The sequence below is a fragment of the Rutilus rutilus genome, assembly GCF_951802725.1.
Source record: "Rutilus rutilus genome assembly, chromosome: 1".
In the NCBI taxonomy this organism is placed as follows: Eukaryota; Metazoa; Chordata; class Actinopteri; order Cypriniformes; family Leuciscidae; genus Rutilus; species Rutilus rutilus.
In genome coordinates this window covers 41,906,361-42,120,623 of record NC_140209.1, presented here as the reverse complement: position 1 = coordinate 42,120,623, position 214,263 = coordinate 41,906,361, and the positions used below count along the sequence as shown (strand labels likewise).

General features: G+C 38.4%; 15 protein-coding genes and 2 long non-coding RNA genes across 44 annotated transcripts in view; 8 read left to right on the top strand and 9 right to left on the bottom strand.

The window, feature by feature from the left end:
* The first annotated feature begins 10,238 nt into the window (after positions 1 to 10,238).
* Positions 10,239 to 36,456, top strand: setd1a (SET domain containing 1A, histone lysine methyltransferase). Of its 3 annotated transcripts, none has more exons than XM_084409215.1 (21): positions 10,239 to 10,311; positions 11,282 to 11,426; positions 11,598 to 11,696; positions 12,720 to 12,990; positions 14,662 to 14,786; positions 18,421 to 18,677; positions 18,768 to 20,466; positions 21,201 to 22,193; positions 22,280 to 22,450; positions 23,695 to 23,779; positions 24,062 to 24,222; positions 25,456 to 25,495; positions 25,676 to 25,880; positions 25,962 to 26,014; positions 26,358 to 27,691; positions 29,357 to 29,747; positions 29,973 to 30,151; positions 30,404 to 30,514; positions 32,462 to 32,581; positions 32,732 to 32,869; positions 34,531 to 36,456. In XM_084409215.1, exons 2-21 carry the CDS (start codon positions 11,289 to 11,291, stop codon positions 34,702 to 34,704), a joined length of 6,744 nt encoding a protein of 2,247 aa, XP_084265341.1. In that variant the 5' UTR covers positions 10,239 to 10,311; positions 11,282 to 11,288; the 3' UTR covers positions 34,705 to 36,456. The 3 variants fall into 3 exon arrangements, with proteins under 3 accessions (XP_084265341.1, XP_084265339.1, XP_084265340.1); XM_084409213.1 differs by having other exon boundaries at positions 26,355 to 27,691; XM_084409214.1 differs by lacking the exon at positions 10,239 to 10,311 and adding an exon at positions 10,370 to 10,579 and having other exon boundaries at positions 26,355 to 27,691.
* A 1,347-nt stretch (positions 36,457 to 37,803) lies between these two features.
* Positions 37,804 to 57,152, top strand: hsd3b7 (hydroxy-delta-5-steroid dehydrogenase, 3 beta- and steroid delta-isomerase). 2 transcript variants are annotated; one of them, XM_084385947.1, is made up of 7 exons: positions 37,804 to 37,927; positions 43,691 to 43,919; positions 47,769 to 47,924; positions 50,880 to 50,988; positions 54,454 to 54,553; positions 55,456 to 55,618; positions 56,369 to 57,152. In XM_084385947.1, exons 2-7 carry the CDS (start codon positions 43,760 to 43,762, stop codon positions 56,782 to 56,784), a joined length of 1,104 nt encoding a protein of 367 aa, XP_084242073.1. In that variant the 5' UTR covers positions 37,804 to 37,927; positions 43,691 to 43,759; the 3' UTR covers positions 56,785 to 57,152. The 2 variants fall into 2 exon arrangements, with proteins under 2 accessions (XP_084242073.1, XP_084242074.1); XM_084385948.1 differs by lacking the exon at positions 37,804 to 37,927 and adding an exon at positions 43,468 to 43,598.
* Positions 57,153 to 60,686: 3,534 nt separating this feature from the next.
* tbc1d10b (TBC1 domain family, member 10b) lies at positions 60,687 to 75,043 on the top strand. 2 transcript variants are annotated; one of them, XM_084419421.1, is made up of 11 exons: positions 60,687 to 61,113; positions 64,072 to 64,964; positions 66,721 to 66,744; positions 67,489 to 67,588; positions 67,697 to 67,804; positions 68,601 to 68,707; positions 70,375 to 70,489; positions 70,631 to 70,696; positions 70,787 to 70,976; positions 71,119 to 71,273; positions 71,371 to 75,043. In XM_084419421.1, exons 2-11 carry the CDS (start codon positions 64,093 to 64,095, stop codon positions 72,229 to 72,231), a joined length of 2,598 nt encoding a protein of 865 aa, XP_084275547.1. In that variant the 5' UTR covers positions 60,687 to 61,113; positions 64,072 to 64,092; the 3' UTR covers positions 72,232 to 75,043. The 2 variants fall into 2 exon arrangements, with proteins under 2 accessions (XP_084275547.1, XP_084275548.1); XM_084419422.1 differs by lacking the exon at positions 66,721 to 66,744.
* Positions 75,044 to 76,844: 1,801 nt separating this feature from the next.
* Positions 76,845 to 81,010, bottom strand: mylpfa (myosin light chain, phosphorylatable, fast skeletal muscle a). Its single transcript, XM_084385940.1, has 7 exons — positions 80,841 to 81,010; positions 79,955 to 80,053; positions 78,616 to 78,691; positions 78,428 to 78,532; positions 78,264 to 78,342; positions 78,126 to 78,174; positions 76,845 to 77,788 (listed from the first exon to the last, which is right to left on the bottom strand). Exons 1-7 carry the CDS (start codon positions 80,841 to 80,843, stop codon positions 77,687 to 77,689), a joined length of 513 nt encoding a protein of 170 aa, XP_084242066.1. The 5' UTR covers positions 80,844 to 81,010; the 3' UTR covers positions 76,845 to 77,686.
* A 2,317-nt stretch (positions 81,011 to 83,327) lies between these two features.
* On the bottom strand, positions 83,328 to 86,900 carry pheta2 (PH domain containing endocytic trafficking adaptor 2). The gene is made up of 4 exons (XM_084429863.1): positions 86,721 to 86,900; positions 86,244 to 86,353; positions 85,111 to 85,414; positions 83,328 to 85,006 (listed from the first exon to the last, which is right to left on the bottom strand). The coding sequence occupies exons 2-4, from the start codon at positions 86,322 to 86,324 to the stop codon at positions 84,543 to 84,545; spliced, it is 849 nt and encodes a 282-aa protein (XP_084285989.1). The 5' UTR covers positions 86,325 to 86,353; positions 86,721 to 86,900; the 3' UTR covers positions 83,328 to 84,542.
* cd2bp2 (CD2 (cytoplasmic tail) binding protein 2) lies at positions 86,554 to 90,520 on the top strand. Of its 2 annotated transcripts, XM_084429843.1 has the most exons (8): positions 86,554 to 86,706; positions 87,425 to 87,515; positions 88,107 to 88,182; positions 88,323 to 88,455; positions 88,708 to 88,865; positions 88,951 to 89,530; positions 89,789 to 89,874; positions 90,230 to 90,520. In XM_084429843.1, the coding sequence occupies exons 3-8, from the start codon at positions 88,108 to 88,110 to the stop codon at positions 90,338 to 90,340; spliced, it is 1,143 nt and encodes a 380-aa protein (XP_084285969.1). In that variant the 5' UTR covers positions 86,554 to 86,706; positions 87,425 to 87,515; position 88,107; the 3' UTR covers positions 90,341 to 90,520. The 2 variants fall into 2 exon arrangements, with proteins under 2 accessions (XP_084285969.1, XP_084285970.1); XM_084429844.1 differs by lacking the exon at positions 86,554 to 86,706 and having other exon boundaries at positions 87,514 to 87,927.
* A 310-nt stretch (positions 90,521 to 90,830) lies between these two features.
* prr14 (proline rich 14) lies at positions 90,831 to 104,556 on the top strand. 3 transcript variants are annotated; one of them, XM_084408486.1, is made up of 9 exons: positions 90,939 to 91,042; positions 92,106 to 92,230; positions 93,504 to 93,552; positions 93,644 to 93,687; positions 93,779 to 96,394; positions 99,485 to 99,620; positions 99,704 to 99,813; positions 99,936 to 100,004; positions 103,149 to 104,556. In XM_084408486.1, exons 4-9 carry the CDS (start codon positions 93,668 to 93,670, stop codon positions 103,471 to 103,473), a joined length of 3,276 nt encoding a protein of 1,091 aa, XP_084264612.1. In that variant the 5' UTR covers positions 90,939 to 91,042; positions 92,106 to 92,230; positions 93,504 to 93,552; positions 93,644 to 93,667; the 3' UTR covers positions 103,474 to 104,556. The 3 variants fall into 3 exon arrangements, with proteins under 3 accessions (XP_084264614.1, XP_084264613.1, XP_084264612.1); XM_084408487.1 differs by lacking the exon at positions 93,504 to 93,552 and having other exon boundaries at positions 90,891 to 91,042; XM_084408488.1 differs by lacking the exons at positions 92,106 to 92,230; positions 93,504 to 93,552 and having other exon boundaries at positions 90,831 to 91,042.
* Positions 104,539 to 106,774, bottom strand: LOC311290219. The gene is made up of 3 exons (XR_014627344.1): positions 106,411 to 106,774; positions 105,511 to 105,710; positions 104,539 to 105,121 (listed from the first exon to the last, which is right to left on the bottom strand). It is a non-coding gene; the product is annotated as an uncharacterized lncRNA (long non-coding RNA).
* Positions 106,775 to 108,925: 2,151 nt separating this feature from the next.
* On the top strand, positions 108,926 to 113,184 carry rusf1 (RUS family member 1). 5 transcript variants are annotated; one of them, XM_084408520.1, is made up of 15 exons: positions 108,926 to 108,989; positions 109,249 to 109,404; positions 109,492 to 109,569; positions 110,613 to 110,727; positions 110,801 to 110,846; positions 110,922 to 110,954; positions 111,054 to 111,159; positions 111,264 to 111,365; positions 111,527 to 111,597; positions 111,681 to 111,865; positions 111,969 to 112,026; positions 112,128 to 112,192; positions 112,323 to 112,463; positions 112,549 to 112,614; positions 112,734 to 113,184. In XM_084408520.1, the coding sequence occupies exons 1-15, from the start codon at positions 108,987 to 108,989 to the stop codon at positions 112,817 to 112,819; spliced, it is 1,311 nt and encodes a 436-aa protein (XP_084264646.1). In that variant the 5' UTR covers positions 108,926 to 108,986; the 3' UTR covers positions 112,820 to 113,184. The 5 variants fall into 5 exon arrangements, with proteins under 5 accessions (XP_084264646.1, XP_084264647.1, XP_084264649.1 ...); XM_084408521.1 differs by having other exon boundaries at positions 108,943 to 108,994; XM_084408523.1 differs by having other exon boundaries at positions 108,953 to 108,989; positions 109,227 to 109,404.
* Positions 113,185 to 114,382: 1,198 nt separating this feature from the next.
* Positions 114,383 to 116,970, bottom strand: LOC311290209 (uncharacterized protein). The gene is made up of 3 exons (XM_084408561.1): positions 116,742 to 116,970; positions 116,115 to 116,312; positions 114,383 to 116,025 (listed from the first exon to the last, which is right to left on the bottom strand). Exons 2-3 carry the CDS (start codon positions 116,299 to 116,301, stop codon positions 115,160 to 115,162), a joined length of 1,053 nt encoding a protein of 350 aa, XP_084264687.1. The 5' UTR covers positions 116,302 to 116,312; positions 116,742 to 116,970; the 3' UTR covers positions 114,383 to 115,159.
* A 2,063-nt stretch (positions 116,971 to 119,033) lies between these two features.
* Positions 119,034 to 128,442, bottom strand: kat7a (K(lysine) acetyltransferase 7a). Of its 16 annotated transcripts, none has more exons than XM_084422302.1 (16): positions 128,188 to 128,427; positions 126,547 to 126,688; positions 126,110 to 126,289; positions 124,469 to 124,702; positions 123,697 to 123,779; positions 123,530 to 123,616; positions 123,269 to 123,358; positions 123,076 to 123,186; positions 122,715 to 122,753; positions 121,835 to 122,026; positions 121,577 to 121,666; positions 121,322 to 121,462; positions 121,138 to 121,231; positions 120,745 to 120,891; positions 120,131 to 120,237; positions 119,034 to 120,009 (listed from the first exon to the last, which is right to left on the bottom strand). In XM_084422302.1, the coding sequence occupies exons 1-16, from the start codon at positions 128,200 to 128,202 to the stop codon at positions 119,911 to 119,913; spliced, it is 1,851 nt and encodes a 616-aa protein (XP_084278428.1). In that variant the 5' UTR covers positions 128,203 to 128,427; the 3' UTR covers positions 119,034 to 119,910. The 16 variants fall into 16 exon arrangements, with proteins under 16 accessions (XP_084278428.1, XP_084278436.1, XP_084278437.1 ...); XM_084422310.1 differs by having other exon boundaries at positions 123,097 to 123,186; XM_084422311.1 differs by lacking the exon at positions 122,715 to 122,753.
* Positions 128,443 to 129,312: 870 nt separating this feature from the next.
* Positions 129,313 to 131,110, bottom strand: g6pc1b (glucose-6-phosphatase catalytic subunit 1b). Its single transcript, XM_084401822.1, has 5 exons — positions 130,829 to 131,110; positions 130,588 to 130,697; positions 130,393 to 130,492; positions 129,962 to 130,077; positions 129,313 to 129,847 (listed from the first exon to the last, which is right to left on the bottom strand). The coding sequence occupies exons 1-5, from the start codon at positions 131,044 to 131,046 to the stop codon at positions 129,330 to 129,332; spliced, it is 1,062 nt and encodes a 353-aa protein (XP_084257948.1). The 5' UTR covers positions 131,047 to 131,110; the 3' UTR covers positions 129,313 to 129,329.
* A 6,924-nt stretch (positions 131,111 to 138,034) lies between these two features.
* aoc2 (amine oxidase copper containing 2) lies at positions 138,035 to 142,070 on the bottom strand. The gene is made up of 4 exons (XM_084401808.1): positions 140,394 to 142,070; positions 139,094 to 139,379; positions 138,853 to 138,985; positions 138,035 to 138,763 (listed from the first exon to the last, which is right to left on the bottom strand). The coding sequence occupies exons 1-4, from the start codon at positions 141,958 to 141,960 to the stop codon at positions 138,482 to 138,484; spliced, it is 2,268 nt and encodes a 755-aa protein (XP_084257934.1). The 5' UTR covers positions 141,961 to 142,070; the 3' UTR covers positions 138,035 to 138,481.
* Positions 142,071 to 143,839: 1,769 nt separating this feature from the next.
* LOC311303666 lies at positions 143,840 to 159,642 on the top strand. The gene is made up of 6 exons (XR_014629800.1): positions 143,840 to 143,933; positions 154,936 to 155,008; positions 155,507 to 155,597; positions 155,692 to 155,790; positions 156,009 to 156,132; positions 159,245 to 159,642. It is a non-coding gene; the product is annotated as an uncharacterized lncRNA (long non-coding RNA).
* Positions 159,643 to 165,817: 6,175 nt separating this feature from the next.
* Positions 165,818 to 178,825, top strand: nbr1b (NBR1 autophagy cargo receptor b). Of its 2 annotated transcripts, none has more exons than XM_084401789.1 (21): positions 165,818 to 166,057; positions 167,033 to 167,095; positions 167,253 to 167,271; positions 167,395 to 167,417; positions 167,800 to 167,988; positions 168,351 to 168,428; positions 168,948 to 169,144; positions 169,334 to 169,459; positions 169,549 to 169,752; positions 170,347 to 170,506; positions 170,595 to 170,864; positions 171,877 to 172,005; positions 172,135 to 172,210; positions 172,357 to 172,467; positions 172,578 to 172,733; positions 173,237 to 173,440; positions 173,575 to 173,995; positions 174,778 to 174,860; positions 174,969 to 175,038; positions 175,158 to 175,254; positions 177,225 to 178,825. In XM_084401789.1, the coding sequence occupies exons 1-21, from the start codon at positions 165,956 to 165,958 to the stop codon at positions 177,396 to 177,398; spliced, it is 2,952 nt and encodes a 983-aa protein (XP_084257915.1). In that variant the 5' UTR covers positions 165,818 to 165,955; the 3' UTR covers positions 177,399 to 178,825. The 2 variants fall into 2 exon arrangements, with proteins under 2 accessions (XP_084257915.1, XP_084257914.1); XM_084401788.1 differs by having other exon boundaries at positions 167,800 to 168,030.
* Positions 178,826 to 181,699: 2,874 nt separating this feature from the next.
* Positions 181,700 to 185,458, bottom strand: LOC311293541 (caspase-6-like). The gene is made up of 8 exons (XM_084413900.1): positions 185,326 to 185,458; positions 185,010 to 185,048; positions 184,602 to 184,641; positions 184,352 to 184,492; positions 184,158 to 184,234; positions 183,504 to 183,679; positions 183,273 to 183,420; positions 181,700 to 183,159 (listed from the first exon to the last, which is right to left on the bottom strand). The coding sequence occupies exons 1-8, from the start codon at positions 185,354 to 185,356 to the stop codon at positions 182,918 to 182,920; spliced, it is 894 nt and encodes a 297-aa protein (XP_084270026.1). The 5' UTR covers positions 185,357 to 185,458; the 3' UTR covers positions 181,700 to 182,917.
* A 542-nt stretch (positions 185,459 to 186,000) lies between these two features.
* The window catches only part of LOC311304643 (scavenger receptor cysteine-rich type 1 protein M130), a 33,529-nt gene continuing 5,266 nt past the window's right edge, over positions 186,001 to 214,263 (bottom strand). Inside the window, exons 5-21 of the mRNA XM_084431800.1 lie at positions 214,049 to 214,263; positions 213,608 to 213,928; positions 212,389 to 212,532; positions 212,009 to 212,272; positions 197,682 to 197,777; positions 196,084 to 196,113; positions 193,314 to 193,622; positions 192,873 to 193,001; positions 192,477 to 192,770; positions 189,473 to 189,496; positions 189,045 to 189,359; positions 188,487 to 188,795; positions 188,071 to 188,358; positions 187,495 to 187,815; positions 187,055 to 187,375; positions 186,837 to 186,977; positions 186,001 to 186,735 (exon numbers count right to left, since the gene is read on the bottom strand). The exon at positions 214,049 to 214,263 is cut by the window's right edge and continues 73 nt beyond it. Of these exons, the coding sequence (XP_084287926.1) occupies positions 186,452 to 186,735; positions 186,837 to 186,977; positions 187,055 to 187,375; positions 187,495 to 187,815; positions 188,071 to 188,358; positions 188,487 to 188,795; positions 189,045 to 189,359; positions 189,473 to 189,496; positions 192,477 to 192,770; positions 192,873 to 193,001; positions 193,314 to 193,622; positions 196,084 to 196,113; positions 197,682 to 197,777; positions 212,009 to 212,272; positions 212,389 to 212,532; positions 213,608 to 213,928; positions 214,049 to 214,263 (3,805 nt within the window). The 3' untranslated portion in view covers positions 186,001 to 186,451. The remainder of the gene's footprint in view (positions 186,736 to 186,836; positions 186,978 to 187,054; positions 187,376 to 187,494; positions 187,816 to 188,070; positions 188,359 to 188,486; positions 188,796 to 189,044; positions 189,360 to 189,472; positions 189,497 to 192,476; positions 192,771 to 192,872; positions 193,002 to 193,313; positions 193,623 to 196,083; positions 196,114 to 197,681; positions 197,778 to 212,008; positions 212,273 to 212,388; positions 212,533 to 213,607; positions 213,929 to 214,048) is intronic.

The window sequence follows — 214,263 nt, the reverse complement described above, 5'->3', positions numbered from 1 at the left end:
TCAGCTTGTTGCCAAAGTAACATTTTCATTTAGTTTAACTTGATGTGTTAAAATAACAAAGGCATATTACAAAAACTTTAAGATCTGACAAGTTAATTAAGGATTTTTCACAAATTCGTATTACAGAAGCAAATCTTAAATTGATTCTTATCCTATCTCACAAAATCTCATCTTATCTGTAGGTAATCAACTCTCAGGTCTGTTACCAAGCAACCAACGAAGCACAAGCAGCTGCTATGTGAAGTAAACGCTGGAGATTAAAAATGAGTGCTGCAGAAAGATAAGTTTTGGTATCATATTTCGTGGGAGTCTGAAATTATTTATCAAGTGTTTTTTCAAATTGCAGCACATCATTTGGGTGTTTAAAAAGTCGTTCCAGCATCAAACGTCGTTGCTCTTCATATTGTATCATTAATAAATGTGACGTCATTCTCAGACAGGGCGGTAGGGTGATAATTCCCCTATTAAAGGTGGACTCAACAATGAAGGTCCTAAAGTTTTTTTTGTGGAGTTCGGATGCTTCTGTAATACCCCTTTTCTATCCGTAGTTAAGATAAGATTAGGCATACAGTTTCACATACAGAAACCTGACCTTGTGCTTTCACTAGCCTAGTTATGAAATTTTTAGTTTCAAACACAAGATAATTGTGATATAATGAGAACATTTGGTTTAATCACTGAAACACAACAGTGTGATCTTCTTTCAATTTAGTACTTAACAATCAGTTAATTCAACGGCAAACAATGCAAGATACATGTTTCAATCACCCTTGTTGCTGAAATACTTACAGTAATATGGGCTACAGATGCCACATTAGAAAATACACTTACAAAACCATCTGTCTCCCTTCTATTGATGCATCTCTGGTCAATATGTTGTTACTCTACTACACAGTCTTTAACTGTTTCCTCTCCCTCTCTCTCTATGTTCACAAATAGCACATTTCTCTCTCTCTCTCTCTCTCTCTCTCTCTCTCTCTCTCTCTCTCTCTCACTCACTCACTCTCACACAACACACACACACACACACACACACACACACACACACACACACACACACACACACACACACACACACACACACACATGTTTGTGCACAAACTTTGAACATATGGTGGTCATCATCTAGGATAAATCACTTGTGTACAAATAATTAATTTCATTTGGTTATCCGTATCGGAAATTGCAAAAAAGTTATATAGAATCTATGTCAAGTATAGAGTCAATATCTATAGAAATGTTTCACCATTGAGATCAGTTGGATTAAACAATAGACAAATGTATTACAGTTTTTCTCAATTGCTAAAACACAATTTCTGAAACCTTGCTCCATTTTCTGAAACCATTAAACACAAACCCTCATCTTCAAGCACTATTCACAAAACCTCTGACTCCTCTTGCAAAATGAAACTTTCGCCTCAAAATCTGTGTTCTTTTACCTGTGTTCAAAATCAAACACTGCTCTCAAATCATAAACAAAGTGATCAAAATGATATACACTATCAAGCAGTCAGTAAAGAATACACCAAAAAACAGAAAACACATTGTTCGAAACATATAGTTCTCGAAAGATATCTATGGACTGCTATTCTGTTTAGACTTACCCGTGACACCGTACCATCAAAAAGTTCAGGGAGAAGTACATTTTTAATCTCAAAACAAATTTCATGTTTCCGTCATTGTCTTTTGATGAACGAAAACATGTTCTATCATAGTAGCTCAAAATTGATCAGAAATTACTACTCAATAGATCAGCAATTTGTTTGTGTTCTTCCTCCTCCTTGTACCCCTATTTTTACAGTACTGTACCCTGCACCTCACAAACTTGTCCTTCGTCTCTGTGATACTGTAATTCTTGTTCTTTGTTGATATGAACCTGCAACCAGTCAAAATCTATTGAGCAGTCAGTGCTGTTAACAAATGGAAAGCACAATGTTCAGGGACATACAATGTGTTCATTGTACAGTATACAGCCTACAATGCACTGTACTACAGTATACAATACTAACAGGGACAAAAATCAAATGAGTAAACGTGATCAATGTGATTCTTCTTGTCTTTGGGCATCATTTGAAACAGGTTAAATCAGTTTTGAGTGATTGTGTTCAATCAATGACGTGTGTTCTCTATTTGTATTTGATTGTTGCCACTTGTGTTTACCAGTGTGGATGACGTGTGCATTACAGTGCAGAATGTGTTTAGAGTTTTGCTGAAAAGTCTAAGTGAGATCTGCAAATTGTGTTTTACCATGTGAAATGGTTTAAGGTATTGACAACAGACTGCACAATTAGCTAAAGGAGTTCAGGCAACTGAGAACTTTGTTCAGCCAATGGCTTTTAGTGTTTTAGCAATTGAGAAAAACTGTAAACTGAACCAGAAGAGAAGCAAATCAAAAGTTTGATAGTAGAGCTTTATGAAATGCAGTTACTGTGAATGAAACATTTATATAAATATAAATTTTGTATAGTGAAAATTATACTTTGTGATTTTGTTTATTGTACTAACACAATTGAAAATATGCTGAAATGTTTGGGGAAAAAATTGCACTTTTGATGATCTGTTGTGATATTACAGTTTTTCTCGATTGTTTACACACATTTTCTGAAAGCATGCCTCATATTCTCAGAACTCTACACACAAATCCAAAAACACACACACAATGGGCAAAACCCCTCAATTCTCCTGCAAAATGAAACTTTACATTCAAAACAATGTTATTTCTTCTCAAAATGGTATTTTGTTTTCAAATGACACACACAAACCATCATATGAATAGACATTTATAAGAACCAGTAGAACACTGATGTGCTCAATGTAAAACACTATGATGAATGGAAAACACTTCTTCTCCATTCATCATAATGACTTAGGCCTTTTTTTGTTCAGTGTTACACTTTCTACAGACAGTACATACATAAGTGTGTTGTAAAATATCTGAGAATATTGTTTTTATACTCAGAACACACAAATACACGGTAACGAATATATTTTATTTTTCCCACAAAAACAATGTACACAGTGTACATCCCAACCATCACAAAGTAGGACATACAGTGGTCTACATACAAAACAACAGAAGAATTTACTGTATACAGTTACAGTAATAAAAAAAAAATCCAATGTTGGCATCCATTGCCCCATTGAAGAGCTCACCTGTTGCCCTTTTATGCTAAAGCTCTGATTGCTAATTGTAAAACTGTGTGACGGGTGTTTGCCCATGTGAAGAGTCAGTGTGCATATCTGAATGGCAGTGTGTTCCTTGTGAAAACAAGAGATTTTCTGCATGAAAATTGTGCCAAAAGCAGAGAATTGTGTGTAGTGTTTTGAAAAAAGTGTGTTTTAGAACTGCAATTTGAGTGTAAAGCAGGAATTGTGCTTGTAGTTTAGCAGAATTGGTTCAGGGGGTTGGTGAATGAGTTACATGTTGTGGTCATTGTGTCTCAAGTACCAGAAAATGTGTGTAAACAATCGAGAAAAACTGTAGTACTAAGAGTTTTGAGAATGTACATCTTACTTGTGAAAATAGTAATAAGCGAATAAAAAATGTCATTTTGTAATAGCTTTTGTCCTAAATAAGGTTTTGACTAACATCACCATGGTTACCAAACATATCAGATAGGATTCTAATGTTAGGATATTTCTGTAATGCGCCCCCTGGAATAGAAATTATTTTTTGATTAATAGTTTTTTATTGATTCTCAGAAACTTTCCAGAATACAGCTCAATACATCTGTACAGAATCAACATTTTTACTCCGATAACCCCAAATCCCCTCTCCCCGACTTGGTCACAACTTAACTATACAATTAAGTACAATTAAGATAACTTCCGGCATACAATAGTAAGGAAAAAGAAAATAATAGCATACATACATACCATCACAATTACACATTCGAGTGTGAGCATGTTTCTTACACAATTATTACTGCCCCTTTTCCAAATACGTTAAGTATCTGGACCATTTCTTATAATATAGGTTTACTTTATCAGTCTGTTTATAAGACATTTTTTCAAATGCGGACACTCTACCTAGTTCTGTTATCCATTCCTGAAAAGAAGGGGTTTCCTCCGACTTCCAACTCCTAAGAATTATTTGTCTGCCAATCATTATACTGGTTTGTACCCAGTACATTATATGTCTGTCTCTTATTTCCTTATCTGTCCACCCACCTAATATAAACAATTGAGGACATAGTGAAATATGAGTATCCAAAACTGTGCAAATGTGTTCATGAACTTTTTTCCAGAAATCCTGAATTTTTGTACAAGACCACAGAGCATGAGTTAAATCTCCATCCTCAGTTTTACACCTCCAGCAATATTTAACCCAAGTTTATACAGTCTGGAAGGAGTCCAGTAAAAATGGTGCACAATCTTAAACTGTATAAGGCGTATCTTTGCATCCCTAGATGCCGTTTTGACATTCTTTAAAACTTTATTCCATTCCTCATCATCAATTATCAGATTCAGATCTCTTTCCCATATTTTCTTAAGAGCTAATAAAGCTCCATCACCAAGACTTTGAGTCAACCAGGAATAGTACACTGATGCTTCAAGACCCTTCCCATATGCCGAAATCACCATGCAGTGTACATCTGCTGACTCAGGAAGCTGTGAGCTAGAACCAAAAGTAGTACAAAGTAAATGTCGTAATTGTAAATACCGGAAAAACTGAGATCTAGATATACCATATTGGTGTTGTATGTGTTCAAATGACTTCAGATTACCATTTTCATAAAGGTCGCTTAATATGACGACACCCTTCTTAATCCATTCCTTCCATAGAAAGGGGGTTTTATTAATACGCAATTTAGGGTTCAACCAGATGCTTGAGCAAGCATTTAGGTAAGGGTCAAAGCTTTGCATACGGGAAATTTTTAACCATACTGCATGCAAGTGTGAAATAATAGGATGTTTTTTCACCTCTCCTTCCAGTTTAATGGACAGACTCTAACAGTGGGATCGAAGGCAAGATGGATTGTTCGATCATATACCAAGGGGGGGGCTCGCTCAGGAGGAAGTGACCAATGAGCCAGGTGTCTAAGACTAAAAGCATAATAATAAAACAAAATATTAGGCAGGCCTAGACCACCTTTCTCAACGGGTCTCTGTAGCTTATTAGACTGCATCCGAGGTCGCTTACCATTCCAAATAAAAGCCTTACATAATCTGTCAAACTGTTTAAAGTAGGAGAGAGGTATTTGTATTGGGAGAGACTGTAATAAATAATTAATTTTTGGCGTACAACTCATTTTAATTACATTGACTTTTCCAGCCATTGACATATGGAGTGGAGCCCATCTATCCATATTGCAGGAAATTTTTTTCATTAAGGGGTCAAAATTAACTCTCACTAAATCATTCAAATTTGTGGGGAATAAAATACCTAAATATCTAATGCCTGACTTAGGCCATTGGAATGTGCCAGGGTGAAACGCTGAGGCAGGGCAAAATGCCGTCAATGCAAGAGCTTCTGATTTAGACCAATTCACCCTATAACCTGAAAACTTAGAGAAGATATAAATTATTCCAAGGAGACAAGGTATAGACTTACCAAGGTCAAAGACAAATAATAAAATGTCATCTGCATAAAGCATAAGCTTATGTACTTCTCCCCCCACTACAATACCAGGTAAATCATCATCTTTTCTTATTGCGGCAGCTAAAGGTTCCAAAGCAAGACAGAACAGTAATGGGGAAAGTGGAGAGCCTTGACGGGTCCCTCTACCAGGAGGAAAATACTCTGAAATTAGCCCGTTGGTTTGAACCGCTGCTACCGGTTGTTTATACAATAGTTAGATCCATCTTATAAACGCGTTTCCAAACCCGTAAACTTTTAGAATTTTAAAAAGATACTTCCACTCCACCATGTCAAAAGCCTTTTCTGCATCTAGTGTGGAATAGAAATTATTAATAATGATAAAAAACTATATAAACATTAAAAACACAAAAGCTCTTGGTGAAGTTTGAACTTTCAGACATTCAACCTCCAACCCAGGAATAACTTAATGTATCAGGAGTCAACAAAAGAACAGGTGATAAAAAAAAAAAATTACACTTGTCTACCATTATATGTACTACCTTACACCTACCTTATCTATCTATGTCATACTGAGTATGTCCCACTAATAATAGTGCAAAATACCCCCTTTTTTAAAATAATAACAGTAACGTTATATAAAAACTGTTCAGTAAATAACCTTTACAGTTTTTCTCGATTGCTTAAACACTATAACCAGGCTTTTGAACTAAAATTTCAAAACCATAATGCCACTTATCAAAAAGCACACCCATTTCCCTAAACTATAAACACTATTCCCTGTTTTGACACATGAGTCAGATTTGTTGAACTGTCACTGCAAAACTCTACACACAAATCCCTTCGTTTCTCATTGCCTACACCATGTTGTCATTTAGAAAGCACTAGCATTCAATATTGTTCACTCAAGTCAGCACAGCTTCAGCTCAGTTAGCACACAATTACCCAGGTGGAAACACTAAGAGTCAAAATTTAACACACATCAATCAGATCCTTCAATAGATAGATAAAGGGGCTCAAATCAGTTTATTGAGTTTTGGAACAATGGATCCAGAAAGACATGAAGGAAGAGATCGAGGAGGGATAAGGAGGAGGAGGATGAAGGACAAGAAGACAAGCAGTCTCAGATGAAATTCAAGCCACTCTAGGTGCCCATGTCTTTATCAATGGTATGACTATGAGGGAGGCTGGGCTACGAGTAAGGCCAAATTTGAGTCGCTTTACCGTCGCTTCAAGAGCCTTCAGGGAGGTGTGGTGGCAAACAAAACTCTATCACTGAATACAGTTTTTCTCAGTCGCTTTGGTGCATTTCTTAGATCAAAAGTGCAATTCTTGATACTTGTACAAATTCCAAATCATCTAGTCACTTGTGCACATCATTAAAGCAATTTCTTATTCCTTTGAACAAATTGCATTTGCTTTTGTACATATTGCAATTGATAATGTACAAGTGTCAGCTTTTTTCCACATTTTCAATTGCTGATGTCATGTTGATCAAAATATAGTAGATGGTTCTCTGTTGAATAGTCTTACCCCTCAAAATATCTAGGCATTAGTTCCTTGCATAAGCCATTACATGCAAAATTGTTTAACTATTTGTCATAAACTGTCAAGCATAGTTTTACACATTTCTATTAGACCTTTTGCACAAAAATGATGATTTGATGACTCGTGCAGGTGAAACTGACCCTCACTCAAGGAATGTAAAGTGTTAGTTCAACCAACAATCAACCAGTTGTCTAAATTGCTTAAAGGTGCATCTTGTGCAGAGACAGCACTAGAACAGTGCTGCAGGCAAAGTTATGCCTTAGGGGGGTTTCCTGTGTTTCTTTCTAATTTAGTTTTTATGTTCCTTTGTGCCCCTTGTCTTTTTCTTACTGTAAATCATTTTGTTGTTTTCTTTCATAAAGTAGCACTAGTAAAAGCTGTGAAAAACAAAATCTCTTTTGTCTCTTTCAATCAATAACCCACATACAGTAATATGTAAATAGTACTTTTGAAATTTATATATGCCATAGAAGTGCAGCCTTGTGCATTTTCAATACAGTAACTGTCATCCAAACTGTAGCCTAAGTTTACATCTGGTAATAGTGTCAAAGTACATTGACAACATGCCTAAACATTTTGATGAGTTTGTTCATGAACAATGACTAAATGACTTATCATTCTGATGACACTGACACGATCATTGGCATGAATGGATTTTTAGTGACTGACTAGCTTTAGAAACATATCTATTGTATATTGCAGTTTGTACAAATTGTTCTGAGAAATGCACTTATTTTGCACATGTTAGGGATGATGTGAAAAATGCACCAAAGCGACTGAGAAAAACTGTAAGAGACCAACATTTCCAATAGTCTTTGATGAGGTGTATTTTCTTGCAAGAAAAGGCCAGCAGTTGTACAGTCACACAGAGTGACACAGAGTGTGACAGTGAAGGGAGGGCATCCTTCATCCTTTATAGTCTTGACTCCCAGAATGTTATCTTTCTAGGCCAATGATGGTATTTCAACCATATGTGGAACATTCTTATTTATTTTATTTATTTATTTATTTATTTATTTGATATGGACATAACAATAGCATTGGACGCACCAGATACAGTGTTTTAAGTGTTATAGCAATACTGCTAATTTGCAACACTTGTCCATAGGAGACTACATATTTCATAAAACACAACAATGCGATATACAAAACATAGTGCAAAACAATAACAATACACATCATCAATATTCATTTCATACAGCATTACCATGTGTGCAGATTTGACTTGATTTCAGCCACCGTTTCAAACCTCTATCAAAGGTAATCATGTCTGTCTGCAGTTTTAAGTCACTGGGCAGAGAATTCCATAGTCTCGATCCATTAAAGGAGAAACTGGACTGACCAAAGGATTTAGTAAATCTTGGCACTACACAGTCACCACTGACTGAGGCTCTGGTGGACGGTCTGAGTGAGCCCTGACGTCTAATAATGAGAGCTGAAAACAGCGGCGACACATGATTGTTCAAACATTTAAAAACCAATTTCAGAGTACTAAAATGTATAAAATTTTCGAAAGTAAAAAGATTATATCTACTAATAATGTCACAGTTATGTGATCTCATAGGTTTTCTGGCATATATCTTGACTGCCTGCTTGTACAATGAAACAGCCGGCTTGAGTGTGGACGCAGATGTTTGTGACCAGGATGTGATGCAATAAGACAGATGTGATAAAATCATTGAATGCATGTATAACATGGCGGCCTGATTAGACAGATCCCTCCTGATAAAACGAAAACAATTTCCTTAGACGTGTTCATCATATTGTCTCCTTGAGTGGAGGCCCTCCTGTCACGACCAACACTCTTTATCACTCCAGTACACTTCCATATTAGAATAAGGTTTGTGTGTGCTCTTTTACTGTTAAATGATGGTCATACACATCTTACTGTAAGTAAATATAAAAACAAATTTAGAGGAGAGAGTAAAAAAAAAAAGAAGAAAAAAAAGAGTAAAACAGAAAAAATATATATATATTGTGTGTGTGTTGCACTGTGTAGTACATGAATGAATAAAAATGTGCCAATGTATCCATTGGTTGTGTCTTTTGTGTTCATCATGTGAAAAGGTTTGTGAGGGGGAACCACAAGCAACATAACTTACTAGTTTGGGAAATGTTGTTTTGAATTTATTGCACCAGTGTGTTAGACTATGTTGTAGTGTGTGTGATTTTGAGGGCTTGTGTGTCCTGTCTGAGGGCAAAGTTTGGTTTTTCAGCAAGAGTGAATGGTTTTGAGTCTAGAGCTTCATTTTGACCTGAAAATAGGATGTTTGGGGAATTGGGTGAGACGTTATGGATTTGTGTTTATAGTTTTGAGAATATGAGGCATAGTTTCAAGAAATGTGTTTAAACAATCGAGAAAAACTGTAAGATTGTTGTAGCTCCACCTGCTGTTCACTAAAGTGTAGTGGGTTCTGAACTTGTGAACAGAATGAGTAATAAAATAAAATAAAATCTAATACTAATGACTAAAAGTGTCGTTTGAAACGTGAAGTATTTCCTAGTCAGTACAATATGCATGTTGGAAAATGTGTCAGTGAATCTCATGAACCTCTCGTGGTGCAAAAAAAAAAAAAACATGATACTGAGCAACTTGATGTAGCTCAAAAAGATTTATTTATTTGCCATGTTTGTGCGATTTAAGATTTCTTAAGATACGTTGTGATTATTAAAATAATTATCATTAATTATTTAATTAATGTATTTTATTTTGCCGTTCATTTGTCTCGAAAACCCCCAGGTTTAGTATTTGTGAGGACATTATTTCTGCTCATAGCTCATAATTTATCATCTGCACCCAACTTCTAAATATGTCGGTTTAACTATTTATCAAAGTAAACATTGTTATGAACTTGTGCGATTGTTCTTACACCATGTAAAGAAGAACCCTTTAAGTGCACGCAGAGCCACGCAGCTGTATCAAGTTCGTAGTTCGATGACGTAAAATGAAACGAAAATGCAGATTCGCCACAAAGAAGTTACGCTTACAACGGTCAGAATTATTTTGAGGTGATCGAAGAAAAGTAAAAGCAGAAAATAGCTTCACGTTAATGTATATTACAGTTTTACTTTTCATGAAAACATATAGTCACAATATATTTTAACATAATTGAATCAATAATGTATAGCAAAGCCACATAGTCGTGAATTATGTGGAAAGTACGAGTGCCAATGCAACTGCTAAATATTTCTAGTGACTGATGGCGAGCAGGCGAGGCTCTCAGGTTAGTTACGCGATGGCCGCTTACTGTATTATGTTATTCTTTTATAGTACATTTCATTTTCTGGCGGAATTTAAAGAATTTTGTCGCATCGATATTGCACCGGAATACAAGCGACACCGTTTTACATCAGATTTAGGGCGCACACATCAAAACGGAGCTAGATTTTAACTAAGGATTGTCTGTTTTTCCCCGTCCGATACAGGCCTAGCTGTAGCGAGCTAGCGGCTGTCGGAGCGGGCAAACCTCCTCAAGACGCGCTCTCCGTTGTGTGAGTGTTTTGGGACACCGTGTAGGAATAATTCATTTTGGTATCGGAAATTTGTGTCGATTCGTGTGCTAGAAGTAATTGGCATTTGCCCTGACACATAATTTTTAAGTTGAACTTTAGCTTGGTCGCGCTGTGAGCAGCTAGCAGCTTCAGTGTTTATTATGTTAGCTTGTTGTTGTTGCTAGTCGATATGTCAGATAATGCATTTTACATTATAACCGCACTGCTTCTTGCTTATTACTGTGTAATAGGCAGCAGTAAGTCGATTTATATTTCCTACACTTTAATATATGATAAATGTGACATTTTAACTCGGATATAAGGGATGTCAGATCAGCTTGTCAGGTTGAAAACAATATTAGAGAATGTCATAATAAAGAGGTGACAACGAATTATAGCTCCCTAAATAGAGGCCTCTTTGTGTTTGTTCTTTAAAGAAAGTGAAAACTTTTCATTTGCAACTGTATAATATGTTGCTTTTTTCCATTGTTTGCTGTTATTGTTCTAATGATTACACTGTGACTGTCAAGTCTTCAAGATGAAAGTGTTAGTGGCTGTTCTGCATGTGGACACGGTCAGATTGGTTGCCTGGTGAAGTAAATGGGCCATAAGTGAAAAGCTCTTCTCGCTGCGACTTCAACATGAGTCATTGAGTGATGTGAGCATCTGCACAACATCTCAGTCTCCTCTCTGTCTCTGCAGTGATAGCATGGATCCGGACAGCGGGGCGGACACTCAGCGAACTCTCAGTCTGCAATGGAAGAGCTATAAGCTTGTACAAGACCCTGCTCTCCGACGGGTTGCTCAGAAAATCTACAGATATGATGGGATTCACTTTAGTGTACCGGTATGGACATGCATATGTACTTCTAACCCCCACAAAAAAACAGAGCAAGGAGTCAGCCTATAATTCTCTCTTTGAACTGGCTTGTTCGTTAAAAAATAAAATGTATATATATTTACATTTTGTGTATGGATATTTGATTATGTAAAGATTGTGTGTTCTGCCTATTTTTAGGATTCAGGATTCCCACCTGTGGGGGACTTGCGTGATCCAAGACCCCGCAGAATCTGGTCTAGACACACTGAGCTGTCGCTGCCAGTGCCCAAATTTAAGGTATGCTTTTCTTTTTAACATTTCAATGTAGGGCTGTAATCAACCAAAGAAAATCTTGGTCGACTGAAGTCCTGAAATTTTCGACTAAAAATTACGTTAGGAAAAAACACGTTAAATTAATCAGCTGCGCACTGTGCGCAGTACTTGGTAGCCTTGTTGTCCGCCTAAATGAATTATAAATAAACATAAAAAACTAGTAGGCTATTTGCAGTATATTAAATCGGTTTTGACCTAATTATTTTGCACTGAAATGAGTCTGACACACGAGTCTGTCGGCTCTGACAGCGTTGCATCACATGCACCTGCGCAATATCAGAGCCTATGATTTACGAAAATAGTACTATGTTGTCAACTAGTGATATCATCACAAGAACTTTTGAGGAATATGCAACATAATTTAGACAATTGTTTTTGTCATATGTATTATAATAACTGACAGATACTGTCATTTCAGCCGGTCTGTGCAGCCGCTCTGTGGAGCTCAGCTTCGCGGCTGAGACACGAATAGACTATTAACTTTTTAAAAAATGCTGCCACACTGCCGATGTCTTTGTCTTGACATCGGCAAGAGGACTGACTGACTGACTATGAATTAAACGCTCTCACAATTAAATAAATAATATTCAGCAAACCTTCTAGTAGCCTACTTTCTTCAATCTGTTGCTCTTCTCCGGTGGGTTGGGCTAATCCAAAAGAAGTGAAAACAAGGGGGGTGTTCTGAAGACAGACTGTTACCTGTGAAACAGGGGTGCTCTGAAAACACCCCCATTAGCAATTAGTGCTTTCCACTTGATGAAATGAACGCGGCAAAACTGATGAAATGAACGCGGCAAAAAATCGACCAATCAGAATTTTGGTCGAGCCAGAACGTATCGACCAAATAATCGACTAATCGACTGGGAGATTACAGCCCTATTTCAATGTATCGTGCTTCTTTTCTGGTGAGCTCTTTGTTCTTGTTTGTTGTCTTTTTTTTGTATTCTGCATGCTAACACATTTCTTAATTTCCCTTTTTTGTCATAGTTGGATGAGTTTTACGTAGGCCCTATACCACTTAAAGAAGTGACATTTGCAAGGTTGAATGATAACATCAAGGAACCGTTCCTGGCGGAGATGTGCGCCAAGTTTGGTGAGGTTGAGGAAATGGAGATTCTGTTTCATCCCAAGACCCGGAAGCACTTGGGCTTGGCCCGCGTCCTCTTCACCAGCACTAGAGGAGCCAAAGACACTGTCAAACACCTGCACAACACTTCTGTCATGGGAAACATTGTCCATGTCCAGCTGGATATCAAAGGTGCGTCTCTCTCTTTAAATTATTGTCTTTGATCATTAATATTCTGTAAGTACTTTCTATATATGCTACCGTTCAACAGTTTGGGGTCAGTAAGATTAAATTTTTTTTGTTTCGAATTAAATTAATACTTTTATTTAGCAAAAATACAGTCAATTGATTAGAACTGACAGTTAAGCCATTTATAATGTTACAATTTTTTTTTTTTTTTATAAATGCTGTTCTTTTGAACTTGATATATGAATCCTGGTTTCCATGAAAATTTTAAGCAGCATGACTGTTTTCAACATTTATAATAATAATAATAGTTTTTTGAGCATCAAATCAGCATATTTCAATGATTTCTGAATGATCATGTGACACTGAAGAGTAATGATGCTGAAAAGTCAGCTTTTCCATCACAGGAATAAATAATATTTTTAAATATATTAGAATAGAAAATCATTCTTTTAAATTAATTATATTTTACAATATTTCTGTTTTAGCTTTTGGACGGTTGTATATATCTTCTGCTTACTAAAATGTAGAAGAAATGACTGGCTTATTACATTGTGCTTACCAGCTTTCAGTTTGTTTGAATCGAGTCTTTGAAAATTCTTGTCTTAGAAGAAAATAGTCTATTTGCAAAAATAATTGACAAGCATTAATATGGTATAAAATCTACAAGTTTGAGCTGAATTAGAAGTGTCTGTTTAGATGTTGAGTAAATTTGAAAAACACTGATAGTCAAACAATGTGTTGTGTCTCTTGCCAGTATTGATTCAAAATATATTGGTTATCGGGATAAAAATAAATAAATTATTTTAACTTATTGGTATCGATCAATATTGGATATTTAATTCTGCATACTCATTTCCCCCCTTTTTACATTTAGATGACCTTTTCTGTCATCTAATGCTCACTTAAAATTAGGGCTGCTCCCTAATAGTCGACTAAACGTTAGTCAATGAGAAGAGGCTTGGTAGACTCAATTTTAATTAGTCGGGTAGTCGAAGAAAAAACTCCAAGGATTTGGCGAAGTCATGCAGTGACAGATCGTTAACACGGCTGGTCCATGCGGTAATATGTCGGGCAGAAAATCCAAAGTGTGGGAACATTTCGACGGTAAAGAATGACCACAAAAAGGTGACATGTGACCTCAAACTTATAATTAAAAATATGTATGTAGTAGCCTAATGTTAGCCACTTTACATGGCTGCTTGCTCTAATGTTACGATAACCTAGTTAAATGTGCGCTAATATTAGGCCATATCCAAGTGTTCATGCGGAGTGTGGAAGCTAAATTATTATCCTGTTTACTGCACGACATTTCTAACTTAGCTTCCACATCCTCTCCATCGGGAGTGCATTTTCTCAAAGGCCGTGAGCAAGTCACGGAGCTCACTCATCCCCCGACAACTTGGACAAACTCGTGCTCCTTTCTAAAGCTGTTATTTATATCATGTTACTTATTTTGTTTGCGTTCTGATGTCAGAGAAGAATTTATTTGTAGCATTTAAAATGTTTGATTTTAGTTTTATTTATTGTACAAGTATTTACATAAAATTGTAATGTGTGCATTCCTGTTTGCATAGAAATGTCAAAACACATTTTAGAATAATGCTTGTTTATGTCCTGCCATCTCGTCATTTCATGAAAATATGAAACTTTCAAATTGTGTGCATGTTTTTCTAGGCCAACAGAGGATGAAGTACTATGACTTGATAGTGAGTGGCTCGTACACCCCTCAGACAGTGCCGACTGGAGGCAAAGCTCTCACAGAGAAATTTCAGCCCCCAGCCCCAACACAGCCGGATACGGTGAGTACACAAACAAATCTTAGCTCAGCTACACTGGAAAGAATGCTTTGCTTCCCCATAAGTGATGCCACTGTGTGCGGTTACCAGCCAACATTTCTGGGAGTCCTTGAAGCCCAGTGGCCTTCATTGGATTGAGTTGGCTCGTAGTTTATTCTACACATTAGTCACTCAAATACCCATGCCTGTGTTATTATCATGGTCATGGGTGAGCCACAAAATGTGTGAAAGACAAAGAGCTATCAAGCCTCTTACAGTGCATTCTTGAGAGTTTCCAAATACAGTGCAGAGGAAAACTGTCTCTGCAGAAGATAGGAGAGATCGCTTCTTCGGTGTATTTGAAAACGTTTGTGCTACTTCATATTTCTGTGGAACCTGTGATTCATTTTTTTTTTTAGGATTCTTTGTATAGAAAATTCAAAAGAACAGCATTTATTTTAAATAAAAAAATGTTGTAACATAAATGTCTTTTGTCACTTTTGATCACATTTGCTCAGTAACGAAAGTGAAAAGTAAAACACTACAAACAATTGCAGTCTGAAATATCATTTTATAGTGTTTTTAAAGAATTTTGACTTTTGTTTGTGTTAAATGACAGTGAATGTCATAAATGTAAAAATCACATATGGACACCATCAACCAATACATTTAACAATAACCGATAATATGCATCACTAATTTTTATTTCAAACTCCTGCTGAGTTCAAGTCTAGTAATGGTTTGCGTCTTTTTCACCTCAATGTACGCAGTCTGGTAAACAAAATAGACTTAATAAGAATATGGGCTGATTCAACGAACTCTGACATCATTGTTTTATCGGAGACATGGTTAAATAAGTCAATTCCCAATACTATGATACATATTGAGGGATGTAATGTTTTTAGATCGGATCGAACAAAAAGAGTTGGAGTTGCAGTTTATATTAAGTCTAAGCTAAACTGCACTTGTATATTATCCATCAGCAAACCAAACTGTTTTGAACTTTTAGGAATTAAATTACTTTTTTTTTGAATGGTCCCAGATATCATCGTTGTTGGATGTTATCGTCCCCCTTCGGCTTTAAGTGAAGCTATTACTTCACTTACGGACCTTCTCCATAACTGGACTGTTTGGGACTCTCTTTGTTTGGATCAATTGGATAAATTTACCCACCCGGTTAAATCATAAATATCTAGTTAAATCCACATTACTTGATGTTATTTTAACTAATGCTCCTCATAGATTCTCCGCGGTTGGAGTTGTTTGTAATGATGTTAGTGATCACTGTGCAATAGTATGTGTAAGGAATTGCAGGATTCCAAAGAGTAAACCACGTTTTATCTTAAAACGACAATTTATACATTTTAACAATCAAGTCTTTCTGCAAGATATTTATAACAGTGATTTATATGTTGTTTCACAGATACCCGATGTTGAGATAGCATGGGAGTATTTTAAATGTACTTTTTTGACTATATGTGACAAACATGCACCTTTTAAAAGGTTTACCCCTGGTTTCACAGACAGGGCTTAAGACTAGTCCTAGACTAAAATGTAAGTCTGAGCTGTTTCCACTGAAATAAACTTGCACTGACTGATCTTAAAAATATATCAGTGCCTTTTTAGTTTTAAGATGCACATCGGTAATGTTTTTTTCTAAGCATGTTTATAAAAATTACTTAAATGTCCTAATTGATCTATGGTCTAATCCTGGCTTAGTCTAAGCCCTGTCTGTGAAACCGGGCCATAGAGTAAGAAGTAGAGATAATCCCTGGTTTAATGAGTCGATATCTTCTTTATAAAAAATAGAGATGATGCATGGGCTAAAGCAAAGAAAACAAATAATAATATGGACTGGGTAAATTATAGGACAATAAGAAATAATTGTACAAAATTGGTAAAAAAAAAAATCTAAATGTGACTATTACATAAATATGATGAATGAAAATTTGAACAATCCGACTAATTTCTGGAAGTTGACCCAATCAATTTGTGGTAAAGCCTTACTTTTTAAAAAATGCTGCAGATCTTATAACAGAGCCCATTTGATTTTAAATTTAAGTTTAAATTCAAATGTTATTCCCCGTGCATGGACATCAGCTATGATTCTACCTTTGTTAAAGAGTGGTGATCCATCGGAGATGAATAATTAACGTCGGATTTCAAGATTGTCGGTGATGGCAAAAGTATTTGAATCTTTTCTAAATGATCAAGTAAAACAGTTTATAACTGAAAATACAATTTTAAATGAATTTCTGTCAGGCTTTAGATCAGGTCACAGTACTATAACAGGAGCCGTGCTGGTCACAAATGATATTATTAAATGTTTGGATAGTAAACAGCATTGTGCAGTTTATTTGTAGATCTCTCCAAAGGGTTTGATTCTGTAGATCACAAACTACTGTTGCAGAGACTTAGTTGTGTGGGTTTTAGTGAAACAGCTCTAAATTGGTTTAATAATTACTTATCCGAAAGAACTCAGTGTGTCTCAGTTGAACATTTTATTTCAGCAGAACAAACCATTAAAAAAGGTGTCCCACAGGGTTCTGTTTTAGCACCAATTTTTTTTTCTTTTTATATCAATGACATAGGTTGTGGGATAACCCCAGCTCGAATTCATCTATATGCTGATGACACAATCATTTACACAGTAGCACATTCTTTGAACCAAGCCATAGAGTTTCTGCAAGATTATTTTCAGTCTTTGCAGCTGTCCTTGTCAAGTTTTAAATTGGTTTTAAACACAAATGATATGCTTTTCACCCGTGGTTCCATCAAAACAGATTGCCCGATTTTAACTTTAGAAGGGGACTGTTTTGAAAGAGTAAATTGTCATAAATACTTAGGCATATGGCTAGATGAAAAATTAGGCTTTAATGTACATATTGAAAATCTCTTGAAAAAGCTTAGACCAAAACTGGGTTTCCTCTTTCATTTAAAGAAATGTTTTCCTTTTGAAGCAAGAAATAGAATTATTGAAAGTTGTTTCCTCTCCGTATTAGATTACAGTGATGTGATTTATATGCATGCAAGTTCATCTTCTCTAAAAAAGTTAGATTGTGTATACCATGCTGCCTTACGCTTTGTGACGAGTGCCTCTTCACGCACTCATCATTGTGCCTTGTATGAATTGGTGGGTTGGACTTCTTTGGAGAAAAAGGAGAGAAATACACATGTTGATGTTTATTGCTAAGGCACTGTTAGGCAAATTACCAATTTATATCTGTCGTCTTTTATCTTATTACACCTGTAATTACAGCACTAGATCTAAATTGCTTGGTAAAACCGCCTTCTCTTCCTATGCTCCCTGGTTATGGAAAGAGCTGCAGAGTATAATAATGATAGAAACACTCCCCTCTTTAAAAGTTTTTAAAAATCTCTTACTGACCAATTTAAAGGAAATGTGTGCATGTTTTGTTAAGTAGCTTTTGTTGTTATTTTATGAGTGCTGGATACAATTTTATGTAAGATTCTGAGTTTTCTGTTTGTATGTTGTTTATGTGAAACTTTTTGTGCTGCCATTTTGGCCAGGACTTCCTGGAAGAAGAGATTTTATATCTCAATGGGACTATCCTGGTAAAATAAAGGATAAATGAAAATAAATAACTTTTTTTTTTTTTCTCTCTGAATGCTGTTATTTCTTGTCTTCTTTTATTAGTCGTCTGATATCCGACGGAGGCTCTCCACAGACCAGACGGCAGCTCCTGCTGCTGCTGCTGCGCCTCTCAACTCTGGCAACACCACCCCCTGTTCTGTGGAAACTGGGTTTGGAGAACAGCGCCTAGATACCCCTCCATCCTCAATGGGGGGACCCTATACACCGGGTTCCTCTGCTTCTTCACAGGGTGGGGGCACCCCTTATACCCCTCGCTCTGGGACCCCTTTCTCCCAGGACTCAGGCTACTCTGTGGGCAGGTTGGTGCCTAATTTACATTTAAAAGGAATATTTCCTTGGTTAAGCTTCTTTAGCAAAAAAAAAAACCATCCCCTCTTTTTTTCTTTCAGGCATGGTGGATATACCAGCGCTCAGAGTTTTCCCCAGCAGGATATGCTTCCATCTTCCTCCTGCTCCTCTTCAGCGGTCTCTTCATCATCAGGGTTCAAGCCCCCTCGCTTTCATGATGACCTACATGCTCCACCTCCACAAGAACCCGCTGTGTTCCACAGAGGTCGGCCGGGATATCCTTCATCTGCACCTTTCAGACCTAATGAACCTCCCTATCCGTATCCCAATGTTGGAGGTTCAGGGATGCACATGCCGCTACATCCACCCATGCCACCTCCAGGGCCTCAGTTTGAGCCATCTCCTCTGTCTGACAGAGAGAGAGACAGAGATAGGGGTCACAGGGACAGGGATCGAGAGAGAGACTCAGGAGGGCGCTATGGAGGCGGGATAAGCTCCCGTCGTTCCTCTTACCACTATCAACAGGATACTAACTCTTCGTCCACCTCTAAATCCTACCATTCGCACCACTCGCATCATCCCGACCGGCGAGAGGACAGAGACGGCAGGGGGTACCGGCGGGACAGTTCAGGCTCCCGCTCAGGAGATCACGGAAGGCACCGGAACCACCATCACTCCCACAACCACCACAGCAGCAGTGGAGGTGGGTCGAGTCGGCGAAGGAGTAGCAGAGACCGTGAATGGGAGCGAGACAGAGAAGGAGACTATAACAGCTCTGATCCGCGTTACGGAGGCCACTCAAACTCCAGCCACAACTCATCCAACAGCCTCTCCCCTCCCTCTGCCACCTCCTCTTATGGAGGATACTCGTCATCTAAAGACCTGTCCCCCTACGACACACCCTCCTCCTCCCGGCTGGAACCCTCACCGGCCTTTCATCCTCAGCAAGGTGCCGGCGAGAGGGGTTTTGCAATGGGAGGTAGTATGGACAATGACTACCGTGCTCATTCTCACCACACACCCCTGGCGCCGCCGCCTCCACCTCCTCCCCTCCCGCCGGCCTCCGTCATCGCAGCCGCTGTGGCCGAAACCCTTGGCTCTCTTGATTTCGGCCAGGACAGTCCCATCCGAGAAGAACAGTGGACCAAACCTAAACGGCATCCCAGCACACCACCCCATCCGCCTCCGACCTCCTCGCCTCCTCACGCCTCCGTACCGTCGTCCTCCACCTCCCCGTCTTCAACCTCCCTGCCTCACCACCTCCCCTCTTCCACAGCATCCCTCTCTCCGCCTCCTCCACAGCGCGACTCCTCCCCGGAACCAGACTCCACTAATGAGAGCCTGCCGTTCATGCACCACAGCAGCAGCTTGGACTCACGTATTGAGATGTTGCTGAAGGAACAAAAGGCCAAGTTTTCCTTTCTTGCCTCAGATGATGAGGACGATGAGAAGGAGGACAAAGAGAGAGGAAAAACAGACGAGAACACAGATGGAGGGGGGAACAAACTCAGAGAGGAGAATGGAGAACGGCCTAGTCACAAGAGACAAGGAGAGACGGAGGGAGGCCAACAGAGGAGGAGAGGAGAGAAAGATGGACGTCGCAGCAGGAGCAAGAGGCAAGGTGGTGGAGTAAGTGAAGGCAGGAAAACTCCTCCAGAGGTGGCCTCCTCCACTCCTGCCATGCACGGTTTAGTGTCCGAGTCTCTTCAGGGCCAAATGCCGCCACCTCAGGAAGAGCACACAACCTCTGATACACACAGGGCTCCACATACCCCACCCACATACAATGGAGAGACACAGGTGAGTCCCCCCAGTTACATTTGGATGGATTATGGATCTATGAGCTTCTTTTTTTTTGATAGCAGGAAAATATTGAGTCAGTACAATAAACTAAGAAACAGGTAGCATTGATTATATTGTGATGTGTATCTCAACTGGTTGGTGATGCCCAACAATAAGTTGACAGGCTAAAACACAGCAGAAGTGTGGTTTACTAGCCGAACACTGGGCTAAATATTGTATTAATCGTTTTATCTCCAGAGGCCAAAATACTGTTTGAGTTTTTACTTATTTTTCTTAGATTTGTCATACAGCCTTTGACAAATATACAACAAATATGTTAAAAGGAAGCTCAGCCGCTCTTTGAGTATTGTCGATATTTAAAAAATCTTCATTTGTGTTCCAAAGATGAGCAAAAGTCTAATGGGTTTAGAATAACATGAACGTGAGTAAATAAAGAATTTAACATTTTGTTGAACTATCCTTTTATCTGTTGAAGTTGCTGACATTTTATTTTTATAACTATAGTAATTCTGACATGCTGTAAATGAACCAGTAAGCTAACAGAAGTGAAACTGACATGCTTTTGCTCTTTTTTTTTTTTTTGTGCTCTGGTTGTCTCTGGCATGTTCCTTTGCGCAGTGTCTGAGTATTATTTCTCAGTTTCGTTGCACCAATACATTTGATTCAAGCTTGAAAATGTCCTCCTCCCACACAGTGTTTAAACTGTAATCTTCACAATCTCTTCTCCTCAGCCATCTCCTCACTCCTCTGGGGAGGATATGGAAATATCCGATGAAGATGACAATGCCATCACCACAGCGACACCCCATCCCGCTGCCTCTTCGTCCTCTTCACCAGCCACCTCCTCGCAATCTGCCCTCCCCTCACAAACTCCAGACCCCTCTGCGAGCCCCGCTCCTGACACCAGCCAGCACTTCAGCGCCACCATGCCACCTCTGCCCATTCCGTCTTACCCTCCCCACCTCCCTCCTCCACCTCTGCCCGGCTTCTCCCTGCAGCCACCTCCGCCACCTGGCATACCTCCTCCGCTTCCTCACATGGAGCTGCACCCGGAGTACCCTCCTCCGCTGCCGCACCATATGTACGACTATGCCAGCTCCATGGAGCTCATGAGCCAGTATTGTGGTGGAGTGCCCATGTCATTCCAGATGCAGACGCACATGCTCAGTCGTCTCCACCAGATGCGAATGGCCTCCTCCAACAGCACTACGGCACCACCTGGAGAAGTCCCGCCTGCCTCTGAATATCCCCCGTCATATCACCTCCATTCAATTCCCCCTCCACATGTACATCCGCACCACCCATACATGGACCAAGATGGGAATGTTGCCTCCCACTACGACCAGGACCACCGCTACATCCCTCCTCACTTACCGTACGCCTACCCGGACCCTCACGCCGCCCAGCTTCCGCATCATCATGCCATCCCTCCTCCCCACAGCCCCTGGCCTCCTCACCTACCACCCCAGCAGTTTCCTTCCCACTATCCTCCACCTGGCTTCGGCACAGTGCCTGGTGTGGATGGAGAGCTGTACGCAGCTGCAGGTGACCAGATGGCCATAATGGGCCACAACCCCTGCGAGGCCGTAGTGCAGCAGGTACTGGCAGCTTTGATTGAGGAGATGAAGAACATCATGCAGAGGGACCTGAACCGCAAGATGGTGGAGAACGTCGCCTTTGGCACCTTTGATGAGTGGTGGGACCGCAAGGAAAGAAAAGCTAAGGTAACATCAGAGAGTTTTCTTCATATTTGTTTTGAATTACCTACATTGTTCTTCAACCATGCCACCTCTTGCTCTCGTCTGCACAGCCATTCCAGACAGCCATGCGGGGAGTTGCGGTGGTGCGCGAGGAAGACAAGAAGGATGAGAAGACCAGCAACCGACCTCGAGAGCCACTTATGTCTCTGGTAGACTGGGCCAAGAGTGGAGGCATGGAGGGTTTCTCCTTGCGGGGAGCCTTGCGCTTGCCTTCTTTTAAGGTGCCTGACTTTACCACCTCTTAAACATCTACAAATTAAATTGCCTTTCTACTGTCTCTTATATTCACATACATCTGATATTCATTGAATTTCACTCCCTAGTGGCTCCTTAAATGGAACTTTCAAATTGGTCTTGAACCAGTCCTTACCCCTTTATGTAATCACCATGTTAAAATGAATGAATATATCCACACAAAACAAATGACCTCCAATACATGTTAAAGAAAAACATTGTAGGTTTTCTAGGGCTAATTTACATAAATAATTATAAAAATGATTATTTTGGACATAATTATTCATAATCGTCCATTTGACAGAAATAGTGCGGACATATATTAATAATTCTCTCCTCATGGTCATAGTTTTGATTCAAATACAACTCACATGGTTGCATACAGTCTGCAAAAGGACAAATGTTTAATAAAATCAACCAAAGCTCAAATCGGATCCATATTTGCAAACAACAGAGAACTTTATTTTATAGGTAGGCTGAGAAAAAAAAAAAAAAAAAAAATTCTTGTTGGGTTATTTAAGTAATACCAAAACCATTTGAACATGTCACATTTATTGCCTGATACCGATTCAGCTGCCAATATCCAGTTAAGTCTGACATCACCACGGTCCAAATGCTTTATCAATCACAAAAGCAAATGACAAATAATACTAGTATATACTAGGGGTGTAACAATATATGTTGTAACAATATATCGCAATACAATACAATACCTGCTCACCTTCCTCTTCATCTTCCTAACTATTTTATGTCTTGAAGTATCGCAATAATATTGTATTGTGAGTTCAGTATCGTGATATGTATCGAATCGTGGCATGAGGGTATCGTTACACCCCTAATACATACTGATCGAAAAATCATAATCTTAGCCTTTATATCCATAGCAAAATCTCTGTTGGCTAGTCAGTGATTAATCTTTTCTGAATTGTTAAAATATTGTTTTCCGGGATGCTGTGAGCCCAGAGACTGTAGTGTACACCCTGAGTTTTTAAAATCTTAGCTTAAAGGTATGCTATAAATGAATAGTACTCAAAAACATCTGTTGAGACGGAGTAGTGGAACAGACCACTTGGACCAGGAAACAACAATCAATACATCCTGCCTGACTTAAGCAGATACTTAACCATACTTAAAATTGAATGGTTTTAACAAGGCAGGCACACTTCATTTACCTTGATTTGAAAATAATCCTATATAAAATTATGTTACTAACGAGGAATGTGTTCTTCAGGTTAAGAGGAAGGAGCCTCAGGAGCTTGTCGAGGGTGATGAGCTGAAGGTCAGGCCTTCCACTCCAGCCGATGAGGAAGATGAAGGTATGATCCTCATGCTGTTTTAGAGCTTGCATTAACTCACAGAAATTCTCTTTTTTTAACGTTTACGTTATTATACTTTTGTAACCTCTCTCTCTCTCTCTCTCTCTCTCTCTCTCTCTATATATATATATCTATATCTATCTATATATATATATATATCTATATCTATCTATATATATATATATATATATATATATATATATATATATATATATATATATATATATATATATATATATACACTTCCTTTCTATGTACAATCTTTCTCTCTCTCTCTTTCAGACTCCTATCAGGGGAAATCTGCAGACACTGCTACAGGAAGAACAGAGGAGAGGCGTGTGGCAGACAGAGGAGCAGCCAGGAGGAGGAGCAGAGCCAAGGCGCGTAAGCCATATGACCTAGACAGCGAGGGAGAAGAAACGTCAGATGGTTCCTCTGAGAAGGTTGGTTTGTATGTCATTAAATCTGTCCTTTTTGTGTGTAGTAGTGGACACAGGCTGGTTTAGAGCGTTCCATTACTTCATTACAACTTGAGCATTATGCAAAGAATGCCACTCACATGGCCTGCACCAGAGAATTGCAGAGGCTAATTATGTTTTTAAAATGCATGCCTTTAGCCAAGCACACAGCAGTTGTTGTTGGTTAAGAGTTGGCAAGTTAAAAGACTCCTCTTCACTTGAGCTGGGTTCTGCGAACGTTTCACAGAGCTCATGTGCTCATAGTCAATTTACTGACTTCTGATCTCCTGGTGAATCATTCTAAATCAGTGTTATTTTAATATAATTTAAATATTATTGTAGTATTTATTAATATTTTTGAATTAGCTTTATTTTTTACATTTTCAGGTTTCATTTTAATTTTAGTTTTAGTAGTGTTGTTTATGTGCTTTTTGTATTTTTTTTTTTGTTAGTTTTATATATTTCTATTTAGCTTCAGGTTTAGTTTTTACTAAACTAATTTTTTTTGTTAGTTTCCAAGGCAACATTTCCATTTTTTAAGTTTTTCGTCTAATATTTATATTTTATTTTCAGATTTATACTTTTTTAAAATAGTTTTAATTAACCATAACAAATCTGTTCTAAATTGAATTGAACCAACGTATCTGAACAACCTTATAAATTGAGAAATACAATATTTTATGTAAAAAACAAATTGAATATCATAATGGTAATATTTTGATTATATATTTGTTCTAATAATTTTAATGCAGAAATACATAACATACATTACAATTAGATTAATCTCTTTAGATAAAGTAGATATTTAAATACCTTACTGTTCTTGACTGACAGATCAATATTTATTTACTGTATATATTTATGAAAGAGTATCATGTCTTCAATATTTGATGTGAATTATTTTTTTCTCCTATATAGTGTCACTATACATTGTGGGATGCCCATGAAGGCAAAAAAGGCTATCTAGGTCAATAGTTGTTTAGCTTTTTACTGAGAGCATTGCCATTGTAAACTTTTGGTTTTAAATATGAAAGAATTTCTCCCTTTTTTGCAGAATATATTCTGTTCTACTTGTTTTTTGTTTGTTTTTCATTAAATAATGGCTAGATGGCAGCATTTCTTCTTTTCTTCAAGTGCTGTGGAGGAATTTCAATCAGATGAGTTCAGACATGGTATTGTCATTATTGTGACTGGTGACTCCTCATGTTTTATGTTTAGGAGGAGGATGAAGACAGTGACAAAGTGGATGAGTCAGAAGGTATGAAGGCGCCTTGTTTTTCTTTCATACTGTGCTCATTCATTTGGGCTCTTGTTGCTCATTTGGGCTATGTGCACATTATCACAACAATTTTAGGCTTTTATATGTATATCTGATCATATCTTGTAGAGCAATGTTTTTTGATTTCCAACTATTTTCTCTATTGCTCATGTTTCTCAGATGAAGCCTTTAGTGCAGACAGTGATGATGAGAGCGTTTCTTCCTCTTCTTCTGAGAGCTCATCATCATCCTCCTCGGCATCGTCTTCCTCCTCTGATGAGGAAGATGAAGAGGAAGGTGAGCAGGCTGCAGAGAGCGAATCATTGGATACAATGGACGAGTCTACAATGGACAGTGTAGCTATGGACAAAGAAAAGGGTGAAAGGTATGTCCCTCTGTGAGAACCGTTGCAATGAAGAGTGTTGTGGACTGATAAGTTGACATGACTCTTGTCTGTTTTTTACAGGGACAAAGCCAGCATTGACCAATCATCAGTTACTGCTGCGGAGGTCAAACTTGGTCAGTTAAAGATCACTTTGTTTTTTAGGGAATTAAAGTGATAGAATAAATTATGTCAGCATTTATTCATCCTCATGTCATTCCATATCTGTATGACTTTCTTTTGCTGAACAAAAAATATGTTTTGAAATATGTTGGAAACAGTTAACAACATTCTTGTTGTATTCAAGTCAATACAGGTTTGGAACGACATGAGAGTGAGTAAAGTATGATAGAATAAAAAAAAAAATTGGTGCACTATCCCTTTAATGAGCAAATGTATAATAGTTTGAAACTCCTGATTTTTATTTTCAAAAATATTAAGTGTTGTGTTCACTTTATTTCTTTCTTTAACTACCAGAAGAAGAGAAAACGCCTACAGCTGTGCCTTCATCATCTCCATATCCCCGGCCTTCTTCCCCTATCCTCCTCCTCCCCCCACTCAAGAAACGGCGCAAAACAGTTTCTTTCTCAATGGAAGAAAGCGAGGTCAAGCCCCCCATTCTGTCATCTTCTGCTCCCTCTCCATCTCCCACTCCTGTCTCACAAGCTTCAGACATTCCTACTTCCACTTCTCCCGGAAGTACACCCACAGCAGCTGCTCCACCCGTCGCCTCCAAACCCACCCCAATGCTCCTTCCATTTGCTTCTCGTCCCAGTGAAAGTAACGCCCTGACTTCCCCTGCTTCCCCTTCCGCTGTTCTTACTGTCCCTCCACCAGTGCGTTCCCTGCGGCCTGATGAGCCCAAAAGGAGTCCAGGTACCCCTCCATCTCCACAAACTCCCACTGCCAAAAACTCCTCTAAACGTGGCAAAGACTCCCCTAGAACGCCCCCTGTGCCCGTCTGTCTCACGGTCCAGAACCTCCCGCTGGACCATGCCTCCTTGGTCAAAATGGCCTATGAGGACCCCGTCCCTGTTCCAACCACACAAAAGGGTCGCATACGCGGCCGCCCTCGGACACTCAGCCAATCAGTTTCTGGCCCTCATCTGCATCCCGCTGTGGAGGAAGAGGATGAAGAGGAGCTGGAGCAGCGGCTGAAACTCAGGGAGCAGCTGGGAGTGTCCAGCTTGCTGCAGCTGGCCTCTGCCCCTAAGCCTGACCTGTCTGTGCTGGCCGATGTGGCGCTGAAGATGGACCCGGAGGCAGATATCGACTCAGAAGAGACTGAGACCTCAGATGAGGCAGAGGAGCACAAGCTGGAGGAGGAAGAGGGCGACTTCTTTGCCCCACACCCACGTCAACCACTCCTGGACCCAGAGGGTCTGTTCGTCCTGCAGGAGCACAACTATTCTAAAACTCTTGCGCCTCCACACCTCACATCTCCACAAAAGAGGACAAAACAGGATCCCACCGTCCTGCTTCCTGCAGACCTCAACCAGCACGGTGTTCAGGAAGCACCCGAAGAGGTCATTGGGGAAGCTCTTGCCGCCAGGGGAGAAGCTCCGGAGCTGTACGAGGATCTTTCCGGGTTGGGCCTGCTGTGCGAAGCCAGGGACGCGGCTGAGAAACAGACCAAGAGTCTCGGCCCACCATACAAGAGGAAAGGATCAATTAGCAAAGAGATGGAGATGGAAGAGAGGGGGAAAGCGAAGAGCAAGAAGAGAAGTAGGAAGGACAAAGAAAATGAGGAACTCCAGATCTCTAAGAAACAGAAGGAGAAACAGATTAAGAAACAGAGGAAGCGGAAGTTAGAGGTTTGTGATTCTGTCTGGTTCTCATTACAGAACTTGAGTGAGAATTAACATTTAAACATCAGTTACTGTAATTGTCTATGAGGATTGTGCTAGACACATTAAAACTTTTCCAGCTACAAACTACTACTATATATATAATACAACCTCTTTATATATTAGGGATGTGTGCAACCCTCGTTAATTTCATTAATGTTTAAATGGGATTTTGCAACCGATCAGTTGACTTAGTCTAACCCCGCCCCCAGAGACTGTCTGTATATGCTATCCATTTGAAATAGACTTATTTATCTATGAACAGTCAGATACATGTGATGTGCTTGCCTTGCATTATGATCATTGTATATTAAACTTAAACTTAAGCAACGTTAGCAGTTACAGACATGTTTATTCAAATCAACTGAATCAATAGGCAGGACCAATAAGTTCAAACCTAATAGCATATTATAAATAGATTTCCTCAAATAAATGTTAGTCCACATAAGTCAGCATGTTAAGGTATTGTTATTCGTTACCACGGCAACCAGCGTTTGAACGCTTCTCAGATATGAAAAGTATGTACATTTGACGGGCGTCAAAATCGCAAGAAAAGCTTGACGTGAAAATGACTAGTATCTCTAAGTCGCCTTGCAGCAGCAGTATTTAGTCGACTAGTTTTGCACATCCCTATTATATGTTTTTTTTAATGTATTGTTTTAGTCACATTGTATTGCATTAACAGCTGATACATCGAACTGATACAATCAAACAGTTTTCAATAGGCCTGGATAAAATGTAGGGAATTCTTGCTGTGCGGTGAATGTGTATATGGTTGTCAATGAATGGGATGCTAAATATAATTTTGACTTTAATAAGATTTCCCCAAAATATAGGCAAGACCTCCATGATTCCTGTTGTTTCTGATGACAAAGCACTCGAATGAGACGAGCTCGTAATCACGACTTCCCAACTCGTAATCAAGACTTCCCAACTCGTAATCACGACTTCCCGACTCGTAATCAAGACTTCCCGACTCGTAATCAAGACTTCCCGACTCGTAATCACAAGCTCTTTGCTGGGTTTAGCTACATCCAGCCTTCTGATAAATATTTACACCTGTTGCACCAACTAATACTACGACCAGGCGCAACTGCGCCCAGCATAGACCAGCTAGTGTAGCCAGCCCCTGCTTTTTAACGCTTTCACTCAAATAGATGCTCCCATTGTTTTTGAGCCAAATAAATGCTGCTCTGATTGCGAAACAACAATAAAAGTTGTATGTTTATGCACATTTTGTTTGTTGCTTGTAATGTAACTATTTCTTAAGGGGTAACTTAACTCATTTTAAATTGAAATAGCTTGAAGCTTGAAAAGCTGTCTACTAGTTTCAACATTAGTCCTTGTATGAGGAACTTTGCAACATCTTGCGTGGTTTGTATACATATTTTCTAAACGTTCTACATCCTAGTTTAAAGGCACATAGCTTTGTTAGGATGTAACTGCTATGATAATTTCACCATTTTTCAGGCTGTTGCGATATAACAGTTTGTCCTATAAACCCACAGAATTTTAACTGCTTTCCACTGTTCTGCATTGTTGGGTAATACTGATAAGTTTGCCAAATAGTGGCCCCCATATTCCCCTTCTGTGTTGGTTTCCTAACATTTTCCTAACATACTCTGTTGTCAGGATTTCGAAGAAGATGTGGATGTGGAGCAGTTGGAGTCTGGTGAGCTTTCCAGCTCCAGCTCTGACTCAGGAGACTCTGAATTTGGTTTAGAGAGATCGCTGGAGTTTGAAAAGGAAGAGGTTAGAAAGAGCGAAAGACTTTTTCTTCAGGAAGCCGGCTTGACCCCTTCGACTCAGCGGCGGCCCAAACACGTGCCCGCGGCAGCTCCTATACTCCGTCCCTCTTACAAGAACCGCAGCGAGTTTGAGCAGATGACCATCCTGTATGACATCTGGAACACTGGCCTGGACCAGGAAGATTTGAGACTCCTGAAGAGCACCTACGAAAAACTGCTGCAAGATGACCATGGCACCGACTGGCTCAATGACACACACTGGGTCCCTCATACCAATATCCTTACAGCTGCCTAAGAACAAAAATGTATAGTTTATACAAGCAAAGTTTTATTGGTCATACAGCAGCCAACAGTATTAGCAGTACCACTATACCACATTTGAGTTTGCTAGAAGTATAAATTCCTAGTTAAGACAGTAAGTAAAGGGAGTAAGGGGAACTCTGATACTGCCTTCTCAGTTGATTTCGCTCAAGTTTTGCCCCTTAACCTCTTGCCTGCACTCACCAACATCCCGAACCCCCGTCGGAAGAAGAAGACAGCAGATGGGCAGCTAAGAGAGCATGTCACTGGCTGTGCTCGCAGTGAAGGCTACTATGCCATCAGCCGGAAGGAAAAAGACGTCTACCTTGAGCTAGACCAGCCAGTGACTGTGCAGGAAGTTGGGGACTATGATACTGCAGTAGGTTCACTTTGTTTTAACAACTTAAATGTGTGTTGAACTTGTAATTAAAGCCTTATTCATGTTTTTTTGGCGGGTTTTGTTGTGTGAAGACATTTTAGATTTAAACGTATGTATTGTAGTTGTGCTAACGCAAATACATTTTTGACTAAATGACTAATTTCTTTGTTCAGCATGAGTATGGTAGACAGTTTGGGTCAGTAGCTTGTATCCATCTGACCAGCTTTCACTCACTCTCTCTGTCCGTCACAGGGCTCGAATCGTCTGCTGTCTGAAAGGCGCTCTGAGCAGAGGCGTCTCCTCAGTGCTATTGGCACTCAAGCAGTGATGGACTCAGACCTCTTGAAACTGAACCAACTGAAGGTAATGTTCTTTAGTTCGTTGACACGACCCTGACCTTGATCATATACTATCAACACTTTGATTACAATGACCTCACCGCTCCTATTCCAGAAACTCCCTTTAGATTTTCAGTGCATAATTCATAGCATTCTATTAAATGTTTGACATACAGTAAGTGTAATGCGCGTATAATTACGGTGGCATCTAGCCGGGTAGGTCTGTTTGTACCCTTTGTAGAATAATTCATACCATCCAAACAGCTTTATAAAGTCTGCTGACTCCTGTGCCATTGACCCTGACGGGCTCCTTATCAGATGTTTTGGCTGTTGTAATGCTCTGTAAGCTCTTTGACATATAGTTCATGTGTTCAAAGTTAAAAGGTGTTCCTTTAAAAGCATTTCTTATCTTAGGACCTCCTGTATTGCATGTTCTTGAGGAAAGAGTTCATGCACTCTGTATGTTTTTGAAAGGGCGGACATTGTTGTTTTATTGTACAGCAGATATGGAGGTACTTCTCACAAATGGGTCTTTGATGTCATTTTTCACTGGGAAGCCGGATTATAATCAGCGAGCTGGATTTATGTGCTTTCTGTTGTAAAAAGCATTTATCAGTCCATTTATCAAGTGGTTACTAGGAGAAAATGTCTGTTTCTGTCCGTCTGTTTTGGAAAAAACGTGTGTAGATTGATGTTTGGACAGATAGGAATGCTCCTGCCGAGAATCTTTTTTTTTTATGTCATTCCTGTACAATCAGTCAGTAAGATGATTTTTTTTATTTTTTTATTTTTTTAATACTTATTTTTAATGGGTCGTTCTTGCTTCAGGTTGCATTTTCTGACTGGCTAAGAAATAGATAAACACAGTAATTTTCCACACATATGCAGATAGACTGAAGCATGTCTCCATCGTTTACGCAGCTGACATTCGGACCCTGAATTAGGCACGTCGTGACCTTCCAGGTCGCAGATTTGGGTTACTGGGTGCCAACATGTCCAGAACAACAACTCAGTCAATCTCCAATAATGCCAGTGGTTCCTTAACCTGTAACCAAGAAGACTAACACACACACACTGACACACAGCTTCCTCAAGGTTGGATTTGGCCAGGCTCTAACTATAAACAGCAGAGTCCTCTCAAAACATCAAGATAATGCGTTCTTTCTCTCAAGGAGAGCTACACTTTAGTATAGCTGGAAAGTAAGGCTTTAACAAAGAGATGGTCCGTTAAACTATAGACTTCATTGACCCCTGTGACCATACTTGTCAGAGTATCCTAGAAAAACAGATGTATGAATTGACATGTTGAAGACCTTTCTCAAACAAAACATCTTTCCATATTTCATTTCTGGAAGCTGGGCTAAATGAGCAAGCACTGTTACTGCATTCATATCAAATACAGACATTAGAGAATATAAACATTTCAGTAATCACACTGGTAACTTCTGTAACAAAGTAAAATCTCACAAGCCTAGAGAAGTCATTCAACTCATGTGAAAAATATTGATTAATACCTTGATTCCAAAATCCACCCTTTCAACATGAAAAACAGTGTCAGTGTCTCATTTCACTTGCAGATGTCTGACCTATTACGTAATCACCATGGACCAATGGTAATACAAAGGTGTTTACCAGCCGTAGCAAACTTTTCTGGAAAGTTAGCTTTGGCATTGGCATGCAGTTTCAAACCCCCAAAATGGCTTGATTTTGTTCAAAGTGACATCACATCAGTTCATTCTTCGATTTCGAAGTATATCGGGGCCTTAAAAGGTCTGCATGTGATTCAAAGTTCTGAGTAATACAGGCATCTGTCTTAATTATAATTTAATAACCAAAATATTGTCTTAATCGAGTTAACTCAATATGTATATGGCTAAATTCTAGTTAATGTACATAAAATATTCTTGTGCCTGTAATCATAGTCTATCGTATACATCTTTACATCAAATTTATGATTGAATTCTGCTTGCAGTTCCGTAAGAAGAAGCTGAGGTTTGGCCGCAGCCGAATCCATGAATGGGGCTTGTTTGCCATGGAACCCATTGCTGCAGATGAGATGGTCATTGAATATGTGGGACAGAATATCAGACAGGTGAGCCTTCTAGCTGAAGTGTAACTAACAGCTATGAATTGAAAATGAAAAATTATTTATACTAGGAAGTGAGTTTGGTTCTTCTTGAGGAATACGTGCTTGTTGATGAATTGGTGTTAATAGATTATGTGTTTGTTGCTTCAATTGTAGATGGTGGCTGATAATAGAGAGAAGCGATATGCCCAGGAAGGCATCGGGAGCAGCTACTTATTCCGTGTGGACCATGACACTATCATTGACGCCACCAAGTGTGGCAACTTGGCTCGGTTTATTAACCACTGTTGCACGGTAAGTACCCTCCTAGTGACGCATACATATACATATATCTCAAGTACCACATGACCTCTGATAAACATATTGCTGCCACTCCCAATGTGAATAGATACTTGTTTTTGGAGTACATTTATATAGACCAAGCATTAATATAGCATTAAATTGAAGAAGCTCTATAATAACTATGTTAACGAAGATTATGTAGGTCTCAGTGCTAAGGATTATTTAAGGGCCAGTGGGTAAAATTTAGATACCAGCCTAACTAATATAGTTAAAACATTATTAAAGACAAGTGAACAATCACAAATTAAAGGTACAATATGCAAGAATTTTGCATTAAAATATCCCATAATCTCAAGGCCAGTGTTATATATTTTATTAAGTTGATTACTTACAATATCCCAAATGTTTCCAACTATTTTTAAATCGTGAGAAAATAGCGATTTTAACCAAGGAAACGGGGCGTTAGAGCAGGGGGGAGCTGGGAGTCGCCAGTCAATTGCGTCATATCCGTTAGCTGCCATATCAGGCAGCTAACCCTAACCTCAACCTTAAACCTACCCATCCCCTCGCTGCCTGGAAGGCGCCGTTGGGGGCTTAAAACAACCAAACACCGAAAGGATCTTGAGCTGACTGGCTGAAGACGTTTCTGTAGCTTTACCCATTAATAGACATGGTACTGCCTTGAAAATAAATTCCAGCACAGCGCTACAACAACCATAATAACTCTTCACAATAACTCTGTTAGAGAGCTACATATGACAATTTATCTGTTCAATTTAATACGTTACTCAACTGTTGAGTGATAAAAACACCATCTCCGTGCCGCTTTTACAACATTTCATATCCTTCCGTTCTCACCATCTCCGAAAAGCCAAGCCAATGTTGATTCTCGAAGGTTCCAGATTTAGCATGCTCCATGTCAATCTTTCTCGCCCGTTGTGACAACTAACCTATGTCACTCCCACACCATACATGCATCAAAGTTGCTGGAGCAACTTTTCTCTATTTACGGATATGACGAGACACGCACGGGCGAGTGACGTATTTATACAATTTCCCACGAAAACCATCCCGACAGGTCTAAAATAGTCTAAAACTCTTATAATAGGCTTACCACAGTGAATGAGGGTAAGATAAAAACAAGTTTTGAATGAAGGATTGACTCGTAAAAAAGTTACATAGTGTCAGTGTACCTTTTAAAAACACGTGCAAATGATCAACTTTTGTGCCTGTAATAATTCTGTTGACTGTCCCAAGTGTCTTTCACACCGTTATAAATGTTTACAGGTGGTCTTCCAGATTAGCAGATTTTTGTCCCCCCCATCTTATCTGTTGCCATGCAGTTGCTGGATTTGCTTATTTATTGCTTGATAAGACTTGCTCAAAGTTGCATCTGGTCTTTACGTAGTCTGTAAAAGCCAATAAAAATGCATGTTTTTTTTTTCTTGCTCCATGTGTCAATGGAATTTGTGTTTGCACCATGGTGATCACGCCCTCCAGCAACCCAAAATGAGCTCATAGATTTTGTTTAACACATACCCCAGAGAGCTATGCAGTGGAACAAACTCTCAGAAACAGAACATTAAAAAATGTCAAGATCTCCTATGTGAAGGAATTGGGCAGTTTCAAGAAACCCATATTTATCCATGATTTCATGTACTTCTCTCTCACAGCCCAACTGCTATGCCAAAGTGATTACCATCGAGTCCCAGAAGAAGATCGTCATATACTCCAAGCAGCCTATCGGTGTGAACGAGGAGATCACGTATGATTACAAGTTTCCCATTGAAGAGAACAAAATCCCATGTTTGTGCGGCACGGAGAACTGCAGAGGAACCCTCAACTAAAAGTGTCCTAGTCCTTCCCCAATACAAGACTTGCCAATCAGCTTTCCTGGCCCACAAGCTATTTTTCTCAGAGCGCACAAAAACATAGTTAGTGTGTGAAGGGAGAACGTTTGGTCAGACTCTTTAAAAAGCTTCTATACAGACACACAGTGTCGAGATGTTTAGTCGAGGGTCATTGGGATCTCAGCACTGCCGCAACACCCTGAGTTCCATCTGTGAAGTTTTTTTTTTCTCTCCTGTCCCCAGGCCCTTATCTAATTTCGTTCATCCTTTTGCAGCTGTGTCTGGTGGTGTTGTTTTTGCCAAGGTCTTTGCTTTGAAATACCGCTATTAATCGACTGCGCACACACACACACATATTCCGCTCACTTCTGCACAGCACATTACAGTGGCACCCTTAAAGTGCTGGGTCTTTTTTTCAAGGGCAACTTTTAAAGACCTACCTAAAGACATGGATTTAAGACTTGTGTAATGCTGCACCCCTCTTGTGAGAGAGAGAGTATTAATTTTAGTTTATTTATTATCATCCCTGTTCTGATGCCTGTCCTTTCATGTCATTCATTTAGGTCAGATCTGCCACTGTACCTTCTTTTAGATTATTTGCGTAGAATCACCTCTGCCTATTTTTATTTTAATATGAAGCTGTTTTGACGCACATGTTTCTTTTCAAAACTTCCTCTGAGCTGAACCGATCTTAATTAAAAATGTCCCCTTTTCCAGCATGACATGCTGGTGTTCTATAACTTTAAAAATTATACAGTATTGTAAGTTACATTGTACATTGCTATTTTATTTTCATAAATGAGTTGTTACAACATCGTTATTATAGAGGTTAATATGTACCTCCCATCATTTTAAACCGCCCCTTACATGAAGTCATAACCCTTTCGTCAATAGTTTTTAGCAATATAAGGACAGGACAGACGTGGTCGTCTTTTTTGGTGTGCTGAAATAAACGCACATTGATATTTTAGCAGAAGGATGGAATTGGTCATTGGATTTTCTTTCACCATTGATATTTTAGTGGACCACTGAAAAATGAATGGGGTATATGTTTTGAGATAAAGCACTCTACTTTGGGGCTAGTAACTCCTCTCTGCTAAGGAGAACATGCTTGCACAAATATGTATATATACACACACAGAGCGCATTTAGTTGAAAGATCAGAGTTTGCGTGTGCATATTCGAACACAAAATTGATGTCCTAAATCCCCTGAAAGATGCGCAAGGAGTCGCTAAAATGGATGTCCGTTCCTACTGTTCTTTCCTTTCGTGTGACTGGTCATCTATCTCTCTCTGCTCCGCCATAATTTGACGTGTTCACATTACTCCTTTGCTTCCTTCCTCCCCCCAACCTACCCACTTTGTCCGAGGGCCTTGCCAGCACTCTGTTCCTTTGAGAGGAAGACCTGTAAAATATGTAGATTTATTGCAGTCTTTCAGTAAAAACTGATCCACTGAAGTGTAACCATAAAAAAAGGACAAAAAAGTTAAAAATAATTACATGTAAATATTGTAGAGGTGTTTGTTTCTCGTAGAAACACACTGGTTCTAGTCTGTAAATATGTTCATCCTTTTCCTACTTCCCATTGCAAGAAAATAATTGTACATACCTATCATTCAGTTTTGTTTTTGTTTTTTTGTTTATCTTTTAATTTGATTTAAAGTTTTAATATTATTTGCAATATTTCTCTTGTATTAATGCGTTGGACCCTTTATTAATGGTGCATTAAAATATTTTTTAAAAAATAACTGCCGTTCAGTTTTTCTTTTCCTATTTTTCAGAGTATGAACTACAACATGTGAATGTGTGAATCACTGCACCCCTTAAAGTAGTCAGACATGACACAGTTAATAAAATATGACCTATCAAGCTTTGTTACATTCACGAATGAGCAGAGGGGCACTGCTGGGGGGACCCCTACTGCGTGGAAATGAAACTGGTAATATTTCTAAGGCCCATTTTTGGCAATATATTTAAAGCCCCTCCTGTAAGAATCACAATTTTTTTTAACTTTGTATTATGCAACATAATTGCCTTGGCAGAATAACCTGCCACATCATAGTTGACACTACTTTCAGCTGACAATACTTTTTTTATTTTTTTTTACAATCCAATAAAATCACCCCACTGAGAGTCAGAATAACAGCATTAGAATGGCATGTTTCACTTTAAAGGGCCTGTTTATTGTCCCCTATTGGATACATTTGAAAACTGCTGCAACATCAACCCACAAAAACAGATTCACAATTACAGTATAATCTGAAAATTTCATTACGAATTGATCTGGTTGATGACTAGTGCAGTCATTTGTGTATAACATGATACAAAATGATGAACTTACATCTCCTTGAGGCACCCCTGCGTGCTGCTTACTACTACAACAGCAGACGACACTGAATTAAATTACACTTGTGTCCTGTTTGTTAAAAAAGAATAATACCAATGAATCAAAAAGAGGAATAACCTTTAAATTAACTAATTTCTCCAGCAATGTATGTGCCTATGTGGTCGAGTCATGTTAAATGCAGAACTAAATTCAATGAAAACAGCCTAGCAACTGGACGCTTCCAAATGCTTCAAAACAAGGTGCATTTGTGTAGAAATATAGCATTATTAGTACCCTGATTACTCTTGAAACTGATAGTGATCTAAGGATGGCTCCACATGCCTACGCAGCTCTTCTATGATAAGTTTTTCCATTGATTTCATGACTTTAGATGTCACAGGATTATAGTCATTGTTTTCCTAAGGACAGTAAATTTTAGGAGTTGGAATTATAATAGATTTTCCCCGAAGCTCTGGAAATACTGACAAGCTTTTAGTCTGCGTCATGGCAGATGGCCAGCCTTCCAGCAGGACTGAGTTGGATGAGCATCTTCTTTTCTTCTGCAATAGCAGATGTTTCGACAAAGATTGACTGGCATTTCCAAACTTTGTCTTCAGGTTATTGTAGATTTGGGCTATTGTTACAAATGTAAATAATGGACTCTGAATACTGATGTGTTTTGTTATTTTGTTCCACTAAGGCAGTAGAAATAACCTCTGTCACTCTTGCTCTCCTTTACCATGTTCCTCTTTTGAGCAGTAAAATGTGAGGCGGAAGCATGATGCTTGCAAGAGAGGAAGATGCACCTCCGTCTCAAAAAATGGCACAGGAAATAGAAACATCAAATGTTGAGCTCACTGGATTCATTGAAGAAAATAATGGAAGTTACAGAGGTAAGGGGTAAATTCAAATATATAAATGTATGTGTTTTTGTATAGACCACCTGCGAAGTTCTTGGTAAAATAATGAGAGAGATGTTGAGGAACACGAAGCATCCGTTGAGGAACACGAAGCATCCTTTGACCGCTTTAGTCATCTGACTTTGCGATAACCTAATTTTGTTGTGGGCCATGGACAGAAAGGAAACTGAATAAGACTTCGCGTAAACTCTCATTAGAAACACAAAACCATTGAACTGAAACACAGTAGGCTACTCATTCATTCTGCAGAGGAAATCTGAGCGGATACCATGTTAAGTGTTCCAGACCTCGAGTAGCCCACAGTTTGGGCGTTAAAATACAGGACATATCATTCATACATCCTGATGACGTCTCTTTTTGAAGGCTGCGTCCTCCGGAGGTCGCGTTTGTCAGCAGCATTCGTCATAAAGAATGTCTTATTTCAGAACAGTAACCATTATACAGTAGAGTGCAGGGACACACCAAAGAACTAGTGCTGATGAAAGCCGCCTGCGTCGGAGGAAAAAAAAGCTGACACTGTCAGCTAGCATGCGCGTTCTGCGCCTGCGTGTAAATGATACTGTCTATTTCGGCAGATATATTCGTCTATATTCGTCATTCAAAAAGGGAAACCGACGCTGCAGGGCAGGCAGCAGATACACAACCCGTAAACATAGCAGTGCGTGCTTACCTTTTTGAATACCAATCTTGCTAAACACTTTCTTTATTCCACTCTGCTCATGTTAATATTGAAATATTCGCCAAGGAACACTCAGGTAAGATGACGTAACATTAGAACAGCCTTCTATCTGCGCCGTTTTGACTTCTTTGCTCGCTGTTTTGCTATTATTCTCGTGCACTGACTGGTTCACTAAGCCGAACAGCCAATCAGAGTTCTCTCTCTCACCGACGGCCCGGGACACCCCGACGGCGTCCGACTAGAGTCAACTGTGCGGAACACACCTGAAAAACTACTTGCCCGACGGCCGATCGTCGGCTTGGTGTGTCCCAGGCTTATGACTTAAAGCAAAGTTGCTGCTATAGTTAACGCTGCACCTGATCGGAAATTTTAGATAGGCCTAACGGAAGATGAGCAGCCTATCAGTTTATCGGTGAGAAGTTCCAGAGCCACCGGTGGCAAACCACTAATTAATGCGGATGTAACCCCTACACCTGGATCCTCTTTGCAGGCCTCGAAGCCAGGTCTCGGGCGTGAGAGTCAGGCGCTAGGAGGCTAAAGACTGTAGCCTCTAGCGTCTGTTGCTAGAGCGCCTATTGAGATCAGAGGAGTGAGGTTTACTTGACACAGCGACTACTAGCTGGCCTCCATTACACCGTACACGGATATTGATTCATTTAAGCCAGTGTCTGGAATCTGGAGGACCATGATGCTATCAAGCCGCATTACGTACATAAGATACAAAATGAACACTTTTTGTTACAACTGATACAAAATGACTGAACACTTTAAGATACAAAATGAAGTGTTCAAATGAACTCAAAATGAACACTTAAAGCAGCACTCAGTAGCTTCGAGATTTCTTCGCTGTATTCTCGCTTTTTGCTCGCAGGTTTCTCTCTAGAGCTCCCCCCACAGCTTCGGAATAGATATTTGACAACATTGTTGTAAAAACTCTTTGGTGATTCTCAGACACCAGAGGCTAGTAGATCAACGACATCAAAGCAGATGGGACATTCTTTAAAACGTCTTCTTCCTTCGGGTTCGGACAGCGTGAGGGAGCGCAATAATGACAGTATTTGAGCAGATTTCTTTTGGCCGTAAAGCAATTGTTTACATTGCGAGACCTGATATCACGCGATACTTCCTGCCGCGGCGGCCGGCGGCCCGCCGTCTCAAAGTTGCAAGTGCGAATTTTCCGCTCACGGGCACCAGGGGGGTGCGAAACGACCACCATTCAACCCGAAATAAGTAATATAACCATTCCAATGACTCCGAAGCTGTTCAGTTAAGGTAAAAAAGTTACTTAGTTCACCTTTAAGCCAGTGATGATGCTATCAAGCCGCATTACGTATGTAAGATACAAAATGAAAAAAGAAATCATAAATAATTTTGATAAAATCATATGTGTCAATGTCATGTAAAGAGATCTGATGAGTGTAAATCTTTTAACAATCTAGGTTAAAGGGTATGTTCCAATTTTGTATTTGAGTTGGTTTTATTCATTTTCTGGATATGTGTATTTCCTTCTAGCCTATGTTAGATTTAAAATGTGGTATCCGAGCAAAAATAACTAAAATACATTCACCTTGAATAGTTAAGTGAGGGTTGTCATTATTCCTTTTTCAAAAAAACGTTTTCAAATATTAATATCACATTTTGAGCTGTTTTTGTTTTAGGGTTCCTCCATTCGACTTAAAAAAAAGTCACTAAAAGTAAACAAAGTCCCCATGAAATAATTTTTTTTTTGGCTTTTAGTATGAATATGTTAGACTTAGGGTTATCTATAGGCTAATATGCTCCAAAACAATGACAAAATTCACATTTAGAAGATATAAGCATTCAAAACTTAAAGTCTCTCACTTCCACCATTATAGATCAATGATTTTGATGACAAAAACCTAAAATGTCCCGCCCCTAAGAAGATGCTGCGCTGCGGCTGCAATCGGTCACTTGTTCACAGTATTACTATTTCATATGGTTAATGGCACATAGCTCACTATATAGGGGATAGGAAATGATTCAGACATTGTAAATATGCTTTCCATTGGGGCGAATGAAGTCTGGTTTCGTGTTTGAGTCACGCGAAGCACCGCAGCGCACACAGTCTGCTCTGGTCCAGAGACACGATAGCACAGAGAGGATCATATGCGCAAGTAAAAAAAACACGGTCTCTGTAGACAGCCCAGGCTCCACAAACGGCAACAAAAACAAACTGGTGGGCTAACCCACACCACGAAACATAACAAACTGTTCCAGCCAATAACCGACTAGAAGGATTTGGGGGGTTAGTGCGCGGATGAGGAGGAGGGAGGGTCTAGCTAGCCTCCGTTTTGTTTGACAATACTTCGAACGTCAACAAGAAGTGACGTCACCCAACATCACTAGAGCACCTTTAATACTGCACAGAATGCTTTATTAAAGCGATATGGAGGAGATTTGGAGGAGAAACAAGTAGACAGACTCGGCATTAGAAACAGCACTGGCGCGTGGAAGAGATAACACCGGTGCCATGCATGCAGCAACATACATTTCAAAACGACACATCTACACAAACTACGGTTTTCAAACTACACATCCTCAGCATGATAATGATCACTGTTTTGCTTTAGTAAGAGTTTCATATTAAATCTAAAGGGGGAGTCTATTTGACTGTGGCTGTCAAATACGGCTTTACCGAGTTCAACAGCTCTGGCCGAGCTATGATATAAGCAAAACGTAATTGGCTATTTTAAAAAAGGGGAGGAGCTCCTCGATTCGTCCGCCCTGTCTTCCTGTGTCAGTGGAAATTACGTCACCACATTAAAAAACTCTGTGTGTTTCGAAGCACTTCAAAATTCTTTAATCTTGGCTTCTTGCATGTTGATTATTTCCACACTGACTTAATTTGGTGGACAAAGTTTTTTTTAAATATTAATATTTTTATTATTATAGAATACAAATTACTTTTATTCCAACAATTGAAAACATGTTCATCATAGAAGAGGAGTCATTGGGTTCATAAATTGCATTATTAATCCATCTTAAATGCATTACATCATTGACCCATCTGCAGTCAGTCATGAAGGGATTTCTGGAATGTTATTCTTGAGCCACCTTACATGCAGCCATATATTGAGAAATAAAAGAGAGAAGCACAAATAACTGCAGTTCATCCAGTCATTGGTGAACTTTAGATATAAAAGAACACTTTAATGATTTATTGTTTATTTGTAAAACTTATAATGCCCCTTTTTCGGCCTACAGTGCTGTATGAACTATGAACCTGTCATCTGAAACTGGTAAATTATTTATTAGGAAGTATCATTTTCTCACCCTCATGTTGTTCCAACCCGTATAAGTTTCTTTCTTCTGTTGAACACAAATGAAAGAAATTCTGAAGGATGTTGGCAGCCAGACAATTAGTGTCACCCATTGACTTATATTTTAGGAAACAAAAATACTATGAAAGTCAGTGGGTGAACTGTCTAGTTACCAACATTCTTTAAAATATCTTCTTTTGAGTTCAACTCATACAGGTTTGGAAAAACATGAGGGTGAGTAAATGAGGACAGATACTATCACTTTAAGCTTCTTTTGTTTATTATGTTTCAGATCTTAAGTCAAGTTAAGAATGTTGATCTGATGTAACTAGTTTGGTAATATATCCAACTGCTAAACGTTTTTGCTACGCAAATTTCTCTTGCTTAATTTCCCTAAATGTACAGTTTTTTCACACGCAGTGTTGAAGATTATGCAAAAAAGAAGCCTTTTAACAGGTTAAATTGTATTTGATATGGGCTCTGTCCTTGACATGAAATTGGGCTTGTGATTACAGTTATGATCATTGTTAATTTTTAACTATTCACACACTTTGGGATTTAGCAATAGGTTGCATGACTTTTAATGAATGTCTTGATATGGGCTTGAAAGATTTGATATTGTGCAGAGTAGACAAAAGTTAGGATTACATAGTGTTAGTGGATGAGTGATCGTGCACAAAAGACTAATTAAATAAGTCAAATTGGAAAAAATAATTCGCTCCAGTGGGGTATCGATCTCCATTTCTTCTCCATTTCATCCAAAAATGAAAATGATTTCATTAATTACTCTCCCTCATGCCGTTCTAAACCCGTAAGACTTTTGTTCATCTTCTAAACATAAAAGATCTTTTTGATGAAATTTGAGATATTTCTATCTCTCCATAGACATCTACGCAACTGATAATTTGGCGCTTCAAAAATTTCATAAAGAGATCGTAAAACTATGATTTGAGTGGTTTCGTCCAAAATTTTCTGAAGAGACATGTTTGCTATATATGATAAACAGATATAATTTACGCTTTTATTCACATATAAACACTCTGAAGCTCAAGCATATTTGCTTGACGTGCGAGAAGCAATGAGGTTCATTCTTGTGTTACGGAGCACGTTTGAGCTTCAGCAAGAACCAATGACGTTCATTCTCATTTAGTTTTACAACCACTTAATGAACATTTTGAAGTGTCAAAGTGTCAGTTGTATAGCTGTCTATAAAGGAACAGAAAGCTCATCAAAAAGATCTTAATTTGTGTTCCGAAGAAAGGGTTTAGAACGATAAGAGTGTGAGTCATTAATGACAGAATTTTCATTTTTTGGGTGAAATAAACTTTTGGGTGTGTACCAGATAGCCTACCAATATTTACTGACTCTCAATTAAGGTCATAGTTGCATTCAGTTAGGAGTCGGACTATATACAAAGAATTAGCCTACCATTTAAGTCTTTTTCTTTTAATGTGAAATGGAACTGAAATGAAATGTTTTCTCCAAATATTTCACATTTGCACGGGGATTACATGATTATTTTATTATTAATTAAATTATGAAGTCTGAACTCTGAAGGAATGAGTGACTAAAGTATTTTTCGAACTTCTTTCCAATTTTGGGCGGGCACTGTTAGACCACAACTCTAGGAGGAGTGAATGCAACAACATCAGACTGTCAGAAATGACTTGTCCATTCAATGCTAGTAGGCTATGTTGATTTGTCTCCGACAGGTAGCCTATTGCTTGTTATTGCGCTGGTTACGTGAAGTTTGACGTCCTTTTGTTTCATTTGCAGAGTGAATCAACCGACTGTCGTCTGTAAACACTTCAGTCAACAACCGGGAGAGGATTCAACGGAGTTATAATGTCTAGTGAGAAATCGAAGTTAACTTATTTGATAACTGGAGGATGCGGTTTTCTTGGGCAGCACCTGTTGAGAGTTTTGTTGGAGAAGGAAGAAAATATCAAAGAGATCAGGCTTTTCGATAAAACCGTTTACCCTAATCTACAAAGTCACAGTACAGGTAAGAAATACATGGAACAAACTGTTCATTGCGAGCTTATTAGTTCCCACAATGGTTTGAATATTGATATATAGCCTACTAATTTGTTGAATAGGCTATACGTTTACGGTTGTGTCTCCCACCTAGTCATGTAACGTTCACTAACTTACGTTCGTTTTAGTTTTCAGATGCCTGATGTTAGCTAACAGTTATATACATCACGCTATTTTTGTCATGTTTTTAAAGTAATTAACATGTTTATCACATCTCAAATTATGCATTGCGTTTGATAATTTTCGATAATGGGAATTACATTTTAAACATTTTTGGTTTAATATGACAGACTCATCTTGCTGAGCATTTCAAAGCTAGCCTATTTATTGTTGCATACTTCGAACAAAAATAATGCAATCTTGATTGGGAATGACACAGGCTAAATAAAAATGTTGTATTCACAAAATATTTACCTTGATTGTTCTTTTATTTTCTTCATCATACTGACACATACAACAAATATTTTGTTGGTAACCAAGTAGCCTACACACAACTTCTGAAAACATTTATGTCAAAATTTCAGTTTGAGTTGAAAATTAAGCCACAAATCGAAAGGGGACAAGTGGAAATATTTTTGGGAAATAAATACATTTCTAATTATAATACTCTAAATATCGAATTTATGTATATTCTTCCTTTAGATGATCATAGTTTAAAAAATGTAGTAATTTATAGATTGTTTTTGACATTGGTGATGAGCACAGTATAGGGTGTAGTTTCCGAAAGTGCCCAGGGGAAACATCTGTTGTTTTTTATGACTCCAAAAATGGGAAAAAAACATTGAAAAGACTGAGGAAATGGAAACGTTCATTCATGTCATTGTGTGTATATTATTGGCTTGGTTACGTTGTTGAGGTCAGGCCACACCAGTCACTTCCCTCATGAATCTGATGTCCTGCTGTACAAAGGGGATATCATGCAGTGTATTGACCAACCCCCATTGATCATGTTAAATGGAGAAATGGATCTATTTTTTCAGTAAGTGTGTAGCTCTGCTTAGCTGAAGCACAGTGTACTATATCATTATGCAACGTATGCTTGAGAAATAGATGCACGAGGCATGTTGGATTTTGAATTCAGTTATCTGCTTCTAATTTTTGTCAAATGTTTTCTATCAACCAGAGTTTCTTGGCTCTTTCAACATTACAGTGTCCGTTGTCCTGCCTTAATGTATTCTACTCCTCACATATTTTGCTAGTTTCTATCCCAGGGGCTATGGGGGAAAGATTGCATTACTTCCACAAAGATGCTTTGAATTGACAACAGTTGAACATGTGGTCAAAGTCTAAATGGCAACAGAAAGACGTTAGATAACCATTTGTTATCAGAACTGAACATTGACTTACTTGGCACTGTGAAATAGTAGGGAGGTTTTTTTTTTTGTACGTGACTGATTTTATCTAAACTTTGTGACTGCTTGCAAAGATTTTGTTCATAGACAGACTTTATATATGTTATTTATAATGTTTTATCATACAGCTCAATAAATCAACATCACCCAGATACAAGGGACTGTAGGAAACTCAGAATCGAAGACCAGGAGACTTGGTTCTTTCTTCAGCAGGATTCTTTATTGAGAACACGAGTCGTAGCTGCAGTCATCAAGTCTGACTAAGGGAACTTTACATGGTCTCTTATAGGCATTCAGTGGGCAGTCCTTAAAGGTGCTGACAGTCCTTAAAAGTGTTGACCTTACACACAGCCTTAGAGATGACCACTAAATCTAATCATCTAAAGACAATAGAGGCAATAACCCCCAACTGGAGATAAATGGTACCCTCCAAATTGTATAAGCAACACATGGTCACAGGAACTAAGACTATGTAAACATTTACACATAGTTCAACTCTCAGTAAAACCCCTTCAATGGAAACTATGTTGAATCTAATCAGTAAATGGATGCCGTCATGTTCACCTTGAATGCCCAATACAGTGTAGTTGTTCATGTGATGTCATGTAAGGAAGTAGGATCAGCAGATCATAAACATATTCTTAAATGTGTAATCCTACAGGACACTAGAGACATGTTTATTTGAACATCTTTGCATGGCACAGAGGCAATTACAGGTTGTTCCATTCACATAAATTATAGTTTGTCTTGTGTAGCGGCTAAAGAGTTTGTCATTCTTTGGAGTTGTTAAAGGAGAACTCGGTAACTCTAGCGAACTCCAGTCACTTCTTCGCTGATTTTCCCTTTTGTTGTCGCATGTTTTCCCCACGAGCTCCCCCTACAGCTGTGGGGGGGCGTATATTTCACAACACGGTCGTAAAAAACTCACTTGCGGCGGCCTCCTCCCCCTCTCTGCCGCTGCTCATGTGCGTTTGTTTTGATCGGAGCAAGCCAACTGTATCGTGTGGAGCTATGTCCACCGAGGTGGGTAATCTGGAAATACATCATACATGCGTGTTTGTTTATGTCGAATTGCCGTAAAGCAATTTGTGTTTCGCGCTCGTTCTCATTCTCGTTCTCGCTTCTCACGAGACTTCCAATTTCTATCTTGCCGGGACGGTAGTCCCCAAGTTGCAAGGTTGGTTTTCCGCCTGGGAACGCTGGGGGGAGCGGGGAAAGTCACCAATATCACCAGAACAGGTTGTTTAACCATCCAAATGATTTCTAGACAGTTTTATTACGTTAAAAAAGTTACCAAGTTCTCCTTTAAATGCATAAATGTAAAAGCAATTGAAAATTTCAGCTATCAGATTCAGAGAGATGCTACAGCAGATCCAGAGACAATATTTCTTTGCAGAACCGTTATGAAGGGCTGTTCTTTGTTAGAAAAATAGCTACGAGTGAGAAAGGGAACAATGTATGTTGTTTACAAGGACGAGGGAGCTGCTCCCACCAGATAGATGGAGTTTATTGTTTATTTCCTGTACTCAATTGCATCATTGTAATCAAGAATATAACTCACAATCCTAAAAATGACATCAGGAAGCTTCCTAAGGTGGTAATAGAGATAATAGGATGCAACAAAGTGACCTTGTCATCAGCTGTCAACAACACACCCACACACTCCCTCATTTACTAGAATACATAAAGCACGCACACACTTTGTTTGGTACAAGGAAAACAGAAATGTCAGTAGATTTAGTACTATAGAAATCTTTTTATTGTATAAAAATATTGGTTACACTTTATTTTAAAGTTTCCTTGTTACAGTGTAATTATACATTTAACTTAAGTATTGAGTAATATTAATTAACAACATGTACTTACTACATGTAATTATGTATAATGTATTGCTATTAGTACAGTAAGTGGTTACACAATTTTAAGGTGAGGTAGTTACATTGTACTTAGTCAAATAAGTTCTTGCTTTCTGCTGGGTGAGGTAGTGCTGTTGTCATGCGTGTGGGACCGGGGTAAATGACAGTCACTGGACACTAGGGACGGGATTTCAGGGCAGGAGTAGCTGCGCAGGAGGCGGTTGGAGCCGCTACCTGACAACGACACTACTGGGACGGCTTCTGCTTCCTCCTTGCCTCCTTTTCTTTTTGGGTCTGCTTAGTTTTCTTTCTAAATGCACTGGATCTGTTGAATCCGGTGACAAACGTTCCTTTATTTCTTCTCTTGATGCAAGACCAGAATGAGAATAGACTGTTGGCGGTGCACTACTGTTATTTTTGTAGGTTTACCATTTAAGTCACCCTGTAGTCCTCAAACTTACTGTATGCTTAGGTGGATGAAGGTTTCTCTTCTGTGAAGCTGTAGAAAATCTAGATAAAATGCCTTTTTTATAGACATTCATCCATTTTATTAAAACACTAACAGTCCATTTGCTTTTTAACAAGGTATCTTCTCTCTTCTATTCGCAGAACATGTGAAGGTGGTGGTGGTGCAGGGGGATATAACAAATTATGAGAGCGTGCGTGATGCCTTTCAGGGAGCAGACCTGGTTATCCATGCAGCTAGTTTGGTTGATGTGTGGTATAAAGTCCCTGAAAAGGCCATCTATGCTGTCAATGTACAAGGTGAGTGAAGAATAATATTGAGGAACAAATGGAGATGGATAGTAATGACTTCACTGTAGAAGTGATGCTAATGTTTTGCACTTTGAACAGGTTTAGGAGAACACTGAATGTTGTCAGCTTCAAAGATGGACTGCTGTTTAAAAGTTTAGGGTTGGTAATGTCTGCTCAAATGTATGCTCACAAGGCTGCATTTATTGTAACAAGCATATAGTAAAAAGCATAATATTGTGAAATAACATAACACTTATGTTTAATGGAATATATTTTTGTCAAATCTGAATTTTCAGTTTCATAACTCCAGTCTTCAGTGTCACGTGATCCTTCAGAAATCATCACACTTTTGTATTATTATCAGTGTTGAACCAAACTTTTAAACAGTAGGTTTTTTTTTTTTTTTTTTTTTTTTTGGTCAGTGGGTGGGTTATGTAGGTTTTGGTTTCTCCCACAGTTTTCCTTTGGTGACATTTCCAGTAACCTTAAAACTTTACGATCTGTTTGGTCCGGAAATGCATCATTTACTCTCACACACAAGGCGAGAATTTGCATTTGTATTGAATTTCTTTCTAAAAAGGAAGTGAGCATAATAGGCATGTGCTTTTTAGCAAGTCCACAGCTCTTCTACAACACAGCAAAATCCCCAGAGTTAAATTAACTCTGTTCAGAGAACATTTGGTCCCTCTCTACAGAGAGTTAAAATAACTCTGAATCAGAGTTAAAGTTAATGAGATACTTAAGTGATTAAGTGATGATTGGGCATTGATGATGAACACCTGCTGTCAACATGTTCTCAGCAGAGGAGGATTAAACAACTCCATAAACAGCAGTTCCAGCTTCACTTATTACTAACCAGACTGACTTTATTTCTGTCTGACATCTACAGAAGGTCTTATTGAGAATTAACAGAGGTTTAGATGTTGATGATTTATTGAAAATGTATGATCACCATTATGGTGATGAGTGTTTCCTTCAGTTGGGCAGTTTGACTCTACTTGTGAGTTTGTGGTTTTTCTAACAGTGTTTACCAAAACATGTAATTTGTTACAAAGAAAGCCAAAAACAAAGATGATCAGGTGATCTAGTTTTTAACAGCAGATAATAAAAAAATGCACTTATCTCATGACTGTCTAAAAGTGATTATTTGATGTTAATAGATTCTATTCACTAACCATACTCTCTAGCCACAGATCGGACATTCTGAATTTAGATTTTTAAAATACATTATAGGAATTATTTTTTTATTTTTTTTTAAACAAAGACATCAAGAATCAGCATATGAATCTCAACAATGATGACATGCTTCATGCTGCAATGCATGCTGGGAGCCACAATAGTATAAAACTCATGGCTTCCAGGATGCATTGCGGCATGAAACATGTCACCATTGTTGAGATTCATATGCTGATTCTTGATGTCTGTGTCTTAGAAAAAAAAATCCCCCATTTTGTATTTAAAAAATTCTAAATGTCCAATCTGTGGCAAGAGAGTATCGTTAGTGAATATAATCTATTAACATCAAATGACCACTTTTGGACAGTGATGATATAAGCGCATCATTCTACTTTTTGTTGCTGAAAACTAGATCACCTGAACATCTTTGCTTCTGGTATTCTTTGCAACAAATTACGTGTTTTGGTAAAAGCTGTTACAAAAACCACAAACTCACCAAAAAATAAGCTAAGAGTCAAACTGCCCAACTGAAGGAAACACTCATCACCATAATGGTGACCAAACATTTTCAATAAATCGTCAACATCTAAACCTCTGTTAATTCTCAATAAGACCTTCTGTAAACATATGACAGAAATAAAGTAAATCTGGTTAGTATTAAGTAAAGCTGGTAATGCTGTTTGTGGAGTTGTTTAATCCTCCTCTGCTGAGAACTTGAGAGATTTAATGTCTTATTTTGTCTTCAGTTGATTTCATCCAAGACTGTGTCTGAAGTCAGTTGTAGTTCTTGTGTTTCTCTTTTTTTCTGTTCTTGTTTATCTTTCCTTCAGCGATTCTGCATGTTGACAGCAGGTGTTCATCATTAATGCCAAATCATCACTTAATTAATCACTTAATCTCATTAACTTTAACTCTGATTCAGAGTTATTTTAACTCTCTGTAGATAGGAACCAAATGTTCTCTGAGCAGAGTTAATTTAACTCCGGGGATTTTGCTGTGAATAAATGCTAGGCTGGATAGATCATGTGGCTTTATGAGAAATAGAGCGTATGCAGTTATTGATATCTCATTAAGCTCATCAGAAACATCAAACTCTCCATCTGATGCTGGAATTCGTTCAGCATCACCATTTGCATGAGTGAAAACATGTCTATATTATCAGATACGATGTTTTTAATTTTGACTGTTTGTGGTAGACCATACTGGTTTTAACGTTCCTTACATATGTTTAGGCCTGTGTCAGTTTAGCACTCATTGATATAGACAAACCCAGAAGATACAGATAAAAACAAGAGCAAGAGATGATGAATGTGCTATCGTACTGGAATGTTCCAGTGGTTTGGATCCTGCCCCACCATATAATTTGATCCTTTTCTCTCACATCTGCATTCCACATTAATTTCCCAGATAGCTCCTCTTTAAATGCCATTGAAAGAGGCTGGATACTTAAAAGCCATCTGTTGCCAACAAAAGCCAATAAAAGCCAACAGTTGTTTACCTTTATCACTTATCACTAAATACCTGATACTTCAGAAAGCATTTACATAGCTGATGGGTTTCTCGTTCAGACTATCTGATGCTTCCAAGTGCATGAAAGCATTACTCGGAATTTAGAGATCGTGTCATCCGTTCCAGCTTCCAGCCTGGTTAATGTCAGTGTACGCAGCACAAACAGATTTGTTTTTAGCTCCTTCATTTGGTTTAGTACAGCAGTAGTGTTCCTTTTTTCTTCACCCCTTAGTTGTTTTTAATTAATGCTTTTTCTTTCTGGGTGCTGTTTTCCATCAGGGACGGAGAATGTAATAAATGCCTGTGTAGAAATCGGTATTCAGAATTTGATCTATACAAGCTCCATGGAGGTGGTTGGTCCAAATGTAAAAGGGGATACGTTCATCAGGTAAGTGTATTAATTTAAATATCGTTTTATATGTAAGAAGACTTTACATAGTGTTGTGTGTTCAGATTTAAAATATTAACTGGAATAAAAAGAGTTTAAAGGATTTGGGTGTAATGGAGAGAATGTCTGGGAGACTGAAGGGGAGGAAGGGTTTGCACATGCTGAATGCATTCTGGAATGACAGCAGAATCCCAACATGTTTTCAACATTCCATCTTGAAATATCTGTCACTGTCAAGCTGAATTATTACAGGCAACAGTTGTGATGGACACAGTTTGGGAATGCTATTTACACTTTTTTAACCTTTAAAAAGTAACGGTCTGTATCTGCCACTGCGGTTTTTCTACTGGTCACCTGAAGCAAGTGATGTTTGCATGTCTCAAAACACTCGTGGTGTTGTGCATCGTATTCTTTGTGTATTGTGTTCTAGTGGTAGGAATTCTAAAGTAGCAATTGCCAGCTCTGTAATTAGTCAGCCCAGATGGAATCTTATGTTTTTCCCACATGTTCAGTGTTGATTTTGCAGGAAACTTATGAATTCTGCTTGTAAATGTTCAAATGTGAGCTGAGAGTAATAAAGACACAAACTATTTAGCCATAAAATGTAACAAAAAACAAAACAAAATGTGTGTAAAATATGGATGTGTAAAAGTTGTGAATTGTGAATGCTTCACGGATCGTGGTTTGGCCTAGTAATCAACCAAACTCAAAGAAAAATGTGTCATGCTGTCTTATCAGAGACCCAAATGACAAATTTAGGACGACTTTTAAGTGCACCAAAGGTCTTGCCACCAACTTCAAATAAAAAAGCACACAGAGAAAACCTTGAAGTCTTTCCATTACTGTCATGTGCTAGAAACATTAATGGTTTCCTGAGTAACTAACACACATATATACAGAGCATCAGTTTTGAGATATTTTCATTCAAACATACACATATTCACACATCAATTAAATTATTTAAAAGCAACAATATTATATTCCAGCAATAACATGTCATCCCTCTTTTCTCTCCCTCCTTCCCTCCACATTCTTTTGATAGTTGCATGCCTTTCTAAGGTCATGAAAATAATGAATGTTTTTGCTGGAAAATGTGAGCTGCCTGCCATAGACAAGTATTCACATTAGAAAGATAAAAACTACCTTCATAACCTCTTTGGAAAGCAGCATTGCACAAAAGATTTGTGTTGTTGCAATATCTGTGTTTCTCTCACATTACAGAATATTAAAAGCTAAAATGCAACAAACTATTTCTATAAATAATTGTGATTAATTACAGTGGGTATGGAAAGTATTCAGACCCCCTTAAATTTTTCTTTCTTTGTTATATTGCAACCATTTGCTAAAATCATTTAAGTTCATTTTTTTTCCTCATTATTGTACACATAGCACCCCATATTGACAGAAAAACACAGAATTGTTGACATTTTTGCACATTTATTAAAAAAGAAAAACTGAAATATCACATGGTCCAAAGTATTCAGACCCTTTGCTGTGACACTCATATATTTAACTCAGGTGCTGTCCATTTCTTCTGATCATCCTTGAGATGGTTCTACACCTTCATTTGAGTCCAGCTGTGTTTGATTATACTGATTGGACTTGATTAGGAAAGCCACACACCTGTCTATATAAGACCTTACAGCTCACAGTGCATGTCAGAGCAAATGAGAATCATGAGGTCAAAGGAACTGCCTGAAGAGCTCAGAGACAGAATTGTGGCAAGGCACAGATCTGGCCAAGGTTACAAAAAAAATTCTGCTGCACTTAAGGTTCCTAAGAGCACAGTGGCCTCCATAATCCTTAAATGGAAGACGTTTGGGACGACCAGAACCCTTCCTAGAGCTGGCCGTCCGGCCAAACTGAGCTATCGGGGGAGAAGAGCCTTGGTGAGAGAGGTAAAGAAGAACCCAAAGATCACTGTGGCTGAGCTCCAGAGATGCAGTCGGGAGATGGGAGAAAGTTGTAGTAAGTCAACCATCACTGCAGCCATCCACCAGTCGGGGCTTTATGGGAGAGTGGCCCGACGGAAGCCTCTTCTCAGTGCAAGACTCATGAAAGCACACCTGAAGGACTCCAAGATGGTGATAAATAAGATTCTCTGGTCTGATGAGACCAAGATAGAACTTTTTGGCCTTAATTCTAAGCGGAATGTGTGGAGAAAACCAGGCACTGCTCATCACCTGTCCAATACAGTCTCAACAGTGAAGCATGGTGGTGGCAGCATCATGCTGTGGGGGTGTTTTTCAGCTGCAGGGACAGGACGACTGGTTGCAATCGAGGGAAAGATGAATGCGGCCAATTACAGGGATATCCTGGACGGAAACCTTCTCCAGAGTGCTCTGGACCTCATACTGGGCCGAAGGTTCACCTTCCAACAAGACAATGACCCTAAGCACACAGCTAAAATAACGAAGGAGTGGCTTCACAACAGCTCCGTGACTGTTCTTGAATGGCCCAGCCAGAGCCCTGACTTAAACCCAATTGAGCATCTCTGGAGAGACCTGAAAATGGCTGTCCACCAACGTTTACCATCCAACCTGACAGAACTGGAGAGGATCTGCAAGGAGGAATGGCAGAGGATACCCAAATCCAGGTGTGAAAAACTTGTTGCATCTTTCCCAAAAAAGACTCATGGCTGTATTAGATCAAAATGGTGCTTCTACTAAATACTGAGCAAAGGGTCTGAATACTTTGGACCATGTGATATTTCAGTTTTTCTTTTTTAATAAATGTGCAAAAATGTCAACAATTCTGTGTTTTTCTGTCAATATGGGGTGCTGTGTGTACAATAATGAGGGGAAAAAAAGAACTTAAATGATTTTAGCAAATGGCTGCAATATAACAAAGAGTGAAAAATTTAAGGGGGTCGGAATACTTTCCGTACCCACTGTACAAACCCCGACTCAAACCCAAAGTTATACCTAGGTAAAATGTTTGAGTTAGGTCTGGGTTTGTTATTAAAGGTGCATTGTGTAATATTTAGGAGGATCTGTTGACAGAAATGCTATTTCATAAACATAACTATGTTTTCAGTGGTGTATAAAGACCTTACTTAAGGAACCGTTATGTTTTTAGAATGAGCCATTTCTATCTACATACACCGCGGGTCCCCTTATGTTGAAATGCGCTGACATGTTTCTACAGTAGCCCTGCAATGACAGAGACAGTGATGTTTCAGCCATCCTCAGGATGTAGCGTCATTTTGTGCTTGCACACACATTCCATCTGTGCAAGCTGTAAGAATGCATCTGTGTCTACTCATTCAGAGAGAGTATACAAAGAGAGCGAGCATTATGGGGATGAGTTTGGTCTTACAGTTTGACAGTATTGGTCGGGTTGTGCCACATAATTTTAGTTTCAGACTGAGTTGAGGCTATAACTTAATGCCTGTGTAGCTCTGCTACCTATTACTTAACAACATTTAAAAAAAAATGTTTGTGTTCTTCTCTTCTCTTGACACAGAGGGAATGAGGATACTCCATATAATATATTCCATGAGATGCCCTACCCGAAGACCAAAGCTGCAGCTGAGAAAATGGTGCTGGGAGCCAATGGCACAAAGGTACTACACAATACACAATCCAACAATAATCACACACCGATTTAGAAATGACCCTGGCTTCAAATCACTTAGAAAAGTCACGATCGCCATTTACAAACACACCTGTACCAGGTACCAATGACAACGTTGTCAAAACGATCCCCGTTCACACAGATCTGTGAAAACGACTAATAACGCTGTATTATGCATGCCAGACGTAGTTGGCGATGTCACTTTGTTAAGAAAGTCGAATGCACATGCTTATAGACACAAATTACATAATCTATCATTTTTTTGTCCGATTTTCATTCTAAAGATTGATAATCGTCCTTGAGTCTGTTGTAAGGAACCTTTCATTTTTCATGATGTCAAAATGTTGTACTGTTGAATGTTATAATGTCCGTATTGAGGCATATACTGCACGTTTGCAGTTTTATCAACTTTTATGCAAGTAATTAATGTCATTTTAAAAAAATATATTTTTTACGTACGTTTTCTACTTAGTACTTGCATATGTTATATTCAGGAGGGTTGTACAAATATCACCCAAAACTGTATTAAAATCTACTGACATTTTGATGGAATTGAAACTCTTACTTCTCAATCACATTCTAGTTGCTATTTTCCAACTTTGCACAATACTGCACCCTCCCAAACCCAAGGGAAACAAACATCACATAGCACTCATGCTGAAATCCTTAAATCACTGCATGTTTTGTTATCGTCACGCCTTTGCTCTTGGTGTTTCAGCGTGCCATGCGCTTCCTGGCGTTTCTAAAGACTATAAATCTTCATAAAGTTGTTGGTGTGTCTTCTCCATCTGAGTGATTTGTTTTGTAATGGAAAGATCCTTTGTTTGCTTTTCTGCTGCAAAACAGTGATTTATTTATTTCTCTCTCCTTTCTCCCACTCTCCATGATTAGGTAAAGGGAGGGAACATTCTCTACACATGCTGTCTGCGGCCGACAGGTATCTATGGGGAACAACACCAGCTCATGAAGGACTTCTACCAGAACGGGGTCCGTACAGGTGGTTGGGTGATCAGGGGAGTTCCACGGGACACGGAGCACGGACGGGTCTATGCAGGTTAACCAACAGACTCTTGCTTCTGTGTGTGATGACTCTGATTTACCATAAACACAGTAATTACGGAAATAGGGGAACTGAGGAAAAAAGAATAGAATCTTCATTGATTTGATGTCACTTTATACACTCCCTTTTTTCTGAATCTGAGCAAATCCGTCTGTCGCAGGAGAGGTCACAATTATGATGATCCCTTTCCTAAAAACTCTGCTATTTTTGTGTGTAAAGACACATTTATACTGTGAAAAATAAAAGTCTGATAAACAAGTCTTAAATATCGCCTGGAAAATATTCAGTAGTATTAATGATAATATTTATCTTTTTGCAGCCATTAGATTACATTTCGTTATATAAACCTCAAGCATAAACCGTAAGTAAAACAAACCATGGCTGTCAGTGGAATCAGTTAATTGTGATAAATCTCATGATTTTTATCCAGTCTTTAGAAAGCAGAATGAAGTAATACCTAATTTAGTACATTTTTACTTTATTTTATTGGATATAATAACACATTTATTTATTTATTTTAGACTATTTTTCTCCTAACTTTTTTGTGTTCCCCCTAGACCTCTTGACTTTATTAAATGAGTAGGAAAAATGTCAGTACATACATAGAATGTGAATGTATCTGTGCTGTTTATATATTTCTGTCATAGTTTTAAAAATGCTATGATTAATTTGCTTGAGTTTGGAATGATAGACCCCGCAGTGTAATCTCTTAAATACCTCGGATGTGGGTTTTTTTGCACGCAGGTAATGTGGCCTGGATGCACCTGCTAGCAGCACGTGCTCTGCGGGAACATCCCGATCGGCTGGGTGGGGAGTTTTATTTCTGCTACGATGACTCTCCATACAAGAGCTACGAAGACTTCAACATGCAGTTCCTGTCGACCTTCAACTTTCGCCCGTTGCATGTGCCAGTGTGGGTGCTGTGGTTCATAGCGTGGATGAACGACCTGATGCGCTGGCTCCTCAAGCCGTTCTACAACTACACACCACTGCTCAATAGTTACACACTCGCTGTGGCCCGCACATCCTTCACTGTCTGCACAGACAAAGCGTTTCGTCACTTTCAGTACCGCCCGCTCTACAGCTGGGAGCAGTGCCTGGCCCGTACACAGAGCTGGGTCAACACGTTCCCTTTAGAAACCAGCACTAAGGACACCTAACAGCTGCTTTAATATCACGAGGACAGGATTAAATAGCACATCTGTGGCCATATACGAAAGTATGGTTTTGAGTAATGACCTCACATCTAATGATGGACTGCACACATATTTTTTTAAATGTTGCACTGCAGTATTTAGTATGTGCTTTGCATTAAGTGCATTTGATCATTAAATGCACCTCTTAATCATATAATTACAGGTGTGATGATCTGCCAGACATTTAGATGAATGAAAAGTTATGCTATTAGTGACATTATTATTATTAACAGCTGGGATAAACTTTACAAGCACTTTAATGCACAACTGAAGCTGTTTTGATTGTAATCTGGCACTTCAAAAACATGTATTCTTTTGATCTGATAGCTGAAGTTCAAGTCTTTGAGCTGAATATATTTAATGTATCAAATATAACGTGTTATACAATCCACCACATAAACTTGTATATTTCTACAATTCTTTGGTCTTTATAAAAAATATATTTAATTGAAAATATTTAGATTTAAATGCATTGTATTGTATTGTAAGAGGAAAAATAAAACTTGCCTATGGCTGTCAAATAAATAGTTTTATACCGTCCAGTCTTTACAAAGCAGGAATTTGGAATAATTCATTTGAATTAATTAATGCATTTTATTATTGTTATTATTTATTTTGTCATTTACATTTCTACAAATGATCTCAGAAATGTTCCAACCCCCCCTAGCAATCTTGGCTTTATTAAATTAATTAAATGGAAATACATAAACATAATGATGTGCTGTTTAAATTGCTTCATGATGTTAAAAGTGCTATAATTAAGAAGTTGAATCACTTGTTAATGTTGTCTATATATATATATATCTCCATGGCAGTAAAGACTTCCAGACTCTCTTTTTTTCCTTAAAGAATCATTACAGTGACTCACAATAACCACCCTCATTCTCCAGACACTCAGATGTTCCATCTCTGCCTGGACAAGAAACACCGAATGATTTTAATATAAAGCCAGGTTTTCCACATCAGCTTCTATTGTTGTAAGCGGTATCATAGCAATCATTTTGCATATAGACATGAAAGTAGACTATCTGTTTGCACTTTAAAGAAAAAAAAAGAAAGAAAGAAATGCATAATGTACTCCTTGTCCTTGTGGGGAAATTTTTTTGATCCCCATGAGGAAAACAGCTTATGAATCATTCAGTTTTCTGTGATGTGTTGGTATAGGGATAAGGTTAGTGTAAGGGTTAGATACAGAGTAAAGATACAGTTTGTAGGCTACTGTATAAAAAATGAGTGTGTGTGTGTGTGTGAGAGTGAGTGAGTGAGTGTGTGGGTGTGAGTGAGTGAGTGAGTGTGTGTGTGTGAGTGAGTGAGTGAGTGTGTGTGGGTGTGCTCTTTCACAGAAGAAATAAAGTCATGCAGGTTTGTAACGACATCAGGGTAGGTAAATGATGACAGTATTTTCATTTTTGGATGAACTTTCAGTGTGGTTAGAAACATTGAAAGAGCAGAAAAAAACATGAGGGTGTTCCCAACTGGCTTCAGTTCAGGGGCATTCCCTTGTAATGAGTTGCAGACTATGGGAGTACCTAGAAACAGCTTCCATAGTGACTGTCACAATATTTATTCTTTTATAATTGATGAACGGCTGAACATAATATGTTGATGAACAGCTAATTGTCTGTGTTTTACCCCTGAGGGAATTGTGGTCAGCCCAGACAAATAAAGATTAGCCACATTGCATGTACAAACTGTAGGACAACAGTGACATCTAGTGGTTAACATGAGACATGAGACATTTCTAGAATGACTTACCTATTTTCTTGGCATGATGATCTTTCTTTCTTTCTTTAAAAAAAAAAAAGGAAACATTATGTCAACGTCTATTATTATACATTTAAATAAATGTAATGTTAAATTTAAATTAAATTATAAATGTAATGTTATTATAAATCTAAATAATATCTATTCTCATAAGTGACCCCTCTTCCTCTAAATTGCCCTTATTTTTGATATACATATGACATAATAATTTTGCCCAGGAATAAGTGCCTTATAGTTTGATTTACCATTTGTAATGCTTTTGTATAACCTGTAACTGTTTTTATCTTTCGTTTGGCATACACCTTTTGTTTAATGGCATGCAAAAATATAATTTTTCAGGGTTGATACCTTACATTGTGAAATGTAACTAGTATAATGATATAACATGATATTCGGCTCACCTTTTTTAATACTCTTTTCATTATCTATCTATAAATTACAGAAACGTCTGTCTGTCTGTATGTCCGTCTGTCTGTCTCTGTGTGTGTGTGTGTTAACCACATATCTCTCGAACCGTTGGTCCGATGGATTTCAAATTCGACAGGTGTCTTGCCACGGGCACGAGTAAGTGCAGTGCCAAGTTTGACGTTGTTTGGATGAGAAATGCAAAAGATATCGTTAAATATATATATATATATATATATATATATATATATACATTTTTAAAAGGTTGTGGTTTAAAAATAAACAGAGAGTTGTATCGGTCAAAGAAGCCCCAAGAAGGTTGTGGTTTAAAAATAAACATTCTGACAATCTGTCAGCTACACTGTTTACTTATGAATATTAGAGTTTGGTTCCAAAACGTGATAAATCCATTTTGATTCATTTGAGTAAAAATGTGTTTTCTTTACCAAGAAAGTGACAAGATGAAAACCACTATTTTCTGTTTCAAACTTTCACATAGCATCTTTAGGTTATAATAACATAAAAAATTTCAAATCCAGATTTTGATTTTCAAAGATTTATTATAAAAACGGATTATTTTCCCCAAAAATGCAATAAATTCATGACACTTTTTTTTTTCAAAATGCAATTAATCAATTGAATCAATAAAAAAGTAATTTTTTTATCATATTGAAACTGTTGAAATCAGCCATCGCTAAGAAATATCTCCTGAACTTTTTTGATGGCGATCAGCTCACAAAAACTGATTTTGCACGGGCATCAGCCTATTCACAAACTGTTTGCTCAAGCATAAGCGTTTTCTCGGAGTTCACTTTGTGCTTTCTACCATGCACATATAAAAATGTCACTGAACTTTTGCTGTGTAATTGTAACAATGAGCACTCAAACACATCAAACCAACAATTAGGCTACTAAAAACACACTCCAAAACTGATTTTGCACGGGCATTTTACACTAGTTTATATATTAATTAATTGATTATTATTTATTTTTATTGGATAAAAAAAAACAATAACACTTTATTTGCGGTGTTACATACTTACTGCAGTAATAACTGTAAATTATACATAATCACAAGCAGCTAAACCTGCTTACTATACTATCTTACTATACTTACCCTATAGTAAGTAGCCTACGTTTAATTAATATCAATCAGTACGAATGTGTAATTAGATTTTAACAAGGCCCACTTAAAGTAAAGCATTACCAAAAACAATCAACATTTAATTTTTATTTAACGTTAAATATAACAGCTTTATATTTTTGGTTATTTTAAATAATGATTCCCTTATATCTTACCTTATCGTAGTTAGGCCTATATCTCTAATAGGTAAATATTCTGTCGGGGATAAAGAAGGTCCATTGGCAGTTGCTTGTCTTTTTAAATTAATGCGCAAACAAGACAATGTAACAACGAGAAGCAAAATTAAAACATAGCAAAGAGAAAAATAGGGTTAAATAAAATAATAAACAATTTAAAACATTGACAAATAAATATATTATAAAATACTTACAAGTTTTGTGAATTACAAGGCAGTAAAACATTCAAAATAATGGAAAACAATTGTTTAAAAGCTTTTTTGCTTAGATATTCAAACGGTAGTTCTCAGGGTTGGTTGACCTGACTGGACGTCGTTACGTCAGTAGATACTGAGCGCTTACGTCTTACCCGTCTCGGGTGCGCGCACGTCGCTGTCACTCAGAGTTGGTTGTAGGAAATGCGGACACGGCGATGTCAGCAGGGCCGTGTTTATCTCTTCCAGCGATGTGGCCCGATTCCCATTTCAGGGAGGTTTCTTGACTTTCTCAAACGCAATGCACAAGTGCACTCAATGCCAACACCGATACGGATCTGTTTGCGCGCGGATGAGTGGGAACCCAGTGCGGAGCGGCAGTGTTTAGCTAACCGTTAGCCCTTCAACACACCACCCTACACACACACACACCCCTAACCGCACTTTTAGGTTTATCATTTAAACTTTCCTATCGGCCCAGAGGCATATCAACGGCCTGCCTTCCTTGCGCCTTAAATCCGTTCACCGTCGGCGGCGGTGGCGGGGGGTCACGGCAACCGGTGTGGACAGGAGCCCCCCCGGCACGGACGGACAGATCCCTCAGCTGCGGGTGAGTCTGCACACTCTTCTCTATTGTCTTCTCTCAGATGAGACAGATGTGTCAAAACAGATCAACACAGGTAACTAATAACACTATTTCACTGCGCCGTAAACCGGGAAGTTGAGCTGATCGGCCGCACTGGACACTGTAGGCATGAGCTAGCAAGTTAGCAGGCCAATTTCATCAACTAAATTAGTACATTACAATTAACTTATGATTTTGTATACATCGTATGTATCACGGAGTGATTCTCGGCATAATTAAGACACGTTTGATGAGAGGCTGTTGAGTGACAGATCGGACAGCACGATTAGCTGCTTTAGATTAAACTTGGCAGTCACAAATCCAGCTAACGTTACTCCTGCGGGTTAAGTCTCAGGTACCAAATTATCACTTTATGACCTTGCTTGTGTGTCTTATGACTGTATTCTTCCGTTTAAAAGCGTGATGTATTTTTGTATAGATGTTGGTCTTTTAGAAATGGAGGTTTCCCGGTATCCGGTACCACTGTATTATTGTCCAGTCACCTCACATGTGTGGTTTTAGTCACACTGCGATTGACAGCTCACACGTTTGCACCAATGCCTTTTTTAAAAACTGTCCCTGAAAGTTATTTTGTGTGGTTTGTTTACATCCCATCTCGGTCCTCACACTTTAGATATTATTAGTCTTGGTCACCCGGAACGAGCACAGTTCATGTGTATGGGTGGAGTCCCACTAAGTAGCATTGTCCGATTCCTGAACGAATTGTTCTTTTGAGCCGGATCGTTTCAGTGAATCTTTTGAACCGATTCATAAAATCAGTTAGAACGATTCTTTTACGATTTGGGCTTTTAACCAACAACAGCTGATTGACTGATTAAAATTACTTCAAGAGTATTTGGAGGATTTGACAGATGGGGAAGAAAAAAACGTTACTTTAATCAAACAGCATGAACATGACAGATAGGCTATATGATCGTTTATCTTCACATACGAGTTGGTTGGTTGAATAATAGCTTTAAAATGGTGTAAACCCGTTTTCAGCCAATAGATGTAAATGTAAATGCTAATTTATATTTAGGTACCAAATTACTGTTCTTTTTAAGATTAATTTATGAGCATTTTTAATTACGCCATGTCTTAAACGGATCATTGAATCGTTTTTGCACCTGTCTGAAAACCAATTTGTGAAAATGAGCAAGACTTCCTATCTCTACCACAAAGACTTCCTGATGAGGTTTAGAGGTTTACAATTAGGTTATTAATAGTTTATTGTGCGATAACTTTAGTACACATTACTTTTTAATAGTCATCTGACTTCTGTGAATGTTTTATCAGCCCATAGTTTGACAATCACACATGGTTTGTGTTTCAAAACCTAGTGAGCTGTCTGCCTGCCTAGACAGCATTTGTGCTTTACATTCACAAGCGTGTTCGAACGTTCAGCCACGGTGCGTCTGTCAAGGAATCACTTCCTTTTTATCTCCTGTCAGCATGTGTACTCGCACACATTTATATATAGATCATACGGAAGTCTATGAGGCAGATCTCGGTGTAAGAGGAAATAGCGGTAACCTGTTCCTTTACACTGTACCTAAACTAGATCTGTAAAGACTTGTGCAGCCCATCATATCACTGTTGTTTGCATCTGTTTAATTCATATTCATTGAGACTTGGTTTAATCTAAACCAATGTATGCTATTTTAATACTTATTCAGCAAGAATGCTGTAAAGACATTTTACTAAATATTTATTTCTCAGGATAAATTGCATTTAAAAGAATATTAAATTGACAACAGCATTATTTCACAAAATAACTGGTTTTACTGTATCAATAATAAATGCAGCCTCGGTGAGCAGAAGACATTTAAAAAGCATTTTTAAGAAATCTTACCGACCGATCCCAAACTTTTGAAGGGTAGTGTGTGTTCTGCCAATAATAGTCATTGTAGTTCTCTCTAGGATCTACAAGTTAAGCATGCTGTCAGTTACTACATAAAATAAAAACTCATGTCACGGATTGTATAAGCAAACAAGAAATGTGAGGATATTTGCCCCATAGACTTCTATTGTAAGTGCATTTCTCTATACACTTAAAAAAATATATATTCCTCAAAGACATGTCATTCTAGAAGTCTTATTGTCTTACTTGTAACAAATGGATTATTGATAGTTGATAAAACAATTATAGAATAACCAGCACAATCCTGTCTAGCTAGTGCGCTTCCCATAATGTTTATGCATTAGGTCAGTAGTCGGGAGAGCCTGCGGTCTTTTGCGGCTGTTCAAACACATTCGACCACGTGAGCGCTATGAAAGCAATCCGGTCGAATGCGTTTTCGATTACCTCTGAAAGTGGTCAAAAGTGGACAAGCTCAAAACATTGTAGACCCCGTTTACACCTTTATTTAGAGTCGTCCACTTGTGATCGGATTGACGAAAACGCTTCTTAATACCAGGTTTAAACAGGGCCTTTAAGTTGGATGAGACCAGCTTTTGGAAACTGTGCTTATTTTCGGGTCTCTTAAACAGGTTTGCCATATTTTTGAACATTTCCATTTTTATGAAATGTACTATATTAGAATAGTATCTGACTTGTGATTTTTGTGAGACAGTCAAAGGTGATCAGAGATTGTTTTTGGAGCAGCACACTTGAGTTTAATGCCTTTTAGGTGTGTATGTTATTATTTTAAGGTGAAAAAAAATGGGAAAAATCGTATCTCTGAAGAGCTGTGATATGAGACATGCTCATGGAATTTGACAGAAGATTTATTTGGTTATTTTTTTTATACGTTTGTTAATGTTTTCTCTCTTTTCCTGCCAACTGAGAGTATTCGTCACATTTAAACACCTGCTTCAATGCAGCCATTCACTTCTCAGACCAAAAGGGGCTTACTCTTTTAATGAAATGACAGCGTTTGTTTTTATTCTTGTATTTCAAGGAATAATAATCACTGACTCTGGTTTTGTCTCTCTTTTGATCAGCTGTATCATTGAGGAGCAGCTATGGCTGAAGTCTCCGCCCTCACCCCCTCCCCTCCCAGTATGAGCGACCAATCAGTGCCTGCTCCCTCCAGCCCACAGCCTCTCCCTTCAGAAACTCCCATCCCAAAATCATCTCTCTACGGGGACCGAGCTGTAATGGGAAACCCAATGTTACAGGCAGGTGGAAAAAACTCTTCGTCTTGGGAGCCCACACCTGGCCAAAACAATGCGGCAGCCTCTTCAACAGCAACAAAGAGTGCTGTTGGACCACCAGTGGAGGTACTAGCTGCTACAGATACAGAGTCCAATGGGAAAAGTGATTTCATTGGCCAAACAGAACGGCACACTGAAGCACAGGGCTCAGAGCAGGAACAGCAGATGCCTCTGTCGCCTGAACTTAATCCCAGTCCTAATCTGTATCCCATCGTTCAAGTCAGCCAGAATTCCAGTCCTGCTCCCCCCATGGACGTTCCTCCTCAGTTTACCCCTCCTCCCGTTCCAGTCTCCAACCCGGCCCCCTCTTCACAAGATTCCAGGCAAACAGAAGCACAAACAGCCCCACTGCCCGAGCCCATCCAAAACCCTGAACCCAACAGTCCCAGCACCGATAAGATGACCCCTGAGCCCCCCTGCACACCCTCCAGGGCCGAACCCCCAGCTGTACTGGTGCAGGAGTCTGGTGGGTCCGTGTTTCTGCCCTCCACGTACAGGCGTCCGGCCCCGGACACGCTCAGCTACCTGGAGTCGGCCAGCCTGATGTCAGGAACTCTGGAGTCTCTGTCAGGGCTCGGCGAGGACGGCAGCTCGGTGGGGTCAGACTCGGAGATCAACGGTCCAGTGAGGCGTACTGATAAATACGGCTTCCTGGGAGGAGCGCAGTACAGTGAGGGAAGGTGGGTGGTTGTGAACCGAATGACACAAAAACACGTTCTCACATTCTCACGTAAAGACTAACCGCGTCAGATTATAAGAGCATGTCACATATTTCAGCATTTAATGTGTTAAAAGAGTGTTTTACAATGTATGAATTCTTCCCTTTCCTGCATATTGAAACTTGCTTTTTGACTGTCAGCTGCATGCTTGTCAACTTATTTCTGATATTAATGTAATATTTTAATCTAATATTGCTTAGTATAATTAATGTTAATTATATAATCATATGTAAAGTAAACTTGAAACACTGTTCAAAAAATATTTTGCTTTCATAATATGATGTGTTATATGTGGATCATGCTTGGCTGCCAATGTCTTTGCCGTCCATCAGCTGGAAAAAAATCATTCTGAAAGTGATTCCAATGATATCATTCCTCTTTTTCATTAATATTGTTATAGTTGTGGTGTGGGCTTGGTGTTAGTGTGAATAGGCCTTAAGAGTTGGTATGTTTGATTCATTTTTATGAATCAGTTCAAACTGTCAGTTACAAAGAATCAACTTGAAACTTTGATTCAACGATTCATTTTGCATCTTCCCTGCAAATATTACCTGAAGTCTTTGTTTTTCATATACAGTATATTAAAAAGTATATATTGAAATGTAAGAAGGTAAATATTGATATCTATTACTGTTTTATATAAATATTTTTATATAATTATAATTTAGTAGTGTTAATTTAGTGCAACACATTGGAAAACAGGCATTAATGATTTTAAACTAGTGTTTTACTGTTTTTAAGCCATTTCCGAACAAATACATAACATGTATATTGATTATTGTGAAAGGCAGACAAATATTGATCATCAACCCCAGCACAGGAAGTCCATGAACATACGTTAAGAAAGGATTTGATTTCATGTTGAAACTCATATATTGAATATACTTCTGTTTGGCTCTACTTGGTTTGATCAATCAGAGTAAGGATTTATAATGAATGAGATTGATAGGGTAATTGCCAGCACCTGATGTGAAGTGTGCTGCTGGGGTATTAATAATTTACGCCTACAGCCGAGAACAGGATGAGCGTTTGGTGCGTTTTTCCTGTGTCCGTCTCTCTCGCCGCTTCTCTGTATCCTCCGTGTGTTTGTTGTAAGTGACTCAGATTGTGCTGAGAGGGCTCGTCTGAGTCAGAGTGCACTGACTGTCTCACTTTTTGTCTCTCTTCCCCCGGCTGTCTCTGCTTTATCTCTAGTACTGAGTAATTCAACTTAAAATAGGCGCTAACACTGTCCTTTACGTTTAAACGTTTCCTTTTTTAATTTCGGCTCAGCCTAACTTATTAACCACCACATGCTTTTTCGGCTATTTAAAAATGGTCAGTGTGGGTTAGTCTTAAATTAGACTTTCTCATATGCTCAGCGTGCTGTCTGTCAGATTTAGCTCTCTGCTATTTTTGTTTACAAGTTATTGTCTCAGTCAGACATGTTCACAAGTACATGAATTAGTGTCTAGTCAAGTTACAAGGCTAAACAAATCTCAAAGCCTATTTATTTGAGTTCACACATTTGCTACAGATTCATTGTTAAAAAACTAATTTTGTACATTTAACTAATTTACAATTAGTAAATTATCTAAAAAATATACATTTTATTCTACATTTTCAAAGGTATTAACTTAAATTCAATACATCTAAACAGTGTAGCAATGTTCTGAGATGTTATTTCTTGTCTGTAAGCTACTGACTTGTTCACTATGTTCACAAATTTCTACTTTAGAGACCGAGTGAAAGCTGAACTTAAGTAAGTTGAGTCTTTTTTTTTTATTTTTTTACTAGATGGTTTCCTGAATAGTGTAAATATTGGCTCTGTGCTGCAATCTTGTGTTTGAGCATCTTGACAAGCCCCAAATAGCGTGATTTGTTCAATCAGTGGTGTGAGTTTGGGGCGGGACAATTGTTTTTTGGTTTGTCCTTATAAAACTATAATTATTGTTTTTGCAATTCTGTTTAGCGCAGAAATCACACACTTTGACTAAGACCAAAGTCTCAGACACGAGGTGTTCTATCTGTCTGGCATCACTACTACTTGGCTTGTTCATTTGGTAGATGTTATTTCTTTACAAAACTGGTAACACTTTGTTTATAAGTCACATGGTTACACATTACTACATGTAGTAATAACAGTAAATTATGCATAATTACAAGTAACTAACCCTAAACCTAACCCTAACCGTAACTAAATGAAGTACATGTATTTAATTAAGTACAATGAAACTACGTCACCTTAAAATGTAGTGGAACCCAAAAACATATTAATTTACCAATAACTCTGAAGATTTCAGGGCTTTCTAATTAGTTTTGAGAGATTCAAAATGAGCAATTGTCTGTATATTAGATGTCTGTTCTCTCAGATTCAGAGTAAACCATTTTGACTTTGAGCCATTTGTCAAAAGCGCAACATTATCTCAGGGCTTGTGTGGGTGCTTGTAGCCAGGTTTATGCGTTGTATGTGGTTTATGTGTTTGTGAATCCCTCTCTCTTGCAGCGAGGCGGAAATCGCTGTGGCAGTGGCGAGACAGAGAGAGATGAAATGGCTGGACATGTTCAGAAACTGGGACAAATGGGTATCCCGGCGCTTTCAAAAGGTCTGTTTCTTTTTTTAAAGGGTCACAGAAGACATTCCTGACTGGATTAGAAAGTACAGTGCTTATGAATGTTGATACAATCTGAGTTATGTTTTCTTTCTGATGCAGGTAAAAATCCGCTGCAGGAAAGGAATCCCTTCCTCTCTCAGAGCTAAAGCCTGGCAGCTGCTTTCCAACAGCCAGGAGCTCCTCGATTCCAATCCTGGAAAGTTTGAGGTATGGTCGGGTTGATACACCTACTGCTCGTATAGTCATGGCCCTAAATCAACTTCTCCCAAGTTCATATGCTATTGCTGTTAAAGTCCGCGTGAACCGGAAGTTGCAAATGACTTTTCTCCAGTGCTGTGACGTATTTCCCAGTGAAAAGGAATATTGAACAGAGGGCAGGGTTTTACTCTAGCGCTCCTCCTCTCCATCTCTCGCTCATTACAGACTAACGATTTGAGGGGAGTGGTTAAGCGTTTCCCAAACCAAGCCGTCAAACCTACGTCATCAGAGAAGGTCCTCCAAGGCAGAGGGGAGGGGCATTTTCAGATTTTGATTAAAGATTACGAAGCCAAAACATTTTTTTCTGTGTTTTAACTTGCACGGATTAATTGTTCACCACAAGACTAGTAATATGCGCTAACAAAGTAAATAGGGTCCATTTTGATTTCAGTTGGACTTTAACTATTTAGGTTTTACTATCAAGGGGCTCCTGACTAAAATTGAACAATTAAAAGACAGACACATCAGATTATATATGATGTTTTTACTGTATTACACCATTAATTGCATCTGCTAATCATATTGCATATTTTGTACCAGTTCACATTTGACAGTTAAGCTGTGACCACTAACAACATTGTGTTAAACGCGCAACCATTTAGTTGCAATTTGTAACCCTTTCTTTCCTTTTAAACGTTCTTATACTAGCAGTCATGTATATCTTAGTTTAGATGATCAAAACACTAGTTTTTAATGTACAAACTTTTTTTATTATAGACATATTTGTTCACTTTTTGTCTCTTAGGAGTTGGAGCGAGAGCAGGGAGATCCAAAGTGGTTGGACATCATAGAGAAGGACTTGCACAGGCAGTTCCCGTTTCATGAGATGTTTGCTGCTCGGGGAGGACATGGGTAAATTCAGATGAGGGTTTTATCAAGAGAAAGAGTGATGTAAGGTTTTTATTTAGATTGTTGCACAATCCTGGAAACTTTTGGTTTTGGTTTGCTTTGGTTTTTTTATATTAGTCTTTATTCACTGCAGAGTGCACATATTGATACCAGCACTGACCCTCTCAAGCCCAAAGGATACTTTGTTTTTTTTTACTGTACTGTACACGTGTGCCTGATTTTTGTAACCAATGCCACTTGAAGGCGAGCCTGCGACCTTAGCCGAAAAAATCGTAACGCCTGTGGTTGGCAGGGAAGAAAACAAGAGGCCGTTTTTTTTTTTATGGATGTCAATGGAGGAGAGGTTCACTATGCTGAATAAACCGCTTTTGTGAGGAAATAGCTAATCATTTGATGATTTGTCAGCCTATCAGCTAATCTTCAACATGTTTGCGCTTAAACATTGGTTTTGGATTGATCTATTTGCACCGAAAAATGCTGTTTTATAAGAGAAGTCACGGACAATTGCGCGACAGTTATGATTCAGTTTACGGCACTTTTCATTTAATTTTATGGTATCCGGAAACAGTGATTGACTGTCGCATAACTCACGAAATAACGAAATTTAATGATGTCAAGACTGTAATGTGATTGGTTATCAAGGCACACGTGATCCAAGTTTGCCGTTACGCATTTGCCATGGACCCTCATATCTCCCAATAATAAGAACATTTCTGCGTCCGAAATTGAATACTTCCCTAATATATAGCATGCGAAAAACAGTACAGCAACAGAGTAGTATGCCCGAATACATAGTACTCAAAAAACAGTAGGTGAAAAGTACCCGGATGACATAAAACTTCCGGCAAGATTCTAAAGTGCGCATATGGACACTTTACTTCCCATCAGGCCACGGGAGAGGATTTATGAATGGAAGTGAAGTGACGCAACTGACTCTGGTAGGTCACGTGACACAGTGACAACATGGTGGATGTAGTACATCTGAATTTCATTCATACTACACACATTCATACTATATATATAGAATTTAGTTTTTCAACAGTCATGAAGTAAATTCAAATGTAGTACCCACTCAAAAAGCACGCAGTTTCGGATGCAGTGCATCTCTGTTCCACAAGGTGGCTACACTGGCCCGGGGTAAAATAATACAATGACATTTTTATCGGTCATAACTTCTGGAGAAAAACAGCGCAGACACTGGACAAAGATGAAACTTTCTAGAGTGCATGTGTCTACCCCTATCAAATGGAGTATACTTTAAAAGGCTACGACTGTATGCATACACTAGCATTTGCGTTAGAAAACAAAAACAAATTATACTTTGGGATTTAGTTTTATACTTCCCCACACTTTCACATCCCTCCTCTGCTCTGTTGTTTCTCAGTTCATCTATTATATGTTGGGGAATATATCTATGCCAAGCAGATAATATATTACCCTATTCAAACAGTACATTTTAAAAGGGGGGGAAGAAAGGATTATTATTAATTTATTATATTATATCTAATAATAATAAGATATTTATTTTTGTGATGTGAACAATAATGTGATGAAGCATGTTGTGTTTTGATTGTTTAAACTTTAATAATAATAAAAATTGTTATTATTATTATTATAAATGTTTGTTTTTTTTAAATTGGCAAAAGTTTTATGTGTGTGTGTGTGTTCAGGCAGCAGGACCTGTTCCGTATACTGAAAGCCTACACAGTCTACCGGCCGGATGAAGGCTACTGTCAGGCCCAGGCACCAGTGGCGGCAGTGCTGCTCATGCACATGCCCGCTGAGGTAAGACAGAGTTGAACAAAGCTCAGTCTGGGTTGCTGTTCTTGGCTGATTTTCTTTAAAAGGACAGGATGAAGATAATATGACTAGAGTAACATAACAGGATATAACCCTGTCACCATCTCCACTGTTATTTTGTTCTAGCAAGCCTTCTGGTGTCTTGTGCAAATCTGTGAGAAGTTTTTGCCTGGCTACTACAGTGCTGGGTTGGTGAGTAACAAAAAGAGACTCTTACTAGGACCACGGAGGAGAGTGTTTATTTTTATAAACTCCTCTTTCTTCTCCTCTCCGGTCCATCAGGAGGCTATCCAACTGGACGGAGAGATTTTTTTCTCTCTTCTGAGGAGAGTGTGTCCCATGGCTTACCGTCACCTGAAGAAATTTAAGATCGACCCCATCTTGTACATGACGGAGTGGTTTATGTGCATTTTCTCCCGAACGCTGCCTTGGTCTTGTGTCCTGCGTGTCTGGGACATGTTCTTCTGTGAAGGTCAGTCATACACATTTCAGCAGTCTTCAGAGTCACATGATCCTTCAGAAATCATTCTGATATGCTGATTTGGTGCTCAAGAAACATTTCTTATTATCAGAATAAGAGCGTATTTAAGCATTTTTTTAATGTTGTTTGTCAGGAGTGAAGATCGTGTTCCGGGTGGGTTTGGTGCTACTTAAGCAGATGCTGGGGTCTGTGGATAAGCTCCGTGAGGTGCAGGGCATGTACGAGACCATGGAGCGACTAAGGAACATCGCCCCTGAAAGCATCAAGGAGGAAGTTCTGGTGCAAGAGGTGTGCACACAAACTCACTCTTGCAAGAAAGCTCGCAATAGAGAAGTAGCAGTGCAGTACGCTGTGTCCTTTCTCATACTCTCTGCTCTGTTTTCAGGTGGTCTCTCTGTCTGTGACGGAGGCCCTGATCGAGAGGGAGTGCAGCATTCAGGTGCGTAAGTGGCGGGAATCTCGTGGTGAGTTGACCCACCAACCGAATCGTCGTTTGCATGGCACACGGGCCATCTTCGAGCAGAAACACCGGGCCGCTGCGATCAGCTCTGGCGGCAGCCTGTCATTTCTGGGTGGTCATATCCCTCCCCCCGGACCCTTGCGTGCGTCATCAAGCCTCCTGTCACTTCCTGGTCTTAGAAAGTCCAAGATGCCATTTCATTCACAGAATAAGAAGAGCTCCACCTCTGGCAGCTTGGGCCAGGATATCGTCCCAATGCAGCCACTTGGGGGCAGCGCCAGTGCAGTAGCCTCAAAACCTCCAGTGCCGTCTGCCTCTAATGCTGGAGCCGGTGGGCGTCCCCCGCCACCGCATGGGCCCAGTCCTCTAGCTACAACATCTACTACTACCACGCCACCGGCTCCAACCGCACACGCGTCCAGTGCGCACATGCTCCAGCCGTCGCCTAAAGTTGTCTCTGAACAAATCACCCCCACCATCCCATCACCCACCGCAAACAACTCACCGTTACCCCCGGCCCCAGATACTCCAAAAACGGCAGTAGAGGAAGACGGGAAAAAGAAAAAGAAAACCAAGGAGGACAAAAGACGGGAGAAAGAGGAGGAGAAGCTAAAATCGCGGGAGAAGAAAGATAAGGACAAGAATGAGAAGGAAAGGCTGAAGAAGGAGAAGGAGAAAGCCGAGAAGGAGAAAAAAAAGGAGAAGGGGGGTAAGAAAAAAGACAAAGGGGGAGGAGGAGAGACGGAGGAGAAGAATGGAGCCGCGGCGGCGAAAGATTTGGCCTAATTCTGCCCCTGTCGTTCCTTCAACAAGAAGAGGACTTGGAATCGAGATGGCTGCAGACTGGTGAAAAGAGACAAAGAGGGAAAGCGAATAATGTCCTGTAACGTTCATTTCATCTCAAGTACTCATTTCACAAGGATAACTGGATCTCTGCATCTGCCCCGCCCCATGTCTCTCATCTCGTCTGCACAGTGCTTTCACCCAATGCTACAACAGGAAGCGGTTCTTACTCAGCTTTTTATTCTTTTTTTTTTCTTTTTTTTTAAGTTGGATACCTGATTGATGAGATCAGCTGGATAATTAGTTGTCAATTCTAGTGTACTGGGTGCCATGGTGTACATACAGTAGACCTCTAGCGCCATCTGTGCCAGTCCAACCACACAATCCCCCTCTGTCCGTCACCCGAGAGGTGTCTCAGCCAGAATACCTAAATAAAACATTTCTGCAGCGCGAAAAGCGCAGCAGTGTCTAGTAATAAGTTATGTTTTCAGTGTTCTGGAGGACCTATTTATTCATCGTACTGTTGCTTGTTAGTGTGTGTTCTTGTATGTCTGTGCCTTGGCAGTGTAGTGAATTGTGTCAGTCTCGTGCAGCACACGGGTCTTGTCTTTCTTCTCTCTTTTCAGTCTCCTTTCAAAAGAGCTTTTCGTTCCTGTTGTGCTCTGGTAGGAGGAATTAATAAGTGAAAATTTAACCGAGGGAAAGGTGTGTTCTCTTTCAAAACTCTTTCCAACTATCCATTTAACAAAAGTTTGAATATCCGAATGAACATAATTACTAAGAGGAAATCAAAACTGTTCTTGGTGAGCGTGCTTGTGTATCTCTCCTCAAAGACTGCAAACTCGTTAGATCTCAATCCATCATGTCAGCCTCACCAAATATTTCCTCTTGCCGCAGATGAGCTTATTTATTTCTTTGTTTCTCTTTTGCGAACAAATTGCATCACATAAACTGCAGCAAAGGTTCAAAATTCTGCCAAGCGTGTAGATCACTCCAGATATCTGTGTGGTTTGATGTTAATTATCTTGATGTTGATATGGATGTAGAGTTCAGACTACGATTTTAATAAATTTATGCACTGAGGACTTGATTTTCAGCACTAACCTTGATGGGTTCATTAATATAGGGCACTCTCTAATCCAGTTCACATGACTCCTTTAGTCCGCGCCTTGTTGGATGGGAAGGTTTTTGGCGGAGCATTGTAGCATTAACCTTTGACCTTTGAAGTTTTCGGCCTCAGGCTGTTTTGATGTATAAACTATTAATTTAATCGAATGAAACCATGTAATATCTATTACGGTTATTATTAGTCTTATTTTGGATTAGATTTTTTTATTTTTCTATGCAAGTAAATGGAGGCCTGGTAGACTGGAATGGCAGTGATCTTTGTTTTAGGAGAGTGTTGTATTTAATCACAGGATTAATTTTTTTCTTTTATTTTCATGCGCTGAAAATGATTTTTGCACATTTTTTTTCTCCCAACATCCTGGAGAACAAAACCAAGCAGTTATTTATTTTAGACATTTTATAATCACTAGCTTGTCTAATTTTACTGCAGTATTTGTTTCATGAGAGATGATTTCATACTGATTATTATTTTGTTTTATTATTATTATTATTATTATTATATGTCCCATTGAAGGGGGAAATGATCCCAAAGAGTTGTGAAAGAAAAGGAATGGATCAGTAAAATGTGTGTGAGGCATTTCTGTGGTAATTAAATGTTAAATATTGTCCTTAACAAAACTTTAACTCGAAAAGTGTTACTCTTGATGAACTGAACTCCACCATAATCCACTGACCCCTCAGTATTATGAATTATTCTGATACATTCACTAGGTGATTGGACCATACTTATGCTCTTAGGGCTCCTACTCAGTATGTCATATTTTCTGTCAAGACAGAAGAAACCTGATGTGGTTTCTGGGTTGCAATATGGTAGCCAAAACTCTGTCAATGTTTTAATGGTGTCTCCTGTGTTTACTGGACTCGTTGCGTCGTTCAGTTCCAACTGCAGGGGATCAACCCTCCTCCTCACCTATCAGTGGTGCCCTTACTGACCTCAGTGGTCATTGCTTCCTCTAAAGACACTGCTGTTCAAATGAAAAGCAAGCCAATTATGTCTATGCAAACTTCGTTCCTAACTGTTTGCACAATGTAGATGTTGACATTTATGTTGTGGCCACCAGGGGCCTCCGACTACCTTCACTGTTGACACGAGCACTGGATCTGCTGAAAGTGGAGTGGAGTGGGATGTCCATGGCCTGTTACTTTCAGATGACCTGGGTGATCTAGATTAAGGTGTTTCATTATTCTTAATAATTGCTCTAAGTTCTAAGCACTGGCATAAACCTGGTTTTGCACCTGTCAGGCCATCTTCACTAACACCATCCTGTCTGTATTGCCAACCAAGGGTACAACCGGTGGACTTAAAATGGTTCAGACCCTGTGCTCACCAATAATGAATGAAAGGCCACCCAGTGTTGGTTGACTAACACTCTGAGACAGCTGGGACTGGGTGTAAAGCAGTTTGACTTGTCTTATGGATTTCTGCATTGGTAAATACAATGATTTCTGCATTGGTAAATTAATTTTAATCATTTTCATTTTAGTGTTTGTTTAGGTTAGTACTCTCATTCTGTCCTTTGTATGTCTCATACTTGTTTTTAAGTTTACATGAAACCATTTACAGTTGAGAATTAAATAAATTCATAGATGAAGACAGCTGTTCTAATACTGCTGAAGAGGAAGTTCGCAGTGTATTTAATAATTAATTACAGGTGTGATGAATAATAAATAATATATTAAAATCTCCCTCGAGTGTTTTTTTTTTCCCTTCTATTTATGTTATGAGTGATTTTAAGTGTCATTTAACTATTTTGATACAATTAATTAGTCACCATTCGACAAAATTTACATCACGTGGTTCGGGAGATGGATACAAAGGATTAATTTTTTTCAATTGAAGATGTTGCAGGGGCTGTTTAATCGAAAGGCGAAATGAAAAATCTATTGCAATTTCTTGTATATGTAAACCTTATGAGGGCATGTACATTAAGTACTTTTACTCAGATCGCACTTGACTCCAGAACGGCGCGAATTTTTGAGGTGAGGCATTTTTACCTAACATCGTCATTATTTTCTCACCCTTATGTCGTTAAAAACTTCTTCTTTTTTTTTCTGTGGAAGGAAGAGGAAGTGTTTGTTTAGGTCAAATGAGGGTAAGAGAGATGGATTCCAAAAAATAATTGATTCCAAAGGTTGATAATTCTGAAAGAAAAATCGCCATTCAATCTAGGCCTATCTATAGTAGGCTAAACGTGTGGAAAGTGTGGGCGACACTAACTGATTTTTTTTTTACTAGTGCTACAATCATTGATTTGGAATTCCAAGAAATAAGCAATGTTTTTAATGCTTTTTTGAAACACTAAGACATGGGTCTCCACTCTCCAAGTGTTTTCTTTTTTTTTTAGTTTTCAAGTTGTGCTCACTGCAGAGTCAAATGACGCACAGCTCCATCTCTCTCTCTGGATGTCCTGGGTTGAGTTCTGGGTACGGTCAGGGTGTGGTTGGATATTCTAGTTCCACCTATTACGCCCAAATTACATTCAGAGAGGGGGAGCTGGACTTCACACTCCACCCATGGCTCTGCACTGGCTCACATTTTCACATGTGAGTTGCAAATTAAATATAGCAGCACAAGATGAAATGGAATGTTACTAAAGCTTTTTAATGTTTTTTTGAAACCCTAAGACCTTTTCACTGCATTTCAGATAGTGAAAATACATTTGAATGTGTGTGAAGTTTGCCAAAAATAATTTACTATAATAGGACAAAGTCAGTTATAAATGACACCACCCTAAAAAAGTCAAAGGTCAGATGTTGAAAACAAATTTTAGTCTTAAATATATGTAAAATATAAAGTCATATATTTTTTTCTAGCTGTGATTTCATAATTGGTCCAATATAGGGTTAAAATATTACAGAGTTATAGAAATATATCTTCATATTTTGAGGTAAAACTTCATTTTATGAGAAGGCTACTTTCTACTACCTTTATATACTGTGGTCACGATGAGATTAGGTGAACAGGGTTCATTCGGTCTTTCTTTAATAGTAAAACAAAGAATTGAAAACAGTGAGGAATTGAACAGCCCTATATACTGCCTGTGCAATGTCCCGCTTTTTACACTCATAGCAAATAAATAAATATGCTCAGAGAGAATGCAAAAGAAAATCTCTATTGGGTGAACTGTTCCATACATGCATCACCTCGACGTTTAGTTTTGTTATGGATTAAATGTTAAATTGGACATTCACAGTTTTAAACCAAAGCAAGTGCTCTTCAGCTAGATGTGTTTTTCTGCTTTTTGCTGCAATTGATGCTTAAAACATTAAAAACCTTTCAATTTATGAGGAGGCGAATGTAGCAGCTCTTTTATCATTGCCGTTGTAGGACTATCATTGTCCAGCAGCAGGTGGCGCTGGTCACCCTTGTGATTTACTGCATCATTATACTGCAGTCTCATGCAGCCTTCCCTATCTCACAGTGTCTACCTAAAACAGACTAGTCTAGTTTCTTCCCACCTATCACACACAGCCAGCAGACATAGCAGTACAAAAAGATGTTTTATTCACAGTTTGTGTCTTTTATTGGTTACAGAAGAGTTTCTGACAGAGCAAAGCAGGCCCAGATGCAGAAAGCAAAAGGATAGATAAAAAAAAAAAAACATGGACAGAGAAATAGTGAAGAGGAGGGGAGAGGGGGAGTGAAGAGGATATGTTTTCTTTCAGTCCCCTCTCTCCTCTCTTCCTTGGATGGTCTGTCTCTCTCACTCCCTCCGTGATAAGCTTGGCATCGCTTTTAGGAGGCCCAACTCTCTCGGTACAAAACCCTCATTTTCTCTTTTTTTTTTTTTAGTCAACCATCAGGGGAAGAAACGAGAATGATGATTGGTTCCTCTATTATAGAGCGAGATCACTCCATCTTGCTTCTTTACCCCCCAGAGTGAGCTATCTTCCACATCTATCTAGAGAGGTATTTCAGCCCAAAGCTATAGATGCCTTCAATTCAACCCTCCAGACAGCAGCGTAAAATGCAGCAACTCTCATGCATGCTTGATTGTAATGAAAGAGAGGTGGTCATGGGTAATGAGTGAGAAACAGAGAGAAAGAGAGAGTATGTGAGAGATATAGAAATGATGTTCATTTTATTGAAAACAATCCCATGTCCCCACTTGACAGACACCGTGGTCATGAGCCTCTCCACCCTCCCGATTCAGCCTCAGCGAGACAAGTCTTTGGAGAGATGGAGAGAGTAAGTGCTTGAAAGTAACAAAGATGATGGGAAGGGAGGAAGAAACACAAAGAGAAGGAGGACAAAGAACAGCCTGGGTGAGTAAAGCAGAGAGAGAAACACGTTCATCTCTTTTATTTTCTGTCTTGTCGCCACAGCCGTTTACTCCTCCTTCTCCTCTCCGTGTGTGATGACGTAGCAGATGTTCTTGTAGTCAACATTGCCAGCCACATCTGGGGGGAAGGCGGCAAACAGATTCTTCATCTAAAGGAGGAAGAACAAAGAATCTAAGATTAAACATACATTAAAGTGCTTTTAGAGACTCTAACTAATGTAGGAAAATAGATTAAAGTTGCGATGAAACTGAAGTAGCAACAGATCTGTCTTCTATATTGTCACGGATTTTCCACACATCCGAGCGAAACGGATTGTCAAAAAAGAAATCGGATTTGGCAGATCTGAAGTCCTGCATATCTCATCAGATTAAAAATGATAATTTAATTAAGTTAAAAAATAAAACATACATGGGTGAATAATTTACAATAACATAACCTGCATTCAGAAAATTAAACTTCTAAAGATGAGCAACATCTGATCTCACCTCCTCTGCGGAGAACCTGTCGCACTGAGTGGTCAGAAGCTCCGCGAGGCTGGAATGAAAGAGAAAGAGTAGCAGTCAGATATGGAGTCTTTCTTTTTTTTCTGCGTGGGAATAAAATGTCAGTGAATATAGCCTCACAATTCCTTCTTGATGCTGCCAGTGCCCTCTGGGTCCAGCACCTTGAAGGCAGACACAATGACGTCTTCGGGGTCAGCACCTTTCAGAGACACAGAGTGAATTACACTAACTGAATGATTGGAAAACCAAAGGGAAAATGGACAGAAAACAGGACTTCTGCATACCCTTCAGCTTCTCTCCAAACATGGTGAGGAAAACGGTGAAGTTGATTGGGCCGCTGGCTTCCTTGATCATAGCCTCCAACTCCTCATTCTTCACGTTCAGCTGACCTATTAGAGCGAGATGAGGACGGTCAGCACAGATTCATGGATGTATTTACAAAGTACACGACTGACACAAATCATAAACGCACCCAATGAGGCCAACACGTCCCTAAGGTCGTCTTTGCTGATGATACCGTCCCTGTTCTGGTCAATGATTGTGAAAGCCTATGTGCGCAGGACAGAAAAAAGACAAGAACGTTGTTACAGGAGTAGGTGGTGACAGAAAATGAGGCTGCTGACAGTCGCAAACCATGACTATGACTAATGAGTCGTATCAGGAAATCTTCCCCTTGCGGGCTTTCTTTCTTGCTTGACAGTATTAAAAATGTCCTTCTGAATCACGTGAAACTCAAGAAGGGGCTCGAATACGTAACGGCAGCTGCTGCTTCCACCTGGCCCCCACAGAGACCCTCGCTGATCCTTCTTTCCATCTGGGAGACGTGTTAAGTCAATCCCAACTGTAATGTCAGACATTCCTGAAGAGGAACTTGAGAAGGCTGTATCACTTACTAATAAACTACTCGAACCATTTCATATCCTTACTTAGCTCAATCACACGCTAGCCTGACGCTAATTCCAGTCCTTTTAGCATGTGCTCACATACTCTTTTACTTCGAGTGTTCGAGATAATCATGCTAATTCAGATGGATCATGTTTGAGAATGTTTAACTACTGTTAAATATCACATTTTCTCCAGGTTTTTATGTTGTGTGTGAATTATATGTAATTTCTGGGTCCACTTTCTGTTTTTTTCTTGCAACCACTTCAAGCGCCCTAAAACATGAACCATATTAACAATAGTTTTTTTTTTTACTCATTTGAGTCCAAGATAGAGGGCTGTTATTTATTACTTTTATCCATTAATCTTATTCTCTTTTATCTTGTCTAATATTTCACATTCTTTCTTTCTTTTCTCTGGCATGCACTGTGATCTTCAGCTGCTGTCCCATTGGTATCAGAACAGTGTCTGACAGATGGGAGGGCAGTGGAGAGGAAGGCTCTGGCATTTATATATATATATACAGTATATATAAATTAGCAGACGAGACAAATTGACTAGATTAAGATGTTGACTCTGTACAGTTGCTATACTATACAAGCCTTAATATAGATATGGTTCGACCTTTCTCTTAGTAGGGGTTACAAAAAAAATTGCCTTTGATCATATTAGCATTAAAAGGCCAGTTATAAAGTAACCTCTGTGACAAATCACAGTGGTAATTTATTGCATTGAACTGATAAATGCAGTAAAATGTACCCCCATCAGACTCATTCGACTTTGATAATCCACAATAAAGTGAAAGAATGCAACTTCTAAAACAACACATAACGTTCTCAAAATATGATGTTTGCTAAGTACCAATGTATCTGACATGGTTGAGTTAGTGTGCTTGTTGTTTTGACAAGAAGATCTGAAGAAATATTTACCTCCTTGTACTCCTGAATCTGGCTCTGCTCAAACATGGAGAAGACGTTGGAGGAACCCTCTCCTCCTCCTCCTGCCCTCCTCTTAGCCTTCTTGGGTGCCTACATATGCAAAATAAAATATATAATAAGAAGAAAGTTTTTAATGTTTAACACATGCAAATAGAATAGATGTAGAGCTAATTTTTGACAATAATCCATATCAACATCATTTGAAAATTAGACGCTCACATAGCAGTGCCACACAGAGCTTAGAGACACCAGACTCTCATTCATAAGACATTTTAACACATTTATTGATAATAAAACAGTATGAAAAGCTACATACTAATGAAACAGATTTATATGAGTGATATAGCCTACATCCAAAAAATAATCATTGCATAAGTTTGCAATGATTATTGACACTGTATTCAGTATTTTTGTAGCTTCAAGGGCATCATAGTCAGCTACTGGAAACTGTTGGATTGGATTCTGCATTGAATTTGATCCAAAGTACCTTTACATTATAGTACATATGCTTTCTGAAACTATGCTGAAACTTACAACTTTCTATATACAAACATGTAATCTCTGTCCACTCAATAACTTTTTAATAAATTACAAAAAACTGCATGTTATGGGAAGTGAAAGCAAAACCACTTAGTTTTGCAGCTTAAGCATTAACTTCCTGGTTCCAGTAACGCAGGTTCAGAAAAAGTGCCCAATTTATCACATCCTGTTAAAGGTATTGTAAGTCCAGAGTTCAATTATCCGAGAATCAGACGCTGATTCAAAACGCGAGCTCTCCTCCACGTGACCCTGCTGAGAGCGAGGCTTTATGTCCTTGGTTCCTATGTGTCCACCTAGATGGTGTGGCCAGGTAACAGCTAAGGTACTGGTTACTCACCATGCTGGGACGGTGTGAAGTCTAAGAAGCTCAAGAAGTGAAGACTGAAGCCGCGTAGTGACCTGTTCCCGAGAGCCTTTTATACTGCCGAAGGCCCCTTGCTAATTATAGATCCAACCTTAAGTGTGGCTTGGGAAACAGCAGACAGAAAGAGGGAAACTATGAAAGGGGAGAGAGATGAGGTAGGGGGAAAGTGATGAAGGAACACAGGGTGGGATGCACTATCATCTTACAGTGCTTAGAAATAGCTATTAGGGTCTTGGAATGGGATGAATCTGATACTAGTGGCAGCAGTCTGCGTGTCTCACGTAGACTAATAAGGACATGGAGACGTAAGGGACTGTTTGAACTTCACACAATCACACAACTCAGTTTGAAATGAATGAGATGTAACCATAGACACCGAGGAGGACACAACTCCCACCACTCTATTTAGTTTAGCGGCAGATCAATATTGGGAGGTTGCAATAATAGATACTGATTGATTTAAATCCAGAGATTTTTTTGAGCCAATGATAAACTTGTGTACACGCCCCCCATCTGATTTACAAGAGGCAGTTCTGGCGTCAAATCATAACCCTTCCCATCGCCTCTTTCCAAGTCAGCCCTAATTGAAAATAGGGTTTTAATGCCTTTCCTAGTATAGTGATGCCATAAGATGTGGGCCCATGTCCCCCTGCCTCACCCTGCCTCATGGCCATGCCTATATTCAGCACTCTCTCTCCTTGGCGCTCTTGGACCTCACTTGGCCACTCTACAGTCACTTTGAGGTGCACTTTGTGGTGGCAAATGGGAAGCTGCTCTGTGAAAGGGCACATAATTATCCTCTTTTCTTTTAGTCTGAGATGATCAGCACAATGCAGTCCAGTGAGGGGTTGGTAGGGGACACATGAAGAGAGGCTTAAAACAGGTTCTTTTGGGAAGGCGGGGGCAATGGACAGCTGAGAGCGACCAAAATAGCACAACAAACTTGTCTGCTTCTTGCGCTTGCCTTTTCTTCTCTGTTTAATCCATCAGTCATTTCCTCGACCTCTTCTGGAAACTCCACAGTTTGTTGTACGTTCCTTTCCTCTTTTAGATTAATTTGATATCTTGTGAGTCTGTCCTTTACTTGTGTTCCCGTATCTAGATCTCGCCTAGATCTTTCATTGTTCTATTTCAGCAATCTTTTGCACAGCTGTAATTATTTATGCAGCATTTTTATTAGATTAATTTTAATTGTTTTAAAATCAAAAAGTCATGTAAGTAGTGCATTTGTATCCTTGATAAATTTTTATTTGACAAATTCATTACTAGTGATTTCCAATATATATATTCGCATTAAATGATTACATATAATTATAACAAAATTATTCTAAATTACAAAAATTTTGTTCATTAATAATGATCTTGAAAAGGAAATGCATACATATACACAAAGTATTACATTTTTCTGCATTTCCTGTAAATAGCTGTATATTAGTATATTATTATGTATAAATACTAGTATGTGTATATTTATTGGATTGTGTATATGCATCTATTGTATTCAGTAATGGGGTTTGAAGTTTAAGTTTAAGGTAACATTGATAACTAATAATTGAATCATTGAAGCAGCTTAATGATTAGACAAGTTCTCAAATTAGATATGTATAGTCAATGCTATATTAACACACCCCTCATATAACTATATATGGTGGAACAGCTTTCAAAGTGTGTATGTGTGTGTGAGAGAGAGTGACGGGGAGGGAAGGAGGTTTCTGGGTCAGAGGATGTGTGGACCTTGATTTGAGATATTTTATGTCATTTCATTTTATTTTATGATTTAGGTCTTCAGTTTAGGCTTGTTAAGTATGTCCGCTTTATGACTGATATGGTTGTACACATCTGTGATTTAGTATCTTCATAGGCTGGCCTGTAGGTCACTGTGTTACTCATCTTTGTTTTGTTTATAGCCTGTCAAAGTTTACATGTCTATACGTAGAGTAAGAGTTATGCGTAACGTGATCTGATACGTTTCTTCAAAGCTGTTTATCATGACAGAGATGACTGGAATGCGGATGAGGTTAAAAAGGCCACGCCATCGCTATAGGGGTTAAACATACCTCAGGTCTGCAATGTGCAGAGGATCTTCATGTTGCTTCCAACACTGAAGGCGTTGGTAATTTTGTTTCTGTTCTTAGAGCTCTTATGTATGCTACAGAATCTCCATAAATCTTCATAACCTGTTGTGATTTTATTAATCATTACACTAACCACAATATCTGCCTATACTGAATATATGTTTGTATATTACATACTCACCATAGGAAAATATTAATTTCCCACATTGACAATTACATATATGTATATGAATATATATATAGCCTATATGTGTGTGTATATATAAATATGTATGTAGTTGAATGAAGTACAGTAAAATTTATATTAACACTCAGACTGAACACCACTGATTTAAAAAGTGTCCTTATTGCTGCTGTGATGCAGTGTTGAAATACACTCAAAATGTTAAAACAGATCTTTACAGAATTTATTATAATGTACATCAGAGGATTAATACTAAAAACATTGCATCAAATTAATCTGTCAACAAATTATCATTAAAATAAATATTATAACAATGTTAATTTAAGACAATGTGTTGTGGAAGCAGTTCATATAGAAACTGTGAATATATAAAACGTTTATACAATAAAACATCTAAAATTACTTCTATAATATATATATATATAATTTGGGGCATTATATAATAAAACATCAGTTTTCTCACACTAAATATACAGTAGGTAGTAGTACTAGTGAGGTGCAGTGCCCTCTATTAACCCTATAAAGAGCTGCACCTCAGAAAAGATTAATGCATACAAACTGTACAGTTTATTTTTTAATATTGACTGATATGACTATCACACCTATAAAAACTATTACTATTAAATAATGTGTTGATTGTTCCAAATGTGTAAAATAAACTAAAAACTAAAAGGAAAAAGGCACATCTACATCCCCAGAGAATTGAGGTGATGAGAAAGAGGAAGAGCAGACAGGGCGTGTATTTCACTTTGTTTGTGAAACCTCCTGAACTGAGTGAAACAGGTTTTGTAAGGCAGAACTTAACAGTCACTTATTCTTTAGAACATCACACAAGTTCATTTACATCCTTCTGTCAAATAAAAGATGAACATTGAGTGCAAATCCTGACCTATTACATACACAATACAATTACTTTCATTTAGGCTCCCTCAGTACATAATTTAGAAGATGTAACAAGAAATTAAATATTAATCATTGTTATAGATCTCTACAACTAGCGTGTAATCTTAAATAAAGCAAATACTCAATCCCTTCACTAAACATGCATGACATCTGACCTCATTTGACAGTTTTTGAATTGCTTTGAATGCAATATTAATTTTTGCAGTTATGTCCGCACATAAATGCTGGGTGTAAAACTACTTGTGGTTTGGGTCTGTTTTATGACAGTTGAAGCAAGAAGGAACTAGGCTGAGATGGGGGCTGAGACGTATAGGCTGACCACAGAGAGGAAATGAGAAACCTTTTACCAGAAATGCCATCAAGATCAGAAGTCGGTGCTTATCATACCTTCAACATAAAATTAAACAGACAGTAATACATTTCACGAATCCTTAATACATTCATTAATCCAACCTACAACAACCTAAACGCATGCATATGAATATGCATCTGCACAAACCAACAGAGGTCACTCTAGCCAAGGTCAATGAGGTCCTCCTCAACGTATCCCACTTCCTCACGCTTCTTCTTCAGCCAGTTAGCTCTTAGTTGCTTAATCTCATTTCCATAGTACTCATGCAGTTTACTAAATTCTTCCAAAGGATCAAAGCCCACGACTGGCCACTCCCCGTAAGATGGCGCCGGACCATTTAAGGGGGTGACGTGGGCATTTCTCTTGGGCCAGAGCTTTGGAGATCTCTTACTGGTAGTTTTTAATTGAATAGGAGGGGCATGAAGACTGTAGCTGATGGGTCTGTTCGGCATGGATGGGGGTGGTGCTGAACTAGCGCTGTAGCTTCGCCCATCTCTGGGCACTATGGAAGTCCCATGTACGAAATAGGGTTGTCCTGTATTCCAGGAAGCCATTATCTTATTGGGTGTAGAAGTCCCAGCTGAGGTCTGGATGGAATCACAGAGGCCTTTGTCTCTTCTAGCTTCTGTTTTATTGAGAGCATAAACAAATTGAATTTAGACGAGATGACTGCATTCAAGCTAATACAGCCACACAAAACACATACAGTATGCAAGCACATAAACACACCTTGGTAACGTCTCTCCAGGTCTCTGACAATCATAGAAAGGTAGATGTGGCTAGCGCAGAACAGAGCGCCGATCCAGCTCTCCTGGCTGTTATGATCATCAGCGGCTAGTCTATAAGTGCGGAGGCCTGGTCCGGTGAACACCAAAGAGAAACAGAACTGACCCTTCGTCTCACATGCCTGCACCATGCAGCCCTCCAGAACAATCACACCCAACAGGTTACGATCGCCTGGACGCTCCTGATAAAACAACAGATTCCCCTTCAACACAAACCAGCGGCGCAGGTAAGTGGTGTTCCTCTCTCTCTGTGGTAAAGAAATGTGGTAATTGTTCAGACACAGGTAGGACAAGGAAGTCATTTCAATTACGAATTGTTTAAAGAGAAGAAAATTATTCTAGAGTGAACAGAACAGAGAAACGCTGGAGATGTGAAACATTTCTGTAATGCACAGAAGACAGATAGACTTCTTAGTGTCAGTAATTAAGAAATAGGCCAATGGCATGCTTTTAATAAGTGTCTATCAAATGATAAGTGTGACAGCCTTGTTTCTCCAGTAGTGCCATTTACAGATAGTGAGGTGGTTTATTTTTAGTGTGTTCAGAAATATTGGCATACACAGAAATTATATCTGTGGCGTGTGCACGAACTGTGATTGACAGTCAGATCTCACACAGCCCTGCACCGATTGGACCAGAAGAACTAGGAGCGGTGGATTTTTGCAAAACAAATAACAGGCTCTAGGTGGAGGTAGAAGCCTGTTTTTTTTTTTTTTTTATGTTGTTCTGTCGGAGCATAGTGTCGGTTCAAATGTACAATAACCTAAACATGCACATTTTTTCTATTTGAATTGAGCAGGGAAATAGCACATAAACCATTTCTAAAGGGACTCTATACAAGGATCCAGGTAGGCCTAACGTCTGATTAGATGTGTCAGATATAATGTAGTTCGTTTCACCTAGGCAGTTTCAATCCCAACACTTTGATACAAGTAGGCTAGTTACAGCACTCACCAGTGCATTTTATGGTTTAAAAACTATTTTTTAGCATTTTACTGTTTAGAGTCAGATTTTTCAAAGTAGCATTCTAGGTTAATTTAATAATATCTGGGTAAACTGACAAATCCAGGTCCTTACCTTTTTGTAGAGGTAACCCTCCTTATCTACAGGCGAAGTGCAGGACAGGTAATGGGTTAGAATTTTCTCATGGATCTTCATTACAACGCCACCTGGCGTTCAGCCGTGTCCTAGCGTGAGCACAGGGAGCGAGCTTTACAGTCAGCAAAAGAAATTACAGCCCATGGACAAATAGAATTGGCTATCGTCATTATTTTAAACAGAAGAAGATTAAAATAAAAAATAAAAAAATAGTGATTTTTTTTTAGAAAAAGGAAACATGCAAATCTAATCATGAGTAAGCATTAAATCATACGCGAACAACCTGTCTATCCGGTTCACGCGGAGTCAAAGCACTGCCACGTAAATATTATGTATCCATCTTAAAGCATCTATATACGCTTTGTAAAAGGATAAACAAGGAAACAAACGGTGAAAAGGAATTCTGAACTGAACTGTGACAGACCGCCTCAATATTTGTCAGGTGCACCAACTTACTTCTGTCAATGCCTTTCCGTTGATTTATCGAGGGTATCCATACGACCTTAGTGGAAAAACCTAACTTAAGGCCAAGCGCCTCAATCCTGGCAAAGACCAATATTATTATTTAAGTTTCGTGTTACCAGCGCGCGCTCTCGCGCCAGTGTTCTAAGTGTTGAAATATAAATAACGCGACCCACTTCCTGGTAACAAAAGCCGATGTCCTATTCTCTTTAGACTTTAATAGTGAAACTGCAGTGGCATGTGGGGTTTCACATCCACATCAAATATTACTGATGGGCAAATAATAGGGGAAGTAGATAATTATTAATAAATAATAAAAACAGATACACTGCGTATTATTGATTCATGTTTCTAATTTAGGCTCTCATTAAATATTTACCGGATAGATTATGTCAGAACTGTGCCTTTGCATAGAGGTGGCTTTTGCACACAGTCGCTGCTGTTCTACATCCTAAATGCACTTTCCTGTATTTAGTTTCATAGAGACGCATCATATTTTTCTCTTTCCAGAGAGTGAAATGTTTAAAGTCAAATGGTCAGATTCTCGTTTGAAAATAACAGAATAATAATGGCTCGTTTGGAAACGTAAATCAGGAGGTTATTGTTGTAAAAAAATCCAAGCATATCAAGTGATGGACGTGAGGTCACACAGAAGTGAATTAATCGCAATGGACGTCATTCAACCGGTTCTCCTGTAGGTGGCGATAGAGATTCGACCAGAATCACACGAATGACGTTGTTCCGGTTTTAGTTTTGCTTGAATGGCGCAGCGGGGAGAATAACATCCAGGTAACTATTATTCTACCGTGTGTTTTACACTTTATTAGTATTGGTTTATAGCTGACCAGTCCGTTAAGCGTGTGTCTAAGTCAAGTTAAAGTTAATTTTATATGACTTTTGAACACGTTAGCTAACTGACACACACACACACACACACACACACACACGCTCCGAACGGACGCTCGCAGCATTAGCGCAAGCATTGCTCTGCAGTGTTGAACATTTTAAACAATTAAATGTGACACTTGATTCAATTTTGGTTGCAATAATCCCACTTGCTCACCAATCCAATGCATCCCATACATGTTTGTGTAAAGTTTTGTAGATATTAAAGAATTAGGCCTATACTTTATACACATCTCATTAGATGTAGTTTATGTGTAGGAGCGCAATCAAGTTGCTTCTAATCCAGTCAACTGCAGTAAGTTTGGTTCTTTATGAAGTGTCTTTAAACAGTATGTACAGGTTTCATGAATTCAATCTGTTATGGAGTCCCAGCATCCTGTTACCGTGTATACTAGACGTGTACACACACACACACACACACACACACAACAAAAACACAATGTTGTCTGATGTAGTGTCTTATGCCTCTTTTAGCATGTCGAAAAGGAAAGTGACCTTTGAGGATGGAGATGGGGAGATTACTTTGGAAGAAGTTGTTCCAAAGAAAAAGGTTGGCCTCATGTAACTATTTATATTTAATTATACTATGTGTCCTGTTATTTCCATGCATGTTGTAATGCTGATTAAAGGGATTGTAAAGTATTGTGAATGCCCATGCTCTTTTCTGCTTTATACAATGTCTTTTTACAGATTGTTGATGTTGTAAGTGGCCCAGGATCCAGATTTAAGGAGAAACATTCATTGGACAGCGATGAGGAAGAGGAAGGAGGGGATGGAGAAAATATCAGCAAATATGACATCCTTGCCAATGATGACGTGGAAGGTCTGTGCATAATTTGTTCTCATGCAGATTATCAAATAAATTAAGCGCATTGCAGAATGGTTTCTATCCTTCCTTTTAAATTGTTCATAAGGCTCTGGGATGTGAACATGTAGCCCATATATGAACCATTTTTATGTAATGAATGGAGCAAAAGGTTGACAAATGGCAGTATTTTGAAGCACGAGGTTGCTTGTATTTTAGTTATGATTAATAGTACTTCATATTTGTCTTTCACATTCTTTGTGTTCACAGGTCAGGAAATGGCGACCATTGACTATGATGAGGGGGTACGCATCACCCCTTTTAACCTCGATGAGGAAATGCAGGAGGGTTACTTTGATTCAGAGGGAAACTATTTTGTCAACAAAGAGGAAGATATCAGGGACAACTGGCTGGACAATATTGACTGGGTACATTTTATATTCAATACATTCTGATAAATAATTGGGAATCAAAGCTTAAGCTCAACAAAGTTCCAATGTTTTTCTCACACAGGTTAAGATAAAAGAGCAACCTGTGAAAAAGAAGAAAGGCCTTGCAGCAAAGCGTAAGAGAAGGGTTGGTGATGAAGATGAAGCAGAGGAGGAGATAAAACGAGAGGAGCAGCAGAAAGACAGTGAGGAAGAAGAGGTAGAGGAGGAGAAAGTGCCAGCAGAAGACCCTCTGGCTGCATACAGCCATTATCAACTCACAGAAGCCATCATTCAGCTGCTGCTTCCTGGAGAAACCGTGGCTGCTGCTCTGAGAAGACTTGGCGGTCTGGGAGGACAGAAGAAGAAAGGGAAACTGAGAGGAGGAGGAGAGGAGGAAAAAAAAGAGACTTTGAACAGAGACGCTGATAAACTAGACAAACTGACAGCGTTGGCAGATAGACTGGTGGGGATTGGAGAGTTTGAAATTTATCAGCAGACGTATGAAAAACTGGCCTACAAGCTGAAGGGGTTGACTCAAGGAAAGCCAGCCAAAACGCTTGAGGATAAAAAAGACGAAGAAGAAGAAGAGCTGGACATGTTCGCTGATGAGATTGATGATAGGCATGGTGCAGAAAAAGACGAGGATAAAGACAACAGCTTAGGTCAGTGATTGGATAAGAATGTTTTTTTTGTTTCGGCGTAATTAGATCAATCTTAAATGAACCTGTATTTGTAGTAGTTGTTGCAAATGTTTTGTCGCGGTCACAAATAATCTAGTTTAGTTCAGATGCAAACAAATGAACTTGATCCAACATCAGTGAAACTACATTTTAAACATGTTTGTAATTTTATCGTCACTCTTCATTTATGATTATTTGAGTCATGGCTAATCCCTCAGTAATAGCAATGTTTCTCTCCAGTGAGTGATGAGGTCATGTGGGAGTACAAATGGGACAATGAGGAAAACTCTGAGCTCTATGGGCCCTTCAGCAGCCAACAGATGCAGGTAAGCAAACACACCCAAACTAGCACCATTTTTTACAACTAATTTTCCTTTATTTCTAATCTATATTAAATTTGCTATTAAAATGTAAAAACTGTGGCAGATGCAATATTGCTGTTTTTTAGAGCGTCTGACATTGGCTTAACCAATGACGTGACCAGCGAGTAGTAGACAGGCAAAAAAAAAAAGTGTTGGCAAAACAAATTGCATGACCATTGAGTAATATTCAGTATTACCTACATTTGTTACAATGTCACAATGATTTAGATTTATATTAAAGACAGACACTTTTTTTGTGAAAGTTTAGGTACTATGAACAAGAGTAGTGTATTATATATTGCTGTATCTTTTATTCCAGGACTGGGTGGATGAGGGCTACTTCAAGGATGGCGTATACTGCAGAAGGATTGACCAAGGAGGCGCCCCGTTCTACAACTCAAAGAGAATAGACTTTGAACTTTACACATGATCCGTCCATGAGTCATGTTACTGATTTTATTTGATTTCTTCTGCCCTTCTGAGAGGGCTTCTCTGAAAAACTAGTTTACTCTTCAGTAATTGTCTTTGTCTTATGTACACACATACACTAGTATGTGCACCTGTGTTTGATACATGATGTTTTAAAATAAAGACTTTTTTTCTGGCTGGATCCAACCTAATGTTGTGTTTAATATATATTATATAGCTATCATGACTCATGCACTTTTGTAATAGCACGTTTATTGGATTTTCAATGTCCAATTTTTTTTTTTACAAGGCGCCGCTATTTTGCAACTCACGATATTCAATATACAAACTGCGGTACTCTAAATAAACCAACGAGAGCTTTTAAGTTTACATTGGGACAAAGACGACTGCTTATGGCATCGCTATTGGTTGCATTTCTCCCTCCTGAAACCTAATTGGCCAGTACGTTGACGCTACACATTTTTAATTGGCCACAATTTTAGAGTCTTCCCGAGGGGCGGGACATGTTTTACTACGCAAGATTGTGATTGGCTCATCGACTGACCGGGAACGCGCTCGCGTCGAATGATAGGTCTGAACCGTGAAGCGCAGTGGTGAAACTCGGGCGCCGTCCGGCGTGGAAATGTCACACATACATCGGTGTTTTAGAAACAACGCCTAAAGGAGATGTTATCACAGCACGTTTGTCCTCAAACGATTTTAGGTTAGTGTGCAGTTTATTTACATAATTAACATCTGTTTTTAGAGTACGAGCTGGTAAAATACTCTTTTAATGCACTGTATTTGACTGGTTTATGCGTAGATAGCAGCATAGCCCAGTTAGCCGCAATATACGTCGACGACATATACAAAAACCACACCAGTGTCTGAAAACTAATATTTCTAATAAAGCCGCTGCTGAGCAACATAACTCATGACCAATGAGGAGTTAATACAACGTTAGTTTAATCTTTTGTGTTTTGAGATTTCTATGTGGGAATCTGTTTGACTGCGGTTATTGTATATTATTCTGTTGAAGACAGTGAATATGCCTCCGATATGAAACTGCTGTTATTTGATATTTTCTCGGTACAATAGTGCTAAATGTCGAGTCGTTTAGCCGCACAGCATATTATATAATGAGACAATGTTATAATTGTGTAAAATAATATTTCTAAATGCATAACGTTACTAACTTTGGTCTCCGAACAAAATATTGGGGACCCCTAATAAGCTCCCTGTATTATTTTTTTTAGAAAAATGTCGCGCAAGCATTAGTAAACACGTTTACCTGACAGCAGAAATGTTTAATCAAATACAGACAATATTGTATTGTTACCGTACACATCATCAGTGTGTGATGATGACTAACTGAGGAGTTTCTGCTTTTATCTTCATTATATCTTTATTTTTTTAAGTGGATGCCAATAGCTCTTCTTTTTATTGTATTGTTACGCGCTTGTTGTGTTTGTTTGGTGTGAGGTGATTTGTTCTTTTACACATTACTGTGATGAAAATGAGAAATGTGACCCTGGCAACAAGCTGTTTTTTTCTTCTTCTTCTTCTTTAAAAAAATATATATATAGCTTTTAAAAAAGGTTTTGATCTTATTGTGACTTGTCCTTTGTTTTTATTTTAAGCTTTACTGATTAAAATGAAAGATACATGTGTACACCACACACAGTGTGGACTTAAAGGAATAGTTCAAAAGTTAGTCATCATTTACTCACCCTAAACTAAAATAGGAGTGAACCTAGCTAACCAACCAGTGACATGCTGTTCCACAGTTGTGATGATTTGGGAATAAGGTTGGCAAACAGAAAAAGTGGATTGCACTACGGGACCAGGAAAGAGACTCAAAGATGAGGCTCAGTCATCACAACCTCAACACTTGAGAGACGAAAACAGCATGGTAAAGTCATGTTTGTCATCCCTCAACTTTCACATTTCTCCTTTTTCATTGCAATGTTATTAGCGGATTGCTTCTTCCTGACGACTTCCAGACATAAGTCACAACTTAATGAATTCACACAAGCGGATACAAGTAATAGAGATGCAAAGGAGAATAGGTTGCTCACAGCATACAGTTTACAAAACCATCCGAGGCATTACTCATCATACTCATTAGGGCTGCACGATGTTGAAGAAAAGTGCGATATGCGATGACTCATTAAATAATGGGATATTCGATATGCGATACGATAATGCTTAAAGTGTATAAAATAAGCTAAAATTATCTTTAAAATATATTCAAAATTATATAACCTACATACGTGTTTCACATTGTTTTTGCTGCAGTGTTTTACAGTAGCATAAGAAGTGTTATTTTAACATCAGTGGGGTTTAGGGTTTCAGGTTATCCTACATTAGGTTTATTTAACAAGAGAAACTGAATAATCAAATGTAAAAATAAAACACTGCTTAGTTTTCACTGTATGAGTTAAATATATAGGCTACTGATTCTTATTAAAGCTACAAAAGTTATTCAGCCAAGAGCAGTGAGTGATTTTTCTCTTTGTCTTTTGTTCATGACCCCAGTTATTGCAAGCTGTTGGGATATGCATAATCGTGTTATATACATTTGCGATATTTTGATCATTTCGATATGTTACTGTTGTAAGAGTCACTATGGTGTCAAGGAGGGAAGACTGGCACAATGGAACTGACAGTGGCACACCTTTGTAAGATATTCAGAGAAAGAACAAAACAAAGTGTAGACAGTGAGGTGTGAAGCCAAAAGGGTCATTTTTTTAGGTTTTGCACTAATGAGTCATTTAGTTCTGCCACTGTCGACGCACTGGTTCTGTGAATCGCATGACTTAAGTTATGCTTGTTCTCTACATGGTTCTCTGCTTGTCATTTATGTTGTCTATGTCTAAGAACCTGTAACAACTAAATTAGTTTAAAATTACGCAAGAGTAAAAAGTAAACCCAGATATGAGCAATGTAAGATTAGTAATCTATATTCACATTTAATTAAAGTCAGTTAATTGTCAGATGCTATTTACTATTGTTTTTGTTCATATTGTGTCTGGTGGTGATGGAAGTAAAACTCCTGTTCATTTTCTCCATACTGATCAACCATGAGCTCAGAGATGTATGCTTTTGTTTTCCCCCCCAACTTTATTTGAAGAAAAATGTTTAATAGTTAAATTCTTGGTGAATAACTACACTTCCTATAGCAGCAACTCCGCTCCAGTGACGCTCTGCATGTCATGTGATTGAACAGTTACTGTAAGACAGTAGCTTTACAGTGTGTTTTATAATTAATTTTTATCTTATTTTTTTTATCTTAACCTACTTTCATTTTTTTTCTTGTTTTTAGACAAGCACCAGAGTTGAAGCCGAGATGGAGGAGCAATATTCAGAGTGAGTGTTACTGGGTCAGAAGGCCAATACGGATCTGTAACCTTTAGCCAGCAAACATGTTTTAAATATGTCTTTTGTCTCTTTATTTTAGAGATGAAAGCCACAAACCGGTATCACCCTGTGTGATCTCACAGTTAGAAGATGGCTGCCCTGCAAAGGAGCAAAGCCATGACCGGAAGCCAATGGAGAGGGATACCCCAGAGAGCCCTTCACCAATTAAACGATGGGAGATAGGTCCGCTTCTACAGTCATTCAGATCCAAGATGGCTAGCTTCACTGAGATCGTCATGAGCCCTGTTCGGCTTTTTAAGCCCAGTGACTCTCTGTCCTCAATTGTACATCCTGAACAGCATGAACCATTAATAACTGAGTCAAATGTTGAAAATTCAACACGGACAGAGGAGGGCGAGACAGATGATGATAAATGTAGAAATGGATTGTTTCCAAAAAGGCCTTATTCTGAAAAACTGCAGTGCCACACTGCTCCAAAACGCCACAGAGTTGCACAGAGACTGAGTTTTTGTACAATTTCAACAAGTAACAACCACAAACCAGTATTGGATCATATTCAGATGCACAACGAGGATGCACCAAATGAAGAAAATCAGATAGACTGTCCTTCAAGCCAGTCACAACAAGCCGTCCTTCAGGATGTGACTCAAGGTGCCAGTCCTTGTAAAGCATGCAGTCCTTTCTTCAGGACTAGACCACATCTGTCCACAGACAAACCTTTGAATTCTGTAAGTGCCATGCATGTGTCTAGTCAAGCAAATGTTCAAGCGGATGCCGTTGTTGTTCTGCGTCGGCTGTCAGGTGAGAGTCAGACCCCTAGCACTGACACAGCCTGTGGACGTAGTCGTAAGTCCTGCTTTTTAGAAGAGGGATCAAACTTGTTGATTCCAGAGTCAAACAGCAGCACAAACAAAACTTGCTTAAACAAGCCTGATCCTGGAGCATCCTTTTTTAGCACTTCCTCTAATTTTGACTTGATAGATAAAGACACAAGCACAGGTGGTTCGTTTGGCAACAAAGAATCCTATACACGGGTGGCCACCAGGAAAAGCCCTAGAAAGATACATCTGTCATGGACGGCTGAGTCCACCTCCAGTGAATTGGCCACTTTTGTGACAGGATCAAAGCCTTTGGATGTGGGGATAAAGGAATCACAATCTGGAAACGTTATGGAGTGGACACACCGCTCAGTTAAAGTATCAGACCCTCCAATGAGCACTACTGTCGGGGAAGTGAGGGCAAAGAGAAGCAGAGAAACTCCTCGGACAAGGAAAGACTTGCAGGCAAGGAGCAAATGTGACATGCCGAACGCTAAAGAGGAAAGACGTGTGAGGAATAAAAAGTTCAAAGACAATGGCATCACTCTGGAAATAAACCAGGAGGATGAAACCTTTATTCAGGTTAGGAAAAAGAAGAAAGGGGTTTCTATGACGCACTCGCACCTAGACTCAGATGTACCCATCTGTAGTAGTAATACAGCAGATGTTGAGATGACAAATTCTGTGGAGACCTCAGAAGAAATGGGACAGGACAAGACGATGAGAAGTCGGTTGAGAAAAAATGTAAAACATAGGATGTCACTGACCCCTAGCAATGAAGGTGATGCCACTGATGCAACATCCTCTCAAAACTGCACACAAAATGTCTCAATTAACAAGAGTGTGCACAGCAACGATATAAATATCATGAATGGTCAATCAGAATCTCCAGGATTTCAGCACCCTACGCAGAGCAGAGAGCCAGAGCAGACCATTGAAGCTCGAAAAACAAGACGGCATCTTAAAGGTTCAGGTAATGCTTTGCAGAAGAGAAACCTTCGTCCACCCAAGCATAAGTTTGAGGACTACAGGGTGACTTCAGTGGTTGATCCAGCAGGACCAAGTAAACCTTCAAAAATAACAGTAGTGCACCGCCAACAGTCTATTACTGTGTCTGAGGAGCAGGCGACATCTCTTTCTGGTCTTGCATCAAGAGAAGAAATAAAGGAACGTTTGTCACCGGATTCAACAGATCCAGTGCATTTAGAAAGAAAACTAAGCAGACCCATGAAGAATGTAAACCGGCCAAAAAGAAAAGGAGGCAAGGAGGAAGCAGAAGCCGTCCCAGTAGTGTCGTTGTCAGGTAGCGGCTCCAACCGCCTCCTGCGCAGCTACTCCTGCCCTGAAATCCCGTCCCTAGTGTCCAGTGACTGTCATTTACCCCGGTCCCACACGCATGACAACAGCACTACCTCACCCAGCAGAAAGAGCTCACCCACTCAACTTCCCATCCACTATCACTCTCCGTCCAAGCGCACTCGCCGACACACTGTCTGCAGTGTGGAGATTGAGCGAGAAATTGCCCCCTTGTGTCTTCGTAAAGAGGTGTACCCTGCTAGTCGGGGTGGCCCTTTGTGCCCCTCTTCCCCTTATTCCCCTTCCACCTCTCTCACAGCCCTTGCCTCATGTTTTTTGTCCAGTCCTTTAGCTTTCTTGTGTAAAAGCTCAAGCCAAGGGCGTAGTCATGCTAGTGATGTCAGCACTGGCAGCATTTCAGCTGCCTCAAGTTTTGTTGCATCATCATCATCATCATCATCATCGTCCTCCTTCAGTTCCCCCTTTACCACCCACACTTCCTGTCATGCTTTAACCGGCCTCTCCTCTGTTGTCACTCCCAGCCCTGAGACACCTTCTGCCTCTGTGTCATCACTCTGCAGGTAATTTATCAGATTCCCATCCACCCTATCCGAGTATACTCGCTTTTTTTTTACCCATTATGCTGCATGTACATTATTATATAATGTAGCATGTTGATGATTAGTGGTGCTCCGATCACACTCAGAGTGCTATTGGCCGATAATTGCTTCTTATGACTTAATCAGTGATCTCTCAATTTGTCGATCTCTTAAACCGATCTCATGCTGACGTCGCAAAAAGACACGTGCCTGCCGTGAGAGGTATGGCATTTATGACATGCTTGCAGTGGTGCCATCTCAATCTCTGTCTGCCGTGGGTAAAGTAATAGTAATGCTGATTACATGGCGATTAAATAACTCTTGACCAATCGACATTAACAGTAGCAGCTATTCAGTCGGAATACACCAGAAAAACGTATATTAGCAGCGTCCAACAAATTAAAAAGTCAGGAAATGTAAATAATTGTAAATAAAAAAACTGAATATTGCATATTTAGATATTATAATAAATTGGTGAATAAAACATAACTAATGAAATGACAATAAATATTACTAATTTACAAATCCCTGGGTTATACATCAATCTGGCATTAAACATTGAAGGCTCTTTTTCCTCAAAAGCCTATTTTTGTGTGTAAGCCTCTCTTTTAAAAATATTTACAATACCGTTCAAAAGTTTGAAGTCAATGTTTTTTTTTGTTTTTGAAAGAGGTCTTTCATGTTCACCAAGGCTGCATTTATTTAATAAAAAATACAGTAAGAATAGTACTACTGTGAAATATTATTACAATTTAAAATGACTGTTTTCTATTTTAATATATTATAAAATGTAACTTATTGCTCTGATGTAAAGCTGAATTTTCTGCATCATTCTTCAGAAATCATTATAATATGCTGATTTGCTGCTCAAGAAACATTTCTTATTGTGTTGAAAACAGATGTGATGCTTAATATTTTTGTGGAAACAGTTCATTTTTCCCCCCTAAATTCTTTGATAAATAAAAAATTTAAAAGGTTAAAACAATTGAAGTACAAAACATTATACTTTTAACATTATAAAAGTATTTACTGTCACTTTTGATCAACTTTATGCATCTTTGCTGAATGTAGTAATGTATTCGTGTTCTATAAATAATGCTTCATGGTAAAAAGAAGGCTTCAAATAAGACCCCATGATCAGTGATTGGCATCGGCCGATACTGCTTCCAGTGATCGGTAGCGTTGGGTCCGAGTCCACCTTTGTCGAGTCCGAGGCGAGTCACAACAACCTTAACAATCGAGTCCGAGTCCAAAGAGGGCCGAGTCGTACTTGAGTCCAAGTCCGGCCGAGTCCACAAAGAAATTGAAATTGAAATTGACCTTTCACAAAGACCCGCCCTTCTTAGTTACTGTTGCTTCGTCCGACAAGCCATTCCATTCTCACTCCACATGTTCTCACACAGTGAAAAATATATTGCGGAGCAAAGAGGACACTGACAGTGTGCCAACAGACAAGACAGAGCAGGCTACTTTTGGTATGAAATAAAGTCTCAGCTTTCAAATTATTATTTTTTTTTAATGAAATTCAAACAATAAATACTGTTTTGTGGTGCTTTATTGTGTAGGCCTGTCAATCAAATTCCGGCGAAAGGTCTCAACACTGAGCTCTTAAATTAATATTTTAAACCTTACAAAATCATTGCTATGTATAGTTACAGTCATACGTTTAGCTATTGTACATCTTCAGTCAGAATCTGCAAGGTAATGCTCAACGCAACACAATGCATTAAGAGCCAGGGGTAAACTTTTGAGCAAGATAATGCTGATGTTTACATTTTTCTTATTTTGTTTTACATGCTAATATCTTATTTAGCCTCTGAAGGGCAGGACTAAATTAATTAATGAATTTTTAAACAAAATAAGAACAATTTACACCAATGATCCAGTTCAAAAGTTGACACCCCCTGGCTCTTAACGGATGCTTCCTTCTTGAGCATCACTAAATGTTTGTAATAGTTGTGTATGAGTTCCTCTGTTGTCACCAGTGTGACAAGATGGATCTCACAATCATAGTCACTGCTAGTAAGGAGTCAAATATGCAGAAGATGTTGGAAAAGCAAAGAATGTGCAGGAGCTGGAGATTTTTTTTCTCATGAACAACCATTACAAAAAACAAAACAACAAAAAACAGTAGTGGATCATTCAGGTAATGACACACAATATTACAATCAAGCTTATGTAATGTGTCTTGTATTTTGTGTTTGTATTTTGTCTTGTGAACTAGGCTATTAAACATCTGTTATGTGAAAAAGTACTACTAAATAGAAACAATATTTTTATGATCCTTCTTATTAAAAAATAAATAAAAATAACATTTTGGAGATTCTGTAAGGTGTATGTAAACTCACGACTAAAGTGTAAATGTAACAAAAATCATAACATTATTAGACGGCAAAATGTTGCTATGGTTACCACGTTCTCATGTTGCAGATTCACTTCCTCATTTAAATGCAGTTATCACTCTTGAGTTGATAATTTACAGTGTCAATTATTAACGTAACCACTGGTCCTCTAGAAGCATGAAAAACAAAACTGATTAGATTGTCAGTAGCGCTCCCTTTAAGCCATCACTTACTTTCCGCGTTCTGCACTCTCCCTAAAACTCTCGTCTTAACACTGAAGTTGTCCGCACAGTGAATCTCTTATTTATATTGCGTCTAGACTTTGTTGTATGTGAGGGGATTTGTGAAAGGATAAAGCTTGTGCTGATTCTGAACATACATTTTGAGCGAATTCTCCACATGGTGACTCTAAAACGCCTATGATTTGCCACTGTGTTCATGCGCTTAAGATACATGTACTACATGTACTACTATTTAGACTCGGAAAATTTTTCAGAGTCTAAAATGTCCATCAAGTCCGAGTACAAATTCAGCAGAGTGCGTGACAAGTCCGAGTTAATTCAAAATTGGACTTGAGTCCGAGTTTGAGTACCCCAACTCTAGTGATCGGCCCCAAAAATCGTGATCGGAGCACCGTTATTGATGATCTCAGACATTTTCCCCTTAAGAAGCAAGACCTTTAAAAAAATGCATGTCAGTAGTTAAAATCCAACTTTTTCTTCCCTCAAAGTTCTTTGGAGGGAGACCATGGAGAGCTTCAGATGGAGTGTGAGGAGGCAATACATGAAGAAGAGAGATCCAACTTTGACCTTAAACTCTCTGCAGCCATCTCAGAGGAGAAAGCATTATCAGATTCTGAAATCAAGGTGTGAGTTTTCTCTTAACTTTGGTTTGTGGTTTAAAAATGTATCATTATTCTTAATCCTTTCTTCACTTTCTGTGTGAACAGATTGACATAAAGGATGGTCAAGGAGGAAAGGTGTCCTCTATTCGTATCCGCAAAAAGATTCCAAAGCCCCAGAATAATCTCACCCCTATGGGCCTTCCTAAGGTCATCAGGTGTGTATGCATAGAGAAGGTCATGGACTTATTTATCTGTTCTCTTTCTTCCTAGCTGAAGCTAACGTGTGTTTACATTTACCTCATCACAGCAAAGATGCATTTCTTTTTGTGTTTTACAGAATAAAGAAGAAGGATTTTAGCTTGGAGGAAATCTATACCAACAAAAACTTCAGCAAACCTCCTGATGGGTGAGACATTTTCCAAATGTGTTTTATTTTCTAGGTAGTTGAGCTTAATAACCCATTTATCGACTTAGTAGGTTCTCAAAGTTTTCTGGCCAGGCACCACATCTGATCAAATCAGACCATCCAAATACCGCCTGTATTTATCAATGATTGCACAGACCTCTTTGACTGCAACCTTAAGAACATTAGCCGCTTTCCAACCAAGTAGTTACAGGAACTTAGTTATAGGAACTGTCCACTTCTAAACAGTTCTATGAACTACTCTCCCCCAAACTCGGTTTTGCTGTTTGCGTTCGCACTGGTCAAGTGGCCATAGGAACTGGCAGGAGGGGTAAGGGAGTGACGCAAGCACGGCGACTTTTATTTTGACGGCGCTGAGAACGCCAGAGCAAACAATGCTCGCATTCTCTGTGTTCATTAGTTAGCGATCTGTCTAACAGTACTGTTTAATATGTTATTAGATAGAATTGTTATAGAAAGTACACAGTTTATGAAAAAAAAGTTATTAGCCTATGCCGTGTGGTTGATGTCCAGTGTTGCTAGCTGAGCAGAAATACATAATCATGTTTGACTTGGTCCCCTCAAAGTTGCGTTGGGTTTTCTCTTCAGCATAAAGGTTCAGAGGCCCATCTATCACTGTTTTCCATGTTTGTATCTAGTTTCTGGAGTAAATATATAGGCTATAATCTGTGTGTTTACCTATAACTGTTTTAAAAATGGCAGGTGCTGGTGTTTTGCGTGCGTTCGATCATCAGCGTACACTAACGTCACGGGTAGTTCCTATAGTGCTGGTTTAGACCCTACTCTGAAGTAGGAGCTAAATTAGTTCCTCCAAATGGAGTTCCTAGAACTAAAGTCGTTCCTTGTCGGCGTGTTCGCACCACAGGAACATACGGGTACTTTAGCGCAGTGGTTCCCAATTCCAGTCCTCGTGACCCACTGCTCTGCACATTTTGTAGGTCTCTCTTATCTGACACACTCAGTTCAGTTCATGGAGTCTCTCCTAATGAGCTGATGATCTGGTTCAGGTGTGTTAAATAAGGGAGACATACAAAATGTGCAGAGCAGTGGGTCACGAGGACTGGAATTGGGAACCACTGCTTTAGACAATAGTTCTAGGAACTGTGAAAAGGTTCCTCCGGTCGGAAAGCGGCTAATAACACTAGAACAGCAATGCAATTACAGTGTGTATGGCGAGAGGCCAATTCAAAACCATGAAAACTAAATTATGTTTTGAAATAATTTTTATGTAAAAACTTAAAACTTTTATGTAAAAACACCCATCAGACTGGTTGTATTTATTGATTTTTTTTTTTTTATTATCATTTATTTATTTGTCAACTCATTTTCAGGATTTCTAGTACTCGCAGGAGGGTTGACAGAATAGCCCCGTCAAAGAGTATAGAAGCCCAAGAGGCGAAACTCTGTTGTGTTATGGGTAACAGTCTGTAGATGGCGCTGCGGAGGCGAATCCGCCATTATGGACTGAAAGCTGCTGGAATCGTTAGCGCCAGTCAATGGCAAAATCCATTTTAGTATGTGTTAATAGTTCATCTGTGCACTGCTAGATTGCACATCTTTTTTGTACCTTTCCGCCTGTAATAGGACATTCATAGTTTTTTTTTTCTTGCCATTGAAACGTTCACTGTGTAAAATATTAACTTTAGAAATGTTCATTTATAAAAAAAAATTTCCAAATCATATATATGGTGATGTTTACTAATTTCAAAATCAACATTTGATTAAATATCTTATTACTTATATCTAATTACTGTGTATCTGCCTATAGACAAGCGAACATATATTATTTCATGAATTTCTGTTAGTCATATAACAAGGAAAATGCATAATAGAACATAAATATTGATAGATTAAAGTTTTGCAGTAATTTTATAATTGTATCTTTGCAAACCGTAAGTGGTAGGCTAATGAAGCCGATTCGGTGGGGATACCCTTACTAAAAAGTACTAAGGAATCTTATAGTATTTTGGGACAAAATAATGTTTTTTATTATTATTGTTTTCATATTTATAGTATTTTGGGACAAAATATTATAGTAATCTTATAGGAATACTATAGTAATTTGGGACATTTTACATAAGTACGATAAGACTACTATAGCAGCTTAAAAATATTATAGAGAGGCTATACAGAACATCACAGAAGTATGTTATGTTCTGTAATACCTCTATAATATCCTAGAGCCGCTATAGTATTTCTATAGTAGTCTTATAGTACTTCTATAGTAATATTTTGTCCCAAAATACTATTTTCCTAACCAACACATATACGTATATTTTCTGTCATTTAACGTCATTTAACGTCGGTCATCCTCATTAATGTATTTTAAATTGTTTTCATATTTAGATATGACGGCCAGAAAAAATTAAGCTATGTTAAGTTTTTGTTATTTTAAGTTTTTCAGTGCCATTGACTCCCTTTATTTTTCGGCGTTTTCCTTCAGTTTTCAGTCCATAATGGCGGCCGCGCCGTCAAGTCATGGGGGCAACTGTTGCTATGGGGCGTTCTATTGAGTTTCGCCTCTTGGGCTTCTATACTCTTTGGCCCCGTTTTAGTACCTTTTAGCTCAAAGTGTTCTTGTACTGCCAGAGAACATGGGCTAGTGCAGGTTTTCCCAAACTGGGGTTCATATGAACCCCTGAAGGAACTGCACTGAATTTGTGTGTTGATGAAAAGCTGTTTAAAAAAGCTATTAAATCATAACTTAAAATTGAAACAATAAAATAAAATAAAAAAGTCCCCCCCCCCTACAATATTTTTATTATTTAGCTGCATGTAATTTGACCCTTAATCAACATCAAATAACCAAGAACATGTGCATGTGTTGTTAAATTGAATAAAAACCTCAGGGGTTACTTCAAGTAAATATTTTAAATTAAAGAGATTCAGCTGTCGAACAGGTTTGGGAATCCCCGGTTTAGTGCATTATTTTTTATTATTCCATAGTTGTATTTCATATCACATTTTGACAACCACTTACTTAATGTCAATCATCTACAGCCTTAAATACGAATGGCTAAAATAAATAATTTCATGTAGCATATTAGGACTTGAATTACGTTTTGAGATTTTATTCTTTCACTTTTAACATCTGGTCAATGAAGCTACTATTGCAAACTCTTTCAGACGTTTGGAAACCATATTTGAGGTGCCTCTTAACCGGCGAGATGGCTCTCAGGCTGTCGTGGGACAAAAAAAGGTGAAGCGCTTTTTCGAATTCCCCGAACTGGGTGTTACCAGGAAGCCCAAGAAGCCTCTGGTGGGTGTAATGGCGGGGGGTGGAGCCCAGAGGAAGGCAGGAGGGAACTCTGGGATCTCTAGAACCAGACGAGGTGTCGGGGGCTCTTCCAAAGTGGAGGATGGCCTCACCTTGCAGGAACTGGAGTCACTCCTTTGCTCTAAGCTTGAGGAGCTGGACACCTGGATGGCACTTCAGCAGATAGCGGGCTGAAGCAGAGGTCTTGTTTGATCTGTACCAAACAATGAGCTTTGCGTGTAGAAATTTACTGTAAATTCATTAAAGCCACAAATGGATTCGCAAAGCTGTAAAATCTGTTTTTGATCACTAGCGTACTGTAAAGATCTTACAAATACATCACATTCTTTATATATTTTGCTAGGTATTTTGTAAATTGGTCTGATAAACAAGAAACACCCTTCAAGGAGTTACTGTGCTTGATGTTTTTTTGTAAATGTTCAAAGAAAGTGCACTTGTTTACATTAATCTGTGGCATACATATATATATAATTCCTGTTTGCCTCATCTCTGTATCAAAAAGTGTTTTAAAGTAAGAGTTGCCAGATCACTCATAAACAATTCCTCTCTCCGTATCTTCCACATTTAAAACATTTAAACATTGGTTTCATTGGTGCATTGGTTCAGTTGAATGCCTTATTAATACACTCTCAGTATGGCCTGTGTGTGTTTTGTTATAAAGGAGACAGCACAAAGGCTTTTATAAAGTTGTAGCGGCAGCATTAAATACAGTGAGTTACCAGCAGGACAAAAGTTGCATTGTTCAGTTTTAAATTATGCTTTTTGCTTCTCATAGACGCATTAAGGATTTAAAGGGTTCAATGCATTCTATGCCTTTACTCAGGTACTCTGAATGTTGTCCATTCACTTAATTTACACTTTTGTTCCTCTTTGATGTAGTGACTTATAATGGTGTTTGAACATGTTGAATGGTTTGTGTGTAAAATTGTTTGATATGTAAAGGTGTATTTGGGTTCTGTATTTCTAACAAAATACAATTGAGCTGTGTTTTGTATATTAGTGCCCCGCTCCCCTAGTTGTTTTGTATAGAACAGGTGTATTTTGACTGTTACACATTTTATTACAAATCCTGTATGACATGCAATGTACAAAACATCAAAAGCACAACATATTGAAATTACTTATTTAAAAGAACAGAAAGTTGTAACCGCAATATCTCAAACATTTGACTGCCATGCTCTCTGTGAGTGTCTCAATGTTTAATGTCCAATTTTCATTAAGACCCTAAATAAAAAAACAGCTTGTTGAAATGTAAAAGTAGTGTTGGTCAGGATAGTGTGTGTGTGTGTGTGTGTGTGTCTCCATCTGCTGCATGTAACAAATTCCTGAAAGTTTCTGTACCATTTTTGAACTGCATTCAAAAATTGCATTGGTTTAATTGCTACTAAAAGCATACATATTTAAAATGTTTAGCAACGGTTGAGTTGTTGAATTCTGTTTTAAATACCAGGTAACAAGTTTTGGACTTTTGATCCAGACTAATGGCGAGCACCATCCAAAACCCACAAATACATTTAAATAATGACCAGTTTCTTGTTATCAGGTAAACTTTTTGGACTGTCTAGATGCACAGTCCAATGTGAACTATAAGACACTGTTTCTGCACTCTTACAGTTCATGTATCTGTAGAAGAGCTTCTGCGGTGTCAATCTATGAAGGTTACAATATAGGACAGAAATACAATCAGTAATGGAAAGATGACAATTAAAACCACCCAGGCCACAATGGACCCAATTCCCCATCTACAAGCTTTTTTGGAGTATCGCTCAACCTTTTCCCGTGTTTCCTGACAATCGTGATGTCTTTTTCTTGTCTCTCGAGCCTTGAAAAAATGAAGAAAGAAGGTGTCAGATTTCCAGGTATTTTTTAGATTCTTGGGTTGTATTTCATCACTGACTACAGGTCTCAAGTTTCATGGTTTTTGTTTTTGTCTCCTCTTTGCCAACAGTATCTATGCCGTTGGCAACAGATTTCAGCCAAGCGTCTTTTTACAGACACTTACCAATGAAATAGGATTGTCTTAAGAAATTACTTAAGAAAGCCATTTGAATCATTTATTTATTTTCTAATCTTTCTCTCAGACTTGCATGGGTGGGTTACTAAATATAGTTATAAGTTCAATTTTGCATAGAGATTAGTGATGCTTATTACAATGTTAGTGCTGTAATACAACGGTACATCAATGACATTTCAATAATACTGTATTATTACCTTGACAGAGTACATGAGGGACACAATTCCACAGCAGGAAAGGCCACATATGATACTGCATATGGCTAATTTCCGGTGGTCTGTGTCCTTACAGATGCCGTGTAGACCATGACTGGTGACACCGTGCGGGTCAGCCTTCGGCTCAGGCTGTTCAAGTAAAGTTTCAACCTTCACTCCTGTTAGTTCGTTCGCACTCATCTCTGTTTGGAGTTACAAATTACAAAGTATAAACATAGGGAAGTCAGCATGGAAGTAATATTTTGATGAGTTTGTAGTGTACTACTTTATACTATAATATAAACACAGTGTAGTGCAGATGGCTAAGCTTAAAAGCTTACGTGGGAATTAATGAGAAGCAGTGATTTAAAACTAGATGAACAGGTTCTTGACACTGTTTTTTTGCTTTTTAGTTTTAATAAGGGATGATTTAAAATGTATATATTAATAATACCTATTTATAAAAGTCAGATAACCAGAGTGAGAGGAAGAATAAATGTATATTATTAGAAGAATCCTCTCAAAGCATTTAAGTTTTTATGATCTCTTATTGTTGTCCTGGAGCTTGAAAAACAGGTATGGACAGATATAGTCATGGTATGACAGAAACTGGCATTGTGTGTTAGTACTGTAAGATAGTGATGACGGATCTCACGGCTAGTTGTGGTTACGAGCCTAACAAGGGTTATTTGGCAATCGCTGTTGTTTAATATTTTGATGGTATGACAAGCCATTTCTTTAACTCTCTCAAAGTCTCTGAATGACCAAATGCATGGACTGAATAGCCATGAATCTTAGCAATGTAAAATCTGCATCCAGAAAAATGATCATCTTTGAAGAAAGCAGCAAATGAAAAGCATGCCAGTTGAAACAGTTACTGAAACTAAAGCTCCCAGTACTTACAGACTCGCCCAGGCTTGATCTTGAGGGAAGAAGGGTCTAAAATTCCTCAGGTCGACCAGAGATCCAAAGGTATTTAATAACCAACTCTGGTGTCTTTGCTTTGAAAAATATGTCTGTGACTAATGCTTTTCTAATTATTCTTTCAGCTGATGTAGAAGTTCAAGTGTCCTGTGACAAAACTGTCACATGTCGTTGTCAACTTGATTCTAGATGACTTCCCATCCAAACTTCCTCTTATTGTCAGTTATACGTGATAAGTATTTAGGACAGCTTCTTTAGCTCCAGTTTAGATCTCCGAGGAGGCAGGCAGAGTGTGAGAGAAACGCTTTGAACCTAGTACAACAGAATGAAACACCACACCTCCTTTTTTTTTCCTTCAGTGTTTCCTCCCACACTGCTTGGAATACTACTTCCCCTCACATTCTTAAAGTCTTGCGTTTATCAGTCTGTTTACCACACCTTGTTTCCCCTGTGAATCATGAGTAGCTCCTGCAGACTTTGTAACAGAGAAGCTCTGACTTCATGACACACTGTTACTCATTCTCTCTCACCTTTTCTTTCTCTTTCTTTTTACACAGTCTGACAAGATTCAAGTTCCTGACATGTAAGCTGAGTTCCATGTATTCTGCATCATATCTCCTGAATGATTTACAGCCCGTCATGTTTCATGATCAATCTTTGACAGATGGTAATGTTTCTAAACTTCTTCCTTTTGCAAAAACATCAGGCATGGTTTTTTTTTTTTTAATAGACAGGACTTTTTTAATAGATTTTAAGTCTGCATATTTCAGATGCCATGTTCAAGACCAGGCATGCATACCACTTGATACATCAACTCATTCCATGTATGTATATGAAGAAATGATATGAAGATACTCATCTCACTTTTAAAGATTTGAGTACAAATATTTATACCTGATAAAACATTTTAGAGCTTGGCATATCTAGAAACATGTACACTAACGTTCAAAAGTTTTTTTTTTTTTTTAATGTTTTTAAAAGAAGTCTCTTATGCTCACCAATGCTGCTATTTGATCCAAAATACAGCAAAAACAGTAATGTTGTGAAATATGTTTAGAATAACTGTCTTCTATTTGAATATATTTTAAAATGTCATTTATTCCTGTGGTGGCAAAGCTGAATATCCAGCATACGGTATAAAAGTTTAGGGTTAGTACAATTTTTTTTCGTTTTAAAGAAATGAAAGAATTAATAGACTACTTTTATTCAGCAAGGATGCATTGAATTGATCAAAAGTGACTGTAAAGACATTAATAATGTTACAAAAGATTTCTATTTCAGATAAATGAGTGTATGTTCTTTTAAACTTTCTTTTCATCAAATAATCCTGAACAAAAATTGTACATAACTGTTGTAAGAGCCAATTAGCGCTCTTATAGGAATCAATCTTTGGTTCCTTAGATGTTACCCGGAAGCACAAACAGTTTTTGACCACATCCACATCCACATCCACCTACGCACACACCATATTATACCAGTACAAAGTGTAATGAAGTTTGTCTGGAAACCAATGGCGATGGATGGAAATAAACTGAACCCATGGTTTTAACTGCAAATACGACTTGGACTTTCATTCATCAAATAAGGTAAAAGTGCGTCAAATACTTCACCCCCGGGATAACAGCTCAGGGGCTTAAAGCTTGGGCTTGGCCTCTACAACTGTTTTTCAACTTTGTTAGTAAGAAAGTGTTTCTTGAGCTTCAAATCAGCATATTAAAATGATTTCTGAGGGATCATGTGACACTGAAGACTGGCGTAATGATGCTGAAAATACAGCTTTGCATCACAAGAATAAATTACATTTTAAAATATATTCAAATAGAAATTAGTTAAATTGTAATAATATTTATGTAATAATATTTTCATTTCATTTCAAGTCACATATCCTGGATTGTCAAGACACTGGAATCCTGGTTGAAGGAATTTAAAACAATAAAATCTTTTTTGTTGTTGTTTTTGCATATTTTAATACTTGTTTCGTCTTATTTTAAAGCCATCCTGGGGTCCACTCAGAGGTTTACTGATTACCGCCCCCCTGGTTGATAACCACTGTTTTAAAAAATTGTTTTGAACTGTAATAAAAGTAGCAGTAATAAATAGTAAAATTGCCTCTTAATTAGAAATATCCAAAACAGATTCTCTGATGCTTCAATATTTTTCAGTGCAAGTCTATGTCAATGCTGGCCTGACCTGTTGTTCTGTAATGGTCTCTATCAAACACACACTAACACTGGCTCTGTTCTGCTGTGTGTGTGAAGGTCGGCTGTTCTGGGTTGAGCTGACACATTAACAAAGAGACAGACACTGAGGTCAGACAGCTTGAAAACAAACACTTATTTCCCCCCTCTTGTTTTCCTTGTTAAGTTAATTAAAAGAAAGAGAGAGAGAAAAAAAATGCAATTTACATCTGCACAAATTTATACAGAACAATACATTAATTTACAAACAAAATAAAATAAAATTTGATGTACGCCTATGTGAGATTCCACGAGCCAATCAGAAGCCGCGACATGCTCGTGACGTGGTGATACAATCTAAACACGGAAGAGTGATACATGGTGAGGTGCGCGATTCTGAATCGCAAGAAGTTCTTGTTATTGCAATTTTAGTCCTTAGCATTTTAAACTGCTCTGCGTGCTAACATATAGAAAGCACCATTGTATTCAACCATATAACTTGTTAAATGATGTGCATGAGCTGCAATGTGTGAGACTGTGGTAACAGCTGAGTGTGAAAATTCAAAGTAAAAGTCTTGTTTTTTTATTTCACTTAGTAGCTCGATTGTTTCTAAATAGACTCGTGCTAACTGATGTGCAGATGGCAGAGATGGAGGACTGTGAAGGAGTGATTGCGACAGAGCGTTATGGCTCACAGGAGTCTTGGAAATACCTGTTGAAGGATAGGAGGATGAAGAGACAGAAGGATGCAATGGACGGCAGACTTTCGGGAAATTCAATCTCTGGCGTGTTTAAAGTGCGTGACTGGTTCAGAAAAGCATTAAAGTCTTTCAGAGCCTATGAAAAAAACTGAGACGTCACTAACTGATCTCTCCTCTCCCAGAGTGTTTTCCTGCCACAGGGATATCCTGAGAGTGTCAGTGAGGATTACTTACAGTATCAGCTCTGGGACACTGTGCAGGTACATGTCACATGGATTTTTTTTTCCCCATTAGGCAAACATCTAATCATACCATCGTTGTTCAGTATCAATCCTTAAAGAGTCCCTGTGGTGATAACGAAGTATTTAATGTTGTTTATATGTCTATATCGTGTTTTTAAGATGCTTTAAGACAAACCATGTGCAAAGTCATCAGTCAACACTATTGCTGAGCATTTTCTCCTTAAAATTGCGGTGAAAAAAGACGCGGTTTGAAATCGTGGGTGTTTCTTACGTCACAAACTACCTTGTAACCAATCCGGTCACGATTCACGAGGGGGGCGGGTTTTGCATATCATTAACTGCTGCGGAGCACTGACGTTTCAAGAGAAGCCAGGGTATCCTGGCTTATTTTTCTGTTGATATGAAAAATCGGATACATTGAGCAATATAGCGGAGGATACTATACCTATATAATGTTTATTACGATGTTATGATGAACTATATTCCTTTCTCCACTGACGTTCTGAGTTGTTCAAAGTGTTTGTAAGGATGCTGATGTTTAGAAGGTAACTGTCTGACTATGAGATGGTAAACGGGAACATGGTTTGTGTAAAATAGCAACACATTATTAGCGGTTTGATAACGTAGTCAAGCAAAAGGACTATTACCATTATGTGTTTGACGTTGTAGAGAGCGATACATAAAACCCATTACCATTCTGATACATTGAAGTATATAGACGAGCCTGTATAATTCACTCTTCCACTTCTGAATCAGTTTCTGGTTCAAACATATATGGCTGAATGGAACCAGTATTTCCAATTGCCATTGTGCAGCGTTTACTAACCAAGTGGATCAGGTATTCTGAGCTGTTATAAGTGAGTGGAGGCGGGGCCAATTAGCATATTCATAGATCCACGTATACTAAATGATGCAAGGGTGTAGAGTTACATTCAAGCTACTTGAAGGCATGACTAAAAAACTTTCACAAAAAACAAAACAATAAAACATTTAAATGTGTAATCTTATATAAAATATATTCACACACACTAGCATCATAGCACTGTCTTTTATTTTCCAAGGCATTTTCCAGCTCTCTGTCTGGTACACTCGCTACTCAGGCTTCACTGAGGGGTGTTGGGGTTGGAAATCAAGAAGCAACGGTTGCAGCAGCTACAATGACGTGGCTGCTTAGGGGTATGTGCATGAAGTACTGATGTTTATTTCTCGAATGCTTACTTTTCTGACCATTTTCTCTCTCATTGTTCAGATGGAACAGGGATGCTGGGAAGAATACTTTTTGCCTGGCTCAAAGGGTAATATTTCGCCAGACATTTCAGATTGTAAATATGTTTTGGTTTATAGTATTTAATTGTTACCCTGTGTTTCAGGAACAAGTTAGATTCTGAAGCCAAAAAATGGAGGTACAATATACTAGGGACTTTTAAAGTTTTAGTTTGAATAACCGTTTTATTGTAATACTTTTCTTAAACGTTTTCAACATCATAAATATGCCTTTTCAGGCTCTTCGCTGACATTCTTAATGACGTGGCAATGTTCATGGAAATTGCAGCCCCTCATTTCCCTCCTTTTTTTATTCTAATCGTCTGCATTGCTGGTATATTTAAGGTAAAATATTAACAGTATCCTGCTCTAAATGTTAACATGACTGTTCCTAAATCATCATTTGATAATGAATATCTAGGGTTATTCTTCTATTCCTGTCATTCCAGTCCATTGTAGGAGTTGCTGGTGGAGCAACAAGAGCTGCATTAACTGTCCATCAAGCTCGCAGAAACAACATGGCTGATATCTCTGCTAAAGATGGGAGCCAGGTTATTACTCAATTTCTCTCATATGCTAAATATTTATTTGCTAATTTCTCTCTTGATTTTCCCAGCAAATTTCCCTCTTAGTGTGGGAAATTTATGTCATTATATGTGTCAGTGGTGTCATGTATCAGTGTATCATTTCTCTGCCTTTCTTTCCTGATAAGGAAACCCTGGTGAACCTGGCAGGACTGCTAGTCAGCCTGGCGCTCATCCCACTTGTAACAGATAACCCATTGTGAGTAACACCCCTGGTATGTAAGCCACGCTGTAAATTAAGTGTGTGCCAGATACTATACTGATTTGTGCTCTTTCATGCAGGTTGACATTCATGCTGTTCTTCCTATTCACTGTTCTCCACCTGTTTGCCAATTACAAAGCTGTTCGTTCGGTTGTAATGGAAACCCTTAACGAGGCTCGCTTGTCCATAGTCCTCCATCGGTACCTGCTGAATGGTCAAGTGCTCAGTCCAGTGGAGGCCAATCAAAGGGAGCCTGTGTTCCTGTGTATGGCCATAAAACCTAATCACCTTTTCTTGTTCTTTTAAGGATTAAAATGATTTGGGTCAATCATTACACATCTAATCAACAAAATGCTCTCTTTTTGCAGCACTTGGAAGGACAGTTCCCATCAAGATGGGTGTGAGGCTTGGAGACATTGTTCAAGAGTGCGTTCATCTGCTTTTAAACCCAGTTTTATATTCATTCACTGAATTAAAAAGAATATATATTTTATTGTTGTGAAAACACTAGTCTTTATGACTTAAAGGCCAGGAGAACTGCAGCTGGCGTTGAAGAACAACAGCAAACCGTATCTCATTGGAATCAAAAATGGTACAAAAAAACTCCCCAATTATGCTATACAAGTAGAGGTAGACATAATAACATGGTCTAAAATGAGTCAATTTATGCTTAACTGTTTCTCAGGCAATGACAGATTTATGGGATGTGTTTTTCTTGCCAGCTACCGTCTGTGTTTGTCTGGGAAGTGATGCGTCTGTGCATGATGAAATAATGGCAGCATGTCAGGCCTTGTGTCTCCGTAATGTGCTGCACAATGATTCCTCTCTGGGTGGTGCGCTCAAACAGCTCGCAAACACTAAGGGTGAGCGCTTGTTCAATCGTGATCTGTTTCTGAATAGCGCTTGCTGATTATAGCCTCTTTTCTGACACTGGGTTTTATTTTCCAGACCCATGGGAGTTAGTGTCGCAGAGTCATAAGATGATTGATCAAATTTTCTACACATTTCTAAAAGGTAAAGAGTAATGCAGGTTGTAACAAAAAAGAAACGTTTTATTTGCATTCAGAGACAGAATGTTATGGGAAATGTCTTTTGAAATTCGTAATCGTCTGTTCTGCTTCTCTCTCTGTCAGAACTGGATCAAGCGAAGTGGCAGACAGACCGGACACTATTGGACTGGAACGAGTGGCGTGTGGAATGGAGGAAAAAGAGAAGCTGAGGCAAATTGTTAAAAAAAAGTTGTTTATTTCCAATGAAATTCACTTTGAAACAGCTGTCAGTGTTTAATACTTGCCAGAGCTCAGCTACAGAAAAGAAAGATTAGATCAGTGTCTTAGATATTATACTGTAAAAATGAAAACAATGAGAACAACAGGGTTGCAGCAGCGATCATGTATTCCTAAATGGCCAACAACGAGGCCTCACCAACCCGTGGGGGAAAACAAAACCACATGTAAGAAATTTCAAACAGTTATTGTAAAGAAAAAAACCCTACAAGTTTACACTTCTGTTTGTCTGTTTTTCTTTGAAAGTAACACTTGTATTCAGCAAAGATGCATTAAACTGATGAAATATGACAGTAAAGACTTTTTTTTTCTTTTTCTGTTCATCAAAGAATCCTGAAAACGTTTATCACAGAGCCCACAAAAATTTTGTTTTCAGCATTGAAGACAATAATAAATGTTTCTTGAGCAGCAAATCATCATATCATGCTTTCTGAAGGATCATGTGACACTGAAGACTGGAGTAATGATGCTGAAAATTAAGCTTTGCCATTACAGGAATAAATCACATTTTTAAATATATTCAAATAGAAAACAGTTATTTTGAGATTGTAATAATATTTGCACAATATTAGTTTTTACTTTGTTTTGATCAAATAAATACTTGGTGAGAATAAGACACTTCTTTCAAACAACATAAAAAAAATCAAGAACAAGAATCCAGTGTTCCGCACTTTAAACGTTTTGAGTTTTACCACATATCTATTTGTCCTTTGTTGGTTTTGTTCATTATAAATGTATCATATTTTAGCCACTGATAATGATTTGGTATTTATATCAATTCAGTCTGATGCAAACAGTTGGCAATCCATCATATTAATGTGGGTGAAATCAATCATATTGGTGTAATTGTGGCTGGGGGGGGGATCACATTATGAAATAAATGTTTTTCTCCAAAACACGTTGGCCACAATTATTGGCACCCCTATAATTTTTTTATGAGTAAAATATTTTAAAGTATATTCCCATTAATATTTTTAGTACACCAGGGTGACTAGGAACATAAAATTGTCCAGCTATGACTTCTTGTTTCACAGAAGTATAAATATGAGGAAACACAAAGGCCAAATTCCCTTAATCATCACAATGAGTAAAACCAAAGAATATAGTTCTGATGTGCAGCAAAAGATTGTTGAGCATCACAAAATAGAAAGTGGCTGTAAGAAAACAGCTAAAGAATTAGAGCAATAATTAAGAAGTTCCAATCAACTAAATATGTTACGAATCTGCCAGGAAGAGGACGTGTGTCTATATTGTCTTAATGCACGGTGAGGAGGAAAGTTTGAGTGGCCAAAGACTCTCCAAGGATCACCGATGGAGAATTGCAGAGATTACTTGAGTCTTGGGGTCAGGAAGCCTAAAAAAAAAAACATCAAACAGCACCGACATCCCCACATGTTTTTTGGGAGGGTTTCAAGAAAAATCCAAAAATAAACCAGCATATTCAGTTCTCAGATACGACTGGAACTTCAATGGTCTAAAAAAAAAAAGAGCTTTTTGGCAGCAAACACAATAGATGTGTTACAGGGATAAACACGGATAAAAAGTAACCCATTCCCACGGTTAAATATACTGCAGGATCTTTAATGTTTTGGGTGCCTATTATTTTTGCTGGAGGTCCTGGACATCTTGTTCAGATACATGGTATCATGAATTCTAGCAAATACCAACAGATAAAAAATATAAACCTGACAGCCTCTGCTAGAATGCTTATAATGGGTCGTGGTTGGATCTTCCATCAGGACAACTATGCAAAAGTTGGCCTTCTGCCATGGCCATCCCAGTTCACTGACCTGACCCAATAGAAAATGAGTGTGAACTGAAGAGGAGAGGCACCAACATGGACCTGGGAATCTGAAGGATCTGGAGAGGTTCTGTATGTAGGAATGGTCTCTGATCTCTTGTCGGGTGTTCTCCAAACTCATCAGGCATTATAGGAGAAGACTCAAGAGCTGTTATCTTGGCAAAAGGAGGTAGCAAAAAATATTTAATACAAGTGTGCCAATAATAATGACCAACATGTTTTGGAGAAAAGCATTCATTTCATAATGTGATTTACCCCCCACTTTCAACTATTTCTCTTCAATGAAAGGTTGGATTTTTGTGACATTTTTGCATATCCTTTTTCCAAAATATCAAAAGGATAAACAATGCAGATTTATTTTTACAGCAGTCTTTGATTATATTTACCAGGGGTGCAAATAATTCTGACCACAACTGTATAAATGCCCTTCTCATACTGCAGCCAGCAAAGATGCATGCTGTGAATTTAAAGCTCACAGCGCTGCTCCGTAATGAACCTTCCTCAAGTGTCTTCTGAGATTCTCTGTTCGGTTGAATCGCCGTCCACAGAGAGAACAGTTAAATGGCCTTTCTCCTGTATGAATGCGCTCATGCTTTTTCAGATCGGCTAAACGACTGAACCTGAACTTACAGCACTTGCAAACAAAAGGTCTCTCATTTGAATGGCATACAAAGTGAGCTCCGAGGCTGGAGGCCGTCGCAAACGTCTTACCGCACACGTGGCAGCTGTGCAGAATCTCCCTGCTCTCACTCATGCAGGGGGCACTGTGAACATCCCCCGTGTGGACCGTATTCTCTACCCGTGACCTAAGAATGTGTTTAGAAGTAGAATGTAGTAATTTACAAGGTTGGTTATAATCGACAATGCTGTCGGAAAAGGTGGAGACAGGCTGCAGGTTGTGTTCATTTGCTAGAGGAGCATCCTGCATGGGAACAACAGGAGCTTGTGTTGTCGCATTGTCTGTCTCCTCCGTGACGGAACATTCCGGAAGCTCTGATTTAGATTCCACCTTGATTTTGTTGGAGCCCAATGGGGTCTCAGTGTTGCTGGTTGCTGGAGTCTCTCTGCTGCCAGATGAAGGGTTGGGGATTCTTCTCGGAGGGCTACTCTTAACCCTGGAGAGGGGTCTTTGATTCATCAAATAGTCACAGGTCCCTTGCAGAAAATGATGTTGGTTGTCAACAGTAATATCATCTAAAACTAGCTTTATATGAACAGGATTGTCACTCGGAATCTCCTCACTCACTACTGAATCTCCATGATGAACGAGATCTTCCTGCACATGATCCTCCCCTAAATGAGGCTCATATGTGGGAAAAGAGACTTTCAGGACTTGATCTAAAATATAAAAGAGATTGACAGAGAAATTTTACATGACAGTAAATAGACAAGTTAATTCAAGAACTATAAGCTCTTCATAACCTCACCTGAAGCCCCGGCCGTCCTCTCCTGGAGTTCTTTTACCTTCTGCTGGAGGTTCTGATTCTCCAGGCGTGTTCTGGCAGACTCCCTCTGATACTCTAACATAGCCTGACCCATGAGCTGCAACACCTCCTGTACAGCAGCAGTGAGGAGCTCAGCTACATTTGTGACGAGGAGATCCATCTGTGACATTTTGTTAGGACCTGCTCAGAGAGAAAACAAGCTAAAGGGATAGTTCTCCCAAAAAACGAAAATTCTGTCATCGCTCATGTCATTCCAAACATGTATGAATTTCTTTTGTGGAACATAAAAGAAGATTATGCTGACAAGTGTCTCTGTTTTTTTGTCCATGATTGTCCAAAACTGTTTGGTGACCAACATTGTTCAAAATATAACCTATTTTATGTTCAGCAGAAGACAGAAAGTCATACATGATTGGAACGACTCGAGGGTGAGGAAATTATGACCGAATTTTCATTTTTGGGTGAACTATCCCTTTAATGAATCAAGTTTGTTTACAGGTCTGCCTCTAAACCATAACAATGAATATAATAGAATGACAACTATGTTACATAAACACGGTACTGCATATAATTAATACATCAAAATTAAAATGACACAATAACACCTACCTTTCTGTTCTCAAGAGCAATGACAGACTATACATGAAGCTTCAGACTGTCAGCGAGCTAAACCGTGAACTAACGTCCGAAAACAAGAGGTCTTTCATGATATTTATATCTTCATACTATGTAGTTTTTATTCTACAGCATAACGTCGAGACTGACTGTGATAACAATGCCGTTTCTAGTGTCCATGTTGTGAAAACGCTGGTTGGTGGCGTACTACTTCCTTTACTACGAGCGCGCACTGTTTCCTGTGTGTGTTGCCAAATATTTGATATCGCGTTAACTCACCCGTTTACTGTTTCTATGGCTACAACCAATGAACTGTTTGAACATGTTTCTCTGGCAACTGAAGAGACCAAAAATGGGTGAACTGTCATCATTTACTCGTTTCATACCTTTCTTTGTGGAACATAAAAAAATTAAATAAAAGTAAAAATTCAAAAAATTATTTTTATTTTTATTTTTTTCAGCGTTTCAGTTTCAGTGTTTTTTGTTGTTTTTGGTCCAGACAATGGCAGTCAATGGTAACTAAAAATGTTTGGTTAGGCAAGGCAAGACAAGACAATTTTATTTATATAGCACATTTCATACACAATGGTAATTCAAAGTGCTTTACACAGAAGTAATTAAAATAATAAAAAGAAATAAGAACAGTTTATAATAAAAAGGAAATGAAATACAGTGCACACAGTCGGCCGAACAGTGGCACAGTGCTCATTCAGTAATGCACAGCTAAACAGAAGTGTTTTGAAATTGAGTCCGGATTTGAAAGTGACTACAGTAGGAGCACATCTGATCTCCTCTGGAAGGTGGCTCCAGTTGCGGCTGGCATAATAGCTAAAAGCAGACTCACCATGCTTAGAGTGAACCCTTGGTATTTCTAGCTGATGTTGTCCTAATGACCTGTTAGGTTTATATTAAGTGAGCATATCTGCAATGTATTGAGGTCCTAGGCCATTGAGTGATTTATATAAAATACTTTAAAATCGATCCTAAATGTAACTGGGAGCCAGTGTAAAGACCTGAGGACTGGTGTGATATGTTCATATTTTCTGGCAGCAGCGTTCTGTATGAGCTGCAACTGTCTTCTGGTCTTTTTGGGAAGGCCAGTGAGGAGTCCATTACAATAATCCACCCTGCTGGTGATGAAAGCATGCACAAGTTTCTCTAAGTCTTGACTGGAAACAAAGCATCTAATTCTTGCAATATTTTTCAGATGATAGTATGCTGATTTAGTAATTGCTCTGACATGACTACATGCATCAAGGTAGGGGAACCTTGAGAACTTCAACTTTGTTTCCAAACGCAATGACTTCAGTTTTGTCTTTGTTTAGCTGAAGAAAGTTTTGGCACATCCAACTGTTGACTTCATCAATGCATTGGCACAGGGAGTCAATGGGGCTGTAGTCGTTAGGCGATAGGGCTAAGTAAATCTGTGTGTCGTCTGCATAGCTGTGGTAAGCAATTTGGTTCTTTCTCATTATTTGGCTCATTGGGAGCATATACAGGTTGAACAGGAGTGGTGCAAGAATTGAGCCTTGAGGGACTCCGCATGTCATGGATGTCCACTCAGACTTATGGTCTCCTATACTCACATAATAACCTCTCCCATCTAAGTATGACCTGAACCATTTTAGGACTATCCCAGAAAGCCTTTGTTTTCCGAAGTTTTCCAGCCTGTCAAGAAGTATGTTGTGATCGACAGTGTCAAATGCAGCACTGAGGTCGAGTAGCACCAGCACTGATAATTTGCCTGTATCAGTATTTAAGCGAATATCGTTTATCATCTTTATAAGTGCTGTCTCTGTGCTGTGGTGCGGTCAGAAACCAGATTGAAAAAAGTATCCATTCGAATGTAAGAATTTGTTCAGCTGATTGAAGACAACTTTTTCAATGATCTTGCCTATGAAAGGAAGATTTGAGATCGGTCTATAGTTGCTTAATATGGTCTTATCCAGACTGCTCTTTTTCAGGAGGGGCTTGACAACTGCAGTTCAAGAGCGCAGGTTGATGTTTTAAGGTGCTGTATGGTTTCTTTCAAAATTTTGCCATCAATTTCTTCGAAATCAGACATACTGTAGTAACTACTTTCTGAGGTTGTGGTCTGATCTGTCTGACCCCAGCGCAACTCAAGGATGTGCTGATCACCTTTCTGATATTATTAATTTTCTTAAGTAAGTTACCAACATACTTCAAAATATCTTCTTTTGTGATTCGTGTGGGTGAGTAAATGAGAGAATTTTCTCCATTGTTTATTGCCGTAATATTTATATCCAATGAACTCACAGAGCTTCATCGATTTAAACAGTGACTAAATTTATTTTGGAGGAGAGACATAGAAAATCAAGTGCAACACATGCTACTGACATATCATAGTATAGTCTGTGTTAAATCCACTATGTGGAGTTTACAAGTGCATCACGGTAATTCTATGAGCTAAATTAAGCTATTCTGGCTGCTCACAAATTACACACTTGCTGCAATATATAGCCAAAACATGCTATAAACTAAGCTTCCACTTAATAGTTTTTGTTGTAGACTTTTGAAAAAAATAATATGCAATGACGGGTAAATATATCATATTTACTACAATATGTCTGTTCCAAAATACAAGTTAGTCTTACTTGAAATAATAAAATATTATTTTTTACTTGCAGTGACTTTGGCTAATGTCAAATATGGTTGGAAATACATATCTGGTTAAGAGGAGTTTAAAAAGAAACAAGAACCCAATTAGAAGAGTCAAGCTCTTCAGCTCACAAAACAGTTAGTGGCAGAAACACATAAATATATAAGTCAAATAGTCAATTCTCTAAAATAAAGAGATGCAATTTTTTTAAATGTGACTAAAAACAACAGTAAAAACAATTGCCATCTGAGTATCAAACAATGGTACTCAACTCAAAATAAGTTATATGATAGGATCTCATATGCAGCAGTTCTACAATGCATGTTGAAATGTGTTAACCATGTTTCTAAAACCTAGAATAGGACAGTTAAGGTAACTCTAAATGCTGGCTGCATCATGTAACAAACACGATTCAGTTAAGATTGCAGCTTTACTTGTAACTTACTGTAACAAGGAAATGCTTTCCTATTCGTTAAGCTTTTCCTATAGTGAGCAAGACCTGCTAAACTACAGCAAACAGGGAAGAGCATGCAGATTATTGTCTTATGTTCCTTTGGGTGGGCTCCACTTCAAGGCCGTAGGGTCAATAGTCTTGCTGCTTCCACGTTTTGCCTCTTTGGTTTTCCAATCATCAATCAGATCCTAAAGACCATTCAATCATTGAGATGCATTAGAAACCACTAAATAAGATTAAAATAATAAACCTATAATTCATGTAAACAGTCTGGTGCTAAAATCACCACATACATTACATTACACTTACCTGTCTTTTTAAGATCAGGTGCTTCCCTTTCCAGTACTTCAGCATCTGGAGTGACTGTAAAGTGCTGACAATGTCTACAGGATTGACAGCTGTTTCTTGACTGATTTCTGCTCCCAAGAGTTAATATTTGAGAAAGAAAAAAAAAAAGAAAAAAAAATCACTATTCAGTATTAAATCTTTATGATAAGCATAAAAGAAAATACATTACCGTTCAAAAGTCTGGGGTCGCTAAGATTTTTTTAAAAATGTTTTTGAAAGTCTCTTATGCTCATCAAGGCTTTATTTATTTGATCAAAAATACAGTAAATGTAATTTATTCCTGTGATGTCAAAGCTGAATTTTCAGCATCATTACTCCAGTCTTTAGTGTCACGTGATCCTTTAGAAATCATTCTAATATGATGATTTGATCCTCAATATTTTTTATTATTATCAATGTTGAAAACAGTTGTGCTGCTTAATGTTTTTGTGGAAACCAGAAATGCTTTTTTCCCAATCATTATTGTAACATCGTTAATGTCTTCACTGTCACTTTTGATCAATTTAATGCATGCTTATAATGTCTTTCTTTCTGACCCCCAATTTTTTAACAGTAGTGCGTGTAACACTAAGTACCTTTAATGGAGATTTCTTTGCCCTGGAAGTTGTGCAGGTAGCGCAGGAGCACTTCTTTCCAGTAGCTCCTGTAACTGATGAGGCCGAGATCAGAGAGAGGCCGCTCGGGAGAGCCAACCTTCTCCTCTACTTTGGACAGCAGGTAACCTGTGCAGATACCAGCCATTCACACACTAACATGCTCATCTCTTCCATTAATTACAGAGTGCACGTGACCACACAGTAATAAAGGAGCTATTTTAACACATTCTTTGCCTTTAAAAAAAGAACATAACATAAATTATGTAATCTGTGGTTGCAATTGTAAGTTTAAAACCACCTATTTGCAAGACCGATCTTTTGTTTAAGCTAAACAAACACAGGAATAACAAAACGTAGATCTACTGCACTCACTGAAATCAATCAGCATCTTGCCATAACCCTGCCTCATATACTGTGGCATGGTCAGGATGCAGGAGACATTGTAGTTCAGGAATGAATTCTTTTCCTAAATCCAAATACGTATTTTGATTACCACAAAACCATCACTTGCAAGGTAACTGAAGTTTGTGGTGCACTGGATTCACTAACAGAGTACCTTGGAGAAGTATCCTACAAGATGGCAGCCGGTATTGTCAGCTTCAGTCATCACATAGAAGAGGAACGGCTCCACATCGTAGTACAGTGTTTTGTGGTCCAGGAAGAGTTTGGCAAGCAGACACAGGTTTTGGCAATAAATCTGCAAAAAAAAAACAACAACAACAAAAAAAGCCAGTGTCAGTGAGGCAGAATCACAAATTAATATGTGGACTGACTGATATTTGATAATCGAGAGTCCTGGTGGAAAGTCTACCTTGTTCTTCTTGCCATCCACTTCAAAAACAGATATAACCCCTTTTCTGTAAATCTCATCACCTGGTGGATGTTTCCACACACATTTGGCCTGATCACAAGTGAAATAAGAGAGAGGTCTATGTGTGAATGCAAAAACACACACTTATCAACGTAATGATTTAGAGCTGGGGACAATTTATGAATCATAATTGAAGTCGTTGTCTCCTCCTTAAGTTCAAATTTAAACCGTTATTAACTGAACATGTGAAAAAGTTACCATGTGACGTCGCAAAATAGTCTGACTCTTCATGTATTTTAGGCAGAACTCGCACATGTAGAGACGGCCAAGGCGTGCGTACTCTTCGGGGTACGGCGAGTGGTACCAAGTGTCCAACTCGTAGCGGCCGAACACAATGGCCTTTATCATGTTGCCGCCCTCTGTGACCTGTCCCTCGAGCCGGAGTTTTTCCTGCAAGGACCAATGAAGGGTGGGAGAAACACAGGTCTGACTAGAGGAAATGACCACACTCAGTTAGAAGGAAAAAAACCCTGAGGCCTACCACAGAAGATTCACATGTGAGTGAGGAGGTTGAGATATACACTACCGTTCAAAAGCTTGGGGTCAGTATGATTTTTTTTTTTTTTTTTTAAAGAAAGAAATTAATGCTTTTATCCAGTAAGGATGCATTAAATCAATCAGAAGTGACAGTAAAGACATTTACATTGTTACAATATTTCTATTTCAACTTGTAATGAGTAATGATGTAATGTAATGATGCTGAACATTCAGCTATGACATCACAGGAATAAATTATATTTCAAAATACATTCAAATAAAAAACAGTTCTTTTAAATTGCAAACTGTTTTTTATGGCTGTTTAAAAAAAAATCTGATAAATGCAGCCTTGGTGAGCATAAAATATTTCTTCAATAACATTACATTTTTTTTACCAACCCTCAAACTTTTCAGCGGAAGTGTACATTTTCAGAGAATGTCCTAATTAATAAACATATGGCAATGTAGAAATTAAAATTAAGATAGAAATCCGCTGGAGAAAATAAGAAGGTGCATGTTATGTCCACTCAAGGTAATATTATTCTTTTCTCTTAAAGGAACAGCTCAACCAAAAATAACAATTCTGTCATTACTTACACACCTTCTTGTTGTTCCAAATGATTTTTTCCCCAGTCAAGCTCTAAAAGATAACGAAATACAGGTTTGAAATGTCATGGTGGTTAGTAAATGACAGAATTTCTGTCCCTTTAAGGAAAGGTGGTCTTGGCAGAACAGATAAAGTATTGTGCCCTAAAATTTTGAGTGACACTCCATAATACAGATGAGAGAATGGCAGCAGTGTGGAGGCTACAGTGGAAGAGAGTCCAGCGTGGGCCCATTGCATATCCCAGAAATCAGTGGTGCGAAGGCTCATCCCACCTGCGATCTTTACGGATTCATGAAAATGAGAGGGGAAAGGAGAAAACAAGAGGGGCGAAAATGTGATGGGTCTTCTCTCTTACAAGATCATCCGAAGCACGTGCCTGGGCTTTTCTAAACAGCTCCAGGTCATAGTCACTTGTGATGTTCTCCAGCAGAGGCTCACGACTGCTGCCATGGGACGGTCTGTGCTCCTGGAGGGAGTCAAACAAGAGCTAAGCGACTGATACATGAATCTGCTGAGGGATCTTCATATATGGAGCATGTGACACCCACCATGTACTTGTCTTTTTGTGGAACAGAGTTCCTCTTCCTCCTCATCTCTGTCACCTTCTCCTTATATCGCAGCTGTCTCTCTGCCTGGGCCTGGAGGGAAGCGGTAACTCAGAGAATGTGAGTGCTAGACACTATTTAATTGACACGTAAAAGTTCACTGCACATTAGAAGCTCTTAAAGGATGTCATACAACAGGGATCATTACTAGGGCACATACCGGTTCACGAGTGAGGACGTTAAATACTTGGTGTGATGCTTTACCTGTTGCCGGGCGGAATGACGGTTCTCATCCTGCCGCTGTGACAGCGTCCTCTCCTCCACATGTTTGTCTCGGGAGCTTGCCTTCACCTGAGTAAAATGTTTGATTTTTAGGCAAACCGTAATGTTTCAGGAAAATATAATCTGGTTTCGTCGGTAACAACCCTTACCTTACACTCGTCTGCTGAGAGGTTATGGTACAGTGGACATCCAGATATTGAAAAGTGCCTTTCATGTTTCCCTGTCAAATGTCCTGAAAGAGGAATGAAGGTGGATTTTCAATATTTCAGTGTTTTAATACTGCATTAAAGAAGTCTGTAAACATAACAAAACCTAAAAAATAAAACCACTATTAATATATAAATGAATAACAGAAATACACTACCGGTCAAAAGTTTGGAGTCATTGAAATTCTTTTATTCAGAAAGGACACATTAAATTGATCAAAATGGACAGTAAAGACATTTTATGATTTTTTATTATGGTTTCCACAAAAATATCAAGCAGCTCAACCGTTTTCAACACTGATAATAATAATAAAGGTTTCCTGAGCAGGTTTCCACAAAAATATTAAGTTGTGCAAATGTTTTGATATAATTTGATAATTGATCATATCAACAACGATAATACTAATAAATGTTTCCAAATCAGTATATTATGATTTCTGGAGGATCATGTGACACTGAAGACTGGAGTAATGATGCTGGATAATCAGCTTTGTCATCACAGGAATAAATCGCATTTTAAAATATATTAAAATAGAAAACAGTTATTTCAAATTGTAATAATATTTCACAATACTCCTGTTTTTACTGTATTTTGGATCAAATAAATGCAGCCTTGGTGAGCATTACAGATTTATTTTTTATTTTGGACCCAAACTTTTGAACGGTATTGTAAATATTCTTATAAATTAATATAGAGGACCTGAAATCCAATTACCAAGTGAATTACAACCAGGTGTGGGGCACTTCATGTTAAAGTTGTAGCTCTCATGAAAGCGCCGTCTTTTGGGCCGGTGAGCAAGGCCGGATTCTTTCAGTGATAGTTCCTTTGCCAGGCTCTCATCATGAGACACATTTGGGCTGGACATGTCAATGTCAGACTCAGAGGAAGGAGCATTGCCTGTGGGCGTTCTGGGTGGGGACTCATCATGGTCTGCGCTTTGCTTAATGTCTGGATGACCAACACAACAGAAAACCAGACCGTATAAAGTCTAGGAATGTGATATTTCTAATCATTACATGAAAACTAAATATAAATGAAAACTGTATTAAATGTGTAACCAACTACAGAGGAAAGGGAGGATGAAACAATATCATAACAAGAGGGGGTAAAAGTGAAAGTATAGCTAACTACATACAGTACAAACCACATCTCTTGAACGTTGGGATTATAATATTGTTATATACATTATAATATGTGATGATCGATCTTGTTAAAAAAAATGGATTTAATAATTATAAAATGTTGATTGTCGTTGTCCTATAATTTAATGACAATATTAGCAAAAAGACAAGTCTACAGTTTTTTATTTTCTCCAGACAAATTTAACACATTTTTCAACTTTTAAAATTAAGTCAAATTTAACTCATTTCAAAAGACATGAAATTTCTGCCTTTGAAATGCAACATGTGGTAGTTTTATTAATGCTCGAGACAAAATATTTTTTAAAAACAATTAAACTGAGTTAACTATTTTAGGGTGTTTGTTTGTTTGAGTGGTGCATATGAATTCAAATTATAGCAAATGACAATGGAAAAAGTAGGCAAAAGCCACAGAATAACATGAAATGAGATATGCATTACTCGAAATAATATTTTTTTCTGCAGCTTAACAAAGAATTATGAAAATGATATAAACTGCCGTTCAAAAGTCTGGGGTCGCTGAGTTTTTTTAATGTTTTTGAAAGAAGTCTCTCATGCTCACCAAGGATTCATTTATTTGATTAAAAATACAGTAAAAACAGAAATATTGTTACAATTTGAAATAACTGTTTTCTATTTTAATATATTTTAAAATGCGATTTATTCCTGTGATGACAAAGCTGATTATCCAGCATCATTACTCCAGTCTTCAGTGCCACATGATCCTTCAGAAATCATAATATACTGATTTGGAAACATTTATTAGTATTATCACTGTTGATATGATCAATTATCAAATTATATCAAAACATTTGCACTACTTAATATTTTTGTGGAAACCGTGATACATTTTTTTTTTTTCAGGATTCTTTGATGAACAGAAAGTATTTATTTTTAACAGCATTTATTTAACATATAAATCTTTTGTAACATTATAAATGTAACTTGTGATTAATTTCATGTATCCTTGCCAATACAAGTATTCATTTCTTTCAAAAATTGTATCTAACTGACCCCCAACTTTTGAATCTTAAGAGAAAACCTGTGAGAAAACTCATGTTGTGTGAAGTTAACATGTTGTATGAACTCTGACTTGTCATTAATAAATAATAAAAATAAGGCAAATGAAGAGAAGCACATGTGAGCAGAGCTAAGCATGGAGATACTCAAATGAGGGAAGGCATGAGTGAAGAACCATGCGGTTTTCTCCTCCTACCCCTCTCTGAGATTTCCCCATGCTGCTCCGTGTCTGAGCCAGAAGAGCGACTCTGCCTCAAGGGGTATTTCTTGGGCGAGACTGTCACCCCCTGCTGTTGACTACGAGTCACACGGCGGGTGGAATAGTTCACCACCTCCTCTGAAACCGGGGCAGAAGGGTTCCCCACAGGACTGGAATCTAGAAACAAAGCTCTCAGGTTTGTTCGTTCATTCTTTTTTTTCTTTTTTTTTTTTTATCTCCACCAATCACGCTTTCTACCAATCAAACCATCATCTATTGGTGCAAGAGTACAATTATATTTTTATGTTGGGGCAAGTAAAATCACATGATAATTTCATAATTCCTACAGCCCAATGAAAGTAAAAAGTAAATCACACTTTTACAGAAGAGCTCTTAGTAAGTCATATAGCAACGGCTGCTCTCTCGTGTCCTACCTTGCGAGTTGCGGCTGAGTCTCAGAGAGGATCGAGTGAGTCGGGTGTTTCTAACCGTGTGGGTGTCACTCTCTGAGCTGTCTGTGTGCTCAGCGGAGAAATCTGAATCCTCTGTACCTTCAGAGCTACTGCCCGCATTTTTCTAAGAGTCAGAAACATCAAAAACCTTTTGGTCACTGAATACAAAATGTATCTTTTTATTGTTACACAGACACTGATTCATATGAAATAAAATTACCTTTAAAAGGATGGCAAGTTTTTCATGAAAATGAATACTTAATTCAGTTAATTAGGGTAACTTAACAGTAACAAAAAAAAAAAAATCTAATAGGTGATTATTGCCCCAGGTGAGTTTCTCCTTTTTTTAATCACACAGACCCAGGGGTTTCAACCAGGGGTCCCAGCAGGTGCTCCACAGGGGCAATTCATTCTTACCTAATTTCAACTAATTTCAACTAATTTATATAATGTAGTAATATATGTTCATATTATTAATAAAACTTAAGAATATTAAATGTATTACATTATCTTCAATAACAGAAAACTATATTAATAAAGTGTTACTGAGCTTTTTTTTACACTTGGGTCCCTGGCTTGAAGGAATCAAAATATTGTAACTAGATTAATATAGGCTGAAGATGGGTGTACACAATGAACCAAAATCTAATAAAAATGCCATGGGCTCTGCTGCTTCAAATCAGGTCAAGTCACCTTTATTTATGAAGCACTTTATACAATACAGAGTGTTTACAGTGATAACAGGAAATTATGCATTTCGGCTGTTGTTCAGTTTCGTTGTAAAAATCATCGATTATTAAAATAGTTCATTTTATCTATAAAGCAGCTCTGGAGAAAACAGTGATGTCATTGTCCATCTCAGTTCTGTTCTCATACAACAGCGTCAGTACAGATCAATCATATTGCTGAATATTAAGTGTCCCCAACTAAGTAAGCCAGAGGTGACAGTGGCAAGAAACCCAAACTCAGAGGTGACAAAAATCTTGGGAGAAACCAGGCTCAGTCTCTTCTGGCCAATGAACGAACACAGTGTGATTATGATTCAGGCTGCATCACAAGTCAGAATCATTATTTTGGGTGAGCTGCAATGCATCATGAATCCTAATACCACAGCAAGAATATTCACAAGAATATATTATCCTGATAGTAAATATTGCATTATCAGCACGAATAAAAACATAAGATATTAGGTAATTACAATGACTGTGAGAAAAATGACCACATTTTAGCCATTTTCCTTGTATCACAAAAATACAACTCTGTCTGAACTGATGTGTGTGATAGGCTATGTGACTGTATTCTATATATAAGCTTAAACATTTAATTTGTATTTTTTATAAAGTGTTTGTGCTTATTAAAGGCTGGAAATATCGTATTATGTAATTACACAGAAATGTTCCAATTAACTGGTACATTTCGAGACTAAACTTTATAGTTTTGAGTTGACTACCATCTACACATTCCCCGCACAAACAAATTAACTTGAAAAATCATGACAGTCATTTGCTAAGGATGACTGCGACGGCGCTCATGCAAACTGAAGGATCTCGTGATGACACACACACACACACACACACAGGTGAGTGATGCGAGCGCTATATGAGCAGCTGGCCTTCTTCATACCTTCCGCCGCGGCATAGCGTTTATCCGCGACTCTCCCTCACTGCATCCGATACACACGGGTTAATTTTGTGCTTGGTTTCTTCATGCGGTTAGATCGAATAAACTTGTCGAGGGCGGCATATGTGATGCATTCCAGTGGAATTGAAGGAAACATTAATCAGGTGTAAGGAAACTGTTTCATCACAGACAGTCACGGGTCATGGCTGCGCGCGTCTGTTGTTTACATCCTCCACTTCCGGTAGAAAAAATGTATGTAAAGGTCTCACGGAAAATTATGAGCACGAGGAAGTAACTATTGTAATAAATAGATATGGACGATTTGTTTATAGTTATTCTATTTTTTCAACAGATTACAAACGTCTATCAAGTAAAAACACAAAGAAAAATATATTTCTTTACCGTTGTGCAAGTTCCTCTTTTAATACTTCTGTCGCTAGATGGCGATACTGACACGTTGCCCAGTTCTAAGTTAGTTCTGGAACTAGATATCAATGTTAATACATTTAAAACACTTGCTTTTCCACAGTCGATGACACTATAAAATTGTTCATTTATTATGCCAATAATATATTGTTATTATGTGCAACATATCATGGTAAGTTTATTGTTCAAGCTCAAATTAAAAAAGTGTTTGATTCATAATAGGCTAGTTGTAACCCTTTTTACTTTTTTGTTTTGTTTATTTTTGATAGTCAATTTCTCTGTAGGCACACTGAACAAACATTTACTTTTTATAGAGGTTTTATCACACCAAATGGGGTAAGTTGAACCTGTCAACTGAACCTGACATTTAACAGCCTATTTTAAGCTCAATTTAAACAGTAAAACAATTATGAAACACAAACTAATTCATGTGAGCAAAATGTAACACAAACATATCAAACTATTATGTTGAATAATGTAATATACTGCATAATAAATGTGCATACATTTTGACTGAAAACTTTATTGTTACTCAGATGTAGCCCTTTGATCTCTTTCTTTCACAGCTCTTTCAGCATATTCATGAAATCTCTGCTCTAATTTGTATACATTAAAATCAAAGCATAAAGTAATATATAAATTTTTTTTCTTTTCTAGAATGATACAAAACAGGCAAAGTGAGAAATAGTAACAGACTTAATTGGCAAAAAAGAAAAAGTTTAATGTGCTTTCATTCTGTGGTATACATTTGCTAATGTGCTCATGCAGTAAGGTACAAAACTTATTGTGGTTAGAGGCACAGTGGCGCTCTTACAGAAAGAAAGCGCATAGAAGAGAGCATTAGTGCTAGTTGGTGGTCTGAATGAGTCTAAGAGGCTCAGGAGTGGCAGTGTTGCTGCTGTACAGGTCAGTCTGTAAACGGCGCTGTTTCCACAATTCTTGTTTTTTTGCAGATCACCATGAATAGGCAAATGGAGGCTCAGGCCTAGGCCGAACAGGGCCCCCGTGTTGCGGAGGAGGCCAGCGAAGGGTGTGGTGTCCAGATGGACCCATTCAGACTGAATGCACCACTTCTGTGCCTTCATTAGGCTCCAGTAGGGGTCTATTGAAGCAGCATCCAACAGAGCATAAAGCCCCAGCGCAACAAACACGAGACAGAGGATGGTGTGCACATAACCCTTCAAGCTTGCTGAATAGATCCAGGACACTCTATTAAAAGCCTTGGCCACTGCAATTCCTGTATAGTGAAAGTAAACAATCACTTAAGAAACTGTATGCTGAAACCAAGAGAAGTAAGAGATCTTGTATTAGGCAGACTAATGAAAATGAAACATATTTTTTTGCAACTGACCCGAAACAACTCCAGCAAAGACCTGATGTGGGAAATGAGCTGCAATGAAAACTCGAGAAAGACTGACACACACCTGCACAGCCCAGAAAAGAGTCCAAAGAAGACCCTGGGCACACCTAGTATATAGCACAAATGCAAGAGGAAAGTGTATTATTAATATTAAACAGCAAAACATTGACACGAAGAACCTGTTATTCTTCAAAATGGCCTTAAATATCTTTATGTGAGTGACCTTGATATGGTGAAAAGATAAATGAGTTTACAGGCTAATGAGGAATTTCCATTGGACTGGAAGCAAGGGAAGAGACTGTAGATTGTGATATGTTGTGCTATTCCCCAGATTTCCTTCCTCTTTATCTCAATTGTTTAAAGAACATGCAGAGTACTTTATCAAAAGGGGGAAGGAAGGTTAACAGGACTGACTCTCTTACCATCTTTTTAAGCGGTCACATCCCTGCAAAATCGGCAGCAGTGATGTGATCATGGCGTAGTAAACCCCTGCAGCTCCCATCGCATGACCCGAGGGACTTCCTTGAAGAGGGGACAGAATCCGTGAAACCTGTGAAATCTGCTTTTGATTTAGTGTGTTGGTTTGTCTATAATGAGAACCATCAGGAGACACTCACCAGGGCCAGTCTCGCAGGTCATGGGGAACTGTTTGATTTGTGGTAGAGTCAAGTTGCCATAATAAACAGTTTCTTTAACCCACCAATAGGGACGCTCGCCAAACATGAGCCTAATTAATGATTTAATAAATAGATCAGATTAGAGGACATTTCATGAAGATAAATTATTTACATTACAAATAAGCATCTTCTAAAGGGGTATTCTTGAATATTTACTGAAACAACAACATTTACCACTCACCACTTGAGGATTAAGTTGAGCCAGTCTCCCACAACAGCAACCCAGACCAGCTTCACTCCCACTGCTGATTGTAGGTGGAACCAGATGGGAAAAAAGAATAAAAAGGTTGTGCGCAGGTCTGCCACAGTAGACACAAACATAAACCAGCCTTGGGCATGCCCATAATGGGTCTGCAGGTATAACGTACTGCTTATCCCATACCCATACAAGACTTCCATTACTACTGTCGGTCTGCTATAAAACAACAGGATTATGGATCTTCATTCTCAGCCTATGGATACTGTTGTCAGTCTCAGCGAACACAATACACTATTTGTAAAATCTCATCATCTTGTTTTCAGTGACTTGAATCCAGACTGTCATCGCAACAGCGACCTGCATGAATTCAGTCTGCTCCTTTTATCCATCCTCTCAGTTGCCTGGTCACTGGGCACCGCCTGAGCTTTGGACTCTGGAGTAAATAGAGGGAAAATTGTCTCTAAACATTAAACGCTGCGTTGGGGCCTGTTTTGTGCATGTCTGTAAAGTGGCAGGTTTTCTGCGCTAAATTTAGCTCTCGATTATGAGAAAGACACTCGCTAATTGAATGAGGTGATAACATGGACACGTAGGGCTCCTGACTCTTTGTCCACACACGCACACACATACACGCACACAGACACACACACACATACTTTAATTGATTCCACATTACAAGTCAAATTTCATTAGGAATCACATTTTTTAAATAATCCAACAGATTAAAACAAATCAGCACATTGTTATGGATTAAACCTGTTCTAAGGGTACAGAAAGCATCGCCTTTTCCAAACAAACATGCTTCTTATAGTTGCTGAGATTGAGCAGAGGGGCGAATGGGTGGAGGGAAACCACACTGATAAGTTGTATTTTGTAGGAAGAACCTGCAGACGTGCTTTTACGCAGAAGGTTAGGATTGGATATGTGGTTTACGGGGATTTTCCATAGGCGTAAAGGTGTTTCTAATGTACAAACTGTATAATCTATCCCCCTACACTAACCCTACCCTTACACCTACCAATCACAGAAAACTTTTGGCCTTTTTTGAGTTTCAAAAAAACACCATTTAGTATGTTTTTTTTAAGATGTTTTGTTTATGAGGACACAGATGTCATCATAAACCATGTTTACGTTGTAATACCCATGTCATTATACACACACACACACACAATAACAGCAAGCCCTGACAGGAGGAGGACAGAGTAAAGGTACACAGGACCTAAAATTTCCACACTTTTATTAGCCCCGGGTCCAGTGGACCCGAACATCCTTTGTGTAATATAAATGTGTAGGGGGGGTGTACAGTGTGTGGTCATTGAAAATGTGTTCTGATATATGTTCTTCACAGAAAACGAGCCAAGGCCAATAAGTCTGAGGTTGAAAAAATAATTAATCGTGTCATTTTTCTTTTGATAAAAAATTTAAACGGGTCTGGTTAATGCATCCTTGCTGAATAACTTTTTTTTTTTCGTAAAAAAAACATAAAACAAACAACAACAGAAAAACTTACTGACTTTGAACGGTAGTCTATGTAATATGTAATGTGTATTGTATTGAAATTTAGGGCAAAATGATGTGCTATGACAAGAAATTGTGTACTGTAGCTCAGTTCTGGTTCACTAGTGTGGCCATCATGAAGAAGAACCAGGAGTTTGACTGAGACTTTCACGTGACATTGTTTACCTTGACTTGACATGATGGCTAATTTCCAGTAACCTCTGGAGGCCTGTTCGTGCAAAGACTCACGACTTTGTGAGATGGCAAATTTTCCATTGGCTTCCAGAACTTCTGAGAGCAGTCGCTAGAACTACTCAACCATGTGGAAAAACAAAGATGGAACATGTCCAGAGCAGACTGTAAACAAGAACACTACCTGCAGGTTGTTAAGAGCTCCACAATGTTCACAGATGCCATCTCTACTGAGACATGTTAGCCTAGTCAATGTACAACATGCTACATTGATAGACATTGTACTATAATAAAATGTCTCATTTGTGATGCCTTCTTGCATTTTAGCATGTTTTGCATTTTGATTTCTGCTGTTAAACATGCATTTTAGGTCTACCGCAGTCAACAGTTTTCTTCAAATGAGCCAAATGTAGCTCGCATTCACAGGAAGACATACAGGAAGTGTTCAGTTCAACAAAGGGCAGTTTAATCTCACGCTATCAAGTCCAGTCTCTGAAGAATTTCCACCACGAAACAGCGGATAACCAAAAAAAAAAACTAAAAAAACAACAACAATGGCCAGTCCCTGTGGGCATTCAGCTTTGAAAATAAATACTGTATACTGTCCACCACATGTTCTCCTGAAATGTGTGAATTTATATTTCGCTATATATATGCTGGTCTGAAAAAGGAGATGTTCCAGTGAGAAAGCAGATCATCATAAACGTAAAATGGAGTAGAGTGTATGTAACATCTGTCTCTGAGCGTGTTGGATAAGGAGACATGTTACAGAGTGACACGGCAATTTTCTTAACATTAGTTAGAAGCACTTGCTTTGCTTTCCCTCTTTATGGTAATATTTTGCACGGTAATATAGCCTACGTGTTTGATTGTGTCAGTTATGCATAAAGTTGAAGGATATGTTTAGTTTGTTTGCTTGTGTGTTGGGTTTTTTTTCAGAGTCCTCATTATGCAGTCAGCCTTAGCCTTTGATTGACCACTGAATTGAACTGTAACTGTGCAGCCCACAGTTGGAAATCGTGATCTGTATTCCCAGTGGGAGTGCTGGGAAAGTTAAAAGCAGCAGCTGTAGAGCTTGTGCAACCCTTGGAACCTATGGAATTCCAAGAACAAGCCAGAAGACATTACTCTTTCTGGGATTTCTCAGGATTCTTGGAATGATACACAACCACTTATCATCCCTCCTGTGAAACTATGGGAAACGCAGCAAAGCTTGGATAAGCTGATTCTGTGCTCTGTTGAAACAGGTCTTAATGCAGTACTATTGCAGTAATATTTATAAGCTACAGTACAAGTAAATTTCGCATCTTATGCTGGATCAAATCTTCAAATAAAAGTATTCCCACCCTATCCATTTTCAACCCTTAACTGAATTACAAATCCTACATTGTTTTTCTAAGCACGGAATATAAACCAGCCTCCCACAGTCTCAACCAATCTTTTTTTTTTTTTTTTGGACATTGTTTATAGTTTGAAAACAGATTGATGGGGCTGCAGAGTTCATTGGCTGGGAATGATGTAAAGATATACCAGTCTACTTAAGGAGTGTTCAAGAAATTCAATTGCTCAAAGAAAAACATGTAAAAGAACGAAAACAAGTAAAAGCACATCTGAAGTTAAACTGTTGGGTGCAATTGGTCGTCTTCTTAAGAGAAGAAAGTACAAATATATCTAGCAAATTACAAAGAAATGCTGCAAGAGAACTAGTCTTATAGTGTGATTAAAAACTGAAATCCTAATCATACCAAAAAGAAAGAAAGAAGTAAAGCTACTATTGTTTCAAAATAAAAAAAACGTTCTACAAAATATCAAAGCTTGAATATTAATCCAGCAGTATATTTAATGCTATACTTATTAAGTATACTTGTTTTTAAATAAAAATCACATACAAAATGCGACCATAACAGAAGCATGATATTTGTTTGTTTTTCTTCAGGTCTCTCTGGATATTGACAGATCTGTCTGTTCTTTGTCAGCAACAGCTTATATCACTCTGACAGTCTACTTTGAGTTCACCCCAGCATGTCACAAACACAGCACATACTCTAATTAATATAGTCTCACTGTGTTTGTTCAGAACACCAGTTTGTCTGTTTGCAGATATGAAATGTTGTTTTATTGTTTGTAACTGTTTGAAATGACACATGAGACACGTTGTTTAAATCTGAGAGATTGCAGCACAGTGATAAATTCTTTGACCTTATAGGGGAGAATGGGCCTGTTGATACACAGGTTGTTACAAGGGCTGCAGGTCTATCTGACGATAACTATAAAGAATTGAGTCAAATGACTAATTACACAAATGTATTGGACAGTTTGGAGCAAACTGTTACATTTTATTAGGGCAGTTTATCATGTATGACCTAACAGAGAATAAGAGGTATGGAGAATGGATGGATGGATTTCTTAGCCAGAACAATTTTTGCATGTGACTTACTATATTTTTGCTGTTGCATTTTTGTTTCATGATTGTATTACTGCTTACATTTTGACGTGTTCATTTGTGACAATATGCCCTACTAAGACAACAGTACATTGAAAATGGTTGAAATGTTCAATGCATTTTTGTAGTAAGAAGTGTGACAACTAGCCCCTGCTTCTCCCTATATATATATATATATATATATATATATATATATATATATATATATATATATATATGAGACACATTGTTTAAATCTGAGAGATTGCAGCGCAGTGATAAATTCTAATTCTTTTACCTTATAGGGGAGAATGGAATATATATACTGTATATTCCATTCTATATGTGTGATGGCTTCATAGAGTTCACATACAGTCTCTCATAGGATGTAACTCATTGCAAATGTTTAAAGGAGGAGAGTAAAGTATGTGTAAACTAAGATTACATAGATGTAACTGTCACGGCTTCTGCTCTCCAAATGTACCATCTGGAATTCATTGACTGCTGAGATATGTGGGGGAAGGGTGTCTGTTTGAGACACAGAAAGAGAGAAAAACAGATTTGGAATTTGTTTAACATACATTAGTCTTTACTTGCATGTATACCTTGAAATAAGAGGCAGCTGGGAGCAAAATAATCATCAATCCTGAAAGAAGTTTTTCGTACAATGTCAGTTCTCATAATTTATAGCCCTCTGACAGGACATGCTCTTAATGTGTTTGGATTCTTTATCTGTTCAACTGTAAAACCAGGCCTGTTTTGTATGCATCTGCTGATGACAAATAAGGAATCTGAGGAATCTTTAATTCAACAGTCTCCTACAAGAAAAGAGGACATGTGTATGTGAAACAGGCCAAAAAAAAAAAAAAAAAAGCTCAATGGAGACAGAATGTGCTATTAAATGATTGGACCTGAACTGGTCGAGCATGGCAATAGCAACGCTAAGGTCACAGGTTAAATGCCCAGGGTATAAATGAAGTGAAAAATGTATCCTGAACACATTGGGTTTCATTCATGAAACACGAGCAGAACGAATGTGTAAATCATGTGTAAAGTGGTTCTGGCGTAAATTTTCGGATTCATTCAAATGTTCGTATTTTCCAAATGTTAGTTGGTATGAAAGAAATCTACTCCTGCTCCCAGCCACGCGTAAATAGTGCGTTTAACATCCGAACATTTTGCTCATTAATAAGGCCGCATTTTAATTCACCTTAATCGGGTAGGCTACATATTTACACAGCATTTTGAAAAAATATTATATAGGCCTATAGTAATTACGTTTTTTCTTTTTACTTTTATTATGAGAGCCAGTAATAGCATCTGCAAACGGAACACTTTAATCAACTCCATTAACTGCATCTGTAATATGCTGCCAAGCTTCCTTTTTTTAGGACCTGATACGCCACTATGTATAGGCTACGCTTGAAAATAAAATGTGGGCTTTTGAATGAACTTCTGATAATAAAACTTCATCTGAGAAATTTCTCTTTTTCATTCGCTTTTGAGAAAACATGTTGAAATCCTTCGTTTAGTGTCATAATATGATGCCCATATAGTTGTCAGTCGGATTTAATGGGCGGGATTTATGGTAATTGAGAATGAGCGTGTACGCGCGTCCCATTTACGACTGATTGGAATTCATTAACACACACACATTTCACTATCACATCTGACGTTTACGAAGTATTTGTGAATCAGGAGAAGAGTTTTCGGGAAGGTCTCTTTACGCGCAAATCACTGCATATTTACTCGTATATTTACGAATGTTTCATGAATAAGACCCATTATCATTCATGAACACAAACCTGCGCCAGGTGTAATTTTAATTTGTGAGGGCTTTCAGTGGCTAACAACAAATTTTAGTATGTTCTTCAAAGCTATCATATTCAAAAGATTTTGAATATAGTGCACGAGTCTGTCGAATGGACTACTTTAATTGAGTTTTTATGTTGCTTTTTTGTTCTTGTTGGAACTATTGAATGGAAAACACCTGCAAGAAGATTTTTCAAAACTCTCGCTTTGTATTACACAGATTATTATTATTTTTCTTCTGAATAGGAGTGTGACTATGGTCTCTGCAAGTTGCTTTGGTGCAAACGATTCATTTAAAGTCCCCCGTAGTCAAAACCCCTTGTTTTATCCCTTAAAACTCAAAGGAATGTCACACCAAAATGACATTTTTCCTGTAAAAAAAGAAGAAGCTTAAAATAGCTTTATACATGGAATACATGGATCCATGAATATGGATAATATTAATATTATGGTAATATTACATAAAGGTAATTAATATGATCAGCCTTTTGCTTGACTATGTTATCAAACAGCTAATAATGTTGCTAAAACACAAACCATGTTCCCGTTCACCATCTCAGAGTCAGACAGCTGCCTTCAAAAATCAGCATCTTTACAAACGCTTCGAACAACTCAGAACGTCAGTGTAGAAAGGAATATAGTTCATCATAACATCGTAATTAACATCATTTCCACTGGTATTTCACCTGCTATATTGCTAAATGTACATTTCAACAGAAAAATACACCAGGACAACCTGGCTTCTTTTGAGATCCCTCTGCTTCGCAGCACGGTGATATACTAAAGCCCTGTACAAGGTAGTTTGTGACGTAAGAAACACTAGTGATTTTAAACCATGTTTTTGAGACTGTCTTTGGTTCACTGCAGTTTTAAAGTGAAAATACTCAGCAGTGGTGTTGACTGATGGCTTTGCACATGGTTTGTCTTAAAGCATATTAAAAACACCATATAGACATATAAACCACATTAAATACTTGATTTTCACCACAAGGAGTCTTTAAAAACGTAAGTATGTGAATGTCATTTCTGTGCTTGAAATGTGGACATACTCATATTGTTATAGTTATTGTTCTTATTCTTGTTATAGTTAACAAGTCTTAAAGGGATAGTTCGGCCAAAAATGATATTTAACCCATGATTTACTCACCTTCAAGCCGTTCGAGATGGCCTTTAACACTTAAAATTACAGCCAAAATTATTTTATTTAGAAATGAAAGCATATAAATCGTGATTGTGAGAAAAAAGTATGACCAAAATAACCAATATTTAGTCACCCTTTACATTTTATTGCATGGATGAACATTTTTATAAAACAAAAGTGAGCTTAGTGAGGTGTTTTATCAGTCTATCTAATATAAATCTCTCTTTTTTATAAATAGTTTACACTGTTAGAAAATGACCCTTCACGTGACCTTTAAAATATTTTTTTGCAAAAAATAGATAGGATATAGGCAATAGAAAGGATATGCTAATTTACTAGTCTAATTAAAACAAGCATCAACTAAGAAAACACCAGAAATGGTCATCACTAATGACAACAATAATTTTGCTACAGACAAATGGAGAGAACATCCATAATATTTACAAAAACAGCAACAAAAGCAGGAAACGGCTTAACAAAACAACTAGCAAGTATAAAGTGAGTATGAAGAATATACTACTGCAAATATTTAAGCAAGACTGTAACAGCATACATATCTGGATTAAGATCCTTACTCAAACTTCATAACCCCTTCAAAGCCGTGGTAAGTGAAGGGCTCCAGTGTGGAACTGCATTGATCCTTTTCCAGACACGCCATTTTGTTGTACTCACAGTCACTCTCAGAGCCCTGATCAAAATACACTCCATCAGGTGAGTAGATGGATGGATCTTCATCAAAATAGTTGTGCGGTCTAAGGATGACACCACCACCATTGCCCACTGTAACTGTGTTAGGGATGTCTTCGGCATGCGGAATGTGCAGGAAACCAGCAGTCACCCAGGCAACCAAATCCTTAAGAAGACATAGTAAAGATCATTATTTGAATGAATTAAACATTATCTGCAAAATAAAAATATTCTGATGAAGCTGTCCATCAATACCTCATTGTCGATCACCTCGTCATCTTCAATATATTTGCTGAAGTCAACAAATGGGGACCACATGTAATTCTGACTGTAGAGACTGCTACTAATCTGCTCTTCATCTTTATGCTTGGTTATAGCAACTTTATACCTAGAAGAAAGAAAGTGAATGAGAGAGAAGCTAAAGCTAGAAACAACACTTCTAAAACATGCATGTGTCTCAGTATTGTGTGCATGACTCAAGACACTGAGGCCTTACCGTGCCCAGGACATGGACCTCTCTACAGACTCACTTTCAGGGAGGTGATCTCCAGCAAAGCTCACCACCTGAAGCCTGTAAGAGCGCTGATGGCCCCAGCGATTGGTCTGATTACTGGCTATATGAAGGTAACGGGGTGTTTTGGCGCTATGAAGCATCGCTGCTGCTTTTTCTGTGCTGATCTGCTGCTCCACCAGTTGGGGTATCTTTGCTTTCTCTGAGGGCATCCATGGCAATGGCACCTCCTCATATGTCATGTCTTTAGTCTGAAATATATTCTTCACACCTTCAAAAAAGAAAGAAAATGTTTTAAAACTGTTTTGTGACTTTCAACAGTAGATATTCATGTGGTATTCTCTGCAAAAAGATGGTCTTAATTAACATTTCCATAAATTGACTCATTATTTATATATATATATATATTTGGGGCAAACTATACTTTTGAAAATATGATAGTTCTGTTTATTAATATTATATATATATATATATAGACTTCAGATGCAAAAGCCTCTAAGTCCGTCTAAAGTTTTTGTTTAATATTGACATTTTTATCAAGCTTTTATCATCCTATGTATAGGTTGAGAGCTGAGGGAGGTGAGTTTGAAGTCAAAGTATTTGATGAACGTATAGCCTACTATGTGCGGAGAGCATTCACTCAATATTATTATCTCATTTTTGACGAGGTGGCTTTTAGAGGCTTTTGCATCAGAGGTCTTTATATATAAATATAAACCAGCAAGATGGGCAAGTTGTCACATGTAGTTAGCTATTAATGATTTGATATTTTTGTACATTTTCATTACATTTAGATATTTTTTAATGAACTGTGTTAGTGCCTAAAGCTTCGATTGCTATTATGTGACAATATATCCCACTATTGGGGCATGTTGTCAAACAATTTCAACATGTATTAAACAATATTTCTTCTTTTTTTTTTCTCAATGTTCAATAGCTTTTTGTAGTAGGCCTATCCACTTTTAAACGTAATCAATGTGTGCAATTAAATATGAGGTTACACTTTATTTTAAGGTGTCATTGTTACAGAGTTATTATATATTTTAGTAGCCTACTGAGTAATATTAAGTAGGCTATACATGTACTGGGGCTAGGGAAGGATTAGTATTTGGTTGAGGGTCAGTTGTATGTAATTATGAATAATTTACTGTTATTACTATGGTAAGTAGCCTACATGTAACATGAAACAAGGACATTGTAAAATAAAGTGTTACCAAATATGATTCTGACTAAGGTATTTCAACTCTATTAGGTTAAATGTGCTTGATCATTTTATGGCACTTACCTAAGATATCCAGGTCGACTTTAAAGTTAATAAAATGTGTATGAATATTTCCAAGGACATTCTCTGCAACCTGGTGGCCGTACTTCAGATTTCCATCAACCTTATAGGAGGATGATATGTAGCCCGTGGCGTGAACTTTCGCCTCCACGGAGCCGCTTTGATAGAAAATGAAGTCCCATATGTAGTCGTAGTTCCCTATAGCAGTAATTGTGCGGATCACCAGAGCGCTGTTTGCCATCCCACCGTAACCATTATGAAAGAAATCTGAGAAGTGTCGTCGCAGAGGTCGCCCAATGTCATGCTCAAAAACACAGATGGAGTTTCTGAAACGCTGCGTGGCGTTTGTGTCAATATAGCGGTACGTGTCTACATAGGTGGCAGCGTACGGACAGTCGATCCCACGCACGAGCTCGTGAGCGAAGCGACCGATTCCGATACTTGAGTCGAGGAACTTCGTGAGCATCATCCCAGGCGTTACAGAACCGTAGACAGACATCGCCTCCTGCACGCTGAGTTCGTACGCAATCCTGTCTCCTTTAAAACGAATATCAAACACCCTCATCCCAGTCTGAGAGCTCAAACCAAACGCAAAGCTCCAGTCCAGATAAATCACCTGGTTGTTTTTAACGCTGTAACGTTTACCTTGAAGATAATACTGTTGTGGTCCTAAACCAGTAGGTTTTTCCTTTGGCTTCAGCGAGGCGTAGTTAATTGTGAGATTTTTGTAGACTATCTTTTTTACACTACCCGCTTCGTAATCTACAATAAATTTGTCAATGCTTTCGAAATATTGGCCGTTGTACATCAACTTGTCAATCGTCCAGTGTGATGTGTTCGCGTTTTCGTGATTGATCAGCATCTCGAAGCCCACAGGATGAATGTACATGCCATTGAAATCGCGGAAAAAGGAGATCCAGGTCTTGCGGTCACCACTTTTAGTGCCCCTAGGCATACCCTCATACGGCAGCAGTTCACTTTTTTTGCGGATATAACCAAAACTTTCACTTAAAGGTTTTTCAAGTTTTTGGAAAACTTTATCAAGCAGTTTGAAGAGCTCCACATACTCCCCAATTGTCACTGTTCGGGCTGTGAAGGGCAACGTCGGCGTATTGTATTTCTTCTGAGTAACATCTCGATGCTTCAGTTGACCAGGTAATGGTCCCACCAAATATTCCTTTAGGTAACCTCCTTCGCCATAGAACACCACGACGATCGCTTCGCGTGCGGGCTTCTGTCCGTTGGCATCCAAGAAGCGCAGCACATCAGCCTTCCTTGGGAGCGAGAGGTCAATTAAAAATATAAAATTCTCCGAGGGCTTTGCTGTGAACGAACGGGAGATCTTTAATTCTTTTTGAGCCCACATGTAGTCTCGAACAGAGTTGTACTCCTCTGCTGTCAGGTCCGCAAAAACCAGACTTTTATCTGAATGTTTGACTTGTAGGGATTCTTGCGGCCGGGACATAGAGCATTTTGGAAGCCTATTCGAATTTAAGCATATCAACACAATGTTGATGATCACTGAGATAAGTCCCACAAGTATCAATAAGTATTTCAACAGAGAATTCATTATTGTAGCGACCAGTGTCTCTCTAGCGTTTGAGGGCAACGCTCGTGTCTCGAAAGTGAGAGTAGCCTACGGAATGGATCTCATACTTAAGTGTTATAACCACACCCCCCTGAGTGCTCCCCTAAAATGCAAATAGCCTATGTTCATTCATTCAACAGTTGCCAATAAAATCCTGTAAATACCCCAAAATCCAAGATTATGTTGTTAAAGTTTAAGAATGCTGTAAAGAATCATTTTAACAGAACCTGTTATACACTGATTAGGGTGAACACTATTTGAATATATATATAAAAATGAATGTCAATGGTGTTGCAAGTAAATATCTATTAAAACTGTCAGCAAGGCATGCAAGGCTTTTAAAATAACATTTTCTTTCAACTGTTAAAATCTTGCAAAAATTACATAGTATCACAAAATAACTAAAACGTTTTTAAAAAGCCAATTTAAGTCATATTCTGAGTAGAATATTAACTTTCAATAGAAATTAAGGTCAAATACAGATTTTGTGGCATTTTGGTACAAAAAAATAAAATAAACATCAGTTAGACTCCTGTTGAAACTCATTGTAACCCTTTAGGGGTTAAAAAGAGACTTTTTTTTTTTAAAGTACAGGATTAAAAATAAAATGCTATAATCAACATTATGCCACACATTCTGTTGTTTGAGCTTATCTTCTGTTCATCCAAAAATTTTAATTCTGTCATTAATTTCTCACCCTCATGTCGTTGCAAACCTGTAAGACTTTCGTTAATCTTCAGACCACAAATGAAGATCTTTTTGAAGAAATCTGCGCTTTCTGTCCCTCCATTGGCAGCCTATGCAATTACAACTTTCAAACCCCATAAAGACAGCATTAAAGTATTCCAGCATGAACCGACACTTCATAAAATCGAGTGCTTACATAATTTACTATACTTAACTTACAAAGTAGTAATCTCTGATGCGCGTTCACGTAACAACATCTGCTCTTTTGCGTCAAATTGTTTTTTTGCACAAAGCACTCGCAACACTTCATAAAATGGAGGTTAACAACTGGAGTCACTGGATTACTTCATACTATGCTCACATTTCTGATATATATATATATATATATATATATATATATATATACACACACACACACACAGACACATATGTATATGTATGTAATGTAGATATGTGTGTGTGTGTGTGTGTGTGTGTGTGTGTATGTATGTATGTAGACCTATGTATGTAACAGAGGCAAGCTAGTAAGAGCTGTGCGTGTAAACTTCACTTTCCTGGCTTCAAGAGGCGCATTAGCAACTGACCCTATGAACTACACTGTAACGGATTTCTGTAATTTGAACAGTATTTTACTGTAATATGTACAGTAAGATACTGTAAAATATGTATACAGTATGTTACTGTAAACAGCAAAGGATTATGGGAAAATATAGGGTCACTACTGTAATTCTTCACTACTGTAAATCAATTTACAGTAGTGAACTTGCCCGCGAAAAACTGACCAATGGCAAGAGGGATTTCTTTTCAAGTGTTTTTTTGAGGGGTGAAGTGGCAGTTAATGCACGGACAAAAGATCATGTAACTCACCAAAAAGGTTAGTATATAATTTCTATTTTATGTAAAACAAACATTTTCAAATGTTTTTACTTATGTTAACAGCAAACTAACATGATGTATCGTTTGGTTTTCGTCTGAATGGTTTTAGTGCCTTTTTGTCCTGACTGTCGTCAGAGTGGTTTTTTGGTGCCTTTATTAGGCTACTGTCTTTTTTCCTGACTGTCGGCCGGGTCGCTGTCACGGTGATAATATTAACTGGTGAGTAAGTTAAGTTCACCTATATTAGCCGAAATATTCTTTAGTTAAAACTATAAAAAATAATGGTTGTGTGTTCCTCTGCCTCTTTAACGCAAGTTAGCTCATCAGGCGGGCGGAGCTAGTCGTCAGTAACGTTAACCGAGCTAACAGCGAACTCAACGTGAAATACTGAGGTAAAGTGAGATAGACGAAACCCTTGTTAAAGTGCGGGTTCTCTTACGAGAGTCCTCTCGTACTGCGTTTTTGTAAAAACGCTACGGGAAAAGTCTCTTTTCACGAAATACTGAAGCAAAAAATTATCCTTAATTTTCATAAATGTAAAACGCGTTGCGGCAGTGCTTAGCTATGGCGAGACGGCTTGCTCGCTCATTGGCTGCTCTGCAGCAACTGCATAAGCCTATCGAGCGAGGCCTGAGGTGACGTCAGGCCAATGAGGACGCTTCGCGCCCTCCTAGCCATTTCCCGCCGAGACGGGTGTGGCTAACCTCTATATAAGGAGCTCGAGAAGGCTTATTCACTTGATTTTTCATCTCTTCAGCGAAGCTCTCACATCGCTGGATCACGAGGAAGCAAGCGTCGTTTGAGGCAAGCACTTCAGCGGGACGAGCCACTTGAAGCTGCTGGCAACGCCGCCTTCTACAGCCGTACCTGCTGCGCTTTCCGGCGCTATATCCTTTCCTTTATTACTGTTCTTGTGTGTGTGTGTGTGTGTTCGCCCCGCGACACTCACCCCTAAAAGAGCTGCGTCTTTTTAAAGATGCCTTCATGTGGCTCGTGCCGAGCCCCACTCTCCCAGGGAGACCGCCACGTCATCTGTGTTTCCTGTTTGGGAGAGGACCATGCAGCGCTCGCGCTCGCTGACGGCGGCTGCCCTCACTGCGAGCTTTTGCCGATGGTGACTCTGCGGACTCGCCTGGCTTCCTTCTCAGAGTCTGCATGCCCCGCCGCGCTGCCGCGCCGCAAGAAGCGCCGCTCGCAGCGGGTCCCGGAACCCGCTCCAACCCGACCAAGCTCGCCGGTTCGCCCGCCTGCTTCACCGGCTTCTCCTGTTCTTCTTCCTGATGCTCAGCGCCCGCAGTCTGCCGCCGCTTCATCAGAGGAAGTCGTTTCCGAGGCCGCGTCGGGGGAGAAGGATTCCTGCTCTCTGTTAGCTTCAGGCAGCGAGGACTGGGCGAGCTCTGAGGACCTCGCGCCTCCTGCCCGCAAGCCCACTACGAGAGCCAACATCGAGAAGGAGCTCATGCGAGTACTCGCGCTGGCCGCGGCGAGCCTCGGCCTCGAGTGGTCTGCACCGGAACTCCCCTCTCGTACCCGGCTAGATGGTAGCTTCCTCCCTGGTGAGCGCACTTCTCCGGAATCTAAGCCCGCCCCCTTTCTTCCTGAGCTTCATGAAGAAGTGGCGAAAGCTTGGAATGCGCCCTACTCTGCGCGAACGCGCTCGTCTGTGTCGCCTGCATTTTCCTCCTTGGATAATGCAAAAGACCGAGGCTACCTTTCACTTCCGCCGGTGGAACAGGCGATAGCAACCCACCTTTGCCCGCCCTCTGCTGGACGGCGGACTAAACCGGTGTTGCCTTCCAAAGCCTGCCGCATGACGTCGACGCTGCTCGCGCGAATCTTCTCCGCCGCTGGGCAGGCTGCGTCAGCGCTACACACCATGGCTACGCTGCAGATATTCCAGGGTGATCTCCTCCGTAAGTTGGATGAGATAGGACCTGAAGCTATCTGCATCGCGGATTTAAGGAGCGCTTCGGACCTAACTCTCCGCGCTACCAAGTCTGCTGCACAAGCCATGGGACGATGTATGGCTTCCGCCACTGTTGCTGAGAGACACCTATGGCTTACGCTCACGGAGATGGCTGATTCCGAGCGCAACGCGTTCCTCGACGCCCCGCTGTCTTCCGCTGGCCTTTTCGGTTCTTCTCTCTCCGAGTTCGTGGAGAGATTTACCGAAGCCCAGAAAGCGTCTCAAGCCTTCAAGCACTTCCTTCCGAAGCGCTCCGGTTCTGCAGCGAGTCGTGAGAAACAGACTCCGCGGAGTTCTCAGCCTCAGCCCCCGCCTTCGGCCACATCTTCACAGCAGCGACAGCAGCACAGCTCTCGGTCCCGCTCTCGCTCTACTAGCCGACGCCCCGCTCAGCGCGGGCCGCGGCCGAGGATTGTGGTAAAGCCGGAAGCCCCGAAGAAGTCCTAGCACTCCTAGGAAAGCGCAGGTGTGTGAGTCCCGCTGCGGCCGGTCTCTCACCCAAGCGCGCCGCTGTTTCAGTCCCAAGACTTGCGACTGCCCCAGCGTTTTCTGCAAGACGCAAGCCCGCACAGTTGCCCGCTTGCCTGCACACAAAAGCCGTTTTCACGGCTACCCAGATATATCCCGAAAAGAGTGTATTTTCTGGTGTCCCGGCCACGGCCGATGGTGCTATAAACGTAGTGTCGATGCCCACTCCTCAGTGCCCATCCCTACACATAAGCACAGCCCTACACTTAGGGCTCGCGCACATAAAATCGACTCAGATCGATTGCGCTTCAAATGTAGTGAAAGTGTCCACTTCCCAGTGCCCACACACACTATGTCTCACGGACCACAGGCTCTCTGTAAAAACGAGACCTGTGTGCGCTCGCTCTGCTCAGGCAGACAGCGCGTCCAAAGCAGTGAATGTGCCCGCGTCCCGCCCACATTTACCCGCAGACATGAGTCCCGCGAAACTCGCTCAGCCCTCCCTCACTCAGTTTGTTTGTTTAGTAGTTTATTTGAACATGTAAAAAAATAAAAAAATATACAAACATGAATACATATATACAATTAAAATTAAAATAACAGCCAAATAAAGTCATGTACTTCTCAGCACAATCTTCCAAAATTATTGTAAATAATTCAAATTAGAAATTCCCATGTTCAAAAGGAGTAGGAAGAAGTTCATAACAAACTTTTCAGGTCCTACCCCATTTCTTTTTTCTTTATCCTTTAGTTAAGTACAAAACAATTTGATGCTTCTCTTATACATACATCTTTACATACACCGTATACATCTACCTACCTCTTATACACATAAACCCATGCATTCACATAGATACCGATGCATACATATCTGCATATGCACACATTCCCTTTTTTTTTAAAAAATTTTTTTTCATCTATCTTCTTCATTGCCATCTATCAAATCAAATAATAACTTCTCCATACTAGACTTAATATATAGACCAATGAACCTGTATACTATACTATCACCTTAAGTCCTTTTCATATTTGTTTAATATATTTAGTTTAAATAGTCTTTTAAAATTACTCATTGTCAAACTTGATTTCATCTCTTCACTGCAGCTGTTCCATACATTAACTCCTTTGTTTGTGATGCAGTGATATTTAGAATTTGTTCTTATAAGTTTCTTTTTCAATACAAATATTCCTCTTAAGTGATATTTGCTCTCTCTCATTTGAAACAACCCTTGTATACTGTTCGATAGCTGGTGATTATTTACTTTATACATAATTTGTGCAGTTTTGAAGTCAACAATATCTCTGAATTTTAGTGCTTTTAACTTAATAAATAGTGGAGTAGTTGGTGCTCTATAGGTGGTTTTATTTACAATTCTTAAGGCTCTCTTTTGTAGGATAAATATTGGTTCAGTGTTGGTTTTGTAAGTGTTTCCCCATACCTCCAGACAGTAAGTAATGTATGGAAGTATGAAGGAACAATACAACATGTACAATGTTTGTTGATTTAATAAGTAATTGATTTTATACAATATAGCAATTGATTTGGATATTTTAGCCTTAATATAATGTATATGTGGCTTCCAACATAATTTTCCATCGATTATTACTCCTAGAAATTTCAGTTCTTTAACTCTTTCTATTTCAATATCATTTATCATAAGCTTTTTGTTTAAAGTTGTGGCACGATTACCAAAAATTATAAATTTAGTTTTACTTAAGTTCAATGTTAGTTTATTTGCATCACACCAGCTCTTCATCTTTTGTAATTCATTTTCCACTTTATCCAAGAGTTGCTCCAGATTTTCCCCAGAACAGATTAAATTAGTATCATCAGCAAATAAAATGGTTTTCAGTGTTTTTGACACCTCCCATACATTATTAATATACAAGTTAAACAACAATGGTCCCAACACTGACCCCTGGGGTACCCCACAGGTAATTTTCTTTGACTGTGAAATATGGTTTTGCAATTCAACATATTGTTGTCGATTATGTAAATAGCTATTTAACCAGGAAAGTGCAGTCCCTCTAATTCCATAGTTGTGCAATTTCATAATCAAGAAATTGTGGTCTACTGTATCAAATGCTTTCTTAAGATCCAAGAATATCCCTACTGCATATTTTTTTTGTTCTATTGCTGTTGTTATTTCTTCCACAAATTGGATAAGTGCATGTGAAGTTGTCCTATTAGTCCTGAAACCATATTGCTGATCACACAGTATATTATGTTTAATAATGAAGTTATCGAGCCTTTTAGAGAATATTTTTTCTAATATTTTTGAAAATTGGGAGAGCAGTGAAACAGGTCTGTAGTTTGAAAGTGTATGTTTTTCACCAGCCTTATATATTGGTATCACTTTTGCCATTTTCATTTTTTCTGGAAAGACTCCAGTTTTCAGAGATTGATTACATACATGCATTAGAGGTTTAACAACACAACCAATAATACTTTTTATGATGAACATGTCAATACCATTCCAGTCAGTTGACTTTTTACTCTTAAATGTTTTAACAGTCTCTATAATTTCTTTTTCATCAGTTTCCCTAACAAACATAGATTCATTAATATTTACATTCTTGCTTAGCACATCATTTATACTGCCAGTCTCTGCAAACCCCTCAGCCAAACCTGGACCAACTCCAACAAAAAAATCATTAAATTCATTTGCAGCTAAGGTCATGTCCTTAACTTCTATATTGTTTCTTGTCAGAAAATAGTTAGTGTCTCCTGTTTTGCCTTTTTTATTCTTGATAATTTCATTCAGCACTTTCCAAGTGTTTCTTATATTGCTTCTGTTGTCCTCCAGTAGTTTACTATAATAATTCTTTTTATTGCTTCTCATGATTCTGGTTAGTTTGTTTTTATATATCTTATATTTATTTTCTGCTTCTTTTGTCCTCTTCTTTAAGAAATCTTTATATAATACATTTTTCTTCTTACATGCATTTAATATTCCATTAGTTAGCCAGGGTTTTTCATCAGATTTCGGTTTTACTTCTTTCTTTACTACAGGGCAATTTTTTTCATAAAGTGATGTTACAACAGTCAAAAATGAATCATAGGCTTCATTCACGTTATCTACGTACACTTTGCCCCAGTCTTGTTTCATTAAATCCTCTTTGAATAAATTGATGTTTTCTTGGGTTCTGTGTCGGGTAATTGTGTATATTTTATTGTCTTTCCTGGTCCTGGTGTAGCTATGTATGTTTGCAAAAACTGGCAGATGGTCACTGATGTCGTTTATTATTAGTCCACTTTCAATTTTATAGTCAATGACGTTGGTAAATATGTTATCAATTAATGTAGCACTATTTATTGTAATTCTGGTTGGTCGAGTGATTGAGGGATACAAACCGGTACTATACATCAAATTAATGAACTCTGTAGTTTTGTTGTGTTCTTGTGGGTTGAGCAAGTCAATATTGAAGTCCCCGCAGATAAAAAGCATTTTGTTATTGCTATTACTAAATATTTCTGTTATTTTTCCATTAAACATATCAATATTTGATCCCGGTTTCCTATAAATGCAGCTAATTAAAATGTTTTTAGATTTTTCCATTTCAATTTGTACTGTGATGCATTCCATAATTGTATCTAAAACAAAGGACATTTTATTAACTATTTTACATTGATATCTTTGGTCAATATATAATGCAACCCCCCCACCTTTTGATTGTTTCCTGTTGATGATAAACAGTTCGTATCCCTCAATCTCAACCAAATCATGATGTTCTTCCGTGAGCCAAGTCTCTGTTATTGCTATTGCTGTGAATTTATTTTCCACTTGTTTTAGGCACTGTTTGATTTTTGAAAGGTTTGCGATAAGGCTCCTACTATTAAAATGTATAATCGATATTGTGTCATCCATTTTTATGTGTTTTTTGAACTGCTCAACTGTATAATATTCACACTGGCTATGAGTACCAATGTAAAAATTATTATCTGGATCAATGTCATTTTCAATATCATGAGGTTTATGTTCTGTATATTTGAAAGTTTCCAAGTTCAATTGTTCATATATAGCACATAAGTTTCTGTCCGAGTTTGTCATGGTCATTGTGTTTGATAAGTTCAATTCAGTTTGTAGTCAGTTACCTTATGTAGGACTGTGTTGCTCTCGATTCATTCCTTCTTCAAACTTATCCAGCTCGGTGATGTCATTGATGAGAAGCACTTTCGCTGCCTCAGGTGTCGACCCATGTAGTTTAATAAATATTTTACAATTTCTTGCCCATGTTGCCTGGATCTTGTTTTGTTTTCGGAGTATGCGCGCTTTTCTAGCGATGTCAGCATTTTTCTTGGTGAGGTGTTCGTTGATGTAAACTTCGGTGCCTTTTAATTTCCTTCCCTGTCTGAGGAGTGCTGACTTTTTCTTTCTGTTCGTGAACCGGATTATTACCAGTGGAGTGGCCGTTTTGTTTTTGCTTGGCAAAGTATGACAAGCCTCAATGTCCCCGCTGTCAACATGAATGCCTTTGCTGTCCAAAAAGCAAATCACCTGTTGTTCCAGCGACTCCTTCTCCTCCTCGGAAGCTTCACTCATTCCGGCAGAAGTGTGCCCAGCGTCTGCAGCCACCCTTGCATAGTTCCGGTGTTTGGTTCTCAGGCCGCTGATAACCACATCGTTAATTCTGGAGTATTGCTCGAGGTCAGCAACTCGATTCTCCAGAATAGCGATCTTTCGGTCCTTCTCCAAGCTTTGCCTTTTTAGCATTTGTATTTCCCCCATCAGATCAATGATTTTCTTCTGTTGCGCTGCTACGGTTGAAATCTCCGCCGACAAATAGTCCAGAGATTTCTTGATCTCCTCCACCTCGTCAGGTAGGATTGGATTTTTCTTAGGCGGCATATTCCTTCCTGAATGTCTTTCTTCTTAAAAGAGGTAATCCTTGCACAGTGGCAGTAGTTGAGAATATCCGAAAAAATCACTCATCTGCACACTGGATGCCGTTGATATAATGTCAAAGAAAGAGTCGGGAATAGGCCTCGCTTTGGATGATGGAGAGTTTGTGAGATACATAGACGAGAACCGACAATGAACTGAATGAGACCTTTCTCATACAGTTAAGCACTGTAGTAAGGTCGAGGACGAGCGCTCTGCCCGCTGTAATAAGCGCGCCCCCCGCCTCGAATGCCACAGGCATAACGCCTATGTTATCGCACCCCGAAGCACCTCTGTCACACGAACAGAGCGTGCTTCGCATCCAGCCCTTAGCCAACCATGCAGTAGCATGGGCAGCGCTCCCAGGGGTTTCGGACTGGGTGCTAGGCATTATAAAGAGAGGCTTCTCGCTACAGTTTTGTCGACGCCCCCCCCGCTTCACAGCGCGCGTCGAAACTTCGGTGAATTTAGAAGTAGCACACCTACTTCGCGCCGAAATATCAAAACTGATAAGCAAAGGGGCGATAGAGCACGTACCCCTAGCTCAAAGCAAAGGGGGGCTATACAGCAGATACTTTCTAGTCCCCAAAAAGGACGGTGGTATCAGACCCATACTGGATCTAAGACGGCTGAACAAGGCATTAGTGAAACGCAGTTTCAAAATGCTCACGACCAGGAAAATCCTCGCGCATGCTCGCCGAGGAGACTGGTTCATGTCGATAGATCTGAAGGACGCGTATTTTCAAATACAAATAGCGTCACATCACAGGCAATACTTGAGATTCGCCTTCGAGGGTCAGACATACCAGTATACAGTCCTGCCGTTCGGCTTGTCCCTGGCACCTCGTACATTTACGAAGTGCATGGACGCAGCGCTCGCTCCTCTCAGACTCAGAGGCATGCGAGTGCTGAACTATTTGGACGACTGGCTGATCCTAGCTCAATCACGATCACAGCTCGTGGAGCACAGAGCCATTTTACTCGATCACCTCGAGAATCTTGGTATCACAGTCAATTGGACGAAGAGTTCACTGAACCCCAGTCAAACGATTTCGTTTCTGGGTACCATTCTGGACTCACAGTCTATGACAGCACGGCTGTCGCCACAGCGCGTGCTGCACATTCAGCGCGCAGCGAGATCTTTCCGCTGCGGCGCGACTACCCCGCTCAGGACGTTTCAGAGGATGCTAGGTCTCATGGCCTCAGCATCACCGGTTCTTCAGCTGGGCTTGCTCCGCATGCGCCCTCTGCAGTTCTGGCTGAAAGCGCGAGTTCCGCGCGGAGCGTGGATGTCCGGCCGGTTACGTCTCAAGGTCAATCAGAGCTGTGTGGCAGCCCTAATACCTTGGTTGGCGGGCGACTGGTACCGATCAGGTGTAAGCCTGGGGACTTCCTCGAGAGTGAGGATGGTGTCGACAGACGCATCCACCTCGGGATGGGGAGCGCTGCTCGAGGGCAGACCGTTCTTCGGCCTATGGTCGAAACGAGAAAAGCTCCAACACATCAACTGCCTGGAGATGCTGGCAGTGCACAATGCGCTGACGCGTTTTTGTCCCCAAATCAAGGACCATCACGTCGTAGTCCGTTCGGACAACACGGCCGTGGTGTCCTATATAAATCGCCAGGGCGGTCTGAGATCCACAGCCCTATACAGGCTGGCGAAACGCCTCCTAATATGGGCTCAGCACAATTTGCGCTCGCTGAGAGCAGTGCATGTGCCTGGGCTCCAGAATGTGGGCCCAGACAGGCTGTCCAGGAACAACATTCCCCTGGGCGAATGGTCTCTACACCCGCAAACAGTTCTGCTGTTGTGGGAAAGATTCGGCAGAGCGGAAGTGGACCTATTCGCGTCCCGCGAAAACGCTCATTGCCCCGTGTTCTTTTCCAGAAACGACAGCGCGCTGTCCCACGTGTGGCCGCGCTGCCCGCTTTATGCCTTTCCCCCCGTCTCCCTCCTGCCACAGGTGTTAGAGCGGGTCAAGGAAACGAAATGCTCAGTGCTGCTTGTAGCACCGCTCTGGAAGAACCAGGCATGGTTCCCAGTCCTGATGCAGCTAGCAGACATCGCTCCATGGCCAGTGCCATGGAGGAGAGATCTCCTCTCGCAGGCCAGGGGCTCGATTTGGCACCCACACCCGGAGCTGTGGTCCCTTCACGTGTGGGCGCTCAACGGTTATCCGTTGACCTCGCAGAGGGAGTGATAAACACCATCACTCAGGCCAGGGCGCCGTCAACTCGGCGGCTTTATGCCTCGAAGTGGTCGGTTTTCTCCGGCTGGTGTACAGCTCGGAGCCTATCACCTCTCGATTGTGAGGTGACGGAGGTTCTCTCCTTCCTACAGGAGCTGTTGGATAAGGGCAGATCCCCTTCCACGCTCAAAGTGTATGTGGCGGCTATTTCAGCGTTCTCCGGTTCAACGCTGGGCCAGTCACTGGGAAAGAATGATTTAGTCATCCGCTTCCTCAGGGGAGCTAGGAGACTGAATCCACCCAGACCTCCTTCAGTTCCTATGTGGGACCTTTCTACGGTTTTGGCGGCCATGAAAGGTGCCCCTTTCGAGCCTATCCAATCTATTAGCCTCAAACATTTGTCTTTCAAAACAGTGTTCTTGATGGCTCTCGCTTCGGTGAAGCGCATAGGCGACCTGCACGCGCTCTCTGTGAGCCCAGCGTGCTTGGAGTTTGGACCTAACGACTCTAAAGTCATACTCAAACCTAAGCATGGCTATGTGCCAAAGTCCCTCAACACACCGTTTCGGGCTCAGGTTATCTCCCTGTCTGCCCTGCCGGGATCAAGTGAGGAAGGGGACTCAAGTTTTCTTTGCCCCATTCGGGCTCTAAGAGCTTACGTGTCCCGCTCGGCTGTCTTCAGACAGACTGAGCAGCTCTTTGTCTCGTTCAGTGGACGTTCCAAGGGAATGGCTGTGTCGAAACAGAGCTTATCCAGATGGATAGTTGACGCCATAGCGCTGGCTTATACTACCAAGGGCCTCCAGTCCCCGTTGGGAGTTAGAGCGCACTCCACGAGGGGCGTTGCCTCCTCGTGGGCTTGGTCCAGCGGGATTTCCTTACAGGATATATGTACGGCGGCGGGCTGGGCCTCACCGTCTACATTTATCAGGTTTTACAACCTAGAGGTTCCCGCCTTACAGGCTAAGCTACTATCGGTATAGCTGATTCAGCTGTCTAACTAGAACACTGGAATCGCATGCGCAACGCGCTGCCGACTGTCTTATGGGCAGAACTGTGTAAGACCCACATTTCCCACATTTAGTTCAGGTTCCCCCACCCTGTCTATGTGATGTCATATTCGCGTCTGCTGACGCAACCATATAAGGACAGAGGAATCCCCTCTTGTCTCTAGACCCTCTCTGTGAGGTCATGTTTTACGTCTGCGGACGTTACAATATAGGGAATTAAGGTTCCCCTCCCTTAATCCCAGGCTCTTTGAGTCTATCTGGTGATTATGCACTGTACACCTGGTTAGCTTCCAGTGATCGGTGTCTTTATCCCAGCACGCACGGCGTTTTACAAGGGGTTCCCGTAGCGTTTTTACAAAAACGCAGTACGAGAGGACTCTCGTAAGAGAACGTACTCGGTTACTAACGTAACCTCGGTTCTCTCTAGAAGAGGGAACGAGTACTGCGTTCTCTGCCGTGCGTACGGTTCACTCTGGTTCGCTTCGGCGATGAAAATCAAGTGAATAAGCCTTCTCGAGCTCCTTATATAGAGGTTAGCCACACCCGTCTCGGCGGGAAATGGCTAGGAGGGCGCGAAGCGTCCTCATTGGCCTGACGTCACCTCAGGCCTCGCTCGATAGGCTTATGCAGTTGCTGCAGAGCAGCCAATGAGCGAGCAAGCCGTCTCGCCATAGCTAAGCACTGCCGCAACGCGTTTTACATTTATGAAAATTAAGGATAATTTTTTGCTTCAGTATTTCGTGAAAAGAGACTTTTCCCGTAGCGTTTTTACAAAAACGCAGTACTCGTTCCCTCTTCTAGAGAGAACCGAGGTTACGTTAGTAACCGAGTACGTTTTAAACAATATTTTCACGTAGGCCTATATGATTTATTTTCAGGTTTGTGATCTGGATAATGCCATCTGCAACGATGGAGTGTGTTGGAGCCTTTTCATTGTGATAACATCAACTGGTATGTAACGTTATGGTCAACTTCACCTAAATTAGCCGAAGTAAACTTATTAAACAGAGAAGCATAATAACTTTGGTATGTTCTGTCTCCTCTTTCACAACTTTTTGGCAGATGTACAACGTAAATACTGAGTAAAACTAAGTTAAAGGGGTAACGTACTTACACCTTAAACAGAAAATTATGTATGTCATCATTTACTCGCCCACAACGTGTTCTAAACCTGCATGAAGTTCTTTCGTCTGAACATAAAATAAATAGTGGCTGGTCCGCATGGACTTCTATAATAGAAAAAATACTTTGGATGTCAATGGGGACCAGTAACTGTTTGGTTGCTCATGTTCTTTAAAATATCTTCTTTTGTATACAGCACATTAAATAATTTAATGGAAGTTATGAACAAGTTGAGGGTGAGTAAATGGTGACAGAATTTACAATTTTGAGTAAACTAACCCTTTATCCAACACCATTGTTAATTTCATCTTTTGTTTTATTTTCAAGTTTGTGGTCTGAATTATGTCGTCTGAAATGTCGGAGGTGTATTTTGGAGTCTTTTTTGTGATTGCCTTCGTAATGGTGATAACATCTACAGGTGAGTAAGATGACATCAACTAAATTAGCTGAAGTATGCATTAGTTAAGCAGGCAAACATGTTCTTTTCTGTTCTTTATTTTTTAAATTTGCAGCGGCCATTCCCTCCGGACTGTACATCACTGCTGACGCTCTCCACTAATACACAGAACGGGTTGACGTTGGAGGAGGAAGAGGAGAAGGAGGAGGAAAGGGTTAGCAATATACCATTATCAATATAGCAAAGTTTTGCTAACTAATATTTTTAATGTTGTTTAATTGATTAAAAACTATAAACACCATACAACATTATATCTTACCTCATCTTCACCCCACATGTTATTGTTGTTAGTAATAAGTTCTGTTATTGTATTTTAGTTTTTTTTCTGTAAACTATAACACTAAAAGGCTGCTGTGACTTTGTCTGTTTCAGGAGAGTCTGTTCTCAAAGCAAAAACATGGATGCTGACAATGAAGGGTAGAATCATCATCCAGTTACAACTGCTAACAGACGACTCTTCAGCATTAGCTGTCTATTTTGTCGAATGCAGAATCAGGTAAACCAATATATATATATATATATATATATATATATATATATATATTTTTTTTTTTACATTACATTACATTTACATGCATGCATTTGGAAGTCACTTTTATCCAAAGCAACTTACATTGTATTAAGTTTAATCTAAATTATCCATTCCCTGGAAATCTAAGCTACAGGAATGTATTGAAAAAGAATGAAGCTTTAATGATTTTAATGTAATGTATTATGGGGTAATACCATCCCTGTAGGTTAGGGGTGGAAATTGGCAAAAATTTGATGATTCGATAGTATTGCGATATTTGGGCCACAATTCAATATTATTGCGCTTCCTAACATTGCGATACAGCAAGTATTGCGATTCGATTCTGCGATATATTGCGATTCATGTCCCCCATATTAATCAAAGACATTACAAAAAATAATACTGCTCAACTCACTTCAAATGTCACATTAAATCTGTGAACATCTTCTACACATTTACTGGAGGCTAGTGCAAAAACTTTGTCCTTGAACATTCAGGACACAGGGCCTTATTACAGAACGTAATTATATGAACGCGTCACCATCGCATTAGCACCAAAAACATGGAGATTTTATTTTAGAGAATAATTACACAACCTATTCGATATACTATAATTCTATAATTAAATAAACTAATCGAATATCCAAAAATTGTGACTCATCCCTGCATGTAATACCTTGTTTTTTTCCCAAAATCTTCACTTACGTCTCGATTTTCGAAGGGGATTATAAACGTTTCTTCCTTGGTTCGCTTTTATTTAGGCCTATTACATTCACATTCTTTACTGTGGTAAAGTAGAAAAACGTTGTAGGACAGATAGCCTACATTTTTACTTGCACGTCAGATTCATTTCAACACAGTTTTTGCTTGTTATTAGACATGTACGGCGCGTCAAGTTTATTTGATTTTTAGTTTCGCTCTCTTTGGCAGCGCAATTTCAAACATAGCTTAAATGTCTTGCCCTTGTGGAAGATTAAATTCACTTTTCATACCTTTTACAACAAGTAGAAAACATGAAGATATCAGAAAATAGATCGATGGTCTCTTTCCTCCTCGGGTAATCCCTCTCAAAGCACAGAGCGGTATGGCTTCATGTGGAATCACGTGTCTTTGTGTGGAAGTATTAAACGAAAGTTTTTTTTTTTTTATAGATTTAACTTTTCTATTATGTAAGTTTCTAATATTTACTGATATGTATTTGAATGCTTTCAAAATCACCATAAAGTGCCTTTGAGACTTCACAATTTCCAAAAAAAAATCTGAGATTTTCCATTTAACTTTATATGTGTTGTATTAAGGAGACATTAGGCTGTTAGAAATGCATATTGGTCAAGCTCCAGCACTTTTTATAAATTAACTGCAAGCTGACAATATACGAGCAAACCATAAAATATGTCCACCCTGTCATGGACAAACTCATAGTAGAATAAATACATTTTCATTGCATAGTGATTATAAAATGTAGATCTGAGGAAAGAGAATGTGTCCCTTTCCCAACAAAACATTTTAGTTAATGGTAAAAGTATTTTGATAATAATGAAGTTACTGCTTAAATGTGTATTGCCCAATAAAATATGCGATAGTTGCACATTCTATTCTAAATAAAATCTAACAACAAAGATATTTAGTCAAACTTTAAAACAAAACTAACCTGCCCTCATTTGTTTATTAAGAAACCACACACAAGGTTTTGTTAACTTGTTAAAATAATTAGATAATTTTCATCATAAAAGTTGAAAATGACAGGGTGGACAACAAAGTGACAGGGTGGAACTTGGCATGACAGGGTGGACAAATGCTTTAATGGAGGAACTAGAACGGTGGAACATTAGAAAAACAACAGGACCTTCAAGAAACCCTTAACCAATATAGAAGAAGGAGGGGCCTGGCTCAGGCTGATTTTCAGGAGTTGCAAATGTCCACCCTGTCATGAACCATGTCCACCCTGTCATGGAACAGGGTGGACATTTTTTGGCTAAAGTTAGTATTTAATGAGCACATGGTGTGCAGCAGTAAGCAAAGTGATTCACTGTTGAAGCTGACTGTGCACTGTTTAAAATGTATATTTAGAATTTCTGAAAAGTTTTTATATTAACTAATATTTCACAATGACAGGGTGGACATGTTAAGCTTGACAACACGCAACTACAAACACAATATGATGAAAATTAGGAAATATAAGTGTAGATTCTTACTTCGTGTGTTGCAGATGTTTTAACATCCACTGAAGAAAGACCAAATGGGGGAGGGGATGTCACTGAGTACATCAGTTGGTTTCTTAAAGGGGAGTTTACCCCATAATGACAGGGTGGACAGCAATTTCAGGGACACATGCAAACTGCTTAATATTATTATGAACATAAAATATAAATAATCAAAATGACTTGTTTTATTAAATAGCTTGCTGAGGACAATAAGTACATTAAAAAAGTATTTTAATTTTATGTAATTTAACCACTTTTTACACTCACTGAATTTAGCTGAGCAGCGTGTGGGACATGCCAAAATCGCACACATCCAATCAAAGAAAATGGTATAAAATCAGAAAAACACATTTCAAGAGACGTATCATTGTTCTTGTATGTGTGTAAGTGTTTGGCCATTTATAATACAACCTCAGAATTTCATTATTTTGCATTATGTTCATGATGACTGAGCGATTCTGATGAGGACACCAAAGGCACTTTATAGTGATATTGACTTGTGTTGCTTCTTTGACGGAATTGCTCAAATAAAGACTTTTTTGCTCGAATAAACTACATTTTTTTTATTTCAATTTTCATAATAACCCCCCAACCACTGCAGGTAGTTGGTCCATTACCACCGCAGTGGTAAAAAAAAACTGCCACCGTCACAGCCTTATAACCTTTATTGGAATACTTTGCGCTACTGTATCAATATAATTGCGTGTGCAAAATATCGCGACACTGAACAGAATCGATTTTTTTCCCCCACCACTACTGTAGGTGGATTCAGAATCAGATGTAGTGCTTTTATTAACGCCAAAGTACATGCAGCATCAAGTTTGAGGGTTAGGGAAAATTCTGCCAACACCGGTCTGAAAAAATTATATATTTTTCCCTGCTTGTGTTTGCAGGTTCATTCTGAGAGTCAACCCTGATGGCACCAAACACCAAAGGCACAGATCAGATGGAAATCTGGAAAGGTCCAAAGAAAAGCATCAGCCTGAAACCCTCAGTGTTTCTCATCAGAGAGCTTGTCAACTTTGACTGGCAAAATTACTGAAATGTAACAACACAACACTGACTTTGACTGTATTTTATTGTTTTAAGGCCTGTTTTGCTTTTCAGTGTGTGTACGTTTTTGCCATGCTACAGATACAAATGGTCACCAGGAGATTAATTCTGTGGACTTTGGAGATGTTGCCTTTTTTTTTCTTCAGCTAGTGGCTCCTAAATGTCAAGATTTGTAATTTGTACTTCTAAAACAAAATGTTCAACGATTAAAAAGAATATTATAAGGACAAATGTTTGTGAGTTATTGTGATTTTTTTGGGGGGTGGGGTAAACATAAATTAAAAAAAGAAAATTTAAATGATGAAAAAAAAACAAAAAAACAATACTAATACTGTAAATGAAAATACGGTAATAATACTGTAAATGCAATTACAGTAAATGGTACAGTATACTGTAAGTGAAAATACAGTAATAATACTGTAAAACATTTTACAGCAACTTACTGGCATCCAGCTGCCAGTAAGTTACTGTAAAATTTACAGCAACCTCTTTACAGTGTAGTGTTTTTGTTAGCATGTCTGCCTTCCATGCTGGAGAGACCCTGGTTTGAATCCTGCTCGGGGTGGGTAGAGTAGGAAACTGCGTGCGCTCACAATATTTTTGTAAAGTTTCTTGGGGGAATGCAAAACTTTTGTCAGAGAACACAAAAGCATTGACAATATTTTTTTCTCCCATATTATTTTTTTCCTTCACTATGTCCCTTTAGGGGCTTCATAGATTCCACAGCTGATGTGAGCAGTTTTCATTTGCTATATGCTTTAAAAGAGTTTTCTCTTCAGTAATTTTTATTGATTGCAGTCTTTTTCTGCTGTCATTATTTTCCTTGGATTTGCTTCTCAGTTCCATGCAATTTTAAGCTTTTCTCGGTCCATTCCATGTTTTATACTCTGTCATTGGGGAAACCACCCCTAAGTGTGCAAAAACTCAACAAGCAATGTCAATTGAACACTTACTGCTTAAAATATTTGTGGAGCCTGCATAGCATTCCAGACATCAGTTATAAGTGAGAGGAGGGGAGGACAAATTGTTGCACAACAGTTCTGAGGTTTATTTGGACATACTGCATTTGTACTTCAGGAAATGTACTTCAATACTTCAATTTCCAACATGATAAGGTGTGAGTAATGCTTTTTCCCCCACAGCCTTTAAGCAGGCTCGGGTAACCCCACTGCTTAAGAAACCCACTCTAAATTCAGCACATCAAGAAAATTACAGACCGCCGGTATCCCTTCTTCCATTCATTGCTAAAACACTTGAATGAGACATCTTCAACCAAGTCTCTATCTTTCTTACACAGAACCAGGGGCGTAGCCATCCTTTCAAAAGTGATGGGGACAGAATGCCAAGCGTTATACCAGGTTTTTTTTTTGCAGACCTTTATTGACAGGTTTTTGCTTAATTGGCTTAATATTCTATTTATGTTTAAAGCAATAAAACAGAAAGAAAGAAAGAAAGAAAGAAAGAAAGAAAGAAAGAAAGAAAGAAAGAAATGCAGATGTTCTGTACTTTATATTGCACATAGCCTAGTATTGTATATTGTACTTTATTGTTTACATATTTCAAATGTTTTTTTTTTTGTGTAGGCTACGTCAAACTTCAAGCTTTTAAAACTACTTCAAACTTTCTGGTAAGGCTTTTTCAAGACAACTTAAAGTTTGTCTACAAACTTTTTTATCTAATTGTAAAGTGTTACCGAATTATCATGTAGGCTACACGTTACAACGCTGCATGATTCAAGCAGATATAGTGGCTGTTAATGCATGAAAATCCAAATTCAGCAGTAACAATCACCATCTTTATTCTAATTTGAAGGGATTTGATTACATATCTGTGAAAATAAAAGACATTAAATAAGCGCACGTTTGTGCGGGTAGTGAATATTTTCAATTTCCAACAACAATTAATCAACTCGAGAAATAAGCAGTGTTATTCATCATTGTGCAACACAATTCGGATACCATATGACAACTTACAGTGCTTGACTTTTTCGGGAAAAAGGAGTGAAGTTTGCCAAAAAATGAGTTTTTTGCCGTTTTGAACCCATTGCGACCTCTATGAAAATGATGGATAGGCTACAGCGCGGGTGCGAGCGAGTCGTGATGCACGAGTGACTGATCACCATGGAAACGTGAAAGTCACGTATAGGGCCCTATTTTAACGATCTGAAACGCAAGTGTCAAAGCGCAAAGCGCAAGTAACTTTGTGGGCGGGTCTTGGCGCTGTTGCTATTTTCCCGGCGGGATAAATGACTCTTGCGCCAGGCGCAAATCTAAAATGGGTTGGTCTGAAGTAGCTTCTTTATTCATAGGTGTGGTTTGGGCGTAACGTGAAATAAACCAATCAGAGCGTCAGCTCACATTCCCTTTAAGAGCAGGCGCGCTTGTTCTAAAGCGGATTCCTATAATAACGGCGGATTTGCCAGGCGCGCGCCAGGAGCGGTTCACAGCCAAGGAGAGCAACACTCTCGTCAGGGACGTTGGGGATGGAGAAACCCACCCAAATTAACTTCGGTTAAAAAGGCGTATGATAATTTGGGTAAATGTGTAAGCTAGATGTATGCTTTTATAATAAATTGTCTATCTATCTATCTATCTATCTATCTATCTATCTATCTATCTATCTATCTATCTATCTATCTATCTATCTATCTATCTATCGTAATAATGTATGATTTGCAAAAATGAAAACTGCTGCTTCTGTGTAGATGAGAGAGTGTATGCGCGTTGTGCACACGCTACATTGATTATGGCCAAGCATGCGCCCTTAAAATAGCATATGAATAACATGCGCAACGCGCCACTGACTTTAAACTGTTTTTTCCTGGTTAGTGGCGCAATTGTTTTCTAAACCTGCAAAATAGCATGAAGGAACGTTTGCGCCGAAACACGCCTCCTTTTTTGCGCTGAACCGCCCAGGGAGCGCAAGTTCTTTCCCTAGTTTAACGACGTGCTTCTGTGGAGGGAAAAGCGCGCTTTGCGCGGGTGCAAAATAGGAATGATACATGCGTCAGTGTACAAAGTCAATTGCGCTGGGTGCAAGATAGGGCCCATAGACTATCTTGACTCTTTGAATTTTAAATCTGGATGTAAACAGTAAACACTTTGGCCCACGAAAACCTCAACTTGTCGTGAACACACTTGCCCTACGAAAAAGTGCGGGGGACTAATTTACATTTTATAAAACGCGTCCCCCGCGTAATCTACGCCCATGCACAGAACAACCTCCTGGACAACAACCAGTCTGGTTTCAAAAGCGGACAATCAACGGAGACTGCCCTGCTCTCGGTTATTGAAGCTCTGAAACTGGCAAGAGCAGCTTCCAAATCCTCAGTTCTCATCCTGCTGGATCTGTCTGTTGCTTTTGACACAGTTAACCACCAGATCCTCCTGTCAACCCTCAAGACAAAGGGCATCTCAGGAACCGCACTCCAATGGTTCAAGTCTTACCTCTCAGGTAGGTCCTTCAGGGTCCCGTCACAACTTCTCCATTCGGCAAGGTTCGTCAACCACAACTCCATCCAGGTCAGCCAGGAACCTTGGAGTTGTGATTGTCAGGTGAACTTCACAGACCACATTGCTAGAACTGCCCGGTCCTGCAGATTTGCTCTACAGCATCAGGAGGATCAGGCCCTTCCTAACGCACGCTACACAACTCCTTGTCCAAGCTCTTGTTCTATACAGACTGGACTATCATAATGCTCTCTTGGCAGGCCTTCCAGCATACTGTCATACCTCTGCAACTGATCCAGAATGCTGCTGCAAGAGTGGTCTTTAACGAGCCGAAAAGAGCGCACGTCACACCTCTCCTCATAAACTTGCGCTGGTTGCCAATCGCTGCTCGCATCATATTAAAAGCACTGATGTTTGCCTACAACACAACCACTGGCTCTGCAACCTTATACCTAAACTCACTACTTCAAACCTGTGCCCTTCAGAAGCTTGCATTCTGCCACTGAACGGCGCCTTGTGGTGCCATCTCAAAGATGTACTATACAAAAACCCTTTCACAGACCTTCACTTGGACGGTTCCCTGCTGGTGGAACTCAGCTCGAGCTGCTGAATCTTTAGCTATTTTCAAGAAACCGCTGAAGGCGCATCTCTTTTGTCAACACTTGACAGATTAATACTAACAGTTCATTTTCTATATATATATATTTTAAGACAACCTTGCTACGTGTACTGTGCTATAACTGGGACTGGTCACAGCACTTGTATATTGCTGCCCTATTTTTAGTTTGATTGCTTCTATTGCTCTCCTCATTTGTAAGTATAGCTTTGGATAAAAGTGTCTGGCCGAAGCCAGAAAACCCTCCCCCCCCCTTTATACAATAATTGCTGTGATTTGGCCTAGTTCTTAGAAACACATTTGAACTGATGGAAAACAGGAAACAGGAAATGCCTTAGATCATTCCATAGTTTGCCTTATTCACTTGAAGGTCATAATACAGTATACTGTATACATAACATATAATACAATACAACACTCTCTTTTATGCAGACAATATTCTGAAAAAAGTATAGTCAGTTACTATAGTATTTTGGATTTATGATATCTGTCATCAACAAGAATCTGTCATCTGTTCTAAAACAAGAAATTGAAGAACCTTTTAAGATAAAATACTCTGAAAGTTTGCATAAAGTTTATCTTTATCCCAATGAACGATTTTCTGTGAGTAAACCTCATTCAATTATTTTGTTTTAGAACAGTGCTAACAACCCCGAGGTCATGGTCAACACTGACCTTACAATTCTTTTTCAGTAAACAAAATTCCTTGTTTATTGCCAGCAAGAAAAAGTTTCTCTTCCTGAATCTGCCTTTTGTTTGCATATTAAATTACTCCATGCTCTAATGCCTCTAATGACTTTCTACAAAAATGCTTTTTTATGAAGGCCTATTACTGCCCACTTGCAGAGCAGACTTAAGGTTAAACTCACAAGCCCTCACACGTCTGTGCTGCAGTTTTGAACTGCAGATGTTCTGTGTGCCAACCGCAGAGTGACCTGTCCTGAGAAGCACTAGGTCTTGTCTGTCTGATTGCATCACAATCGTTTAATATTTATTTTTAAACTTCTCTCGTGTGAACTCTGTTTGTCAATGGGCTGTGTTGATGACCCATCACAGGGTCTTGTTATGTAAAAAATCATATTCCTTGATGTCCTAAGTGTATAAAAAAATACAACTCAAGATAAAAAGTACAGAAAAATATCAGTGCAAAATGGTGACCCCTGCAGGTCAGATAATTTTCTGCCATGAAATTTACTTGGAAAAAATTCAGTTTGTTTTTTTCTCAGTAAAGTCTAAAATGGGAACAAATGGAAAATAAGCATACAGACACACAGAGATATACTAAATTTACTTAAATTGATTAGATGAATGAATCACTGAATTGATGAGTGATCAACAAAGTAATAAAAACAGACAGATGTTTTACTAAGGCGTAGAGAAACTGGATGGATCACATAATTAACCTCTTGCATAATATTCTTGCTAACAAAGAGTGACGGAAAAGCATTGGTATAGCCTACTTACAAAAAAAGCAAGCCATTTTCCATTTGCCACATTTGTAAATTTCTTTCAAAAGTAAAAACACCTCTCCAAATGAAGAAGGCATAAGAAAAGCCATGCTTCGATAAGAGCAATTTACGCGAATAAAATAAACTAAAAACAACTAGATCAACTCTTTGAATTTTTTTGAGCAAATTTGACATTTTTTTGGTACTTCAGTTTAAATAGTGTTGCGGTAATACAGGACAGCAGCACCTATAATATGTTGGCAATATGAATAGATTTTTATTATATAGCCTATACAACAATGTAAAATAATATAGTAGGCTACATATATATTTTAAATCAAAATTGTACTGAGCAAATCTTTTTTTGCCTTTTTCATTATTAAAAAAAAAAGCGTATTTCAGCGTTTCAACTGGCCTACAAGAAAATATTACTTCAAAAGGAGAAACATTACCATACAAGATAGCATGTACTAAGCAAATCCATTAAAAGGCATTCTATTCCCTGACGTAAAAGAACGTACGTTGCTATGCAACAAAAACAAAAAATCTGATATGTTCACGTCACAGCTGTTACTATCACTTTGTATTGGCCAATCAGAAGCCAGAACCGAACTATCCGTTTTAAAATAAATAACTCCGGTCAGACCTTACAGTTCAATTGCTGGGTGAATTGACTATTATCAAATAGAATAGGCTATTTATCACCGTACCACACACTAGCCAATTAACGTTACCCTCTTTCTTATTATTTACGGATCAAATTATTTACAATAACAATATGCGAAGACATTTTTTGGTTTAAATATTAACACAAGTTCACCCTTTGACCTGCACATTAAACGTCTTGCCCATTACATTGTTTCGCTTTGAATGACGTCAGCTTTGATTTTCCTGTCAGCTGATGCAGTGGGCGTGTTTACGTCGCTGATGTAAACAGAAAGGACCATTTTGATCAGAGAAATCTAGAAGCCAGGGCACAGTAACTCATCAAAGCTTTTCTGATTTCACCTATGCAACGCCTTAAATAGTACTTGCGCCATGGACTTCTATATCAATCTGAAGGTGAATTTCCGAGGGAATGCGAAGAGTTTCTTGCTGTCTGGCTCAGAGACGAAGAGTTGGGAGTCTATGGAGGCCATGGTAAGCAGAGGAGGATGATGAGGTGATGTCAGTCTGATCGCTCACCTTGATGCCGCAAAGCCTCTCACCCCGACGTCATCCGATGCCTGGCTCATGCGATTAGAGTTGACATCTGTCGTGACATTCGTTACTCCGTTTGCTGCTTCGACTAGCGCTTAATCATCTAACGTTAGAAAGAATGGGCCAAGCGACCATTTTGCCGAAAGCCCACGAATTACAGCAACCATATTTATATGTAACGTTAATAAAGTACATTATATCTGACGTGCGCAGATCTTACATCAATTAGACCATAATTACAAAATGGGTTTACCACACCGTGAGGAAATGTAACACATGTCACGTCTGTATATCCCATCACTAATCTCTTGGGTAATGTTGTTGACTCACTGAATGTCTCAAAACCTACTAAGCTCCCTTGCTAGACAGCATGATAGCCGCGTAGATACCCTGAATGCTGTCCAGATATGTTTCTCAGTAGGTTTTGAAACAGATATTGACTGCTGTCTGTTTCAAGCTAATTTTATTTGCTTACATTTGAAAGCACTGTGTAATCCTGTCAGTCTCGAGTGATGTAGCTATGGTCAGCCCTTCGCCTCGACAGGGCATTCGGGGTATATGCATATCACCCTGAACGGGTTTTCAATACGACTGTGCGTTACCCCTTATTACAAGGCTACTAAGTACATTAGTATTATTAAATACTGATTTGAGTTGAAATTGAATAATTAGCTTACTTGTGTGGAGATCGCGAAGAGACAGGAAAACTAGCTTGCTATGTGGAAAAAAAAGCCAGGGTTCCCGGATGAGAGTTCGGTTATGTAGCCTTGTCATGGGTAACGGTTGGTGTTCAAAAATATTTCCCTGCAGAATGTTATGATTGGCCAGTCAGAATCCTATAGCTTATGTAAATCTAATCAAACACGAATTATACTTTATTCGCAATTATTTGACTTGATATCTTTCCCTTTTCAGGTGAAGAGGTCCTTTGGCCTGTGTAATTTACAACTGACTTATTTCGATGAGGAAAATGAAGAGGTGAGAGTGAAGAAGTACATATTTGGGATATTGCATGCATGTCAATGTTAATAACTTTACTTTTGTCAAAGAAAATATCTGACACACATCATAATGAATTGATAATATTATTAGTTAATATTTCTATCATAATTGCGTATGTGACTGTTTATTTCAGGTATCAATCAACAGCCAATGTAAGTAAATGGTCTTAATCTTACAATTATACATTATTATACATTATAATTATACATTATATTTAAATTACAGAGAAGAGGTACATACACAGACACTGACTGGAACCATTTTTCTCTTTTCAGTGGAATATGAAGAAGCCCTGAAGGTAAATGAATGATGATTCTTCAAGTTATTTTTTTTGTGTCTGTGTGTATGTGTGTGTGTGTGCATATAACCTATTTAGAGCAGCGGTCCTCGACCAGGGCCCTCTGCAACCTTCCAATAAGATTTGAAATTATTAAAATTTTGATGAAAACAAACCTAATTAAAATGTTTAAATACACTAAAATAAATAGGATGTATAGTACAACATTAAACTGACATCAAATTTTGAGTTTAGTTTGATTACAATAGAAGTACCAGAGGTACCATAGGGTGTTTAAAGTGTTATTGTAGAGTGTATTAAACTCATTGTTTTGCAGTCAACAAATGTCCAAAGGGAAATGCACCACATTGTTACACTGTGTTGTTGTTGTTTGCAATTGTAGAGTGCAGCACGACAGGGGAACAGATTACAAATGAATGTGTATGAGACGAGGGGCAGTAGAGCCACAGTTCCAGGGCCGGGCCCCCCACCAGGATCAGGGGTGGGCTTGGGCCAGGTGAAACCTGGTACTGTTGGAGAACCCAAGAAGGGATTCAGGCCTCCTCAGCACTGCCCTACTTTGGCACAAGTGGTGAGTCGCAAAGTTCAGGCAGCAGTCCCAGAGGAAGGATTGGTAAGATTTTATAACCCAATGGTTTTGCACAATCACAGACATAGCCACTGTTGTTGTATCAAATTCTACACTGCAGTTTATTAGGAATGGTGCGTAATAATATTATAAATAATCTATATTATAAAAAAAATCATGTTCTGATGCTAAAACCAAATAATGTAACTGAATTCTATTGTATTGATGTTTTGTGTGGTTTGCATGAAATGTGATATGCATCTGTTAACGGTGTCCAGATTGATGATCGCCACAATTTCCACTATTGTAAGTTAATTACTTGTATGCCACATATTCTGTTTTAATATCCTGCCGTTGTTTTAAAGGTAATTGTAAATGAACTCAAAGGTGGGAAAGCAGAGGATAAGACACCTCCAGCTTGGTTCACTTCATACATGGAAAAGGTATGAGAAACAAGACTTTGAAGTAGACATGAAATGAAAATTCAGCTGTTGTCTATTGGTGTTATTGTTAATGATTCAATGCATCTTATTATTTTTTTCAATTTTCAATTGACATAACTCTTCATCTTCTATTGAAAGTCATACTTCCGTCTAGTGACGTATGCTGGACTTCTCCAGTCATTTTGTCCACATATATGCTGCCCCTTTTCTTACAATCAACTGCAAACTCATATTTAGATCTGCCTCCCCCCAATCAACAGCCAATAGCCAGAACCAAGTCCCCACCATACTTTCTTTTCTTTCTCAATAATATGTTTCACTCAGATGTACGTCGCAGTACAGAAGAAAAGATTGTAACTTCCGTTTCATTGTAACTTTAAGAACTGACAAATGTTGTCCTGTGCCATAGTATTTAAGTTTCATCCTGATCGTTTTAGCAGTGGAGGCAAACCCTAATATTGCTCAGGAAACTTTTTTCTCTCTATTTTTCTTTCTACAAAAATACAATAACTGCCACAGTTTAAGGACCAGGTGGTTAGGGAGGCAGTAGAGAAGATTTGTAGGGAGTTCTCTGGACAATGCTGCATCCATAAGCCAGTGGGACCAGAAGCTCAGGTTCCTGAGGTCACCTCATCCACTCTGCCTGGGGCCCCAAGTTCAGCTCCAGCCTGCAGCAGCTGCCGGGGCCAGACCGCAGGCGGCGGATACCAATGCAGGTTAGAGAGATCTCTGTGAGGTGGATGTCTGGATAAATATTTGCTCCTGTGGTGCATTTCAAAGGCAAACACACTTATTATGATTGTATGAGAGATATTATTTATAACTGGATGCCTGGTTTAATGGGTGCCTTTCATTTTGTTGTTTCCCCTTGTATGTTTCATTGTGTTTGGTTTCTTTCTGCACAGTGTGTGTACCTCCTGCACTCTGTGTGAGCCTTGTAGCTTCTCACATGATCCAAGCCACAACCTTGTGAGAGCCAGAACTCCCCTGTCTATTCCTGAGCACGGCTCCCCAGCGCCAGACCACAGCAGGTGGGCCTTTGTCCTCTGCTGTTTGGGATGTCTTGCTGTTAAAGTTCAGAAAAAGGCTAAGTTGAACATATGTTGCTCTCTCTCTGAAGGTTCTACAGAAGGGGTGACCGGAGCTTTCGCAAGGCCGAGAAGCAGCGTCTTAAAGCGGAGAAGCGTCAGCTCAAGGCGGAGGTGAAGGAGATCAGGAAGCAGCTGAGGATGGAGAGGAGAGGGCTGCAGTGGAGCACTCCTGGAGAAGGGAGTTCTTCACCCGTCCTGTTGCAGCCACGTGCCACACAGGCAAACAGCCCAGAGTAAGAGCTTGCACCCCATTACCACCTGAGGAAGAGCATATTGAAGAACTAGTTCACCTAGAAATCCTCTGCTGTTTTTGTGGAACACAATTTTTTATACTTTTTTTCGAAGAATCATTTCTGCCATGAAATGTGAGAACTGATGCTGTTTTGGCAGCGTTGGCCATTTTGAGTCTTATGTTAAAATATCAACTGCATAACATAATTTTCTGGTGTTTGAGAATAATAGTATCTATTGTACTGATATCAGAATGTTTTTATTTATTTATTAATAATTAACTACATTTAATCATTTATTAATAAATAATATAAAAATGTAAAACTATTTTTATTTTATTTGTTTGAGGTGAGTACTTTGGAAAGAAAATAGTACTTTTACTTAGCAAGAATACATTGAATTGATCAAAAGTGACAGTAAAGGTATTTACAATATAAAAATTTCAAGTAAATGTTCTTTTGAAATGTCTGTTCCACTATGTCAGTCCCACAAAGAAATAACAGCGCACCATATTAATTGGCTGAACTGATCAGATCAGTTTAAAATGCGGTTAGTGATGATAAGATGGCATTTAATTTATACTGTCTTGGTTGCAGTCGTCCTAAACGTCCATGCCCGCTGGCTGTGCCAGCTATGACAGCTCTGCTCCTGGATGAAAACCTGCCTGATGGATCACGTCTGCGTCCTGGGACCAAGTTCATTAAATACTGGAAAATGAAGAACAGTGGCAGAGTGTGCTGGGACTCTGAGACCAAGGTACATTCTGACTCCTCAACAGACACACACAATAGAAAATATGAACATAAAAAAAATAAACATAAATTGTGTCCCATTTCGACCTTAGTTGAAGTTCATGTGGGGAAACCTGGCAGTGGGTTCGGGCGAAAGATGGCGGGAGGTCGCAGTACCCACTCTACAGCCAGGTCAGGTGGGTGTGGTCAACGTGGCTCTTTGTGCTCCGACATTGGAGGGCACTTACACGTCCCATTGGCGCCTGGCACACAGAGGAGAGCAGTTTGGGCCGCGTGTTTGGTGCAGCATCGTTGTGGATCCACATGCACCTACAGCCATCTGTGCTGATGGGCTGCTGGTGTCTCCCTGTGTCACCCCTCAGGTAAGACAACGGTTCGAAGACACCCCCAGCCACCCCAGAAATCTTTAAATGTGCAGTAGGGATGTGGCGATGAGGATATTTTACCACCAGTGAATCGACGTGTGACAACACCGGTAATACCGGTATCACCGGCGGGGGGCTTTTAAATCACTAATTTGAAGGTTAAAGTAAAAGGCACACGTCCGCTTGGGCATTCATAATGGTGCGGAGCAGAGAGAGCGTTTTTCCATAGTAATGAACTAAAAACGCTTGCTCTATTATGCTCGCTCTGCGCCCGTGGGGACGTGCGGCGGTGCGCATTTTAGTTTCTTTTTCAAATTAGCGCCAATTGGGGGGCAGATTGCCTGAATGGGGAGTTCATCAGCCTATTATTCTAAATGAAAAACACAACAACAAAACAGTACAATGACAAATTCGCTTAAATAGGCGCTTCTACATTTCGATTTGACACCAAATATTGCTCCATCATCTTGTCAGTCAGCACCTCGCTCTCATGATAAATGAAATCTGACTCCTGCTGCTGATCTGTGCTGCGACTCTCGTTCAGCTCAGCACGATTTATTAAGCAGAAACGTTCAGTTTTTAACTGTAGTGTCGGTTCTCTAACTGAACTAAATTATTTTACATGTAACACCGTCAACACCGACTATTGTAGCAAGCCTAATGTGCAGCTATTATAATGTACAAAGGAGTATGTAAATTGGTCATATCAGTGTTATTATTATTTGCAAAAACTAAATGAAAACATTTTTGTTTACTGAAATTAAAAAACACATTAAAAAGAAGAAACACAAAAACTGCACTAAAATGCATTTTCATGACTCCAAAACTAGCTAAAATATAAAATGGGGAAAAATAAATTTTAGTTTTTTTTTTATACATGATATGTTATACCACTACATACAACTTGAAACCTTTGGCAGCCCTGAAATTATTAAATAACTAAAACTAAAATAACAACTAAAAAACTGAACCTAGAACTAGCCATTTTCACCCGCTTTGGTCCTTTCAGGAGAAGTCTTCCCGCACTCTTGAGAGGGAGGAGAAATGCCGAGCCTCAAGGGACCAACTAGTTTTGTCCGTGAACCAGGACTGTGATCAGGAATTCTACATTCCATCTGTGGATTTACTCACAGCTCAGGTATGAGCAATCGGCATGATTCAGTAATTCCATCCCATTTGTTGTGCTTCTCATTCTCTCATTATGTTTCATGAAGAAACTTTTGACTCCATTGCCAATTTCACATACTCTCTTTTGCCTTTTACTTAGGACTTACTGTCTTTTGAACTGCTGGACATCAACATCGTGCAGGAGCTGGAGAGCGTGCCCAACAACACTCCTGCAGGTCACTTTAAAACTGGAATAAGTACCTAATGTGTTTCTTGGATTGCTTTTAATGGTTATGCTTATTTATGTTGAACAGTAAAGATTAAATAAAAAAATTTCTTATTTTCTCTCTCTCTCTCTCTTTTTGTCTGTAAATGTATAAAGACATTACTCCATGCATATCGCCTTTGCCCCATGATGGACCTCTTCAGGAGAAGCCAACATTGGGGCTGATCCAAGAAGAAACAGAAGCCCAAGGAGTCAGCAGCATCCTGGGTAAATTTTACAGCAGAACATTTCTTCACTTTTGTCTGTATATTACTGTCGATGATTACGTAGCTGTTTGTGTTTATATTTCTGTACTGTCTCTGATGTCTTATTCACAGATGTGGCTCAGGGGACAGAGTTAGAGGGAGTCCCAGCACAAGAGAAAGGACAGGAGAGCATCATTGGGCCTCAGTTTGTCAGTCCATCTGTTATCCGCTCTCTCACCCTTGAAGTGGCAGAGCATGGGACCCTGTGTGGGAGATTCCCAGCTAAAGGTTAGTGGTGGGAATATTTACAGTACTTTTCATAAAAGGTGCAAACCAGTTAGTTTCTGCCTGGCTCACTTGAAGTCAGACTGTGATTACATCACATTTACTCGTTACTCTGTACAACCAATAATGTAGAAAATATTAATTGTTACTTTTTTATTTTAGAATTGACCTGGCATAAAGTACTTTTAATATGTCTAGTAGGCATTTTCTATTACATTTACATCTATTATACCAAATTAGCATATTAAAATTATTTCTTAAGGATCATGCGACACTTAAGACTGGAGTTTATTCAAAGGAATAAATAACATTTTAAAATATATTAATATAGAAAACAGTTATTTTTAAATAGTAATAATATTTCACAATATTACTGTTTTTACTGTATTTTTTATCAAATATATGAAGCTTTGGTGAGCACAAGACGTTTGTTTAATAGGTTTTGTAAGATTATTTACCTTTCCATTTTTAATGATTTATTTACATTTAATTTTTGCCATTTTAAGTGGTGCGCCCAGCCCCCCAAGGGTCAATGTCACTTTGTGAGAGGAAATCAGAAAAAGTTCCAGACACAGGAAACCTGTTAATATCTGCTCCAGCCCCACTGAAAGTAGAGACGACACGAATCTCCAGCTCTGCTTCGCCACAGACAGAGACCGCTGAGATGGCTGCTCCCCTGCTGACGCTTCCAACAGAACTCATTAGCACAGGTAACAGGGCATTGAGAATACTTATTTCCCTCCACTTTATAGTCAGATATTGTATTTGTAATCATCAGATGATTCAACTTCTTACCAATCACAGTAAATTGTCTAGTCATTAAAGTGATTTTTCTTATGTTCAGATGAGGGTCACGAGTCTGACATCGAGCAGATCCTGGTGGAACCTGCAGGTGGAGATCTGGTAGAGGAGGGAGAGGAGGAAGTGGATAAGAAAGAGCAAGTTAAGGCGACAGAAGCAGCAAAGGAAACTCGCAGCAGAACATCATCTGCATCTTCAGAAGACTACATCATCATCCTCCCTGATTGCTTTGACACCAGCCGTCCACTAGGAGAGTCCATGTACAGCTCAGCCCTGTCGCAGCCTGGAGAAGAGCCTGCAGAGGGAGACAAACTAGAATCAGTGGAGACCGCAGAGCTTCAGAGGTCCGTTGCTGCTGCTGTTAGCGTGGATGCTAATGACATGCTCTGTGCCTCCCAGACTCTGGATGCTGTGCCGCTCACCCCTGTGATTGTAGTGGCACCCCGGCCCTCAGTCAAATCCTGGTGAGTTTACACAGGGGGCATGTGTGCAGTCAGAGGTTAAACTAAACTAGTGATGCACTGAAATTTGGAAAATATTTGACAGAAACAGCAAAAAAATTGTAAATAGGTCTGAAGGGTTGTAAACATTGCCTGAAACACTGATGTTCAATTAGCACTTCTCCGATGATGCACTTTGACCATGTCAGCTTCTATTTTGTGCTCACAACGTGAATAAGCTACAATGGGTATACACAAGCAGTGTGGACACACATCACTGTGTCCAAAAAGCATGTTAACGTAGCAGTATGTACAATTTGTTCGGCTGAAACATAGAGGGCAGCTCATTGCGAAGAACTTTACTTTGACTAGTTTAAGAACGACACTATGAAAACGTGTTTAGTTACTGAAAACTTTATTTTCAGTTCCGTTTTCGGCAAGATGTAAACTTTAATTTCGGGTTTGGTGTTTCTATAAAACATTAATTTCTGTGCTTCACTAATTAAACCTGGAAATAAATTTTTTGGGATTTTCAACAAAGAAATGTTATGACGTGAAATGAACACTATTAAGATTCTGCACTATTTCTTCTATTCAATTTGTGAGATTGTATATGTGATCAAGTTTTTGTTTCCATTTGAAGCACACAGATGTTGCTTGTTCCCTCACAATACCCTGCCCATGAACTCTATATGCACAAATTCCTTCACTTATTTATTTCTGTCCAGATTTCTTACATTTGATAGTTTATAGCTTAATGTCATTGATGTGTAAAATTTAGCTTTATTATTTTGAAATGACTTCAGCACAGAGACACAAGAGCAGACAGATAATGGAGCAGAGGAGCAGGAGGGGAGTGATCCTACGGAGCCAGGAGAGAAGGAGAAAGGTGAGTGAAACATCTTGGGATATTAAAGTAATAATCCACCACAGGTCATGAATTAGTGCATTTTTCTATGATTATATATGTGCATATTTTTATATATCTATAAAATAGATTCTGAGCCTAATCAACCTGAACCTGAGAACTCATTAGCATCTGCCAAGTCTGAAACAGAAGAGCTCAGGTGAGTTACACAGCACACGACTATTCGTTCGGTCTCGCAAGACCACGGAAGTGCACCCAGGCCAATGCTTTTCTTTCTATCACTCGCATTCTCACTCTCTCATTCATGTCTTTCCTCAGGGCCAATAGCATCACAGGTGGATTGGTGAAGGGTGCCCTGTCCGTGGCAGCATCTGCCTATAAAGCTCTTTTCACTGGTCAGACTGGGTCTGAGAAGGTGAGTTTGATGGGCCTTTCAACAAGTTGAACTTCTTTTAACATCACACAGCATTCTTATGATAACAGATGCTGAAAAATCTCTTCTGTCCTCTATGAAAAGGAAATACAAATATTACGATTGTATATTTCATTACTTTCATATGAAGTTTATGAATAAGCATGTTCTGCAGGACTGATTTTGATCAAACTATGATAAACAAAATTAATGAAGCACAAAGAAAGCAGCACATTTTATTTGCATAAAAGTGAAAATTCAAAAACACCATTTATGGTAACACTTTAAAATACGGATCCTTCGTTAATGAATAACTACACAGGAACAAATGAGTAACACAATATTAACAATCTAGTAACTACAATTAACTAACAAGTAACTCTGATTAACGAATTAGTAAGTAATAGCACACAGATTTAAGTGGTAGTTCACTATTAACTAATCAATAACTACTATTTTTTAATACTTCACAGAGAACTACTGAATTTTTTTACAGATTTAAGTGGTAGTTCACTAATAACTAATCAATAACTACTATTTTTCAATACTTCCCAGAGAAATAATGAAAATTCACAATTCATGCAAAACTAATTTATAACTAATGCAGGACAAATTACTAGCACTAGATTAACATTACTGCTAGATACTGTACACTAATTATAAATATGTAATAGCGTAGCAGACTTATGATTTGGGAAAGCTGTCAATAATTAGCCTATGCACTGCTGTCTTTTAGAGAACTATTCATAAACTAAATAATTTTTAAGAATTGTTTTTATAAATGCACTTGTCTGGAACACTTACCCTGTGGCCGATTTTCCGGCATTCCTCTGGACTGGCTTTGAATAACTAGACTCATCATGGTGAGTACTGGAACATACTGAGTCATCAGCCATCCAAATACCAGTTATTTTATTATAGCTTGAGTCATTTGAGACACTTGAGTCATTACTAGTTAGTTAACATGATCTTCACTTTAGAATACGGATCCAAATAATTTGTAAGTCCTATAAAAGTATGCATTAACACTTGAGTCATTACTAGTTATCATGATTCCATGCTGTAGTTACTAATGAAGAGCCAACCCGAAAGGGTAGAATCATCTAATCATTCACAGGATATATATATACACACACATATTTATATATATATATATATATATATATATATATATATATATATATACATATGAACAAAGAGACATACATAAAAACAATTTTGAGAGGTAGGTTAAATAATAAAATAACTGGTATTTGGATGGCTGATGACTCAGTATGTTCCAGTACTCACCATGATGAGTCTAGTTATTCAAAGCCAGTCCAGAGGAATGCCGGAAAATCGGCCACAGGGTAAGTGTTCCAGACAAGTGCATTTATAAAAACAATTCTTAAAAATTATTTAGTTTATGAATAGTTCTCTAAAAGACAGCAGTGCATAGGCTAATTATTGACAGCTTTCCCAAATCATAAGTCTGCTACGCTACTACATATTGATAATTAGTGTACAGTATCTAGCAGTAATGTTAATCTAGTGCTAGTAATTTTTCCTGCATTAGTTATTAAGTTTTGCATGAATTGTGAATTTTTTTCATTATTTCTCTGGGAAGTATTAAAAAATTGTAGTTATTGATTAGTTATTAGTGAACTACCACTTAAATCTGTAAAAAATTCAGTAGTTCTCTGTGAAGTATTAAAAAATAGTAGTTATTGATTAGTTAATAGTGAACTACCACTTAAATCTGTGTGCTATTACTTACTAATTCGTTAATCAGAGTTACTTGTTAGTTAATTGTAGTTACTAGATTGTTAACATTGTGTTACTCATTTGTTCCTGTGTAGTTATTCATTAACGAAGGATCCGTATTTTAAAGTGTTACCCCATTTATCAGTGATAATCCAAAGTCAGACTCACATTTGGGACACAAGTCATGTGTCACTCTAGTAAAACTTTTTTTTTTTTTTTTGTCTGTGCAGCTTCCAGAAGATGCAGCTTCTCATGACGCCATGATGGCTGTGCTGGTAGAGATGGGCTTTGGTGACCGACCACTAAATCAACGTCTGCTGCAGAAACACAACCGAAACCTGCTGGATGTGGTAAACGAACTGGTGCAGATGACTGACAATGACTGGTACACGACACGCTACTAAGATGCTGGTCGACTATTTTGTTTCTCTTATATCGTTTTTTTTTTTTTTGGTTTCTCTTTCTCTGTGCAATCAGCAGCTCATTCCATGATACAGACTCTTACGTTCCATTTGGGTTGTAAAAAGATAGTGTGTGTGAATCTGTCTGCTCCTAAGTGTAATGGATAATCATTAGAGAAGCAGTTCATCACCATAATAACTGTGCTTGTTAAAGTTTGTTGTTAGTGGGCATTAATGTTTTCACAGAGATGATCATGGGTAGCTAATGAACACTAATAGGTAATTATTATTCCAAAACTATCCAAGAAATATGTCATGCTTTTAATGAAAACTTGATTTGAAAGAACAGTGTATTTAACCACAAATTATTCTAATAGGTAAAAATGAAAATGTCTGCAGTGTGACTGGATATTTTCCATATTTAAAGAGTTTTGTGTTCCCAGGTTTTGGAAAAGTGCAATAGATCTGGCTTTGTGTGGACTGTCTTAATCATCAGCCAAGACCAAATAGAGAAACTTTGAGGCTTCTTTTAAAGTAATTAATCATCTTAGCATAGACACAAGATGACAAATTATTCCTTACTGGAGAAATCAAGGTTAAGTTTAGTGTGTGAATGTGTTTTTTTTTTCATTTTTTTTTTTCAGTAATTTTAAGCTGTTATTGCTTGTAATACATGTGAAAATTATTATTATTATTATTATTTTGAAGACCATTGATTCATTTCTAAAAGGTCCACAAAATAGGGCACATACTGCACTTTGTGAATGCATTGCCATTTAAATATCTGATAAACGTCATGGCTTGAAGTAGCAATGCATTTGAATAGTTAAAAATGGATTGAAATGGGCAGTGTAGAGTGTTTTAATTTATGCTTTAAATGGTTAAAGACTGCAAAGGCAATCATGACATATTTAACTCAATGTTGAGACCCACTATAGTGCGAGACAAAAAACAGCTTACTGTTCATTCCAAAACAAAATCGAATCATGCAAATTATATATTTTGATAATTAAAAGCTCTTGTATTTAGTGATGAAGAATGTATCTCGGCACTTTTCTTCAATGGGAGATTTTGAAGCTACCTAATGTCAAGAGAGTGGAAAGCATTCCCTATAAATCATTGAGCATCTCCTGATTTGCTCTCACAAGTGGAACATCCATAATTGAACTGAACAATCACCTACTTGTTTTTCTAGAGCTTGGGTTTATTTATATGTTTTAGCACATTCCTTAGGAAAGCTGTAGTTGGTCTTGGTGCTTGCAGCGATCAGTGGAGGCTCTGGGTGAAATTGTTTGGATCATGTCATTGTTAAGCATAATCAGTGGAGACAGATGCGCTTCACTCTGTGTTTGATGCCTGAATGGAGTAATCATAGTGTCTCTGCATCTAATGTACACATCTGTCTGTAATAAATATCCTAATAAGTCTTACTTTTTTGCTCACTGTCTTCCATAACAGTGCACCACAAATGCCACGGTATAACTTGTTTTTATCTGGGTAAAACTATGTTAAACACACCACACCTAATGTAAATATAGACATTGACATGAGTCTTTTTCTTACCAGGGTGAGAAGCCTCACCCTCTTAGACATAACAAATTTCACAGGTTTTGTGTGCTGGAAGTTAAGCACGCCACACTAAAATCATCTGCATTTTTTGGATGATTTTCTAGCAATCCAGCGCAGTTTACAAAAAGTGGGGGATCTTTTTTTTTCATCCATTGCCACAAATTAAGTAAAAAACAGTAAAAGTACATTTTTAGGTTAATCTGTTTTTTTCTTATTATTTTGATAGGAATGCATGGAAAAAGATTCAGCAAAAAATACTTTTTGTCAGTTTAACCCCCATACGAATATGCAGTACATTATACACCCCCTTGGTCTTAAATGATTTCTATAAAATAAAAACATCTAGTAATTACTGGAAAACAGTTCTAAGTCCCTGCCCCTGTTTGAAATAGTGAGGTTTATGCTTAAAACAACTAAAACATTACATATTATTCATACATACATACATATATACATATATATATATATATATATATATATATACAGTACCAGTCAAAAGTTTGGAAACACTACTATTTTTAATGCTTTTGAAAGAAGTCTCTTATGCTCATCAAGCCTGCGGTTAAAAACGAAAAAAACCAAAAAAAACACTAATATTATGAAATATTATTACAATTTAAAATAATGTTTCTCTTTTTTAATATACTTTAAAATGTAATTTATTTTTGTGATGCAAAGCTGAATTTTCATCAGCAAGTACTCCAGTCTTTGGTGTCTTATGATCCTTCAGAAATCATTCTAATATGATAATTTGATACTCAGTTATTATCAATGATGGAAACAGTTGTGCTGTTTAATAAAAAAAATTTGGAATACTTTTTTCAGGATTCATTGATGAGTAAAACGTTAACAGCATTTATTCATAAAAACAGCATTTATTCAAAATAAAAACATTTCTAACAATATAAATCGTTACCATCACCTTTTATCAATTTAACACATTCTTGTTGAATTAAAGTACTAATTTCTTTAAAAAAAATAGTTATTGTTCCCAAACTTTTGAACGGTAGTGTATATTGTTACAAAAGATTTCTATTCTAAATAAATACAGTTCTTTTTAACTTTTTATTCATCAAATAATCCTGAAAAAAGTATCTCAGGTTATAAAAAAAATATTAAGCAGCACAACTGTTTCCAACATTGATCATAAATCAGCATATTAGAATGATTTCTGAAGGATCATAAGACACCAAAGACTGGAGTACTTGCTGATGAAAATTCAGCTTTGCATCACAAAAATAAATTACATTTTAAAGTATATTAAAAAAGAGAACCATTATTTTAAATTGTAATAATATTTCATAATATTACTGTTTTTTTTTTTTTTTTAACTGCAGGCTTGATGAGCATAAGAGACTTCTTTCAAAAACATTAAAAATAGTAGTGTTTCCAAACTTTTGACTGGTACTGTATATGGGAAAACCTGCTCTATGGATATGACATGATTCACAATGAAAAGCTTGTTCAGACATTAAAAGTATAAATTCCATCCCATGTTTACAGAACTCAGCAAAGAATGAATAAAGACAGGACATCATTATGACAGGAACACCAACGGTGTGAGGATCCGACTAGAATTGCTCAATTTATATAAAATTGCTTTTATTCTTTATGAAACAAGTGTTACATGTGACACAACTCAACACCAACCAGCAACATATTATAAGACAGACACATAAAATAGTGTAGTGTATCGTTGTGGCCGGACCTCTACACTATTTTGTATCGCAAATCGCAAAGCTGGTTGGTAGGTATGTGATCTAAGATGAAATTTTTTTTCAGCTGTATAACTGGAGTGTCTTGTTTTGTTCCCCTTTTCAGACTAAAATAACAGATGGAAGAGATCACACTTTGCATTGCTACTGATACATTCTGGTACTAATGAATTAAAAATGAAACTAAATCTAAAAGCTAATATTTGCACTTTGTGCGACCAACTGTCAAACCTCAAGGCTAAAATATGCAAACCTGCTTAAATTCGCATTTTGAAAATGATGCACACCTGAGGCGTAACAGCCAGAGTCAGTTATTATGCTCATACTTTGCTTACCATTTTATTTCAAGACATTTGTCAGGTTTTTTACCTTAAAACACTATTGTTTGTAGTACTACATTCATACGCATCTCATCCCAAGCCTCTGTTGCTAATTTCAAAATGTCATTTTAATAACAGAGGCCCAGGGGCTATTCACACAAACACCTTTCTGATTCCTCTGCGCTACTTTTCCATTGTTTTTCTATGTAAACATGCGCTTTGAAAAAAACTGAAATCATTTGGCGTAGTGATATGGAAATCAAGACCTGCCTGGAACTACTTTAGAAGTGCTTGAAAATAATTGCACACCTTAGAACGTTTCTCATCCAATCAGAATCAAGATTTCAACAGTCTCATAGTATTATTACTTTTATTCTTGATGGAACAAGTGCCACATGTAGCAAAACTCAAGACAATAAGGCAACAGGTCAAAAGACTGTAACCAAAATATTTGATACATTAAAGAAGTGTAGTGTATCTTTGTGGCAGGATCTCTAAAAGTCCATCTTTTCAACATTTCAGCCAAAGCATGTAAGAATCACAGAGAACTATAATCCCCATTTAATTCTATATTCCCATTTATTTTAATAGAACTGCATGCAGTCAACGATACGGTAAAAAATTAAACATAAAATCAATTTACATTCAACAACATAATCAAGACAATGATAATTAGCAAAGGATAAAAATGTACTAAGACTCGAGTTCCTAGATTTTTATTCAGTTGAACCCCTATTAGAATATACAGTACATTATGTATCCCCTTTGATCTTAAATTATTTCTTGAAGAAATGATTCATTTATTACTGGAAAACATTTTAAGTCCCAATCCCTGTTTTATGCAAATGCTTAAAAGAATGTTCAGTTCAACAGTTGGGGAAAACCTGCGCCTGAACATCCAGCAGTATCATATGCAGTTAAGATTGCTCACATACTCAAAATTATTATACATTATGTTGCAGAACACCCAATGTCCCACAAATACACGTGTCGTCAGCTCAGAAAACAGTCACATTACTAGGAAATTGAAGACCTCATACCAAACAAATGTCTTTACAAAGAGGACATGATTCACAATCAAAAGTATAAACTCCATCCCATGTTTACAGAACTGAGCAAAGAATGAATAAAGACATTCAGTTCATATCATTATGACAGGAACACCAACGGCGTGAAGATCCTACTAGAATTGCTCCTCTTATATATTTTGCTTTAATTCTTTACGAAACAAGTGCCATATGTGACAAAACGGCAACATGTTATAAGGCAGACACATAAAATAATATAGTGTATCTTTGTGGCCGGACCTCTAAAAGTCACTCTTTTCAACATTTAAGACACAACAGTGTTAACAACAAAACACAATCTCCCATTGAAATCCATTATCCCATAACTGTTAAAGTATTTTGCATAGCAAAGCTGGTTGGTAAGTAGGAATGTGTTCTAAGATGATTTTCAAGTTTTTTTTTAGCTGTATAACTGGAGTGTCTTGTTCTGTTCCCCCTTTTAGACTTAACAGATGGAAGAGATTATCATGTTGTAGTTGTAGTTGAATGTTCTATTAATGACAGATCATGATTGAATGTAGTGAACAGGTTTCATACAAATACGTGTAAAAAAATTCATTTAAATGTAAATTATTATTATTATTTTGTTTGCGAGAGCACAGAGCTTTCTTTACCACAAATACCTGGGAATGGCCTCAATAAAGCCTGCAGGAAATTCAAAAAAAGCTTTGCATTGCTACCGATACATTCTGGTACTAATAATAAAAGCTAATATTTGCATATTTGTACGACCAACTGTCAAACCTCAAGGCTAAAATATGCAAACCTGCTTAAATTCCCATTTAAAGCACAAAATGAACCCAATTAAAATAATGTAATCCCTGATTTTGTAACTGCAATAGGCCCAAACACTAATACTCCTTCTTAGGCCTGAAAAACAGCTTCTTAGTGAGCATGGACGCAAAACAAGGCACCTGTTTTTTGCCTATAGCCAAGCGATCTTTGCCGTTTTCAACACTGCGCAAGGAAACTTTCCTGTTGACAAGCGTCAGGATCTCAGTGAACTCCAGTGTGGAACCATAACGCCTCAGGATTTCACACAGATCCTGGATGTACCACGAGCCATTTACAGTCTCACGGTGAGAGTAATATCCTTTAAAAGAAGAAGGAAACAATGTCAATGACTGTTTAAAGTGTCACTACTGTGAAATCAAGGATGTGAATTGCATCAAAGCCAGAACACATTCAGCAAATCTTCACACTGACCCTCAGCCACTGAGTAGCACATAAGGAAGTCTGCTCCTGCTGGAAGGGTGTAGAGCACCCCCGCATCTACCACCACTTCATTGACCACTTGACTGTCCACCACATCCATTGGTGTCACAGGATCATCATGCTTGTCACCACGACAAGCCTTGTGTTTAAAGAATGAGGAATTAATACTGCATTACTGGAAGTACATTGCAAAATACCTTTTGTGTATAAAGGCTAAATTACCTGCAAGATGAAGATCTTGGGTTTCCCTACAAGGCTATGGCACTTATCCCCCTTGAACAAATCAGTGACTTCGTCAATTTCAATCTTCCCATCATTGGCATAGATGTGGCCATTTTCCCCGTGACTTAAAAAGACGCAAACGAAACAGTCTGCATCCGCATGGTTAGCAGCAGCAGCTGAAATCAAAGGAAAATAAATAGAACCTAAACTCCATTCGGAGCAGAAAAACCTTTTGACTTTCCCTCGGCCCGGGTTATAAAAACAAATTTGATGAACTTACATGAATGACCAGGCTGAGCGATTATAGCAACTAGTCAGCAATTACTATGGCTAGCGAAAGAGTAGAGCTCAACCAGTATTGATTTTTTCTTTTTACAACTTATAATAATTGTTTGTGTGTCTGACTTCTGATATGCAGAACTGATATTCGTTTCATTTTTGCACATTTGTAACTAAATTAGATTATGAATTAGATTATACTACTACAATAATTAAAAATATATATTTAAAAAGTGAATTTAAGTAGTAAAGTGTAAATATTATCATCCATCTTTAATCAACGGAATGCCAAAGATGCTGCTGTATTGAACCTGGAATATTTAAGTTTGGCTCGCATTTCTAAAATCATGTTTGAAAGATAAAATAATGTGTTACCTTCTTTGATTATGTCTAAAACTTCATCCCGTTTATAATCATTATAAGCCTTCACTTCAAAATCCAGCTCTTGAAATCTGAAAGATATGAAAGAAAATGGACTGAGGATGTTAATCATTGTTCTGTTACTTTAATCCAAGACAAGAAAATTACTTTCTTCATCAATCAACATAATATCTTGTTGTGGCAAATACCTTCTAACAAGGTTCTGCCTGTCTGCTTCTGTGCCAGAACGGTTATGCAACATGAGCTGCCAGTAGAAACGTTCGTGGTTAAAGATCAGAGCCGTTCCTCGCTTCTTGTGATTCATCTTATACGCCTCGTTAGGATCCAGACTGTATACATTGACAAATGATATACAAAATTACATACATTTAAAATGAAATATATAAATAAATGAGAGTTGGTTACAATGGTTACAATGTATCTTTATTAAGGTGTTACCTTAGATTAAAGCCATCGGTCTCTGTTATGTTCTCTCTGACTGAAATAAAAGACAAAATCAAAATCAACACGAAGAACTCATTTGGTTTGCAAAGCAAGCATATGAAAAGGTTCAGAGGATGTATTCATGCCACAAAGATTTAAACCACTCAGACAAAGATATTGGACTAACTGTGGTCTAATGGTTGTATTCTAGAATGAAGATCTAAAGTTCAGTGAACATACACTGAGGTCATGCCTCCTGTATTGTGTATACACCTGGTCAGCTTAGATTTCAATGGCTTTACAAACAGGTTGTCTAGCATAGCAGAGTTAACATAATGCGATATCAACTCTATACAGATCCTTCTCTTTTCCCCATTCTACTACTCGAGTCATAAACGAGTTATAAACTAGATTCAGTTCTACCTGTGAGTCCTGCTGAAGCGCTGTCCTTCTCCACAGCTCCTAACAACAACAACAAAGAAACATCTGTAAGCACTGGGGCTTAAACGGGGTATAAGTATGAATTCAGGGTGGCTATTCAGCGATAGTAGTCCGGTTGAAAAGCATATTTTATGTAAATGATCGTGAAACCTTGTGATGCATGTTTAGACAAATACTAAGTTACCTACTTCAGGTGTTAGAATAAGGAAATGAAACCTTCTCATAAACAACATTCACTCTGTTAAGTTACAAATATTTAAGTTATTTTTTATCTAGAGTAACCAGATAGAAACCTTACCGGATTCATCGCTCTTGACTTGACTTGCCATCGTTGATTCTGCGGAGCGAATTTGTGTGAAATTGAGGAGAGTTTTAACTTGAAACTAACGACAGCAAGAGCAGACCTGAGTGACTGACTAGTGAGTCACCAAACACAACAGTTAACCTATCACTGGGGGCACTAAAATGTTAACCAATCACAGGCGATTACAATGTTAACCAATCATAGGTCGCTAAAATGTTCACCAATCACAGGCGGTCTGCCGCGGTCGAACCTTTGGTCGGACTGGTTGGACTCGGTTACAACTTCCTATTACAACTTTCCTTTTTTACTTTCTTTCTTTCTTTGCAATGTAATGTAATAGTTATGTATAGTGAGTTTATCAGCACTGACAGGTTCATCAAGAGAGTATTTCAGAGAGCCTTATAATAAAGTATAGGCTAGTAAAAATAATAATAAAAAAATAATTAACTCTCTTAATTAAAAATAATAATTATTATAATTAAAAAATAATAATTAACTCTCTTAATTAAAAAATATATATTATTAACAATTTATTATCATATTATTACTAAACCTTTCTTTTTGTGTAATTGTACTTTTTTGATAAAAAAAAAACATTTTCAAAGAATTAAGGGAATAAAAAATAAAATTATTGAGAATTTGAACTATTTTCAAATTATTTTATTTTTTGAAAGGCTTCAAAGAAAGCTAGGTAACCATTTTCATTGAATTAATTTACAACATGCAAGACACACAGCTACATTTAAAATGGCAACTTCATGAACTATTTTGCATTTTTGTGTTTTCTATTTTGTGTGGTTGGAGCACAGGCTGAAAACTGGCAACAAAACTGAAAATGAAAGTAAACTCGAGTCCCTCTAGTAATACAACACCCTGTTGAGTTTGTTCATTTTTTTTTTAAACATTGGACTCATTACTCATATGTATCATAAAATAGTGTATCTCTTTATTGTATTATCTGAAAACAATCCTCACTAGTAAAAAGTCAATGAGACCAAACAAACAAACAAAGATTTGTTTGTAGTCTCTGTTTATATCATTCACTGTCAACTGGACTTGGCTGCCAAATTTCATCTGTTTGGAGTCTCATTAAATAGCATTTTAGGTTCACTCAGAAGTTCTATTCATAAATTTCATAAATGTTCTCATTAGATTTGTCTACCACACTTTTATTTTCTGTAACATTCATTTTGACATAGTTCTCTTCAGAGTCATCCGTGTCCACATTGACATAGTCATCCGTGTCCACATTGACATAGTCATCCGTGTCCACATTGACATAGTCCTCTTCAGAGTCGTCATGATCCATGTTTTTATCATTAAGTTGAACATTTTCATAATCATTCTCATCATCATCTTCATTTTTTTGGTCATAGGATGTACCTGCATACATATTAGCTGGACCTAGAGACATTGCATAGAGATGAAGAGACATAATTATTAAATTAATTGATAATAAAAGCAGTGTCAATGGAAACAGCAAGATGTTTTTTATGAAATGCTACCTCTTTTAAAAGAGCACTTATGAGTTTCATTTTTCCTTTGCTTTTGTCTTCTCTTGACCAGGAGGATGATTGCGAGGACAGAACAGCACAGTAAGAGCAGCACAGCTGACACCGCAGCACCAATGACAGGAAGCAGGGAGGCTGAGACAGACACGGTTTAGAGTTAAACTTTCAGTACCAGCAGTCCAGACTGTTTTTAGGCTCTTAAACATTAATACCTTTGATAGTGATGACCAGCAGTTCAGAGGCAGACGAACGGAAGGTGCGTGAGGACAAACTGACTTCATAAACACAGCTGTAGTTTCCTTCATGGGAATAATCTGCCTCAGGAAAGGAGAAGGAGGCAGAGAGATTGACAGCTGACTGACTCCTGGTCATATTTGATTCCCTAAACAGGTAGAAGGAGCCTCCAGGATACCGAGATTCAGTGGAACAGATGATAGTGAAACTGTGGCCCCATGTGATCACTGGCCCCTGAGGCCCCACGTCAAACAGCCCATCAGGAGCAATGCGGGGCAAGCTGGGCTGGTGCAAGTGCACTAGGAAACAAAAAGAATATATTTATATAGTTACAGAGGGAGGCTGAGACAGACACACAGTTTTGAGTTAAACTTTCAGCAGCAGTCCAGCTTGTTTTTAGGCTCTTACACATTAATACCTTTGACAGTGATGACCAGCAGTTCAGAGGCAGACGAACGGAAGGTGCGTGAGGACAAACTGACTTCATAGACACAGCTGTAGTTTCCTTCATGGGAATAATCTGCCTCAGGAAAGGAGAAGGAGGCAGAGAGACTGACAGCTGACTGACTCCTGGTGATATGTGATTCCCTAAACAGGTAGAAGGAGCCTCCAGGATACAGAGATTCAGTGGAACAGATGATAGTGAAACTGTGGCCCCATGTGATCACTGGCCCCTGAGGCCCCACGTCAAACAGCCCATCAGGAGCAATGCGGGGCAAGCTGGGCTGCTGCAAGTGCACTAGGAAACAAAAAGAATATAGTTAAATGGTTACAGAGCCTTAAGCATTAAATTCAAAAAAAAAAAAAAAAAAATGGATTCAATAATTGAATTCAATCTTGTCGGCATTTAAAATGTAATTCACACACATTTTACAAATCAGTAGAATAAAGTAAAAAAAGAAAGAAAAAGACATCAATACAGAATTAATTCACTTTCATGCAGCTAATGCATTTATATACAGTAATAGGCAATGAGACAAGATTAAACACTCACCTACAGTGATTTGAACAGTGTTACTCCAAGGCGACTTTATAATGGTGTTTTGGTAGGAGTAATTACAGCTGTAGATACCCTGATGTGAGACGCCTACATTAACAAGGTTGAAAGTCGCACTAGATACATGTTCCTCGGAGGACACAGATGATCCATTTATGAAGAGGTGGAATTCAGCATTAGCACTGCATCTTGATTTAGGTGTTGTGCATCTGAACTGAATGTTTTCTCCAGGAGAAACAACTGCATGTGTGGAGATCAGGGAAAGAGTGGGCTTCTCCAGGTCACCTGCAAAAGAAATATATATCCATTTAAAATTACTTGTTAAGATGTGATGAAATACATGAAGCTTAATGTGATTTCTATTGCTAATTTCTCCCATTAAAATAAGTTAAGATGCAAAAGATTTGACTTACCTCCTGAACAAACAACACCAGCATCTTCACCATGTTTACAGTTGTTAACTCCTAGTCCTCCGTGTGAACATTGTTTGAGGTTTCCTTCACCTCCCGAACATCCAACATCATCCAGCCAGATCAATCCTTGGCCTTGACCAAAGGCGGCACTTGGAGGTGCGCTGATGGCTGAGCCACACTGTAACTGTCTGCACACCACAGCAGCATCATTCATGTCCCAGTCATCATCACACACGGTTCCCCACTGGCCATTATTCTGGATCTCCACTCTTCCACAGCAGGAATCAGACCCACTGACCAATCTTATGTCTTAAAAATAAGAACAATGTGACTTACAAAGTAAGTATTTGTATACTGTATGTGTTTCACATTGTTTTGAGCCAAGCACAACATGCATAGCCTCTTTGCTTTCTCTCATTTTTTTATACAATTATTATTTGGGGCCAAACACTATGAGCTTATGTTGTTTTTAATCTCTTTGGTGCTTTTTTCATCACAATCAAAACAGCAAATATACAATGCCACAATGCCATCTTGGGAAACCATATATACTTTTACCTAAGCAGACGACACCTGCATCTTCTTGATGACCGCAGTTATGTTCTCCAATAGAGCGGTGTGAGCACTGTGTGAGGGATGATTCACTTCCTGAACATTCCACATCATCCAACCAGATCGGACCACTTCCCTGGCCAAAAGAAGCATCGGAGTTTGCACTAACAGCTCCTCCACATCCTAACTGTCTGCACACCACAGCAGCATCTTTAATGTCCCAGGAATCATCGCACACTGTTCCCCACCGGCCATCATGAAGGATCTCAACTCTCCCAGAGCAGTCATTATTACCATTCACAAGCCTGATACTAAATCCACCTAAAAAATCCATTATGATACAAACATCTTTTAACATGCTACACTTGCAGACTAGCCAAAACAGTCATGTTTCAAGTGATGTAACTGAGATTTTTAAAGAGTGACTTACTTACCAGCTACAGAAATTAGAGCACTGGCTGTTGAGATGAAAAACAGCGACATTTAAAAACATTGTAGACTTACAACAAAATTGTATGATTGATAGGCAAATTTAGGTTAATTAGGACACCTTTTCCAAGTCATCTCAATTGCCAAAAGTGTCCCAATTAACATGAATTCACCCCTATATAATGATAGATAATAATTTAAATAAAACATAAACATATATATATATATATATATATTTGTTGCATATCAACTGATAAATTAGAATGCTGTCTATGTACATATACAGTAAACACTGAATTAGTTTCATGTATTCCATAGCAGAACTGCTGTGACTGGCAGGAAAGGGCCATTATGACTCTGTGGCCAGATGTAGTTCTTCCTCTTAATGATCCCTTTGAGGGATCCTTAAAAAAAAGCTCTGGTGTGTTAAAATAATGACTGCATTCACATACAAATGAACGAAACATATATTTCTGTCTGAGCCCTGTTATATCATTTTAGGTCATTAAACAGGTTATTTTCATGAGCAGAGATGGTGAATTTTAAAATCAATCAATCAAATGTCTAATCAAAAAACTAATCACAAAGAAACGGCACGGTAAATCACACATGAAAATTTAAAGTACAAAGACTGAAATAGTTTTTTTTCTAGTAAACCGTACAAAAAAACATTTTTTTTAAAGCGCATAAGCCACTAGTTTCAGTTCAGTTTCAGAAAGAACAAGTGATAAAGGCACTGATAAACATACTTCATTGAAATGTGTAGGAAAGATACAACATCTTACAAAGTTAATACACTAGAACTAAACTTGAACTAAACTGTTTAATTTTAATAATTTGAATTGTAATATTTTTTAATTAATATTGTAACATATGTGAATGTTCCATCATGAAACTGCAATCTCCATCTTTAATAAAAAATGGGAAATGCAAAGACTGAAAACTGACTTTACCCAATATCAAAGTGAGAAGAGGTCTTGTCATCCTTGTGTTGTTTCAAAAAGCACTTAAGATGTGTATGTATATCTCTGTTTCTTTCAAGACAAACAAGACCAAACCTGTAGTCACTTCTCCTTTTAACCATAAAGCAGAAAAAAAGAAAAAAAGGCATAAGATTCCTTTTTTTTAACCCAGCCTTTTTCTGAAAATGTCTATTCACCAATTTTTCTTTTAAGACAAGAATTGCATTCCAAACAGATATTCACAATGCTGAGCAGTGCCTATTTTTTTGTAACCTAAAATGACCTTGAACTCATTCATCACTCACTATTATAAAGCTGTTAATCAGATTATTATCTGTTTTTAAAGCCAAGCATGTCAAAGCATTCCTATATGCATTTAAGAGGCAACTTCCTGGCTCATGAGATCTCAAGTTATTATTATTATTATGAGTTATAGTTATTATGAGCCTCATCAATCTCTGTTAAAATCTGCCCATCTGTTTGTCACTGAACTGAAGATTGTACCCCTAAACTAAGCAAATTGTTGAGTGTGTCAATAAAACAGTGTTTATGACTTTTTAACTGATAATATTTTTGTGGGCACAACTGTGTTGATATAGCTGTCAATAGAAATGACATTATCATATACTGTATATCACAAAAGGTGCTTTTATACAGACTGTTTAATGGATATTATTCCACAGTTCAGTATGAGACTATATATTATTTAACAGTTTTATTGACTGAACTCTGGAACACTATCCATTAAACAGTCTGTATAAAAGCACATTTTGTGATATATATGATCAGAGCACAAAGTTGTGAGCAATATTTGGCTTTTTAAACGATCGTCTGACTCTCGCTGATTTCATCTGAGGGTCAGGAATTGGTTGGTTGGCATGAAGCCCCTGCCGGTAGATGCTGATGGTAGTGAAATGCATGGTTTTTCAATGACAGCAAATGCAATAAAGCCAAAGTTTTATGCAAAATGTTAATGTTTGTTTATTTAAAATAAGATAAAGAGAAATGGCATGACTGCATTTCAAATGATCTCTGCAAAGAAGTTAAACGAACTGTTTAGGCTACATGTGAGAATTGCTCCGGGGAATAGAGAAACCATGTCAGATATGCGGTACTCCGAGTTCAGTAGCATTTGGTGGGATATCCAAATCCCTTTGATTTTGCAGGATCCAGAGAAGAGCTCTGTTCTCAGAATACAGTTATAACACTGATAAATCTGTAAAGCGAATTAGAGGAAGTGTCCTTTTGGACACAGAGCACAGTCAGCGAGTGTGAAACATGGTGTCAGTTCAGCATTAGCACAACTAAAAACTGAACTTCAGAGGAAACCTAAATGGTCATTGTGCAGAGTACAAGCATTAGACGATTTAAACTGTATTTTAATTCAAATGGATTATTTATTTAACCAGTGGGCATCATGATCGAAGGCAGACAGTAACAGTAACTCATTAGCGGGTGTTTGACACACAAGCAACAACTGAGGGTGGAAGACACACAGCAGAGCGGAAGTGGGTAAATGTGTCCACGAAATGGATACAGCTGCTCTCTCTCTCTCTCTCTGAGGTTCCTTATTGGTTGCTTCTTAAAAGAACACATCATGAGAAGCTTTATATAATTTTTTAACAAATTTCTTAGACTTGTTGTTGCTAGGAATAGCGTATCTGCACTCACACAATTCCAGAGATTTGTAATTCTCTGTAAATCACAAATAACAAATATGGCTAAAGACAAGTCTGCAGTATTTTAATATTAAGGTTACAATTTAAATCTTACATATTAGTGGTTAATAATGTCCACTGAGTCGTTGTTCTCTTAATTAGTTTACAAAGAACAAGTTATACTGGGACATTGTTTGTAAGATATAATGAATTAATTCACTGATAGCTGTGTTTGTTTCTTGTGTGGCGACTTCTGGCTCCATTTCTCATCGGGCATGTTGTAAGGTGTTCAGTGCTGTTGTCATTCAGAAGTGTAAATAAGTATAGGTCCTGTGTCCTTTTTTTGTAGAAAGTTTAAAATCAGCAATACCTTTCAACAAATAACTTTTATAAGTCTTCATAGTTATTGTCCAGCATACTTCTCTGTTCTGTAATATTGACATAGTCCTGATCTGAATCGTCTGTTTCTACGTTGACATAGTCCTGTTCAGAGTCATCCTTATCTACATTTACATAGTCTTGTTCAGAGTCAGAGTTGACATCTTCATGATCTCCATCATCCATATCTACAGTCTCATAGTCATCATCAGCATTCTCTTCATCCATATCTACAATTTCATAGTCATCATCAGCATTCTCTTCATGTTGGTCTCTATGGAGCATATCTTGCATATCAACTGCATCTTGGGATACAAAGAACATTATATTCAGGTATTAGGTATTATATTATCATTTTTGCAGGCTCCTTAAATAAAGGTAAATGACATCATGTAAATCTTTCTCACCTTTTGAACAGGAGCATATTTGGATTTTCTTTTGTCTTTTTCTCCTCTTTACCAGGAAGATAATCAGCAGTGCAGACAAAATGAGCAGTACAGCTGTTACCACAGCGCCAATGATAACAACTGAAGAATCTGGAAGAGAGATTTTAGTACTTTAACAGCTTACTATTACGTTTCTGCTGAACGATCAGTGTTTTTGAGCACATTTGTTAAATCATAAATCAAGGTGTGGTCATATTTATCATTGATCGGAAATTGTGACTGTGAAATCAGACATTTCAGTAATAATAGGAGTTTAGTGTGATGGCGCAAAAATTGCAGCTGATTTCGATCACAAATTGAAACGTGCAAACACAGACAAGCAGAGTGATACAAACAGTGAAAAATCCCAGTGCATACTTGCAAATAAACACTTTGATCAAGGTAAAACTGAAATTCTCATACCTGAACACACGACTCCAGCATCTTTACTGTGATCACAATCACCTCCATTCTCATGAGAGCAATTTGAGATGAATGACTCGTTGCCCAAACAATTGACAGATTTCATCCAGAATTGGCCCCCTCCTTCCCCAAAAAAAGCCTGACGGTGAGCACTAATAGCTCTTCCACATCCCAGCTGTCTGCACACCACAATAGCATCATTAATGTCCCAGGAGTCATCACACACTGTTCCCCACTTGCCATTAATCAAGACCTCAACTGTCCCAAAGCAGATGTCTAAACCATTGACCAGTTTGATGTCTTGACCTCCTGAAAATCAAAGGAAATTTTCAACTCGCGTGTAAATACACAAACACAAAACACAAAAATAAAAATCTCCTGGCAATTGTGAAAAATTAAGAAGTAACCCTTACGAAAAAGAAGTTTATTCAAGTGTGCTATCAGTATACTTCTTTTAAACTAAAAATAAGAAAGTTTACTTTCAGTCTACTTTTTATGTACTTCTCAGAAATATACTTTATGTACTTCTCAGAAATATACTTTAAATTCCACTTAAGTATACTTGACTTATACTCACAGAAAAGTCTAAGTATTTTTGGCCTACTGATCGAGATTAAGTATTCTAAGTATTCTAGGCTTGTACTTGTGTTTACTATTTTGATTGAGTGGCTTATTAAATACTTTTTTTTTTTAAACATAATATTACACACTGTCTTATAAACTAACATGTTCATGTTTATATAGTAACAAGCTTTCGGGTGGAATAGCTTATAGAGTAAATAAAATAAGCATGGAACTGAATCTGATCTTGTACACAGCGATAATAATTCCCTTACGAAAAATACGTTTATTCAAGTGTGCTATCAGTATACTTGTTTTCAACTAATAATAAGAAAGCATACTTTCAGTTTAGATTTTATATACTTCTCAAAAATATACTTTATGTACTTCTCAGAAACACTTGACTTGACATATACTGAGAGAAATGTCCAAGTATATTTGGCCTGTACTTGTACTCAATCTTTTGATCGAGATATACTTAAAAGTATAATTAAGTAGTATACTTGGCTTGTAGTTGTGTTAACTCTTTTGATCGAGTAGCCTATTAAATATACTTTTTTTTACATAGTTTTTCATATACAGTCTTATGAAACTTACATTGCTTGAAAATATTGATTAGAATATTGATGTAAAACAGATATGTTTCTAATTCTGCGTATCTGAATTTTTGTGTAGGCTAGCCGCTAGTCCACTGGTAGTATATAGGAATTGACTCTAATTCTACTTTTCTCCAACATTGACTGAATTTTCCAGCTATCCATATTTTCACTGTTATACGGATCAAAACACAGGAGAAGAAGAAGCTGAAACAAGTGATAGAAGATTGCTCACTCAAATGTAAAATAATGTGATCATTAAACAGTGTGTAAATCAAAACTGCTTAATGTTTCCAAATTAAATGTCGAACCCATGAAGAGAAAACGACTGAAGCTGTGGGGGTGTTGGACTCGATCTACTCCATCTGTGTTTTGATCACATTTCTGAATCTGATCAAGGTGTAGTCTTTGACAAAAATGTGATTTTCTCAACTTTTTTGTTTAAAATGTTGCCTTTCTTTATGAAACTTACCAACATTCAAGTGTTGATAAAAAAGGATGCATGAAGCTAATAAAATGTTTTTAAAATTAATGTACAGTTAAAGGTATTTTTCAAGTATAAAAAATAACATTTGAACATAGTAGTATACGCCTACTGCAAGTGTAAAAATTATATATAAATAGTAAACTATAAGTATAATGTTGAGTTCACTTAAAGAAAACTTGTAGTATAAAACTACTAAACTAGTAGTTTACTGAGAGTGAACTTCAAAGTTGCTACAAGTATTAAAATAGTAAACTACTAGTATACCCATAAGTTCACTTGCAGTACAAATGAGAAATGTAATTATGAACTAGTTGTGCACTTAAAGTTTACTACTGTTACACTTATAGTACACTTAAACATATACTTTTATATACTAAAAGTGGGCCAATTTAGTCCCAAGCGGTATTAAAATAGTACACTTACAAGTTTACTAGTACATATTGACATTAGTATACTTACTACATAATGTTAAAATAACATACTTTAACATACTTAAAAATATACTTGAACATTGAACTTGAAACATGAACTTGAAGTATACTTCTTTTTCGTAAGGGAAATGAAGACAGGCTGTCAAGCACCAAAGGTATTATAAAAGCCAATATGTCTTGCGTGCCATATTCCAAGTCTTCTGAAGTCATTAAAAAAGGTTTCATGAGAGTTCATGATGATATGTCTTTTGAGTCTGATCTTTTCAATAAATCGATTGATTCACAAAACCAGTTTGAATGATTCATTCATGATTCTGACTGACCCAGTTCTCAAGTTCTGACAGCAGTTAACAGCGGAGGTCAATGTTACCAGTGGATAATGACTGAAAATTCTGTATGTTCCACACACAAAGGTATCGTATTTCAGACTTGGACTACAGCACACAAGTTGTATGGACTTCTGTTAAGATATTTTTGCATTTTTAAGCTTGAAAACTTCAGTCCCCTTCCATTGCAATTGCATGTAAAAAAGCAACCAGCACAGACTTCAAAATGTCTTCTTTTGTATTTCACAGAAGAAATAATTTAGGTTTGGAACATGTTTAATTACCACGAGTGAACTATTCCTTTAACAACAATAGAGTAGAAATAGTCATGTTTATCAAAGCTTTTGCAATGCTGAGAGGATCACTTACCAGTAAACAGGTAATCGTTTAAAACCACAGCTGTCAAAGAGAAAACATAGGGAGTTGTTTTATTAGAATTTATCACAACGATTTTATGTAAATAATAAAACAAGTGGTTTAGTAGTGAAGGATGTGGATTTTGGAATAAACTGATGCTTCAATGTATATGTAATGAGTGATTATAATCAAGGAATTCATCAATATTTTTCCTTCTAAATATCACATGAGTTGAATGACTTCTCTAGGCTTGTGAGATTTTACTTTGTTACAGAAGTTACCAGTGTGATTACTGAAATGTTATTTTCATGTATTCTCTAATGTCTGTATTTGATATGAATGCAGTAACAGTGCTTGCTTATTCAGCCCAGCTTCCAGAAATTAAATATGGAAAGATGTTTTGTTTGAGAAAGGTCTTCAACATGTGTCAATTCATACATCTGTTTTTCTAAGGTACTCTGACAAGTATGGTCACAGGGGTCAATGAAGTCTATAGTTTAACGGACCATCTCTTTGTTAAAGCCTTACTTTCCAGCTAGACTAAAGTGTAGCTCTCCTTGAGAGAAAGAACGCATTATCTTGATGTTTTGAGAGGACTCTCCTTTTTATAGTTAGAGCCTGGCCAAATCCAACCTTGAGGAAGCTGTGTGTCAGTGTGTGTGTGTTAGTCTTCTTGGTTACAGGTTAAGGAACCACTGGCATTATTGAAGATTGACTTTTATTATTTTTATTATTGGAGTTGTTCGAGATAGGCTGGCGTCCAGTAACCTAAATCTGCGACCAGGAAGGTCACGACGTGCCTAACTTCAGGTTCCGAGTGTCAGCTGCGTAATCGATGCTTCAATCTATCTGTATATGATTGGAAAATTACTATGTTTATCTATTCTTAGCCAATGAGAATCATTCAACCTGAAGCAAGGACGTAGCTTAGACCTTGGTGAATGGTATAACTGCTGCGATCTTTGTAACTGTAAGCGGGGCGGCCTACGAACTCCTGTGTGAGTCTTGAAGCTGACTTCTGCTGATGAAACTGCAAACTGTCTTCAGTAAAACTTTTCTTCAATTTCTTCATTCATCATTTCTGGTTCTGGGTCTTTGACTGTAAAACCCCTAACAGTGGCATCTTACATTTTCATTGGTAACCTAAATAAAAATTGCTTTTTATGTCTGACCACACTCCTATCAATGTCCCAGATATAGTCAAAACGGGAACCCATGTATTATTAATGATAATTTGATCATTTTCAACAGCACAAATATTTTATATCATAATGGTAACACCTTATAAGGTTTCATTAGTTAACTACATTGGTTAACATGACCTAATAATGAACTGCACTTTTACAGCATTTATTAATACATTATTACAATCAAAAGTTGTATTTGTTAACATTAGTTAATGCACTGTGAACTAACATGAACAAATGATGAACAGTTGCATTTTTATTCGCTAACATTGACAAAGATTAACAAAAACTGTAAGAAATGTATTGCTCATGGTTAGTTCCCGTTAGGTAATACATTTACTAATGCTAACAAATGAAACCTTATTGTAAAGTGAAGACCATTACAATGAATAAATTGATGGTATTAATTTGAAAAGTGTTTACCTAGTGTGAAATCAAGAAACGGTCTCAGCATTTCTGTTCTTTCATCGACTGATGTGTGTGATGTCTGTCTGCTGCTCTTCACGCCTAAATAAAACCCTATGAGTCACACAGACACTACTTCCGTTTTTACTCTTACAACACTTCAGCTTCTGAGAAAGTAAATCAGAAGAAATGGCTTAATTGCTTATTCAGAAATGATCCTCAGTGACCACTGAGACCTGAAATGCATGATACTCTCCTGCACTAAATGTGCAACACTTGTTTTCACTTCAACTTTTCAGCATTCTGCCCACTGACGTGAACTTTAACATGCTATAGTGAGTGTGCACTTGCATTTTTTTTTTTTGGCAAATAATTGTTATTTATAACGAGAACAACTTTTCTTCAAATATGCGAATCTCTCTTTTAGGGCTTGTGCTCTTAATGTGCTGCAGCACTTTGACATCAGCACATTTTTCACACATTTAGGGTTTCTAATACTTGTGGTTAAATGTGTGTTGTCCTATTTAAAGACACACCACACTGGCCACTGAATACAGCCTATATTACCCTTTATGTTCAGCAGAACTGTATTATCAGTCCCATTCAGCCTACTTGTAAGTCAAATATGTAACCATTAAGCCACACCAACATGGAGGAGCTATCAGAAAACTGTTGTATTGAAAGCCTGTCATATAAAAACCTGATATGAAAGAGAGAGGCAGGGCAAATGCCCTGATGTTACTCACCACTATCTGCCACTATGGTATCCACTTGCATCGCCATTAACTTCTTCCAGCAGTGCAGATGTTGAAGGTTAGGATTATAAAGAGAAGTCTGATATCACAGCTATTGAGAGTGACCCAATAAGTGTTAAACAGCCTTAAATCTATTTCGTCAACAACCATTATCTGAGGTCAATGATAAGAATGCTGTCCGGGCACATGCTGTTCTTAGGATATAGGCCTCATTACTGTTGTACCACCACTGGAAATCTTACAGCAGAGCACATAACATTATTTGCATAGAAAAATGTACTTGTATTAAAAGTATTTAGAATGCATGGGGAAATGATATACAGTATTGTTGAATATATATTAATGTAGCCTATGTGTATTGGAAATTTAGGATTTTTCTTTAAACAAGCTGACAGGAATCGAAGCCTTCCAGCGGAACCAAATGAAACGGACAGCGCTGTGCAACTGGAGGAAGCTTGTGAAGAGACTCGAGCTCTGTGCATGTCGTGTGCATGGTTGCAGGGAAACAGTTCACACCCCACTCTCAGATGAACATGTTAAGGAGGAAATCGTTTCAGCCCACTAAACTGGCCAAAGGTTCATGCGACAGGTTTAATAGACGTGATGCAGCAGAGCTGTTGTAAACTAGTGTGATAAATCGAATGATTTGTGTCTCAAACCCTCCTTTAAAGAACTACACAACATTGTTTTGAACAATATAAGTTTATTCATTGATGTTTTGCATATTCCACTCTGACTAATGTTTGTTATTGTCTGTATCTGTGCTTTTGTAGACAAGAAATCATGAAATGGAAGATGCTTTGTTTAATAATAATGATTTTCTTCATCTTACCTTCTCATTTGAGCTTTCGGTAACACTTTAGCATATCTGTTCCTTCATTAATGAATAACTACACAGGAACAAACGAGTAACGCATTATTAACATTCTAGTAACTACTATTAACTAACAAGAAACTCTGATTAACAAATTAGTAAGTAATAGCGCTCAGATGAATGTAGTAGTTCATTATTAGCTAATCAATAACTACAATTTTTTTCATACCTCCCAGATAACTACTATCTACAGGTTCATAATTAACATGAATAATGTTGCATAATTTATAATAAAAGGTAATGGTAACCCACTAGTAATGACTCAAGTGTTACTACATCATTCTAAAGGAACTGCTAATTATTTGGATCAGTATTCTAAAGTGAAAAACATGATAAATACCTAATATTGACTGAAGTCATTGTAAGCTTTTGAGATTTTTGTAAGATTTTGAATAGTAATTCCTTCCAGTGGATTTGGTAACACTTTAGTCATTACTAGTGTGTTCCCATGATCTTCACTTTAGAATACTGATCCAAATAATTAGTAGTTCCTTTAGAAAGATGTAGTAACACTTGAGTCATTACTATCCAAAACCTTACAAAAGCCTTAAAACTTACAATGACTTCAGTCAATATTAGGTATTTATCATGTTTTTCACTTTAGAATACTGATCCAAATTATTAGTAGTTCCTTTAGAAGGATGCACTTGATTAATTACTAATGAGTTACCATTACCTTATTATATATTATGCATTATTAATATTAATTATGAACCTGTATATAGTAGTTCTTAGTAGTCTTCAGTGAGGTATGACAAATAGTAGTTACTGATTAGCTAATAGTGAACTACCACATTCGACTGAATGCTATGACTTACTAATTCGTTAATCAGAGTTTCTTGTTAGTTAATAGTAGTTACTACAATGTTAATAGTGCATTACTCATTTGTTCCTGTGTAGTTATTCATTAATGAAGGAACAGTATTCTAAAGTGTTACCGAGCTTTCTAATAAGAGGGCCCTGCAAACAGGAAGCCAGATATATACCGCCCTATATCCAAAATATATTTTAGAATGAGCTCATCCCCAAAATGGCTTAATTAACATAGAGATGAAAGAAAGTCAAGTTATATTGTTTCTTCACCATTTGGGTTGATCACATCCTGAACAAATGGTAGTCATTTGTAGAATGGGAGTGGGTGTGGGACACAGAGAACTTTCTCAGACAATGGGGTGTCACAACTTCATTAACATACAGACCACAGCTGTTGCAACAAGAGCAACTTCATTTACATTTGGATGTTCTGGGTTCATTCTGACGCCAGTGAACCCAAGGTGCTTCGTGTACCTTGCCACTGATATGCTGTAATAAACTTAATTTTTGAGATCTTCAACGTCCACATATTTTTTTCTTACAATACGTATATTAAATAATTACTTTGCGAGCGCTAAAAAGGTATGTTTTACATAATATTTATGTTTGTAGTATGAATGTAGTCTGGACGTACTACATCCACCATATCGTCATATGACCTGAATCAGCGTCAGTTGTGTTGCTTCACTTCCATAAATCCTTTCCTGTGGGATAGTAAAGTGTTCATCTAATGCACACTTCAGAATCTCGCCTGAAGTAGGTCATCCGGGTACTTTTTGCCTACTGTTTTATGAGTAGGCCTACTGTGAATTCGGACATAATTCTTTTGTCACATACTGTTACTACACAATACTGTATCGTCTACTAGGACGGTATGCGATTTCTGATGCAACCCAGATGTTTAGTAAAAGAAGGAGGGTGTCTGTTGGGCCTGTGGCCAACGGTTTGCTTTTCTTTGAGTGTCATCTTTACTGTTTTTTCCCCCATTTGTTATCATTTTTCCCCTCATTTTTTTTTATCCTATGTTGGATGACCAATGGTCCCTGTGACTAGGGATAGAGAAATGAAGCCTCTTAAATCTTTGAACCTCTATTGGTTTTCTCTGATTGTTTCGGGAAAAGATTCGAAGCATCAAGAGTGGAAAACAGTGCCATCTTGTGGGAGGTAAAATTTATAGCAGCCATAAGCTGAGCAGCCGAGAGCACAGCTCCATTGTTTTATTCTATAAGCACAAATAAAAGCCTGACAACGCTAAATGTTCAGTTTTCTGATAATATAATTCACTTATTAAAGTGTGGCAATAAATTAAATGTAACAATAAAATGATAATAATACCAACAGAGTTGTTTGATGCAAGTAGCCTAAATGGTGCTCTATTTTCTGGTTTTTATTGCCTGCAGTTTATATATAGAATATATGATACATAATATATGATAATATAATGTAATATAGGCTATAGGCTTATATATATGTATATATATATATATATATATATATATATATATATATATATATATATATATATATATATATATTTTGTAAATGGACTTGAACCATAAATCCTTTTAGAGTAGTCTGGTTAAAAAAAATTCTGACACTCAGAGTGAAGCATTCACGTGACTGGAAAGAAAGTGAAGGTGTGTTCGACATCGGCTGCGGCTGGATATAACCAGAGAATGTCTAATAAGGCGAGAAGTTTCACTCTCAGTACACTTCCGGCTTCTGAAATGGTTGCAGTTCCACTTTGAATCCATATGAGGGCGCTCACAGGACGAGTGCAGAATGAATGGAGGTCTATGGCAGTATACCCATCAAAATCCACTTTTCTCAGGATATAATTTTTTGTCTAGTAATTTGAATGTTGTATTCGAAAGGAAATGCAAAGAAATTACACATTGCTGGGTGTTAGATTTTTTAGAGTCACTTATTTGCTTTAAAAAGTCTTTTAAAGTGTCAATGACGTCATACACATCGTACGACCAGAGATACTGCTTTACGGCAATCCTTCAGTCACTTTGGTGCTTTTGCGCTCTGCACTTTCTTTTCTCTCGAGGCATCGACAACACATCTGACACATGTAATACACGTGCTAGACGAGTTTTTGTTTTGTTTGTTTCTGGTCCCGCTTCGGATGCCACGATGCCATCAAGCGGTATCTCTGGTCGTAATCAGTCCTTTACTGACCAATCAGCGTTCATTAGCAGAATGCTAGCGCGTTATGGGCAACAACTAGCCTGGATGCCAGCCGAACTTAGCCCCGCCCATAACATTTTTAGGTCGGGAAGTTCGGTCTGGACTCGATCCGTTGAGGAGCTATATGCCCGAACAAAAATTGTTCGGACCAATCAAATTGTCAGGGCGGGCTTTATACGATGATGGACAGATGAGCAACGTAATCATCTACGTCACCAACGAGCGCTTGGGTTGAATTCGTTAACAACAAAGACGACAGCCGCTGGAGAATTGAGATTTCACGAGTTCACACTTACAAATAAGTCAGATAGAATAAATGCATATTTGACGTGCTGTCCAAGGAGAGGCTCCGGGCTCGGTATTCGGCCCGAACCCAAAGTAGCCTACTCCCCTCGTATTCCTGGCTTGTGGAAGAACAGGCCGAGAGTTAGTGGAGGGATGCTGAAAACTGTCAAGGAATGTTAGGTGAGTTGACAGAGTGAATATATGTTTCCTCTCATGCTGATAGGGTAGACATGGTGTTTGATGACAATTAAGTTGATTGGATTGATTATTTGAACGTGCTCCTCCCGAACTTTGTTTATGAAACATTAGGCTTGTTTGAGATGCGCCTTGCCTCGCCTGAAATGTAGCCGAGAGTAGGCGGCTGCAGTGAGAGGAGGAGTGAAAAAAGCGCAGGCAAGCCGGACAGGGGTGCGTTTCCCGAAAGCATCGTTGGCCAACTATGGTCGCAAGTTCCGTCGTTACCAATAGAGTTCAATGGACATTGCGATGAACTTGCGACCATAGTTGGCTAACGATGCTTTCGGGAAACGCACCCCAGATCTCTCTTCTCGTAGTGGATCTGACACCTGCGAGATCAAAGATGGATATCGCGGGATTCACGCTCGTGCACAGTGTTGCTAATAAACTGGATGTAATTCAATTTATGTTGCTTTTATATGAAAATAAATAAAATGAACAAGACACCCAAAGTACTTGTTATTTAATTCCATTCCAAATACATGTTTATCAATATTTTTTTCTTTAATACAGACATAGGCCTATGTGTTTTTATTTATTTATTTTTTATAAAAATTAAATTGCATAACCCATAGAGATCGCACTGTTGGATAGTTTGGGAATATTCACACATAACGTATACACATAAAACATGATATCAGAGTTTTAAAATCAAACATTTTAAAAGAGAACAATACATCACGGTTGTTTAAACCAATGAGCATTAAGCTGTGTCGTCAGCAAGTCGTTTCCCATCATGCTTCTGATCAGCGCAGTCGGTGGAGAGCAACTGCGCTCGACTGCAGAATCCGACAGGTGTGCCTTGCGCTCGCGAGAGATTTTTGACATACGTCAGCATGACATCAGAGCAAGGCGGACCGCACTCGGACACATTTCTAACCGGCATGCATCTCGCGCTGATCACCGGTGATCGATTCTGCGCAGATTTTGCTCATCTCAAACAAGCCTAATATGTGTAGATTCCGCCATCGCGTCTGTTATAGAAGATATCGACAGCGCATTCATTTTCAAAGAGGAACAGAGAACCGCGATCAAGGCATTTGTCGATCGGAAACATGAATGAAAACTTACTCCGTTGCTCTGATTGGTTGTAGGTCTATCCAATTCGCTCCGTGCACAAAATTGCGACCGTTGACGTTTCGAACTTGAGTGTGTGGGCCAGTACTTCCGGTGAAAACTTCCGGTGATCTGACAGCGAGAGCGAGAGACAACAGCGACCGAGTTCCATTACCACAGCGATATTTTTCACATTGAGTGTTTTTAGGATTCAAGAGAGGTGACTTGCCTTTCAGAGGGTGACAGCCTCAGCACTTCATTGTTGTGTGCCGTTATGTACAGTTTCGTCACGTTAAACGTAGTTTGTGTATATTTTAAACGTAGTACAATACTGTATGTGCTGCATATAAACACCAGACAGATAATTATTTATTAAACAGATGGTCTTAACTCATCTCACTTGCACAAAATAACTGCAGTAATAGAAAGCATAGAAACGCACAGGTGAAATACACTGAAAATGATATGCATTTAAAAATTTGGTCGGGTTGAAGTCATCCCTCCGGATCTTCTGTATCCACTCAGCCCGTACCGCAGCGTCAACGGGGAATGCATGAAAACTGACTTCTCTGTTATAACGTGACGACATGGTACATAACGGCACACAACACATCACTTTTCTCATATTTTATAACTTCTTTTAGCTTTTCATTATGGTTGGGAGAATGAGACCATTTTACCAGGCGCACTGAGACACTTTAAATGATATCAAACATGCATAGTTACTTCTTGTACATACATAGCATTGCATAGGTTTTCAGTGTATTTCAGGTGAGGAGGAGGAGGAGGAGGGGGATGAAGGGGAGATAGTGTGTGTGAAATGTGAACTGCACTGTGTGTTGCATCTCGGAAGTTCCTGTTACATATGCAGGAGATAGTTCAAGTGTTAATTCTCAGGAGGGCCTTTTGTTTCATCGAGGGGTCGATCAGACATACTGGCACCAGCCTTACACAGCCTTGGTCGACGCAGCAACAAACTTTCCTTGTGCGGCGCAAGCCATTGAATAAATGGTTTTCATAGCACAGCGCATTCAGTGTCCTGTCTGAAAGGGCCTGCTCGCTTTCTTAAAGGGTAAGTATTCTCTTTTCTGCTTAATTATACATTCAAATACCACCAGTTACATATACTGAACAATTTAAAACACGCCTCTTCATGATATGAGAGGTTTTTTTTTTTTATCTTATTTTCAAAAAAATGCTACCATTTTCACTACTGTCCAGTGACAATTTAGAAAAATGCACCGGAACTTTGTTGTTTTAGTAATTAACACAACTTTAATTCACACAGAACATGTTTTTCCATTCCATTGAGCTACTTTTCTATTGTTTTTCAATGTAAAAACGCACTAGACGGACGTGTTTGATCGTTGTGCTCGTATCTCGCATCCATACATTTGCAGCGTCTCGCATGGTGCGGACTTGCTGTGCAAAAACGTGTTCTTTGACTAGTCATGACTGATCGAAAGATAAACAGCACATTCTTATTTTAGTGTTGTTATTTAAGCAGTTTGCCTCGTACATTCAGTTTCAAAGCGTTAACAGCAAGCCAGAGAGGGCATGGTTTCAACTGAACTATGCATATTCATTTTAAACACTTGCATTATGTTCTTGCTCCGTCCATGCAATAAATGCACGTTCTTAAAGGAACACGCCGACTTTTTGGGACTTTAGCTTATTCACCGTATGCCCCAGAGTTAGATAAGTCCATACATACCCTTTTCATCTCTGTGCGTGCCGTAACTCTGTCTGACGCACCCACCGCTAGCCTAGCTTAGCACAAAGACTGGAGGTAAATGGCTCCAGCTGGCATACTGCTCCCAATAAGTGACAAAATAATGCCAACATTTTCCTATTTACATGTTGTGATTTGTATAGTCACAGCGTTTATAAATAACAAAGGTCACATGAGACACAGCCATCTTCTAACCATATACATACTGAGAACTATGGTGCGTTCAAGTCATCTCGTATAGATCGTATTTACGAGTTGAACGCACTTGAACGCCACCACAATGTCGTAAATACCAGTGGGGAGCTCGGGATTTTCTCTAAGCTCCGATCTTTACGAGTTGGGGGCGTGTCAGTGATTAACATGGCGGAATACACAATACGTAAAGGTATTTAGCTGTGATATTGTCAGGCTTTTCTATTAACAGCTAATCGCCAACACAGAATATGATAGTATTATAATATAACAATGCAACATGTAACGATGTGTTGGCAGTGGCTTCATAAATTAATTAAAAACATAAAAATACAAAGTACACCTGATGCACATTTCTTTGTTCTTCATTTTCTAGAACAAGAGTTTAAGAACCTTACTGTATTTTTGTGTAATTAATTAAGAGAAAGTACTCCGCCATTTTGCTCCGACGAAAGTGACTTGAACGCACATGCCGTTATAAGCACGACTTCCCACCTCGTACGTACGAACTTCCCAGGAGGACTTGAACGCACCACTATTCTCAGGGCTTCTCATGTGCTGCGAGCAAATCACTCCGCCCAAGTAGCAGTGCTTCGCCTTCTGAGAATATAGTCTATATATTCTATATATATTCTATATATTCTACTTCACTATAGTGAATATACTTCATTACAACATTTTGGTGAGTATTGTTACCTTTTTTGTGCCCTATATGTTGTGGGGGTTTGATATAAGCACGATTAATCGAAATTATGGTATTAATCGAAAGATATGGTAAAGGCTGCGATTATTTAATGCTCAGCATGTCAGTGCAGCACGGCTCTGTGATCAGCAGTAAATGTTGCTCCATCTGAAAGCCAGAGGGTGCTCTCTCGCAGAAACTCCAAATATGCCCCACAGAAATAGATCATGCATGTCATTCCAGGAAATCCCTATGGGCATCTTACTATTGCTGTAGCTGAATAAACAGAAGATTGATGTTACGTTGGGTGAGCTCAAAACCAAAGGAGAGCTGGATCCAAATGCAGTGAGTTAATAATAAAATAAACATAATAAATCCAATACAGCGAACATGGGGGGTTAGTGTGCGTGCACATGAAGGGGGGTGTGGGGAGGAAAGAGAAGCATGAAGAGGGAAGTTAGCTAGAGGAGAGATGTCCTAGACAACGACAACGACTAACGTTACACATTTATATTCTTGAGAATTTTGATATGGCCGACACACGACCAAAGAGACGACGTTCCGATGAACAAATAACAAAGAATAGGGAAAAGGAGAAGGAACGCGCAAAGTCCCGAATTTACATCGGAAAAGCGTTCAAAAGGTGGCGAGAACTCCGCCGGCAGAAGGGCTTCCAATCCGATATTCAGGTGGCTCTGTTTTTGCTGGACAGGTGGGTAACATATCTTGGCCTACTTACCAGGCCTTGAGCACTATCAGCACCTCTTTGTCTTTAGGAATTCCAAAGGGTCCTTGAGGTAAGAAAGAGGGGGTTGAAAACAGTAAAGCAAATGTCTTTGTTCATTTTCAAATATCTTGGATTATTTTCAATCCTACTGTACTGTTCACATTTGAACTGGTACCGATACCCAACGATACCTTTTTTTGGTACTTTAGGCATGTTTACCTCAATAACTATAAAGAAACTGTAAGTCACTTAAAGTAGTGTTATTGACATTATGCCTCACACCTCACAAAACAGATTTCAGACAGGCTTCTGAGGCAGCATAATAGTTTAATGATCTACAACAAAATAGAGAGAGCTTTAGTGATAACTAATCAAATATTTAATTACTACAATACTAATTTCTTGCTAGAAATTACATCAAAAGTGGAAAACATTGGTCATGCTGCATTCACGTGCTATTGGAAATTTCCTACTTCCCACTTCTGAAGTTGTGATTACGAGTGTCGATGGAGCTCGTCTCATTCAAGTGCTTGTTGTCGGAAAGAACAGGAATGATGGAGGATGCCAGGTTTATTCGTGCCCATTTATTGGGAAAATCTTATAAAAGCCAAAATGATATTTCACTTCCAATTAATTGACAACCATATAAACATTCACAGCACTAGATAGTCAGTATGTTGACAATTCTGGAATTGCAGTCAAATACTTGCGTGTTTCTTACAGTACTACATTCCTGCAATACCGGAGGATGCAGTTTCAGGACCGCAGTTCTAGTAGTAAGACCTCATTTCTACGAGCCTGTTTTTTGTGACAGCACCACCTAGCCAATTCTTCTCCAACAGAGGAGTCCTGATTAAACCTAAAACAAACAGATGCAAAGACTAGACCCATTATCTAGTCCCCTGATTTTTCTTCTCTTTCCACACACTTTTGAACATAAGAGCGGGTGTGGCCATTTTAAATTTAAATAATCAGAAGGAGTAGCCTTCTTCATTTTGTAAACCATATTCCAAAGACCAAGTATAAACCAAGTGTATAATCATGAATAAAGTGTTTTTCATGTTTAGAAAAAATACCACCTACTTAATGTGTTAATAAGGAAATGAAACCTGTGGTCTCTAATGAACATCATTCACTTTTTCTTATAATCAAATAAATTCTTACCAGTTTTGTCGATTATGACGCGACTTGCCATCGCTGATTCTGGAAAACGAATTTCTGAGATGTTGAGAGAAATTTTAACAACATCACACAAACAGTTGTTAACAGGTGTAAATTCAGTTCCCTAACAGTCAGTCATGTTCGACATCGCGCCTGAGAGCCTAATCACTTTCGAGTGGTACAGAACATGCCAGTGGACATTGGCATGTGAGATTTGCATCACGAACCACTCCCGGTGCCACGAGTATATAATGAATCAAGCAGGATTCACTAATTAAGCTTTCGCTTCGGAGTCAAGCGTGTCTGGAGAAGATTCTGCTCTGCTTTCATCTTTCGTGGTTGTATATAGAACCAGGAAGAAGTTCTGAACATGTTATTGTGGCAGTGCGTCAGCGGTGGTCTCCTTCCTGGAGAACTCTGTATGCTGTAGATTCCTCTGAGAGAGCATTTTGCACACCGAGCAGGAGACCTTTTCCCCTGTGCACTTCAGCACAAAAGAGCTTTTTTCCCTGAAAAAGTAAACATGGGTGTGACGTTGCATCTTTTTCAAGATGACATTCCACCCATGTGTTTCTGGATGCGGTCGTTACCTGGTCCTGCCTGACAGTCATGATCACTGTCTCATGTGTCCGGGCTGTAAGCACGCTGAGACAGCATTCATGGATGAGTCATGTAACCACTGCAGGAAGATGACCATCGTGATGCAAGACTCCAGTACCTTAAAAGAGGTAGGGTCCCCTCTGCTATCCCCCAATCTAGTTCCTCTGCTCAGCGGAGAGCTAATTTGACTAATCAAGGCTTACAGCACCACTGGACAGGCTGCCTCCGCTCTGCATGGCCCTCCTGCAAGTCTACCAGGTCAAGTCACTCAAAGATCTGCACAAGGGTAATTCTGACCCAGGGTTGATGCATGACTGCGGGCCAGCGACGGACCTCACCCTCTGGGCAACAAAAATCACTGTGCTGTCCCTTGGGCAAACGATGTCCACAGTTGTGGTCCAGGAGCACCATCTCTGGCTGAACCTGGCTGTACACGAGGCACTGGAAGGCATTGTGGCAATGAAACATTGTGGTGTTTTTCTTAGGGATCCCAATTCATCAGTCACTGACGTAACGTCAAACGTGACTGACTGATAGGAAACATCTAGGTTACTAATGTAAACCCCATTCCCTGAAGGAGGGAACGGAGACGTTACATCCCGTCACCACAATCCCTGTGTCCACCACTAAGCGACCAAGCACTGGCTTGAGTGAGTCCTGCACGTCTCCTTATATAGCCGTGGCAAGGGGAGTGGTTCGGGGTGCAAATCTCCCTCATTTGAAGGTGATTGGGCTCTCAGACACGATCCCAGTTCGTCAGTCACTGACAAAACATCCCCATTCCCTCCAGGGAACAGGGGTTACATTATTAACCTAGACGTTTCTGAGAAATATTTTTACTGGTTGGTGCATGCATGAATTTCATTATTCCTGTGTTTGGGCATGTCCATGAGACGAATGGAACTGGATTTTATTTCTGTTCCGACAGACTGTTCTACATTTCACTTCAGGATTTTCGCTCACCTACTGTCCCCCTGAAGCAAGGTGTCCCTCAGGGATCCGTTCTTGGGCCATTATTATTTATAATCTATATAATACCCCTTGGTCAGATCCTCCGCCGTCATGGTTTTAATTATCATTTCTACGCTGACGACATTCAATTATATACTACCTGTACATCGATTTTATCTACCACAACTGACAAAATCTCTGCTTGTGTACATGAAATAAAAGATTGGCTTCATTCAAATTTGCTAAAACTTAACATGGACAAAACTGAGATTATTTTCACTGGGCCTCCGTCACTCACTAATAAAATTCCTACCAACTTCACCTGTGAGATCGCTGGCTCTCATATCAAACCATCTAGTACTGTTAAAAATCTTGGTGTAATTTTTGACTCCTCTCTATCTTTCCACTCTCACATTAATTCTATCACTAAATCAGCATTCTTTCATCTACGTCGTATCACTCAGCTCCGTCCCTTTATCAGTATCTCAGACGCTGAAACTGTCATCCATGCATTTGTCACATCACGTCTTGATTACTGCAATGCACTTTTCATTGGTCTATCTGCTAGCTCCATTTCTAAATTACAATACATTCAAAACTCTGCTGCCAGAATACTCACCCACACCAAGCGCTCTGCACATATTACTCCAATTCTGCATGATCTTCACTGGCTTCCTGTGGCTTACCGTATCAAATTCAAAATTCTCCTTCTCACCTTTAAGTCTCTGTACGGCTTGGCTCCTCCCTATCTCTGTCACCTGCTCCTCCCCTACACCCCGACTCGCACTTTACGATCATCTGATTCCAGCCTTCTCGTCGTCCCTCGGCATCGCCTTGCTTCAATGGGGGGCAGATCGTTCAGTGTTGTTGCACCCAAAATTTGGAACTCTCTCCCCCGATCACTCTGTTCTGTTAACACTATTTCTGAATTCAAATCCATGCTTAAAACGCACCTATTTTCTGAATGTCATAATTCGTAAGTTTTTTTTTTTTTTTTTTTTTAAGTTATATCTGTTTGTATTCTGCTGGTTGCCGCCCCATCTACCCATTTTTCATTTAATGTACTTACATTCTCACCTACCTACTGTTGTTTTTTGTGCTGTCTTTATCAATTGCCTTTATTGTTGTTTGTTTATTGTAAAGCGTCCTTGAGCCCTGGAAAGGCGCTATATAAATAAAACTTATTATTATTATTATTTATTATTATTATTTTTAAGTTTTCCACAAATTAGTTATCCACTTTTACTTTCTATCAGTTTCAAAAATGTGTCCATAATCTAAATTGTTTCTTTAGTTTGAAACAATCTCTATTGTAAAAAGCGCTAAATAAATAAATGTGACTTGATTTGACTAGTGTAGGCTCACAACCTAAACCAGGCCTTACTTTCACGACACAACACAACAAGATTTTAAAAAGGCAGTTTTATTAACTTTTTTTAACAGTAGCCATATCATGATCTTTATATTTCAACATTAAACTTTTAGCCTGTACAATCATTTTAAATCATTATTTACACTCATCCTGCAGTACCTCCCAGACCCACTGGGGGGTTTGGCGTACAGGTTGAAAACTGAAGACTTGAAGAGCACTTAATATTCCTACTAGTAGTATTAAACAACACCCTGTAGAGTTTAATTTTCCAATATTTGACTCATATATGCCTTAAAATTGTTTGCCTTTACCCACTGTACTCCTTACATCTTCTAATTGTAAATGTTAAACTTATTTTAAGCTTACAATTAAAAGGGTAAGCAAGTTTTCGCTAATATTTTCATTTCAAAACAATCCTTATTCATTAAGCTCCCTTTCACCTGTTACTAGATGTGATCAAGAGACAGTTTGATATCACTTGGATATCACTTGCATTACTGGATACAATAAACAAAATATATAAGTTGGATCATGTGCAGCAGGCCTAAAATAAATGCACTCTATTAGCATCACTCATATTTAGCACAAAAGCTTTGCAAGATTGTAGTCATCTGTTATCACTCGGTTCATCGCATTCTAAAGCTCTTTTTTATTAAAATCATCTGTTTGGAGCCTCATTAATAATAGTATTTTGGGTTTACTCAATATTCATCACAACAGCTTTCATAAATGTTATCATCAGATTTGTCTACCACACTTTTATTCTCTGTTATATTCATGTTGACATAGTCTTCTTCAGAGTCATCCGTGTCCACATTGACATGGTCCTCTTCAGAATGATGAGTGTCTATATTAATATAGTCCTGATCAGAATCATCATGATCCATGTTTTCATCAAGTTGTACATTTTCATAATCAGCATCATCATCATCTTCATTTTTGTTGTCATGGGATCCACCTGCATACATATTAGCTGGACCTAGAGACATTGCAGAGATGAAGGGACATAATTATTAAAGGAATTGCTAATAAAGACAGTGTCGATGAAAATAATAAATAAAGACATCTAATAGGTTTTATAAAATGCTACGCTACCTCTTTTAAAAGAGCACTTAAAATTAGTTTCCTTTTTCCTTTGCTTTTGTCTTCTCTTGACCAGGAGGATGATTGCGAGGACAGAACAGCACAGTAAGAGCAGCACAGCTGACACCGCAGCACCAATGACAGGAAGCAGGGAGGCTGAGACAGACAAGGTTTAGAGTTAAACTTTCAGTCCCAGCAGTCCAGACCATACCTGTCAACCCTCCCGTTTTTCCCGGGATTCTCCCGTATTTTACATTGCTATCCCGCTATCATCCCGTTTAAATATTTTCCCGTATTTCTCCCGTATTTTTAATCTTTCTATAATTTTTTTTTTTTTAAAATCCCAATGGGCGCAAACCAGTTAAGCGAAAATCCCGCCCTGCAGCTAATTTCATTGGTTAAGGTTACAATGACGGGTAGGTTTAGGGATCAGTGTTTGGTGTAGGCAATCACTACTGTGATTCACATGACCAATAAAATCTTTAGAATCGGCTGCAGGGCGGGATTTCCACTGGGGGAAAAAATCGCGCGAAGAAGAACAGCAGCATCCGAGGATGGACGAACATGAGAGAGATGGCATTAACACACGCAATTATGTCAAAATGTCCGTTTTGTCGAGTATCCTCATAAGAGCAGTCTGAGCAGTCTTAAAATAGTTTAAAAAAAAGTCGTAAATGAAAGCAAAGAGTTGTGAGAGAATGAGACGCGTGTGAGATCCGTCAGCGGCTGTTTTTAAAGAGACAGTAGCCAATAAAGCTTTCTGTCAGTAAAGTTAATCAAAGAACAAAGGTAACAGAGAAAAGCACTCACTGCTCTTGACTAAAGATCTTTTTTTACTTTAATAAGGATTAATCTATGTACAATTTAAATTGTATGCAGTGCAAACTGTTTGATAACTTCAATTTCTGTATATTTTTCCTACCTGTTAGACAAATATTTAAAATATAATGTTTTATGTTTTTCTACCTTAATTTGGAGATTAATTGTGAAATTATTACATTATAAAATGTTAAAAAGTAAGTTTTTTTTTAATGGCAATTAATCGTGATTAATTAATGCAGTTAATTGTTGCAATTGATAAAAATAAATAAAGAAACATGATATAAATAAAAAAAAAATAATAATAAATAAAGAACCACCACCCCCCCCCCCGTTCAGATTTCCCGTATTTTGGTATCCAAATGTTGACAGGTATGGTCCAGACTGTTTTTAGGCTCTTACACATTAATACCTTTAATAGTGATGACCAGCAGTTCAGAGGCAGACGAACGGAAGGTGCGTGAGGACAAACTGACTTCATAAACACAGCTGTAGTTTCCTTCATGGGAATAATCTGCCTCAGGAAAGGAGAAGGAGGCAGAGAGACTGACAGCTGACTGACTCCTGGTCATATTTGATTCCCTAAACAGGTAGAAGGAGCCTCCAGGATACAGAGATTCAGTGGAACAGATGATAGTGAAACTGTGGCCCCATGTGATCACTGGCCCCTGAGGCCCCACGTCAAACTGCCCATCAGGAGCAATGCGGGGCAAGCTGGGCTGCTGCAAGTGCACTAGGAAACAAAAAGAATACAGTTAAATGGTTACAAAGGCCTCAAGCATTAAATTCAAATGGATTTAAATAAAAAATGGCTTCAATAATTGTAGGCAATGAGACAAGATTAAACACTCACCTACAGTGATTTGAACAGTGTTACTCCAAGGCGACTTTATAATGGTGTTTTGGTAGGCGTAATTACAGCTGTAGATACCCTGATGTGAGACGCCTACATTAACAAGGTTGAAAGTTGCACTAGATACATGTTTCTCAGAGGACACAGATGATCCATTTCTGAAGAGGTGGAATTCAGCATTAGCATTGCATCTTGATTTAGGTGTTGTGCATCTG

Bases quoted from the DNA above. Each gene is read 5' to 3' on its own strand.
- setd1a (XM_084409213.1), top strand. From the start codon at position 11,289: ATGGATCCGGACAGCGGGGCGGACACTCAGCGAACTCTCAGTCTGCAA. The intron at 26,015-26,354 runs GTCAGTTAAAGA...TTTAACTACCAG, and splicing joins TGCTGCGGAGGTCAAACTTG to AAGAAGAGAAAACGCCTACA. The intron at 29,748-29,972 runs ATATCCTTACAG...TCTTGCCTGCAC, and splicing joins ACACTGGGTCCCTCATACCA to TCACCAACATCCCGAACCCC.
- hsd3b7 (XM_084385947.1), top strand. From the start codon at position 43,760: ATGTCTAGTGAGAAATCGAAGTTAACTTATTTGATAACTGGAGGATGC. The intron at 43,920-47,768 runs GTAAGAAATACA...TTCTATTCGCAG, and splicing joins TCTACAAAGTCACAGTACAG to AACATGTGAAGGTGGTGGTG. The intron at 54,554-55,455 runs GTACTACACAAT...CTCCATGATTAG, and splicing joins TGGGAGCCAATGGCACAAAG to GTAAAGGGAGGGAACATTCT.
- tbc1d10b (XM_084419421.1), top strand. From the start codon at position 64,093: ATGGCTGAAGTCTCCGCCCTCACCCCCTCCCCTCCCAGTATGAGCGAC. The intron at 70,697-70,786 runs GTGAGTAACAAA...CCGGTCCATCAG, and splicing joins GCTACTACAGTGCTGGGTTG to GAGGCTATCCAACTGGACGG. The intron at 71,274-71,370 runs GTGTGCACACAA...CTCTGTTTTCAG, and splicing joins AGGAAGTTCTGGTGCAAGAG to GTGGTCTCTCTGTCTGTGAC.
- mylpfa (XM_084385940.1), bottom strand. The intron at 78,343-78,427 runs GTATGCAGAAGT...TGTCTCTGAAAG, and splicing joins GTTTGGAGAGAAGCTGAAGG to GTGCTGACCCCGAAGACGTC. The intron at 77,789-78,125 runs GTGAGATCAGAT...TTCCTCCTTTAG, and splicing joins ACAGGTTCTCCGCAGAGGAG to ATGAAGAATCTGTTTGCCGC.
- pheta2 (XM_084429863.1), bottom strand. From the start codon at position 86,324: ATGAAGATCCATGAGAAAATTCTAACCCATTACCTGTCCTGCACTTCG. The intron at 85,415-86,243 runs GTAAGGACCTGG...TCTTTACCACAG, and splicing joins AGGGTTACCTCTACAAAAAG to AGAGAGAGGAACACCACTTA. The intron at 85,007-85,110 runs GTGTGTTTATGT...TCAATAAAACAG, and splicing joins CCTGGAGAGACGTTACCAAG to AAGCTAGAAGAGACAAAGGC.
- cd2bp2 (XM_084429843.1), top strand. From the start codon at position 88,108: ATGTCGAAAAGGAAAGTGACCTTTGAGGATGGAGATGGGGAGATTACT. The intron at 88,183-88,322 runs GTTGGCCTCATG...GTCTTTTTACAG, and splicing joins AAGTTGTTCCAAAGAAAAAG to ATTGTTGATGTTGTAAGTGG. The intron at 89,531-89,788 runs GTCAGTGATTGG...GTTTCTCTCCAG, and splicing joins GGATAAAGACAACAGCTTAG to TGAGTGATGAGGTCATGTGG.
- prr14 (XM_084408487.1), top strand. The intron at 93,688-93,778 runs GTGAGTGTTACT...TCTTTATTTTAG, and splicing joins ATGGAGGAGCAATATTCAGA to AGATGAAAGCCACAAACCGG. The intron at 96,395-99,484 runs GTAATTTATCAG...CTTCCCTCAAAG, and splicing joins TCTGTGTCATCACTCTGCAG to TTCTTTGGAGGGAGACCATG.
- rusf1 (XM_084408520.1), top strand. The intron at 109,570-110,612 runs GTACATGTCACA...TTATTTTCCAAG, and splicing joins AGCTCTGGGACACTGTGCAG to GCATTTTCCAGCTCTCTGTC. The intron at 110,728-110,800 runs GTATGTGCATGA...CTCATTGTTCAG, and splicing joins AATGACGTGGCTGCTTAGGG to ATGGAACAGGGATGCTGGGA.
- LOC311290209 (XM_084408561.1), bottom strand. From the start codon at position 116,301: ATGTCACAGATGGATCTCCTCGTCACAAATGTAGCTGAGCTCCTCACT. The intron at 116,026-116,114 runs GTGAGGTTATGA...TTTATATTTTAG, and splicing joins GAGGACGGCCGGGGCTTCAG to ATCAAGTCCTGAAAGTCTCT.
- kat7a (XM_084422302.1), bottom strand. The intron at 124,703-126,109 runs GTAGGAGGAGAA...TTGGTCATCCAG, and splicing joins TGGGGAAATCTCAGAGAGGG to ACATTAAGCAAAGCGCAGAC. The intron at 121,667-121,834 runs GTAACTTTTTCA...ACTTGTGATCAG, and splicing joins CTATTTTGCGACGTCACATG to GCCAAATGTGTGTGGAAACA.
- g6pc1b (XM_084401822.1), bottom strand. From the start codon at position 131,046: ATGGAAGTCTTGTATGGGTATGGGATAAGCAGTACGTTATACCTGCAG. The intron at 130,493-130,587 runs GTGAGTGTCTCC...CCCCTCTTCAAG, and splicing joins GACCTGCGAGACTGGCCCTG to GAAGTCCCTCGGGTCATGCG. The intron at 129,848-129,961 runs GTCAGTTGCAAA...TTCACTATACAG, and splicing joins CTTTGCTGGAGTTGTTTCGG to GAATTGCAGTGGCCAAGGCT.
- aoc2 (XM_084401808.1), bottom strand. From the start codon at position 141,960: ATGAATTCTCTGTTGAAATACTTATTGATACTTGTGGGACTTATCTCA. The intron at 139,380-140,393 runs GTAAGTGCCATA...TCTTTTTTGAAG, and splicing joins AGTCGACCTGGATATCTTAG to GTGTGAAGAATATATTTCAG. The intron at 138,764-138,852 runs GTATTGATGGAC...TGTCTTCTTAAG, and splicing joins ACGAGGTGATCGACAATGAG to GATTTGGTTGCCTGGGTGAC.
- nbr1b (XM_084401788.1), top strand. From the start codon at position 165,956: ATGGACTTCTATATCAATCTGAAGGTGAATTTCCGAGGGAATGCGAAG. The intron at 166,058-167,032 runs GTAAGCAGAGGA...TTCCCTTTTCAG, and splicing joins GGGAGTCTATGGAGGCCATG to GTGAAGAGGTCCTTTGGCCT. The intron at 170,507-170,594 runs GTACATTCTGAC...TTTCGACCTTAG, and splicing joins GCTGGGACTCTGAGACCAAG to TTGAAGTTCATGTGGGGAAA.
- LOC311293541 (XM_084413900.1), bottom strand. From the start codon at position 185,356: ATGGCAAGTCAAGTCAAGAGCGATGAATCCG. The intron at 185,049-185,325 runs GTAAGGTTTCTA...TGTTGTTGTTAG, and splicing joins AGTCAAGAGCGATGAATCCG to GAGCTGTGGAGAAGGACAGC. The intron at 184,493-184,601 runs GTAACACCTTAA...CAATGTATACAG, and splicing joins ACCGATGGCTTTAATCTAAG to TCTGGATCCTAACGAGGCGT.